The sequence below is a fragment of the Motacilla alba genome, chromosome 2, assembly GCF_015832195.1.
Source record: "Motacilla alba alba isolate MOTALB_02 chromosome 2, Motacilla_alba_V1.0_pri, whole genome shotgun sequence".
Classification (NCBI taxonomy): Eukaryota; Metazoa; Chordata; class Aves; order Passeriformes; family Motacillidae; genus Motacilla; species Motacilla alba.
In genome coordinates, this window is record NC_052017.1 from 92067354 (window position 1) to 92355711 (window position 288358).

Sequence of the window (288358 nt, forward strand, 5' to 3'; positions counted from 1 at the left end):
AATGGAAAAAAATGAAATGCAAGGGAAAGCTGGAAGTTCAAGAAAGGACGAATATCCCACTGATGTGAGCTGTCTCCTCCCTTCGAAGGGTTTTGGTGTTGGGCCATCAGTTATGGCCCAACTGGTGCTCCTCTGTAAGGCACTGGATGAAAGGAAATGCATTAGGGAATAGCTGTGTGACAGATGCCAGGGACTTTTGGCTCCTCAGCTACTTGCTTCAGCTGGGGCCACCGCATCTTTCCAGGCAGTCCTTGGGGACTCTGCACTTTGGAATGAGGCATTTTGCATCTTCCTTTCCAAATACTCTCCAGCTGAGAGGCAATGCCTTCCCCACTCTTAGAGCATTTTCCTTGGATTGCTTTGAAATGCCAGAGGTACACAGAATTTCTTCAGCTTGTATGCTGCAGCTCCTCAGACATAGCTTTTGGGGATCTCATGTGGTCAGGAGCAGCCTCAGCAATGTGGTTTCCTATGACTGAGTTCAAGCAATGTCCACTCCTGCTTCTAATGGCCCAGCAGGATCAGGAGGACTTTTAAAAACTAGGAATGTGGTCAACAGAATATATACTTAAGGTTTTTTTCAAAAGAGGACACCCCCAGCACCAGCAACCTCAAAAGCAGTGGAAAGAAGTTAAGGGGAAAGCCTCAGGCATCTGTCAGGACTGTGCTTGATGCCATCCCTCATGCCCTTCTCTGTGTGGACTGAAAAGCTGTACAGCTCCCTGCTTCATTGAGCTCGAGCTCTGATGGCAGCCTAGTGAGATTTTAAACAACACACCAGCAGCTCTGAGACATCTCAGCATAGGGGAAGAACTGCATTTCTTGACTCAGGTGCCTAAAGGTGTCAATTCAGGCAAGGTTGCATGTTTGGTGATGGCATGGCATATCCCTCTGCCTTGAACTGGCATACTCTCACCTTTCTTTTCTTCTTTTCACTTACCTGACTAGACTTCTCTGTCTCCCAGAACAGTGAATCAAGGAAGAGAAAAGCTTGTGGATGTGGCAGCCAAGAGGTTTCAGAAACAGAAGACAGGATAGTAAGAGTCGCACAGGTTCCTTTGAAAAGGAAAAACAAGGCAAAGATGCAGGGGGGCAATTAGAGAAGGAAAGCTACTCAGTCTGGTGTGGCCTGATTCATGCCCGGTGTTGGCAACAGCACTTTGGGATTCTGTCAGCCAGAGAGTGGAAGTGGTGGCCAGGGCAAAAATATGCTAAATTTCCTAGTCAGAAAGTCAGAAGGCAGAACATGCATGATAATTTATTAGAACCTAAAAATAACACCGACAAGACCCTTTTAACATCAGGCAATTTCTAGTTCTTAAAAAATTACAACACAGCTTTCTGAACGTTGTTAATGGCAAGCCCATAGAATCATCCATTGTTTAGACATGAAAATAAATCCTTACTGTAAAGACAGAGATGTATTAGACAGAGGTGGTTAAAGAAATTCTAGAATGAGTCTCTAAATGCCATCTTGTTATTGTATCAATCATTTAAGGTCCTTGTAATATGCCACCTATATTAGTATTTTGTGCCCTATGATAAAAGTATAGATAGGAAGTATCTGTTGATTTGTTTAGAATCTCCTGTACAGCCTACACCCAAGCAGACCACTCTCAGTTGAGGGACCTGAAAGTGTTCCAGACGCATGTCCGTGGTCCTATGCACATTTACTTATCAGGAAGACAGAAACAGTTGCCTTCAATGATCTCATTAATTAGGTCCTAGGCAAAAAATCAAGTTATTGTGGCACCTTGGCAAGCTCCGCATATCATCTGAGCCACCGCGTGTGTTTTCTCTGCTTGCAGGAGGAACTGAAAAAAGAATGGGTTGTCTTGAATTTCATGTGTATTTGTGGGTTTCCCAATGATCTGGTCAGTGTGTCTGAAAAGGCACTGATCTTCCCCTAATCTCCAGCAACTGGCTGTCACTCAGCTTTGCTCTGTCTCTCAGCTAAATTGAGGCCCATCTAAAAACCAGAGACTGTACATTCCTCCAAGCTCTGCCACCCAGCTGCTGCCTGGATCCTCATCTAAAACCAAAATTTTTCCAGGCTTCTCCTTGACCTTGGCACAGAACACCACTGCAGTCTCCTGCTTCCTAGTTTTAATATGCTGGACAAATGAACCCCTTTCCTACATATTATCAATAATAAATGAAAACTTCTTGGTTGCACCATCAAAGTAAAGAGACATATTGGCCAAAGTCATAGCAATCTCTTCAAACAGCCACCTAAACAAGACTGCTGAGCACATCTCTATCCTCCTCTCTATGAGGCATTGGGAGTAATATTTTACATGAGACTTGGCAGGGAATCAAAAACTGAGACCGTGTTCTCCTTAGCTCTACCAGCTGCTAGAAGCCCCTTGACAACGCTGTAACAGCCCTCTATCTGTTTGCAGATAGATCTGTTTGTATCCCTCTGTCAAGCAGACAACAGCCTCTCACAGAGCAAGAGGTATTTCACTCAGGTGTCAGCCTGAGCAAGCCTTCATGCTGCCACTTGATACCACTGTCACTATTTAAGTTAGAAGCCTTCATCTTTAAATGCTTTAGGCTATGCCTGGAAACAGAGCCACAGCCATTTCTCCTGCCATCCTGAGCTGGTCTTACCATTTGAGCTAAGGGGGCTCTGCAGGCTGGCAGCAGCTGGGGGAAAATGATTCAGCTTTTGGCTGCCCATGCAACTTCCGTCATTAAAGCCCATCTCCCACCTCACAGAGGTGGAATGCAGGAAGGGTGATTTCTTCACACCACATCAGCAGTGATCCTTTTCTTTCCCTTTACATTCTAGTGTTGATTACAAAACAGAACCATGGAGGAGTTGGAACAAATATTACTGTGCAGGGATGCAGGCTGCAGCTGGATCGAAATTTAATTTAGGGCCTAAATTCCCTGTATTTCCTCTGGAGATCCTTCCCTGGGTTTTGAATCCAGGGTCCAGTGCAGGAAGACCTCAAAGGAGTGACCAGGCTCACAGTAAAGTGCAACCCATGCAGACCCTCACACTACATGTGGGCACTGGAACCTTCAGCTCTCCTTTAGTGGAACATGATGGCTGGTATTGTGAATGTATCCCTGGAAAGTACACTTCCAAACCAAAATGACTACTTTGAAATATGTGGTTATGTGCTCTTATCATCCACAACAGAAGTCCTCCCCTGGTAAGACTGACCAGGTTGAAAACATTTCAGATTCTCCCCAGCCATGATGCTGGAGAGAGCAGAAACCCCATACCAGGTCTCTCTGAGCCTGGAGCAGACACCCACTCTCCAGACATGTTGCCTAATGATATTATCTCTCATAGGCTGTGGTGCCTCCCTAAAATCCACTCAAACTATTTTTTTTCCTGAAACAGCTCATCTAAAGAGACGCCAGATGTCAGAGATGCAGCCTGAACATTTGTCCACACTGGGTGTGTTACTGCACTGAACATTTTTTCTGGGCAGAGATATCCACTCTGGTTCTGTCATCATCTATGCAAGGTGTCCAGCACACCTGCAGGGTGTATTTTTATGGACAACAACAACTTTGAAGGAGTAAATTGAAGTGCCTGAAGCCAGTGCAAAGGCTAAGCATATGGCACGAAGCAAACAGGATGCTTTACCAGGGAACAAGTTTGTGAAAATCAGTGATTTCTAGCTATGAAAGAGAGGGCAGGGAAATGTTTTTACCTCTGGGACCCAGTTGGAGCTCCCTGTAGATGTCTCTTGGCATTAACAAACAGTTCCCTTATTTTCTCTCACAGTGGTCATAACTGCATTCTTTACTCCCCTTTTCCCATGTGAAAATGTTACTTAAAATGAGACTCAATTCTCTGTGGAAATACTGAAAATACAGGTGCCAGAAAATGAGATCTTTTCATTAGCTGTCAGTGTAGACCTCATACAAAATCCACTTTCATAGTTACTTTACCCCATGTAATTACACAGCAAAGCCCGGTTTAACATCTCACTACAAAATGGAAACTTTCTATTTCAAATCAGATTAATTTTAAGAGTTACTCAGACATTTCAAGAGATAATAGCTGTAATTAAGGTGTTTCTAGTGATGGGTTCCTATTTTAACGTAGCAGAAGATTCTCTGATAGTCTTGCTGACTGCATTAATCACAATTGTTTTCATTAATATTGACACTATTCTCTTACCAGACAAACAGAAAAGGAGATTAATCAAAATACTGTGCTGGTTTCCTTTGCTCTGAACCCATCTTTTGGACTGATGCTCAATTCTAAGCTTTCAGTTGGAATTAAGAGCAGTTTTTGTAAGATGTGCAGGCAGCTTCACATTTGTTATTTAAAGCAAAATTGTGAGAACAAAGAGAGATAATAATTTTTTGAAAATCTGAAAATAAAGCACTGATGAAATTTAAATGCTACAATTCCTAAACATCTCATTTGTTTTCAATTTGTGCGTCAGTGATGTCAGATTGCTGGAATGTGTTCAGACTGGGGAATGAGGTAAGCATGTATATATGGGTTCATTTTCTTGGGGGAAAAATTGCACAGACCAAGGCACAACTGGCTCATGAGCCATTTGGGGTTGTGAGGCTGACTCAGGAAAATGGGGCCACCAGTGGCAAGTCCCCATGATGATGGTTTGGAACAAGCAAAGGGTGTGTTGAGTTTCAAAATGGTGGAAAAACATGAAAAAAACAAGGGAAAACTATATTTGCAAATTCACTTTCTGCTTTTAAATACTAGTTACCACGATGTAGCCACCTAAAAAGTGAGTGATAACCGTGGAAATTGTTGCTGTTTTCATATATCTAATGCAAAACAAGTATTTTTTGTGTAACCTTTTAAATGTGAAATATTATCTTTTATTTTGTACATAGGAGTACATAGAAGTACCCTTCAAATTTGCAAATTTATCAGACGCATTGCCCAGCTTTATATCTACAGGAACTTAAAAGGTTGATATTACCAGAGCCTGAGACCAAAGGACCTGGTAGATCATTTATTATTGAAATGAAAATAATAATTTAAAAAAACCCAACAACACCAACAAAAAAGCTCTGCAAGGAACAGGTCTTGTCTGCAAGAAGTCTCAAAATGCCTGTGTCCTGCCTTAATGTTGATTTTCAGAGGCTACAGGTTTATAAAACGATGTGTCACCAGTGATTGCCTCGCTAACCTTTGCAATGTGGGCTCAAATCCCATTGCAGCTCACATTTTGTTTTGCTTAGATGGGATCTGCAGCTCACCGAGGCTGTAGTCCCACTGGGATACGGTGCTTCCTTATGGTCCTTGCAAACAAGAGAGTATGTATGTCTGTCTTCCTGCTCTCTGGTTTCTGGCCAGGACACATGTAAGACTCTGTCCAAAGTTTCTGTCATCTGCCTCACGATTGTCGTGAAAAAAGGCAGAAACTGGGACCACCAAAAAAGGATCCTGTTTGATATCCTGGTTTGGTGGGGACCTCCCAGGGCCCCGGGACTGGAACTTGAGTTATTGTTCACAGGTGCGTTTGTTCACCTCATGCTACACTGAACCCAGTGAAAGGAGAAGGGACACCTTGACCTTTCTTCGCCTATATCTGCTCTGCGACAATGGCCTGGGGTTTTCCACCCCCCAAGCCTGGCTGGACTCTTCTCTGGAGTGACCTTTTGGTGGTCCCCACAGAAGACCTTTCATCTACTATACAACCTCTGTGACAGACAAACTGAGATGAGAGAAGTCTTTCTCTCAAAGACTGAGACATGAGACCCTTACATGGAAACCCCCCCCTTTACTCCCAAGAACTGAGACTGGCTTCTAACCCAGGGGGGAGGGTGTGTGAGGGGGAGGCAAGTAGCTGCAGGTGTGACCACTGGACCAAGAAGACAATAGCGCTTGCCCAATGCTGACCAGATGAGATCATAAGACTATTGTATCTTTTTCCCCCTCCTTCCCAACTTTCAATAGAAAATTCTAATAAAAACCCTCGGGTTAGCTAGCTAACTCGAGATCTCCCTAAAACTCGGAAGCGATTCCTCGACTGGACCTTGACTGGAACTTCGTCGCCTCTGTGTTTTGGTAGCTATACCTATTCCCTCTTCCTTTTCCTTTCCTGCAGGTTTTCTTTCTCTTTCTTTCTCTCTCTATCTCTTCCTCAATCCCCTCCAATGCATTTTGCTGTGATTATTCAATAAAGTACACTGATTTTGATTGTTACTGCAAACCCCCTTGCTGTGTTGGTGTTTTGTACCCTGAAATCAAGTAACGAACCATCACAATCCTGCCCATGAGGGTGGATCGTGACAACACAATAAAAAACAAACTCTTGTGGCAATGGAAAACTAACTAAAAAAATAATAAAACCTCATTCACCGAGTTCTATATATAACCTTTTAATCTGTGATTGCAAATTACTTCTTGCTAATGTTTTGTAAAATACTCTTTTAAACTCACTTACTGGAGCCAACACATTAACTTATAAAAGCTAGTAAAACTAGTTGTATGAAGCCAATATCAAAATCAGTATTAAAAAAAAAATAAATCCCAGACTTGTACAAAAGAAGCAAAATACATTGTGACACTGACATCTCAAATTCATAACTGCTCAGTGTCTGTTGAATAAAAACTGTTGGCTGTAGAGGATGTGAAAAGCATAGGGGTTTAATAAAGAGGAAGTGTTTTATAATTCTTGAAATGAGACCTGTGGTTGTATCAAATCTTTAAAAATAAATTTTCCCTTTAGGTTAAGAGTTGCTGTAGTTTTGGTGAGGCAGGACAGGATATGCTTCAATTTATACTTCAATAAATAAGTAACAGTTCTACTGATATGAGTAGGATTAAACAGAGGGGAAACAAAAAATAGACCTGCCATCACTGGGAAATACAAAGAGCAAAAAGACCCTACATCTGTATGTGGAAATATATCAAAGGGGATGGTACATAAATATCTCCCATGTCCCAAGGAATAAAAACTGTAGTTTAAGAAAAGAAGAATAACAATTAGAATGATATAGACTGAAGGAAGAGAGAGAAACAGAAGAATATACTTAAAGGCATAACTCTTTATGCTGATCAGTCACATCCTACATCCTATTTGAAGTACAAGAAAACAATAGTTGTTTTACTCTGCTAGATTTGTTACAGGTTGTTCAAAGACTGTGATAAAGCACGTCTGATAAACAGTAGTGTGGAGGATTTCTCTGCTGGTGGTCCTGCACTCCTGACCATAGCTCTTCCCTTAGAGGGGTGTGAGGATCCATGAGTAAAACCGCAACCCTGCTGGCTTGAGGAGTTGATGCTAAGGCCTGATTCCTTGTTTATGGTTTTTTAAACCATTGTAAAGCTCTGTTATTATGGTTGTGATTTGTGTTGCTGCCAGGGTGATAAAAAGCAGTTTCAGAATTTAAGGGCCTAGCTCTGTGCTGGGGTTAAACAAGCACTTAGCACTTGTTTGGTCTGAGATTATCATCAATGAAAATAGAAAATATGCATAAGTAGAGTATGTTCTTAAGAGCTTTATGTAATCCATGTTTACATCTCTATTCATGTTGACTGAGGGCAACCTATGATTAGTCTTTACAAAACTGAGTATAATGGGATTATTTCATTGTGCTTCCTAGTGCAGAAAACATAACGAGAAAGGCCCTAGTAGTGTCCCATTAGGCCCCACTAGTGAAGTGTAGGTCTGTCATATGTAGGAGACAGAAATTGTGAAATGTGAGGAATTTTTGCCAACAACACCTCCTCCACAATTTTCTCTTGGGAAATGAAAAAATAATTATTTTGGCATGATAGCACAATAGCGTAGGCATGACACTTTCTGAATATTCAGTCAAAGCCTATTTCCCTGTTCCCTATTTGGAATAGGGAAATAACCTTCACAAAGGACCCTGTTGCCATTGGGCTCTGGGACTACACTCATGGTCCATCCTTCCAGTGACAGGAAGCTTTAAATTCAATAAGGGTTATAAGTATCTACCAACTCTAACAGATTTGAAAAAAAAAAACCCAAAAAAACAAACATGTGTAGGAGCTTTGCTCTCATCAGGCTTCTGTCCTTTCAGTTCTCCAGTTTATTGAAACCTTGTAGGTTAATTCAGTTTGGGTCAGAAGTGTCCTCCAGAAGTGATGTTACTCTGTGGCTTCATCCTGAGAGTGACATGTGTGAGGGTGACACACAAACCACACATGGTGTGTGTGGTTTCCCCATGGGAAGGATCTACCATGTTTCATTGCAGATTTAAACCCCACAACTGACAGGCATCACAAAACCTCTTGCCATTTGATGCATGTTACATAAAAGACTACTGTGTACAGTTTGCCAGCCTGTGGCAGATGTCTTTCTGTACATAACACATAAACTTTGATGTTATTGAATTTCTGTAATTGCCATTTTATTTCTGCACAAATACACTGTCATCCATCCAATATTTTAAATGCACAAGGCACAATGTTCACCGAAGTAACGACTTCACACATACAAAGTGACCGTCAGAAACACCTAGTAGCTGCACCCTAAAAGCACTGAGGGGATTTCTTTGAGGAGATGCTTGTTCCTATCCTAGGAGAATGGGAGGGCAGCGTTTCATGAGGGCAGAATAACAACCTGTCCTCTGAGCAGACACTGCTAAGGAGACCCACAAGAGGCAGCAGCAAGTGAACATCACAAAAGAATTGGTGGAGTGAGGAGGCCGCTGTGCAAATCCCACTCTCCAGCCTGGCAGCATGGTGCCTCAGCTCCCCACCTCTCCCACAGCAGCACAGAACACAATTCTACAAGGAGCAGCAGGCAAATCTTTCAAGGGAAACACAACCACAAGCACTTTCCCAGCTATGGGTTAATTTTCAGCCCGAGACACAAAGCCAGTTCAGATTTCTGAATCTTCCCATCCTTGTTCACATCACAGTGGTTGAGCAGGATCTGGCGGAACTTGTCCAGGTCCACCCCACTAATGCTGGGCTGCAGGCAAAGAGAATAAGAATGCTGAGAGAGAAAATGGCTCTGGATTTCCCCAACTAGTAAAGCAGCCCATCATGCAGCAACTGGGAAAACCACCCAAGAAAGAGTGACCAAAAGGCCCCACATCATCCCATATGCCATGGGGAAGCAAACAGAAGATGGGGAAAGGGTGCCCTGAAAAAGCAGAAGGTGCATAGAACTGTGACTGTATGGAAATGCACCATGACTTTTGTGCTCAGTGAAGGCCATCAGTATCTGATCCATATATGTCTGACCCACATGAAAACTTCAGAAAGTTGTGCAATGCAGATCCCTGCTCTACCAGACCTGTGCTTTCATCTGTTTTCCTCTCTCAAACCTGCTGCGCAAGGACTAAGGTGACATTTCTGTCAGCATACTGCTATTTTGCAGGCTAGTCAGCAATGTAAAAATACCTTTTGTGGATCAAGTTCATGTTGAAGACACATTTTACAGGCTACACAGTTTCTGTATGCTCCTAATGCTGCACTGCTTGCTCTGCTTCCCACATTCTCAGGAGGGGATCAAATTCACATGCACAGCTTGTGGGGTCCAAGGGCAATGCTGATGAAGGCCCTTAGGCAAAGTACAAATTTCCCTTCTTTACACACACTCACACACAGCAGAAATCCAGCCTCCTGTCCATCCCCACACCCCTCCCTGCACACTGCATGGCCAGAACACACACATGCATCTGTCAGCGCACAGCTGCCATTCTCTGCTCTCTCCTGAATGGACACGGCAGCACAGATATCCCACACTGTGTGGAAATGCAACAGTTCAGGCTCAGAGGAAGCTAAAGATCAGATTCTGTTTGGGTCAAAAGCTCTATCTTGGACTGCATTTGGAAACTCCAGATAATCCAATGAAGAGAGACTCTTCTGTCCGTCAGGTGCTGAAGAGACGCACCAGGTATGGTATTCTTGATTGCAGAAAGACCTAAAGTAATTTTCAATTGTAGCCCTGAGATGAACTAATGAACCATGAGGACATTCTGGTGAGAACCACATCCACAAGGAAAACAGAATAAAGAAACTGTGATAACCCATCCATATCATGTCATGCTGTAACACCTGCCTAATTCAAAATATGAACTAGAATGAACATTTTAAAAATAGAGTTGCTGAGGGAAGCTGTATTAATTTGTGAGGCAGAATTTCTGTGATATGGTGAAATGCTTTACAGTATACACACTGAGCTGGTGACATGCCTTCTGCTGGTGATCAAACTAAAATTTGTCTCTATGTTCTTACTAGTGTCTCTGTGTACACAGCCTCTCCAAAAGCACTGATCTTTAAGAAATACAGAGTATTAACAAACAGAGCCATGAAGATACCTTGACCAGTTCCATCATGTCTTTGACAAACCCATCCACTTCTGGGCCTTCAAGCGCTCCTGTTTTACTCTGAAAGAAGGAATAAACATCAAAACTCCCTAGTGAGTCAAAACCACAGTGTTTAGTGGTGACTACCAGTACCTGGTCACCAAGCTTTCTAGCATAAAGTTCAGAGAATCATGAAATGGTTTGGGTTGAAGGGACAGTAAAGATCATCCAATTCCAACCATTCCACCATGGCCAGGGACACCTTCCACTAGCCCAGGTTGCTCAAAGCCCCATCCAACATGGCCTCGAACACTTCCAGGGTTGGGAAATCCACAGCTTCTCTGGGCAAACCTGTTTCAGTGCTTCAAGACCCTCACAGTAAATAATTTCTTCCCTATATCTAATATCTAAGACCCCACTGTTTTTCCCAAACCATCTCTTCCCACAAAATGGGAGCAATGCCTCCCACCATCCTGAGGGAGTTGTGTGACTGCCAGAAGCAGCACTGAACTGCTGATGTCTAACTGGCAGGTAAATGGTTACATCTGTCCTGAGCCAGACTCCCTAAACAACCATGGATTTGGTATGAGAAGGGGGTTTATTTTTTAGTGTGGTGGTGATGCAGATCCTGAACTGCCAGAGACTGTGAGCACTAAAGCCACCACCACCTTTTCCTCCCTTGCATCTCCTGCAGGAAAATTGCTAATGAAGCAGCACTGGCCATGACAATGGAGAAAGTGGAAATGGGTCCTTGACACAAGATCTCTGAGTATTGCTCCTCTCTGTCCCTACTTTACCCCTCCCAGTCTGGCAGCTGGGTTCTGGGCCACGGACTTGGGCACAGCTGCCACTCCTCAGTGACTCCAGCAGCACCCAGCAGGAGGAAGTCTCAGCAGCACATGATAACTCTGTCATTTACAAACCGCAAGGGAATGAACTGACTCATGGGACTCACAACGTCATAGTGTGCAAAGATCTTCTCAAAATCTCTCCTCCTTTCTTCTGTGCTGCAAGCCTGCATACAGAGAGGACAAACAAATGAAAAATTAAAGCAAAAATTTCAAGTTTGGGCCCAGGTCATCTTAGCTGGAGACAGGATCAATGTATCAAAAATTAGTGCTACTTACATCCATCTTGAATTGTAGAAGGAAATTCTCCTGGAGTGCCAGAATCCTGAATGGAGAGATTTTAATTATGATCTTTTTGCTTTATCATCTGCACATGAACTGTTCTGAGCTCTCCTTGTTTGCAAAGCAAAAGGATGCTAGATTAAAGGCCTATAAAAGAGAAAACTGCCTGTGGGGTTATTTACAGAGGGCTGTTGTGGGAACACACACCTTTGTCCCTGTCTGATGGGGAACAAAAGGTGCCCTTTGGTTCACCACAGATATGCCTATTAGCACCATTGCTTCTCCCAGAGCATTTCTGGTGGTCCTGCACAACAGAGGGTGTCACCTTCTGAAGTAAGAGCTAACAGACAATCATTCCTTGTAACTGGATTGCTGTGCTGCATTAAAGAAAGTGATATTTCATGGTCAAAGGGGACTGCTGTATGCACTGCAGTTATTTGTGCTGTCATTTGTTGGGATTCAAAGCACAGAGTAACAGTGGCAAACCAGCACCTCTGTCCCCTCATCCTCTAAACTGGTCTTTTAAGACTGTATCTGCAAATTTAAAGTCCTGTCTAAACATGCACATAGTTTCGCAGCAAGAGGCATTCTCTTTAGGCAGTGAAAATCATCTAAAAGCCTCAGAGGTATCAAGGACAGAAAAGAGAGAGAGGCCCATTACTGAGATCCCAGCTTCATTCACAAGCATCTCACCTTGGATCTCCAAATCCTTTCCTACTGCCACTGCCAAACTCTTTTGTGGTGGCACTTTCATTATTCAAAATGCAGTAAAAATTCTTTGCAATTCCTGCTGCACATAACGATGAAAAATAAATGCATATCTGTGACCCTGTTGAAAGGATTGTCATCCTTCTTTTGGGGAAACAGAGCCACTGGTTGCTTTGCTGCCTCCTGGGAAGTACCTCCGATTATGCCAGAGCACACTGATGTTGCACAGACAGACCCTGGCATTGCTCCTATCCCTGGCTCTAGATTCCCAGATTATTGCAGACCATCTGTTGGAGAGGTGGGATCAGAGCAGATATAATTCAAAAGGAGGTAGAATTCAACGGCACATCCCTAGAGGGAGAGCATCACCGTGCGTGGATCTACCATTATGAGCTGAAACTACCCATCAACATAATTAAATCCTACCTTGCCAGGTCATTCAGGTCCAGTCGTCCATCTTTGTTCTTGTCAAAGATTTTCATCTACAAATCAAGAAGACAGAGATAAAACAGATGGGCCACAAGGAGAACACACATACATAAAAGAAGGCAATATACATTTTGCTCTGCCCTGTGCCCTTCTCTCTGCTTGCTCAGGCTGCTTGCCCAAACCCTGGGCAGCATGGCATCCTGTGCTAGCACCAAGTACAAGGGTGGCACAAGGGAAAAGCAAAACCCACCAGCTTTCTGACAGCAACGACCCAAAGCCATCAAATACCAGTACTGCTCCCTTCCCACCTTACATTGGGATAAAGCAGGTCTGTAGAAAAGACCTTCAGAAACTAAATACTGACATTGTCCTGGACCAGAAAAAAAAAAATAGCCAGAAAAAGGGAGAAATTTCTAAACACTTCCACCTGGACTCCATCCTTACCTTTGACTGTTGCTGTGGCTTCTGAGCAGCTGAGGTGCAAATGCCACCTTCTAATCAGCACTCAGGTCAGGATTTTACACCACTAAAGCTGTGGGGCTTGCTTGGCTCAAGGCCTGCTGCTAGAATGCACTAAGACTCAGGTCAGGCTGCCAACATCAAGAGGTTAAATGTGAATTCAACACTTATCCTTTTCTTTTACTGAACAGCATAATTTTGATGAGTCATCACAAAAGAATTACTTATTTATTTGCTGTACTTGGTTTTGCATTTCTCTTCAAGGCACAAAAATGGTCTGTTACAAAGAAAGGGGCGGGGGGATGTTTAATGAGTTGCAAACCTGAATATCTCATGGCTCAAAGTTCTAGAAAAAAATACTCCACATTGTGTGTGGAGGGAACATGAATATTTTACTATTACAGATTACCTTTCTTTGTCAAATACTCAGTTAAGGAATATGCCTTAATCTTACCTTGATAGATCACATTTGCTTGTTTAGTGGTTGTGCAGAGTAATTGGTTCACTACAGATCTTTTGTGCATTACACAGTTGCTGGAGAAGGCCTGGACCAGCCCCATCTGACAAAGCTCAGACGGACAGGATCATCCCCTATGACATAGCCTGAACACAAGGGAGCCAGCAGCATGTCCTGAGCACTTCTCAGCAGCGGAGCCAGGGCAGAGCCTAATAATCATGTGAGAAAAGGCAGCATCTGGAGAGCTGCCATTTCTCAGGGAGATTTTGCCTGTTTTGTCAGTGCTGCCTCTTCCCTGCCCATTGCTCAAGGGGAGCAAGGACAGCAAGTCCATGGTAACCCTTTATTGTACCACGTTTGGACTGGCAGTGCAGCTGGTGGGGTGAGACAGAACAGCATTTGTTGGGAAAGGACAGCTTTTGGTGGGGAACAGGGCCCAGCTCTCAGGAACTCTGCTGCCAGGTCAGGGCAGCTGTGGCTGAAGGCACTGGTCTTTGATTCATACTAAAATACAGTAACTTAACAAAACACTCTAAAACTTACTGCCTTCAGCAGTCTTAGTACTTCACGTAGATTCTTTCAGGTTTCTGAACTCCTGAAAGTGTGTTTTATTTTCTCCCATTTTGGCTGCATCTCAGAATTACTGTCTTGAGACTAAAATTCAGTGCTTCAGCCTAGACTTCAAATTCAGATGCGTTTTTCTCTTTGTGATGCCTCAGAAAAGCAAACACTGAGTTTCTGGGAGAAGTTCAACTCTGTGATCACCATGTCCTAATCTCTATACGAGCTTATGGGACCAGGACTGAACTGGTGGTTTCCTGTCCAAGAGCCAGACTTGGGGCACAACTCTCATTTTACATAGGCTTGTCTGGGACAAGCCTCATGGCTCTTTTCCAGTGAAACATCTCCAGCCTCATGTCCTTTTCCAGAGAATAAATAAATAAGCATCCCAGCATGGCTGTCCTTGTCTTGGGACTTCATGTCCCACCTGCCCTGCATCTGCTCTACTTTGTGGGTGCAGCATATTTTCATGGTTTCAGGAGTTGCAAATAACCAGGAAGAGTTTTGTGCACTTTTAATGAAACAGACTAGATGAGAGATGGTGGTTTAGATGTGAAAGGCTTTTTGCTTCCTTATCAATTTTGTGAACATATGGCTTTCAATCCTACCAATTTCTGAACCCTTTACAATATTCCTGCAGCAGTGCAGATCCCAGTAAAACACATTTAATAGAGAGGTAATAAACTCCTTGCTGGATTGCTTAATGGAAGGAAACATTCCTCTCTTGTACCCTATCTTTCAGCTTGTTATTGAAATTTCAGTGACTGACCGCATCTACTTACAGATAACCAACTCCTCTCCTTGACCTCCTTCACTCAGATCGGTAAGAGAGAACCTTTGTGTTTTCTATCTGTTTGGCCTTTTTCTGCCACAACTACCCTGAATGCAATTTTCAAACACATGCAGTATTTTTATCATCCATACCAGTCAACAGAAAGAAAAAAAGTCTGGCTGGAAGAGCTACACCAAGCTAATTCTTGCCCAGTGACTAACACATGAAAAATGGAAAACGTGTAGGGAAGAAGGGCTAGTGTTCACTGAATTAGTTCAGGTACCACAGCTAACAAGATAGACCTAATCCTGTTACTGGGACAAGTGGAGCTCATGATTACCCACTACATGGCAGTTGTGTGCTGCATTACTCAGGGAACAGCTTGGGGAAATGTTTTTTAATCAAACTTTCAAGTTTGAAGAATGTGAGTGTTTGATCTGATCTGCTAATTGTGTGCATGAGTACACAAAGAATGACAGAGGGTACCCACCCCATATGACAAAGCATACATAATGGGAGAAGCAGATAATTGAAAGGGTTATGAGGTTGTTTCTAATTTAAACTTTTTCCTTCACACACCATCTTGACATGTTAAATTTGATGGATTTTCAGTTTACTTTTATGAAAGGTATATTTACACTGCCAGGCTGATATGAAACATCACAATGTGGTTAAGGACAAGGTCTGGCATGTTTAAATGGGACTCAATTTTACTAAAAGCACTGTTGCATCTAGCAGTATGCTTTATAAAATGATGCATTTCCGTTACTGTCAAGCTACCCCATGTTTTAAAGTGTTTGCACAAATTAATTCACTGACATTTTAACGGCAGTGCACCAAGGGCACACCCTGTTTGTTTGAATGTACTCTGAGGCATTCTGAGACAGATAGAGAATATGTAAGAGTTTAGTTTGCAAATAAAAGTTGTTACATCTCCATTTTTTAAAAGTGCAAAACTAAAACTGCCTCCAGCTTTAAATTCAGCAAAGGAAATATCTCTGTTTTCTCAGTCCAGTGTTCTAAAGGCCACTGAAACACCACAATATGAAAAACACACAGATTCTTTGAAGAGCAATATAAATCTGAATTATTTTCCATGACAGAGATAAGGAAATAAGTAAACAACCAAAATAAATAGTTCTGTGATCAGTAGACCCAATAAAACCTGCTTTTATACCTTCTCTGTCTCTCTTTCTTTGTGTGTAATTAAGTGGGACACTGAGTCAGTTTTACTTGACCTCCTACTCTCACAAATATAATTTAATGTATATATCATGGGCACCTATGTCCAACAGCTGAAACAAAAGTTGGCCAGGGAGTACAGAGGTTACTGAGACTGTATAAAGAGAGGCATCAGCCCAAGCTGCAGGACTCCCTATGGCCTCTTTCTTCAGGGAAGGATGGGGTCACAAAGGCATTTGCAGAGTGACAGGAGGGCCCAGTGGCCAGCAAGTTACCCTCAGGACAAAAGTTCAGTGTCCTGCCCAGCCAGACCGCCTGTATCACATAAACAAGTTCTTTAGCACAGGATTTCTAAGAGTGTTTTGACTCCTAAGAGACCAAGGCATTATCTGATGGGGTGTTCAGAAGCCTGTAGGCTCCCGAGTTCTGTTGGTTATGATCTTCAGAAATGAATTTTGAGCTTAAATGGGATTTTCTGCTTCCCTTGGCTTATGCTACAGCAAGTGTGGTGCAAAACTGGGTGTGACAGCACCCCTGGCATTAAATTGAGAAGGGACACAGGAGGTGGATTTGTGTTCATCAGCTGTGTAGGTCCTCTCAGTCACCTGGCAGAGAGGCCAGCATGGATCACTACCAGGAGGAGAAGGGATGAACAAAGACTGCACTTTAGGAACCAGTCTTGTAGGCTACACTCTACTCCTATGATACTTCTACAGCTTTGGGAAGTTTGCTCAGTGTTTTCACAAACATAACAAAATCTGTTTAGGCTTTTTTTTTCAGTACAATAAATATTTGTCTTTCCATTATTACACCTCTTCTTGGGTGGTCATATGAGACTTTGTTAACAAAGATATGCTACCTTGACTAGTAAGATGTTAAGGGTCCAAATCACCTGAATTTTCTGTGCTTTGGCTTTTATTTACTCACATGAGTACATCGGCATCGGCACTGAACACAGATAGACTTTCACATGGAACTGACCACAATGAAACTGCATTAACCTTGCAGAGGGGACAGGCAGCAGCCACAAAAGCTGTAGAAATCCCCCCAGTGTACAATAAAGGTAGTCCACAGTGCATACTCATGGACATAGATCATTCTCAGGGAGAAGACAACCTTCTTCCCTTTGCACTAAGAAGACGAGGAGCCCTCAAGCTGCAGGCTTGTGCCCTCGGGACACATAGCTCCAGGAGAATCTTTGCAAATAAGATCAGCAAAACCCTGGTGTCATTACAGCTGGGAAAAATACCTATTCTGACTTCTCAGGATAGATTAAGATTTCATCCTTGGTCATCACCATCTACAAGCTTTCAAATGCTGCAGTTCATGACCAATACTTGTTATTAGTCACTGCATTTACATTATTGCCTCTCTAGAATATTAACCTGTGGTGGGCAAAGATGGCCTGCAGGCTGACAAGAACTGTCCTTTGCGCTTTACTGAGATAAAATAATGCTCAGATTAAAGGAATTTTTTATGCTACCTCTGACAATATCAACATAAGTCAATGAAAAAAGTGCATGTCAGTGTTGCATGTGTGTTTCAGCAGAATAAACAACTTAAATTGCAGAAGTTTGACTCAGAGCTTGTCTTGCATGCAGCTTGTAGACTTTGGATTACAAACTAGAAGTAACATGCTCCTATCTGGGAAGCTGTGGACTATCAGAAACCATATCTCAAATCCAGTTCATATCCTGGCACTTACAAAATTCTGCTTAAGTGCACAGCTGTGTGCATACACAGGTAATGGAATCTGTCACTCTTAAAAATTGTTGTCAAATGCATATGTGAGACGGGTATTTCTGAGCTGAAACTTCACCAGGACGCAGAAACCTACTAACACCTTGATCTTAGGGGTGAGGGGAGGTGGGAGGGATTGAAAAGGTTGTTCTACTGTCATCATACACAGTATCCTCATCATGAAGTATCAAGGGGGGCAGTCTTCATCTCTCCAGCTTTTGTTTAATTCAGGAAGGCAGTAAATTCTCACCATGCTATTAAACCCTCCATCCATTTTCAGCTATGCTCACTCTGTCTCCCAAAGCACACACTGCAGGACCCCTGGGGCCTCTTCTCAGGAAGGTCAGAGCAACTAGGCTTCACATCAACCTCCAAGCACCTGCTCCCTGCCAACAGCTCTTGGTCACTGCCTGTGGGAAGGCAACAAACCTACAGATTGTTTTCAAAGACTAAGAACTGCAAGTGGGTGCATGTAAATAATTATTAATACACACTCGATTACTATTAATACAAATATGTATTTATGTAGGGATGGAATTAAAAATGACAGTGCCTACAAAGGGGCTTCCTCACCACAGTATTGTCACTTCAATTCCCCCATGAAGAGTCTTGAGAACTCAAACGTTCTTTTGTGATTCTCCCCAGTGGTTTTAGTGCTCTTTAAGATTTGATTTAGCAGACTCATAGAGTTTGTGCAATGCCAGTGTGTTCGCTACCTCCTGTTGTCTTTATGGGAACTCATCCCTTGTTCATCAAATCCCTGATCTATACCAGTGTTCTCTGAAGAAAGGATGTCAAGGTCACAAGGAAACAGAATAGCCTCTTAAGAAGCAGCTGCTAAGCAACCTGATAAAGTGATGTTCCTTTCCAGAGATGACCAATCTCTTCCAAAAGAAATACTCTCTCCCTCTTCCCAGCACTTTTTTAAAATGTTTTATGAGATCATTCATAGAAGCACAAGGGGCAAGAATTTAACATGCCCTGGTTGGTTGATATGATATCTGCTCACAAACTACAAACACCCAGCACAGAACCATAAAATGCTGCCTTTATTTTTTCCTCAAGTCTGGGATAGCTTCTTTTAAATTGCAGTTTTTCCCCTTTATCTCTATCTCCAGAAGGCCCTAGAGTCCACTCAGAATATCAGTAGCTGCTTAAGATGTGTGCAGCCAGCTGTGCATGTACAGAAAAAAGGTCACAAATCAGTATATTCCTGTGGAGACAGATGAGTTTACAGCTCCTTGGGACACAGCTTATTTCAACTGAATAATAATTGCACTGGCCCTTGAAAGCCCTGAGCTGAATAGATGGACCACCCTGCGAGACCCTGTAGCTGTGTGCAGCAAAAACAGGTCCTGCTCCCAAGGACTTTGTGCTCTAAAAAGATAAGAGGGTGGGAGCAAAGCAATAGGAGAGAGAAATATAAGTATGTCCAATCTGCAGAAAAGGAATCACTGCTGCTGGTTGTCAAAAATACAACAGAGTCAGGGAAAAAATGGATGGGCCACTGACCCATTTATCCCAAACAGTGGTGATGGTGGCAGAGACCAGTGGCAGTGGGACTCTGCACTCCCGTAGCTCCTCACTCCATGTGGGAAAGGAGAGAGAGGAAGTGAAGGGTTGTCATTACCCTGGGCCTTGACATCAAACCTTTGAGTCACTTTTCCCTCTTTAATCCAGCCGTGCAAGGGGAAGGCTGAATCTTTCTTCCCTCCTTGGAATTTTGCCTTCTTACTTCAGATAATTTCCTATGCAATCATTTGTGGAGGGTATCTGATGCTATAGGGTACTGCCCATGTGGATAATTTGCTGTTATATACAGAATTCACATCCTCTATTTTATTCCAGGATATCATAGGATAAGATTATGCCAGTGATAATTTCACACCTTGCCTTAGCTTTTGGGATCAGGTGTGTTTATAAACATCCTTGATATTCAGCTTAGAGAAAAGAACTGCAAGGGAAAAAAATAATCATCTGCCATATTCTCATTTTCTAATAACTATTAACATCCCTGATTCTTTTGGCATTGCAGCTTGGCAAACCTTTGTCCTCAGGAGCCAGATTTGCATTTCAGATCATAAATTTCCCTAGATACACAAAGCATTCTTTTTCCCATATCAAATCTTATCTTCCAACATAGAGATTAAACTGCCTCTCTGGAGATACAAAGCCCTTCTACAAGAAACCATGGGAATAGAAACAAAATCTCCTGGCTCTCAGCCCTGGGCTGCATTGATACCTAGCTGCGTTGGAGTAGCGGAATCACAGATCTTTCTTGGGAAATTAAAGGGAAGGGAAATGAGTTGGAGGAAATGAACCACCCACTGTCTACAAGCTCCAGATCACCTACTCCCCAGCACCTGATCAGATACTAAGCACCAGGGATGGAAACCTTAATGGAGCAGAATGAAAGATATTTGCTATCAGCAAATGCTACCAGAAATATTTTTGTCTTAGTTGTAACTTCTGGGCTTTTCTTTGTTTTCAAACTCTGCCAGTTGAAAAATAATTTCTGCAGCTAGCATTCCTCTCTCTTCACTGTCTTATAAATATGAAAAACAAAATACACACTCTTCTGTAACAGTACAGTTTCTCGCATTGCTCTAAAGGGTCACATTTCTGGGCACATACACATCACACATACATAACACGGCATTGCAAAATATGCGGGCAGCTCCTTGTTTGCTTGCATACCAAACTGGTTTTTAGGTACAAACACAGATTTTGTGCCAATAAACAATGCAGTTCCATCTGAAAACCATTTAGAAAATTGCAGTGATAGATGTCTGCTAGTGGAATTCAAATTATACCCTTGAGAATGACATCCAGAAATGAGATTTTTTTTCCCTTCTTCTTTTTAGATGTTTAGATATAATAAGTTGCTCTGAAACCCAGGCAACTGTTGCTAAACCCACACTAAATACTATGTTGTTGATTGCAGTATAAAAGCTATATTGTGATAAGCCAGGTGGAGAATTGAAACTTTCAACCTCTCAGTCTTTCAGGGAAGCAGCAGGGAGCCAGCAAAGCTTGCTGGGCTTTGAGAGCAGAAAAGCCAAATACCTGCATGTCCTGGGAGTAAAAGGATTTGCTAGGAGTAAGAGAGGGAAGGAGGAAGTGAATGAGCTGGAGATCTGCCTGAGGCTGAACATATCCTGAAGAAGGATGCACCTCACCTGTATTTAATGGGGTTTGGAGCTCAGCCTGCTTTGGCGTAAAGTTGAGCTCTTTTCTCATAGGAAATAGTTCGACTCTCAGCAAAACTATTTGAAATGCATTCACAGCTGATGTCCAGTGCAAAAACTGTCAGCAGCAGTAACGCCCCCCCAGGATCTCTGACACACCTTTTAAGCACCTTGCAGGGCTTTTATGGTCCTGTAGACATTGACCCTAAAGGAGATTTTAGGCTGTACTCAGATCTAAACAACATTAATTCTACATTTTCTTACCATTGTATCAGTATATTCTTCCAGCTTTACCTCAGCAACCATCTTGTTATGCTGCAAAAAGAGATCTCGCAGGAAATCCTGTAGTAAGAAAAGAGAGAAATTTTACTCTCTAGTGGTAATTCAAGAAATCACAGTAGGAAATTAAATTCAAATTCAGCAGGGTTACACAAATCTGGTTTCTCATTCCTGGTTAGTACTGGTGTCTTCAGTTTGACAAAGTTCTATTTCTTTCAGCTGAAACATGGTGGTTTTTTGAATAAATTAGAAAGTACCTAAATTTCCCCAGAATAGGTACACCAGAGTGAGTCCTAACAGACTCGTGAAATAAGCAAAAGACAACATAAGTCCTGCAACACTTGCTAATTGATCTCAAATAAAAAATATTTGCCATTCAGTAAAACACTCAAGCTTCCTCTTACATCTTTGCAGGGACACAGGCTGAAGCCACACACTGAGACTTCAGCACATGATGTGCAGCCCAGGGATGAACTTTTGTGATTGCTGGATCAAAGTGTTTTGAGTTATGGTTTCTGAACAGGCTCTTGCCTCAACAGCCTGAGATTTAATGAGAAATCAGTGTTCAGAAAACCTGCAGGTTCAGGAAGATTGTGAAGAAATTCCCTTATTAAAACACAATGGCTTTGGCTCTGTTTAGCTGGGACAAGCACATGCGCAAAGCCAAGATGAGGCAGTGCTTGTGGGGCTCACTGGATGCCTCAGGTCACCAAGACAACTGGGGTCATGGGACAAGGCTAGGGGGAAGCAGGACATGGAGGGCAACAACAAACCATCCTCCCTCCAGCAGGGCCCCTGAGACCATGCCAGAAGGCACAAGTCCTTAAACTCACTATTAACGACACAGAAATGCCATTTGTCACTCACACAAAAAGACAGCAAATTGGTAAAGCTGATGGAAGGGCTCTCATTGACATCAGTGAGCTGCAGGTCAAGCCCAAAGAGATTTGTTAGAATAACTTACTTTGAGTTCACCAGCTGAAATAAATCCACTGCTGTCAGCATCGTAACTGCGCCAGATCTGAATGGGGATAGATTGATGTGAGCACATAAATATTGCAGTTACTCATCTGCTCTGTGATAGATTGTAAAGATTCAAAGCAGAACTTCCATAATGAGCAAGTTGTTGCAGTAGCCAACATTTAATTAATTTTAGATGAAATAAAATAAACTTTTCACACAATAGCTCTTACTCACACTTGGATGCTGTACATGCTACATGCTGCTATCACATGTTTAATGCAGGCACACTGTCCATAAAAGGAAGACAATACTAAGAAACTGTTTTGCATTTCTTACCTAATTTGTACATGCAGCTTCTTTAATTGCTCTGAGTCAAGGCCATATACAACAGGCCATTGATCTGCAGAAGCCCCCAGCTTGTATGTAAAATAAAAGTAACTGCATGAGGTCTTGGAAAAACTGAAATTCCCTGTTGGGATACTTAGGGGCAGAGATCAGAGGAAGATTGGGTGAAGTTCTATGGTCTTATTGACCCAACTTATGGAGGCTTCCTCTCCATGCCCTAACAGTCTAATGTTTCAGGATAAAGAGGTGCTTCAAATGTACCTGCTCTCTGTTTTGGTCTAAACTGTAATGCAGGTAAGGAGCTGAAGAGGTGAATTTATGGGCAGGGACATTTTGTCTGCAGTGGCATGACTGATAGGTGGCTGAAAGTGTTTGTGAAATGTAATGAGTTCTCTGGGTACCCTTGGTCCAGTCTTACATACCACACCTCTGTTTTGCTGGTGTAAATAATGTAAAACCTTCTCTACCTGAACGTGTTTTGCTTCCACAATACCCATCTATTTCCCAAGCTGTGTTTTACAGAGGACAGAAAGGTTGATGCTGAAGAAGCTGGTGGTGTGCAGGAGAGGAGGCAGCGTGGAGATACAGACCCGCATGAATTCCACACTGTTGTCCAAGGGAGTTTCCCGTCGGAAAAGCAGTAGGAAATTCTCATCATCCGGCAACATCATATTTGCAAGCTGGATGAAAAACATTTGAAAAAATCCCCATGACAAAAAACAAACCCACACCATGAAAGCAAAGAAAGGAAAAAACTTGGGTAGCTACTGATCCAGTATGTGAAATACAGGTTTGGCATGGAAATAAACTTGGAAATAAACTCCAGACCAAATGATCTGGCCAATATAATATTCTGTGACTCTGTGACAAAGAATACTCTTCCAGATCTCCCAAGTCTGCTACAGGTCTTAATCACAGAATGGTTTGGGTCGGAAGGGACTTTTAAAGGTCATCCAGTCCAACTTCCCTGCAATGGGCAGGCACATCTTCAACTAGATCAGGTTGTTCAGAGCTCCCTCCAACCTGACCTTTGATGTTTCCAGGGATGGGGCATGAACCAGCTCCCTGCACAACCCCTTCCAACCCTTCACCACCCTCATTTAAAAAAAAGCCTTCCTTAACCTACTCTTAATCTACCCCCTTTCAGTTTAAAACCATTACCCCTTTTCCTATTCCTAGAGACCCTATAAAAAGTCTGTTCTAATTCTCCATCCTTCTATAAAAGAAATCCTGGGCTGGAGTTGGGCAGAGATACCTCCTGGATTTGCAAGCGTCCATCTGTGGTGACATCATAGACAGACATGAATTGCTCCTTCATCCTCTGAACTTCTTCTTCTGTGATGGTGCTCTGCCATGGGAAAAACAACAAGTGCATGAAAATTGCTGAAGGCACCAGAAGACCCTCCTGGAAGAAATCTCTCCTCACTCACAAATAATCACCAGGATCAGTGCATTCTTACAGCAGGGGGTAATGCCTTTAAAAACCCACAGACACACCATTGCAGATGAATTTTTGGAAACAAGTCCTATGTGTATCCTTGCAGCTACTAAGCTTTCAGTTGGAAGATCAGTGTTTGGAAACCCCAAAATGTTTCAGTGACACCTGCTTCTTTACCCAACTGTTCCCATTATATCACCCGGCTTTGGTTTTGCTCAAGTGTGTGTTACAGCAGTTTCCATCCTGCTTGTTTTCAGCTTGTGCTTTTCAGAAAGATATCCTTGTCCTTGAATGCCATCTCTGTAGTTCATTAGATCATCAGCCTTGAAAGGTGTCAGTGGAGCTAGATTGTTGCTTATTATTGCCTGTCAGCTGATTTAAGCCCTGGCACCAAGACCTGTCAGTGTTTCTGGGTTAATAGCACAGAATTTCAAGCAATTGACATTCTCTTTGTATCTGCTCAACCCCGTAATCGATTTATACATAGCGAGGAGTTCTCCAGACTCATCAGGTTATGTGTTTTGCCAGGCATTGCTGTGACAGGTGTAATACAATGCTTAGGTTCATCAGGCATGGTTTCTTTAGCAGAAACCATGAAGGTACCCACTCTGACTGGACTACACAAAATACTACTTCCTCACCACATAAAAAGGCTTCTGGTCATATGAGCTTAGTGGCTGGGCTGGGAAGCTCACCTAGTTAATCTTTCCCAAGCAGTTAAGTCCCATGTCACCCTCAGCACGCACATTGAGCAGGTCCTGGCTTCTCTCCCAATTGTATGGGAGTTGGCCCTCTCTGGGAGGGGAGGGAAGGAAGGGAGAAGGATAACCCACACTGGATTGTGGCATACCTTTGTAGAAATTTTTACAAGACAATAAATTGCTTTCTTCCCAATCCCTGAATAAAAGTCCTACAAAGCTTTTATCATCTCTACAACCAGGTGGATGTGAGACTGCAGCTATTCCTTCCTGGGTCTTCTAACCCAGTTTTTCATTTTTTCCAGCTGCTATTGAAGCTCCATTATGTTGTACACTCCCCTTTTTATCACTGGGACACAAGACCATGACTGACTTTCCCAAATTTACCCAGTACACAGCTCCAAGCAGTGCAGCCCTTGGTTGCATCCTTGCTGTGTAACACCAAGAGTGGCAGCTCCCAGTCTGGGGATGAAACACCAAACAGTGATCCCAACGGGATGCACCCAAGGTGGCAGGCCGCAGGAGGAGTGGCTGAGGAGGTCCCAGGGCATGGCTGCAGAATCCTCCTTTCCCATGGTGGTGTCCAGAAAGTCCTGTAGGCTTGGGTGTTGAAGGCACAGCTCATCACTGAACACACACTTTGGTCTTCTTTCCCCTTGGCATTGTAACTCAGCCCCATGCTATTTAAATTGCCTTCTGACAGCACCACTACACTTTGAGACACCTCCCAGGAGGTCGGTGAGCCTATCAGTTGCCAACTTCAATAGCCTTGCAAAGTTCTCTGAAATGATCCTCCCTCAAGCCCAGTAGGATGAGTTATTTCCAAAATGATAATCACATTTTGGAATCACAGCTGATATTTGAAACGTGTACTGTGCATTTCAAACTAGTCATTCATTAAAATGCTTATTGCTCAACTTGGTGTCAGCTATCAACCACCCCTTCACTGAGCTATCTGTGGCAAAGACACTGTTACCTGCATAAAAATAGGACAGCCTCCTTCTTTTTATATTCTGATTTAAACTGTGGGATACATCAAGTAAATGTCTGGAATATTTACAATATTTACACAGCTCTGGAAGCTTTTAGTCTAAGGGGTTACATTACAGTGGATTTTTCAATCTGGACAATCTTTCTCTCGTCATAAACTTTCTACTTATGAAACACAACTGGTAACGGTTCTACCAAAATCCAGCCTGTACTCACAAAGAATAAAATAATAAAGCACAAACTGGCTTTCTCAAGATGCATGTTAAAGACAAAATCGTTCCGATATTAAAAATGTTTACACTAAGAACAATACACCTTGTGTTATGACCATTAGGTTTCAAAGGGGACCTTTCTCTTTACTAAAAAAAAAAAAAAAATCCCATAAGACTGAAAAAACCCCAACAGATCAAATAAGATATTCCAAGCAGAAACTAAGGTTGGGAGACCAGGTTTTCAAGACTCACCTACTGGTGGTGCAAACAAGTAGCTTGTTCTATTTTTCTTTCTACTTCAAAAACATTTAAAATGCTGGAAAAACTCCATAATGTACCTGATCTGTTCCCCTTGTCCAAGCAAGGACATTGATCTAAAGACTCACCTCACCCCACCAGCAAGGAGGCTGGGGCTGCACAAGAAGTTGGAAGGGGACACAGCCAGGACAGCTGACCCCAACCGACCCAAAAGATATACCATACTATATGGTGTTGTGGTCAGCATATAAAGCTCGGGGAAGAAGGAAGATAAAAAGATGTTTGGAGTGTGGTGTTTGTATTCTGAAGTCAGCATGATGGAACTTTTCCAGACATGGCTGTACAGCTGTCTGCCCATGGGAATTGGTGAACGAATTCTCCATTTTGCCTTGGCTTGTGCCCCTGCTTTACCTATTAAAACGTCTTTATCTCAAAGCATAAGTTTTCTCACTTTACTTTTCTGATTATCTCTCCCATTTAACTGGGGAGTGAGTGAGCAAGGGAGGCTGCCTGCTGCTTTAAATCATGATGTAACAAAAAGCAGCATACAAAAATGTACCTCTTGTCTAAGATGGAACAGGAAGAAATGGCTTTGCAGCAAGTAAAAGGCTGTAGCTGAGCACATCTTTATCAGATAATGTTGTCTTAATTATGTTGCCTGCCTCAAGCAACAGATCCTTAACCAGTTTCAAAGGTTTGCAAAGCCTTCCCTTTTTGTGAGGGTTTAAGTGAATGCTGTTGCATCCTTTCCAGTCACTCTGTACAGAGAAGCCTTTCTCATAGTTCCTTGTTTCCCTGATGCATGTACCTCCCTGAGTTTGTGCATGATGTGTGGTTTCCAAGGGCGGCTGCATGTTCTCACTGCAGCCAGGAAAGAAATCTCTACTACTCGCCATGAGAAGATCCTTTTTATTCTCATAAAAAAAACACAGTTTAAAATATTGCCGTGACTTTGTTCACATATTTTTCCGGGTTAACAAGTAAATTTCTTACTACAGATGTTCTTCCACAGAGTTTAACAGAGAAAAGCTTCTGTGCTTCAAGTTGCCATAACAAATGAATTTTCTGCTTTCTCCTTTCCATGTCTAGTCTCCATCCTCTCTTTTGTGAAAACCCCTTACAAGTATTTGTAGCATCACAAAGGTAATCTGATTTTTAATAGTGTTTGTAATCACAGAAAGGGCATGATCACATATTTTCAAAATTTCTACAGCATTTTATTTCTTTGTCATGGTTGGTTATAATTGTTTTGGAAACCTGGCTGTAATCTGTCTTCTTTATTAATCCATTCTTTTTATTTTGTTGCCCTCTTTGCCTCATGCTGACTAATTAAATTTTTGTTCCTTAAGGGATTCATGTTCTTGGCAGAATTTTGCCTTGATGAAAACACAACTATGAGTCACTTGGTTTGGAGGGCAAAAAGCAAATGTATGGAGCACTGCGGAGCCTTTCCTACTCGATGAAATGGGATGTTTCATTTAATTCCTGCTGGTCAAGAAAATCCTGTAATAAACTGATATATTTTTTCCTTCCTGACATGATTTTAGAAGCAAGCTGCTATATTGATTAGGGTATAAAAAAAGATGAAACTACACTTAAGTGACTATTATACCCTATTCCTTGAAAAAAACCTGGAGAATTTTCTGAAAATGCTGGCTTGAACATGGGTCTTCTAGTGTTTCAACCAAGGGTCCCAGAGATACAGAGTTCCTACAAGATCTATGAAAATAAATTGTGTCTGCCAAGAAGGAGAGTTGGAAAAAAAAATCAACAACTATTATCATGCCAAAAGCTACCCAGTACAGATATGAGGCCAGCAAGGAGCAGATGAGAGACATCAGTAATGTACACTTTGACTTTAGAAGAAGAACCTTTCATTTTTGGGCCAAACATTTCTTCATTGTAAAAACTAATCTCATGAATGACTTTGTTGCCCCCATGCAGTTGTAGGTTGGATTGCCTGCATAATTGTGGGTTTTCACCCTACATCTCCAGAGCCAGTTTCTCCTTTGGGCCAATCTTTCTCACTTAACTTCAGTGCTATCACTTGAGAATTTAGCCCTGTACTTTGGTTAGGATTTACTGTACTCCTGCATGCCACAATAGATGAGCACTTACCCTGTCATCCCGCATTGTGTTTTTCATTTCTTTTCTAACTCTCATCAGCACAAATGTGGGAAAGCTTTTTCTCCCATAGTAGACACCAGCATCCAACAAAGGCTACTGCAGTCTTCCCTGTGCCATCATGGCTTTGTGATTAGGTTTTGGACAGGTTCTCTGTTCTGTCCTCTCTGCTAGGCTGAAAGTTGTTTGATGCACATTTGGGTGATGAAAATATATTGTGTCGTTTTTACCATGGGTATGTTGAGGTAGCATTAAGAAATACCTGGAGGCACTTCCATGTCTTAATGTGGAGGAACAGGATTAGGAGCTGGCCAGGGTAAGCAAGGCTGATTGAAAGCCACACCTAAAGAAAGAACTATACTTGGCGATAATCAGAATGATAGAATGGTTTGGTTTGAAAGGAACCTCAAAGATCATCCAGTTCCAAGATCCTCCCGTACACCAGGTTGCTCAAAGTTCCATCCAACCTGAACACTTCCAGGGATGAGGCATCCACAGCTTCTTTGGGCAACCTGTTCCAGGGCCTCTCCATCCTGACAGGAAAGAATTCCGTCCTAATATTTAAAGAGCCAGGATTACCTGGGGGTTAGAATTCTGAAATATTTCAATGTGGATGCAAGCTGATTGCTTTCTGCTAGGGATCTTCTTGCTGTTCACCTGCTGGTCACCATTGACCTTAGGTCTCTTGGGGTGGTAAAGCACAGGGGAAGTCTGCCTTGGATGGCTTTAAGGCTGGCTGATATTTTGGCCATTAAACTTTGTTTGACTAGCTGTTGCATTCCCGGCCATGCTAAATTATACACATTATTTAGACAGACAATGCAGTGTGCAAGGCAAGGATGAAGTGCAAGAGTAGCTGGGGGGTGTTTCTATTCTTTGGAAGTAAAAAGCAATGACAAATCCTTAATGGCTGCTCAGAGTGAGCTCCAGATTATTAACTTCAGTCCCTTCCAGTCATAACTATCCATGTGGTTTTCAGGCAGGAGAGATTTAAACAAGACTAATACCTGTCTTGTCTGATCAAATTTATACTTCAACAATTGTTGTGGTCTTCTACACACTCACAGTTAGGTGAAGGCAACCATCCTTTATCTGAAAGTTTTCTATCTAATTTGAGTATAATTTAGGCAAAGTGAAATACATTTCTGAGAAAGCCCAATGGCAAAGTGCATTTCTCTCCATATCCACCCAGACATCATTGGTTTTATGGAAACTTTCAGTAATACAACCCCAAAATTTATAGTCATTCCTCTATAAAACTCTTCTATAATTGTTATGAGAATATACATAGAACTTCATTAAAACCACAGTAAAGAGGAAGCAAGGAAGATCTTGATATAGAAAGAAAGAAGTACAGGAATACAAGACAGAAATGCGGGAGCTATAGTTCCTGTTCTAACAAAATTACTTATTTGACACTGAAAGAAACTGTCCTTTCCAGTATAAAAACTTTTAGAAAATATATGGATAGAGTTGCCATAATGTAGAAGAAAGAGCTTTATGAAAGAGCAGAAGAAAGCTCGGGTAGCTCACGGCAGGCATGCAGTAGCAGCTTGCAAGCTGGAGGCTCAAACGGTTAGAGAGAAGTCACAGCAGTGATAAGAGAAACAGGTGGATAATGTCAGCAGCTAGAAGATGGAATGCTAGCATGAGGATGAATTACACACACCTGGAAACTGAAGGGATTTTCTCAGGACTGGGATAGGGTAGAACAGGATAGGATATTCCAGTTGGAAGGGACCTACAAACAAACATCTAGTCCAATTGTCTGACCACTTTGGGGCTGGACAAAAGTTAAAGTGTGTTGTGAAGTGCGTTGTCCAAATGCCTCCAGCAATCACACACTGCTGGAGGAGAAGGGACAGGAAGCAGCATCTGGGATTTGGTTGGTTTACTACAAGTCTACCTTAGTTGCAAAGTTTTTCCTTTCCCCCTACAATTGTTGATGCTTCAATAAAAGACAATAAATTGGCCTCCTTCACTGGATGCTATTTCAAGTTTTTTTCCTCTCTCAGAGTTGTCAGGAAGAGCTGTGTCTCTCAGCTTTCCGACAGGCTCATTTTTGCATTGTTTTCCCAGCTGCTCCCATCCCCTGGCATTTAGTGTCAGCTGGGGATGCTGCAGAGTAACTAGAAAGAAAAACAGAGCTGAAGTACCACAGTGGTCATTAAGAAAAATAACAGCTTAGAGAATGCAGGCTGAAAAAATATAATTATGAAGCCATTCTCTATTCAAGCAGAGACAACTTCTAGTGCTGATAACATTATTTATCACTTGTGTAGCACTTCAGACATAGTCACTAATTAATCCTTGTGACACATCTGTAAGTTGTGCCAGTGTATTGCTTTCTCCTTCTTTTACTGTGCAAGGAAACTAAGGCATTAAGAACTCAAAGGAGTAAAGGTCAAGATGAGTGGTACAGCAGAGAGATGCTCAGTCCCAGCTCACTGCTTTTATCACAAAGGACACTTTCTGTAGGGTGGTAAAACCAATGCAGAGGGGATCCTTTACCCCTCCTGCCATAATCACAAGCCTGTACAATACAAATCATATGAAAAAGAGAAAAATGGCTCAATGTTGTTAGACAAACTCATTGTACAAAGGTAGTTAAGACCTTTGTTTAACTTGGTGCTCAAGTGACCCCCATACCCAGGGGAGTGGGCAGAGGACTGCTCTCAGCCTTTCAGGACAAAGCTCCCCTTAGGTTTTCTGCCACAAAGACAGCCTGCTCTGCCAGCAGGCTGCTGTGGGGGGCTAGAATAGAGATGGTATAGAAAGTAATCTTACCCCTAAGGAGTTGCAGCTGGGCCAATTATCAAAAAATAAGGAGAAGGCCTAACTTCAACAGGCCACAGCTGTAACTAATAAGAACAACAGGAGCTATAAAAGAGTGGGTTGGTTTGTTAAGAGAACACACCCTGAAGTGTGTGGAGTTAATCGGTTACCTGGTGAGAGAAAAAGGGTGTGCTCAGAGGAGCTGCTCACCAGAAATCACTGAAAAAGTATGAAACTTTTGTAATAAAGAGACAATAGTATAAAATTCCTGTTATGTATACACATATATGACAACAGGCTGCCGTGTAATTTTATCACTAATTCTACCAGAGAGGAAATACTGCCAAAAATAGGCAAGAAGACTAGAGAAGAAAAAAGCCAAAAGCACTTGAGAGCCTGTCTGAACACTCTGAAAGTTAGTGAGCACAGTCCTTCAGAATTAGCCTATTTTTTCTATTTAATAGGAGGAGAGGGAGTTGGTTCTTTCTCCATTCAATTTGTGTTAAATTATCTCTTTTAATGGCAAAACTCAGTAGCAGAAGCAAAGGAGATGCAAACTGGATCAGGGTGTGTCGGAACTCAGAATGTCCCACAGACATTCTCAAACGTTCCAGACCCAGGTCAAAAACATCTAAGACCCTAGCATGCAGCCAGAAACCCCTGTGACTTTAAATCTGACCCATGGAACAGTTTACCAACTTTGCAGGAAGAACAAGAAGTCACAAAAGTTTAGATATTGTAATAGAAATAATCACGAAGTAAAGGGTAGAATTTCTAAGTGCTGTACAGGGGGGTTTTAAGCCTTGTACACAGGGGTCCACATTTTATACATGGAGGTCAAGAATTCTAAGATAGAGAGACTTGAGTGTGCCCTATCCTCTTTCTTTCTCCTTCCTAACCTCCAGGTCTTTAGTAGTGTTAGCACTCACAGATTAGTTTAGAGTAGAAAGTCACTATTCAATATAAATAGTAAACATTAGAGAAAAAGTATAAACATGTAGTACGTAATATATGATATAAAAGATAGCACCAGCCCCCTAGAAGGGCAGAGTGCCTTTATCTAAGCTGCTGAACAGGCCACAGCAATTCAAGAGAAAAATCTTATAGATAACCAACAATAAACAACCTTGAGAACAAACAACAGAAGACTACTGAGTCTTTCTTCGAAGGCACGAGCTGGAAGAGAGACTTTTCCATCTTTCGAGGTCATCCCAATCCGGGGGTAAAACCCCACAAGGGTGCTGAGTTAAGCTAGAGTCATCCAAGCAGGGACTTCTAACAAGCAATAAAACTATTACTGATTTTTTTAAAGCAGGAAGTTCATTGCTAGAACACCCTCATTTTGCAAGTTCTGTGTGCTGATAAATGACACAATGTAATGGAGTTCACATATGTATCAGTAAGACCACAAAAACTGCTGTAACACACAGGGTTTGCTCCTCAGCTGGTGTGACCATGTCCCAGGACCTCATGTGAGGGATGCACAAGGGCAGCTATGGGCTAGAGTGGGGCTTGGAACTTCTCTTGACTCAAATCCTTAGGAAGCTCCTTTCAGAATGAGATCTCTGATTATCCCTGGGTGTTATCATTATCAACTCACTCCAGAGAGCCCCACTTGGAGGTCCCAATGCAGTAATTAGCTCTGAAGCCTCATTTTAAGCATCTCCTTCAATATCTTGTTTTTGCTGTCACTAAGTTTGTTTGAACATGCTTTTTGTTGCTGTTTCAGTACCCCAAGACTAACAGCTTCCAGTTTCACCTTATGTTCCTGGGTTAAGAATCACAAACTTTCTCCCTTCTCTTTAAATCAGCTTTTCTGTGTCCTTAAATATTCTTATTGCTGAATCTTTTTTGATTTGCTTGAAGCCTTTTTACATTTCTATCTCTTCATCTAACCATCCATGCTCTGAAAGACATTTCTGCAGAAACTGCCAATATTTTAATCCAAATTAACTTGCAATTTAAATAAAAATTTGCTTGAAAAAATTACAGCTTCCATTTCTTTTAATTGTACCCCTAAAGATCCAAGAGTACTAATTGGCTTGTAAGTACAATTCTGATTTTACACTTGATACTCATGAATTTATGCCTTTTATCAGCTACCTTTTCTGTCTTTGTTAATTAATTTTTGCTTAAAGGAACTGTTTCATCTCTGGTTTTTGGCACACCCCCTCCTTCCATTTGGAAGATGTTTCCTCCTTTCCCTGTCTGGGCAGATTCTGTGGAGTGAAAATATTATTATATCCTTTGTAAACTTCTGAGTGCTGGCCTGAGTGGCAGAATTTCTCCTTTATTGATGGTGACACTCATAGGCAAGGTATGACCTGGAGCCAAGGAAAGCAGCCCCTGTAAATTGTAGTGCAACTTCTGTTTGTATGGAGATGCTGACAATGAGAGAGGAGAAATGGTGCCGAAACCAGGGGAGAAGCCCAGAAACACCGTAGAGCCAGGTCTGGATCTCAGAAGCAACAAAACTGATGCTCATTTGGCTTTTAGCCATTTGTGGCAATACAGACACAAGCCTTCTTCCTAAGCACCATTTAAAATTACCTACAGTATATTTGTTAAAAAATGACCCAGGAAAGAAACCTGTCATATGAACACAACTAATCAGCACAGGCTTGAACAAATAAACCATAAACACTGCCCTCCTGCTCAGCTAGCCAGGCTGTGTGCCCATGCTTTTTCACTTGGTTCTATTCAACAACAGTAAATTACTTTCTCTCCACACTGCCAACCAGCCCCCTTCAGCTGGTGCCAACTGCAATCTCCCCCTGACCAGCAGCTGTTGGGCTGGAAACAACTGATCAAACTACTCAGCCGACTGCACTTATTGTACGTGCTTAAATGCCACCCTGTTGCCAAGAGAAAAGCTTTTTATCTCGGGACTGCTAAGGAAGTCGGCAATCAGGGAACAACAAACACAAACCATCTCTCAGCATAACTTTTTTGCTTGTACCTAATGGGCAACTAATGCGGCACAGTTACTTACTTCTGGTCCCAGTTTCTCCAGGAGATGATGAAAAAAATCGTCAAGCTCCTTCCCTTCTATGTAACCATTGTCTAAATAAAGAGCAAATATATTAATGGTACTGCCCGAGTGCCAGGATCCGTGTCATGGGCTGCAGGCAGGTAGCTCGAGGCTTCAGGGTCAGGATCTCAGCCGGGGGCCCTGCCTGCCCACTGCGGGGAGCCCTGTGTCCTATTCAATTTCATCTGCTCACATCTGTGTGAGGGCTGGGCACGGCTGCGGTGCTCCCTTCAGAGTTTTTCTTAGAGACAACTTTTCAGAAAAAAAAAAAAAAAGTCCCAAACTGGGACCAAAAGAGAGAGCAGCAGATGAAACCTGGAAGTGACGAAAAGGCAAAACTTTTGGGGTGGAAAGGGCGATTTACAGCTCTGATCTCCACGGTGAGGAGGAAGAGGGGGACTCGGAAACACCGGCAGGACATTGTGGACGTAAAGCTCGGACAGGTCGGCCCCACGTGCGCCATCCCAGGCACCCACACTGCACCCATCCCGGCGGCCCCGCTCCCCCCTGCATGGACAGACCCCTGCACGGCACCCCGCGGGCCCGGCCCCCGCGCACCCCTCAGCCGCCTTCCCCCACGCGTGTCCCCACTTGCCGTCGGCGTCGAAGCGCCGCCAGGCCCCGAGGAAGGCGGCGGCGTCCAGGCGCCCGTCGGCGCCACTCTCCATGGTGCTGCTGCCGGCCCTCACCCTCACTCGGCGGCGCAGCGTCTGCCCCGGCCCCGCCGCCGGGCCCGGCTTTCAGGGCGGCGGCCCCGCCCCGGGGGCGGCCCCACGGGGGTCGCCGGGGGGAAGTTTCCCCCTTCCCGGGGCTCGTCCCACCGAGCTCCCGCCCGCCCGGATCCCTCTCGGGTACGCTCGGGAGCGGGTTGTGGCGGGCTGGAGCTCGGGCTGGAGCAGCCCGATCCCGCAGCCCTTCGGAAGAGCCGTGCGCCGCTTACAAACGACCTTTAAAGTTTCAAACCCCTCCCCCGAACGAAGGCAGAAGTGCTGGAGGGAAACGTGAGGCTTCGGAGAAGTAGTGGAGTTTAAGGGGAGAAAAAGAAAAAGGAGTTTTCTGAAGCTGGCAACTCTCCTCGATTTGTAAAAGCAGAGCAGCAGCAGGCAAAGTTCTCTCACCTTCTCATTCCTCACAGCCATCGGGTGGGTATCTCTCACCAGAATGAGAAGCCAGAGGATGAAGACAAACAGAAACCTGCATCGTCTTCCTCCTATAATGCTAATCAAACTGAGAAACCTTGGGGTTTGAGGTCTCTGTGCTGGTAGAGCATTATATTCATGATGGCCCACCTTGGGAATAGATTTGATTTGAATGCCACCTGTGTATTCACCTGCAGTGATTTTAGGCACCTGGGATTGAGCTGGTCTCCATGTGTGCTCCTAGAATCATTATTGTCTCCTTTGAGATACTTACAGATACTTACTAGGATGCCTTTGATTCAATATATACATATTTTGATTTTATTCACATAATGATTGCTTTAGAGATGCTCTCAGAAGCAGCCGAAAAGGCTTTTTAAAAGTATTTAATGTTTGCCCTGAGAAGGTTCCTATTTGCTATGAGGGGGGGGAAAAAAACCCTAAGGGACAGAGTTGTGTTTTACTCAGGAAATTCTTTCAGGGAGATCACAACCGAGATCACAGAGCAATGTCCAGCTTTTCTAGCATGCAAAGAAAAAAGGAGATGCTGTAAAGCTGATGAGTTTAAACAGCAGCATGGCAGCATCTCATCACAGGGATTCCCTGGACAGCAGCCTGGGATCACCTTTGGACCGCAGAAAAATTGTCAAGATCTTAATGCAACAGCAAGGCCACAAGCATTCCTTGACTGTGCTCAGGTGGGGAACCCCAGCATGGGAGAGGAAATCATTAGGTAATGACCTGGAGAAGTCTAAATTTTTAGGGGATACCTGCCCAAGTCCCTTGCAGACAAGAGTAGAGTCCCTCCACAGATTTCTCTGTCATCTGTCCTTGCCTCATTACCAAAAGTCAGGCCTCACCTTAGGTTGAGGTCTCCCTTATGGAACCCCTCCTTCAGTCTCTTCTTCCCAGCGTTCCCCACCATGGCTCCCTGGCAGTAGTGGCCCCATGGTAGCTGCCTGATCTCCTGTGTGGGATGAAGGCACCTGGCACTGCTCCATGGCATGAAGGTCACTTTTTGGGGCCATCTCTCATCCCAGTACCCAAACCCATCTACCCCAGACAGGGAGCATAGTGATCCAGGTTTTTAGGAAAGAGATGTTCATCAGTTTTTAACACGGTTTGCAACCTGGCTTTGGAAACCACCAGCATGGCTGATAACTAACAAGGTCTCCTGGTATTGTGATCATGAAAACTGGTTTCTTACTAAAAAATATCTTTAACAAAACTAACTTGAGGAAGCTACCCATGTTTTGAAATATTTTGCAAGTGAAAGCACCCTGCCATTTGGCAGGGATGGAGACAGCAAGATTTTATGGGATTAGATGCAAAGCTCAGGACACTGAGAAGAGCTTCTCACAGCTGGTTCCCCCCCATGCTCTCACAGGAGGAAGAGCAGCAAGAAGTGACACCTTGTTTAAACTACCTGTATTTATCCAGCATCTCACACAATTCCAGTGAAACCAGGTCCAGTTTGGAGAGAAAAAAAGACCTTCAAGCTTAAAGGACTTTCACAAACGCTCATTGTTACCTGTGCATGAGGATGTGGATGATATGTGTCCATCCATCTGAGCATCCTTGTCATCCCAGGCACTCTCAGTGCTGGCTGAGAGGGATTTTGATTTCACGCAGCACCATACCTGCAAAGGGGGGAAAAGGAGCAGGGATGATGGATTCCTCTTCTGACTGCACCAGCTAAGCCTTTGCTCTCTCTACAAAACCCTCTACTGAAATACCCTATAGATGCAGGGGCCACCCCATAGATGCACAGCTTGGCTGCTCTGCCCCATCTCAAGTATTGCACACAATGGATTTAGGAGTGGAATTGCAAAATTTAACTCAAAGTGACTGGAACCAGGTAAATCCCAGCCTGCAGAGAGGATGTGGCTATCCTGCTGCATGCCTAAAATGTGTTCAGCTTCTCCAATTGCTTCAGGTGACTCAGTAAAGCCTGAATGCAAAAAAAAAAAAAAAAACCAAAAAAAAAAAAAAAAAAAAAAACCAAAAAAAAAAAAAAACCAAAACCAATAAACAAACCAAACCAAAAAAACCCAAAAAACCCCACACAACAACAACAAAAAAAAACCACCAAAAACCAAACTAAACAAAAACCAGCTCAGAACAATTTTTACTCCAGTTGGATTTTCTGTGGAGCACTGTAAATCTGAGGAGTATATTGAACTGTGGACCTATTGGCATTAGTATTGAAACAACACACTGAAGATAGCTGCTGTGTGTGCAGCTCATGTACCAAATTCAGCAACCACTCTGTCTTGGCTTATTTCTTTAGAGGAATAAATAAGAGTTAGAGGTAGGCAGTATTTTAAAAAGTAATGAACACTTTTAAATAAGGACTTTGGCTTCAGCTTCACGCTGTGCAGTAAAGTTCAAGGCTGAAAAGCTCAAACCTGTGTTTTAAAAAGCTTAAAAAAAAAAAAAGAAAAAAAGAATGTGCTTCAGTAGGTCCCTTGAGGCTGGAAGCATTTGCACAACCATTGCCTGGTCCTGCTGTGGGTCAAGGAACCCTCCAGCTGAGGACACCAGCAATGCTGTTTTATTTAACTGATATTGATAATAAATTAATAAATGGCAACTATTGCCAAGTAAAGAGCAAAATAAGGAGCTCGTGGCTTTGCACGAGAAGCTTAACTTTGCACCCCCAGCTTTGCAGAAAGGCTTAACCAAACTGTACATGGGAAAACATGGATAAAAGTGCAGATTGTTGATCTGGAAACAAAAATGAGGGGCAGCTGACAAATGCCTCATTCTTTGGAATGATTTGGATTTGTGGTAGGACTTTGCTCCTCACCTTTACAGAATAAAATTCCAAATACATGCAGACACAGTTAAATGGAAATAATTTTCCTCATCAAATGCCTTCAGCTTCCCTCAGCTTTGCACTTACTGGAGACACTGAGGAAGCCAACACCAGCCATCAGCATTTCATCCTTCACTGGGCAGGTGTTTCACAGGTGGTTTGGGTCCTGCAGAAAGCCGCAGCCCGGATCCTCGGTGTGCCCCTTTTTCCCCAGACCCTGGTTTGTATCAGGGCAGTGGAAGGTGGGTGTGATGGCTGAGCTGTTGTGCACTGCTCGGGCTGCCAAGGGTGGGGATGATGCATTCCTGCCCGGCAAGGGGTCTGTGAGCATGCCAGCAAAGGAAAATGCTGCAGGAGCAATGAGAGGCAAACTGAAAGGAAGTCAAAATAGAAATAATACAGTCAGTGAAGCCCCCTACTATTCATACAATTTCTTGGAAATCAAGTCAAACATGAAGCTGTCTGCTGCAGAAAAGAAATAGACTCTTCTTTTCAACCCATCCTCAGATGTGTACAAGGTGCTTATTAGCAGTAGACCCCCACCTTCCAACAAGGATGCCTTTCTCTTGCCCCTCCTTCCATCCCACTCCCTTCCTCTGCCCAGCAAATCCCACATTCCTGTGCTGGGCTAGATCCTGGGTCCATCTTTCTGCACGTGGTGCAGAGTGTGTGGTTTCAGGGTGCAAAGAAGGGCAATGACAGGTCAGGTACTGATGGATGTGGTGTGACACAAAGACTACCATCCCACAGACATTTCCATCCACAGATTCCCATCAAAGCTAAGTTTGTCCAGCCTTCCCAGCAAGCCCTCCAAGTTGAGGCTTCAGTCCTCTGTTGTCATCTTCATTTTGGACCAGCAATGGGATCCCTTGAGTGTTACAAGGAAGCAGACAACCTCTTTCCACAAGGATTCCACTGAAATGAGGGGTCAGGACATCAGAAGGGATCTGAGATTTTCCAAAAGAAAAGCTAATATTTCCCCCAGCTGCTCATTGCTACCCAGGGACTGCAGTCTCAGTTACAGTTCATGACTTTCATTATTTTAGTCTTTATCTAGAATTTAATGTTGTCCAAATAAAGCCTGGGCTGTACAGCCTCCACGGCACTCTCCTCTACCCTCTGTTAAGTCCTACTCACCTAAGCAAACGGGAAGGGAAGGAGGCATTCCTGGAATGATGCTAAACAGAGATTACAGAGTTAACTTGACTCCTCCATTCAGTGAAACCAAATTGGATTTGCCAAGCTAGCAGCCCCTCTCCTGCTTTCCCTGGCTGGTATCAATCTAATTAAATATCTTTCTCCCATGCAGCTTTTTTATCCTCAGGTCAACTTACTGGAAAAGCAGAAAAAACAGGCTCTAAAGGATTGGATTCGGGGTCAGCTGGCAGAACTCATCATAAACAGCCAAAGCAGCATCAGCGCAGAGGCATCAGAGCAAAAACCTCAACTCACGGCTGGGAGGGACAGTGGCAGCATATCTGCTTTTCCATGCAGGGTTCCCAAACATGGGCACTTGGAACCTGCATGTAATAAATCCCTAGGACACCTGATGTAGGGGTGTCAAAGGCAGAGCAGCTTTCTGATTGGGAAGAGACTCTATCTGCAGAAGCCTCTTCAGTCTGCTGTGGGATACAGTGTAAGAAATTAGGTCCTGTAATAACTGATCCCTCATAATGACACCATCTTGTGTGCAGAAACCCACAGATTGTTTTCCCTCTACTCAAAAATACAGCTCTTCAGCTGTATTTTCACTCTTCAGCTTCTTGGTGCTGATGAGCATTGTTGCTCTCACAGCGATTCCTCTTTGGTACTTGGCACGGAGGGAATTTTTACCATGGGGCACTCACAGCCTCTGCCCCTGCAGGATCTCCCTGATGCAGCAGGAGCAAGCACAGGTGAGAGGGCCCAGAGTGGGGGTGAGCTGGCATTCTGGTTCTGGTTCCTGCTCAAGCAAGTGCCTCATCCTGTGGACCACCTTGTCGCTGGCTGCTGATTGAGAATTGGCAGCTTTGTTCTGGACTCAGAAGAAAAAGGAGCTTTATCAGCAGTTCAGCCATTGCCCTGCACCAGCCTTTCTCCATCAGCTGGGATTTGTCTCCTCACCATGTCACCCTGGAACTTCTAGGGTATCTCCTAATCCCAAGGGGCACTTGGATGCAGCCCCCCAACTAGGCTGCTTTCTAGCAAATTGCCATCAGCCAACAAATCACTATTTGATTTGTTTCCCTGCCCTGCAGATCACCCTGAAGCCTCACTTCTGCATTTCTTCACCCATTCAGATGCCTGTTCCCCAGGTCTCTGAATACACAAACTCTGTGCAGCTCTGGAAGACTGCCCTCCAGAGCTGGAGAAATCTCAGTTTTGGGAAGTTTCAGGAAAAAAAGACTTGCTGTGGTGCTGGCAAGAGTCCCCTCTTGGGAGGAGGCATGAGGAACTGCAGGACAGGCACAGAGATGAGTAGAAAAGCTGTGAAGGTGCCTGGCAGATCTTCCTATGATCCCTTATTTCTGGGATGGGGAGCTCATACATTAGAAGGAAAGGTTGGCACCTTGTGTTTATATTGCAATTTTCAACAATTTGAAAATTTGTTTTCAAACAAATTGAAAATTGCAATTTTCGATTGCATTTTCTTAGGATGGGGAAAGACTGCTCTGCTTTCCAGGCATGATCAACAGGAGACCGGCATTAAATGATAATCTGTTACTCAATCTGTGGTGTTTGTTACTCCTCTGGCTCATGGCTCCAGAAGAAGCAAAGGACAGTGTCTCTACCTGAAACTTTCCCCAAGCTTCAGCACAAGCAGAGGATAATGTCCACAGGTGGGATTCAGGTGCAACCCACCCAATATTAGCATCCCTGGGCATGAAGAAAGCAGCACAGCTCTCATGAGTTTCAAACAGGAGCAGAGCCTTCTGCTGTTATTCCAAAAATTATTCTCAGATCCTTATTTTGTTTGCAATAGGAGAGAGAAGTCATCTCCACATTAATCAATTACTAAGCAGTGGTGGCGAGAAGTTGTGCTGGTGGGAGCTCTCAGCTAAATGTGGTGGGTTGCACAGATTTGTGACTAATGGGCCACATTAATTCCCAATTTGTCTCAGCCTGGATGGCTGGCTCTGGCAGAGGGGGAAGATTTAGGATGATTACAATTCCCATCTTAGGAAGCAGCTTTTTAGTGTTGTTACTACACGTCAGGGAATACTTGAAAAAGCTCAAATGTATCGGTCAGATTTTAACCTCCTTTAGCAGGGAGTGGGAAGTAGGTCCTGCAGCTGTGGTACAGAGCTGTCTGAGTTCACACTGGCACACAGCCACAGCCCGTCTTCAGTGCCTCTCAGAAGGGGAGGCGCTCCCACTATGTACATTAAGGGATGAAATTCCTTGCCAGCAAAACCTAAAAACCAGATTTAAGAGCAGAAAAGAGCAGAGCAGCTCCCTCCAGAAGAGCTTTTTGCTCCCATTTCCTAAAGGTGGATCAGTTAGGTGCAGTTCTGAACTGAGATGCTCATGGTATGCCCTTCCAAGGCAGCATTTCTAACTGGATGACCAGGGCTGCAGGTCCTTCCTTCTTGTTTGCTCATACAGAATGTACACATGCTTATGTGCATGGGCGAAGCAGAGGGCCTTGCTGTCACCTCAGGTGCTGCCTCCCCTTTGCTGTTACCCCTAAATATGGTAAACACAACTGCTGTCTTGTCTGACAGCAGTCATGGCCCAGGGACCAAGCCGTGGTGTCAAACATAACCCCAGCCGGAGCCTCTGAGCCCTTCCTGTGTGACTAGACTGTGCAGCACAGCACTGTGGAAATGCCCTCAGCTGCAAGGGGAATGAATGCCAGCAGCATGCCTGGGAGGCAAGCCACCTCTTCTCCCACACCAAACTCTGCTCCCACAGCTGCCAGCAAGCTGCCAGCACGGCACCAGTGTGTGACAGGAAGGAACACAGAGCATTGGTGATACTCAAAGATATTATAGATGCCCTGGGAGAACAAGTCAGCAACCTTTCCTTCAGTGGTACCTCTACCTGGTCTCTGTTCAGTCTCCCAGGAACTCCAGGAATCCTTGCCACTGACAGCCCACTAAAGCAGCTAAATGTGGCTTCTGGGTTCTGCCCCTCACCACCCAGAGAAGCACATGGGCCAGGATAGGCAGGGATCAGGAGGCCACCCCCAAAGCAGCTCAAGCAGCAGGGAGGAAACAAGAAATGAGGGTTCTGCCAGCTGCGCACCTGCTTGGAGGGCCCACGGCTCATGAAAACGCAGCACCTTCCCTGCTCTGCAAGGATACCCCCAAACCTCCTCGCTTGGCTTGACACCAAGGGACAGTGGTTGTCCCTTTCCTGAAACACACTGGCACTTGCCCATGGTCTCTATGAGCTCAAGATACTGAAAAAAGGTAATTATTTCTTAAATTCAGAAGAGGTACAAAAGGGGTGCTCTGGATGCAACATGAATTCTTTCCCGTCAGGCTGATAGTGCTGGACGTGCCAGGCAGAAAGAAAGTAAAGAAATTAAAACCTTCACTCCTCCCCACTCCCAAAGCCACACACACAAAAAGCCAAACCCCAGGTCTTCAAGAGCTCTAACTAGCACTCCTTTATAGTTGTTTCTCTACCACTCAGCCTGCCCACAACACACAGATGGCTGGAATACAGATGAATGGCTTTCCATAACTAATATGGAAAAACACTGATGTCTAATGAAGTCCTTATACTCCAGCAAAGAAATGTTAAAGCACTACAGCTTTTCTTCTTCTTAAAAGCACAAACACATGCTTTGTCTACAGCATTTGTGACATCCCGTTCTTTGATTTACTGATACCAGGGTGATGAGCACACACTACTGCTGCAGTTTCTCACAGCACAAGCAAAACACTATCTCAGAAAACTGATGAGAAGAACATCATGCACAAGTAAGAAATCCTCAGCAACTAAGTGCTCTGGAAGTTATAGACTATTTAAAATTTTTGTCTTAATACCACAATCCTTGGCGTAATTTTCTTCAATTCACAAAACCAATAATTAGAGTAACCCTTCTTGCATACTTACAGTTCTCAGAATGTTGTCTTTTATATGACCTATAGGAATAAAAATTGCAGTTTATTTATTAAAAAATTAATTTTCATTTATGATACAGGGATTTCAGGTTTTTTCTTCTTACTCACGGCAAATAAATCAAAAGTATATATGTGAATATGAAGACTCTTTCTTAATAATTTTAGATAAATGCATTATTTGGAGTCGAGGCAAACCACAGGAAGGAACCTCCATCTGTCAGGACATCTTTCCCACCAACTTGTACCCTCCTTTTGAGATGTAAACATCTAATAAGTGCATCTAAGACTTTTTGTTTTGACATAGCAGCCCTTTAAAGAGCAATAGAGGAAGTGGCAAGTTTCCCATCACAGAAGAGAAACGGAATCTTGTGATTTCAATGGGGATCAACTGGGCAATCTTTGCTGCATGTCCCCGCACTTGATGGCATCCCATGCCTTTTGATGGCTTTCACTTTGGCAAAGATTTATTTTTTCCAGTATCCATGCCATATCACTCACATGTCCTCTCAAAGTTGTGTCTTCCTGCTTGATTATTTCTTCTGATTTAGCAACATCTGTGAGCTTAGTTTTGCCATGTTTTGGCCCTTTGCACTGCACCGCATGTAATCCTGGACCATTTTCTTGTAGTCAATTAATGTCCCAATTTCCATTTTTAATTTCTTCAGTTGCATTTCCTTTGGTCGTATCTCCATTCTGTAGTGTTTGTATGTCCTTAAGCTCTGTTTCCAGGATTTCACTGGGTATCAATTTGGGCAAGCTTTGGTCCATATCCCTGCACTTGATGGTATCCCATGCCTTTTCATGGCTTTCACTATGGCAAAGATTTTTTCTTTTCAATATCCATGCCATGTCTCTCATATCTTCCCCTCAAAGTTGTGTCTTCCTCCTTGTTGTTTTCTCCTGCTTTTGCAACATGTGTGAGGTTAGTTTTGGCATGCTTTGTTCCTTTGCACTGCACTGTATGTAATCCTGGACCTTTTTGTGGTAGTCATTAGATGTCCCAATTTTCTGGGTTTTTTTGGGTTTTTTTTTTCAGTTGCATTTTATTTGATCCTACCTCCTTTCCAGAGTGTTTGTAAGCCTTTCTTTTCTGTTTCGCAAGATTCTGTTTCCCTTCCTGAAAGGAAATGAAATTTCCTAACCCTTACCCTGAAACATGGCAGCGCCCAAAGGGTCACGTGGTATGGGTTAGGGTTAGGGGTTAGGATTAGGTTTAGTGTTAGGTTTAGTCTTAGGGTTGGATTAGGGTTAGGGTTAGGGTAAGGGCTAGGATTTAGTGTTAGGGTCTGGGTCAGGGCTAGTGTTAGCGATAGGGTTAGGGTTACAGGTTAGTGTTAAGGGTTCGGAGTTGTGTTTAGGGTGACGGTTTGCATTACAGTTAGGGGTTACTGTTTGGGTTAGGGGTTTCTTTTCAATATCCATGCCATGGCACTCATATCTTCCCCTGAAAGTTGTGTCTTTCTCATTGATTTTTTTCCCCTGCTTTTGCAACATCTGCGAGGTTAGTTTTGGCATGTTTTGGTCCTTTGCACTGCACCGCATCTAATACTGGACCTTTTTCGTGTAGTCACTAAATGTCCCAATTTTCTGGGGTTTTTTTGGGTTTTTTTTCAGTTGCATTTTATTTGGTTCTATGTCCTTTCCAAAGTGTTTGTAAGCCTTTCTTTTCTGTTTCGCAAGTTTCCGTTTAAGGAAATGAAATTTCCTTTCAGGAAGGGAAACGGAATCTTGCGATTTCAATGGTTACCAATTGGGCAAACTTTCGTGCATGTCCCTGCACTTGATGGCATCCCATGCCTTTTGATGGCTTTTACTTTGGCAAAGGTTTTTTTTTTTTTCAATATCCATGCCATGTCTCTCATATCTTCCCCTCAAAGTTGTGTCTTCCTCCTTGTTGTTTTCTCCTGCTTTTGCAACATCTGTGAGGTCACCTTTGGCACGCTTTGGTCCTTTGCAATGCACTGCATCTAATACTGGAACTTTTTCTGATAGTCACTAAATGTCCCAATTTTCTGGGTTTTTTTTGTTTGTTTTTGTTTTTGTTCAGATGCATTTCATTTGATCCTATTACCTTTCCAGAGTGTTTGTAAGCCTTTCTTTTCTGGTTCACAAGAAAGGAAATTTCATTTCCTTTCGGGAGGAGAAACGGAATCTTGCGAACCAGAAAAGAAAGGCTTCCAAAACCTCTGCAAAGGAGATAGGATCAAATGAAATGTAACTGAAAAAAACTGCAAAAATCCCGGAAAATTGGGACATTGAATGCCTCCCAGAAAATGGTCTGGGAGGAAATGAGGTGTAGTGCAAAGGACCAAAACATGCCAAAACTAAGCTCACAGATCTTGCAACATCAGGAGAAAAATCAAGGAGGAAGACACAACTTTGAGGGGAAGATATCAGAGAGAAGGCATGGATACTGGAAAAAAAAAATTGTCACTGAAGTGAAAGCAATCAAAAGGCATGGGATGCCATCAACTGAAAGGATATGGACCAAAGCTTGCGAAAATTGATTGCCATTGAAATCCTGGAAACAGCAAAGAAGGACTTACAAATGCTCTGGAATGGAGAGACTATCAAAGGAAATGCAATTGAAGGGAAAAAAAAAATTGGGAGATTTGTTGACTACAAGAAAATGGACAAGGTTTACATGCTGTGCAGTGCAAAGGGCCAAAACATGGCAAAACTAAGCTCACAGAGGGGGCAAAATCAGGAGAAAAAATCAAGAAGAAACATACAACTTTGATGGGAGGATGTGAGAGATAAGGCATGGATACTGAAAAAAAAAACCAAAAAAGAAAAAAATTTCATTGCCTAAGTGAAGCCATCAAAAGGCATGGGATGCCATCAAGTGCAGGGACATGCACCAAAGATAGCCCAATTGGTCCCCATTGAAATCGCAAGATTCCGTTTCCCTTCCCGAAAGGAAATTTCATTTCCTTTCGGGAAGGGAAACGGAATCTCGGGAACCAGAAAAAAAAATGGCTTCTAAAACACCCTGGAAAGGAGACAGAATCAAATGAAATGCAACTGAAAAAAAAAAAAAAACAAACCCAAAAACCAGAAAACTGGGACATTTAGTGACTACCAGAAAAAGGTCCAGGATTACATGCGGTGCAGTGCAAAGGGCCAAAGCGTGCCAAAACTAACCTGATAGATGCTGGAAAAGCAGGAGAAAAAATCAAGGAGGAAGACACAACTTTGAGGGGAAGATATAGGAGACATGGCATGGATACTGAAAAAAAAACAGTAATCACTAAATGAAATTTCCTTTCGGGAAGGGAAACGGAATCTTGCGATTTCAATGAGAACCAACTGGGCAATCTTTGGCGCATGTTCCTGCACTTGATGGCATCCCATGCCTTTTGATGGCTTTCACTTTGGGGAAGATTTTTTTTTTTTTCAGTTTCCATGCCATGTCTCTGATATCTTCCCCTCAAAGTTGTGTCTTCCTCCTTGATTTTTTCTCCTGCTTTTCCAACATCTGTCAGGTTCGTTTTGGCCTTATTTGGTCCTTTTCACAGCACCTCATGTAATCCTGGACCTTTTTCTGGTAGTCACTAAATGTCCCAATTTTCTGGTTTTTTTGGGTTTTTTTTCAGTTGCATTTCATTTGATCATATCTCCTTTCTGGAGCGTTTCTGAATCTTTCTTTTGTCTTTCGCAGGATTTCGTTTCATGTGCAGTGGGATCAGACAGAAGGTGATCAGAGAGGCAGGAATCTGAGCTCTTTTGTCTAGTCAAAAAACCAGAAAAGGTCTACAGAAAATGTTCTTGGGAGAGAGTTACCAATCCAATTTTATTCTGTCCAGTTGAATCAAAATGGAGAGTTTAAATTAGTAGGTGTTTCTGGCTCATACAAAGGTTTCTTTGCTGAAGATTCACATCGGGGAGAATAGTGAAGAGATCTTCCTTCAGCAGTTTTATGATATGTATGTGTCCCTTTCAGCTGGAACAGGCACTTTACTAGAAGCAGAAAAATTACATAGGTTTTGTCTTAACTGCACACTTTTCCTATGTGACCCAATGCCAGCATTTAAAGATCAGAGACCATCAGACCACAAACACTGCTGTAAAAACGAAGACTAGTATTTCAGTTGTAAAATCTTTTTTTTTTATTGTTACAAATATACATATGAATAAAATCCCTTCAACCTGTAATGTAAGTGGGTAGCCATGAAATTTGCATCCCCTCCCTCAAAAGCTGAAATGTTTTTACAGATGTCAAACTATGTTTCTCATAGAATTACACATTGAAATGAAGCTAATATGCAGACAGAACCAAGGAAGGCCTCCAGAAAACACCAATATTAATAAAACTTCAATTGCCCTCATTCCAATCAACTATATACATTAATATACGAATGTGGAAGCATAGCATGGTTATACGTAATCCAAATTCTTCTCTGTTGTGCTTTCTGACGGTACACAAATGTAAGCGTTGGAACTTCATGTACAGTAGGAGAACAGGAAGAAAGAAGCTCCCTATGGGAGAATGTAAAAACCATACCCAAGCATTTAATATATATAATCTATACAAATTATTTTATTAGTGTGCTCTTTTAATATAATTACAATGTGCAATTGCATACCGCAAGAATATATTTATAGGTAAGTCACGTGCAGATCTGACACATTTACATTCAGCAGTACAACACATTACCTGCTGTACAGTGTTATTAGTGTAAGACAGTGTCCAGTTAATTTGCTTTGCTTTCTAAATGCCCTAATGCAGGGCACTCCTTGTAGCTGCTTCAGAGAAATTCAAGTAGAATACATGAAAGAATAGCTGGCTTTAGGCAAAGGCATGGAAAGGAATGCCTTGCACTGTACACACCAGAAATTAAGGACCGAATCAATGCCAGGTGTACTGTAAGTCATGATTGGAAGATCAGGTTTTCTGCATGGAAATGTACCTGTGGTGAAATAGTAGCTGACTAGAAGGGCTGTTGATTGCTGAACCCTGATTGTTATAAAAAGCTCTTGCACTACAAAGCACTTGGACTGATTGCTAAATAAAAATAAAATCTTTATCTGCTTCTTCTCCAGAGTCACTGGACTTGCTTCCTTGATGGCCGTCTTTACTTAAGGACCTCTGCTTCAGCTCCTGGAACTCATGAGACTGCTGCCCAGGACTTCTTTTTGCAGCTGCATAAAACAGAAACAGGACTTACTAATGATTGCAGAAGATAAAGTAAGAAGAAAAAATAACAATAAAGAAAGTCATTAATGCATATGGGAGCTGCTCCTGATACCACTGAATTAATTTGCACCAGGAGGAGTAGCATAAGTCCATTAATTCTTCACACCAGAAAAAGGTGAGAAGAGAGAGTTTGAGCAAGCTTTATTCCACTGGTTGGTTGGCAAGCAGGCAAACTTGAAACATGACACTTAGTATTTCACTGTGACATGGATAAACATTACAGTTAGAAATTGCCTGGAGATTTTCCTCACATCACACCACTTCCAAACCAAAACACTTTTTTTTTTCCAGCTGGGATGGATCTCAGACAGTGCACTCCTGACTGCTCAGGCTGATGGAGGTGCCTGCTGGGCACCCCTCTGACCAGTGAAGCACATCTCAGGCAGGTCTGTCTCCCTAGCAGGACACATCTGTGTTCTCCTTTTTGACTCGGCAGCTTTGAACAGGACAGACATTCACCTCAGCACCCAAGTTACCCAAACTTCTTCTCCCTGCCCCACTACACTTCCAGGTCCCAATGTCCTCCCTGTCCCTTGATAAAAAGGACACCCATGGCTCTGCACCTTGCCATGCCTGGCAATGGGGAAAGCAGGAGGCCATATTCACTTCCCACAATCTAAATGCAAACAGTACACATTTTGTTCACCCAGCACTCTGAAATCTCTCTAAAGCCAGGGCTTTCTCCAAAACTACAAGCTTCAAAATAAACTGGAAAAGAAGGTTGCAAAACCTTTTTGAGATTCCTGACCTAATCAGTGGCCTACAACTGCTATGGTAACAAGATGGTTATACACATCAACCAGGGTGATCTTACCCAAGGACTGACAGCATTACAAATCTCATGCTTGCACTGCGAAGTGAAACTTCAAACACACAGTGGCCCTTAAATGTGACCTTGCTGCAAGTCACTTCACTCGACAAAATTGAATGTTGTCTTTACAAGACCTTCTTTGCTCCACCATTTTGGGTAGGGATGGTCGTCTTTGGTTGACACTGATCCTTGTTCCTGACCACTTTGGTGAATACCTCTCTTGACAAGGCACCAGGAGCTGCTGTGGCCATGAAGCACCACTTCTCCTTCCCCATGTACCACTCACCTGTAGCCTCACCACTGCAAGGAACAGCCTGCCCTGTCTCCAGCATGCAGCTCCAGCCACAGCAGCAACCTGCCACTGACCATCTCTGCGGCCATTTCTAAGTGTGGCAGGCTGTGTCATGGACTGCCAGGAATGTGGGAAGCACAGAGAGGGATCCCAAGGCAGCCAAATAGTTCTCCTGAATCCAAAATACCTGTTTTCTCACTTATGCTAGCTGAAATATGTGAGGAAATAAGGGCCAGCAGCTACACACACACTGCACTCTTATCCTGGCATTACAGGTTTGAGAAAAGTGTTTAAAGCCATTTCACAGAATTAGAGAGGATTATCCTGTAAAAGATATTCAGGCATTTCTACCTTCCAAAACACCACTGCTTTTCAAAGAAATAGGTGCCTAGAAATTTTTTGAGTCATCCTTGATACCAGTACCTCCTAATAATTACCTGGCCTTTGTCTGGCCTTCACTGACTTCAAACAAAACCCAAAACACATCCTGCAGCAGCTATTTTATAGTTTATGGCCTGATAAATATAAGCAAGTAGTTTGTCTCATAAATGACTGAAAGATATATCAGCATTTAAGTCCACATAATGCAAGCAGGCTTCTGCCAGAAAAGCTTACCCTCTCCTTGATGAAACCGTACAACACAGGTGACCTGCAGCAGTCTATGGCAGGACCTCAGCTTGCAAAACTTACTTTGTCAGAGAGGTATCTCAGAATGAACTAAAATATAATAATTTGATTATGATGGGGAGGGGAGATTCCCAGTTTGGACAGACTAAGTTTGATTCCATAATACAAAAAGGATAAATTTTGGGATGAGGAAGGGTTATGTGATGTCTTATAAACAGAAAAACTGTGGGTAAATGGAATTGCATAAGATGTTCAAATACACAATTAAAATACAGTAGGAAAAAAAAGTAATTTTGAACAACTGTTCAAACCAACCATTTAAGAGGTAAAGAAACATATAAACATGTACCATTTGAGAACAGGAGCTTTCATATTTTAAAAGCACATAAAAGAAATGAATATTTTTGTAGCCTACTGAATGAGCTCGCTGTGAGTCAAAGCTGCTCCTTTGACTAACAATGCTGCGCTTGGGTTCTTTAGGTGGTATTTTTCTTTGCTTTTGCAACTGAAAATCAAAGTAACAACAAATAATCCGATTTACCCAGTTCTCAAATGCTTTTGTGAGTGATGCACTGAAACTGGCACTAACATTAAAGCTGAAATGTTTTCTGAAACACTAAAGTGCATGATCTTAGAAATGACAGGTGTGTAAGCACAACAAGCAGCAGCCAGTCTACCTGCAGCATGCCAGTGTTGCTGCACTGAGCAGTCACAGTAGCGAGTGCTCTTCTGCAGAGGGGCTGCATGTGCTAGATGGGACTGGTCACTGGAGTTGACACAAAGGAAAAATGCACAAAACATGTTTTATCTGTGAATTTTTTCATGCCATGTAAATCCCATGAGGGCAGAAATATGATTAGAACCCCATGAGATTTTTACCTTTCTCATAATGACAGATGACAAACCCACACCCTTCTGTAGTTTCTTTGCTATTACCATTTCTTAACAATTGTTAGTGCCAGTTATCAAGCACCACCTTGATGAAAAATGAAAACATCTAACCAGAAGTTGGCTGTGCCATCCTCTGCCCAAGCACATTAGCTTCCTCTTCTGCACTGGTAGAATACTGCCCCGGAGTGGTTCTCACGCTGCCAGATGGCTGGGCACAGTCAAGAGCTGCATCTCTTTTTTGACAATCTCCTGTTTGCTCTAGCAAGGAAAAGGATTTGTTTATACTCCTAAGCTGTTCTGTAGGCCCACATACAGAAGGTAATATGAAATTTTTCACTTATCCAACCCATTTAATCAATTTTTCAGAGAGCAGTAATCAGTATGCCAGTTGCTTGTTTAAATGTAGTCCAGATTTCTTGAGGTGTTGTTAACTGCAGCCCGATCTCACAGCCGCACAGTGCAAAGACATGTATTTTCAGATTGTCCCATGAAGTACAGTTAAAATCATCATAAAGCAATTTTATAATCAAGTATCATCTCATTTGTAGCTTTATTTCACAGGAGATTTAATTTTGTTACTAACTTGGACAGATTTGCAGTGATTTACCAGTTGCAGAAATAAATTGAACATGCTAGCCTGAAGAGAGGCAGAAAGCAAGGACAGAGGAATGGCTAAGTGAGGAAGTAAGTAATGAATAAAAAAGAAAACATGAAAAGGAACAAAAATAAAATAAACAGAAATTACTCTTTCCCAAACAGCTTCACGCAAAGCCCAGCAGCTCCTTAAGGACCTGGCAAGTCTAAACTATTATTGATAAAGTGCCATGTAGTGATATAGTGCCATGTAGAGCCAAATAGAAAATTCTGTGTTTGACTGGAGAGGCTTGAGGGAGCAAGGAGTAAGAAACCACAGTGCCTGACTTCTGTTGCTTTTGGCAATCTGGATCATCTGAATGATGACAGTGGGCTCTGCAGGCAGCACAACTTCTCAGTCTTCACAACCCAGCATTATGTAGCTACCTCAACTCGTTTTTTCCCATTTTCTGCTGTGAAAATCTGCTGTCAGAGTGTGAAAGGGCACCCCTTTGTTTCACAGCTTAAGTGATGGGAGTCACCTTAAATGTCTTTCTTGAGGAGAGACCCAGGAAGGAAGACATCTCACTCCCAGATTTCAAACATCATCACTTGTGCCAGCTAACACCATGGTGAGCAACATTCCTGTGACTATTTCTCCAAATACCCTATGCTGTCAGAGAAAGCTTGAGCTCTTCTAAGAATCAACTCAGGGCACGAAAATGCGTCAGCAAAAGTAGAAATCCAGTGCACACATGAAAATCAGCAAAGAGAAGAGAGCAGTCTAGTGTTGTGTATAAAAGATAGCAGGTACCAAGCCTTGCCCAGGCACACAGAGACTCATTGCCCAAAGCTGGGGAGGTGAACTCAGTTACGTGCAGACACCAACAGAAAGGAAAACAAAGAGAGCAGTGGGCTGGCTGCAAGGAACAAAGTTATGGCTGCTCCCCTGGAAACATGCTGAACCACAGAGCTGCATTTCACATTACTGGGTGAAATTTCACATTACTGGGTGAAATTTCACATTATTGGTCTGAACATCTTAGCTCATACCAAACCAACCATAAATGTACACATGAATCCCTTAATTGTTCAGTTACTTTATTAATACCCATGGATTAATTGTTTATTTGATTTGATCAAAGATAGGTGGACAAGATGCTGAATAGATGACCAGATAAATTTTTCTTGCTTTTTGCACCTTCCAGTGCATAACCCTCTTCCCTTCCAGGTGAAAACAAATCAGGAGACATTGACACATCAAATTTCACTAGAAGACACCAGGTTACACAAATACTCCTACCTTCTTGAGAAAATGATCTGACTGAGGGGCTGCTCTGACCATCCTTTTCTTTATCAGAAGGAACTTTCTTCAGCACTGGTGGAAGCAGGGCAACTTTTGGGGAACTGGGGCCGGAGGGAGACTCTGGAGCATCCTCTGTGGAGCACCACAAACAAAAGGGTGAGAAGGAAAAATTGTATCTACTCTAAAGCTCACAGAAACAGTTGTTTATGATGGACCAAACCTCAACACAACACACAAACAAAAAGCAGCCAGAACCTGTGTCAGAAAAAGAAGGATTCAGGAATTTACATTACAACAAGAGAAGAAATTGTATGGACCTCAGTCCGGGCGAAAGACTTTGAGCAGTCAAACAGAAGATCTCAATTTCAGCATTTTTCATGTGTGTGTGCTGCTATTGTAGTGCTGCTATTGTAGTGCAAATAGAAATGTGTGCTGCAAATGTAGTGATTTACCTGCAAGATATAAGTAGCAATTTGTAAAGAACAGCTGCAAAAAAAATTGGATGGATTTCTGGAAATGTGTGTTCTAGTTATATTTTTGTTGCTCTGAAACATAATCAACTCATCAATTTAGATGTCCTGTTTCACAATGATAAGGTCTAAAAGTGAACCAGGGAAAAAAATTACATAAAAAGAGTTACAGAACTCTGTAGTTCCATAACTACAGAGAATAACTTCTGGGAATAATCTGGGAATAACTTCCCAGAGCATAACACACAGGCATCCATAAAGAGTTGCTAAAAAGAAAAAAAAAATACTTCCATCTTCCAGACTGTAAGAAAATCTGAAACTTAAACTTAAATCCATAGCTTAAAACCATCTGGATATCTTGTTTCTCTAAAAGGCTGGATTTGTAAGGCAAGTTGACTACCATCTTTACAGTCCTTACAGGAAGACCTTTTCAGTCTTACACTCCACAGGCCTCATTTGGACAGTAGGGAAGCACAGACACAGTGGAGTATTAAACTGCTTTTAAGTTTGCTTTTCAAGAAGTAAACAGTGGCATGAGTACATAACAGGAACTAGGAAGACAGGTTAGCATTGACAGAAGAACAAAAGGAAGTCCGAGCATTATCTGTATTACGTATTTGTAAAAAGAGTTAATTCAGTTGCATACTAGAAATTAATCAAAATTTATGTCTCCTAAGGAGAGACCACAAAGAGTCAACTGTTTCACTTTCAGCACAGGAAAGTGATGTGCTTCCCAAATGCAATTTGGTATGAACAGATACAATAATTCTTGGACCTTCTCCATGCATTTGATATGCCCGTGAGGCCACTTGCTCAATATCAACACAAGGAGGAGCACAGTGACTGGCAAACAGAGCTAGATTTAGACTTTCAGTCTTTGACAATTTGTGGACATCTGAGCTGTGCTCCTTTGCACCCAGATTACTTAGCAAAAAATTTGCTACTATTTGTGTGGCCACAGTGCTGGAAACAACAGTGAGAGCAAGAACACAGAAAGGATGATTACTTGGTTTTCTTCATCACGTTGCCTGGGCATCCTTAGGCAGTGGGTTACTACAAGTACTAGAACAGAAGCTAGACTGCCACAGAGCTGTGCTGCTTTTACTATTGACCAAAGCACTGGCTTATTAGGGGTAAGTATTAATTACTCCCTGGTGGTAAATCCACAGTATGCTCTCTCTGCAGGAAATAGGAGCTGGCAGAAACAGACAGCTCAGCTCTTCCTGACTGCCTATTTTACAGACTAAGCACCACTAAATAATCCATGCCCTCCCTGTTGCATTCATCTTCATGAGCATCTTACTCGACATCCCTCATTTTGATGACTGTTTCTAAAATGATCAATAAAATAAATGTAAATCTACCTAAAATCTGAAGGTGATTTTGTATGTTAACAACATTCTGCCCGCTGGAGTGCAGAGACTAAGGAAGGCTCAGGTTTCATATCAAGGGCAGGGAAGAGGCCGTAACATCCCTTTGACTCCTCATCCTTATCAGAAATTACATCATTCTAAGGTCAACAGTGATTATGGGAAAAGTCAAGAGGGCTGCAGGCTCTTACAGATGGCCATGCTCATATTTTTCACTCCTTGGCAGTTAATGAGCTATATTTGCTGTAGATACTTGAGAAGTCTGTAACTGGCTTTTAATTTTCCTCAGTTGCAGTGGCTGTACTTTGGGAAGAAGAGGTTGCGACACTGGCCTATTAAACAGACAAATGCATGGGAGATGTGCTGAAACATTTCCCACTATTGGAAACCTTAAGATAATATCTGGGCAGAAGGCAGCCTTGCGGGGTTATAAAAGCCCAGTTACAATTATTTTCAGTCAAAAGCAAAAAGGAAATAAACAAAGGCTAAACAAGGAAAAACTAAGAGACAGCTGGTTTGTACAAGTTATTAAGAAACAGGCACTTGCTTGAGGGGCTAAAAGCAGCCTGCCACAAAACCCCAAGGATTTTAGTATATAGAGCCAGGTTTTTAGAGAAAACACATTTATTTTTGTCAGTGCTACTACAATAGGGCTTTGATGCTGAAGTAACTTTCTGTGCTCACCTGTTCTGCGATAGCAGACTAACTCAAAACAGCTCTGCCAATGCCACTTCTGCTTCTCACACTTTACTCTTGAGGATCACAGAATAAACCATTTTAATAAGTTTATTTGAATTAGGGCACAAAGAAGTGGAAAAGAAGGATGTGAGTCAAGAGCAAGGCAATGAAGAAGCTGTCCCTCTCCTTTTAACTTCTCTTCAAGATGTGGCAATGGCTGTCTCCACCACAGCCCACACGAACAGCACCCAGAGCTGGGGATAACAACTGCCCAGAAGAGCTTCTCACCAGTACGAGAGGCAGAGCGTGGTTTCTGTGGCACTGTGGGTCGTCCTGCCAGGCTGGGCTTTGTTGACTGCAATGGGGGCTTTGGACTTGTTGGTGTATTGGAAGAACTTCTTGCCTTTGCACCAGCTTCTGCCTTTGGTTCAGCTTTTGAATTTTTTTCTGATGATGTTGAGATGGAGTCGCCTTTATTTGATGCAAACCGACTCTCTGGAAGGGTCTGCTGTTGTTTAGGCACTGAAATAAACAGACACATAAAATTAAGTCTGCTGCAGCACAGAAGGGTCCATGCACAGCTATAGTGGTGTGGAAAATACCACCACAAGCTAAGACATGCACTGCTATGTGTAAGAGGATCCCCAATGTTTTATTCAAAATCACAAAGCATCTAAAGCAAAGCATCTAAACCTGCTAATTTTGACATGTGCTAAGATTTGTTATTCAATTGCCCAAGACAGCAATTGCGTGTCCCCTTTTTTAATATATTTGAGATGATGGCTAGCTGGACCTTATTCCTCCTTCATATTTCTAGAAGCAGATGGCACAGCCCACCTGCTGAGAAAACAGTGATGGATCAGTGGAAAAAGCTGCTCTTGACTGTTTTGTGTCTCTACAGACAAAAGGTCAGGTTTCCAAGATCAACAGAGAAATCCTGGCCCAGAAAATAAATCCCAAGTGTGTGACCAGCAGGCTACATCTTTTTATTTGTTGCTTTTAGCAAGCTCTAGAAGAGATTTTGAAACTCAGCCCTGATCAAAGTATTCTGTATACAGTATTTTGATTTGCCAAATAAAACTGTACATGGCTTACAGTTTCCACACATTAGTAAGTTTACCAACATGTTGTTTATCCCAAACAAAGACCAAAGTATTTAGAGATCAATTTATAGTGACTTGCAAGCAGTAAGTCAGTCCCATCTAGCTGTGCAAGCTGCTAGCAAGCCTGCTGGACTCCAGGTTGCTAACAAGCAAAAAGCCTACTCTACTTTCCTACTCTGCAGCCTTCAGGAGGTAGAAGGCTTATATCCAGCAGTTTCAATTATAATTCTTGTTTCTTAGCCTGGGATTTTCAACAGTTTTCACATCTTTAATCTCAGAAGAGAATTTCAGACTAACTTAAATGCAGACTGGTAGCCTTGGTACTTGGCAAAACCAAGTGTGTGCTCACAGATGCTGACTTGACCTACCTACCAGCTATTCCCATTCAGAAAGCCTGCTGAACATGGAAGTGCTGAGCACAGACATTTGAATGGCAGTGAGAGGAAGGGAGGGAGAGTGTTTATACAGTTTGTTGCAAGCCAGTATGTTTTTCCAGCCTAGGTAGCTGTTTTCCAGCCCAGCTGGAGTTAAACTCTGGCAAAGCAGACTGCTGTATGGTGCAGAGAGATGAGCGTGAGTGCGTGACAGGGAGAGTTTGTGTCTGCGCATGTGAAATATTTTCTTGCTGCAAGTGAAACAGCGGGACACCACCTGCACCTGTGTGTGCGTGTGTGCATACAAAAGAAGCAGGCAACATCCAGACACAAAGCAAGGAATAAAACCCCCAAAAATTATTCTCCTTCAGAACCACTAGCTTAGTTCTTCTGCAACAATATTCATCAATTTTCCATTAACTTTCTTTCTTTTCTTCCTGACCTCAGGCCTTCTAATATTATTAGAACACAATAATTTAAAATAAATTAGCCCAAGCCAAAGACTAACTGTAGCTGCAACAATGAAAAGGAGCCTTGGGGAGCTCTCAAGCAAGACTGGTAAGGAAACAATTAACAGCTGGAGGCCAAAAGGAAGAGGGAAGCACAGTGCAGTGTGGTGGGGGTGAAATATATCATATACAGAAAAAACGACCAGAGGCAAGTTGAGGTCAGACATCCCCAGTTACTCTGATGCCCAAAGTGCAGGCTATCCTTGCTCCTCTGAATTCAGTATGCTGTCTTCAGGGGACACATACAGTTCACAAGGTCCTCCTCAAAAAACAAGCAGCCTTAAAAGCACTGACTTATAGATTATGGCATGCTTTGAATACCCTTTTTTAAAAAAGCTTTAGAAAGACATAAAACTTCAAAATTGGTATTTGAAGTGCTCAATCAAGATGGCCACATTTGGATTTTGATTTCAGCTGGTTTTTCCAGCCTTATTTCTGTATGTTTTTGCAATCTTGTGTGCCAGGCTTGCAGGATATCACCACTGCTAAGAAATCAGACCTGGATTTCCTAGTTCAGACCACTCCTTTCATGTAGTAAACACAAACCACCAGAGCTGAATCCCTTTTGAAACCTTCACTGGCCAGTCCCCAAGTATACATGCAAACCAGTCTGTCAACCTGGTCCTCGGGCGGCTCCAGTGTGCCATGTCAGGGCCCAGGACCGTGGCTTGACAAGGGCATGGAAAGATGAGGTACAGAGGGAATTGGTGCTGTAAGCACTGCAAGGCTGAACACCATTTTGTACACAATGGAGAGCAGCTTTGTGCACATGAGCAATGTCCAGGGGCCTCCACAGCTTTGCAGACAGCCCTGGCTTCAATCAGACTGGTTAAATCCTGGGAAGAGCCAGCTGCCATTGACAATGAGTCTGGACTGCTGACAGACCGACAGCACAACAGTCAGCTGAAAATCAGCACTACTCAAGTTAGTATGAGCAGACCTAAAGCTTGAAAACTGGTCGTATTTCCATCCTCAGATATATTGAGCACTTCCACTTCTTTGTGCACAGGCATTTCTGCTGGCTCTTCGGTTGAGCTTCAGCTTTGCTGCTCCCATTAAAAGCCAGCCTCCTCCCAAAGGCGCCCCAGCCACCTGCACCAAGTACTGTCCCTCCTGTGCAACAAGAGTAAACAAGTGAGCCATAAACTCAGCCCTAGAGCTGACTTCATGAGAAGTGCCATCCACAGCACAAAAAGGGAGCTTGTTTCTAATGCTCTTCACATAGTGTAAACTACTTTGCTTAACCAATTGCAGACATTCAGTCTGAAGAGGGAAGTGAGATTCTGGACATCAGGCATTTTGTGTTTTCTAGGAGGTTTTTATACCAGGAAACTTATACTGTACCTGTACCACTTCCATCCAGTCGTTCTGAGCTCATTGTTGTGTCAAAAGACTCTCTGGGAGTTGTGTCATTCCCAAGTTTCTGAAAGAGTGAGAAAAGCTCTCAGATTAGTAACATATCTGCAATTAATACAACTCAGTGGTCCTTTTAAGAAAAACCCTCTAATTTGGAAGCTACGAAGCAGAGAAATCAGTGATAACAAGAAATGGTGCACTCTCTCTCCTTGTTTCAGATTTTGGAGAGCTAAGTTGGAAGGAAACTACCCTGATTTGCACCTAACACTGCCACATGCCTATCAGAGATGCAATGACACACTGCTTCCTATGTAACAGGTCTCCTGGCATAGCTCTGCATCTAAAAACTTCTTATTTAAAATGGAAACCTTTTTCTGAAGACCTGGATCTTGAATATGACTGCTGAATTGATCTTATGCTCTTCTACACAGAAGAATAACTTCTTATTTTAGATAAAACTGTTACTACAGAAGTAGCAGTGCTCACATATTTACAGGATTCCCCTAAAAACCTACAGACCATATTTTCTGAAAAGTTTTTAAAGCTACTCATCACCAGCACTGCTGGGTGCTCAGCACCTCAAAAGAAAAGGGACTTCTGGTTTATGTGCCGATATTTTGCCTCTCTTCTATTGTAAATAATAGGTTTCCTAACATCTTGGTCTCAAGAAAAACCCCAAACTCTAGAGGCTTTTGTCATGTCATAGCTAAGTGAGGTTGAAACCTGTGTATTCATCAGGAGAAGTTTAGATATGCAGCACTTGTAAGAGAACCAGCCTCCTTTTACTGCCTTATCTGCTACCAAAGCTTAGGCAGAAGGACAAATGAGAGGATTCAAAAAAAGCACATAGAATTATGTGCAGTATACACTAAGAAAGAAAGCCTTATAAAGATAAGACTAGGGATAGAAGTGAGATTTTTTTTATAACTATAGAAGTAGGGATAAACTTCTGCAGCCAGGCAGCTTCAATCTTGATCTTTATTTGCTATTTCAAGACAGTCAGTGTGGCAAATGACTTAAAGCAGATGATTTGTTCTTGTGAGCACTGCATTTGGTTATATACCCATGCATAAGTAACACTGATGTGTTCAGGTCACTGCTACTGCTCCAACACCAACTCTGACTGTCCCTCCCATAGCATTTAGAAATCTCATGTGCCACACAGTGTACAAACATGATCACTGCCTGTTGGGGGTTATGACCTGGAAGACTGCTAAATATAGCATATAGTTTAAAACGGCACAACAGGAAACACAGGAAGGAAGAAAATGGTTCCAAGTAGCAGAAGTACATGCCTACTACAGAAAAAATGATGTATTTAGAGTGAAATCAGTATTTCCAATACGAGCATCAAGAAACAATCTCTAAATATCCATGCTGGCTGTGTGCCTTTCCCATGCATTTCAAGAGGAGATGATTTTGGGGAGTGATACAGTAGACAGGCCTTACAGATTTACTGATACCTCCACTTTGATCATGTAATTTCACAGCTCCTAAAACAAAGCCTTTCTTCAATACAACAGAGAGAATGGAGATGCTGAGTGCTCGCTATGCCTGTGTAAGACCTGGCTGGGTGATGCTATCTCCCAACCTCTCCTCTAAGAACAGGTGAACACTTAGAATGGCACACTGCATTAAGAAGAGTGCTATTAGAATAATCATTAAGCTTCCTGTGCTGTAAAACTACCCTGATACAATGAAGTCTTCTGGACAGATGAACTCTAGAAATGCTGTGACTTGTAGGCCAGAATATTTAGCTACGGTGTCCATACGGAGGAAACAAAGTCACTTCCAAAGACAGAAACATTAGGGCTTTGTGCCACTGGGCAGAAATTCAGTTTTTGTTCCCATTTCTTGACTGACACTGATATTTTGGCTAAATTCTCACCTGTTCACCTCCTAAAGTTACACGTTTTTCTATAAGACTGTCTTGGCTATATATTTTAAGGGAATACCACTCTCCTTCTGCTGAATTTTTCTTCTGTACCTTGGAAAAACCACCTTTTTTTGCAACAATCTTTTCATGGAATGTAAATTTTCTTGAACTTTAACTGAGAAACTTATTTTCTTATGCAAATACTGAAGAAAGATGTGTAACACTTAACTACAGTAAATGACTTAGGAGAGCTGCATGACTGTATGAAACTAATTTCACTGTAGTTCCTTCCTCCCTCTCTAGTTATGGGACAACTGGGGAAATATGTCCATGTACCAAGACAAGCAGAAAAGCCACTGGTAACTATTAGTGGTAACTAATAAAGTGGTACTTTAGTAACTAATAGTGGTAACTAATAGTGGTACTAAAGCTGGTAACTATTAGTATAGTACTTAAAAATGCAATTAGGATGAGAGCATGTTTGGCTACCTACTGTACACACATTACCAACAGCTTATGGTCCCCAGACAACACTAAACACTGGTAGCAAAAATTTACCCTGAGAAGTCAGATCAATGCAGGTGAATTAATCATGTAGAAAAATAATGCCCAGGCTTTATTTTTAATAGGAATTTGTGCAAGGTTGGGAAACACTGCAGAGTTGGGTGACACTGAGAGGGAATAAACAGATGAATGATGGTTTCCTCATGGGCCTTGCTCAGGTATTTAAAAATCCAGTGTGTAACACTAGATGGAGCTAAAGGATCTCTTTATGTATGCCCTGAGCAACACTGATCTCCAAATACTTGATTCTACCATTAATGCCAATTCCCAGATCATATTCTAAGCACAAGAAAACAAAAATGCATTTACCATCTTTCCATCTACTCTGCACCTGCTCATCACTTTTATCTGTAACAAGACCGTGGTAGGGTATGAATGAGATAGTAAATTCCTTCTGGCTTTGTTTTCATGTAAAATAGCTTAGAATATAAGCAGCCATCTGCACCTTACAGGAAAATACAATTTTCTATCATACTGAAATTCTGATAAATTTGAAGATGTTACAGAACTTGATACCATAACCATCCTAAACAACATAGCAGTGGGATGCTGTCTTCTGCAGCTCAGGTGTCAGGATACTGTATGATTTCCACCTTCATGAGTATCATGAACAAAAGTGCAAACCTAAATTATTTGATATTGTGATGGATGAAGTATGTGAAAAATGCTTTTGAACAGCAGTTCAAATTTCTGTCCTCTGAGAAACATTAAGGATAGATAACTCAGTACTCTGCTGTGTACAGATTCCTATTTCAGTTCAGTTTTATCATCGCTCTTTTATATGTATATGTATAAAGACATCGTTTTGCATTCCATAAATATTAAAAATTGTACAAAAAATAAGATTGATAACATTATTTTCTTGTAATTTAAACCTGAAATAAGAGGACTAACCTTTCTAGCCAGTAAATAGGTTAAGTATGGTAAAAAAACCACCCCAAAATCTTGGAATAGGTAACAACAACTTTTACTTCTGAAGGATGAAATTACAAGTTTCCAATTAATGTTATGAAAGCTCACCAATTGAAGAGGACTTTTACTTTCCCCACTTATAAAAAAATTACATGTGCTAATATTTTACCTCAGTCATGTCCTTTCAGATTTGACTCACTTGACTCAGATTTGACTGTAGACAACAAGTGTTAAGAACCCAAAGAGCACTAAGTGTACACAATTATGCACTTGTAAAAATTCATATAATCTTGGTATTTTATAAGTTACAGGCAGGGCATAATACTATTATTTAAAATCAAATGGCATTTTATTTGAAAACTTGGTGCCTTAGAAGTCAATGAGACTATTCTTGGGCATTACTTCATAGCAATGAGAAAGGAAGGAATCGGTCATTCTTTAGAAAAATAATTTCTGCACTGAGGATCCCTTTAATGATCCATAGACAACCACATTAATTCGAATCTGCTTGTGACAAGACTCTGCTGTTTGCAGGAACAGCTCACACATCATGGCAAGCACTGTAAGGCTATAAAGAAAGGTAAAAATGGACTTTGGGTGCCTTGTTTGGCCACAGCAAGACAACTCTGCACGTGTCAAAGGAAGGAAAACACAACAAAGCACGAGATGAGCTTTGTTGTTAGGTAACACCTTTTAAATGACAGGGGACAGTGATGGCAAATGAAGAACATCTGAGTGACCTGCAGATGGAAGAGAAGGAGAGAAGTGAAAAAAGGCCGATTCTTTGGTACTTGTGAAATATGCCAATGGCAGCTGGCAGGAAGCAGAGGATAATAACAGGGAAGACCAATGGCAAATGGGCATCAGGCAAAATAGGCCAGCACAAAATGCTTTGGAGGAACACAAGGATATTCCACTCTGTACATTTGCAGAGTGAAGCAGAGTTCCTGCCCAGGATCACCACTTCACAGAAGAGAAAATCACAGAGAGCAAAGGGAATCTGGACAGACAATTGGAAATAATTTTTAACAAGTTGTTTTTTTCATTGTTAGTATTTGAAATACATAAATCAAAGACATAAAAATAATTAGGTGAGGTACAAAAGGACATAAAAATCAAAATGTGCAACAAGAAAAGTATATGCCAAATATTGTAAAGAGTGACTGATAGCCAGATTTACTTCTCTGCATGGAACATATAATTCAATATACAGCAGACCTCTCCATCTGTCTACATCATTTTCTGAAAGAGTACAGCCAGCCACCACTGTAGTTAACTCTGCCACATACCTGAAGTATTTGTGTGCAAGGGGCACACAGTAAGAAGCCTGTCCTAGTTTTACCTTTTCTGAAGCAATTCCAGTATGCACTGTGAACAAGCCACATATCATATAGTGTGGAGATACTGAGCTGGGCTTACTAGTTGGCCCCAAGTTATTCTGTGATATGTGCAAACAATTATATGTCCTCTTGTGCGTTTGTGATGGTCTGACACCAGGTGCAAGGGCAGGTGTCACTCCCTCCCCAAGGGGAGAGAAAGCGCAGGGTTAAGGTTCAACTCCTGCTCTACATGTGCTGCCTGTGCCTTCGCCAGGCTGTTTGTGTTCAACCACCACAGCAGAGAGCAGTCTTCTTGCAGGAACACCACAATCCCTGTTGGAAAGCAGGACTGATGTGTCAAGCCCCAGCCACCAACCCTTGCAGTCCCAAACCACCTCTCCTGAAGACACACAGTTTTGCTCTTTTTTTTAACAACTCAAAAGAAATCAAATTGCCTTCACCTTTTGAGCAGAGGCTGCTCTCTTCTCCTGCTTGGCTTTCATTTCTGCGAGAAGTCCACTGCCCATCACTTGCACACCGTACCTCCGGCCTCCCTGGGGGCTTCCCTTGCTGTCACCCCTCTCAGCTTTTGCCACATCCTCTGTCTGCACCTCCTCCAGTGAGTCTGGCGTCTTTAACTCCTCGGATCGCTCTGTGCCACCGTTCTGCTCTGCAGGCTTTGCATCCTTCTTGCTTGTGTCTAAAGCTGGGCTTTTTGCAGCAACCTTGGGTGAGGAGGGCTCCTCAGTCACCGACACAGTCTGGGGGCGTTCGGATTTGGAGCCTCTTGATTTGATTAAGTTAAGGAAACCACTCTTCCTCGAGTCCCTTTTCTTCTTCTCATCACCTGCTTCACTGTGCTCGCTGCTGTCTGAACTTTTAGTTGATGGTCTCCTAAAAAAGACACAGATATTTCAAACTTTTCTCCACTCCCCTCCTCCCTTTTTAAAAGAGTATCAAATGACTTCTTCCAGGCAAAGCTAATCTTTTATATGACCCATATATTGCCCTAGGCCAAATCATTACCTGGTGTCTCTATATTAAAAACAGGACAACTAGCATTGATCATATCTTGAGGATTCCTGCGCTGCTTTGTGCAGGTGCTTCATCTGCACTGGGCATCCAGCTGTTTGTAACAGCAGACAGCTCTAACCAAGCCGTCTATGCACACAGATATTGGGTTTGCATGACCGGGTTTTGGTAGCAGGGCATGTACAGGAGTGGCTTCTGTGTAAGGAGTCCTCCTGCTGAAGAGGAAGAAGCAGCAGAGAATGTGTGATGAACTGATAGCAGCCACCTATCTGTGTCCCCTGTGCCACTGGGGAGGAGAGGGGAGAGAAAATTAGGAGTGAAGTTGAGCCGTGGAAAGAGGGAGTGGTGGGGAGAGGTATTTTTAAGATTTGGCTTATTTCTCATTATCATAGTCTGATTTGATTGCTAATAGATTAAATTTATTTTCCCCTAGGTTGAGTCTGTTTTGCCCATGACGGTAACTAGCAAGACATCTCTCCCTGCCCTTATATCTCAACCCAAAAGCCTCTCATTATTAATATTTTCTCTCCTCTGTCCAGCAGGAGGGGAGTGATAGAGCAGCTACGGTGGGCACAGGGTCAACCCACCACAACATACAATTTCACTCTGCTCTGTTTCCAGAATGCACTGTCTGTGGTTTGCACCTCCCTCTTAGTAAAAGAAGAACTGACCTAGGCACGTGTTTAACATAGCTTTTGGGAGATCTTGTTCCTTAAGGGCCCTGCTTGAAATAAGAACTAGCTGGCACAGCCACTTTCTCCCAGTAAGGAATACAGAGGTCACTTTTATAGTGCAGAAGCTCATCTTCAAACAAACAAACAAACAAACATAAAACAAACAAAAAAAACCAAGCCCCAAAACCAACCCCTAAAGAGCCCACCTGCCACTAAGATTTTCGAGAGGCATCTTCTGAGCAGAGTATTCGCACTTAAGGGCAAAGCTGAGGACATTCACATAAAAGCATCCAAATGGGAAAGAGAGCCACTGGTGTCCCAAATAAAGATCCCCAGCAAACAGCATGGCCAGGGATGGGCAAACAGGGATGGTGCAAGTTCACAGGGACATCTGAAATGAGCAGCTGGCAGGCACCCAAGGGAAGCACAGCAGAATGCAAGCCAGTGAGCACCCTGAGCTTAACCTGCTTAGGACATTATTCACAGCTACCATAATTTCATGCCTCCACATAGTACATCACACATGGCTTCACACGTCACTATAGATATCTATAACTCAGAGTGACTTTAGAACATAAGCTTTTCCTGGCACAGCTATCTGCCAGCCACATGTACTGTTTTCCTTAATGGAAAACAAAGAAAGGGTCATTGCAAGTTGCCAGGAAATCACCTTTGCTTTCTCATTTAGTTATGGAAATACTCTGTGTGTGCACGTGCACAAACATGCATGAATTCAAGAACATCTACATGCTGACAACAGCAACCCTGGATATTGGGAACAGGAGTCAAACACAGATTGGAAGTGCTGCTTGCCCATTTTTTTTTTAAAGATGGACTTTTTATAAAAATAACTTCTAAAAATTTTTGAACTTACTTTGAATCCATTTTTGTCACTTTTTTAGTGAAAAATTCATCCACACCTTCATCCACTCTCCCCATGAGGCCATTCTGATCCCCTTCTGGTGGTATTCCAGCAGACACCTGACAGAATTAAAAACTCTCTCTGTTATATAATAATCTAAGCATGTTTGCTCCAGTGATAATAATTAAGAGTTAAGGCATTATAAAATTATGTGTGCCAACCAGAACTCAGTGCAGACAACAGAATCACCACTGGAATTCCCCCTCTAGTCAGGCCAGCTGATGCATTACATCAAATGCAAAATAACCCAAAACACCAGTGACAAACTGGATGCTGCAATGCATGAGGCCAGGAATCAAATGCCTTGGGCTTGAGAGAATAGAAGTCAGTCAGACAAGCAACAAGACACAGAAAAAATAAATCCTGATCAGGTGGTGACCTGAAGAGAAAGTATTTTCAACAGCCAGTCGTTTCCCTATTTGGAGAAAAACCTATGTTCTGGATTTTGGACTTCGATATTTAGAAACAGAGCTCCAGCAGGCTAACAGAGCCTTTTATAATTCATACAGTCTAGCACTTCTAAAAGCAGAGACTCTAAATACAGAATCAGGTGCTCCATTTTAGGAACCAAACACAGACTTTTGCTCAATGTCTGAAAACACAAACTTGCTCCCCATCTTTGATTTTTGAATATGGGTGACCTCAGGCATATAAACCAGGCTGGCTTTGAAACACCTGCCAACCACAAAGGCCCTGTGAAGATTAGCTGGAGACTCTGCAGCATCCTGAAGATGAAACAAGCAGTCTCCTGGGAGGATTTCTCATGTGGTCTAGCTCCTGTACCTGGCTTTGATGTGGGAAAGCTCTATTACCAGTAAAGAGACTTCCTTTAATTCAAATGCCACATGGAAACCTTTTAGATGACTACAGAGGACTTCCCAAGACCCAACCCATTTGTATTCTTGGTAGTGCTAGGGGCCAGGACACAAAATAACAGGGTTTGTAATTTGAAACTATTCAAATCAAGGAATCTCCTAGTTGCCACTATAACTCAAGAGTAATCCCAGCTTCTCTTCTGATGTGGAATACAAACTTTCTATGCTTCAATACTTAAAAAAGCTGAACCCAGTCTCATTAAGTCAGGAAAGTGGGCTTCATATGAGCCATGCAACTTTTAACTTTCCATTCCTGAACGCTGTTATTTTTGTTATCAAAGATACCAGTTAATATTTTCTTGATACCTGCTGTGGCAATCTAATACTGATCTGAAAGGAGCCCACCTGGTAATGACTGCTTTGTTGCCAGTCAAACCGGCAACAGATTTTCTGTGAAGAACAGTCCTATTCTAAATTAGCACAACGATTTATCAGATTTCCAACTTTGGTATGTTCCGTAGCGAGCTTGCTTAGCTGGAACATCTCACACTAGGCAGGAGTGCACATGCCTTCATCTGGGCTGGTCTCAGTGACAAACCCGTTATCACTGGCGCCTCAACCAACACAAAATAAAAGCAAATGATGCATTTTAACAGACATGAGAAACCCTGCATATTGATGCTGTAGTCCTCCAGGCAGTAGGGATAAACATGGAAGTATCAAAAGCAAGAGGATCTCCTCAAGGGGAACTAATTCCAGGATCCAATGATCTACAGCAAATGAGAGGATCTACCTCATGAAGAGAAAATAATTTGCATCTGAAACAGCAGCAAGTTCCTTAAAAATAACTAAAGATGTACAGAAATGTTGAGGGTCTAATAAATTCCTCAAGGTACTGGATATTCTTATAGCTGTTTATTGTAACACCTTTTAGTACCAACATTAACTGTAAGACTGAGCTCTGGTTTATTTTGTGTTTTACACTACTGACTCTTAAAAAAAAAGTATTAAATCTTCATTTGTCCTTTTTATCTCTTTTCAAAGCTGAAGTTTAAAAGCAAGCATGTTTCTTTGTTAAAGAAAAAAATGGCTTTGAAGCAGAAATAAATAAGATGAATCACAATCTCTTTCATACCTTAGAGATTCACCTACTTTGCTGTACTAAATCTTCATACATGAAGGAAGAACTCATGAGGTTAAGATCTCACAAAAATCTAAATTATAAACAACTGTTTTATCATTTTGCTTCAAAGTTAAAGCTACTTGAGACTGGATGGCTTTGAGTTTTTCTTTTTTTCCCTCTCATTTTCCCCCCTCTCTAAACATTCGTTCCAGTAGAAATGCTGACAAAACTACAAATCTTTCTTCTGCCCACCCACCCAACTCAAAAGTTTCTCTTTTGTCTCCATTTTCTCCTTTTATTTTTTTACATTTTTCAGCTTCCAAAGAACAAATCTGTTTTCCAGCAAAACCAGAGAAGTACAGCTATGATCATCTGAGACCCTTTGAATTACTAAATACAAATAATGGGAACAGCAAACAACCCAACAGGGCTGCTTTAAGTGGCAGAAAAGGTCAAGATTTTGCCTCTCACATTTCAAGTGCTTTCCCTGCACTTGAAAGCACTACTTTCTGTATACTTGAAGTGGCAAAACGGGCAGCAAATCAACTCTGTAAGGAATGTCACAGTCCACTCATGACTCTGACCTCCAAAACCTGGCTGTTTCATTTGCTTTTCAGAAGCATCAAAACAAACATCTTAAGTCTTTCAAAATTTTGTTTGGACTAATTTTGAGGGCAGAACTACTAAGGAACTAAGTGGTTGATAAAAACAAGTCAGGGACATATGAGTTTAACTAAAAAAAAAGCTCCTTTCAATTTCTGCAACTAAATAAACTCCCAATTTCCTAATTAATTCAATATGGATGAGCAGTCCCACAAAACTGCACTATCATGAGAAGTAAGACTTCTTTACAAGGAGTAACATTTTTGTTGCTGTTGAAGAAGATACTTTATGCTAATTCCATGCCTGGTAGTGAAGCACTTGCCCCTCCCACACCCCCACTACTTGCACCTCCCCGTGCTGATGGCACAGGATGCGCTGAGCTTGGAAGCAGCTGGGAAAACATGTGCGTTCTGCAGCAGTGGAACTGGGAGAGTAAACACAGATGTGTTTTCACTACATGGAGACAAATCCATTCTTCTGCTACCTCTAACCTTCCCAGCGAAGCACAAGGGAATGGAAAGCTGGCTTGAATATTCCCTTTGCTTGAATGTTTCTCCCTTTCCAAGAGGTACAAAAAACACTCCACTGCCTGATACAATCTCTCCCAGCGTTAGGGAAATTTTCAAGGATCCTCTCAATTGGAAATCCTCAGCAAGCAGAAGAGGCCACAGGCATTTATTATGAGGCAGCCTAACACAGAGAGGCAACGGCTGCCCCTTGATGGGGTTACTTATCATACCACCTGTGCCCTGTTGCTGTGAGATAACTCTGTAACTCCTCCAGATCTGTCCTCACATACCCCGAGGACACACCATCACAGAAATAGATCTTTACTGACTCCGTGTGCCATGGAAATGGAGCTGTGGGAACTCCACGCACGTATATTGAGTTCACACCAATGCCTTTCGTGAACAGACAGTGCTCTTCTGTTTTGCCTTTCTAAGGCATGCTCCAGCATGAAGAGCAAATCTGTGACTATGCAGATTTGCTGGCCCAAACACCATCTTCAGTTTAGGAGCTGTGGGAAGCTGGGTGTCACAGAGCAGCTCCTCTGAGAGCTGACAGAAAGAAGAATTCATGCCAAGTTACCACATCTTAATGCAGGCAGAAAAAAGGATTAAGACTTAACAAACCCTTGCAATATAATTGAAAAGTCTCATGATATTTTGTGCATTTCCTGTGAAAGCTCCAACCACCTCCAGAAACTGTCTCCATGAAAAAAAAACCAAAAGCAAAATAAAAAAGGATAAAACATATCCTGGATTTAGGCTGTGTCAAACAAGACAAAAAGCTTGTAATAGGGATAGCACACTGAAAGACATGAATACCAGAAGAAAAATTAAGTAGTTGCTTATGGCTTTTATACTTTCAACCATTGTTCTCATTACACTGCAAGACCTGCCTCATGGCAAAAAGCAATCAACACACGACATTGCCAGCAATATTTTAATGTAGACTCACTGCTGCTTGGCTGGGCTGCTGCTTTTTATTCCTTTTGGGCCTTAATTTTGTAAAGTGTTCCAGTTTCCTTCCTTCTTCTGATGGCAGCTCTGAAATGAATCCAGAAGTTCGTTTGTCTGGCCTGCTGGAAGGAAATGGTGGGTCTTCTATATGGATAGGTACTTCTTCCAGTGCTTTATCTAGATCAAATTCCATTTCTAAGAGAAATCAAAACTTTCTAATTAGATTTAACATGATATTTAAAACAGAAGACAATGCCATTCTTCTTTTTGGTGGCAAATAATTATAAGCACATTCAGGGAACTCTAGCCACAACATCTCTGTGAGCAGAGAGAACACTGTGAGAAATTATTTACTATCAAACACATTAGCAGAGTCCCAAACCAAAGCAGCCAGTGTGGGCCACAAATGCAACCCAGAGGGAGGGAGAATCACCTGTGCTATTCAATCAAGAACCATCTAGAACCACCTCAGGCAAGCAAAGAAACAAAATGGTTTTAAGGAATTCTCACTTACCGAAAGCTCTGGACACTGGCCGGAGCATCCTACTGTGGATGCTTTTCCTTTTTGATTTAGGAGTCATCTATCAACACAAAACAAAACAAAAATTACTTTAGGGGACAAAAGAAATTACAACAAAACAATTTTTCAAGCCTATGAACCATTTAAGTTTGATTTAACACCAGAAGAGAATGGGTTTTTTCCTCCCTCTCTCATACATTCAGAACTTTTTCTAAATTTATATTTTGTTTAACTGACTTTGAACAGAACCAGGGAAGTAATGAATTTTTCCCACTAAAACTGCAGGCTGCACACAGGATAATTACTGAAATTGTCCAAGCATTAACTCTTTGATCTCCAACTGTAAAACAAGGGAACTATTAAAATCTCACCTCTGCAGAGATCATGAGGGACTCATTTAAGACTGAATTACTTTGTCCAACATTGCAGTTAACGACAATACCAGGAATAGTCTACCCCTTGTTCTGGCTTTTATTTTCGATACAAAATACACTTCCTCAGTTCATTTGTTAGTGGAATGTTACTGGGAATCTATGCTTCTGAACATCACCACACAGCTCACTGAACTTCCCCGGGAAAATGAGCCTTGCAGAATACAGCCCTTCTTCAAAGAACAAAACCACCATGTCAGTGTTGGCAGTGTCTGTAGCAAACGCATGACTTCCCTCGACTTAAGACACATTGAGAAGAGGTGGAAAGTTCAGCATATGTTCAACACAGTTACTGAATTACTGGTATTAGCCTTCTGATCTTCACGTTGCCAAAAAAAGGAATATGTCGCCTTAAGAGCGCAAATACCCAGACTTAAGACTCAAGTTTGTTCTTTTTGGAAGAAAATTGTCTGTCTTGTCTTGTCTTGACTAAAGCCTTCTGAAAGTTTGCATAGTGAGAAAGACAGTTTTGCTACAGGAAATGGATGCACGAACAATTCCAAACCTCTTAAAATAGCTCAGCATTGTCAGACTTTTTGTTTGGAAGTCGAACTGCAGGTTTTCTCAAGAGTTAACTTAAAATCACTCAGGTTCTATAAAGATGGGCTCCTTTTGTGGTAGAGTTGTACATGCTGGCTTTAGTGATACCCATATATTTCTATCAACCTGCTAGTCTTGAAGCCTAGTGACTTCAAATTCTGGAGTATTAGTCAGCAAGCTGTTAAGGCTTGCCACTCATTAACAGAATTGTTAATAAAGTTTAGTAGTATCAATTTTATATCAGCCAGAAAAAACATAGTAGGCATTAACATTTCAGACAAATCATGAACTGTTTAAGGAAAACATTTGGTAGTTTTTATGTATGGAAGATTCAGTGCACAGACTCGCATGTGCTGAATTCATATTCCCAAAGTAGTCCCGAGGATCATTACGTCACTACTCACATGCGCAGGGTTATGACAGATTTTTTTTTTGTGATGGGACAGCTATTACCCATGTTCTCAAGACCAGAAAAGGACTTGAAGACTACAGAGTGGTCAGTGATAGCACTGCCTGGGCAATAAATAAATAAATGAATAAATAAATAGACCAGAGCTCTGGTTTTATTGACATGTACATTGCTGGGGAAAAAAAGATACCTTCAGCTGTTGCAGGTTTCCACTTCCACATTTGACAACCATCACATCAGTAAATAACACAATAGTTTCAAGATGAGCCAGGAAGTAGTTTGCCACCTGAGCAGACTCACTCTGACACTAATGAGCAGGCAAAGTGTTGCTGCATCAAAAGGCCAGACACTACTTTCAGAGTTACCAATAAACTAAATGCAATGGGTTGGATGGTGAGTGGCTGGAGAGGTGCTGAATTTTTTCATCCACAACTGCAGTGGACTGTGCAAGAGGTAGGCAGCTGGGCAGCCTCTGAACCGCACATCTCAACAGCTGTCCATCCATCCCCCAAACCTGAAACAACCAAAGCATTCACACCTCATGTAAGAAAGAGTTGAAGCAGCTCAGCATTTGGGGGACAGCAATCACAAGTCACTATCAGTAGTCCTGGTTTCATTTCCGGACATAGCCCATTTCTCTTGCGAAGGTATTTTGGTCTGTTTCCCGATTTTTTGGGGTGGTGCGACTGGAAGATACATAGCAACTCCTGTGCTAAAGAAGACCAGAAGGGAGGACAGAAAACACGGCTGATGGAAGAGCTCTGGTCACTCAGCAGCTGCACAGCCATGGGCAGTGTTCTGAGTGCATGAACACAGACAAGCTGAGAGCTGCCTTGGCCCAGGGCACCAATGCAAAACAGCACAGGGCAAGTTTTGAGGTTCCTGTCCAAGGACTGGAATGCTCCAAATATTACTCCAACAGTCAGGAACAGAATGATGTCATTTTCCTTCCCAGACAAGAAAATGCCCCCAGATGACCCTGCAAAGCTTGTGCTGATGCCCATAAACCAGTCTCTGCTGTAACTTACTGTCAGCTTGGCATGATCCATCAGCAGCTTGGTTGCTGGGGATAAAGGCAGAGGGATAGAGATGCTTCCCATTTGCTTTAACAGCATGAATAACAGCTCCACATACACTTTTATTTGAAAACCTTCTGTTTTCTAGCCTGTTTAGGAAGTGCACAGATGAAAGGCTTCTTGCCAAGTGAACTTTCTAGACCACATGCAGAGCAAAATGGGTCAAAGCATTAATTTAAATAGGCCAGTGTGCTCTTTTACAAAATATTAGGCTTAATCTCTGCTTAACATCTCAGCCACCACACAGTCTGCTACAGCAGCAGTGCACATGTCATTGCTAGAGGAGATATCTGAACTCCCCAGCCCGACTCCCATTTCCTATATTTCATGGAAGCAGTTCAGCTTTGGTAAAAGCACATCTTCTGCCTTCTCACCACCTCTGGCCCCACAAGCACAATGTGGCTCTCTGGCCTTATGCTTCCCTTGTGGCCTTTCCACAGGAACGGCTGTTAGTATCACCTCTCATACACAACCTCCAAAGACTTTCCATTCTAGCACATCACCTCCTGAATTCTTGTTTTGCCTACTTTTCCATGAGCACATTGTAGGCTGCTTGGCAGAACAGACAGAAATATTAACTGCATCTCTGGAATATGAGAGGACCTCTTGGAAGTCTGCATGCACCTATGCCACTGAGATCTCAGGAGATGGCTCCATGAATGTACGCTTCTGCAGTAGATGTGAGCTAGCAAATCTCTACCACACTTCCAAATAAGGGCTTATTTACACACACTGTCATGTGTCCTTGCTAACTTTAAGCTCCCAGGATCTCTTCCCATGATCACTTTTCCATATTCTTCCCTTCTGACTGCCTTCCTCACAAAACTGTCTGAGCTCTCTGGAGTTTTCTGAAATTGTATTACCAGCTGTGGAAGAACACAAGTCCCTTGGGAATTAAAAACAACAACTGAAATTGTTCTGTTTTGAATGCTAGAAAACAATTTACTTTCAGAAACAGGATCTCAGATATTCTCTTTGTTTATACATATGATTGAAATTATTCTCAATGCTGAGGGATATGCTTATTTCCATGTTTTTCTCCTCCTACTTCAAAGTAATTTATATTTAATCCTATTAGATACGGAGATGCTCTGTGACCCTCCTGTCACTTCCCTTTCAGAAGATTTCAAACAAACTAATGAACAACTTGCTTCTCCCTCTCAAAATTTGTCTCTCCAACCAGACTCCCTTCAACATATGGGTTTTCAGCTTTGAGAACATGTTAAGGACTGTTCCTTCATTAAGCTGTATGATGCTTGAATAAAAAACCAACTCAACAGATTTTCCTTCTCAGCAGCAATATTTGTGCTTTATACCTCCAACATCAGCACTCTGTTTTGGTTTGGTCTTAAAACCAAGGGATCCCTTAAATTCACATGCCACATTAGCTGAACCTTTTTGTAAATCCAACTCATTCCTGAATCACTGCCTATTTCATTTGTAGGTGCAGATGGATGGCACTACAGTCTCCCAGGAGACTCTCAAGGCAGTACAGAGGCAAATGGAGCACAAAAACATAAACAAGTAGGCCAGAAACAGCAGAGCTAAAAAAATACTTACACTTGTACAGCAGAGAGTCTCCATGCAGCAAAAAAGAAAGAAAAAAGAATATGAATGGGGAAGACAAAGCAATAGCAGTTCTCAGGAAAGGAGGCAAAACCAGGAATCACCAAAATAAAGAAAACTAAAGCCAAAACACTTGGAAGTCTTAGCAGGAAAGGTGACATGCAAGAATGAGGTAAAAATCCCTTATAATTGGAAGTGCTATACAAATTTGTATTTCCAGAGGATAACCAGAGAAATATGTGCTCTCTTGTTTGATCTACATTGGGACAAATTAAGGTTTTCTGACATTTGTTTCCAATATAAGGCACTCTCCAGTGGTGCCAACCTGCCACCTGCTGTCCCAATATACTGTGTTTTTTCATTTTGCTGGCACCATTAGTGAGAAAAAAAATGTAATTCTTCTACTTCCTAGTCTGAAAGAAGATTCTGAAATTAAAATTGCCAGTTTGCTGTGGTGTGCAAGCAAGCAAGGAAAATAAAACAAAGCTTCTCTTGAACGAATGAAAAAGGATGGAAGTCTGTTCTCCTGAGGTTTAAATAAATCTAAACTAAAGGCAACAGTATTTCTCCTTCCCATAAGGAGGTTTAGAGGCACAGACTTTCAAGCACTTTTGGCACATGAGAAAGATGCTGTTTCATGACTGAAGCAAAACCTTTTCTCTTCCCTTCAAAAATCATAAGCAAGAAAAGGAAGCAGCACAGCCATCACAGGAAATGAAGCGATCCCAAATGCCATATCCCATCTCTTCTATGGCTCAAGACCAACCATGTTCCTCCCGAATTTAGGGTTAGAAAAAACAATTATTAGAAATGTGCTTTTGTTTTCAAGTTGTATGTGAACTGCTGCTATTACAACACTGTAGGTGTTAGCAGAATGTGGCAGGAGTAGTCTGGATAAAGCAGCATGTCAAAGAAGTGCTGCATGTTCTTGCACCCAGCTCCTCTCCTTTATTTTCCTGCTGTCCTCAGGATCAGTTGTTTATTTGTTGGAGTTTTGCCTCAGGGTTTTGGTTTGGTTTTTTTTTTGTCTTTATTTTCTTTTACCCTCAGAAACTTTGGCTTTATGCAAAAATTCACAGCTAGCAGTGATTCAGGCAAACCACCTTATTACTACTCTCCATGCACACATACACTCTGACTCAATTTCACTGTCAGAATCTATGTTCTCCCTTCTCTTGCCCATCTTCTACACTACCAATCACTACGGCTGCTCTGAGATTGCTGGAGAGACTGCAGAATCCATTGACAAACATCTCTTAACAAACAAACAATCTCAACAAAAAGTGCTCCTGCACGCTTCAAAAAATAAATCTGCAACACTGATTCTCTTTCAGACTGCATTCATGGCAGTAGTCTAGCATTTTCTGTGTATTTAATGCATAGGCAGGAAAGTTATTTGTATTATATATGCAACTGGAAATGTGATTAGGACCAAAGTGCAAAGTAACAACATAAATGGAAGCAATCCCAGGATTTGAGGGAGTTTACAGTCTATGGTCCTGATCCAACAAGGGCTTATGGAAACTCCTACCTTCCACACTTCAGTGATCTCCCAACTACTGAGGCACTTAAAAGGGGCTAAACACCTTGTTGGGGGGGAGTGAGGAGGGAGAAAGAGGCGCACAGCAGGCAACAGGTTAGACTAGGAAGCACCATGAAGCAAAGCAAAGACCAAGCGACTTGCCTGAAGCCACCAAGGAATCTGGCTGCTCTGCAGGGAAACTAATGCCATTCTTCAGACCCCTGAAGCCTCTCAATCTTTCCCCCCTTTGTTTGCTCTCAGCATAATTGCAATATGAAGTGGTCTGCCTCACAGTGTACATGGACCATCCCTGAAGATGAAATACCACCCACAACCAAAAATCCCAAGAAAATTAAACCCAAACAAAACCAGAAACTGCATCAGGGAGTTCTAACAATGTGCCAATGAGGTTTGAGATATCATAAAAATATTTCAAAGGAATTTTTCAGAACATATTTATCCAGTGCTATACCATTTTAGCTGTATGCATTTCGTGGGGTACAACTTTTTAAGAAAGTGGTATAAGAAAACAAGGCATTTTATGACAAGTCCTGTTGTTTTCTTTTACTGTAAGGAATTCTGATCCGTAAAGCTGCCATGAAACGAGTTTAGTCAATCAATGTTTCCCATGCTTCCTTTAGTCTATTCACTACCTCTGACAACGTCACACATATGTTTTCTGATTAAAAAACAAAAAAAAAGACAAAAATTTCTTAACAAAGCAGAGCAGCAAATTGACCAGTTCCGAGTTTTGCACATGACATCTTTGCACATGCAGGTGTCTCACCATCTGCATAGAAAACCTTAGGAACTAGAAAGTTGCTATTGCTTCCTTCAACCACAAAAGTTTTTAGGACGTGATTTCCAGCGTGAAATCCCCCATGTGACTTCCAAAAACCAGTGATGCACTTCCCACTAGCAGTGACAGTAACCTGAGCCACTGTCCTTATAATCTGCCCCTTGAGTACCATTGTCCTTGGAAAGTTAAATGCAATGGTAAAATATGTGACACCCAATGGACTATTTTTCAGTAGACAGGAGAGCAAAGCCCCTCACAGTCCTGAATGTAGGAGCTATGCTTTTTCATATCAGCATATCAGTCCTTACCTTAATATTTCAGAGTTCTGTACTCTATATGGAAATATGATTGATAGATAGACAGACAGAGTAAATAGTGTAAATAAATATGGCATACAAATAATCTATATGTGAGTTTCAGGAGTACGTTTACTTGTCTTCCCTCCCAGAAGAGCTGAATTTCTAGAGAAGGAGCTATGGGTTCAGTATTAATTCAATTAGTCTCATATAAACCACCCTGACCTTTAGAACTACTTTGTACAGAAATATTTTCTGAAAGAAAAGGAGTAGCACTGCAGTAAGATAAGCTCAGTAGATTTGCCCTTGGGCTTGTTATATTTTACTAGCCAAGAAACTTCTGCTTTTCTGCTTGCTGAGATGAGGCACACGTACTCTGATATTTCATCAAGTATTTCAGTATTTTCTTTTAATTAATAATTCTGCACTTGCATCTTTTGAGTAACGTAAAATTCCTGCTAATAAACATTCCTGCATAAAAAAACCAACCAAAGCTTTCACTATGAAGAGTGAAAAATCATACACACAAATTAAACTGGGTGGTTCCTAAAATTACTAAACCAAATGTTTAATTCCATGTTCTGAATTAGTATCCCGCAAGGAATTCATGCCTGCAACTACCACCTGCAAAATAATAACCAATTCTCCATAGCATCAGTTTTGCTTTCTATTTGCTCGTAAACAGGTTAACATCTTCTTCAGTACCTGGGCTTCAAGATGATCCAAGAGGATGGTTCCAACTACATTACTTTTGCTTCTATAGTTATTTTAGTTAAAAACTAAGTGCAGAACAGAGAGCTGCAGCGGGTCAGCTAGCACAAACTGTATCTTCAAGTTACCACAACCTGCTTGCTTGTAATTGTTCATTACCTTCAGCTGGCAAAAGCTGACACAAAAATTACTTTGTTCATGACCTAATCTTCCATACAGTAAGAATAAAAAGCTCTCAAACTTGGCAAACATGCATGGGTGGACAGCTATTCAAGATAGCCTTAGGCAGTCCTTTAACAGCTACCATATCTATCAGATGCCCCTGGGCAAGAACATCATTAAAGCAGCTCAGAGGCAGTGTACTCCTGAATGGGTGTTCAAACCAGGAAGAACAGGGCTTAGGGCGACTTCATCTAGCCAAGGGTGCTCCTGCCCATGGCAGGAATTTGGAACTAGTGAATCTTTAAAAGTCTCTTCCAACCTAAACCATTTGATGATTTTCATAAAGGAACTGTTGTACCTGTCTGCCCTAGAGCTTCCAGCACTGAGAACCAGCACAACTTCTGCATCTCTCCTTCTGTCCAACAACCCGAAGTGAACAGCTACCAAAAGGATAAGCAGTCATCCAGACAAAAAACAACCAGTCATCTTTCCACCGTTGTCAGACCCTGTGTGGGCAGATGATGCATTGCTTGTGGTGGCATTTGATGGGGGAAATGCTACAGGGACCAGCATTATCACAGTGAGTTTGCCCTGGAGGGGCAAGTGGACTCTATGCTCAGAATTATGACAGGAAGTTTTACTCTTGAAAACCCAGGCACACTTGAGCTGTGGTTATTTTCTCACAGAAAATATTGCTTTAGACATCTCTCCAGCATGCACAATAAATCTTTATACCCCTCAGACACTTCAAAATATACTTATGAACTAAAACATTAAAAAAACCTCTCAACTTTCTGAATTTTAAGTCCTGCCTATACTTTATCAAGTTATCTTCCTATTGAAAACAGGAAATATCTTGACAGGCAACTAGTGAATATTCTAAGATCCTGCATGAGAAATTGAAATACTTGAGTAGAGTATTTGAGTTTTTTCTATAAAACAAACTGATAGAAAATGTCAATCATTATTTACCCAAGAGAGGATGGCAAAACTCAAAAGCTGACCTATGCAATGATGACACTATCACACATGATTTAAATAATGCTGCTTGGTCAGATAGTCATGGGGCAGCACATGAGCCTAGGAGGGACAGAAACACAATTAAAGGATTGGAAGATGCCTAACCTGCAAAGCAGGGCTGCTCACCACAAGTACGGAATTGAGTGCTGATTGTATAGACACAAACTTTCCAGGAGTATCAAATACCATGGTATTGGAAATGACTCATAGTTAAATTGTACCAGATAAAATGAGGTTCTGATCAGCTTTGAGTGAAACCAACCTGACTTTTCTATCACTTTGTTGTCTCATTTTTTTCTTTTAGATTTCTTTAATATCTGCATACTTGAAGATTCTTTTACCTGTTTAAGTGCTTTTGGTTTCAGATTAGCATTCCAGTCCTGCCACTACTGACCTCAAAAATTCACACTAACTTGATCTAACATGAGATACAATCTCACTGCAGATATACATGTACCACTTTGTAATGAGGCTTTAGCTGACCTGAATAACATCCAAAGAAAGTATGTTTTCCTCTAAGTTCTCCTCTAGTCTAACAGAAAGATGTTTTGAGAGGAAGCCTGATAGATTTATCAACATGGCTGTGTGATGCAGTTGTCAATGATAGCAGTGATAAGACTTGATGACTTGGGAGCTGTCTTCTACCTTTTTGCTGTGTGTATGCTTATATATTAATTTATTTTGAAGTTCCTATTCTGGTAACCCAGCTCATCCTAACCTACTTTTCCTTGACAAAACATAGCAAAGCCTAATGGTACTGTGTAACTGCCTGTCCTAACACAGACTTTATCTCCCCTCCTCTTCCTGTGAGGAACTATTCTTTATCCCTGCAATATGAAGTATCAGTGTTGCAGAGCAAAACATGGCAAGCCTCATGTTCTTCTGGGTGAAGCAAGAACTGTGAAGCACTCTTAGGGAAACAGACTTATGCTTGTGCTATTTTCAGTAGGCTCTCCAGATTTCAGAGTAAACAAGATTTCCCCAGACAACACAGATTAAGTACCTCATGCCAAGTTGTTCATCTGAGATGCCAGAAGAATCAAAAAAAAGCAGCAGAAAGGACCACACAACCTATACAGAAAACTCCTCAGCCATTTGAGAAGGTCAGCTTGCCAGATGCTAATTGAATTGTGACACATCATGGCTGCAGAGATATGTGTGCTACAGAAATAGCATCATCACAGGTTATTCTCATGCTGCTTGCTGTTGTGCCTCTGCCAAAGGCTCCAGAGCAGAGATTTTGGCAAGAACTACTCCAAAGGAGCTGATCTACCAGGGAAGTAACAAGAAGATTGTTATAAGTAGAGGTTGTGGGAAGATGATTCTGTGTCTGTTTGTGCTGAACATCAGCTGACTCCATGGTTCTGCTGGCAAAAGGGATCCCATGAGTGCCCCCTGACCCAACCTGTGCAGAAGGGCTTTGCCCTCATAACCTGTTAACTCTACCTGAAGCAGGCAGATGAGTTCTTGGGTGATTCAGCTGTTGGCTGAATGGGCAAGCAAATGCAGGTGGGGACAGTCACCACTTCACCAAGTGGTGGCTGGGTGTCCATCAGCAGGCTGTCACAGCCTATGACCAGCTGGTGCCTGCTGAAATGCCTGTGCTGGCAGCCTGGGCATTCAAATTCTTGCCTGCAGAGTGGCAAATGGTTGGACTGAGCAGCCAGGAGTGGCACTACCCACAGACTGCACAGCTGCACATTCAAGATTTCTGTCCACCACAGACAAACTTCTTAGTAATAACTCCCTCTTAAAATCCCTGCAGGGAAGTTCAGCTCTCAAGACCAGTGTTTCAGTGAGTGGTTTGTTACTGAACTCTCCTCTCCATGTAATTTTTCATGACACGTGAACTAAACCAATAGAAACTCAGCATCAGTAAGAAATTACTGCCACAAAGGATGTAAGTGCCTTCTTGTTCCCAGCTGGGAACAAGTTAATTTTCTTCCTAGCATCTGGTACAGTGCTGTGTTTTAGATTTAGCATAAGAATAGTGTTGATAATGTGATGGTGCTTTTAAATGTTGCTGAGCAGTGCTTACACTAAATCAGGGACTTTTCAGCCTCTCATGCAGCCCTGCCAGCAAGGAGAGCGGGGGTGCACAAGAAGTTGTGAGGGGGCACAGCCAGGAGAACTGACTCCAGTTGACCAAAGGGACATTCCAGACCATATGGCATCATGCTCAGCTTATAAAGCTGCGGGTAATTGGCCAGGGGGCGTGCTCTACTAAACTGTTTTACTTCTCAAGCCATGAATTTTTTACTTTTTTTTCTGATTCTCTCACGTATCCTACTGCGGGGGGGTGAGTGTGATGTTCAGCTGCCTGCCAGATGAAATCACAACAACTACATGCCCTTCCTCTCCACCCCCAGCACAAATCTGTGTCTGCTAAGGCACCAGTATTACAGGAAGACAAGTGCCTGGTACAGGTGTCACCACCGAAACAGAATACCCAGCAGCTGCATTCCACAGTTCTTCCTATAACCTAGGCAGAAAGCAATCCCCAAATTTATACTACTTTTTTTTTTCTTAAGCATGAATGTAGTGCTGTTAAGCAGTTCATCACGTTCCTCATTTACTTCATATTGTGCGAATAATGAACCCTAGATTATGAGAAACAGCTTTGAACTCTAAGAAATCTCAGCTGCTTTAAGAAAAAAAACCACTATCTATAAATAATCCATCACCTCTTTCCATTTAGAGACCCAAAAAAAGACATTGAAAGCCAGGTTTCTTTTAGAGTGTTTCAGCTGGGAACATATAACCCCTCATAAGCCTGTACTCTGTAGTCTATACATGTATCAAGTATTGAATAAACATGGGTAAGGGCAGTGAGGATGCTGCAAAATTATATACAGAGGAAACCAGGAAAAGATAGGTAATGAATATTCACTACTAAAATTAATATATTCATAATTCTAACGAGGATAACACATAAATTGGAAATAAACAAGACATTCTGCAAAATGATCACACTGATTCCCTTTGTATGGCACTTTCTCAGACACAGCACTGCATGCGTAGGGAAAGGCTTAAGGATGACTCCGGCACTGTGCTTTGCTCCTCCTGGTGATATTTCCATAAACTGTCCTAGTTCAGGGTGAGTCAGAAATATGACTGGACTCCCACTGCAGTAGATTTGCTCATATGCCTGTGAGCCTTTTCAGAAGCCAAGAACACTCTCACATACCATAATGCCAGTTTCTAGCTTCCCACAGAGTGCTGTATTTACTGCACATCAAAGGCCCATTTCTGCTAATGCATACAAGAGAGAAACTCAAGTGTCACAATCAATTTAATCCAGCATTCATCCAGGCTGCTGCCTTTGCCCTCATCCCTGTCTGCTTGTTTCTGCCACTCAGGATTTGTTTTGTGGACTCAACCAGGGGACTAGTTGGTCTGTAAACTAACCTGGGAAAGAAATCCTCCATGAAAAGCTGAATTGTCAGTCAAATCAATTCCCACACCCAATTTGTTGTGAGGTTGTGGGCAGGAAAGTGCAAACTGTGTATGGGGGAAAGTGGAAATGCTCATTTGAGCAAAAAGGAGACTTTTCCTGGATAAAGTCTGTCACAGAGCTGGAGCTTTATTTATAGCACAGGAGAACGTATGGAGTCCAACAGAAAACTGGGTTTATTTGCAGTAGGTGTTCAGTCTTTCATCCAAAAAGCTGAGTCTGTGCTTGAGACAATTCTGTTGCAGGTAAATAGAGAGCAGCAAGAATCACATGTGGTAGTAAGTCAGGGCATACCAGAGAATCTGTGCTTTGGTTTTCCTTCCTACAGCATCAGTGCACATGTTCCTGAGTGTGCACCATGATCTCCTCCTTCTGCCAGTGAAAACAACTGAAGAGGTTTCTGTTGTTTTAATTCAAACTTGCTGCTGATGGGAAGGGGGGCAAGGGTTGGGGGTGGGTCAGGGGAGAAAAGCTTAGAGGTGGTGCTTTATGAGTTTGGGGTGGACTTTTTGTTGTTTTCATTTGTTTGTTTAATTGTTTGTTTCAATAATTTTATTCTTGGTGAGTGTAATTTTTTCCTTTTCTCTAAAAACACTGGGGTTCACTGAGGTTCACCTTGTCATTCAAAACACACAAGGTTGTAAGTTTTCACGTGAATATAGGACTCATCTGCTAAATCTTTGACAATGGCTAGCCAGGAAAAACATACACCAACAATCTACAAGTGCTCTGCTATTTCTGCAAATTTTCTTCTCTACTCTACAGGTGAAATCTATTGTTCAATAAAGAACTTTAATTTATTGCTAATGAAATTTTTTTAAAACTTCCCTCCATTGAAACCACAGAACAATTTCTGTGGTTAAAATTAGAAATAGATGAAAAATGGCTGGCACTCAATATTCATCACAAGCAGTCCTTTCCCATTAGCCACCTGCATTTTTTCAAACACAATTTACCATCCAAGTGTTTCAATCTTACACTGAAATGCTTTAGAGTTATAAGCAAACTTCTGTATTGCAACCTACAATTGCTTTACATGTTTCGAAAAACTTCCTCCCATACCTCTTCATAAAATATATAGCTTCTACTTTGCTCTAGAAACAATACTTATCCTGGCTGTATGCTTATTATTACCTACAGTAATAAAGTTATATTGCTGAAAGAGATATTTTAAAAATATGGGTATGTGGATTGTTAGTAAAAGAAAAGCTGTTTCTCTCAAAACATCTTTAAATAGTATCTCAACTCTATTGAACTCTATTTAGTACTCTAGAAGCCAAAATAACATTCAAATAGTTAAAAAAAAAACAACTTTAGAAAATAACTGTTGAACACAATCTAACAAAGATGCTCCACTATTTTCTGGTGGGGAATGAGCATTATTTAGTATTTCTTACTTCTGCAAAGTACCAATGCACACAGCAACTAGAAGCATTAAGCAAATTAAAATCAGATAGCACCTACCTACATGATCACACAAACCAAGACAAATAATATTCAGTCTCAGTAAAAAAAGGGTGCATTATTTAAAGGTAGTTTTAAAATACATGCGTGAATTCAATGGGTGTCACACTCATCATATACACACAGAAATATTTAGACAAATCATACTATTTTATGAACTTAATTTATGATTGAGTCTAAGCTCTGAAAAGCAGGCCATGGGTTTTCCTTTCATCTGAGAAGAGCAAGTCATTTTCTGCATAAAGATTTTTCTTTCCATCTTAGTTGCACGCAACTTTTACCTAATGACTCATTACCATCAATGCAGCTCTAATCAAATGTAGACAACTAAGACAGCTGTAGATTAGGGAAGCATCAATTTACTGTAGTGCAGCTCCGGGACAACAGAAACTCTTGGATGTGTAATGTTCCAGCAATCTCATCCTATGCTGGACCACTCAATTGCTCCCAGTGTTCTTCACAACTCATTTAACAGACTGGCAAATACTGGCATGACTGACAAGTCTTTCATATTCTAGGCTCTCAGGCTGCTGTTAAAGGCTGGATAAGAAACTTACCCTAAGCTGAAGATAATAGGTGTTAACTGCAGAGTTTGGTATTTAGGAAATCCTAAATCCCACAACAGAAAATACTAGAAATAAAACGTAAGAGTCTATTTTTCGGTAATGCATTTCGTGAGCCCGTTTATGATATTTCATTCTGTCTTTTCTCTATTGTTTATACAATCTAAATTTCTGTTCTGTCAGGGAAATCCTCCCAGCCACGGCCACTCTGCACTCTGCTTGAGAAGAGGTTGGCAGGCTCTGAAATAGTGCCTGTCTGTTCCCTCTATCACCAGCAATGGAGGTTTCAGATCCCTTTTGTCCAGTCCAAGTGTTCTAAACTTGTTTTGTATTCTGCTTTCAATCCACACAGAAAAACAAATAGCTCATAAACATATTATTACCAATACATCCACCTCACTCACAGTTATTTATATAGCTTCAGTGATATGCAATCTATCTACAATCATAGTCAAATGTGAATCCAGATCTAGTTTTACCCCACATTGTTGAAATTCAGCTTCAAGGGAAGCTGGTAAATAACAACATGAGTCTGTATGGTTTACCCCAGCCAAAACACTAACCATAAATAAGCTTGCTGAAGAAAACAAGGACAAAGAATTGATGAAGATAACAGGGGTTTCCAAAACAAATCCTGTTTTGCAAATGGGAAACAGCTTCCCCCAAATGGTGGTCCAAGCTCAGTGCCTCTCCTTCATGACCAAAATCACTTCTTCCCAAAACAACTTGACAGGCAGCTGGAACAAGGCTGGGCTTAGAATAGGTAAGTTTTCTCTGGCATCCCAGCAACACAATCAGCCTCATCCTACTTTCCAAATACTTTTGGCTATAGGAGATTAGGCTCCCAAACAAGCACAACACCAAGCTGCAATTCAAGGTTTCAGGTTTGAGCTTTGCCTAATACACAGCCAGGTGCATCTAAGCATAAAGGCTAAGATCTGCTTAAGGATTTCCAATGACCAAGCAAGGCACAGCCCTGGACTAATGTCGCTTTGGAAGTAATATCTAAATATCTAGTTCCCATTTAAGATTTAAAATAATCAAAATAAATTAGGTTCCCAATTATAGTTCATAAAACCACATGCTTCTCTTTCTAGTAAAATCTCTCAGCAACATATCTGTGTCCTGCACTGACCAGCTCATAAAGCATTCCTTGATGCCCCTTTCAGAGGGTTCCTTGTTTCCACACAAATACCTGTGTGACACTTAAAAGCTGCCACAAATAAGGTTATGTTTATCAAGAGAATACCTGAACTCTGTACGATTTTCCCATAGCTAAAATGAATCACTGAGAAAATGCTCTCTTTGACATTACTAACTCCACACAGAAGATGCATTCTAAAGTGCTTTTAGTCGCAAGAAACTCAGGGAACACTAGCTCAGTAAAAATCCCTGTATCACTCAGCCTTTTGGAGCTGTGTCATTGTGTCAATGTTAAAGTACAACAAGGCCAAGTGCTAAGTCCTGCACGTGGGTTGGGGCAATCCTAAGCACAAACACAGGCTGGGCAGAGATTGGACTGAGAGCAGCCCTGGGGAGAAGGACTTTGGGGTGTTTGTGGATGGGAAGCTCAACACGACCTGACAACATGCACTCACATGCCAGAAAGCCAATTGTATCCTGGGCCATATCAAAAGCAGAGTGGACAGCAGAGTGAGGCAGGGGATTCAGCCCCTCTACTCTTAATCTTGTGAGAACCCACCTGGAGTGCTCTGTTCCAGCTCTGAGGCCCCCAGTTTAAGGACATGGACCTGCTGGAATGAGTCCAGATGAGGCCATGAGGATGATCAGAGGGCTGGAGCACATCTCCTATGAAGACAGGCTAAAGGAGCTGGGGTTGTTCAGCCTGGAGAAGAGAAGGCTCCAGGGAGACCTTACAACAGTACCTAAAGGAGACCTGCAAAAAGGCAGGACTTTTTACAAGGGCATGTAGTGATAGAAAAAAGGAGAAATGGCTTCAACTGAAAGAGGGTGGATTTTGATAAGAATATTAGGAAGAAATTCTTTACTGTGGGGGTGATGAGGCACTGGAACAGGCTGCCCAGAGAAGTTGCGGATGCCCTGTTCCTGAAAGTGTCCAAGGCCGAATTGGATTGTGCTCTGAGCAACCAGGTCTAATAGAAGATGTCCCTGTCCACAGAACATGATCTTTCATGTCCCTTCCAACCCAAACTATTCTATGAATTCATCTATTTATCTGTATATTTTTACGGCAGCAAGTGACATCATTTGCAGTTAGGATGCAAAAAGCAGCTCCCAAATATGGATTACAGTTTTTAATAAATGGATTCTTTAGCAGTGACTAAGATTACTGTCTTATGTTTATTTGATGCTTCACTTTCTTCAGAAATTAGATATTGATGAGAATCTGGGTCACAAAGGTATTTAAATCTCTGGGCAAGATGAGGGTGAATGAAGAGAATGAAGACATATATACACTTCTGAAGATAAGTACAGTTAGCACCTAATAAATATATTTTTAGAGAGTGTAAGCAGCATCACATTTCCATCATTTTAATATGGCCAAAGTGAAAGATAAAAGTGGAGTGATTTGATGCTTTCATATAACCATGGTGATATGAGATAAAAACAGGAGCTATTTTTCACATTTTCAGTACTACTATCCTTAACAGGCTGCAAGAATAAATTTAAAGGCAGAGTGTGGGGTGCCAAAACAAGCCTTAAGTTTTTCATATATGAAGCCAGCATGCAGAAGCTAACTTACACGTACAGTGTTCAGTTGCCACATATTTTACTGGGATGTCTCTCTCATAGGAGCTAGGGCTCAAAATGATTACTGAATGTTGGCCACAGAAAGCTTCTGGAACGTGATAGTACCAGTGATGAACTAGATGATGTAATCAACACCACAAACCTCACAGGGATTTGTGATGCTCAGACAAATATTGTCTCAAACCAGCTCTCAGTGAAACAGGAGATTTGGAAGGGAGAGAGAACCTATTTTAAGCTGGTATTTGCAATGAAGGTGTGCTTTTGTTTTACAGATAAATGAGACCAACAGATAGCTGCTGGAGCTGGCAGCAGCCCTGCTACTCCTTCTCCTGTGCTGTCTGACTCTGCAGTACTCTGTTGTTTGAATCAACAAACGTTCTACAAAAAGCTGCAATCAATTTTTCTGCTATCCTAGCTTCTGGTGAAAGCACATGGCCAAGGAATCAGGTAGGAAGGTAGAGCAGAGAGCTCATCCCTTGCAGGAGTGACCACCTATTTGACTAATTTGTAATAGAAAAACACTTCCTAAAGTTCCTGTCCACAGTATAATTCCCCAAGAGACTGAGTTGGGTGGATAGGAATTTGAGATTGAGAACAGTTGTATTTGCAATCATGTGGGTTCACATCTTGTAAGGATGATGGTATGGCACACAGCCATCTTTATAATAAAGTCACACATAAATCAACTTCTGTTCATGGTCAATAACGTAACTTTCAGGCAGAAATATTTTTTGTCACAGGTGAAAGGAACCCAAGTAGAAGGAAGACAAAGGCAGAAACCAACATGTTGTCAAGGATAGCATGGTCCAATTTATTACCTCAGCTGAAGCTCTGTGAAACTGTGCCCCATGAAAGAGGCGTTTACTGTACTAGCAGTGTATGCAAGGGAAAGGCCCTTGAACAGGCACGAGGAAAGAAGTGAAGAAAAGGGAAAAGCTTTTTTTCTGCTGAACAACAAGATGCAGTTCAGGCTAAATCTGCCAAGCTAACATTTACTTCTTCTAGAAGCTAATTCCTAACTTCAGTTTCCTGATACCACAAATTTGCTAAATGATATTCTGAAAAGCATCTTCCCTCATCACCTGTGTGCTTAACCACAAAAGCTGTGGAATGTGTCTTACCATACAAGTGTCCAGATCCTCCAAACGTTCTATCTCTGTCAACTCCTCAACCGTGATCATAGAGCGTTTAGTGGGCTTTTCTTCAGCTAGCTCAATCTCCAGTGATTCCTGCTGTGGAAGTGGTTTGCCACGTCTGGTCAAATGGTCAGCCTGGAGATAAAGACAGGAACGCACCAGTCAAACTTAAAAAAGACAAAGAGAATCCAATCAGAATTTCAGCGATCAGAAATCCTGGAAGACCATGTATAAAAAGAAAGCTCAGTTATGTTGGTTAGTCCTCACACTGGGTTTGTCTTAAAAAGAAAATAAAAGTGTGGAAGGGAAGCTTGAACCATTTTTTAAAATTCACAAAGACATGTACAATATCAGGCAATATAATTTTCATAATTATTCAATGGCCAAAATGTTATAATCTGCTATTCACAAAAAACCACAGTTTTAAATACTTCAGCTCTGTTTCACTGAAGAAATAGATAGGGAAAAGCTGTAACAACAGTAAAGTCTGTTTTTAGACCTGCATAGCAAAAACTGCTACCTGGACCACAGAGAATGTTATAGAAACCATCTGCTAAAAGCAAATATTTGACAATCAGCTGTCCCAAATCAGTTGCTCACAGAAGTCTTCAAAGAGGCAGCTAGGGAGAACTGTAGTCCACTGCTTCACATCAGCACAATGTGGCACAACCAGTGGATTGCTGTTTTGTTAGCCATCAAATAGGTCAACAGATGACCTGAGTTAATTATAGCTCATTTAGTCTGCTGTCTACTTAGGAAAAGCAACTGGAGAGCTGCTATGAATTTATCTTCAAGCATACTAAAATAGCTGCAATAATAATTAATGCTAATCGTCATCTCATTAGGCCAACTGAGGTCTTGTCAAACAAGGTTTATTTTTCAGAGTTGCCTCAAACACTACTATGCCAATGCAACAAACACAGACGTTTGTGGGTGGTTGAATTAGTAGAACATGACACTCCAATTTAAGGAGCTGGCTGAGAACTGCATCAGTGCATTTAATATTTGCTGTATGAAGAACTAACTAGCTGCCAGCTCTCAGATTGCAGCTGTCAGTTGAAGATTAACAGTGTCAAATTAGACAGGAGTTTCTCTAGCAGCATTTTTGAGATCAGTACTCCTCAAGGTTTTCATCAGTGCTACACCATCTCAAAGAACCTAGAGCCAACAGAAACACAGCAGAGTTAAATGGTGAAAGGGACATGTAGGCCAAAATGGATCACAAAGCAGATCAACCCAACCTAAAATGTACAGTTATTCCTCAGCCACCAAGCGCACTGGCAATTAGCCAATTTCACAGTCCTGAAAAGCAGCAAGTATCCAGAAGCCTTTAGTGGAAGGGAGGTTTAGCAAACCTTGTCCTAAAAATGAGCTGCCACTGAAACTCTGACAAAAGGAAGGAATTCTTATATTCTTGGCTATGTAAATACAAGGAGTGAGGAACAGCAGGGAAATACCAATTTCATTCCTGGGGACTGTGTTGGTTAAAACACTTAAATAGTCTGTATGGTTCTGGAAACCACAATTTTAAAAGTGACTTCTTAAACAGCTGGAAAAATTGCAGAGGCTTTTCAGTGAAGTGACTCAAAGGCTGGAGAAAATGACGTACTGTGCAGGAACCTGGGTATGTCCAGGTTGTGCAATACCACTGGACAGACACAGCCCAGTCACCGCTCATTCCAGCTGAGCCTCCTCCAGGACAAACTGGAACTCATTCATGTGGTCTCTCCCACAGCAGGCTGCTGCTGCATAGCTCCAGATAGCAGAGGCTGTACCTTTACACAATGCTGCTCTGTATTAGAAAGACGCATGCTCAAGTAACTCAGTCTTCTATTAAAAAAAAGGGGGGAGGGGGGGCAGAAAGAGTGATTTGTTTTCTGTGTGTGAGGACTTTCACAGGGAGGAAACAAAGAGAAATAAATATAGTTCCCTTATCTTGAGAGAAAAGCATCTGAGAAAAAATCATGACTGCAAGTTGAAGCCAGAGAAATTTCAATTAGAACTGATGAGCAACTTTAATCACAGCGACCACCCACTAAGTTCTTTAAAAAAAGAGTACTGGATTGTCCTTACAAGCCTTGTTGGATTAGAAGCAAAACATTTTTTCTGTGGATACACAGTTGTTTATTTCTTCTACTCCTGATGAGGCAGGTACCTCTACAATAAATATCTGTGCCTCCCAACAGCTCAGGACCTTCAAGTAAGAGTGCTTCCTTTCCTACATTCCGATTCATTTCTCTTCAAACTTGATACCTCAATTTCTGAGGTAACCTCAAAACGTACTCATTCAGGAAACAAGGTGCCAGCAGTACCTGAAGAATTCTAAGAATGAAATCTTACCTCTCAGTTCATGAGCAACCAAGCCTTGTACTTTCATCTTGATAAATACTAGGACTGTTCTTAACTAACAACTCAATACTGCATTCTGACGGCATTTTAAGTTCTAGATCTGCCAACAGCTCACAAGATAATAGGACAAGTATATAACACATCTCTTCCAAGGTTGCATCTTTCCTTCAGCAAAGAGGCAAGAGCCCCAAAATTATATTTCAAAAGATGTCAGGATGTCAATGAAAATAAGACCAATTTCAAAATAGAGCTGTCAAGGGAGAAACTGAACAAGTTATGAATATAAATGGCATTGTTGAGATCTGATATATTAGGTATCAACCAAGAAAAAACTCACCAGTTTGTGGTGGCAGTGGGAAAGTGCATCCAGGATTTCATCTACAACTCGGTCAGACAGGAAAGAAGCCACTGTCAGCTTTACTTCACTGTGTGAGGATTAAAAATGAGAGAACTTCTTAATTCACGCAGCAGATTTTCGGTTTTATTACACATTCAACAGTGTGACGATTATCCACTGTGCTGTCATTTTATTTGAGGTAAAACATTAGAGGGTGTCAGGATACATGACTGCAGGTTTCAGAAATAAACTCATGAATCACACAATAAACACAGGAGCCTCTGTACCATATTTAACCTGCTTCTAACAGTTTTCCATGAGAGTAAATGAAAACATCTGGGTAAGAGAGCCGAATAAAAATAAGAAGTGAAACTCAGAGAGGAATACTCTACCACTAAAATCAGACAAACACACATCCCAGATGAATGGGATTAGGACAGTGCTGCCTATAGAACAGTACTCCACTGAACAACTACAATCCATTAATTTCCTCAATTCTTTTCTGTGTTGATCATCCGGTAAGTGCACGTGTACAATGTGTACAATGCTATTTCTTCAGCCAATGCCATCACAACTTTGCTTCCTCTTTTACTCCAGGTAACCACTTTCTGTCTCAAAAACTTCACATCAGCCATTTTTCCACTGCACAGACATACGTGGAATACCACCACACCTACACACTGAGCTTAGGCTGCCCTAGTAACTCCCCCTCAAAGAAACATGTACCTTGAATTGCTCCCTTGGGGTTCCATCTTTCGTGACAGCACCAAATGATCTGGCTGTGGAGGGCAGCTGATGTGGAGCTAACAAGCATGACTGCCTGAGCTGCAGCCCAAAGCTCCACCTCTGCAGCTTCTGCTTTCAATACCAACTCTTTCAACTGGCATTTGCCAGCAAGTGGCATGATTTTGGTTTATGGTTTTTATATGTGGTTTTTATATATGGTGTTTTTATGTACAGCTGTATTGGATTAACAAAGCTGTTTCTATCTGGGGCTAGCATTACTGCTGCAGAGAGCCTGGAGAAAAAGGTAAGGAATTCATTGGAAAGGCAATGTAATTCATAGGGAGGTAGAATGGTGGCCAAGCCACAGTGGGAAGAGAATGCGAGTGAAGGAATCTCCCTCAGCTACCAAAATTAATTTCAAATAACATAAGGCAGGAAATATCACAGTGTGGCACCCTCACATCACTGACAATTCCATCTTCTGGAACTGTAGAAGAGAACAAGTAGAAGAGGCAGTATTGTTATCCTGGGGCCAAGATTTATTTGATAGGACTGAAATGAAGAAAACTTACTCCCTGAATCATTTTAAACATTCTGAAGGTATAGTTAAAGCCTTTAACACCTTTTCCTGCCTATTTTGCTGTGCTCTGCAAAAACTGTTTCCTTCCTCCTCAAAGATACTAGCATCTCAACGCAAAATGCTATGCTTTTCAAGCATCAGGCAGAAAGGAACTGAAAAGGTTTAAGTACAGTTTAATCACATTATACTGTGTAAATATATTCTCTGGTATATATTCAATATGAAAAAAAAAAGTAAAAGGTCAGGTAAAAGCCTCTTTTTTTTTTTTTTTACAAGACAAACTAAGAGTTATTTAGGGTAATGGTTTCTGCTCCAGGTTTGTGGTTTGAATATCCAAGTTTCCATTTTTTAAGTACGTCTGTCTGCTGTGCACAGCTCCCACACAAAGTCTTAAAGTGATTGCTCCAGCTATAGGACAAGACCAAATGTAACAATAGACAAAGCACTGCTACCACTCAAAGCAAATTGTGTCATTTCCTTCTATTACATTAATCCAGTGTTAAGTGAGAAATTAAAGCTTTTTTTAAAAAGGATCAGTCATTAAAATGTTATTTGCATACCACAAAACAAATTTTTCATTAAATAAGAGAGCACATGCATTCATGATCTTAGTTAACATCCCTAGAGATTCCAAATATATGAATCTAAGTTCCCAGACCTGTAGGACAATTTCCTGCTCTCTGAATGCTGCAATATACTTTCTTGTGAGTCACAAAAGCATTCCAAAATTCTTCTACTACACAAGGACACATACACACAGCCCAAAATCCAAATTCCAATTTTGCTAGATTAGCCTCCTAAAGTACCTAATTTTATTGAGGATATCAATTCCAGATTGCTCCAAGAGGACATTTTTTACAAAAGTGCGTGGGATGGAAATCTTCTCAGTGCTGGCCTCAATGAGGTCTTCACGGATGCGAGCCTTCTTCATTACGTTTGGACAAAGGTTTTCTGCTGCATCCACCATAGACTCAAGGAGTGTCTGCAGCACAGTAAGCAAAAAATAGCATTAGATATTGGGATTTAGTTTAGTTGGGTGGTGACAGCATTATTCTGTCGAATACGACACTTTTAGACTTGTAGTTTTTACAATTCCTCTTCTGCTTTCCAATCTATTTTGCATCCAGCTGCAATATAAGACATTTTAGAAAATAAAGCTTTGAGAATCAAAACACTTGTTCTGAAAATGACCCGCAACTGTACTTGTTTGCCTTTTCAAATATGAAACATTTACATCTCTGTGTGTTGAACTGTCAGAACAAATTAGCTTCCCTTGTGCACCCACCACTGCAGCGGATGCTCTGCTGCAGCTGCCTTCCCTCTAAACTGTGCCCTGAATCACCAATTTTCATCAGTGCTCCAGACTTGCCAATTTGTAAGAAGCATCAGTAAATGAGGAAGAGAGATCCTGAGAACTCAGCAGGCTGTAGATGGCTGGAATATACCAGCTGAATATTAAGAAGTAGCTACAAGCATGATCTGCACTTGGCATGCAAACCCTTATATGGCTCTAATCTATATACATATAAATCTACAGCAAACTTTAGATAGAGCCAACAGTTTTTATTCCCACAGAACCACAGAATGAGTGAAAGGTTGGGAGGCACCAGTGAAGGTCATCTAGTCCAACCTCCCTGCTCCAGGTCTCCCTAGGTAAGCTTAGATCTTACCTAGGCATTTGTAAATTGTACAAAAATAAGAAGTACACCCCTTGAAAATGCTATTGATTTCCTTTTTCTTCTCAATCCCATACCACAGGTGAGTGACTGCAAATTCAACTCCATTGTATCAGAGCTTTTTTTCTCTTTGCACAGCCCTACCATAACTAGTAATTTCTTTATGCAGACAATGAGCAAGAAAAAAACACCATTGCTGCATAAAAATTTCAGTGATTCAAAGCAACATCTTTCAGTCTGTAGCTTTTCCAGTCTGGAAAAAAACAACAAAGCAACACGAAGCGGCCACAGCGTACAGGAAAATCCAATCTTTGCATCATTTGATTTAGATTTATAAGGGACAACTGCCATTACAGCTAATAATATATCCTGTTGCTGGGTTCTCAAGATGCCCTTTAAGAACTCTTCCCACACTCCCTCCTTCTGGGGCAACATGACTAATGAAGAGACTTTCAAGCCTCTGTGGCCATATCCCCATGGGGGATGAAGAACTTGAATGTTAGCAAACACTGAGCCAAGTAAACTACTAATGAGAGCTCCTGACACATCCATTTTTTCCATAGCATCTATTCATGGGTGCAATTGTGTAGTTTATTGTGAAAAAATTCCCTGGCCTCTCAAGAGTTACTGATGAATCACAATCATAAAAGTGATAGACTTGCCATGCTGAATTACAATTGCAGTCTAAGCAGGGTCTTTCAAAATGGATCATGTGAAAAAATGCTCTGAGAAGGCATCACTGGGAAGTAGCAGGAAAAACTAGATCTTTTCTGAAATTTCCAAAATCAATTTTTACTCAAAAAACCTGAGAGAATGTGCAATTTAAAAGTCAAATAGAGTTTGTATCTTTTCTTTAATTGCACAACTGAACATAATTTCCTTACTAGTGGATTTTAGCTGTTGATTTCATGTGACCACTATCTATAGAAGGTATCTACAGAAAACTTTGCTCACCTCCTAATTCCATGCCCAAATCTTTCACCGATGGAAAGCCACAGCTACCAATATTGACTGTGAAAGTGCACCCATTTCAGCCACAGGGCTGCACGTACCAGTCACCAGGTGAAAGAAAAGAACAAAGTACTACCCACAGTTAAAGAATCTTAACATTCAGGAGAAAGATACAGTGAGGAAAATGACTAAAGAATGATGATATCAAAATAAAAAATGGAACAGGTGACAGAGCCAACAAACCCTTTGCTCCAGGACAAAATTTAGGAAGAATATTTTGAGCACTTCTGTCATTACAAAACAATCGTGTTTGTATAGGTTCCACTTGTCTTGCTTATTTTCCCTTGGGCCTTTGCTTACTGAATAGTGCATCTCCAGGTTCTGTATGTCCACAGTGTCACCAGCAGGAGAAGAAAAAGGCAAGGGTCTTGCTATAATTTCTCCTCTGGTCAAGTCAATTCATTCCAATATATTGCTTTTCATTACTCTAACTCCTTTCTTCACCCCTCTTTCTTTCCTTGAGTTAAAAAAACATATTTTTTTTTTAAAATCTCTTATTTACTTAAAATATGTTCATTGCCTTTAACCAATTTCCAAACTTCTTTTTAGAATCACACTCCAGTTGCTATGGAAATGAAAAATCAAAACTCCTCTTACAGCACACAGGATTTTTTTTTCCCCCAAAAATTACAAAAAGAATTGTCCTTATGTGAGCTCCCTTATCTATCTTTACAAACAATAAACTGCTTACGACGTTTTGAATTGACCGAAACAAGTATGGGGTAAAAATAATTCTAATCCAGGTTCAACAGTTCTTCCTCCATGCATAGAACTTTAAAGAAGACCCTTCCACTTTTAAGTGAAAATCAATAAAAATGAGTGTTGGAGTATAAAAAGAGCATTATGACTTTATAGTTTTTTGTAAGCCACTTAAATGTGAATGCCATACAGATCAAAAGTAAATGTAAAGTTAGAATGGTGGACCTAAAGTGCCTTTTGTTGTAAATGTGCAGAAGTGTAAATGGAAAACATTAATTCAGGAACATTCCAAATGCTGAAGAGGCTTTTTTTTTTCACCCTCTATAAGACTCTCCAAGATCATCTTATTTAAGTGCATAAGCCCATCATGAAGGGCTGACCTGACTACTCTTGTCCCAATAATACCCCAGAGGTTCCACTGGGAAGAATCTTATGGATAAATCATATCTGCAGAAATCTTCACCTTATTTCATATAATGGGGAAAGGGAGAAACATACTAAAAATAGAGCTCCATTTTCCTCCTCATTAACTTTTTAATTTCAAAAGAGTAATTAGTAATATGGCATTATTATTGTTCTTCATTATATTGCCACTGACTGAAGCATTTTCATGTTTCAAATGAAAGATCAAAGAATTTGAAGATGAAGGTTGTAAAGTGCAGAACACAGACAAACCAGCTTAGTCACAAACAGAAGTTGATCTGAGCTGCCCCAGAGCCATATTTTTAAATTCATGAGCTTCCTTACAGATCCCAACTGTTGTTAAAACTTCTCCACCTTGTCTTCTTCCTGAACTGATACCTTTGCAAATGCTTTATGGCTCTTTGCTTGTTACAGAGAAGAGCAAACATAACTGAAGGTGCAAGTTTCTGAGCAGGAGCTGGCTGAGCACGCAGGTGAGAACACTGACAGATCAATGACATCTATTTCAAGAGCTGAGGTTTGGCAGGCGACTTGTGAGAAGATTTCCTGTAAAGCTGCCTGTACCAGTTTTTTGGGCACTCTCAATACCTACACGTTACCCAAATCAAACAGTAAAGTGGAAATCCTGCATCAGGTTCAAAAGTGACTGCTGAGAAAAAAAACCTGCCATGGAGCCTATAAAAAAGCAGCTTTCACTCTACGAGGACTCCTTAACTACTGAGCGCTTTCCTCCAGGGCATGAGGCTTCTTAGGGTGCTTGAGAAATTCCTTTATAAAAGGCTAAAGGAGCAATTGATTAGTCTTCCCCTTCTAGCAGATGAGAAAATATGATCATAAACAGTGTTTGCTCCTTCTGCCCACTGAAAACATTAAAGCAACTTTTTATTTTATTCCAACTGGGCAAAAAATCCAAATTACACGGCCCAAAGTTATAAGAAACTAATAATGGAAAGATAGCTAGCTTACATACAAATCTACTGAGAAGAAAAATGAAGTGTGGCACATCCGCATTTAGCAACAGAAAATCTCAGATTTAGTTATTTCTGCACGCGAGAGATGGTAACACATCTATCTACAGACCTTAAGTTGCTCGTCCACTACCCTTGTGACTTCTCCAGCCATGGATTCAAGTGTCTCTTGGATTGGATTGGAGAGTGAACCATTTGCTCCTGCCCAAGAAGCTCCACCAAGGTGATACAGATTTGGTAAGAGCTGTAAGACAGGAAGAGTATATTCAGAAAATAGGCTCATCACTGTCTTCAAACCAGGAAAAAAATCAGGAAATTTATTTGGCTGAAACAAAGTCTTCATAAATTAGAATTATCTTATCACTTTAAATACTAGCTATAGTTGGTCATCTGAAGAAAATACTCTTTTGTGACACATATTATTATTTTCACTGCCCAAAAAGAGAAAAGCTGCAAGCACACACAGAACTGTTCTCAGCACTGCCAGGGTGCTGGGGAAGGCTTACTGTTTTGGAGTTCTTAGCATCCCGCATCAGCCGTTCTGCACATTTGACATCCTCCTGTACAGCATCCACACCACAGTTTCTTAAAGAGTTGAGATGATCTTGCACTTTTACACATATTCTGTCAATCATCTACTTGAACAAAAGAAATACAAAAGATAAAACATCAGAACGTTGGTCAAGCACAACCTTAATCCAGTCCAGGTAGAAAATCAATAGTAGTATGATGAGATTTGCAGTGACAATGTAACAACCTGGAAAGGCATGATAAGACCTTGGCAGTATGTCAATACTATTGAAGGAAAGAACTACATCTCATAAAGACACCCCTAAGCATTGCAAAATAAATAAAACTTTACCATCAGGAAAAATAAATGCTGTGGAATATTTCCCCCACAGAAACCTCCAGGATAACTGCAAATAATCAACAAGTTATCCTATTTAAGTGTTACTCTGGTTTTTGGATCAAATTTAATGCTGAAAATGTTTTTGATATACCTAAGACTACTGTCTAAAGGTCTCTGAATTGTTAAGATGTTCAGACAGTAAAAGAAAGCTCTCTTCATTCAACAAACACTAACAGTGATTTCTTCAGTCTAAGCAAAACGCAACTGCAGAGGCTTCTGCAGTATTCTTTTAAAATGTAAATATTCCTAGTTGCAAGGGAATTAAAACTATCAAAGCAGAAGTTTCTATCAGACATTTCACAGTGGGATAAATTGAACTTAATTTGTACCCGCAAGACAGTTCATTCAACATGCTGCAAATGCAGGGCAGGTGGTATATCTGTATCTTACAAGACAAACCACTAGGAATGCCTGACACACAGTCAGCTTTGATTAAGATATATGAGGCAGGGAGATATAATAGTTAAAAGTCTTTATCAGCCCACTTAGCATACATCAGAACCAGCTATTTGACATTTTGAAGCAACATCTGAGTGAACGCACCATCTAATAAAGCCTACAGTTCTAGCATCTTATATCATTAGCAATGAGAACTGAAATAATTTCACAGCATGCTCCTTTTCAGATCCACATGAATCTTTCTCTTCAAAGGGTTTTGGGTGGGTATTTTTTTTACAAGTACAAAAAGCTAATTAATTATTAGACAGTAGAAAGTCTCATTGGGACATCTGGACAGGAAAAAAATACACTCTGGGAATAATAATGCAATTCTATCATACTAGAGAGTCTTTTTCAGCTCTCTTTTAAAAATCCATCCCTATTGTACACAATTTCGTACAGAAATTAGTAACTTTATTTCAAAAGAACAATAAATTACATTTCCTGAAACTTGATGTATATGTGGTTTTGGAGAAAAGCACAACTAAAACCAACAAGCTATAAAAAATTGAAACTTATTTCATTATAGAGATTGTTTACTTGGGGGGAAAAAGTGGTATTGGAACAGAAAAATTACTAGAATAGAACAACTGCTCTTGCAGTTTTTAGTGCCACTATATCTGCATATACCATCTTCTCTCTCAAGAGGTTAGAGTACAATTTCAGGTTCCAGTAACAAAACATTGTCCCAATTAATGTCAATAACACAGGTAGAGGTCAAGCAAACCAAACTGTTCCTGGTTTCAATAGTAGTTTACTTGGTAATACTGTGAGTCTTTCTCTAGATGGTACTGCTGAATAGAAGACCTTCATCTCACACATGCTTTGCTTCCAAATACATTGTCATGGATAATTATTATTTCTTGGGAAACAGTATAACCCACGAGGTACATCTTAAAAGTACTCAAAAGTACTCGGAATGAGAGAGAACTTCCTCCCCAAGCAGATTTTAGGCACCGAGATGCCCATAAACAACAAATTCTCACCTGCTGAGTAGTGCTAGTGACAATGCCTTGCTGCAGGCGATATGCTTGCTCCTGTAGGTACTTCCTGGTCTCATGGTTACGAAGCAAGTAGTTTTCTATCTAAAAAAAAAAAAAAAAAAAAGGCAGATTAGGAAACTGATTTGACTCTTCACATTGTAATTTGTTTTCACTTTTGTGTTTTCAATTTTTCAATTCTGCTGTGTCAGAATTTGGGACTGACAAGAAAAGCTGCCTAATTATTTATCATCTGCAAACTTTATTTTGTGTGCCTCAGGGCTTAATAACCACATCGGCAATTACTAATTCACTCACAAACTAGTGAAACATGGTTAAACATTGGGGGTTTGCCAATATTTTCTGAAAGTGTATTCTATTTTGAACAATTTGGCAAGTTATGCTGACAAAGGATTAGATCCTGGTTTGAGAAATATTTGAAGGGACTCTTAACTGTTAGGTGTTGTAGAGATCATGATGACTCAAGATATTTGATTCATTTCTTTTAGATGTCTTTGGCCTGCTGCAAAGACACAGATTTGAATAGCAGTATGCCTGAAGAGAAAATAAACTATCTAAAAGTGCCTAAATGATAGTACAGCCTCAGTTCACCTGTTGGTTAATTAAAGCTAAGCAGTACAGAAGTGCTCTTTAGAGACAAGTGATTCCTGCTGACAGGCCACCACAGTTGTCACCAGCAGTACACATCCACCATCAGCCAGCTTCATGGCACACAGAGCAACCCCCTAACCCTGCTTTATCAAATTTGGTGAAGCCAAAAACACCTATTAACGAACTGTTCAAGGTCCATTAAAAGTGATGGACCTGGTCTGAAAGAGAGAGGGGAGGAAAGGATGAGTGGAGTAGCCAGCATGTTGTGAGGCTGAGATCAGTGGGGATAGTCGCCTCTAAGGTGGCAGCAGCAGCAAGAACTGCAACATCTGACCATGGCCCAGAGCAAATCCCTAGGTTTATCCAGTTTGCCCACCCCAAGCCAAGTGTGCTGCAGAGACACCAGAGCTCGGGAGGGTGGCAGCTGTGTCCATCGGTCAGTCAGTGCAGTTGTCCAGGTACCAGGCTCAGTCCATGCAGGGAGGCTTGCATCCCTACGTTCAGGGAATCACCTGTGTTGTGTGTTCACAGCATCACTCCTGACACGGATACCTTTTCTAGGAGGTAACTACCTCATGCCGTGTGAAGAAAGCCTGAACCACACATTAAAACAAACTCAGGATCTAACAGTTTTAGCAACCTTGATATGAATAAAAGGAAATGCTCTTTGTACAAAGCGCCTAATTAACACACAGAATCTAAATCCCCGTGGCCAGCAGCTTCCCAGTATTTTTTTCAGAAATGCACCTAACAGTCTAGATATGAACCAGGCCAATTATATTAAATGAGATGTAAGAAATATGTCCACCCCCTATGAATCAGATTTTTTAAAAGCAGAATTGAGAGAATTTTCATGCATCAAAGAAAAAGATATTAACTACCACTACTTCTCCCTGTGATACTCAAATTACTGAAAACAAGGATCATAGACATTTGCTTTTTAATCACAGTTATCTGTAAGAACTATTTATAACATTTTTATGGCCTTACCCTGGCTAAAGGAAAACTCTCATTAAAGAGATGTGAAATGTATGCTTCCTGATTGAGCAGGAGGCTTGTTTGGAGCTTGCAAGATTTACCATATTAAAACTCAGCTGGGAGTTTTATAACTCAGGCAAGTGGAACACTTCAAATTCTGTCAACACCTTTTCATCCAAAAGAACATGCTGGTGCAGTTGCTTACTTAGGGCAACACAGTGTGTGAATTTTATATGTACAATATAAAACACAGGCAGTAAATGTTTTCATCCTCCCTCAAACTGAAGAGCACCCTTTGTCTTGTACGGAGCTGACTGCACTTTTTATGCCGATATAAAAAGTGTGCACCAGTAATTCATTATATTACATTATTACATGTATTATATTGTATTATATTGTAATACAATATATTACAATAATTACAATATTTGGTAATACCCACAGGCACATATGTAACAAACATGCAGTTTCTAACTCTCTCTTTCAAATAGTCAGGCACACAGTAATACCAGGTCTAGTTTGCATTTTTTTAGTTATGATATTCTGACACTACACCACTGCATTCCATCAGCCTTCCCTCCCAGCACTCTGTGGAATAAAAAGCTCTTGCAGCACTTGATTACCACATATATGTCTATGCAAACCAAACAATCCTTGAGTCCAGCACAGAATTCTTATTCAGCCAAGCATGAAGTCTCAGTCACTTAAAATTACTATATTTTTGCTGGTCTTATTTCTGCTCATTGGTGGCATATACAATACCTTTTGCAGTGCCTCTTCTGTTTTCTCAGGGTTTGTTTTGAGTGCTTGGGAGGCATCATTCATCGGTATAGGCATGAATCTCAATGTATAATTCCTGAAGAAAAAAAAATTGATGGTGAAAGTTAATCTAATTACTGTATCTCTTTAGAATTACTGTACTTTTTAATGAAGAATAACCTAGAAGGGAGAAATAAAGTGCATCCAGCTTGTCCATAGAAGATACTAAGAACATATTTTTCACACTTTTAAGCAGAATAGCTGGAAGTATACATGCTCTTTTTTTCTGCTAATTCTTCTTTACTACTAGACAGAGGGGTATATTTTGAAAAACAATTACATGGTCAATGCCCAGTGGTTGCTGATTAAAAACCTAGCTGCCCTCTGCACCTCTGTGCACGAGGTTAGATTATTTTTGTCTATCTAAACAGAACAGGGAGAATCAGTGCCTGATGGAAACTGTATCAGATCTAAGACTAAATGGAAATATTCAGTAATAGACAGATAGCAACAAAGAGATTGAGTTTTAGAAATTTACTATTTAATAACTTCTCATGTTTACAACAACTTGAAGACACTTGCTGAATTTTTAATAAAACGCTGACAAAACAAGCATGCATCTTCACACTGCTTTACGCAAACGACTGCTCCCTGCATCTTCCTTATTTGCTTGCAAAATATTTCTGCAGCTTTGTCCATCTGCTGCAATAAGAAATTAAAGACAGGAGTTTGGTCCTGAGTCAAAATTACATTTAAACTCTGAGAACATAAACTGACTATCATGACACAGTTGTACTTAAAATGCCACCTACAGTGGTATGTCCACACAACTTCAGACTTGAATAAATGGGAAAAAAAAAGAGCAGGAAGTTTTTAAAACCTGGAAAGGCAATTATTCTTTCTATTTTCAATTAATCCTTTATTTCTTGCAAACATTTCTTTCTCTTCCTTCTCCAAACATCCCACTAACCGTCTGTTCCTATTCCATCCAGAGCTACACAAATATGTTTGGAACCCTCTATTCTTGTGCCCTTTAAAGTTGGCAATTTCAATTGAGTCACCACCGTTGATGACAGCAGACCACGTTACTCCCAACAGCAGACACCTTAAGTAGTGTGAAACTCCAAGGTTCTTTCCCTTCTTCTCCCACCACTTGGGAGAAGAACACGTGGACACGTGCCAACACCATTCTCTGAAGGGCAGCGTCTTCCTGAACTGCAAACACACCGATTCCTCATTGATACCACCCAACATTTTACTTTAAATGATAATGGAAGGCTTTTGTGTTTCTTCCCCAATGCAAACATGGTGATGTATAGCTGTCAGTGGCAGGCCAAGTCCCTGTCCTTCCACAGTGTCCAGATGTCTACTGCATCAGTCAGAAAATTAACTCTTCTTTCTAGCTGTCTTGTCCTCCAAAAGAACATTGCAAACTATACAGATCCTGCTATGTGTCCTCTTGTAATACTAACCAGTGTCCACCACCATGGGAAGAATTTTTAAATGTCAAAGATACTGAGCTCACAGACAGATAATTACAGAACTTGCTGATTGCCTGACAGGTGGGGTATTTATTTAGTTTAAAAAAAGAAAAAAAAGCAGATTTCTAAGGATCTCTGCAGCTGTTTGACATTTAGTACATCCTATTCATTGAAATCTGTAATTGCCAGCTCTCATGGTAGCAGTTACATACTAAATTCAATTTAGTCAAAGGCTTAGTGCACTCTCCCTCACACATCTGGACACACAGAGCTGGAGGAGGGCAAATGAAAGGTAAGGAGATTTTCATGGACACACAGTCACAGAGGCAAAACTTTAGAAGACCACTACCCTAAGAGAGGAAGGAAATCCTCTGTACTTGGGTTGCTTTCAGACACACAGCATTATTTTCATCTAAGAATTTACCAGCCCTTAGGGGAAAATATCAAGAATTTAAAGCTCATTTTTCAACTTTATAGTTATGATTTGTTTTTCTCTGTTTCCTTGAAGTCTAAAATATTCCCCCATTCTTCTTTTTATTAACACTCCACTTGCCTCTTGTAAAGGACTACATTTTGCTACAAACTCAATAATCCAGTAACTTCCTAAGACATCAATATACTCAGCAAAATACCTATATTTAAAGGATGTTAAATTTCAGAGAGGTCCTCAAAGACTGTAAAGGATGTCCTAAAAGAGGTACCAAAAACCTCTTCTTCTAGATACAACATGTGTGACAACAGTCCTACATTTTATCACATTATTTCCCCTGTAGTAACTTCTGATCCACACACTTTGTATGCTCTCTGCTGTAGTGAAGATTGTACTTTCTACTTTTTTAAAACCAGGAATAAGATCATCTGTTTTTCAGGTCAGGGTGTGTGAATTTCACATCACTGCTAAGGGAAGAATTCATAGCCCTCTAACAAACTCCAGCATTTCTCCTCAGATATTAGAACTTCAGCTATTTCTTCACTCAGTCCATATAGAAAAGAAAAATCTTTCAGAAATGAACATGAGACAATGCTGCAGAGTCCTGCAACAGAGGAGGCTTTAGGCTGCAAATCACATGTTTATCTTCATATTAATATTACAGAGATACAAGACCCTCCTTAATGGCCAAGCTGAATAGGATGCCCACTGTTCTCAAATGCCCTCCTGAACTGACACCTGTAAGGGACTCTGCAGAAAATCTTCTCAGGACTTCACACACCTGTCTGGGACACCCCAAGGGCAAAATCTGCCAACAGCCATGCTCCTGGGATGCCCTTGCAGAAATAACATTTTCAAACAGCCATAAGCAGATAAAGAAAAGCTGGAAGAAGGGGAAAACCTTCCAATTACTTCAGCCTGTTTTAAAGTCTGCTACAAATCCCCTCAGCCTCCTGCCCATACAACTAAAGTCCACCTTTCTTCTTGTTTTGTGGTTTGGTAGATGACTATTTTTCTTAAAATCGAAATAATACATAGAGCACATATCCTCAAACATCTTCAGTATAGTTCATTCCATTTTGAGCAATGGTTCTTTTCTACAGAATATTGATGGCTTCAGGTATTTTTATGAAACATATGGTGAAGAACGTTCTTAAAATGTCTTCAAGATGGATTGTTTACAGCCTAACTGTTTTCAGCCAGTACTGACAGTTCCTCTCTTCATGTTTAAACCTTTGTTGCTTGTGGCTTAGTTTATGATGTTATCAATGTTTTTAACAATTTAAAAATGTTTAAGGCAATATAAAATGACCTCAGCTTCCAAGTTAAATAAATGAGATTCACCCAGAAAAAGTAGAGTGTCACATAATTAACTGTGGCATTCCGGGGCTGTTTTTGTTTAGATTACTTGCTTTTGCCTCAGGATTTCTACCCCTTCTCTATTTACTCATCCAAACACTTCAGAACAGAGAAATAAAGCTGATGCTAACCAGAAAACAAGTGTATTTCTTTTTCTACCAGACTTCCCCATGCTATTGCCCTTTAACAAAGAAATGTCTGCAAGGTGACAAATAACCTTTGCAAATTATTATTCACTACCATCAATGGAATCACTGCAAGATTTGCTTAATTATACGTCATTTATCCAAGTTCCCACATCAGTGCAAATGAATTAATTTCAAAACAGAGTATATAAACTACAACAGTTTCACAAACCAAGTAACTTTGTAAGCTCTAGCCTCATGACTCCTACAAGAGTTAGGATGCTTCCTTAAGTAGTTATATAGTTTGACAAGATACCTTGTGTAGGACCTAGCAATAGTAGGTTACATTCACTTTCTAAAGAGAGCCTTTGCTCCTGCCAGAGGGATTTCATGATGTGAAAAACTTCAACTGCTGCTTAATTTAAATCTGTAATTCTTCTCTCTTAAGAAAAGTAATAACCACACATAAAGAAATGTGATGGAGGTAGAGGGAGATGAAAGCAATTTAACATCTATCACTGGTAAAGGCTGCATCTGTGAGTAAACTCATGGAGGCAAAATGACCCAGAGCACAGCAATTACATAGAAAAACTGCAGTTCCTGAGATCATCACTATTAGTTTCAACTTGCTAGGGGAAAGAAAAAAAGTCAGACCGCAAAGGCCCACTTCAGTAATTTTCTGTTATTATGTTCAGCTTCATTCACTAGAATAGAATTTCTGCACACTATCAACACAAGAGAATGAAGCAAAGGGAAAATATTACCAAATTCAGAATTTTAACACTAAGAGTAAAACTCAAGGACCTTAATGCTGATAGCAGAGTATAGATGAAAGAGCCACAGAGCCTCTTCCCATCCTTTTGAAGGATGTGAAGTCATGAATTTTCCTTTAGATTAAACATCTTCACACTTAAAATTGAGAGCACTCAGCATCTTCAAGATCATATTGACTGCGGTGAGAACTGCAGCTGCTCAGATCATTCAGGATCTTCGGCCTCTTCATCAGACATTCAATTACTTGAGACTTACTTTTCCAGTGCCACAGCTATGTCCTGGAAGCCCTGTGCAGTGATGTTATTCTTGTCCCATATTACAGTTCTGAGAGGCAGTGGGAAGAGGAAAGAAAAATACAAGTTAAATAAGAGCCAACAAATAAATCCATAAAGAGGCTTTGTATATTGAAATAACACACTGCTGAATATTCAAAACTGCAGAAGGCAGCACTTTAAAAACTTGCCTCTACATAGACAGTAAATCCTTGAAATGACAGAAATTATGGACAAACACCCAAAATCCAGTTTCCCATACTTTAAAGGGGACTCTGCTGTATTTTCTATCACTAACCTAAGTACCTTACTTTTCTAAAACACAATTGATAGAAAGATTTGGACATAAATTTCTGCTTTTTTGAGGAACAGCATCAAAACCAAAGTTCAAATGTCTGGTTTGCAAGGCCATACTGAAAAAAACAGAAAATTGCAGTAACTGGTCAATCTCTGTTCCACACAGGCTACATGTATTTTTAAAATTCATGCTGATCAGAGATCAAAATTTGCAGGCTATTACACATTCAGCCCTGCACTAAGCTCATCACACTGCTCACATGATTCCCCATGCAACACAAGTAGCTGCCAAAATAAACCATTAGGTAAGGTGCATAAATGGGAGCTCTTTTGAATACACAGTAATGATAAGAGTGATCAAGCCTTCCCCTCCTCCCCCAATTCAGACCACTCAAGCAGACTGCTTGGCAATTTGCAAACACATGTTCAAAGATCTCATTAGTAGGCAGAAGAGACAGACAAGCAGATAAATCTTGCTTCTGCTAGAGCACCAGTTGTAGCTGTTCTTAAAAAAAAAAAAGGCACAAAGATTTCTGGTGTTTAAAAGAGAAAAAAAAAATAGATGGCATGCTTTCACAAGTATTGACATCCTTCTGCTGTTGCAAAATTATCCCTCTGTTTTTTACATGAAAAGTAAGAAAGAGAGGAAGAGAGAGTCTACACTCACTCTGCAAACATCAGATATGCTAAGGGTCAAATCTTGAATATTTTTGCCACTGGAAGGTGTGTTTATATTTCTACCTGGGTGTCATTTTATAATATTTTGGCAGAACCAGTTACCATTGCATTATTCAGCCTGTACTCGCACCACAGACTGTGGTGACATTATGTCAACTGTGACATTCAGCATACTGTGAAACATTTCAGTCTGCCACCCTGAAACATATCAAGACTTTATTTCCTCAGATATTGTGGTCATTTCAGGTTAATGCATTCAATAAACCTAAGCCATCTCTCCAGTGCTTTCTTGACATTTTTTCATACTCATTATGCTGTGCCCAATAATATTTGGGCATAGCAACACAAAGGCCAGAGGATCCCTGCCTCTTGAACAAAATAGTCAAGACTGTTTGGGGGAATTTCTTATCCTCCAGGGAGCAAATACTTGGAGAGCAAGTAAAAAGTGATCTTTTTACACTGACACTGAGGAAGGTTCATCTGCACAATCTGACGAGGAGGAGGAAGGATTATCTTTCCTGATGAGGGTGACACATTTAGCGGTCCCCATCCAGATTTATGCTGATTGAAGGTTTTACTATTTGTGAAACACATGCTGGATAGGAAAAAAGTGATACTCTCAAACCACCAGTGCCAGACATGCTAAAAAGCAGTGAAGTTGTTGGGCAGATGAAGTTGCAAAGAAGATATGCCAAGGTCCATCAACACAGTAGGAGGGGGAGAAAGGAAGGATGGATGGTCCATGCTGCTCCCCATTCTGAATTCCACATGCTCTTAGCTCTACAAACTGACACTTCAGAAGACAAAGAATAATTCACTTCCGTTTCCTACCCAAGTATCAGAATTTTCTCTGCTGGGAAAGCCTCCAGTAAGAAAGAGAGAGCAGAACACAAGAGAGTAGCTAAGCGCTAGAATTGAGTTCTCAGGGACACTGTGGAATCTTGGTACTTAGAGATCTTCAAAACCTGGCTGGACAAGTCCCTCAGCAGCCTCACATAGCTTTAAGTTGGCCCAGCTTTGAGAAGAACATAGGATTTAATTAAAAACGAACTAGGTAACAATGTAATTTTTTCCTGTAATTCTGTCATTTTGATTCCAACAAGAGGCCTTTCTGTTTAAATGCAGAAAATTTTCCCCAGTTTCAGTTAATGAAATATTTTTGATGGGACAACTTGCTTCTCTTGTTTTTCTGTTGTTATTTTCCTTTCTCTTAAGAAAAAGAAGGATGAGAATCCTTCCAAATAAAGACACTCTTAAGTGGTTGTACATAGAAAAGTTCTGAAGAGAAATAGATTGAGACTAGATTGAGAATAAGCCAACAACTTCAGTATTATTAAGCCCTTCTACTGTTTACTGCAAATACATTTCCCTTACCTGAGTTTGGTGTTTATCTGTAGGGCTTTTGCCAGCATCTTTGCTCCCATATCTCCCATGGCATTTCCACTAATATCCACTTTTGTGAGAGAAGTATTGCTGCCCAAGGCATTAATAATGATGGTGACCTCAGTCTTCAGCTTGGAATCTGCGAGGGACAGTGACTGTAGAGGCTGTGGATCATAGAAAATGCATTGATAACAGAAGCTGATAATGCACTCATTCCTCAAACACCAACTAAAAGAAGTTACAAGTTTCCCAAACTCTTGGGGACAGCAGTAAACATCAAAGAGTTATTTCTGTGTTAGCTGCAGATCCTACAAACCATGATAAATTGGGAGTCAATAACTAACAGCACAGGTGTCAAACACATGCAAACAAGCAGATTAAGTTGCAACACCCTGTGAAAAAATTATTTACAAGTGGCAGTGCCTCCAACTTCCTGAGTTCTACTAAATACAGAATACAGTGTAAACCTCAAAAAAGGCAAGATAACAACAACCAGCTTCACAAGATTTCTTCTGGTGTCCAGTGAGTTTTGCTTAACCAGCATTCGCATACTCAGTGAGAAATAAAAGTATCTACCACTCCCCTTCTCTCCCTCAGGCTGAGATTTACCCAAGGGCAAATTACAGTCGAAGGCATTGTTAAAACATAAACAGTTTCCTTAAAATGTTTTATTATTGTTACTCCAACGTTAGGAATGATTTTGCATATCTGTTCTTTCAAAACAAAGGGCATGGATTTTTGGAGAAAAGATAAAACTGTAGCAGGTCTGAAATTCAAAGCAGTATTGAGTATCTATTACAATGAGTAAGCCAATAAATATTATTAACAATGATGCTTTGCAATCCAAAACTACAATATCGTTCAGTAACTTAATTTTTTTATGAAGCATATTAAGCTGAAACTACCCTATTTGGCGCCAGCAAGTCACACTCCAAGCCTCAAAAAAACCTTTTCTAAAAATGCCCCTATTTCCTCCACTCTCAATGTCCCCAACAGTCGACAGCAGGAGCTCAAGAACCACAGTTAATCTATCCCCATAACTTGCATAGATTTTACAGCTCCTAAAAGTGCAATTTGTCTTTGGTGATGAATGAGGACTCCACAAAGCATTTCCCTTGCTCAAGTGCGAGTCCATACAGAGGAGTGTATCATCATTCTACACCCACTTAGGCACATGTTGGAGGATGAAATTTTGGAGCCTAAAATCCTCAAATAGCCAGCACAGGAAAATCAACATATCATAGCAAGGAGCCACAGCACTTAGGTTAGATCCTGAACTTTAGATTAATGAAAATAAACCTACCAAACTGTACACACCTTCCAGGGTCCAAGGTCCTTGCATCATTCCTGCTATACAATGGGATCTGACCCTCCAGACACCACTGGATTACAGTGATAACCATAAAACTTGCAACAATGCAAGAAATGCATTTACTAATGAGGAAAAGCACAAAAATTTGGAGGCACAGCAGGTTGATAATTATAAAGTCTAATAATAACACAAGCCGCATGCTGGTTTTATTTTAAATGGAAGGTATTAAATTACTACGCTAATACCCTTAATCTGTCTGTTTTCAAATTTTATTGCACGACATGAAGAAGAATGTAAAGAAGTATTAAGAATTTAAAAGCAATATTAACATTAAAATGTTAACATCACATTTAGAATGGCACTCAGGAGCTCTTGACAGAAGCCCTGAGAAGCCCTTTTGCTGACAGATTCACAGTAAAGCGGCACCATGCAGCACTAGGAGAAATCAGCAATAAACTTGTGAATGTGAGATTGTTTCTGTTTTTCATGTGTCACTTTAGAAATGGGCATTGGAGTAACTGAGCTGCACATGATCCCTCCCACATAATTTTTCTAAATCTCAAATGTCCTCCCAGGAAGCTTCTTGCATTCCAACACTCTGACAAAACAGTGTATGACTGAAAACACTTCTGTATTGTGTTGTGTAAGGATTGACAGTTATGCATCATTCATTAAATTATCTGATCATTACATTAAAAATCCCAAATGAAACAACAACAAACAAAAAAAAGGAATCAAAACCAAATCCCCCACAAATATGGGCAATACTCTACAAATACTTACTTCTTTCAACAACTTAATAGTTTTAGCTAGATATTGAGAAAACAGAAGTCTAAGGAGCACTTTCAGTGTCCCTGCTACAGAAAACAGGTACTTTGCCAATACAGAGAAGATGCCTTAACACAATCTATTTAAGGAAGAGGAATTCTCAAGGAACAAATATACAATTAGAAATAGTATGATTTTATTCATTGATTCAGTCATACTTCTCCTGGAAAAAACCCTAAGAATTAAATCAAGCTAAATTTGTTTTTCCTAAGAACAAAAATGCTGCAAAAACCCTCAAAAAGCCAATTCTGCACCAAGCACTGAACTAACAACTAAAGATAATCATAACTAGAAATTCACTGCACCTATGCAGGAGTGATTACCACTCTGAGCACTGCATACCTGCACTGTAACATCCATTTTTGCAACAAGAAAAGGAATGGCACATTAAGAATACATTATAATAGTCTGCACAGTATAGCACCTATTTATATAGAAAAGACATGAAAAGAACCCAAAAAATGAAACTAAATATTACATTCTTGCTTATATAAAACACCTGTGAAGTTCTGCTATGAAGGTTACTACTACTGCTTCTAAATGATGCAGAATTACATTTGGATATCACTCTATTTTAACAGTCATAGAACCAAGCCACTGATTGTTTAAATCATTTTAAACTCATGACTCACATTAACACAGCAACAGAGTTATTTAAAGTGTGCATAAACACATGAAGAAGCATTTTGGGATTATTATTTTAGATTAAAGCCACTTGCTTCAGCTTTCCATGCAGACAATGTGCAGTCCCTAAATCATGCAGTGTGCTCTGGGCAACATCACACCCTGGTCTCTACAACTGCATCTTAAATTTTTCATGTCCTGTGGCAGTAAATGCATACTATTGTTACAATGAGGACCACCCCATTTAAGATTCAAATTGAAATATCTAGAGACTTAAAATAATTTCCTAGCATCAAGATGCAGTGAGGACAATCCTAGGCAGCTTTCTGCAACACATTTTTTCCCACAGTGCTAATGTTTGCTCTCAACTCTTTTGCTGCTAGGAGATGGTTCACGCTGGTTTTAGTGCTTGATGAGACAGAAAAAAAAAACCCCAAGATTCCTTCACTGAAGAGGATTAGCAAGAAAAAAGATCATGGGGAAAGAAGAGGCAGGGTAACCCCAAAAGGATCATATCCCACATGTTAATGAAGTGACATGAAGGAGAGACAGTTATTCTAAGTAGCTAAATAAAACAACTTTTTGGTGAATTATTTCCTTATAACACTGTTTGAAAACAGGATGACAATACATTGTGTAGGTTAGGTCAGGAAAACGTGGCAGGTAAGAATTACAGGACCACATCTGACCAGTGAAGAGTGTAAAAGGCAGAAAGTGGAACAACAAATAATGTTGAGAAAAGAAAAAGAATGCGAGAAGTGGAAGCTAATGATGCAAAGGAGAGAGAACTGCAAGAATGATACACACAAAATTTAGCCGCTACTCTTTCCTACAACCTGGAAGTTTCAAAAACAGAAGCCAGGAAAGATAAACAGAAAGTTGTAACACTTTAAGTAGAAGTAATACAGTGAAAGTTGAAATTTTTGTTCTTAAGAAAAGACAGTAAAGAAAGGAGTCATAAAATAGGGAAAAAACCCCAACAGCATGTTTGAGAAGATTTGGGCACTGAAAGGACACAGAGTGCGTTGATGAGGTGTTTTAGTGACAAGGGTATGGTCTGAGTGGGAAGAAATGTTCATCTTGCAACAGAACAAAGGAATAATGGAAATAGAAAACATACTAAATTACATTTGCTTGTGATTCAGTTCTTTAGGACAGCTGTGAAAGGATAAGCATGAGAAACAGGGCAGGACAGAGACAAATGCCCACACAGAAGCTGCAGGTGGTATCTGATGAAATGAAACCGCTCAGTACAAGATCAAAAGGAAAAGGAAAGAAGGGAAAGGCAGTCCTGCAGCATTCCCTTTAGAGGCAGAGTAGAAGGAGGCACAGCACAAAACAAAACACAGCACAAAACAAAAAGGCCAGCTCGGTACAAGAAGCAACACAGAGTTCCACCAATCCATTACTTAGCACAACCCTACATCTAACTTGTGCAAACAAGGATTTGCATTAAGGTGCTTTCATTACAGGTGTTACTTCAATTAGAATCAGTTTTGGCATCTGTATGAAGAACTTTACCACATCATGCTGACCTTCCATGCTTTAAAGAATAAAATGTGGAGGAAGGCACAGAATCAAGAAACACCAGTACCACTAATCGCATTTAAGAGGACAGAAACCGCATATAGGACTAGTTTATTAAATCACTTCAAATACAATTGAGAACTAAGAAAAAAGAAACACAGAATATGAGTCTAATGACCTTCCAAGGAAAGAGACATTGGAAATCCTAGTTAAAAGTGCCAGGATACAGACACAGATGGGAGGAGAAGACAGCCAAGCAGTCAATATGGAAAGCATGAACTTGGAGGTGAGACATTAAAGACAAGAGGAAGTAGCAGGTGTACAGACAACCTGAGTCTACAGTCGGCTGTCTCTGGAGAATGAGGAAACCTTGTTTGGTACTTGCACAGGAAATTAAGGAGAAAGAAAGGACTAAGAGTAGATAAATAAAGATTGACAAGCATAAGAGTAACAGAGCATCTTAAGATCCCCTTCTAACAAAAATTAGGATGCCAAGAACTGGCAAGAACACAAATCCAACCACAAAAGTCTTTCAGAAAAACAAAAGAGTGTCGAAATTAAGGAAGTGGTCAACCATCCCAGCAAGGTACCCTGAAAAAGTTTTATGAAATTGCTCCCATGAGTAAGAAAGGTAAAAAAGAGCACAGTGAATGGTTTATTTGCATCTTTTGAAGAAGGAAGGAGTTCAAAGAGATCACTGCAGTAACCTTGCATTTTGCTAAGGGAAAAAAAAAAGTTAATACACAAGAACAGCTATCAGAAAATAATGTGTTCCACAAATCAAAAAAAAACAACATTGTTATTGAGAACAATACCATTGTAATCTCTTATCAGGACACAAAAGTTCTGAAAATTTGTGCCTAAAGGGCTGTATAATTTAGACCTAAATAACTAGGTTATACACATCCAACTATTTAAAATGATTATTTTTCAACAGCCACAGATCCTAAGACTATCCTCAGAAGATGTTCACCTACATCCTACAAGTTAATCCAAATTACAATCTGAAAAAAAACCAAACAAATCCAAAATGCTGGATGTATCTGTGCAGGGTTGTGATCAAATCTTAAGCAGCAAATTAACACAGTGAAGAAAATTATCAGAAATAGACTGTGAGGGTACAAATACACATGATGATAGTAGGCAGAAAGATACTCACTGAATCCTCGTCTTGAATCATCTGAACTAAATTATCAAGTACTGGAGTGAGATTTCTGAGGGAAGAAAAGTTAGGAAGATAATGAGATCAGCAGTTTCTCCTCATCCATTCTCTTGTTATTTAGAAGAAAGAAAATCCTTACTTGGATTTCATGTTGTTAAAGTTTTTGCCTAATGCCAAGTGTCTTATCGATCGGTTTTTACTAAGCCACACTACAAGGGTTGAGAGGTCAGATTCTAGGCCTGTAAAGAATCAGATTAGATTAGGAATTAAAACACAATTTCCCAAAAGACCCAGACCAGGTCTAATTACTGATGCCATATTCAAGTAATTATATCAGCGTACTAATTTCCAAAATGTGTGGAAAAATTTCCATTCTTCTATCTTTAAATCTTTTTCTCATTAGTGCCTCTGCTTTTCTATGAGAATAAATGCTTTCTGTAAAATAAACCCTTTAAATCTCCATGCTAATCAGCTATTAAAGGCACCTCTCAGAAACACAGAAAATAATTCAGTCCCTTATCCACAGTCCAACCACCCAAGGGTAGTTCCTTGCACTGCCAGGCGGAGTTTGAAGTTCCTTGGAGAATTCTGAAACAATGCTAATCACTATGCAGTCTTAGTAGAGCTGTGTACCAACAATATTTCAAAGCCTTCAAAAGCCTGCAAAAAAGGCTAACATAACACACTACAAATAAAATTACCTGAAAAACAAGGCAATTTTTTTTTCTACTCCTGAGTAAAATAAAATTAACTTTAGTATTCCCAAGCTAGTTATGTATTTGAGGAGTCCACTAGCCAGATTACAATGATTTAGAATTCATATTCACAGCATAATTTAGATTTCAAATATCTATTTATAAAAATAAATATTTTTGCCTAACTGGGTTCTCACAGCTTTCCACTTGCCCATCCCACCCTTCTTGGTCATTCCACTGTACTGGGAAGCTGTTTCTGAAATACTTCTGCATTTGCTGATAGAGGGGAAAGCACAGCAGGTGAATTCTTCCAGTTCATAGATCTACACCTTGAATCTGCAAGATGAGAAGCCAGCTCATATTTCCAGGAATACCAGTGCTAGGAAGCACAGAGACTCCAAAGCAGAAATATTCAAAGACTTTTCCAAAGACTCAAGCAGGCCTTTTCTTGCCTGAAGCTCTTGGCTCTTTGCTCCAAATTTTCCCCCTCAGCTTCATTTTGTACCAGACCTTTCCCTTTGTTCTTTCACTACTCTTCCAATTCTCATTCAGCTTCTTACCTTCTTGTACTTGACCCCAATTTATGGATCTAATACGAGCTTGGTGCCATTATTTTATTGTGCTGTGTTACACTGATCTCAAACAACAAACTTTTGAGGGTGTACTTTGTCTTCCAATGTTTCTTAATAAGAGGTCTTGGTCTGAGACATTTCCATACACAAAGCAAGAGCAACTACCCTTGGTTACACTGAGAGCTGAAACAAATAGCATTTCTTGACTTGCACAACCCTCCGTTCTTGTTCTGTGTACTTACCATTGTCTGAAATATCTAGGCTGGTGATATTGTGTATTTCTGCTATGCATCCTTCCAAGACTTGTGCACCTCCAGATCTTAACTAGAGACAAAACATCATCCATTTTTGCAAACTATGTTATGGTTTCAAGATCACACAGAAGACAGTGGAAGGAGCTTTGTGAATACAGAAGGCACTAGCAGCGGCAAAAACAACAGCAACAGAAGAAGTTATAGACATCAAAATGACAGCCTGTGCACACATTCCTACTGTCCTCATCCTTACTCTCAGTATTTGCATACAAATGAGGAAAGGGACTCTTTTTCCTTTCTCTTGAAACTACCTCTCAGCCTTTAAATCAGGAAAATACTTAAATGGTTAAACACAGCAAATCCTTTAGCACTTGGCTGGGCAGTGCCTGAAGAATGGGGTGAGCATTCTCTACATGAACATCTCCAGTGTCTGGTGATCCAAAAAATCAAACTTAGACCAGCCTATCAGATTGCAACCCTGGCACCATTGAACTCCGCTACAGTCAGGCCTTACAGTGAGCATCTTCTTCCAGCTCTTAGCCCAATGCTAATATGCTCAACAGATAAGTGGGGGGCATACAAAAAAAACCCTCAATTAAATTATGCCTCCCTGTCACTGAAAATAAAATTAAAATAATCCAATTGTAAAACAGCTATAAAAGACAATAAACAAGAGAAAACAGTAATATAGTAATTCTCAAGAAGTAGCAATAAAAGAAAAAAATTGCAACAATAACAAAAATGCCTGGCTGCTAAGTATCAATTATGATATTATTAATCTGAAATATTACATGACTATAAAAGAAATGTCAGGATTTAATGAAAAAACAATGAAATGTTCTAACAAAATGCATCAACATTAAGAATTAAAGTATTGAAACCTTACACACTTACTTACTAATGCTACTGAATTAACACAACCTTTTTTATCCAAAGGAGCAAAAGCATTTTCTTTTTTTTTTGCAGCTATGCACTTTTATATAAGGTGCATTTCATTTTATAAACATCTCCCTGTAAAAGATTTTTGCTAAAATGGGAAAAAATTCTATGGAAATTTTATTTTTACATTTTCTACCTTCACGTTATTTGCTTCAAAAAGAATGGAAAGCTTTTTTAAACCCCTTCAAAGATTTTTCACCTCCTGTGCACAAAAACTGTGGAATATTTTACTTAGTTCACTTACTTGGGTAAATACCCTGAATCTACCTGCTGGTATTTCTGTAGACCATCAGCTTTTAAGCATACTATAATTAAAAAGCCACAAATGCCTTCTAGAAGCATTTTTCAATAAAGACTTGATATGGCACCTTTTTGAATGTTTGAGATATGTGATGGGTTAATAAGCAGCTGGATAACTTGACCTGAGAATTTGGAGAATGGTGGTCAAAGACAACACCTACATCATAAATCGCATTCGGAGTGTGAGAAGTACAGAACATAAGGCACCTTTTCCCCTCTCCATAAATCAAAGCCTGCCTATCCTTCACCTCATCCTCTCAATAAGTAGTCATATTACAGGCTGTATTCGGGCCAGAAGTGCTGCAAATTTAACTCAACTTTATTTTAGTAAGAGCATTTATAGCATTTGCTGTATGAAAGCCAAAATCATTCAGTTTTGCTTTGTGCTGCTCTCTCAGTGTGGCCCACCACAAGACAAACATTTCACACAGAGTGTCACATCTACTACTGCAGAATCTATGGAAGATCATATACGGAACTGGATTGGTTGTTGGTAGGGTAAAGTTCTATACGCTAAAATTATACTCACAATAGAATCCAAATGCTTTGGCTATATATACTTTGAGGGCTGAAGTGGACAATTTTTCAGGAGTAGCTTTCAATCTTGTACCAGATAACTCTACATTCAAAATTTTAAATATATAAACATTTCATGAGCACAAATGGCGATATCTATTTTATCAGAAAGTGATGACAAAAACTCCACTTTTAGTATCACAATTTGCTGCAAGTGTGTTAAAATATTATGCACATAAATATACATATATATATATATATTTATAAAATCAGAGATGAATTGAAGTGCTGCTTGTCAATGTGGACTGTGATCCTAACAAAAGACCCTCTGCAATACCTTCTATATGACATACTTCTGAAACTACAAAGAAAAGCTCTTATCAGAAAACAAAGAAGAATCCTTCTACAATTAAAAATGCCAAGTGTGTTCAAAGCTATGAGGTACTAATAGAAGGGCAAACAAAGCTGCTTACTGATTTAACAATTAAGGTAAAGCATGGAGGGTACTTACACAGTGACCAAGCTAAGGGAAGCAGAAGGGAAAAGAGTGAAATACATCAGTGCTGAGCAGGTAGAAATAAAAATGTAATTTTCATAGTCAAAAATAATTTAAAAAAACAACCAAACAAGCAATAGAAAATGATTAAGCTTGGAGATAATATACCAGAAAATTATGGGAGCAAATGAAAAATGGTGGAAGAGGGAAGGAACAGAGATTTATCCTTCCATACTTGAGTACAGCTTGCCTGATGCAGGAAAGAAGAGGGCAAAGCTGAAGCATCAGCTTTATAGCCCCCTAGGAGTGTGTGCTTGCAGGAACTGGGAGTAGTGGTGACCAGCTCCAAGCTTCCCACCACTCTCTTTCCAGGTGTAGATTACCCTGCCCAGATCCCAGAGGGTCAGGGAGAGGTGGAGCAGGATCCTGAGGTGCTGGGCTCATTGAAAGCACTCCCAGCTGCCAGCACATCAACTTCCCTGCTGGTGGAAGCATCACTTCTTTCCAAAGTACATGAGAATGGATAAAGCTCAGTGATGGGAAAAAAAAATGTTATGGGAAGGATCTAAGGAAGTGCTGTCAATTTGGAGGGACCAGCTACAGGAATGAAATACTGAGTTGGGCAGGATTCCTTTCTTTCTGTCACAAGTGTCAGCCATGACCACAAGTGCTTTGGTGTCCAATAAATCTCATTGCTCCTTGAAGAGCTCTTTCACACCCCATCCTGGGTGTTATTTCATGAAAGGGTAATATTTTATCTCCTGTCAGCCCTTCTTGATTTACATGCTAATTTATACTCTCATTACTTACATTTGTGTTTTATTGATTTATTTATTTAAGGCTATGATCATCAGACTTGATTTTTATTACGTTAATTACTCCTCCCTTTTCCTTCCTTCCTCTGAAAGATAAATTATTATCCATCTGATCCCTCTACTCAGAAGTCAGAAGCATATGTACTGGACATGAAAGCTCTTCTATTTGGAATTTACACGTAGTGCTCTTCAAAGTAATAACATTTTCCAAAATGTCTAAAATATCAGAAACTATGATATGCATTCACAATCATTTAGATTTTCTTCATAAGGAAATCTGTGCACATTTCAAAAGCAATTGACCACAAACCTAAAGGCAAGGATTACTGCACATCAACATGGTTATCAATATTGCGTATTTTCTACTTAAAGTGAAACCACTGTATTTGCAGGCACTTCTAGAACAGTTAATACTCAGATGGCCTTGGAAATATCTAACAAATAGGAGGCTTTCTGTGCAGCTTAAAAAAGGGGAAGTCAGAGAAAGCCTGAGCCTAAACTGGTTCATGTTGGTTTGGCAAGAGTCTACCACACAGTTCCCAACAAAATGACTTTGCCTCAAGTGGCTTCCCAGGGTTGTGTCTGCTCTTTTCAAATGCTGTTTTAACCACGAAGGAATCACCCTGCAAGAGTATGGGCAATCCTGGGAAACAGAGTGCACAGCAAAGCACAGGGAAGCAAGAGGAAACAAAATAAGGCAAACCAGTTGCCACAATTGTTACTTATCCTTGAGGCCACCTTTTACAGTGCTTCTTATGTTAATAACTTTTACCAAAGTTCCTTATTGGCTTGAATTGATTAATTGATTAGGAAAATATAATTTCTCCCAAGGTTAAAAAGCAAACCTGCAGAAGAGGAAGGTTGCCTTCCGTTCTGAAGGAATTCTGAAGGAATTGAACCACAGACATGCCTTCAGGGCACGCAGCTTCCTTAGAGCCATTCAAATTTGGGCACCTTGGAAAATCCTACTGCTAATCACACCACCAGAGAGCAGAAGCTGCCAAGCATCCAACAGGCTGGCTCAGTGTGTAGTACAGCTGCACTGAACCTCTGTGCTCATTTATTTAGGATGCTGTAACACACATCCTAACTTTTATCATAACTGCTTCTCTAGTCCTCTGCTTTTCACCTTTCCCACAACTTTTGACTACAGAGGAAGAATATCTTGCCCAGTGGATTTCACAGAACTCTAAAACCTCATCATTGCATATTTTGAACACATCCTGGTAAATATTCCTTACCTCGCAGCTACTGAGGTCTAAAGACACCTCCTTCAGATTGTGATTGCAAGCCAGGCCTAATAAAAGCGCTCTGAAAAAGATCAATTTTAGAACCATTTTAAAAAAGATAAAGGGCAGCTTTACATAATCATCTAAGTGATCACAGGTTAATACATCTATAATGCAAAGAATATTTTCAAAACAACACCAGCTGAGCAGTTATTTCTTAAATGACAATGGCAGCACAAGCCTGCCATACTCAGAAGACTCCAGGAGCTCCAAAACCTGCAGTGATGCAAGGCTAATGAAGAAACTCTAAAGCTAATGCACCATCAACATTTAATAACATTCATCAGAGATAAATTTTCTTCAACATTTGCTTTCCAAGAGCACCAAATGGTTATAACTGGAGTGTTCTGTCATACAATCATACAAACGCTAAGAATTTCCAACAATCTAGGAAAAAATAAAGATTTTAAAATACTCAAGATGCCATGCAGCCTCCATTTCAGTCAGGCACAATGCCTGTAACATTCAAAGGCTGGAGCATGTTCCAGTATCACAAAATTCTCCATGTCCACAACCCAACAAGTATTTACAGATTTCAAAATGATACCCCTATGCAATGGTATCCTTTGACTTCAGGCACATCGGCAGACACATGAAGTAATGACTAATTATGGTTTTCATAAATCCACTTTTAAAATCTCACAGAAGTTTGTTTCCACATGTAAAAGTTAGTGTTAATATCACACTCGTATTAATACTGTCAAATCAGAAAGCACAAGAGTATGTGCAATAGAGAAGGAATAAACAAAATCTGTGTAGACCTTCTAATATCTTCAGAATAGATGCGGCTTTGAATTAATAATTCAACAGAGAAACAGAAGGACTTCCTTCTCCAACTTCATTTCAGCCAAAAGCAGCTAACCAAGTGACTGATGCATGGAGATAAAAACCTACCCCTTCTGAAGAGCCATTTGTCTACACACTTGCTATGCAAGTAGTGTGTCAAAGCAACACTTGAAATTTGTGTGCCTTGGGCAGGTTTTCATTTAAACCTATTTATATCTTCTGTCCTGCAGGTATAAGCAGACCTTCCCTATTAACAAAGGCAAATGTCTTCTGCTTATTTACTTAAGCTATTAATATATGAGGGGGGCAAGGGGGTGGGGAGAGAAGTGAAAGTTCTGCAACAGTTCTCACAAATTTTAGATGATCTTGCCTTTCTTACTCAGACGTGTTTTTTATTCAGTCAGTCTGGCTGATGGTAAGTTTGCAAAGAGCTTCTAAAGCATTTCCAGGAAATAAAAAAAAAAATAGTGCAAGCAAAGAAGTGCAGATTAAAAAAAGATACATAGTGCTGCTTCAGTTGTACACTTTTCACAGGAAGAAAAAAAAAAGGTTTTTTTCCCTAACCTCTTCCCAATAAATTCACCCTAAGAAAATCTCCTTATTTCTCAATTCTTTGTCATGAAAAAAATCACCAGCCTTCAAAGGGCCTGAAGCCAGACATCTTATACTTACACGTGGCCACTATGTTTAAATCACACACATGGCAACACATGGAGAGGTCTTATCAACTGTGCATGATGCAGAATGCAAGATTTGGCCTTGCAATTAGCATTTGCATGAGAAGCATATCAGAAACTTGTCTTGTTACAGCACTGACAGATCAAAATACAGTTTTTGGCAATGTCTGTAAAATTCAACAAAAATGCCAACTTACACTTCAACAAGGACAAGAGTACAAACTGCCTCCATTAAAAAATGGTGAAAAAAAAAGTGAGCTGCAAAATGGAACATTAACTGTATTACCTGTGTACAAGGTATACCCTTCTCTCTCCACCCACCACATGGCATCCTCACAGTACAGCTTTATCAGCAAACCTACTCCCTGAAAGGCTTGATTTACACTGTCCAAGCGAGTTCATGTCCTTCACAGACTGCACTGATTAACCAATATCTTTCAACTCACTGAGTTAGCACACACAATTAAACATATCACAACTGTAGAGCTAAAGGAAGCCTATAAAGAAATCAAATAACAATTAAGTAGGGGAATTTGGAACTCAGGATGTCAGGTATCTGCATTTTATCTATCTCTTTTTTCTCTATGCAGGATTGACCTTGAATCATACATTCAATTTGGCGACCTCTGGTTCATGGACACAAACCAGGAACTTCTCTTTTGTCACTGGACAGCTCCAGCTCCAAAAGCTTTTTGACATGCGCTGATGAATGATGCCAGGAAAGTACTACTATGATACACCATAGCTTTGATTTTTTTGCTTCCTGGAGCCATCTCTCATATGCTCTTGCAGTCTTGCCAATGACAAGTAAGTCTGCCTGAAAAAAAATGTTTCTATCTTGTGTTTAACCAACACTCTGATCTTGATGGTTCTGAAGAAGTTTTGTAATTCTTTCAGTTAAGAACAAAAGGCCAAGCAGCTGTCCCAGAGCACACATCCTCAGTCTTTTTAACACCAGATTAACTTCCACAGGACATTTTTGAAGTGGATTAGTCAAGCCATGTAAGGTTTGAGAGGTAAAGCAAGGTGTCCTGCAGATCAAAGCCCTCTGTAGTGTTGTGACACACTCAACTCAAACTGAATGAAAAATTTAGGTCAGAGAAAAAGCACATCACAGAAATTACCAAAAAGTACCAACAGCTTCTGTCCTATCTTCTAGGCAGAGGTGAATGCTGTCACCAGAACAAAGCAGTCCAGGCCAAAATACCTGACAGCTGAGAGTGGCATGGACGCTCTGAGACCATTCACTTCCAGCTGGAATTTGCAAAGATGCCCCTCCTTGGAGCTTTCTGAGCTAGTGAAAGAGCTTTCTGCTCTCAGCTCATCCTACGCTCCCCATCACTGCCTCTCTACTTCCACCAACACTAGTCAGGCAAGTAACTCCCTGCAACCAAATTCAGATTACCAGAAGCAGTTTTTTGCTAATACATATTTTGACTGAAAAGGACTACGAAGATACCATTTACTGCCCAGCTGGCAGGCAAAGGGCCCAAAGCTTTTGGGATAAATTAATATAATAATATTAATATCTCTCATGAGCACAGGCAATTGTACAGCACTCACCTGCTCAAATTCCTCATACCATAAGAGATACTCAACATGACAAGAAGAGAACCTTTATGAACCTTAATGTTTGGTGATTCTCACCTCTCCTAATCTCTGGGAATATATTCAATGTCCCACAGTATTCTCTTTTTTCCTGTCAAACCAATACTGTCTTTTGTAGTAGTCACATCCATCCTTGTTTTTCTTCCCTGCTGCCCTCCACCATAGAATCAATAGCTCTAAATTAATCAGAATCAACCATGAAAACACATCTGTACCACACCTCCCTAATACTGGCAAAGTCTGAGAAAGCACAACAATAACCAAGAGCATCACATAGAACAAAGTGAAAAATCAGAGCTAAAATGGCTCCTGCAGTTGAATATGGATTTCAATCCAGTGCATCTGACTTAACCATCAGGCTCTTCTTGGAGGTGCCAAGCAATGAGACAAGAGGCCACGGGCAAAAACTGAGGCACAGGAAGTTCCACCTGAACATGAGAAAGAACTTCTTTACTGTGCAGGTGACCGAGCACTGGAACAGGTTGCCCAGAGATCTTGTGGAGTCTTCCTCACTGGACATATTCAAGAACTATCTGGAGGCAATCCTGTGCCGTATTCCGTAGGATGACCCTACTTAAGCAGAGAGGTTGGACCAAATGACCTACACAGTGGTCCTTCCCACCCTGACCCAATCTGTGATTCTGTGATGTTGTACTGCCCTCTTCAATACTGAATTGCTTTAAGAATATTCCAAAATGATGTACACTTCTCTTTCTGCTGTTGCACTTTTCACCCTTCCCTCCCTTAGCTTCCTCCAGATTGTATCAAAAGCTTTCCATCTCATTCTCACTACTACTCTTGATATCCTACATCTCCAATTTTGCCATCAACTCCTGTTCATTAGATACTCCCCATTCCCCTTCCCCTCAGAAGGCAGGCTCCCAAAAATACAAGGATTCATCCATGCACCTATATCCATATTATGATTGCAAAATAGGTAGTGAACATGTCTAGGTGTCAGCTACAGATAAGGTTATGTGTATTTTAATGCATATTAGTTAGGAAGATAACACTTTGAAAAGAGCCCTTTCTTTAATTAAGCCAAATTAACACCAGTTATTCTGGCAGTATTCTGCCAGAATCACAGAATAGCCTATCTAGGCCTCTCTTGACTTTAAAACACACTTTAAAAATTTCATGTCTGAAAATTTCAACACAGTTCAAATCCAAACACATCACAAAAAGAGTGACAGTGCTTCACAATTTCCCTCAGCCTGCAGAACCTGTTAGTCACAGGCTGGGTGACATACAACAAAAAGACTCGTTCCACTTAGCACTCCTGGAAACAGCTGCCATTGTCTCCTCCCCCAAAAGGAGAACACAGCTCTGTGCAATAGGTTTCTCCTCCCAAACACTGCAACAGGTTCTGTTCCATTATGGCTGTTGCAATAATGCAGTCCCAAAGGAATGGCACTCACACAAGCCTATAATCCCATTTCACTGTGGAGCAGTTTTGTTCATAAGTCACAAAGAAAGAAATATATCCCCAAAAAAATGCTGACAGAAGCTAAACAACTGTGACATTCCCAGAGCAAAAATATGATTAATACCCTCAACTGTGAGATGGAAAGAACATTTTATGAATGTGTGACCATCACAAAACTCATTCTTCTAACATCAATAATGTACAATGGGGGAAAAAAAAAGAAGAAAGCAAAATTCTTTCCCCTTTCTTTTAAATATGAGGCACTCATATAACAAAAATGCAAACTAGGTTTTCGGCACAGGAGAAAATGAAATTAAATTCTTACTTTAGAGGCTCAGGAGGGAGTTTAGTTCCTGAAAGGTTAATCTGCATCAAAGCAAGTGAGCTGCTGAAAAACTGTTTGAACGAGGGAGGGACTTCTTTTCCTTTTCTGTAAATAAACAAATTCATTAAGAAGTTGCATTTAGACACTCCTCATTCCAATAAATAGTGAACACAAGCCATCAGAAATGTAATGATCTTTTACAGTTTAATTGCTCTACCTTAGGCAGTTCTGTAATCAGTGGCTCTCAATTAGCTTAGAATTATAATGTCATCAAAATGTTGATTCAACAAACAATCCTCACAACTGCGCTGCTGCACAGAAGACATTACTACCTACCTCCTGTTTGGTGAACTACAAAGAGTGATCATTTAGATCTGGTTAATAGTGAACATACTAGATTGTATGAGTATGAGAAGATAGATCAAAGAGGACATGAACAAAATCCAGAAATTGCTTTTTCACCACCAGAAATAATTACTCAATGCTAGAATACCTTAGCATCAATTAGGTGTCATCTCTGATAAGGACCCAAGGTTCCAATCTGAGGAAAATGGAACCTAATATTTCCTACAATGCAAGTACTCTAAAAAGTAAATGTTCAATCTCAAAGACTTCCAAAGGGAGTTCCTCCCAGATGAAGACAAAACAGGAAAAAAAGCATTTGTACCATCATCAAATCATGTAAAATACAAACTTTAAAAATCACATATAAAGAGGAATCAAGTCAGCCAGGCTTCAAAGTGTGTTGCTTTGCCCTTTAGAGACAAAAGACATATACAGACTTTCTGCTGCATCAGTATCACACAAACACATATTAGACAAGGTAGCTTACTTTACAGACCTTTAGCAAGGAACAGAAAGGGAAAGAAAATTTTTGCTTAGCATAAGTAGTGCCTACTTCATCGAGCACTAAGACTTCTAAGGCTTTATAAAAAAAGTCTTAGATCTATTCTTAAAAAGAAAGGTGCTACATAAGTGCAAAAAATTATAAACCAAAATACTGCAGGAGTTGAGGGTAATGACATTTAAATTGTACCTGTGAGAAAACAGAGTCCTTGAGAGGCTAAGGACAGCTAGATGCTGAAGACATCCACGAAGGAGGGCTCCACACACCTGGTTCAAAATAAGGGCAAATCATTTTACTTTATATTAATGAAAAAAAGGGCCTAGGGATAGAACGTGGGGAATGTTTCCTTGGCATTGAAATAGCAACAAAAATGGTCTTTACCATATCTAGTGCACACTCCGTGTTGGATAAATCCAGGTGAACAAGGGCATTTGGCTGGGCCAAAAAATTGTACAGGCTCTATAATTATTTGACAGAAAGAATTACAGATGTTAATTTTTATATTATGACAACTGTTACTGAATCACTACCTGTCATTGCATTTTTGGCTTTTACCAAAAAATCACCTGAAACTTCACCTAATCATACAACACGTTTAACATTTGTAGGCTTTTTTTTTTTTTAATAGTGGGAAAAAGGAGATCAGACTACATTTACCCAACATTTCTCTTAAAGCACAGGTCTTGAGTTACTGCATTTGACTTTCACAGCAGATGATAATTAATTAAGATGATAATTAAACAAAGATTTGTGATGTCACTCAGATTGCTGTTACATTTCAGAAAGGCTAATTGGGTTGTAAGTTAAAGACAGTCCCTTTAATAATGAGGGAAGCAACTAATTTGCATCTGAAGTCCATAGTTAGTTCTTACTATCAGCTGCACATTACAGGTTTAAGGGAGAATATAGAACCAGTAACAAGATTTTAAAATTGATGGCTTCAGTACTGTTTAGAATATGTCATGTAAATGTTAGCATATGTAACACTTCTTACTATACACTGTTTCATTTTGGGCTCTTTTTAGTCTCAGAGAGCAACAGAGAAAGATAAAAGTGTGACCTAATTCAGGGAAAAGTGGAAAGCTCAACTCCACATGAAATCCAGCCAAACAGTGAACACTTAACATTTCTAAAATAGATCCATCTTCCCAAAAATTAGGTCATTTAGCCCCTATAACTACAATGCAAGAGAAGTCCTCACTTTGAAAATTTCTGTGCTTTCCTAGGGTTTATTTTAATTGCTAAATAACAGGATTTCCTTGCTCCTGTTAGAAAACTGATTCCACAGATTAAGAGATCTCAGTATTAATAATGTTTATCTTTGAGCCATCCCTCTGACAGGCTAAGAAAAGCCTAACTTCCTGCATTTATCTCTTAAAATATTGTAGGTAGACCTTAGGTTTTTTTAAACACTGCCTGCCAAAGATTTATTTATTACATTTTATTTTACCTTTTGATTTACATTATTTACTATGCTATTCTCTCAGAGTAATTCACTGTGTCTTTACTTACATTTAACTGTATTTATTTGCTACCTTTAAAACCCTGTTGTCCCTCTGACCCTTTCACCTCATGTCTGAAAAGGCTAGTTCTCTGAATATGCTGATGAATCTGCAAATAAGATAAGTTAAAAAGTCATAAAGTCATATCTGACTGCACTTTAAATGATGAGATTGGTTGACCGTATTTTTGCATCTTCTAGATGTTCAATACTTAGAATTCAAAACCTGACAGTTACATGCACATAACTTTTGATGTGAAAGAGAAATGCAAATGTAATAGTCAGAAAGTGAATAGATACAAATTGAGAAGTAAATGGATTTTGTTATGGAGGAAATAGAGCTCTACCTTCATGGCAATTGATAAACTGAACAAAGGAGTCTAAAAAATAATTACATTCTTCAAAGAATCACGGGTTTCAACAGCACATGTCAAATTTACTTATACAAACAAAAATATTGAAAAGCAGAAATTAATTCTTTACAAGTCAAAAGAAATAATTTGCTTCCAAACTTCCAATGAAAAATTTGTAATACTCTTATCATTAAAAAGATGATGATTAGCTGATCATGCCATTTTTAATGGCATTTTGTCACTTTCAAACAGAACTGAGAGAGAATGGTAAGTCCACTGGAAAAAAATGGTATCCTTGCACTTTTCTCATGTGCCATTCAGAAGAAGCCAAAGACTAAAGGCATAAACTAAAATTATGTGGATTTTTTTTTTTTTAGTTGTGTGGGGCAGTTCTCTGACTTTATACCAAAGAGTAGAAATAAAACTGTTATTTTCTATCCCGACTAAAACTGTACAGTAATAAAGGCCAAAAAGGATCTAAACCAAAAGGTTATTTCCTCTCAACCGTGAATTAAAAGACGCATTCTTTATCTCCCGGTGAGAGGAAAGCGCTTACTGAGAGATCATCTCCACGGAGCGCGTTCCCTGAGAGGTCGAGATAGACGAGCGTGTTGGTGATCAGCGAGTTGGCACTCAGTGACTGGGAAAGGCTGTTCACCCCTGCCAAAAAAGAGGTCACAACTCAGCTGAGGTCACAACTCAGCTGAGCCAGCTCCACACTAAACTGGCCCAGAGCCTGCAAGTGCATAATTTCAGTGAACACAGACACGCACAAATGTTTAATGACCTCCTATTGCCATAACTGTACTGCAGCTGAGGAATACAGATTACCAGGCAGATATGAGACCTTTCCCTGGCACAGCATGCCCAGTTCCACCGAGACCACACTCTCCCAGCTTCCCTGATGGAGCCCCAGTGTGTTATATGTCCCAGATCCATTTTCAAACAGATTTTAAAAGCACAGTTTACTTCATAATGTTAAGCTAGTGTCTTCCTACAAACAAATATATTTAGATAAAACTATCTGTGGAAGTAGATGCAAGCATCTGTGGAAGACCAAGTACATTGACAATTATAATTGCTGGAACTTCAAAAGCGACTGACGAGACCTGGAAATTAAAAATATTTAAATTAATGTATTTGCATGTAATTTCATAAAAATAGTTAATTAAAAGTACCAAGAGATGCATAAAGACTCTCGGTTGCTTATCAGAACAAACACATATTTTTCACATTAAAATTAAAAAGCTCACATTGGGAACAAACCAGTCAGGGCTTTCTTCCATTGAAACTTTCCAGCTTTTCAAAATACAAATTAGGACATGGCTATTTCTGATTCCTTCAAATCTAACTTTCATCTGAGGGCTCTGCAGCTTATCATCAACTAATCAATTTGTTTATTGTAGATGGTCTTCGCTGCCTTTCAAGCACTACATGCATGTTTTTCTTACATGTATAAGCACCACTGTGCTAGCTGATACAGCAGTTTTTTTCTGAGTGCCTGGCCAAAGCTATACAGAAGGCAAGTGATCTACTACACAACATTCAATGATTTCTCAAAGCTGGTCAGTGAAATTGGATGGGCATTCAATGGATGAAACACATCCAGTCTTCACTTAAAAACTTATGAAACTGATTTGCCAGTAAGGAGGTGGAAGAAACAGCTAGCAAGATACTGAAGACAAAAATACCTATGTCAGTGATTCAATTTTCTGAGCTTTCAAATATTAAGAAAGTCTCCCATATTAGTAGTATGGCTCCTGGTTTCAGGAGCCTTTCAAAACTGGAAAGTATCAAAGCACAGCAACACCTTTGTCAAGTCTCAAACAATTTCTGCTTAGTGTCATTTTTCTTTTAGCTTGAGATGGTGGTGTTGAATCTACACCCTGTTGCAAACTAATACTTTTTGAAACTTCAAAATATCTAAAAGCTCTGTTTAAATATTTGACATTACAGCTTTGGATTCACCTCAGTGAGCCTTCTCAACAACGTTTGCAAGCAACACCAAGAAGAAGGAACAAATGCAATTTTGTCCTGGTTGCTCGATGGTACCTAGTTATCAGCTGGGGTTCCAGCTGGGTTAAACTACCAGAAATTCAGCATGTACAACCAAGAACCAATTCTGGGAATTCAGAAGCACTGTCGGAGTTTGAGGGAGAAGAAGAGCTAGCAAACAATTATTAATATTGCTGCTTGTTTCATGCTTTTAAAGGGCCAACTGCTCAAAATCAGCCACATCAGTGAAGGCAAACAATGTGAATGAGGGATTTGTTTAATTAGCCTCTGGCTTGGACTCAGAAAAGCAAGCTTTATCTTTGAATGACTATACTAGAATTTCCCATTTAACCAGAATCTTCAAATCAATAAATTTATGTTTGAACTTCACACTACCTCATGCTATACTCCAACAGTAATCTCACTTTCATTTGCAGACAATCTTTTATGCTCTTTTACCACTCTCAGAAGGCTCAGACTGTTAATAGATCTCAGGAACTTTGAGATACAATATTTGAAGAAAGATCAGCTGGGAAGTTGCCACCTGAACTTCACTTGTCAATCTTAGAAACTTATCTCAAATAGAAAGCACTTTTAAAATAAGGTCAAAACCTGTGAGGGTTTGTTCTGAATTTATGAAAAGCGTAAAAAAAACCCTAAAAAAAAAAGAAAAAAAAGGAAAAAAAAAAAGGTTGGAGGAAAAATACATGCACTTTGGAGTGTACTGAATCCAAGATCCAGGGACTCTTTGACTTTCTTCACAGAAAGCATTACAAGTTCAAAAATAGCCTCCCAAGTTAAAACCAAATCATTACTGTCTTCTTAGGTTAGAGAGGAACTGACAGCTTTGCAGCAACCTGAGTTGCTTCAGGTCCTGAGGGTTGTAAGAATTCCCATTTTAAGACATGGCATATACTATCTTTTAAGAAATACTGAGGAGCTTCCATTGGACAACATTAATGGTAACACATTAATCTGAAGGTCATCAGTATTAGACATACTAGAAAATATTTTCAGCTTTTGCTTAAAGACCATCTTTTATAAAAGGATGTTAAAAACCTTCAGATTCTTCTAATAACCTCAGAATTCGCTTTCACTGACAAAAGATGTGTGGGTGAACTTCATCAAGCTGGCATTTATTCTTTTCAGAGACAGAAGTGTTGCTGGAATGTTCTCTCGACTCAAACTTCACAACCACTTGCTGAAATAATTCAGCTCACATGAAGAAAAGTAGAGAATGAATGAACATACCAGAACTGCATAAATTTCTGTTAAATTCACAAGCATCTCATTTCAAGAGTACATCTTACATTCCTCAAGAGTCTTAACCAACTGTCACCAAAAACTGAGTTAGCAGTAGAAAACAACAACTCCAGACTTCAATAAAAATATTTTTAGTGAAAATCATTCTTGAATAAATTCATGTTAGGATTTACTGTTTACATAAGCATAATAAGAGCCATAGGCACTCCTAATAAAACAACAAAAAATCCTTTACCCCACCCATATTTCTCCAGGTTAATCCTTGAAGCTAAGGAGAACACAATATCTGCACTTCACAGAGCAATAATAAACAGGAAAAAAGGACATGGTTTCTATCTGCTATCAACTGATGTCCTTCATACTGTTAACTCAATCATCTTTTCCAGGTCATCAACATCTACAAAAAAGCAGCAATAATGTCAGTGTGGCTTTTCTATTTTTAACACCCATCACCTATACAGGAGACCCTGGGTTTGTGCCATCTGCATAAGAGGTCACTGCTCCTATTATTTGTAAAACAAAAATGTAAAAAATTCCTGAAAGCTTCTGGCTTCTGTTTCACTGCTGTTATTGCTTTTAAAGTCTACAACCATTTCAATTACAATAAAAAATCATAAATTTGTAAATTATAAAACAAAGAAGTCTTTAGTCAGAAGTCACTCACCAACTACTGTCACAATGCTTGGTTTCATAAAATAACTGTGTACAAAACATTTGGAAATTTCTCTACACATTTTTGCTTCAGACATTTTTTTGAAGTGCATATGAAACATATCTTTCGTGTCAATCTTAATTTCAGTCTTCCTTTATAATACAGGTTCAAATTTAACTCTTACAGAAGCAAGTCTGAGTTTATCAAAGTGCTGAAGGGTACTCAGAAATAGTCCAGGGTTCAGCAACCCAGGACTGCAAAAAAAGGCAGCTGCACCGTTGAGAAAATACATGTAAATAATTAACAAAATTCATCACTTTATAATCTGCTAAGAAAAAGTATTTTTTGTATGTAAGTCTGAAAGTTTTAGAAGAGAAAAAGAAGCATATTTATAAAACCTACCTTTAGGTGACAAGGAGGTTTTAGATAAATTTAAATGCTTCAGTCCCTTTGGAAGTTTGGCAAACTGGATGCTTAAAGATGACACACCTGTTGGGGGAGCAAAGACAAAACAGATGCTTTCAGGTGAGCTCTATTACCTCAGGTTTTCCCAGCAAATCTCAGCAGGGGCGAGCTACACCAGTGACACTTGAGGAGGAACTGCACTCACTGTGCACGTGGGTCCTGTCATTTCATGAACCTTTTACTGATGTAATCAAGATCCCTGCTTTGCTAACCACTGATCAGATTGGAAACTTTGTTTATAATCATCTGTAATCCTCCTTAATCAGTTTAAAAACTTTATAATACACACATACTTTTGGGAAGGAGTCAAAGTGATGCTATTACACACACCAAGCAGTCAGCCCTTGGAAAATCTGGAAGCTTTATGTTTCAGAAAAAAAAACTAAATTAAAAAATCTAAGCTTGAACTAAAACCCAATAATGCTGTTTCATATGAAACTTCAAACTATTTTTATTTTCTTTTAAAAGGAAGGGCTGTCAAGGCAAGAAAGGCACCCACATTAGCTAACATCACCTTCTTTTTCTAAGGGAAACCCTAAGAACCTGAAACCTTTACCAAGTCATAACGACCACTCAATTCCCTTACAGCAGCCTACCAGCCAGGCTACCAGCCAGGTCACAGGCTTGGAAATGCCACAGCTGCTTGCAATCCTAAACAGTAAAAACCTATTAAGATGCTGAGACTGGACTACCTCAGCACAAATTCAACAAAAGAAGAAAACCGTAAGAAGGCACTTTTTATTAAAGCCTTTACACAGTGTATCCAAGTTCCCCACTGCACAACTTTAATGCTCCATTTTAAGCAAAAGATTGAAATTTGATTAAGAGGGTACATCCTAAATAACAATGCAACTAAGCTGTGAAATATTTATTAGAGTAATAAATCAACTTAGAAACTCCAGGCTTGACCTGAGGTGTGAAACACAGTTGTCTACAGCAATTCATTTGGAGAGAAAAGGGCACAGAGAAAGAGGGTAAAACCTTTTACTTGATCAAAAACATAGTAAATTAAAAAGCTGATACCTTTTCCACATACACAGACAAGAAACAGTCTGTGAAATTGTAGGTCACATACCTACATTTACTCTGGTTTTGTTCTGTTTTACTTATCATTGAAAATGAAGGAGTCAGCTACCTTGCAGAGAGTGTGGTAGGGTCTTTTTTTAATGCTCTTTGTAAAAGCGTTGCGTGCAACACCCATGCAGCTCAAAACAGCACATACTTTTTTATTTATATTGCTAAAGCATTAGCCCCATGAGACCTTGGAATCATTTATTGTAAAGCACAATGGTAACCATATACCTTCACCAATTTTCAACAAGAAATCATACTAAATCAAGATTACATACAAGAAATCAATCAAATCATACTAACAGGATTTTCTTCCATAGCTCTTTAAGGACAATCACTATCACTAAGGATACAACAAATGTATTTTTTGCTGTTAAGCATTTTTACTAAGACATGCAGCAAATAGTTCTACATCTCCATCTTTGTATTTAGCTAACAATCTGCAGGCTAATTATTGTTCTAGCCAAGCTGAATAATTGTCACATCTTACTAGCATGGGGGTTAAGTTATATTTATAAGATACAGGAATCAGGTGCAGAAAAGAAAAACTGATGCTGGTTACTCTGGCCCTTGAACACCCTTTAGGTCACTCATTTTTGCTAATGGCATAACAGAGATGAGAGCTCACATGGCAGAAATGGAGTTAGCTGCATCCAAGCACACAATTTGGAATTTGAGTACTGCTAGGCTTCAGTATGTTTGTTTTGCATTATTTTTAACAAAATATGAGATTAAATTCTGATCCTAGTAGAGCCAAAAGCAAAACCCGCATCCCTTCAGTGTGGCTAGATTTTTACAGACAAGATGGATAACAAACTTTGCAGGTGTTAGTCTCACAAATATTGACAGTACGACAAAGGACAGTCAAACACAAATTAAGAGACCGGTCTCAGTAAAAAAATCACTGCATATAAACACTGCACTGTATTTGAACTGAAGACAGGTCCTATGCTTTAGGTAAACTAAACTCACTTCCCACGCTGTTGGAATACAGACAGTTGCATTAATATGTAAAAATATCATGCCTTCAGTTATTGGTACTCAGCAATACAGAATACCTTAGTGCATGTTTGTGTTCATACAGGGTTCAACATGTTCTTCTCCAGAAAACAAACAACTCTGTGATTTCCCTTATAATTGCAAAATAATCTAGCTCCAGTTCCTGCAGGTGGTTTTTCAAAAGGTATTTTCCAAAATCCGTATGTTTCTATGAATCTCCACTTTAACTTATGAAATCCTTCCTACAGCTCCAGTTTACCAAAGTTAAATCTACCTTGTCCCAGGGAATTTTCTTGAACTGAAAAGCTGCAATATTTGCACATTACAATTATAATTAATTTCTAAGTACTATATAACCTATCTCATTCTAATGGAAAGGTCAAAGCTTAATTGCATATTTGATAGAAGATGCTGAGATAAATGAAAAAACCCTACTAATTTCTCCAAGTTGCAGTTTCTGCATTCCATTTTTGTTTTATACGTGCATACTGTGGAATGGCTTGAATCTATAGGTTTGTTGCAAAGAAAGCAACCCCATGGATATGTTTAAAAAATGAAAAAAAGATCCCCTGCACCGTAGAGTACCCAATGTTCAGTCAATTGTTTTGCTTCCACGATAAAAACGAGTTTTCCTTAGGGAAAAAAAACCCTTTCAAATAACTCAACCTAAACACACTTCTTCAAAAGCAGAATCAACAATGCAGCAGCCTTTTTTCCATCTTACAACAGAAATTTCTGTAAAATGCAGTAGGCCTGCGGCACATTGTAACAATAACGTTCTTCAGCGAAGCACTGGCTTTCATGTGATGAGAATTCTTAACGAGGACAAGCAATAATCAGCAGGCAAGAGGTAATCAGAAGAGTTAAAGCAATTCATGTGAACAATTTAAAAAAAAAGCTACTCAGCATAGGTTAAAAACAAAAACATTTACTTGCTTCTAGTCAAAAGAAAAGTAATACAGATGTAGAAAGGAAGAAAATCCCCTTCCCAGCTATTTTTCTCCTCACTGAACCAGCAAGAAAGAAGAGACACCTACAAAATTCTGTGTTAACAACATTCTGAGCCCATCAGGTTGTAATCAGAATGAACAGCTTTTCTATTTTGAATCATGACAGCAAAGAGAATAGAACATCTCCCCCAAACAAACCAAATAAAACAAGAAAAGGTTTACTGTGTAAAATTCTTATTTTTCTTCTGGCCCAACAAGAGCACAAGATAGTCTGATCCCAGAACACTGTGTGCCTGGAATGCATTAAGTGAAGCCAAATGGAAATCTCACATGGGCAGCGCTGAAGGGTCAACTCCAGACTGAAAGAATGTAACCTTATTTTAAAAATAAATGCCTCTTGGGTGAAAAAAGAGTAGACAAGAGAGAGGAATGACTTGATACGTACTGAAATCATGCCTAGAGGTGCCTAGTCTGAGAAAAGCTGAGCTGTTCAGCTTGATTTTCCATCTTGTGGAGTTAACAGCACTTTGCTCCATAGGAATGCCAGTTATGCCAGTATTATTGAACATCACCAAGACCTCACTGTGGTGTTGCATTTTAGTTAAATGGTATGCTCTGTCTCACACCTTGAATATGTGCGGTTTATTCCAAGCTGTGATCCTCCCTTGATGTATCACGTATCTGTAATCCCATTGGCCCAAGTCTTATTCCGTGCCCACTTTGAATCTCCCTCTTAAGCTGTATGGAGGAGGAGACCAGATGCTCTCTTGACTCCTTTTCTCCATAGGCTCTCCCTCTCTCCCCCTTCCCCCTCCAAAACCATGCTGCTCCCGGGGGTGGGACCCCCAATAAACCCTCATCTAATCAGCACCCTCAGAAGCCATGTGGAGTCTCCTTGTGTGCCTGCTGCTACCAGCTTAGGAGGCTCCTGGGGACTCCCCGGGGACCCCCAAATGAACAGCATCACCTCACAACAGGGCAGGCCAGCACAGAGCTGAGAAAAAGGGGTGATGTTGATACTGAAAAGAAATACGGCATTGCACTTGAAATGAAAATACAAAAACATCAGAAAAATGCAATCCAAGAAACAAAGTTGCCCTACACTTCATCTTTCTACTGACTACACTGCTCTTAAAAACTAGAGGATTTTTTTTTTAAACAATCACTGTGTTTTGTCTTCCTTTAAGATCCAGGGCTGGTTTAAGATATTTAAATATTTCTCAACACACCAATGGATATGCATTAGTCAAAAAGAATGGCAATTCTCAGTCATTTGTGAACAACAGAAATTTACAGCAGCATTAGCACAAAACAATAACCTATTCTTCAGGCAAAGCTGGATGCAGAAGCAATAATCCTCCTGTTATGTTTATAGAAATGGAAAAATGTAAATGTTACAGTACCTCTATCTTCAAGTGGATTGCTAGCAAGGTTGATCGTATGGAGTCCTGAGTTGGGATTATGGGCTAGGGCACTGGCTAGTTTCTGTGCAAAATCCCTGCAACAAAAAAAGAGAGGGAGAAGGAATCCTGTTATCTCCTTTGCCAACAGCACACACAAAGGCTTAAAAGCATCAAGGGATTACTAGACACAAGTGGCCTTTGCTAGTGCAGAGCACTAACTGCTTCCTCGTGGTTCTAAACAATGCTTATCTGGGTAATTTACTATCTTTCACATGGAGTTACTTCGTTCTTTATTCTTTCTGTGACCTAAGAGACTGAAGAGTATACAATCAAAGCCTAAAATGCTTTTGACAGAGATCTGAAGGTATAAAACAGGACTTACACAAAATAACTCAAAACTTGACCACATCTTCCATCTCTCTGCGTGCCATAGGACTTGGAGATACACATCAACTTGCACACCACCACCACCTCCTTCACGCACAAGCCATCCTGCTCACTTGCAGCATCTTTCTGCCAATAGTCACTCAAACAGATGGGCTTTGCAGCACATCCAGAAGTATTTCTAACCTTACAAAACAGCAGGAATAGCTCTCTCAAAGAAGAGCAGCACACTGATGAGCTGGTCTTTTGCTTCTTTTTACAGTGAGACGCATCAAAATGGGCATGACTGGCTGATCACAGTCCCAGCAATGGATCCAAAAGAGATGCAGAGTATCAGTTCTGTAACGCTGACAACAGCCAGGCCAGGCAGCACAGAGAGCTTTAAAGCAACCTTAACCAACTGTGGTGGGCAGATGTAGTAGCATGACCTCTGCTCCAAAGCCACTTGAGAGGCAAGGGAGCACTGCCCTGCCTGAAAGCGCTTTGCTGCAGCTGGACTGCCACCACCCACAGCACTAAGCTGAAAGCTAGCTTGGGTTTTGTTGCACACCACGCTGTCACACTCCGGTGAACATGCATTCCTTGCATGAAGTCAGAAGGCTGGTGTCTTATCAGCTGTAAGACAAATCCTCAAACCTGTTCTCATAGCAACTGAGAAATTATGATGTAATAAGGGACTAGACCTTCTGTGGGCTTTTGATAAAGTGAGGCTGTAACTTCAGTGTTCTTACTTCACCTAAGTTAGACACCAAGATAGAAAGCAAAACCATGTCTTCAATTTCCTTCTTTCTCTCTCCCTTGAAGTTCATTATTTCTCATGTAGGCCAGTGGTGGAGAGCTACCAAAATGCTAATTAACACTGCCCTCTTTCCTTGGAACAGATCCTGCCTACCACCAAACTCTGTGCTGAGAGCCACAGTGGAGGCAGAATCCTCTTCTAGTATTTGAAAAAGAAAGGAGACTGAACAACAATAGCCTCAATAGCTTTTGATTATCTAAAGTTGCAAAGTTTACTGGAGTACAGGGATGCTCCAGGGAAGTTTAATTTCTCTTTGAAACCCTATGTCCTTCTGGGGCTAGAACTGGTTCCAGCACTGCAGTTGCATGATGAAGGGCTGCCTTGAGGAAAAACATATTCTCTTCCTAAAATACAAGCAGCATGTGAATACAAATACTCAACAAAAAGAACTTCTGGACTTGAAACCTTGCCACCTGACAGGCCCCAGGGTCTCCTGCTTTGCTACCAGCTGCTGCTGCAGAAGACTACGGATCTCCTGTAGGTCCTCAGTGACATTTGCCAACACTCTGGAATTCCTCCGGCATTTCAAATGGTGCTAGATGCCTGCCCTGAGGCATCTGAATCAAGCTCCTTATGTCCAGCCAAGAAAAATGAGGTTTTGAGTTAAAAAGCAACAAACCCTTTCCTCTGGAGGAGTTTCCTCCTCTTCCTTTATCCCTAACAGATTCTTGTCATTACAATACTTTGCCTATATCTCCAGGCTTGTTTACGAACTCTGCTCCAGCTTTTGCCAGCAAAATAGGCAGGATTACCAGAGTGTTTTGGACAACTAGAGTGTGTGTGAACTACTTAGCGATTTCCACCAGAAAGCCCTGGATTATCTATATTGGGCTCACAGGGCTCCAAGGTTCATTTTGGAAAAAATAATACAACAAATAACACACACTCTCTAGGCAGCCTCTGCCATAAAGAGAGGCACCTTGGCGCTGCTCATGGGGGAGCATCTCTTCTCCTCTGTTCACTATTTGTTTCAAGTCATAAAATTTGTCACTTCTTTTGGCTGCATACTTAGGGACAGAGCATGCTGTGTAAGTCTGAAACTTCCTATAAAGCATCAAGCTTGCTCTGTATGCATTACACAGCCATGCTTGGCTGAAACAAGCTTATTCAGGCTTGGAGGTAAAGCCCCAAAAAGATTCAATTAAACTATACATATGACAGACTAAGGATATTTCATCAAGGGAAAGAATACTACCAATCTGGAAATATCAGACAAACAAAACAATTCCTTGAGATCAGTCTAGACAACATCTCTGTAACAGAAAAAAAGAGGATATGTGGGAGGAAGCAACACTGTTAGGTCTAAGGACATTAAGACCCTGTCAAGAAGGGAAAGATAAGACTCTACATGACTGTCAAAGACCCTCTAGACCCTCAAAGGCTAGCAACAGGCACTTCTGTTGTTCCCCATGTGTCCCTTTGGAACAGGGCTGCACAGGACAGTGTGAAAGGAGGCAGGGACACTCTGCCTGCCAGCTTTCAGAGAGCATGGAAGTGCAACAAATATATCACTTGCACCAGCTCCTGCAAACAGGCCTTTGCAGACTGGGAAGTCTGTCCTGCAGTTGCATGGAAATCACAGAATATCCTGAGTTGGAAGGGAGTCCTAAGGATCGAGTCCAACTCCTGGTGCTGAACAGGACACCTCAACAACCCCACCATGTGCCTGAACTTGTTGTCCAAATGCTCCTTGAGCTCTGGCAGGGTTGGGCCCATGACCAGTGTCCTGGGGAGCCTGTTTCAGCACCCAACCACCTTGTGGAGGAAGAACCCTTTTCCTAATATCCAAGTCCTTGCCATTTAGCATCTCCCAACAGTGCAGGCCAAAGGCAGCTCCCACCATACATAGCCTGTGCCTGTCAGGCCAAGCTTCAAAGCCTGGTAGACAACGAAGCCCGGCCTAATCAATAGGCTGAGCTGCCCGCTCAGAAATCAGTATTTTGGTTATCACATACTGTCTCATTCCTCTGAAATACCTCTGAGATTAACACTCTTTTCAAGCCTATTTTTTGGGGCCAGCCTGAATGACTCTGCTCTCCCTGAAATCTGGACATCACGTATGTTAATTAAAACACTTACCAAACCATTAGTGATTGCTATATGCATTGAAGCCTTCAGTGTTATCTAAAATGCATCCTTTATGCCTAGTTAAAGCAATAGAAATGGGGATAAAATTTCCAAGAGCATCTAAACTGGAAAGCACAAATCTTATCAGACAGGGGCTTTCATTTGACATCCTGTTTTTCCCAACAGGAAGTTCACACTTCCCTAGTTCTGGGTACTTATTACTGCTACTGCACAGTAGTTTGCTGTTTCATCATTTGGGAGGATGACAAGTGTTTATGAGACTGTGGCCCAAACCAAATTGCAGAAATGAGTGGCTGGAAATAGAAAAGAACAGAATCATCTTAAACTGACTCTGCTGCAGGAAGAAATATGCTCTTGCAGCTGCTCAGGTTATTTCCTACAGCTTTACTCTTGGTGGCTCTTGCTTAACCCTGGTCTGGCATTCTATCACAGCTCATTAAAAATGACTGGTCTGTAAGCCATGGGAAGGAAGATAGCCAGCAACAACAGGGTCTCCTAGCAAACAGATATGAAAAATGGCAAAACTGACAAATGCATCCTTGGCAAAAACAGACAGTGTTGATCAGAACAGATACACACCAAGGCACAATGCCAAACACTCTGCATGTAGGTGGAGACATGAAGCCCAAAGTCACAGGTTGATTATCTGTCAGGTCCTGTTAAAACTGAAAGCAGTTAATCCAACTGTGATAAATTAAGGTAGGCAACGTGCAAAGGTATTCAACATATCCTTTAATATTAATGATTACCACTAGATTTCAAGGCACATACTGGAAAACAAGATTAAAACCAGGGGCTTATGTTTGAATGACAGCTATTAAAGGCAGTGCACTAGTGATCAGAAAGTTCCCATATTATTCCAAACGCGACCTCAAATTTCTTGTGTCACGTAGGCAATTTTCTTTTAAAGGCATTTCAGTGCAAAGTCCACTTTAAAAAGGAGAAAAGACCCCAACAATGGAAGAGGGGACAATGTAAGGCACACCAAATATCTCCCCTGTGCTTGTTTCTTGTTTCCCTTCATTTGTAACTCTGCATGGTGTTCTGCTTCTCCTACCTTTACACTGCTTTTTTTAATTAAAAAAAAATTCATTAGCTCTAGAGTGTGTCTTGTCTACATTGTCTTGGACACTATCCTAACACTAAAACAAGTACTACAACTAGCACAGCTGGAAGTAACTTGAACTTTGCTTCCATTTCCTGTGAAGGGGGAAAAAAGCAAATACCTAGTAACTACAACTTATTGTATTTAAAACATATGCAAGGATTTAATTGTACTGCTTATTTCTGTGTATCTTCCTTCCAAGTCCATGGCAAGCCATTAAACTCACTGATCTACTTTCTTCAAAAGAGTTGTTAATGTAGAAGTCCTGTTATATTTGAGCAGACAGTATTCCACATTAAGATAACACCAGCTCATTTGGAAATGAAACAACAACAACAACATGTTATGCAAAATGGCATCGTATGCTTTTTTTTTAACAAACCCTAAACCACTGTTTTTTAAATGATAAAAAGGTGTTGATACTTCTATTGGACCCTTATTTGGGAGAGGAACAATATGAGCCAGTTTAAGGTTTATGCTCTCTTTCAATCACTTTGCTTCACTTAGCCCAACTCTCCAGGCAGAATCCTAAAAAACACCAGTTTAAAGGTATTTCCTGGACATACAGACCCTCTGGAAAACCCGATAAAAAGCTTGTGACTAGAGGCTTGTCAGAACTAGACAGAAATTGAGCACAGCTTTTTTAATGCTTATTCTGGCTAACATACACCACACATCCCTTTTAACGGGAGTAAGCAGCACCTAAAGCGACATTGTGAAGGAATTACTTACGTTCTAAGCCCGGCATTCTCTAATACCAGTTCTTCCAAGCGACTGGACCTACTCACCACTCGCAGTATCTGCTCACAGAGATCAGTGGACTGCCACAGAAAAGACAGAACAGAGTTAAAGACCGCAGACATGGAACAGACAGTTATTGAGTTAAGCTGTACATTGCAATGGGATCCAGGCCACAATCATCTTCTTGTTATACATAAATAGGAAGTAAAAATACCAGAAACATTCAGGAGAGTGAACAGAAGACTTCTGGAAAAGACTCAAGAGAAGCAGGAGGCAGACTAAAAGCAAGTAACTAATGAACCAGGCTGCCGAACCAAAAGGGGCAGAATTTTTATAATGACAGTTAAAACAACCTAAATCATGTGTTTCAGGAAAAACTCTCACTCAGTTTTAAAAGAAATCTTATTCATATGCATGCTGCTCCTGCAGAAAAAAGTGGCAACTAGTGCAAAGGAGAATAAAGCCTGACCAGGAATGACAACTAAACACAAAGAAATATGTTAGAAGGCAAACAAACAAAAAAAATCCCAAAAAAACTCAGGAGCAAAAGTACCCTAGCTAGAGAGGTCCTCCAAAGACTCCCAAGGACTAGTGGTTAAGGGCCAGTATATTTGAGTATGAATTCTTCCAGCCTATGGAGAAGCAAATCCCATCTCATGTTCTTACTGTGGTTGAATTCTAGAATTTGCATGGATATTTACAAGTGCCATGAACAAAACATGACAACAAAAGAGTTTGTTTGCTTTGCTAATTCAGATAGAGAGACAAAACCGTAATCATTCAAAAGCCATGCAATGAACTCTGTACCTCATCACCTTTTATAATAAAACTTTTATTTTGCTTCTGGATTTGACTTTTCTTTTTCTCCCTACAGCTCACACTAACCAGCGTTCATGTGATATCTAAAGCTGAATTTCAGTCATGATCGATCATGAAGTGCTGAAACTATTCTGTTACCTGCCTTTAAAGGCAACAATGTGACATTCATACCTGGGATATCTTTGTCTCTAATGATGGTCTGACATTTTCTGATTTGTGTGTTTTTCAGGGTTTGGGTTTTTTTACTTTCAAACTAATTGAATGTCCAAAAAACCTGGCCCTAAATAAAATAAATCTGCTCTACCGCACATGGAAAATCTTATTAATCCTTTACACAGTAAAGGTGGACAATTTTTGGTGAAGATTCTCAACTCAGCCATCTTCCCGACACTTTCTTTACCATCCACATTTTAATAATTCAGAATATTATCACAATCTTTCTACAGTACTGGGACTGCAAGGGGAAAGTTTCATGCCTGTTCTGTAAAACCACAGTGGGTACTGTGCATCAAACACAATGTCAGCGTGGGACTTGTGAAACACAATGCACTCGATGGCCTCCGGATATGTCTGACCTCATGGTGACCCTTGGCAGTGTTCTTATGGCATGGATTTACTGTCCAACAATCTACATTTTCCTAATTTTTTTACTTAAAAGTTGAATGTGTGGAAGGTAAGAGGTTAGGGTTTTTTAAGTAACTGATGCATTTTCTACACTGACAAAGTTTATTTGTTTTCCACAGGAAAGCTTCTAAGGAAAAACCCCTGAAACATTCACATAAATGTATCTCAGATAGGTAACAGGGCCAAGTTTTGTTCTAAGCAAACGACACCAGCCAGTCTTCTAACTAAGCAAACTATCTCATTTCACTGAAGCAGAAACTGATTAATTGCATTGTACCTTTTTTACACAATGTTGATTTTAACAACAAACTACAACAGCGCTAAAAATACCACCACCTTCATTCCATGCATAACTTTGAGAGAGATCTCCCAGCAGGAAAGAAGTTTTTTGCCTACTCTCTTTTGCCAAGAATCCCATAAATTCCTACTGAATTTTCATTGGAAATGATAGCTTAGGAATATAATGAGAGCTTTACAGATCAATAAAATGCCATCAATTTAAACAAGAGGAAATTTAGTATTAATTTTTAAAGGCAAAAGCTTCTGGAGGCAAGCATGAAAGCAGTTTCTAGCAAACCACTAACTCTACCAGTGACTATAAGCTTTAGGATAAACAGCATATTTTGATATATTTAAATTTTCACTGAATTACTGCTTTTCTTGGCCCTCTTTTCAGTAGTCTAACTTGTGTAGACATGCCCTCTTTTTGTTTTTAGTGATGAAAACTGATATGGAAAAATACCAGTGCCACACATCAGTGTTTTGGAAAACTGGGAGAGAAAATCATCAAGTTGCAATGAAAATTACACAGAAAAAAAATGTGCTTTATGCAAGAAAAAAAATCCCCATAATCTTGGCCTTTTCTCTTCACCTCCAAAAAGCAACTAAGATTTCTGGCTGCTTTGAAGTTACTATCCAATCAGTCACATAATATTGTTTGGGGGAGTCAGCAATGCTTAATGAAGTTTTATAGGCTGCTACTATCAACCAATGAAGTTTTCGAACTATATTATTTGAAATTTTGACAAGACCTGATTCTCAGCAGTGTTTTTATGGTGCTAATTGACTATCCAACAGTTTATGTTTTCCTGATATGATTCCAGAAAAAAAAAAAAATTGGCAATATATTGCCCAGTTGTAATTGCCAAAAATATTTCACTTCAGAAAATGTAACAGCATCCTTTAAAACACAACACAGCCTGGTAGAAGCAGATATATTGTTTGAATTTATTACTTACTAATTTCAGATCCTTGGAGGACAGCTTTGTAAACCACTGATTATACTCCAGAGCAGCAACTATAGGTATTAAGTCTCTAGAAAAAGAAAAACACTTTTACACACATTTCATATAACTGACATTTGAAACAATCTCCTAAGTCTTATTCCATGTCTCATTCCCCATAGTTTTGCAATGCTAATTGCCTACCATGCCCATTATAGAAAGCTCTTCATTCTAAAAAACAGCAGCTGCAGCTGCACGTCTTCCTCTTATTTTAATAAAAATTTCTGACTGGACAACTGGCATCCATTCTAGTATGAATTTTAAAATCAGGAATTTGTCTGGGCTGCCATTCCTACTTTTAGCATAACTTTTTCTTCAGCCTGTGACATGTTTAAGCTTCTTAATCACCTCTAATTATAATTTAGCATGACGCTAAAAAGCTTTTTGGCAGTCTGATGATTTAATATAATTCCATGACTGAATGCTTCTAGAGAACACCTCCTTGTCTCATCTCTATAGTTAAATTCCCCCAGGAAACAGGAGACCTGCATCAGGATAATGCGACATTCAGCACAAACCCTCCTTAATTGTGAAAGGGATTTCACAAATGAAATTCTAAATTATTCCCATTTTCTTTATTCCAAGCCTCTTAACATGATCTGCTCTCCCTGTGTTAAGTTTCTCCAGCAGCAGACGTTGATGAATGTCACGTCTGTACGCTACCCCCCAGCAGATTCATTCATCAAGCACTATCACACCATTTAGCAGTGCAGCACTCGGATCAGTTTGGTGCTGCATATTAAACACTTACATACACCTACACAGAGGCTTAACAGCTCCTTAGAAAGTCCTTGTCTTCATAATGAAATAAAGAGCTGTAACATACACAAACTAGCTTATCAAACCAGCAAACCAGTGCCGTTCTAGCCTGTTTTTCCAGGGAGAATTTTTAAAGTATTGGCTTTTATAAGCTAGTCCAACCCCGCCCAACCCTTCACTCAGGATATATGCTGGTAGGCACAGGCCTGCGCTTAACATGCTGCACCCTTCTCCCATCTTCTTTTTATTCTTCCCCTCCTCCAGTTTTCCTCTGCAAACACGCAGACACTTCGGGGTGGTTGTTAAACACACAGGAAAGCCAGGAAACAAGGCGACGTCACGTGGATAAGCAATCCACGGGCTATACTGGGAACTGCAGTTGCTAGATTTGGAAGTACAAGCATCACTAAGGTAACAGATCGAAGGTGCAGCATTTTGCAGCAAAAGACTGTAGCTTGCCAACTGAGAAGCTCATGCAAATAGACCATTTTCACAACTCCTGCAAAGGAACTAGTGTGGGGTGCCCTTCAAGGATTTAAGCCACCTTTCCATCTTGTTCACAGCACACATCACATTGTGTGGCGAATTCGTTTCCACAGGCACAGCAGAGACTTCGCAGCTTCGTGGAGTGTATAGATTTATTTCTGTCCACCACGTTGTTCTTGCTCACACACACACTTCATCTCCATGTAAAGCAATAACTAACTGCAGAAACGTAAGGTGAGAAAAAATAACAACCCAAAGGTACTTCCCCCTTAGGCTGGGCAGGCAGGAATCTTTCCATGGAGTATGGAATGCCCATAGACAGAGATGTTTGCTTCTCCTCTGTGCTTCCCTGGTAAGATCAGTCAGGTGGAAATGGATTTGCAGCTTTGAGGCCCCTCTTGCCACTGCCTTTGCCTTGGAAGTGGAATGAATATAAGAGCAATTTTTCAGGTGAAACTTTGGTTTGTTCATGCAGCAGTAACCAGGCAGCACAGCTGGGCACACATTGGACAGGCTGACACTGGTGCAGCAGAGCTGGTCATGCTGTGGAGCACCACCTCCACAAGCAGCAGAAGGTACCACGAGCATTTGTAGGTCAGCCGTCAGCAGCAGCCCAGTTCCTTCAAAGGAGCAGAAGGACAATGATTGGGATCACCAACTGCCAAGTGCTCACACTGCCAGGGAGCTGGTAAGGCAGCTTGGATGGCTGGCAGGAGCCTAGGAACTTCTGGGCAGGAGAGTGGCTGTAGACAGAACTTGCCTGAGGCTGTGCCTTTCTCTCCTTTCCTTCTCTGGCATGGGAGAGAAATAGCTGAAGGACAAGAGGTGCCCAGTCTCAGGGGCAGAGCTACGACACTTTCAAGAAATACTTAAAGATGAGAACTTGCAAATCAGCTGGGCTGATTTGTTTTGAAATATTCCTGTCCAGCTGCAACAATGTTTCTTGAACAGTTTAATCTTCTGTGGGATCCAAGGCCTGTTTGTTCAAACCCCAGTCACACCCAGATCCTGCCTGGGACCTTCATAAACACCAACTGCCCCCCTCCACACATCTCTTTCCCTACTCTCAACATTCCTGCAGACAGTGGAGTCTGTGCCTGTTGTGCAAGCAGCTGTACTTATTGTCTACAAACTTTGCTTTATCAAATTCTACCATCTGATTTTATGATTTTACGGAAAGACTTTTTTTTTTTTTTTCCATTTTTGTTCCAATTTTTGAAGGTGCTTCTGACCAGTGGGTCAGAAGGGTCCCCTTCAGGGATTTACCTCTACTCCTTCTCTTGCTTTAAGCTCATTTAACCCCAATATCCTTGTTATCGAGTTTTTATTTTTAAAATTATATATAGCTTTATTAATTTTATTTTATTGCAGTCTAGATGTGGTTTTAACAATACCCTGAATTCTTTTCCAATATGGTATGAAAGAAGGCTAAGAACCAGTTACAAAAGCACAGCATTCTCATAACTTTCCCTCACTGAGTTACACTGAGATGTTCACATTAATTAAAATTACTATCCAGAATAAAGTAATATTTATAAAAGATAAATCTGTGCCATTTTAAAATAAAAGCAGATTCTGTACTTCTGGAATGCAGACAATCTCTCCAAGCCTCAACAAGATTCCAGCTTATCTAATGCCTTCACATTTTTTCAACATTCCTGTCCCCCTGTGTATTTCAGATGGCAAGAAATCTAAATAGCACAACGAAAAAAATCCAAACTATTATACTTTTCTTAAAAATTTTTGAATGAGCTAAAACACATGCTACACAGATGAAGATCATGCAACCGTATCAAATAAGACCTTTTTCACTTTTCACTTTGAGTCTTTTTTTTTTTAATAATTATATGGTTCACAACACAACATAACTTCAGATAAAACCTCAGGAGTCATGTTCCCATGCAGCAAGCCATGCTGTGATGCTCTGGGAACTTAAATTCATCTATAATTCATGCCATCTTATGTTGACCTTTAACAGAAATGTTTTACTTGGAAAAACACAAATTGTTTATTTTGGCAATGCATAGTCCCTGTATTTAGAGAACTGAGGCACCTGTCCTACCTTGCTTCAGAGCTACTACACAACATAAACTACATAGATTCAGCAATCTCAAAAATTAGGTGAATGAGATATACAACAGTCTCTCAAAATCCAAAAGAATAATGGCATACTGTGAATTTACAGAAGTCCCACTGTCTTAAATATATTGGAAAATGATTACAAACATTAGGAATTGAAATTCCAGTCAATTCAACAATTTGTATTTTTAGTAAATAACAAGGATTTGGCTTTCTTAAAATTTTAATCTTGAAATTTCAAATCAAAATGTTCTTCAGTTCAGTCCTCAACACACAGATGTTCTCATCACAAGATGGATTCCACAGCATGTAAATGGCTCCAAAATAGATTTGAATCTTTGGACTTAGATAATCTTGAAGCACTTGAAAAAGACTTTGATAACAGCACAAACACATTTCTTCAGCAATTTTTAAGGTATATTTTAATGAAAAGATTTTTTTAAAACAACAAACCCATTATTTAATTTTCTGGAAGCCAAACTCATTTGCAGCAGCTGAGATAGTCAAAATATTTAAAACAATTCTATCTACTCTTTCCTAAAGAATTGGTTGAACATTTAACATCTATTGAGGTTGGGTATCTGTAGGTATGTCCCACAGTCTTCTCATTACTTCCTCTTGCAATAAATGTTTAAAGCATTGTTAAGTTCTTGCTCCAAATTTGCTTGCGCGTAAAAGCATTCCTCCTCTTATCCTCTTTCAGCAAGGCTTAACCAAGGAAAGAGTCTTTGGCTACATCAGTCACGCACCAGTTGCAGCCCTGTAGTCTTGAGTTACCTCTGAATTGGTCAACACAGATACTGCTTGGTAACTTTGCCAAGGGATTCACTGCAGACTGTGAAAATGTGGCACGGAAAACGAGCTACATCTTTGAATGGGACATTCTGCAAGTTCACACACCAGACAGCTTAAACCTGCAAATAATGCTGTGGCAAAATACTCTTATTTACCTACCACCAGGTTCAGCCTTTCTGTTATGATATTCTAACCTTGTATCTGTGATAGATTCTTAATTCTTTCACTGGGTTCTCCCAAAGAAACAAATGCTTTCTTAATCTTATTTACACTTTCTTAAATTTGCAATTTCCTTTGTATAATGACGAATTTTAGTTAAGCTTCCCTCCCATTTTCTCCTACTTGTAATATCTCCAGATTCAACTTTCTCAGAATCCAATTTTCTCAGCCAGCTAAATTCAGTAAACTAAATACAACACTTAGCTAGGTTTCACCATCTCACAGCAAAATTACCCTCAATTAGTTCCTTTCTGGAAGTATGTATTTTTGATAGCATCTACTATAAGTGAAAAGACAACTGGCTGGAATTCAGCTGAACAACTTAAACCTTCTACTGACTTGCTGACAAAAATTAATTTCCTTTACTGTGTACACCATGACAAAAAGATTCTGCAGAAGTAAAGACTTCATCATTTCCTTTTTTGCTTTGCCCACCAGATGTAGATGCATGTTTTATCTGCTGAATTTGAGCTCTTATATCTGCCATCACAGGAACAGTATCTATCCGCTAACTTTTGGATTGCTTCCAATAAGAAAGTATATTTATCTTCTCTGGCTCCTGAATGAAATGAAGCTTTTTCTGCTTCATGGGGCTTTTGTGCAAAACCAGCAGCTTTGTGCTGAAAACGATAAATGCTACAGATGGTAATTTCACAGTAACAGCTATGGGGCCATCCCACTTCATCAATAATAGCATGATGACTGCTCATGGTTTACCTGTGGTCAAGGTGGCTGAAGTCTTGCAAATTCAACTCTCTGGTATCTTGTGTCAGATAAATCGTATCAACATCCTGTTAAAAATACATAACCAAATAGATCTTTACAGAACTGTAGTGGGGTGGTTTTTGTCAAGCACTATGGATTTACCTGTTATTTCATCATTAGTAGAGGTAGCTGAAAAGAGCTTCAGAACAAGACAAGCACTTACCCACTGTACTTCCTCTCTGTAGGGGAATCCAAGCCAGTCACAAACACAAGCATACATCTGCGAAAAGCCTCCTACAAACAACCCAAGACACTATTTAACACAGTAGTCACACAAGCAAACAAATGTACATCTAAAAGGACACTTTAATACTTGAAGATTCAGTTTTGAAAACTCACTCTCTTTTTCTCTCAGAAGACTGTGCATTGTGCTTATGAAAGGAACTGAGACTATTCTATCTTCACGTGGTAAGTTGCAAGAAAGCTTAATATAGTGCCTTCACCTACCAATCAGAAGTCTGCCTCATACTAATTACACCTTAAAACTAATTACACCTTTACAAGCTTCTGCCTGAAATAGAATTAAACTCCCTGACACTGCAATTCCAGCCCTCTTTTATATCTGAGCATTTAAATTCATTCTCACCACAAGGTCCAAGTTCTGGCACTGTCTGACTGTCCCACAGGGCCTGGAGATTAGCCAGTCTTTCTGATGGCTCCATAGTTACTTTTTTCATAATCCTCCTAGATGGAAAAGAGGGGAAAAACATTACTCATGGCTTTGAAAGTATTTTTAAACACATAGACCTTTTTTATTTTAAGAGCATTTTAAAATGAGTGTATAGGAAGAATTACCATTTTTAATACAACCCACTTTCCTACCTAAAAGGCACACATACCATTATGCAGCACAGCAGGAGTAACATTTATTCATTCTTTCTTTCTCCCTTTCTTTTAATTAACCCTGTGACGTCTGGAGCAACTAAATCTTTTCATATTGCAGGATCACTCCATCTCAGGAGGCTTGTGGCCCTCATCTGACACCAGGATGCCAAAATAGGGAAGAAACATGGTATTAATGGTTATCCTGAAACTACTGCTGTATATACACTGCTTTTATGCAGAAATAGCACCATAGTACAAAGAGCTGAGCAGTTCCATGTGGCCTCTAGACTGCACTCTTGATATCCAGCTCCAATCTTTGTAATTTGGTAGCGGTTTCTTTTCCTAGACAGACAAGAAACACAAAACTTTCCTGCCTTTTAAGAAATAAAACTGTTTTTCTGAATGACTGCCTCATAAAGTACAGAATTTATGAGGGGCCTACGGGGGTGTGAGGTGGAGCAGAAGAAAATTAATAAGCAATAATAACTGGAGAAACCTCTTCCTGCCTTTCTTGCCTTATCTGGTCCTCTATCATCTACACAACTCCAATGCCTTCATTTTGGAAAATTGCCATCTGAGAGGAGAGCAAGAAATTTGATTTCTTTTCTGGGAAGCAAGCATGGAGCTACCCAACCTGCTCCAGCAATGTTCTCAAGAAAACCCACAGAAAACATAGAGAGTTTAAGGCCTTCACAAACAACCAGAGAAACAAACAGTCTTGCAACCCTCTTTATTCTTTTTGTCTGCATTTCTCACACTATTACTGAGGTTTTATAGCAACCCTGCTCACAAATATTCAGTTGTATTCATGTTCTTTGAAGGGAGAGCTCAATCTCTACTAAGGCAGTTAACAACACTGCCCGAGAGGAAAATTGGAAGTGGGAAAAAAAATGAACACAAGAAAAAGAAACTGCCATTCAGAGTTTATGAACTTGATTTCCTACTCCACCTACAGGAAAGGTGAATAATAAAGACATGCACCCAAAATAAAACATGTAAGTTTAGCCTAACCATCCCCATCTAGTGTCTGTTACTAAAGTTCACCTATAAAAATCAACATGTCTGGGAGAAAACTTTTCCACAGCCCTTTTTTTCTAATAATGCTGAAAAACCAGGAACTGAAGACAATACAGTAGAGGTGCATGACTTGGTAGAGAGTGATGAAGATGAGCAAATGACTGAGAACAAGGAAAATAAAATGAAGAAAAACTACTGAGAATTGCTGCAAGATGATAGAATCCAGAGAGGCAGGTAAGAGAGAAAACCAAAGGCACAAGTAAGGCAATGAAAAGAAAAGCCAGACAAGGAGACAAATAATTCAAGGAATCAGTTAAACCATGGAAAGTATATGACAAGACAGCCCAGGGCTTAGTTTTGAAGAACAAGGCTCACAGTAATGTGCATTGTTTCACAAACACTGAAAGTAAATGGAACTTTTCTCTCGTCCCCCAGTTTAGATTTTACTTCTGGCGGGGAAAAAAATAAAACAGAACATGGAGCCAGTTACAACAAAAAAGACAGAACTTAAGCTGTACCTGAGGGTGGAGAGGCAATAAGGTAAAACAAAAAATTAAGAGCTCAAATAAGTGCACCCCCCTTCAACCCAAAAGCTCTTATGACCCTGCAGGATGACAGATAGTCTACCTATGCTCTACACCATGTCCTGGTTCTGCCATACACCTGGACAAAAGCTTAATGCTTATGGATATGATTCTTATCTCCTCAGTGTATTTCTGAGATCAGGGTGGGGAGACCAGCAGACAAAAAGGGGTGGCTTTTCACTGCTTCCATACAAGCTGTTCCCACTAGAGGTGCCCCAAAGGATACTTACACTGGTGAGAGTCCCGGGAATATCTTCCTCAGGCAGGTCCCAATGTGTGCCAGCACCTCATTCACATCCTCTGAGGATGCCATCTTCATGGAGATGCTGCATTTCTCTGTTTCCATAATCAACTATAAAGAAAAGTGCAAGAGGCTGAGAAGGGTATCATACAATTCCTGATGATGAATTAAACAGGAACACATTTTGAATCCCAGTTGAATGCTTGAAGGAATCTGTTATTCTTTAAGACATGACACAGCAACGCTCCAGGTAAAGTTTCTGAAAGTTGTTCTTGAACGTACGAAGACCCTGTGTTCAAACTTTGCTTTTTCTAATAGTGCCCTGCTTCCCACGGGAATACAATTTTCAAAGGATCTTAACCTCAGCTGACACTTTGAAAAGCAAGAACTTTTCACAGCATTGTCCTCTTTTGAAACACGTCCCAGAACACTAGGAGAAGCAAGCACAGCCTGACAGGAAACTATTGAATGAGCAGGCTGCCTGTTTCCTCCAGCAAAAAGTAAAAGTTTTTAATGGCTGTGATCCTCTGGAAAAGCTCTAATGCTTTGTTCTGTGCTGCTTAAGAAAATGCTGTGGTGCTGTGCTGTCTCAGTGCAGATGAAGCAGTAACTCAGCCAGAATGACTGTCCTGCTGTCTGGGGGATATGTGCTTCAGAGAGGGGGATAAATAAAGCCTTTTGCAACGTGCCTCTCTTAGATATCGAATGTTCAGAACCAAATCAGATTAGGGTATGAGTGACACATCAGCTCTGCTACTGCTTTTGGCTGCATCACAGGCAGCAATGTAATGTTTCTGCTGACTCCAGTGTGAATAGTTAGCACAGCCCAAGTCATCACTTCTTTTAGACAAGAAGCTGTGCATGACCAGTGAGAAGGTAACATGAGGAATAAATAAGTGATGACAGACAGGAGGAGAGGGGACTCTATGCAGTATGATACAGGGGATTGCTTCTTATTTTAGCTGGCTCCCAGGCCTCTCTTGGTTCCCAATTCACGCCTAGGATCACCACCATGATAATCCTAGAAGAGGCTGTATTACCCCTAAAGCACACTGAGACTTTTCACGCCTTTTACCATCAATTCAACTCCTTTCTGAGCCTGTTGCCACCACTCCCTGATGAAGAATGAGTGGGCAACTTACCACAGTTTTCATCATCACCAATACTAGCACAACATTTCCTTATATTCCTCTGTCCATTTGTTCACTTGTCTTACAGTAGGAAGCTCTTCATGGCTGTCTGCAAGATGTCTAGCACAAAACTATACCCTTCTGATGTCACAGATATAATATGCTGTTTGCAGGAAAACTGCAACAAAACCATTTGCTCCACAAGAAATAATCTAGGATTCTCTCTGCCTTCGGTTAGAAGACTCACACAATTATAACACAAATGAATGTAAACATGAAAAACCTTGAGAAATATTTTAGGAAAAGTGTATGCTCATTGAAGCTGCTGAAAATCTCTGGTAAATACTGCTACAACGTGATTGCCTGTGTCTCCAGGAATAATTAGAAATAGTTACCTCGCATTTTAGTACCTTAAATAAAAAAAAAGCCACAAAAACATAGAATTTAGTAAATGTCTCCCCATTAAAACACCTGGACCTTTTATTTTCCCTCCTTTAAGGAAAGCTTCAAAATACAGGTTAAAAGACAAGATGTTAATACAATGAGAGCTTTTCAGAGTTCAAAGTATCTCAGGAACTCCTATTCCTTAAAAGCTCTTTAGAAGCCAAACACACATGAAACACATGAAGACTTTGATACAATTGAACTGTCAAATCTTGTCAACATGCTCATCTTATGAATTAAAAACGCTCTAAAGGCATTCTTCTTTTCAGCACCTTCCCTTTGACATTTACTTTTTTGGGCACGTAACTTGCTGTCAAATATATTTTGTGTTGTACACAGTAAAGGCACGAAGAATAGTTGAAAGGAAAGCATTCCTGCCTGCAATGTAAGCAGTAGCTTTTGGCTTCCCCGTAAAGGTATTCACCACAGAAGCCACTGCAGCAGCTTGTGTGGTGATGATTGCATACCAGCCACCACTGCTCTACCAGCTCTGAGAAAAAGATCCACTTATGATACAAATGGAAACTTGTACCACAGTGAATAGAGAAAACAGCTATATATTTCTTACCATCATTCCAAGTGCACAAAACATTCCTAAAATTGCCTCTTTAAACTCTTATTGTTATTTTTAAGACTTTAGACCAGCAAGAATGCAAGAAGACAAATGCAGAGTGTGCGCAGTGGAAGGAGACACCTGCATGGTAGAGCATTACCTCCTTGACTGACACAGATTTAGCGTGGAGTAAACAAGTATCTTTTATCTAGAATGCACTCACCTGGCCTGGTTTACTGGAAGTTACTCCTTGGATTTCCAAGTAGCTGAACGTTAGTTCTAACTGTAGTTAGAAAAGAAAACACCACATTAGTGCAAACATCATCTTATTTTAAAGAGCACTTACACTTCTCAATGAGGTGAAGAAAACCTTGAGCAGGCTACTGATATTCGATATCAGTTTCTGTAATTGACACTAAGTATTTTTTAATACCTGGACACATTTTTCATTTAAAAAATACTTACATTTGCTTGTTACAGGTTTAAATGGTTATTAGGGGTTATAGAAATGCCACAATGGACATTTTATTGCAAGCTATAAGCACATAAAGCTTATAATCAATTTTTTGAAAAAAAATTTACTATAAAAAGTGTCATTAATACAATACTACTACTGATGTGTACTCTTGTGACTAATTAATCATTTATTACAATCTTTACAGCTTCACAATTATTCTTTTATTAGTTACTTTGATCACAGATGTGAAAAATTTTACTGCACAGGACCTGAAGGGACATGTACGCACACTATATATATATATATATATATATATATATATATATATATATATATATATATATATCATATTTAAATAAGTAAATAAAGGTATGAACATAAATGTCCAAGGACTGCTTTAGCTTATCTAAATGTAGCTTATCTAAATGTATGAGAGGAAGTGACATAAGCTTTGTCTGAGTGGTTTATTTGAATGACAGTCAGACTAGGCAGGGAAGAACATACTGACTCCAAATGGGAGCTTAGAAGGCAGCAGGGAATTCTTCTCCAAGGACAAATCTAGGGCTACAGGGAGATCTGAATTCACAATTACGTTGACAATCATCTTGACAGCCGAGATATACAGAAAGAAACAAACCTCTTGGACAGAATTGCGACTACAGGGCAAGACATTAGCTCATTTCCTTTTACTTATCATTGAAGCCATTGCAACTGAGCAGTCTGTCTGAATTGCACAAAGTTTCCTGTACTTTATCTTATCCTAGGGTCACAATCAGGGTGCTCCCAGGCTGGGAAGCACCGTATCATTCTATTCCTGTATTTGTGTAAAAGTCAACCCTGAATGACTACTAGGGTGCTCAGAACCCAAAAACAGCTAACAAAACTCCCTCTCTGTAAAGGCTGGAACAGCACATTGGAAAATCAAGAACAGAGGTACCAGCTTCCAACCATCAAAAATCTTTCCAGAAAACTTTTGTTATTACTGTCTCTTTGTTCTTTGTTGCCTATTTTCTGAATCCTTATCCCTTCAGTGGCCCTCATGATTTGGTAGCATCAGAATATATAAACACTGTTCCCATTTCTGTGCAAAGTTCATCTTCTGCCAAAGGCCTTCCTTGGTGAACGAACTTAACTCTGAAGTTTTGGGGACTTCATGTGCTTCATCTCACACATTCTGCTCATCTCACACATCCACAGCAAACAGGCAGTTTCAGGGGTGCCATCCTATCTGGTTACGAAGCAAGTGAGTGCAGGGAACTGAGGCAGGAGAGGCAGAACCAACACAACCCTCTTCTCAGAGCTCACACTAACATTTCCCCAAGTGCAGGACATTCATTTCTCTTCAGTGCTTTATTTCCAAGCTATTGCCAGCTATGGCTGGCAATCTTTTGTGATGACACGGCCCTGTGCAGTTGACTCAGGGCAGAAAGAAAAAAACCAAACCCACCAAAAAAATCTATAGCAGCTATTGTTGGCTACTGGATTAAGCAGGACTATACACACAGAATGGAAAAGCTCTTTTTCTCCAGTACTAATTAAATATTTCTTTGCCTAAATCACAATGAAATTTGGTGAGGGAGGGGGGCTTCTGTAATTGAAATCCTTCATATTTTGAAAATCATTTACCTATCAACTTGAGGGTTCTTTTTTTTTCTTGCTAAAGTATGTCCAAACACATATATACATATATGCATACACAATCAAAAATATTTGAAAAGTTCACACAGATCCAGTCTCAAGAATTTAGTCTGCAAATCCTCTTGCCTAGAATTAACAAATATCAGGAAACATGGCACTATCTCTACAGCTCATCTTTGCTTCATTTTTTCTAGTTAAAAATATGAATTTATAGTCCTTGCTTTGCAGCAAAAATGTAAAACACATTCTAAACATCATCTACGTCAAACTAAGAAATAATTTTTAAAAGGTTTTAAAAGGCATCATCTCATTTATTACCCAAAATGATGTTTTTAAAATCCTCTTAAAAAGTTATGCATGCCTCTCATTTAGGAACCTTTTAGTTAACCAGACAGCTAATTTCACAGTTTTCAATTTTTTCAACCAAAACTTAATGAACATTGCACTAGAAATGCATTCACAGATCTGAATTACATTCCTACAAATACCTTATATGCTTCTTTGTGGGCTTGATGGCATATCCAACATTACTAATGTTGCAATTACTTTTTATATAGACTGTAGCAAGAATTAGCAAGCTTTAAGTACTGTCCTTCCTTCCCAATCAGTCCGTGTTGATTAGTGGGAATGAACTGATTGGACCCGAGTGTGAAGTTTAGAGGTGGCCATTGTAATATCTTCGCTCTGGGGATAACAGTGTGAGTTGATATTGGAGTTAAACAACATTAATTCTGTTTAACTTTGATCCTTGTTCAGTAGATACATCTCAACAGCATTGTTTAAGCAAAAGTAAAGCTTGGAATTGAATGCAGCAGTAACAGTTACTCAGAACTGGACATCTCCAGGCATACTCAATTTTGTTAGGGGTTTCCAGAAAAATAATGTGTCTTTGCTGAATGTTCTCAGCTGTCTTTCGAGGAGTTACTGCCTGACAGGTACATGGAAGTACTTGGGCTCAGAAAGCTTCTAAGCAGCTACTGAAAATACTACAGACATTAGAAAATTTACGAAGTTTGACTAACCCTGCTAGAAATGCATTTTCAACCATCCTAATAATTGTTCAGACATTAAAAGTTTAATTTTTATATAAATCATAAGCACAGTTTCTCATCATCTTCCTTCTATTTGCTATCACAAAAATTACATTTCTACTTACAGAATACATATTTTAGATTTTATGAGAACAAAACCAAGTTTTTCAACTATGCAAATCTATTTAATGAGTGCTGAGAACTGTCTGAAACACTCAACTAAACAGAGTTATCACTAAGTACTCCAAGCCTCAGCCTTCAAGAGCTTTTTGATGATTTATAATGGCTTTGCTATTGTTTAACAAAATCATGATTACCACCTGTCTATCATATTGCCGTTGCACTGATGTCTGAGCTGTTCATCAACTGGATCTATCTTTCCAAGCAAGCAGTCGCCAAGCCCTGCTTTAAAAAGCCCTGGCTGAAAACTGCAGTGATTCAAGCACCAACAGACAACCAACTGGAGACATCTGTGCTGCAGGGACAGGGTGATCGACTGAGGAAAATGAATATCAGCAGAAATGCAAGCTGCAGTTCATCCTACCTGTCAGTCAGCATCTTCAAATTATAGCTTTGGATGGTCACATTTACAACAGTTCCATTTATTGATACTGGTATTTCTATAAAGTGTATATATATATATATATATATATATATATATATATATATATATATACACACACACACTTAGATACACACATGTCAAATACAGCAAAATAGGATATGTGCCAAATTCCCATTCACTGATTCCAAGCTGGACAAGAGATATTCTTTCCCATCAGTCATTTTTTATTCATGTGGAAATCATCTTTCTCTTCTACAACAATCATTATGAATTGTCACAGGCACTGTGACAAAAAATAATTCACCGGCACTGGCAAGGCAAGTTGCCAAACTGCTTTTCAAAATGAACAGCAAAAATCATTAGAAAACGGCAGAATTTAATAAAACTCAACACAGTTTCTGCCTCCAAATCAAACATAATCCTATTTGACACTACAAACACTAGAGGGAATAATACCATCAGCTTGTTTGCACATAAACTGTCCTTCTATAAAATTCATTAGGCTCCTCTCACAGTTCTTCAGGTTAGAGTTTACAACACAACTCTTCAGCCAACTGCATTTCTAGAAATTAAAATTCCTCTGGAAAAGGAGTGAGTGGAGATATTTATATACACATATATAAAAAAATTAATTTAAGGCATATACTAATAGAAGCACCATTCTAACTCAAGACCATGCAACATACCATTCCTCAGTTTTCTGTTTTTTTTTAACAGATGTGTATAACTAAAATATGCTAAATTTTGCTACTTAGTTTATGTAACTTTCATTTGTTGCCCCAGAGTATTTATAGAAACACAGTGATTTTACCTTGGTGGGAATCCGAGACGTTAAAAGAAATGCCCGACATGATGCCAACACCTATTGAAAAAATAAAAAAGAACAGAATTCATAAGAAACATTTAATACTATACAAGATTCTTTTCCAAGAAAATTCTGAAAGCAGAGGGAAAAGCCTCTAGCAGAGTAGTGTAGATTCCCTTTGCTGTCACACACTAAAGGAAGCAAAACTGGGATCAGATCCAGTAGAACACATTGAGGAGACTGCTGCAATCCGATCAGCTATGAGCTAGTTAGCACAGCAGTGACCTGGAGAAATCTATTTACAATCTCTCAAGATCACACAACAGAAATCTTAGTGACATTTTAAAAAGAACCAAGGATGAGAAGTCCTACCAGGAACATAGGATGTATTTAAATGTAAAAAAAAATTAGACGATGATAGTTAATTTGTTAGTAATATGAGACTGTAAGCACACGGGGGAGTTTTGGACACATTTGGGGCATTTCTTGAGTAAGAACTCAAAGATTTCTCATTCACAGCATCTGAATTTTTTCTCCAGCAAAGGCAATGGGAAAATGCAGTTAGACTAGTGAGACCAGTCACTCTGGGGAGAAAGCACAACAAAGCAAATATTTTAGAAGCTACTGCCAATCAAAATATAATGATTCTATATCATATCACTCCAATCTCCGGTAGCACATCCCACTCACAGATTTTACTCTTTGCAAAAGGAATTACTCATCTTGCAAAACTACAGTGCTGTTTGTTGATTTACCCACAGAAATATCTGCTGTTTGCTACATCTTTTTCCAGATTGGAGAAAAAAAAAAAAAAAAAAAAAAGACAGAAGCAAATTCTGTTTGAACACTTGCATCAAAATCCCACAGCACATGCAGAGCTTTTCCCACAGCTAGCCCCTCCTGAACTCAGCCCTTCCCTTTATCCATGATCAAGTGATCAAGGTTGACACAAAACGTGTTCCTCACTTGGAGAGGAAGAAGCAGGCTGAGAATGCAACCCAGCGTCCAACTTTGAGCACTTCCAAGGATTGGATTCAGCTTCAGTTCTTCAGCTGAATAACATCTTGCTAAGTCTTAGGAGTATCAGTGTTGCACCAGTGTTGAGTATCAGCAGATTGTTTCAGGGTTGATATGATTAGAGCCAGTGCTCTGGTTACCACTGGCATAGAGCCAAACTGCTGCAGAATAACCCATGCCTCCTGTGAGGCTCAACCCTTCCCTGAAGCCGTCTTATGACAGGCTGGCCCTGTCACACAAAGCTGCTTCATTTCCTTGCTCATGCATAGAGGAGAGACAGCCTCTCGTGCTTCCCTCCCAGCCAACACCTATCCCAAGTACCTCTCCCACAGTCCAACACCAAGAGAAAGAGCCTACCCAAGGGGTTTTTCCACTGCTCAGCCACAGTTCCCCAGCCTAGCAGCAGCTTTCTCTCACAGTAATAAAACCTTGATCTTATTCCTGCCTCACCCACCTCCTCAGGGCAGCCCCACACAGTAAGTGCACGCCACTCCCCCAGGAGCCTCTGGCTAAGATCACACCCCATGCTCACAAAATAGGTTCACTATCAGCAAGAGTGCCACTCTTACTCGTGAACCCATCCACGAGCTGCGCATGTGTGAAGAGGGGTAGGACATCAGGCATCCTTCCTGCACTGGCACCACCAAAAAAACCTCTCCAGTGTCACAGGCAGAGCAGCTTCTGGTCACTACACCTGAGATGCCCAAGTAAGACAGAGGAAAGGTAACTTTTGGAAGAACTGCTTTCCATATTTACCTTCTACGTAGTGGCCAACAGCATTAGAGGTTTAAGTGCTCTGTGTATGTCACCACAGTGGGACAGCTCATTACAGCAGAATCATGTCACAATATTGCTTTAAAATATTTGCTTGCATATAAGGATTCAAGCTATTTTATGAGCTTAGAAAGGGTCAATTTAACACGACTACAGTACAAATGAGCAGTCCAAACAACAAAGTTAAATGTAAACCAGGTAACCAGAAGGCCCTAACAAAATTATGTTGGAAAAGAATTCTCCAATAGAGCACATGGCTGTGTATATTCTCGTGGCAGACATATCAATGATTCCAAAGTGATCTTTCTAAAACCAGCAGAGCTGAAAAACCCACTGACCTTAAGATGCATTTATGTACAAAGAAGAGGCCTGCTGTAAGATGATACTCCCCACTCAACAGGTAAATGGCTACTCTTGAGCAATAAGATGGTACCAAAAAAAAAAAAAAAAGCCTGATGTTTCTAATCCAGTAACACAAATTTCTATAGTTTTCAGAGTTAAGACTCTCAGAAACAAGAGTTTGATTCTTACATAAAATCACTTGAAGATGTCAATTATTACTGCAAAATTAATGGCCTATCTTCACAACAGCAGGACAAGATTTATTATTTTTTAAAACTTTTTCTACAGCGGCAGAATTGGCTAAGATGAGGCTTGCCATTTATCACAATTTTAGATGTTAAAATCTGCGAGTATAGCTTAGAAAGGATCCACTTTAGTTTACTGCTTGCTGATTGGTTTTTTCCTAATATTTTCAACATTTTACTGTGACATCTTCATTATAACATCACCGTTTTTGCTCACATTTAGCAACAGGGTAGCCTGTACCCCAGTTCAACCCAAGACTTGCTGGATGAGCTGTGAAACATGAATGGTTTGTTTTCAATGACTTCCTTCTCCTTGATAAGACTGCAGCACATAAACAAATAATGGCTCTTAGGATATGGCTCACCCAAGTCTCTGACAATAGGATTCTGCATGGTTGTTAGTACGTGCAAGGGCAACAGAACATGTATTGCAGGCTACTCAAAAACACACACCACTCTAGTCCTTCCCTTGAGAAATGTGATGCTGGCGCCAAAGGCAGCTGGAGGTGTTTTCACACGACAGTTCAAGCCCCCTCTTGAGAAACAAGCTATTTTTGTGCAGGAAGACCCAGGTCTCTCTGCATTCCCCTGACAGGAGTGAGTATGTATGTGATTGCACAATTGTCTAGGGCTTTCAGAAGCATCCAAGAGTGCTGTTTCTCATGAACAGGCAGAGTCTAGATTTCCTGGGGTTTTTGATTTCTTCACACAAAGCAACTAAAAAGCAGAAGCAGCCACTCTTACTCTCAAGCAATCCTCAGGCATCTTACCGAGAAGGTTCTGTCGCAGTTATACTCATTTTGCACCCAGGGAACCTTGAGCACAGAAGTGTCATGGTCAAAGTCACTTGGAAGTCCAGAGGCTCGGCGCAGCAGACACGCTAACTCCAGGGATAACCTGGAATAAAGAGCTCCCTGGCTCACAATCCATCAGGAATGTCAGTTGGGCATGGTGTATAATCCACCTTATCATCTGATAACAAAATCATCTCACTTGTTCAGCTTAATGCATCACAACCCTACTCCTCCATAACTGTTTTGTTTGGGCACCAGTAGTACTCAATCAAGTTAAAAGATCCCATCAAAAGATAAACATATGCAGGGTAAAGAAAGAGGCTCAGGATTTAATTCATGCTTTGGCACACCTGTAAGCCAAAAGGTTTGTGAGTGACTGATGCGAAGGCAGCAAGCACATCCAGGCAAATTTTATACAGGATACACAACCTGGCTGTTGCTCCACAGAAAGGACAACAAAAGAGAATTATATTTAGTTAACAGCAGCTTTGGTCTATCTTCCTACTCTGCCTTTTTTTAAAGCATAAAATAGGATTATTATTTGAATTTCAAATGACTCCTACTCACACACACATACCCAAGTTGACGATTTCTTAATGTTTTTATCATTCCAAATTCTGTAATGCTCCCTACGCTGCTCAGAATGTACATGAAACAAAATTGGGAAGCATTCACCAAAAACATATCCTGCAAATTATTGTCTCCAGAGATTCATGGCCTACAAGGTCATCTTCTATTTACCAAAAACATAATATATTTCAGTAAATAACATAGATCCTCCATGAGCATATCAATGTAACAATTATACAGATTTTTTTGTCATTTATTGTCAAATCCTAGCTTTATTATCCATTTTAGTACTGTAAGTTAAATTAACGGGGCTGCACTGGGTTAACCCAGCCACCCTACCTGGCAGTCACTCTTGGGAAGATCACTAGAGAAACACAGTTCTGTGCTAATTGCATGTATTTTGCCAGACAAACCACAGCAACTAAAACTACCTCATCTATATTTAAAGCAGTTTCAAATCCATAAGGAAATGCAAATCTTCTGAAAAACACAGTTTCCCTTTTTAATGGGAATGAAGTGTTTAACAGGAGTGAAGTGTTCTGGAAAACACAGAGAGCATACATGGGCTTCGTGACTAGACATGAAACAAAATCAAACCTCCTCAGCACTTCATGGGCCTGGGAAGTTGCATGATGCTCCCACCACTCGCTACCACAGATGTTTGGAAACTTCCTTCTGCTGAAATCTCAAAACAAAGATGATTAACCAAATATTTTTCCCTTGCTGGGAACTGATTGACACAGATACTTTAAAAAAATCCAAAATCAAAAACAAGAACCAAATTTGTATTTTTTTTGATCAACTGTTGCAATTTTACTTCTTAAAATTTACTCTTTGTACCTTTCCTTTCGTTGTAGTTTCTTTAGCCTCTGGCATCTGCCATTTTGTCAGCCTCAAAATTGATTCAGTCTCTTCCATTATAATTACTCATGGAAAGAAGCATTTGTAACAAGTTGTCTTATTTCTTATCACATTCTTATGATAGCTATCATCTTGAGAATGTCTTGAATCCGGAAGACAGTCACTTTTCTGTATATACCTTAGTTATACCATCCCCAATTTTCTCATTATTCATTACCATTGTTATCCAAAATATCACCATTTTTAAGTTTCCACCTCTACTAGTTCCTTTATGATTTCTCTCGTAAGCTTTCCACTGCTACTGCTGACTCAATATCTAGTGCACACACCATAATGTGAGGTAAAGCAGCAGCACTAATACAGTTTTTGTTTGGTTAAAACACAGATGAATCAATACATGTTAGAGCATCCAGCCTCCCTCAGTCCCTACAGGATCGACCGTTCCCTTCGCCGGTTGCATGCCTGATGTTGCAAATGCTTCATCCTGAAGCAACTAGAGTTCGATTAGATAAAAGGCCCCTTTCAGCACCATGTTAGAGATATTAGAGCTGGGCTTGAGAGAGGCACTTCCTGCTAAAAGCACTGAGCCTCACAACACAAAGAGGCTAGCTGACATCCTGGAGGGCTTTTTGGAGGGCTGATTAGCTCAGGCACAACAGGAACACGTATGCAGCATCATCTGAAAGGGTGGCATCGCTTGGCATATGGTGGGTTTCTCTGCAGAGCGCTGACACCAGGGAAAAATCCCCAATCTGAGGGCTTGCAGCACCACCACCTTCACCCACACAGCCCTCACCACTGAGTTTGACTCTGATCATTTGGTCTCGGCTACTTTTGAAGCGCCATCTGTGCTAAAACCACTGACGGACCTTACTCACTCCTACTCCAAATGCCCCCTTATTTATACACCAATACTAAAGCAGTCTTTTGCTGCTGAAGAAGTACTGTTAGGGAAGGGTTAGTGCATTTCAGTTCACACACAAAAACCAGCGTTTCTCCTTCACTGAGATGACCCTTAGCCAAGTTGAACACATTCCCAGGCTCGCCTAAGTCGCTGGTGCCTGTGTGGCCAGCCAAAGACCAAAACACAGTAAGGGGAGCTGCTACTTGCATCAGTACAATTCTCTCCTGCCCAAGACGGGGTAAGCTCTGCAGCACAAATTATTACCTCAGCCATCCCCATGAAGGACTGCTCTGCTGCATGTTTCTCTATTATCATTCCGCGAGTCAACCACTGCTTCCTCAATAAGGCTCCCTGACTGGAGCCACGGACAGAGCGTGAGCCTGCCTGCCACGGGAATGCTGTGCACATCTCAGCTTTCACTGGTCCTTACTGCCACCACACTACTTTAAAAATTCAAGCCTGCTCCGTTAAGGGTCACCAATTTCTGTATTTTCTGGATGCCAGAGGATGGTTTTCAGGTTTCAGGTTTTAGCTGGTTTCTGTTGTTGTTTTGCTTTGGAGGGGTTTTTTTTTTGCTTTTTTTTTGCCTTTTTTTTTTTAAATGAGTGCTCAGATATCAGAAGAGATGCCAATAAATCTGACACATTTAGAGAAGAGAAGCACCTTTCATATTACTGCAAGGAACAAGACAGGGGACACCACAAGATGGCACAACGGAGTGCTTCACACACTTTTCCCTTTCAGTCCAAGTCAGAGGACCCATCAACAGAAATGCTTATTTAGCTCCTGGAAAGCTGTTCATATCTGCAGAGCAATTTCTACTTCAGAGGCAGCAATGAACAAATCCTGCCTAGAAGACAGGTAAGAAAAAAGTATCCTTGTTTTAGAATTAATAACGACAAAGGCATGGACACAAAGATCTGCCTAAAATAAAAAGGCAAGATGAAGTGGTAAAGCTTGAAAGAGAAGCTTGGAGTAAAAGGGTCCTAATTCTGATGTTTGAGAAGAAACAAAGTAGCTTGGAGGTTTATCAGCAAATTAAGACAAAATTTCCAGACATAACTAAATTTGTTCCAACAGCTCTAGCAACACTACCAGTACCACCTACAGGCAGTGTCCTAGCCCTGTGAACTGTTTCTAAAAAACACATGAATCAAATTGTGCTTCTTTAACACCTGTGAAGCACACAGAAACATGAACCCTTGCTATAACCCTGTCTGTAACAAGCAAACTATCCAGCTGTTTTAGTAAAGGAGGGATTTCAGAAGAAACTGAGACGTGCTCACCTTTGGCCAGACACCACCTATGGCAGCAACAGGACCCATGCATACTCCAACTGCCAAGCCCTGCCGCTGAAGTGGTTTGGGATGTGGTCACCAGTGGTGCAGACTGGGACTGTCCTGATTTACAGATTTTACATTCAAAAGTTTTGTATCTTAGGCTATTAACCACAGAGCTGCTTGTGGAGGGGCAGCCACCTACTTCCTGTGTGCACAGAGCTTGGTCGTTCTAGCAAACAATCAGTCACAGAACAGTTTCATGGCATTGTGAGTGATGTCCATCACAGAGCACTAAACACAATCCCCTGCAGGCTGCAAAGCTTCCTTGTCATCCTGCTCACCACCCCACAATTCCCAACAACAAAAAACCATAATGCTGTAAAACACTAAATACCAGAAGACCCACCTAGACTGTTATTTAAGCCTGCTCTGAGCCATAAAAATAGGAATCAGCAGCTGCATTTCAATAATTCAAAGTCCTCTCCATGGCACTGGACACAGCCAGGGCTGATCCTAGCCAAGGCAGAGGAGGGGAGCAGATTCAACCACACACCTTCACTTATCAACTCATCAAAGAGGGGTAATACCACAAAGGGGGCTTTTCTTCTCTGTACCTACATTACACAAAAATAGGTCACTAGCACATTAGTGTTAATATACCATTATTTCATTTTTTTTCCTACTTTTGCTCTTATCTGTATACAGCCATTACACAGATTCAGTACTGAAATTCAGATTACAATGTGCTTCAACAGGATTCCCAAGTACTCACCTTTTACAATGTTCTAGACCCCCAATACCTGGTTAAAAAGTGTGTTGAAAACATTTTGTTGACTAGTAACTCAAAACAGCCTGGGCTCCAGCATTTTCTGTGCAACAATTTTTTACCCTCTTGTACTACTTCTCTCCATCACAAAAAGATTGTACAGGCATCCTTTAGAAAAAAGTCTCCCATTACCTGTCCATGGTGTTAATAATAAGAAATGTCCATACCCCTTCCCCCTTCCTGCACAGCTTCTTTCTGTGTTTACGCACAGCAGTTAAAACTGGAAGCGTTTTGGTGTGCTGCAAATGACGCTGTTTCTATGCAGAAGTAGCTGGAAATAGATTTTGCTATTACAGTGCTTTTATTCTTATCTTCTTTAATTTCATCACTTAGAAATGCCGGATTAAACATTTCGCAGTGATCCTTAGTGAGGGGATTGCTCTCTAAGTGTGTCACAGCAACCATAATGAAGAACTTTAAAGACCAGGAAACAAAACAAAAACTTCAGGTTCAGAAGAAATGCAATTGGATCCACAGTGCAAGCATTTTATAACAAACTCTTCTACAGACATTCCTATTTGCTTTTAGCTACCAACAATTATATAAAGATTTAATTATTGAAGTGCAATGCGCTTAGCTACGCTGAATATTGAAATAAATCAAATAAGCACAGTATAACAGTTTTCCTCAATAGCCACTGCTATAAACCACAGTTTTAAAAAAATTGACCTTGTATAGCCCCAACAGCTAAGGGCCAGAGAAAGATATCAGCTTAATAAATCTGTAGAATTAAGTCTTTTGCGTACTCTCCACAGCATACACGAACTGAAACACAAACCAATGGGCAGAGAATCATAAAAACCCCCAAGCCAAAGCAGTTCTTTCCCAATGAAACCATTGCTGTGGGTGCAAGACAAAACCCTCTTCATGACTAGGTCCAGAGGGGATGTAAGGTCTTCTCCTCTACACTGCTATAGGAGCCTCACTGCTGTCCTCAGGTGCACTCTTGATTTCTTTTTCTTCCTCCTGCTTCCCCACAGTACCCCTTTTCCATCTCTTCATCTGTGAAATACGATGTACCTACTGGAACTAACACGACTGTGACAGCCACTTCATCCCTAATCACCTGAACTACACTGCAAGACTTCATCTTTATATACTTTGATACCTTAAGACCATCAATCTTTCAAGAGATGGATGGTGCTTGAGTGCTGAAACCAGCTACTCGGCCATTTAAAACCCTTAAAAGCCACCACTATATGCACAGCCCTCAAACTCAAATATTTTGTTATACTGTTTTACATTTTATATTATCCCTTTTACAGCTATTTTATTTCTAATGTATCACATTTCACCTCTGCTAAAGAAATCTTTTATTTCAGAGTTTAAAACATCTTCCAGAAATGGCAGAAAGGGAGCAAACTACTCCCCTGTCCCCGTTCAAGAAAGCAAGGCTGAAAGGGACTTCCCCTTGCCCAATGCTACCCCTGCATGAAAAGGGCAGTGAAAGGGAGACCCCTCCCAAAATGGAGTATTCCCACAGCTCTCATACTTCATTATTTAAGTGGTGAGAGTTGAAGATGGCTGGGGCATCCCCTGGGCCAACCACCCATTCACCCACTCGGCTGATCAGTAGTTACCATCTCCTGGAGAAAACTCACAACAGGTTCTGTGCCATGCACTTTACTCTTACAGCCAGGGCAGCTAAATAACTGAGGTGTGAACAGGGTTCCCACTTTCTTGTCTTGCAGGTGCATGGTGCTGGATGCATTTCTTTCTTAGGAAATTCTGCACCAAAGTTCCCTCCCTGCTCCCACTCTGTATCTAACAGGCAGGGAACCCAGCAACCAGGCCAGCTTCAGGCAGTGACACAGCTGATTGCATCTGGCTTCCCCTTAAACAGAAATTCAGGAATTGCCACATTCCAGAGAAGCAATTTTGCCTCCAACATGCTGCAAAAAATACTTGGCAGTCTCCCCCACCCTCCAAATGAAAACTATCTTGTCTACCTAAGAAGTACAGGCTGCATGAGCTGGGCAAAAACCACTAAGTAACCATTGATGGAGGGCTGTTTTTCTTTCTGCTGATTTTTAAATATGATGTCAATTATGTAATGCTGTTAATTATTAAAAATGAATATGCTCTTATTCAATAAAAAAGCCATTTTCAGAATTTCTGGTTTTGCAAAGATTCTTGAGTGTATCACACTATTACTGCTTATGTGCTATTTATGCAGCTTCTTATACAATATATTAACCTGGAAAAAATGCATGTAATAACAAAACATCTCCATTTATCTGAGAACAACTTCAATTTCTAACAGCCAAATGGAAAAACAAACAAACAAAAAAGTCAGAAACCATGCTCAAAAAGAAGGGAATAACAATTCACTGAGAGCAAAAACCACTAAATCATTCTGCTCTTCAAACTTAGGAGTTATGTATAACAATTGCTGCAACTTGGTACCCAACACTCAAAAGATTTCAGTAGTTTTTAAACTACCTATGCCTCTGGAAATTTGGAAAAAAAATCAGCTTGCTTCCCCAGAAAGCCTTCACAAGGTTCTGCACATGATGCAAAAGTCTTCTAAATCAAACTTTTTTTAAGATCAGGTTTTTTGTGTGAATTTTGCTTTTATAAGCACTGATCCACATGCTTGATGCTAGCTAACTATTACTCATTTCAGAACACAAAAGTCTTAGGGAGAGGAAGAGAGCTTTTATAAGGTTACTTCACTACTTTACTACTTCTAAGTTGTAAACTTACAACTCACTCTGCTTGTCAGAGCAAGCTACAGAAGTGTAGAGTGAACTAGATCCTCCTGGGCTTTATCATTTTATCTAGAGTAATGATTTACAAGCTCTTCACTTTGTGGACTATCTTACTTTTCTCTATGGAGGTATAACACAGTCTGCCAAAAAGGAAAGTAAACCTGAGAATGATGGCCTTTGCTCTTTTTAGATGGTAGGTTTTAAACCACCGTAGTCCATATAAGTTTAGTTTGTAAGAACAAGGCCTGCAAGTGGAATTTTAAGTTTGCGCCAGTTATAAAGTATGGCATTAATATACACACACTAGTTTAGCTAAATTTGCTTCTAATGTGACTATCACCCTTAGCCTAAATTCACAGTAACATTGATTAACTATCACTGGAATTACAAATCAACCATCAACCACTTCAATGAACTCACCTGGATTCAGTCAATTTGCTGGTATTCTCACACAAGTCGGAAAGAAAAATGCCATTCAATTGTGCTGCCTAAATAGCTGATTAATGTATGCCATCACCATTGTTTTACCCACTTCTTGATTATCATCTCTTCTCAAGATCTTTCATTGCTTGAAGTTCTAAATGCTTGCTTCTCCTTTTGTTAAGCTTTGATGCTTATATCAACAGAGGAGTTTTGTACAACTAAAACTAGAAGTTTTAAAGAAATCACTATAAAGATTTTGAATTACATGGCTAAGTTCCCAAACATGCCATAATTAAATGATCAGTGTCTTGGTAGCTGGTTTGCACAAAATTTTACCCAACAGGCTATCAGATATATGGAAGATTTGAACCCTGCCCACACACAAACACTTGTATTACTGAATAATTAACTTCATTATTCAGATGAGAACATTATTGATGTCAGTACAGCACAGCTATTAAAACTCAAAACCTCCCACTTACAACTGCAACAAAAAAAAGCCCCCAGCTTTATCTTCCATGCCTTCTGTGTCAGGGTCCTATAATCACTCAATTTGTCTACATCATCATTTCTCATTTTCTTGCAGGCTAGACACAGATGTCTTCTCTTTCCCTTCCTTAAATCCTTGCATTTCTCACACAAGTGCCCCAAGAAATGAAGACAAGGAGCAGAAAGCATCCATGTCAACCTGTCTGTGATGGAATGACTGTTCAAATTCAGTTGCATGGCAGAGCTCACACTAGTTGTGAAAAGGCCACTACCTCCCCCTTGCTCATAAATTAGATGGGAACTTAAGAGATCTTCTGTCCTCAAGTATAGATACCTCCTAAAGTAGAGGACAAGTGAGGTAGAAACAGTGGGACACTCCATTGACATCTACTCCAGGCTGTGTGAAGAAACTCCAGGAGACACTGCTTTGCTCAAACTAAAAAAGCAAGAGTGTTCACTACCCAACATGTTTAACAGAAAAAAACAAATCTGGCTTTTTGCCTCAAACAATCGCATCATTGTGATCATGAAGTACATTTTTAATGAGGCCACTCCTACCCTGGAAGAGGTTAACACACACAGACATGTAGTTAAGGCCCTAATCTAAAAATGCAGGTGACAGAAGCAAGTAGATATAACCCTTTCAAGAGGAGATGCCAAATACCAGTGGTTTAGAATAATATATCTATGCCCACTCTTTGCATGATAAAGACCAGTGTTTCATCCAATAATACCAGAATCGAGCCTGTAACCTCAGCTCCTCCCAATCTGATGCCTCAGAGCAGTTTCAGAAGCTAAGCATCTGCTGTGGTTGCTAATAAAAAGTCTGAAGAATTCTGCTTTCAAATATGCAAAAGTGGGTGGGAGAGAGGGGGCAGTTTCACTTTCCTGCAGCCACATGAAGATACATAACAGCTTTCAAAGTACATCATTGAGTCACTCATGATAAAAATCAATCAATTCTATGAAGTCTATGGAGCCTGGTAAATTAGTTACAAAAAACACAAGCTTCTCTCTGGCTCCTCAGGGTTCACAATATGTGATCTGACCCTGGCTGTAACAATCATGTCACTATAAACAAATGATGAAGGAACCACAGCTGTCTGGAAACCCTGGTACTCAATAATGCTCCTTCCAAGGGGGTCAAAGCCTACAGAGCACAGACTTCAAGGAGCCCTGCACTGAGCCAGTGCAGCAACAGCTAAAAAAAGTGAGGTCACCAAATGCAGATGTGAGGTAAGACACAACCACACAGGGAGAAACATGTAGCATATCATTCCTGGGGTGGGGCACATGGTACTTCCCTGCAATCAAACTCGAAAGAGGATTTAATACAAAGTAAAAACACTGCAGAAGTGACAAATGGCAAGGTAATTCAGTTTAAGAACTAACATAGTAATTTTTCCCCTTCACTCAATTTCTAGTCTTTGTCATGTTTCTGCTTCCAGCAGGCTGTGTAATCCGTCCAAAGACTTCAATATCACACAAAAACCTTCATTGCTAGGGACAGTGATTTTTATTTATACTGTCCGAAGTTGCTACTTGCCGGCAACATGCCAACATTCTGGGGAAGAACTGGTAAGAAGAAAAACTAGGCTGAGGGCGAGCAACCTCTTCAGCTGTGATTCTGTAAGATTTGTTCTACGTAGAAACAAGAGAGATTGCACTTACACACAGCAAGTTGAATTTCCACATCTGGAAAGCCTGGGCTGCTCTACTGATAGCACCTCTGTTCACACTCAGTCAACATGCTTGAGACACGCTATGCTTCCTGATGCGCAGCTCATGCTGGATTTTGGCTGTTGAGTTCAGGTAAACTTAAAAGAGTGGCTGTGATCTCCAGATATCCAGCATGCATGGTTTCTCCTGCATCACCAAAGGCTTGGAAGTCCAGGAGAAATGCACCATTCCTACCTTCAATATTCTACCAAATTCTGGTTTCCCCCTACCCAAAAAGTAATCAGACAACGACCAGAGAAACTCAAAATACATGGGGGTGGCCAAGATCAAGTATAGAGGTAGATAAAAGGGTTAATTTCTGGCAAGACAAGCAGTCCTGATTTGAAAGCTCTGAACACCTGACACTAACACTGAGCTCTCTCCCAAAGGCAAGTTTACCCTGGGCTAAATTTGTCACCTTTCATATGCCTATGTTGCAATTCTAGTACACTGAATTTTTACTTATCAAATGTACAGCCTGTCCTTTTGTCTGCAGCTGCTTCAGTGCTATTTGCACCATGTTTCTGCCTGGAGGTTTGTCCCTCTGCTCCTGTGCCCATAGCTTGAGAAGCTCATAATTGGCAGATCTGGGACACTAAATAATTCTTAGTGAAAGCCAGGAAGCTTCTGAAACCAACAAACAAGACCAAAAAACATCTCAGTCGGGGATGTGTATGTGTAATGAATGAAAAACAGTGGTAACATAAAACTGTGTGAAAATATTTCTTTCCGGGTCACTTTTACCATGGAACATGTTTTGATTTTCCAAATTCACTCTGTTGATGTTATAAACCCACCCCTTTTCATTAGGAAATGCATAGATGACTGCAGAACCACAATTTAAATGAGGTAGTGCAGTGTTCTATTCCAGATTATTAGTTTGAAATACCATCACTTGCAGTGCATTTACTCCTGTGTACGTACAGCTAGTACTGCTTTCATAATGGAGCAGTGATTCAAGTATTTTCCAGCTCATTCTAACAAACTAACACAGAGAGACTACAAATACAAACCAACAGTTTTAGAGAGGCAAAAAACCATTCTGATTGGTGTTTATTTTGCTGATTCCCGGAGAAGAGAGAAACCTTTTGAACCTACAAACAAATGATGCCATCTGAAAAGTATGAAGGAAAGGATAAGACTAAAAAGCTAATGTATTTAAACAAACTAACTAACTAAAAATTATAATCAGTGCAATCTCTACAAGCCGTAAAACTGGTACCTTTCTGGCACAGCTTCATAAATCAATTTTGTTATCAAAATACAGTCAGCAAATCTATAAAACACACACACAAAAGGAAGTCTAGAGTTCAACAATCATCCCTGTCTTAGCCTTATTATTAATTGAAACAGATGGCAGTGGGGGTTGTAATAGCTGAACATAATTTGGGACACTAAAGAGGAAGACATCAAGCTTTGTAACAGTCACACATATACATGGTGTCTTTTATTATAACCATATTCACACAGAAATATTTGAGGATGATCCAGCATTAGAAACAGAATCTACCTTCTCTTTTATGCATATAAACTGCTCTCTTCCAAGACCCAATTACATCTACTACATCATTGGTAAGCAGCAGGAAATTTAAATCATTCAATCCAAGATGAAAAATCTCCAATTTTTTTTAAAAAGGGAACTAAATGAATACCCTGAAATAATATATAAAACTGCTTGCAAAGCAAGGAACACTGCATCAGACTTGGCACTTCACATTCTAGGTCACACTTGCACAAAGCAGGCAAGAAAGTGAAGGAAATCAATTAGAAGTGAAAAGCCTCCATGCACGTGCCAAAATGCAGTCTTAGGATGCAGCTGTAACCCATCCAATCCAGCCTAACACGGCTAACCCAGAGAGGCTGAGCCCACTCTCCCCCAATTCCACCACGCTGCAGGGCACTTCCAAAGCCACCCAGCTGCTCAGGTGGCTCAGCCAGGCTGAGGGGCTCCCACCACACAGACACGCCAAATTGGTTCTGCAGCACCTGAGTAGGTGTCTCTTGCCCTGTGTACGTCACCAACCCCAGCAGGGGAGCTGTAACCTCTGCCAGAGGGGCAGGTGGCAAACAGAAATGGAAACCTCCTAGAATGGGCACAGCTGGCTCAGCCAGAGCTTGCTAGCCATCTTGGATTGGAAGGAGGGCCCTCCTCGAGAGATGGACAACTTCCATTGTTTTATTACCACTCTTTTGCTTTTCCCCAAGAGGACAAACCCCCAGAGAGAAAAGAGAAGAGAACCCTAGCCTAACTTTTCTTTAGAAAGGACCAGCAATGAGATGGGCATCATTACTGCAGGAAAGAGCACAAAAGGAAGGGCAATGTAATTAAGTACCTAGTGGTGCACCACAGCTGCATGACTTTGAGTCATCCTATGATCCAGGTATACAGACCCAGCCCAGCAGCCCTTTGCTGGCAGCTCACCTCCAGCATCTTACCAGACACAGACAACTCATTTGGAGATGCATCTGCTGATAAATCCAGCAAAGCTGCTCCCTATTTAAAGGGCAACACAAGCATGGTGGACGTCCCTGAAGGAAAAACAAACGCTGGAGGCCAGTGAGACAAATCACTGGGGCACTTAAGTAGCAGAGTAACGAGCCCACACAAGGGGTTTATGTATTTGTTTAACCCCTACACTAGAACAATCAGTGCCATTTGGGCTGATTAACCTTAAATAAATAAAATGTCACTGCTTCCTACAATGGATGAAAAACAAAAATGCTACATGAACTTGTACTCAACTTTTCAGAGCAAGCAGAACCAACCCCAGCCCTCCTGACACTGTGCTAGCACCCATCCTTTCCTTAATAGCTGTAACCTCTCATCTTTATTAATCAGGAACTTGTTCAAAATACCCACAGCATGAGCTCTAAATTTCACTTTAAGAGTTAACTTGTACAAAGAAGCCAATACTTGTTCTGACAGTCCTTGCTCACTCTTGGGAAAAAGGAAGCAACTCAGACATGTTGCATAACTGCTCATCGGCACCATCAAAGAGCTTGAGTAGAAATTGGAAAACTAATATCACTGCTTCAAATAGGTGAAAAAATACACAGTGCAAGGCCCATTAAGAGGATGGATGAGGAGACAGACATTCAACTCCTCTCACTGTCAGGGCCTCTTCAGAATAATTTAATACAGGATCCAAAGAAAATGTCCTCCCACGTGTATTGATGCTAATTCACAGAATTAAAAAGCAAACCTAAGAACGCTGAAGCAAAGAAATTAGTTCACTGTAAAATCAGCTTCCAGTTTGGGCAAGTTAATGAGCATGCTTCATTCATATGCCCTAATGTACACAAAGTATGTCATTTTGGTCAAGCGGTCTGTAAATCTGGCACTCCTGCAATCTACAAATACACAGGTGCTTTCCAAACAGCTCTTTCAGCTCCCCTTTAGCTACTGCATCAGCCAAGACAAGTACATTCATACTTAAGACAGTTTTCTAAAAAGATCATTCTGCTTTTTTAAAAAAAGTAAACCATAATCAGAAACCAAACCTATGCTTGTATGCATAGACATTTGTATGCTAGCAATCACAAAGTTTGTTGTGCTGGCAAATTAAAAAGCAGAGGTCACCTATATGGTCAGCTTCACAGCACCATGGAAGAAGACATTGTGTTGACTTGGAGTAGAAGAGTAAAAAGCCTCTATCTAATATAAAGGAAAATATAGATCAGCTATGCAGCTGGTTAAATAGAAAGGGAAAAACATGAAAACATAAGACCTGATAGTTCTCTTACTTTTAAAGCCATCGGTAATTGAATAGAGGAAAACAAAATAAACATGTCTGATTGGGTGTTGTCTCCATCAGTCCCCCTCCCCATACATGTATACAGTGGAGGGAGAAAATACACAAGAAGGATACAGAGACTTATTTTCACCTTTGGTACTAAAGGAGCAGAAGACTTCATCAAAAACATCTTACTATTTTCCTCACATTACTGCAAGAAGCAATCCATTTGTCAGGTACACTTAGCAACCCCTTGCAGATTACTAATATAAAATTGTAGTAAACATTCTTTCAGTGAAAGATAACATGCTTGGCTGCATAAAATCTTAAACAGTATGTAATAGAGTATGTTAGGTTAGTCTCAGCATTTATCACTGCTGTAACTATATCTATGTTTGCTTTCCAATGAGAACAACATGACAACATAGAGCATCTGTCCCAGAACTGTACACGGCAATGACATTTCATTTCATAAAAGAATCCTCTCCTTCAAAGTACTAAATAGACAAAAGACACCTGGAAAAAAAATTAGTCTCATCTTCAGAAAAAATGCTCTAATAAATAACAACCTAAAATTAGACATTTCAAATGACAACATTTGCCAGGGTCTCATTTTTATAAATTCACAGAGCACCACAATTTTATTAAAAATAGCAAAGGTGGCCTCAGAGTCATTGTTAGGAGTTGGCACTTTTGGGCTGCACTCCAGCCCTTGCCAGAGCACTTCTGTGAGATCCCAAGCTTATCAGTGGGTCCTTGCCTGCTCCTGCTCAGACCTGGTCCCAGCCTGGGGTGCCTGCAGCTCCCTGGCCCTCTCCCAGGACTCTGTACGCCAAGTCTTCTCCCTCCTAACAAATTATGGCGATGCTAAATTAGTAGCCAAGCCACCTTTTCCTACCACTAATGAATCTTATCAGTAGAAAAACAAAATAGAGGAGTATGGATTTGAAACAACAAATACATATCCCAAACACCATTTACCTAAGTGACTCAAACTCCTGTGATGGAGATGTGGGAGAAACCCTACCTTCTTCATACTATCTCAACAGCTTTTCCTAAACAGGGGCCCAAACTCTGTGAGAAAGGATTGTTTTAACTGTTCATAACCCTTTGGTTCACTGATCCACACAACTGCCAGACAAAACATGTTTTGTAACTTGGCTGGAGCTCTGAGTAGACTTTTAACAGCTAAAAGCTCAGGAATTGTCTATTAACCACCCTTGAGAGGCCTCCAAGAAAGTATTTTATTTCAGGCTATTGTTTTGCTACCAGTTTTTCCAGCAGCCTATTGTTACCACATCACATTCACGGCATAAATACCTCAATAGGTAACTGAAAGGCACAATACAAGGTAGGCAAACCCCCCTGCTGAATAAAAAGGGCATTTTCTTATTTAATTTCAGAGCAGTTGTCCATCAACACATGCATTTAAAGAGCTAGCTCCAGAGTCTGCAATCATCAGAAAGCAGCCTTGTGTAAATGGACCAGAAATACACAAATACCCTACCCACTGTTGCCCTGAACAACTGTAGAGAAATCATATGAATGGTAATCTACCTGATGAAGAGCAAAGATGGAAAACTGCACAGTTTTCATGGTTGGTTAATGAGATAAGCCACAGCCCAAGGCAACAGCCTCTACCAAACAGAGTAAGACTGCATTTCCAGCTTATTAGCTGGAAACCACCTACATTTTTTTCCCTGAGAGAGATAAACAGCATACTTGCTGTGTTATCTAGGATGCTAAGCATACATGAAACAAACACGGCAGATAATTCTATTACTGTTCGTTCCTGTGAAGGAGTTAGACATTCAGTAGTGAACATCCACCCAGGTAAATGAAATAGTTAAGGAAGAAGTTCAGGAATTAATTCTACTCTGCTCTCTAGGCAGCTGTCTGACTGCAATGATGAGCAATTTATCTTCCATCTACAACACTATCAGCAGACAGGCAGAGTCATTGGGGAAGGCAGCTGCAGTCTACACCCTTCACGATATAAAATCCATGCCTCTGAAGAAGCAGACACCAGGGAACTTAGTCATTTGCCCAGCTGCCCCATCAACTGTGAAATACTTACACTTCCATGCTTTTCCTTGTCTGGTGCCTGCTGCCTGAGCAAAGACGAGGTGCCCCCTGAGGGAGCAGTTCCAAAGACATGCCAACCATCCTCTACGCTCTTCCACCCCTGACTTGGAATCAACTATGCAAATGCCCACACCTTTGCATCATGATGTCACCACAGCCTGAGAAACCCCACACGTAGAAGCTTAGGAAGCTGAAATTCCCCACTTACCTCTGGTCTTGAGGGTGCCACAGAGAGGCTGTCACACGTGTGCAGCCAGAATACTTATCCCGGAGCATGAAGTTCCCTCCCACACAGGAAGAAACAACTTCAGACCTGCAGGCAGACAGCTGAAATCGATGGCTACTGCTGCCAACTATGTGCAGGCACAAGTGTTTCACCTGGAAGAGCAGGTGAGAAGTAGATTTCTCTTCCAGATCCACAGCTACTGTACTACAGGAAGCACTGACACCCCGTCCTTCCTACCAGGGGTTTCTCAAAACACCTGCAAATTTCATCAGGCTGAGTGTTTATCAGGTGAGCTTGCAGTGATGGTAAAGTGCTTTTATTTTACCTTAAATTCAATGAGAAGTCAGAAACCACATGGACACAAACTTCGTGGCACAGATGTTGAACTAGTCTGATGGAAAGGCTGGACACAACACTGGTGACCTGTCTAACCAGGCAGGTGGAAGTAACAGTGGCCTACACATTTTGCAAGTCCTAGTAGATGCATGAGGAAAAAGAAAAGCTGAACCAGGCCAGGCCTTACCAGCTCATTCCATAAACCCATGACTTACTTACAATGAGATTAAAACCATCAACAGTCTTATCTGTCTGTAACCAGTATCAAACTGTGGAAACTCACAGCTCTTTGCCACCAATGACTCCAGAGGAGGCCAAACACACCAGCAAAATAAATCTTATGAACCACTTAGTCATCTTTTATGAGTAACTCCCCGACATCAAACCAGAGTCCATCCCCTCAGATAGCTAAGGGTGCATGAGCTCCATCCACTGACCAGCAAATCACTGTTACGCAATTTACCTTTAGAAGCACTACTGACTACTGCTTAGAAGCAATACTGCTTTTCAGCCAAGACTCACTGCCCAAAACATAAAAGAAACTGCTTTGTACCCGTAGGAACAGCAAAACACTTCTAGCTGGCAGCTACGAGTCATGCATTGAAGTTTTGTCTGACTTGAGGTATCTGCTAAAACTGAAAACTTCAGGAATGGGCTTGTTCAAAGTTGTTTGCCTTGGGTCATGCAAGTATTAACTTCCCAATTTTCATCAGCAACAATTAAATTTGCTGAGCAAAGATATCAAATAATTTTCTTTATGAACTACCAAATGTTATCATCAGAATAGTTCATCTCTGCTTTTTGCCACTGTGCATTACAAAACACAAAACATATCTCAAAGCCTTGAGAACATTCAGAAAAACAGGTCAGCAATAAAATCTCCTTTCTCCAAAGATAAGTATTCCAGGCAGCACCATCTCTCCTTTCTGGATGTGCTTTCGATGGTCTTACATCAAATGCACATTTCAACATTTTCATACATGCATTTTTGCTGAACTATCATGATTTCTCTGTCTCAGTTCTATAGGGAAATTTTTTAACAGCAGTCAAGATTTGTGATGCCAAATGTGATCAGGGGTATCACAAAAAAAAACCCCAAAACCAAAAAACAAACCAACCAAACACAAAAATAAAATAACAAAGCAGTTATTTTCTAGTTGGCATGTTCTCTGCCTTTGATTAGAGTCTGTCCAACATTAGAGGTACTGCTGTCCATTCTTATTGCTTTTTAGCAAAGAAAAAGAAAGTCATGCTTTTTAAAATACACACATTACACTGAAAACTCATTAAACTCCATAATGATTGTAGGTGTTTTCAGTAACGCCGCTTTAAAGTAATTCTGTGCTGATTCCTACAGTCATTTCTCTCTCCATAAACCTAACTTGTCATAAAGACAGAACCATTAATAAACAGGTGTTGATTTATAAGAACTAGCTTGTGATTTTACACAGACCTCTTTTCTTCTGAGTCCAAAAGGGCTCTTTGCCCTCTCTGGGAAACCCCTTTAAGGAATGGAAATGTCACGTTGGTGCAGCATGAGACCTTGCTGACTTCTGAGTTTATAGATACCATTATTGATACCATACTGATTTCCCTTCCTTGCCATGCTCCAGAGAAGTGGTTTTGGTTGCCAACACAGTGCACAGGTGGAGGAGCTGATCCCCTTCCCTATGGGGCTGAGCAGCAAGTAGGACAGCAAGAAAGCCAACCGTAGGACTGCAGAGAGATAGCTGCACCACATACTGTAAGATGGAAGGAAGACAGGAAAAAGGGAAGAGCACAAATTAACCCAAGCAACATCAAAAAAAGAGCTGCCAACCGAACCAAATGCAAACGCTAATTGAAGTTTGCTCTGTAACTCATGGAAAGTGGTTGTGGATTGTAAGCCAAAACCATTTTTCATATAGAGACCTGTCACCAGCTGTTTTATGTGCTCAGACTCTGCTCACAAAGCAGTTCTAGCCATGTGTAGTCAAGTAGCAGCATTTCCTATTTCTAGATTTATGTGTTTATGCTTTCCAATTCTCATGTTCAGTCAGAGCGCCCCACTGGCCTTCCTCCAGCAAATCTGTAGCCACCAAGAACCTGGCTTATCGAGGGTTGTTTTTTTTTTAAATTGTGAACACATTTAAAAAGAAAAACATTTAAGAAGAAAAACATTTCGTTCCATCAATGTTGAAAAAACCTGCACACGTGGAAAAGCAACAGCTTCAGGTATGAAGCTGAACAAAACCAGCCTGCAGTGCTCTTCAAAACAACTCCCTATCTCGTGCTAAACGGGCAGGGCAGATACAACTCATGCTGTGAAAACCAACCATTATTTTTGTGAATGATCCACCTGCAATAGCATAACCAGATTCAGTACTGTTTAGCCAGAAGTCTGGTCAGCTTTCTGCCTTTCCTTTCCCGGAGACAATTAGACAATTACTTGGGAACATGCACACACAGTTACCCTCAAATGCTGTCCCTCCATAGCAGGTCACAGAGCCTCCTTAATTGCATCCTCCACACAAACCATACTTGACTCTCCCTCTCTGGACCCCATCAACGACTGCACTTAATCAGCTCTGTTTACCAAGATGCAAGTTCAAGCATGGATCAGACCAGGCTGCATAAGCTTCCTCAACTGCTGGGAGAGGTGGGAAGTCGGTGTACAAAGGTCCCGTGTTACAAACAACCTGTTCTGTCTCAGAGCACATGGAGAACAAAGCAACTCACTTCAAGCACATTACAAATGCAGATATCCAAAATATACTCCTTTTTGTCATTTTGACTGGGATTAAGATGCACTTTTATGTCTTCTGGACATATAAATATGAATACAGTGCTTTGAATTATAGCAAACAGGATCAAAAAGATACAGTGTAAGACACCCTTTGTGCTGTCTTGTAAGTATGAAACAGCAAAACCTAAGAAGCTTCATATTTTCATAACCAGATAAAAACAAGCACTGAGCTTATATTGTAGAACAAACATGAAGTTAGCTCTTGTACAAAGCTTCCACTGTTTGTGCTATATTCTCATCTTCCTAGTCTTGGAGGAATCTTTTCACTTACTCAAAGCAATGAAACCTCTGATGGTTGCACGTGCCTTAGTGCAGCTCTTGCTTTCCAGAAAATGAGGTACACTCAAGAAGGTAAATGAAGTCTTCCCAGAGGCTTTCATGTGAGCCATGTCTTTTCCACAGGACACCACCTCTCTCAGCAGGAAGGGCTGCCTGAGCAGCTGAGTGCTTCTCTCCATACCACACACACAGGGCCTGACAAAGAGCTGTGGATGCTCTGTGAAAGCATTTGGAAGCTGAACTCTCCTCACACTCACCTGCAACCCAGCAGCTTTAACTGGAAGTTGCTGCCTGCTGTCAGCAGCACTGGCATGATTTTTTTTTCAAAAGAGAACTTCCTATCTGGCTCCACAAGATGGTAGTTTGGATAATGTCATCACAAAAAGTAGGACCTACTGTCACTATGCTAAGGCTGTTCATTTTGAACAGGGCAGCATGGTGTTTAAAATCTTAGTCATTCGCACTCTGAAGATGTAGCTTGGGCACACCACCACAAAAAGCAGCACCTACTATCAGTGTTAACAACTCCAACTATTTCATAGAGAAAACAGCACTACTATAGATCTTAGCCATCCTCGGTGTGGAATGCTGTCCCGGTCCACCAGTGCTCAGGAGGAGGCAAAATCCGGTAGCATTCACTTAACCTGAGCTCTGCCAGAACAGCTTATATACCCTCCTACAGATCACACCTGCAGAGAAGTTATGCTGGCAGGTTGGGAAGCCAGCAGCTGAGGAAGAAAGAGAGGGAAGGCTGAGCAATAGAATTTGTTGGCTGTGGCTTGTAGTCAGAATTGCAAGCTGGACTGTGGCATGGGTGCTGAAGCACAGAGCCTCTCCTCTGAAGCACTTCACACTGCACACACAAGTGCGCAGGCTTCTGTCTCCACAGAAAAATTCCTACAGCAGGAACTGTGAACAGATATGGCATTTCATTCTGTAACACATGTGCAGAAATGTTTTTAATGAAGGTTTCCATCCTCCTAAAAAAGAAAGTGGAAATACCAACATCTGAGAGCAAAGTGAGGTAAAAGAATCCAGCATAAACAACTATAATTAAAACTATATTAATTATACAGCTAGGCTATAGGTCTTAAAGAAAGAAAGTACAAATCATATTTTATTTTTATACTTATTCACTAAAAACACTTAGATAACTACAGTTCAGATAAGCAAGTTTACAAAATAAATTTAGGCAGAAAATGTGTGAAGAAAATGCAAAGCACAGAACATCATGGCCTCTCCTCTGTGCCCTCTTTCTGCACCTGTCCCATTTAACATCTTCTCTGTATGATGCGCTGCTAGCAAAGAAACTCACAAATCCATCACAAATCCTGTCCCTCAGCTCTGAGAATACTTCTATGTAAACAAAATTTTTTGCATCAAGTTCTTTAGTGTACCCGGCATACAGAAGTAAAACATCCAGAACTAATCATAATTTTTTTAATGCATATTTTAGGTTTGACTAGATCAAGACCACACCACCGACAGCTATGTCTGCAGTGTAAACTTCAAATGACAAAGAGAATAAAATTGTCTTTTCTTTCGCAAGGTGTGCAGATTTGCCACTTGTGATATTCACTGGGGTAAAGGACAAGTGGGTTTCTGGTGCCCAGGAACTGTCCCTTTGACTCAACCATGCTTGGTCACAATTCAGCCTCTTCAGGTGCCTTGAGTCTGAAAAGCTGGAAAGACCCCAGATACACATGCTCTTCTAACCACTCTAAATTTAGCACCTCAGTGAACTTGCTCTTCCCTCCTTCCCCCTTCCCCACGACAAAGGCAGCACCAAAAAGGAACACACAAAACCCAACCAATTTGGCCCATGAAACATGAGCTACATTCAGAGGACAGAAATAGAAAGCTTTCATGTTTCATTATCAGACACTCAACCACACAGCACAGGAAGCTAAAGCTTGAGGCAACAGTAGGCTTCAAATACTCCTCAAAATGGGAGCAAGGCTTACCTTTCCTGCTCTATGAAAGGCTAAAAGAAGTTGGCTTGGCAATGACAAAAAACATTAGAGTCCAACAAGCCTCTCCAGCAGCAATCCAAGCAGGCAGTTTTTTCAGCAATAGCATCGTCCTCACTTCATAAATTGTCCTGTTCAGAAGGACAATCATTGCCTCCTTACTTCTTCTGATTCAAAACACTACGTTCTAAAATACTGAAATAATTTTAGATCTTTAAAAGTTTAAGATTTTAAAGGGGTTTTCGGTAAAGTTTTTAAGATTTAGTCCTAACCCCCAGAGGAATTCAGGAGAAAAAAAGAATAGAAAAACGCAATTTCTAGGGAGTTTACACTTCATGAACTCCAAAACTTGTACTTGCTTACAGCCCTCCAGCTTCCCTGTTAACAGCAGCCTGAATTTAATGGGGTTTGTGTCTGCTCCGTAGGGTTTGGGAAGGCCAGATGGAAGGCAAGGAAGGAAAAGCAGAAACACTGTACCGCTCCTCTGTCACGGTGTGTCAGGTTCTTCCAGAAGTCCCCTCAGCCTCCATCTTTACAGTCTCAACAACAGATTATGTAGCCATCTGCTGAGCTTCAGTTTTTTAAAATGTTTTTATTTTAAGAGAACTTGTCACCATGCAAAGTCACAACTCTTCCTCAAATACGCTTTTTTTGAGGTGGCTTGATCTTTCCTATCTTATCTATTCTTACCCACTCTGCACTTCCCCAAGGAAACCAGAAACAACAGGTTTCACTCACCTCACTAGCTGGAAAAAATGGTGTTTATGAATCTGAATGGACTTTAACACACTGTGAACTAAAAACTACACAAGTAATTTAAATTTGTCTGTGTGAGTCAGCCCGGCTCTCTTCATCATTCACATCTAACCCATTCCTAGCCTTACTACACACATTCAGAGAACATCTTTTGGGGTTCATCATCTGTTGAGAAACACCTCATTTCAATACCCAGACATGTGGCTTTGCTTCTTTTGTCCTGTCAAAATCCTGAGACATAGCAGATCAATTGCTGCCCGTTTTGGTTTTTTTATTGAGAGTTTAGCACAGCAGCAGCACAAGCACAACTTCCCTTCTGGGCAAAAGGACAAGGTGGCTGGCAGTGTTGCCTGGTGGATGGTACATCACTGAGTGGTGGAGTGAGCCCTGGGAAGAGGGATTATTGCCACTCACGCTTAGGATGAACAAGCACATATAGCCATGTAGAGGAGGAGCAGGAGAAATGTTTCACTAGGGTGAAAAGGGAAATGAGGACACGGTTTTATATTCCCTATGGCATTGCTATGCTTACTTTTAAACAATGAAATGAAAATTTCACTTAGGCATCCCACAACACTTGTGCAGAGCATCCAACATCAAGATGCCCTACAGCCCACTTTCAATAGTCTCAAAATGGAATTAACTTTCTTATTTTACAGCCTGGGAAATTCAAGATGCCTGTAAGGCAAAGAACAAGAAAACAGCAGCAAAACTGAAAGAGCTTAATCCATTCAAAACCAGAAAAAACTCAGTAACCATCAGTAGTGGATTCTTAAAGAACTGACAAATGCAATTGCAGGACTAGGTGCAAGGGCTTTAATAAAACTATTAAGTATAGAGTAGTATATAATATGAAAATATTCAATAAACACAGTAACTAGATTTGAAAAAATACATTGTAGATGAAGTGGCAAACAAAGCTAAGTCATCCAGGCAACTACTGCTCACATAAAACACCTCAGCAGAAACACAGGGCATTGGAACACATTGTAAAGGCAGGCATCATTAAAGAAAGTCTAAAGGAAAGCAGAATAAGACACAACATCAGCTTGCCAACACCAATGAGGAAAATCACATCAGACCAACATGACTTCATTTCTCAATGTTGTAGCCCATTTTCTAGATGGGGGAAATGTTAGCTTTAATACAGCTGAGTACCCTAAAACACGCACCAGTGTTGTTGAGCATGCTGGAGGTGGAAATGAACAATTTTAATGCGGGTAGGAAACTTGTTATGATGGTTAGATAGAGACCAGACTATTACATCAGTCAATATTTCACCTAAGACACCGACACAAAAATCCTCAGCATTAAGTCTAAAGGCTTCACCAGCAAATAGTTGAAGGGAGAGGCAACTCCTCGTGTGACAGAACACCAGAAAAAGCTCAGTGTATTTGCATTCTGAGGGAGTTGTAAATGTCTCTCTTACTGATTCAGTAAATCTTGAAAAAGACAAGAACTACTTAAATTTTCAATTATTTTAACTGGGACTAGAACCAAGTATGGTTAAACTACCAACAACACATGTCAGAAATTGGAACGCTCCTTACCACCAGGAAAGAAAGACACAGGACGGGTACAGCAGAAGCAAGAACCTTACAGACAGAGTTTGGTTATCATATGACCACTAGATTATGATGTGATATGCCTGTAACAGCAGGAACTAGAGTCAATGAACCAGTCCTCTCTTGCAAAGGTTTTCTTTTCATTGATCAGTATTTTACCAGATTTTGATGCAGGTGCCTCTTTCCTCTTCCACGAGAGCTTACTCAAACAGGTGTCATATAGTAAAAGTTGTCAGAAGACTTTAATAATATAATAAATATTCATTAATTAATATTACATTATATTAAATTAATATTATCGATATTAATATTAAATTATTAGTAATATTAATATTAATTAATAAAAATAAATATGCCTACAGTGTGGCAATAGCAGAAGAGCTTCATTTTTTGGGAGGGGAAGGAGAGTTGATTTGTTTGTTTGTTTTAGATTTTATTATGCTTCCATGCTCAGATCAAGTCTCAAAGGCATCAAGAATCTCTGCAGGAACAAGTTCTGGGACTGGGTTCAGGGCAGCAACATCCAGCACAGCTTCTCCTCAGAGTGGCAGAGGATAAAGGAGATGTAGCACTAGTCTAGTTAATGCATTACACAGCTGAAATGCAACAATGACCTCACTGAGGAAAAGAGAGGTCTAATAAGAATTATAAAAAGTGAATTTTAATAATGGCACTGTAAGATCTTGATTTTCATGTAAGACATACCCTACACATCTAAATTCTACTTCAATGCCCAGATTTCTTACTCCCCACAGACTAGCCTTTCCTATTACTATTTGTCTGTCTTTGGTAGAAGTCTGATGGAATTTTTATTAAATTCTTGTGCAGTCCTACCAGACACCTGGGATTCTGATGGTCTGTAGGTGTGGCTAGACCCAGCTCTGTGCAGGTGGGTCCAGCAGCACATTCAGTTCTCACAGACTGGTCTCCTGGATCTACAGAATTAATGTCAGATACACATATAAAGCAAAATTCTGGATCCCAATTCAGTTACAGAAGAACATTCCCACTAATGCATCTCATTAGGAAGCTAGAGAATGGTAGATGTAGTGATAGGGAAAAGATTTGACATGAGTCTTGAAAAAATGGCTAGCAAAAAACACCCACCCACATGCATGGATCCAGAGCAGCATGGTATGTAAGGTGGACAGAAATAGCTGCCAAGGATGATGTGAGCAGTGACTAGAATATAGTCATCAACAACATAAACCCCAGAACAGTTGCTCAACTTATAAAAAAAAAAAAATCAAAATATCCTTAAAATGAGTCAGTAAATCTGATCTTATTTGTTCCAGTAAATTGCAGTAAGAGGAACAATAACATTCCTAAACTGGAAGTTATTGTTTACTTTATATAAACACTAAGCCCAGAAATTTACATTGAAATAACATGCACTTTAAAGTGAACAATTTTTATTTATTTATTCATTACCAGTATTTAAAACAAAACCCTACTACACCTCTAGATTTCCCTGTTGCAGAAAAAAATGCTGCCAGAAAGCATAATATAATGAAATGAATACCTACAAATCCATAGCAGTTCACATTCCCTAAAAACAATTCACATTCACAAACACAGGAAGTAAAATGGCAAGATGGCAAAGAAGCAGAAAATCAAGTAATTCATGTAGTAAGTGCAAGCAGATTTCTGTTTCTTATCAGTCCATCTCTTATTAGTTCTGCTAAAGAAAGATTACCCTGGAGTTTCAAACAGCACACAACTGTCAGATATAAATGCTTCAGCATTCATAGAAATACTACAAATTTAGCCATAAAGATACATACTGCACTTCTCTATAGCCTGCCACAATAATTGTAATGCAGAGTTTAAACAGTTTTTGGCTGCATTTGAGATCTCACAGAGAAATCTGCTCTTTCCGAAGTCTACAACTTGTAACGCACCTCAAAAACCAAGAGAGCAAAGGAAACTTGCTCACCATTCCCTGAATTTACTATACACACACCCCTCTGACAAGAGGCTTATAGTTTTTGGCATTCCATTACTTACTCGCATGTTTTTCATCTACTGAATGATTACGGAACAAGCTACAAATGGGCTGTATTTAAAGATCAGAGCCTGATGGAGATGCCAGAAAAAAAACTCAATTTGTTCAGGACCTTGCCAGCAAATCCAAATAAGTCCCTATACTTCAGAGAATCCTGATAATCCTTCCTTACTTTGCCTGTTTTACAGTTTTGGGAAGGGACAGTGCCTTGGGCAATGTATTAGCTGTGCCTAGATAGGATGAACTGCAGCATTCAGAAATACATGAACTAGCTGGTAAAGCAGCCCAGCTATACCACTAGGAAGCGGCTGTTCATAGCTTCACCTCCTCCTTTCTGTACTATACAGTTTCTGCTTTCCAAACTGGTGAGGTTTAGGCTTACCCAAGAATCCCTAGCCATTACATTTAACACTGTGGTAAATTGCTTTTAGATTTCTAGACCCCATTAAAATTAAAAATAACATAAGACCAGATCACACTGAAAACTCATGGTTATTTCAGACCAGGAGAGAACACAGCTTAGTCAAATGCCCTGCTTTTATTTACTCAGGAAACATTCAAGCAGTGCACATGTGCTTTGCCAATTCCCCCCAGCAATTCCAGCAGCTGCCTCAGTTTATGGCTCTGGCTCACCTGCTTTGAGGGACCAGCACTAGGTCCTACTCAATACCAAAGGACAACGCAGCACAAACCCATGGGGTGGTCTCCATTACACCAGACACTTCCCACAGACAAGGCTCCTTAAGCATGTCAGCATTAACACACATTAGAGATCATACACAATGGGAAGAACTGCTTTTATGAGAGAAAGTTTAACAGGCAGTTTGGGTGTGTTTAGTGTATTTGTTTGAAATTTCTTTTCCTTGATGCAACTTTGGATTTTTAAAGGCAGTCCAAACATATATCTGTCTGGAAATCCTTATTCAGGGGATATACAACTCATAGAAGAACATGAGTATACTGTGCATATGGAATCTGATGAAAAAGCAGAAACATTTGTTTTATAACCATATTACTTAATATCCCATGGTTTTGGCTGATAGATTATTCAGCTGAAATACTGAGACAGTTTGGAGAAATGCTGATTCCGATGAAGGCTCAAAGCACCTCCCATATTCATAAAGGAGCCATTTCACAAATGGCATCATATTCCTTAACATGTTTATCCTGAAGAGCATTCAAGTCCTAATTAGGAACAGAGCCACACTCTGTTAAAACTGAGAAAAAGTATATTTAGATATCATCTATCCCCAGTGATCTTGCAGAAAGACACATAGCATATGGCACATGAGAAAATCAAAGAAGGGGAGGGGGCAGAAGAGAGAAAGAGACTGACTGTTAAAAATACTTCAAACGAATACCTTAGTGGAAAAAAAAGTTTAAAAATGGGAAAAACCACAAACAAAAACCACCAAAACACTTTGTCAAGACCTCCACATTTCATAGAAAGATGCAGAGATGCATTTTAAACTAAAATGACATTGACATTTCTATGTCAATTGCTTTGCCCTTTATCTTTGTATTCACAAGAGTAGACACATCGTTCACACGTCCTAGTTCTATTTAGTACCTTAAACAATTATTTTCTTAAAATTTAACACCATTACTGAAATTCAACGTTTAAACACACACATCCCCCAATGGTATTTCAGAATTCTCATTTTGTGAATATTTCCCAGAAGTGTGTTGTGATTTGTTAGGGATTTTTTTTTTAATTTCAGATAAGAAAACATTAATTTCCTGTTGTAATGCTAGAAATTTCAAAAACACAGAATATGAACAAACTGCAGTATTATCAAAAGCCAAGGATTGCTACTGCAAGCTAGTGACCTTTTAGAGGTAACTGAGAATTTCCATGAGCTTACTTCAGGCAGAATCGTGAAGGGATGTTAACCTACCTTTCACCATTTTACTGCCAAGTCTCATAAAATCCAGTGGTTTTCATAAATCCCACATCCTGGTGTTAGTATCAGAGTTATATAAGAACACATTTTATTCTCCAAAACCACCTGAACACAGACTTCAGTCTAGCAAGAAAACCTTGGCTATATTACCATAGTTTGCTCCAAAATCTATAAAATCAGAACACAAATAAAACCAAGCTACTGCTTTAAGAACAACCACAAACATCACGAACTTTTCATCTCCTAACCCAGAAAAAAGGTCAAGTAGAAAAACAGAATTCAGGAGGTACTGCTGCAAAAGTTTGAAATCATTTTTGAAAAAGATTCAATACTGAGAAATCTTTTTTTGAAATCAGAGAGAAAGAAGGCTCCTAAGCACAGTTTCCTGCACTCTGTCCAGGGACACGCCCAAAGAAGCAGGCGAAATGTTTGTGACGTGCTGTCCTGTCACTTGACTGTGACAGCCCTTGGCACGCTGTCTTAGAGCATGGCCCTGTACAGAAACACTCAAGCAATGCTGAACCACCCGAGCAGCACACAAAAACATTTAGTGCAGGTCATGGAAGTTGCCTACTGGCCTGCCACAGACCCCATGCCAGGCAACTAAGCCAGCTTCCCAAGGGGTAAATTGAGCCACACAGAATTCTTACATCCCATGATTCATGTTGGAAACAACTTGGCCAAGTCTTGAGATTGGGTTATGTCATTGCATGACCACTCAGCCTCAGTGTATGCAAAGAGGGGGAAGGTGGATGAGGAGTCCAGCAGTGGAGAAGCAGCAAGGAGGCTCCCTGACACGAGTCCCAGCACAGCTGCAGCAAGTATTGCTGTGGAGAGCCTTCTCCTCTATTTGGGACACTGGCCAGGATTAACACCTGGTCTGACTCCAGATGCACAGCCCCATCTATGAATGTGAACTAGTCACAAGCTCTCTGCGAGGCTGGAAACCAAAACCACCAGCCTTTGGCATGTAGTCAGTCGCCTGGTATCTGTGGTGAAGGAAGCTGTTAAAATAAACGTGGTAGTGTCCTCCAATAAATATCTCCACATAAACTGCAAACCACGTGCAGCTGCCAAGGAAGTAAACACAGAACTGGAGCCAAGCATACGCTCTGTGACACACAGTTGGGCTGTAAAGGTGAGGGGGCTGCTGTGCAACTGCGGAGGGCAGCAGCCAGGGCCAGGCCAGGCACTCGGGAGGCTCCCTCATCAAGTGCAACAACAGGATGAGCAAGGAGCCACCACTGTGTCCTGACAGCAGATGAGCCTTGAGGTGCTTCTGCCTCTCACTCTGTCCCAGTGGGGCACAGGACTTCATTTACATACTTCTTTTTGACTGAAGTCATCATAGATTTTCAGAGAGTTGATTTTAACCACATCTTAGTGAACAAGCCTGCAGTGGCCCTGGTGGCAGGGTAGCAGCCAGGTCTGCTCTCACAATAACGCCACCATCCTTGGCTGCTTTCATCCCAAAAGTGGTGGGGGACATGACTTCAGGTAATGGATGTTCTCTCCACACACCCCTGTGTGGCAGCCACTGCCACATGAAGAGCCAGCACCACAAGGAGACACCAGCTGAGCACACACCTGGCCACATTGGGGACATCTTCATCAACAGATGCCATTCACCTACAGAGGAATCAATTCCATGAGGGGAAAAAAATGAAGACTCAGGTGACCAAGCAGCAGAAGTTATTTCTGAATTGGCTCTCACCTTTTTGGCTTTCCCTCGGCTGTTTGACAGGTCTTTTAGATATGTGCAATGACCACTTGGAACCTGCCAGCCTGGGTGCCCACCCTCCCCTTGTTTATCTACATTTCACTACGGCAACTTATTCAGCAAGCTGTTACACTAAGCATAAAAACAAGCAAATTATACAGTAGATAAAATGCCAAGCTCATCTTGCATTGCCAGCTCCATTTGGGGGGGAAAAAAAATGTGATGAAGTCTGCATGCATATAATCACAATAATTAGACACTTGTAACCAGCTGAACATCAGCATGCATGCTGAAATTAAAATTGCCCAGTTTGAAAAATAGGAGGGCAGGGTCTGTGCAGGCCTATCTTGTAGAAGAGGGAGGAAGTATTTTTTTGGCTGATTCAGCTCCTTCTCAACAAAAACCCCACAGCATTTACCATTTATCACTCACTAGAGCAGGGCTGTTGAGATTGTTATACATTAACATGCTCATCAGAAGTAATTTTTTAAGTTGAAGAATTTAAAACTTGGCTGTGGGTGGCCAGATGTACATTTGAACAATTAAATCATGCTGTGCAGTTTCAGTTTGGGTTTTTAACATTTGATTCCCCTGCTAGCATTAAAAATATCTCATTTCTTAGCCCACTGTCAGTGATAGTCTTTTTAAAACACATATTCCATAGCTACTCACTGAGAAAGCCACTTCACAAAAGTCTTTGTGAGTTTAAATGAAAACCCTACTAATTCCTTAGTGTTTGTTTAAAGAGTTCTCAGAATCAGTAGGTCAACAAATGTGTAAATCCAGCATAGAATCAATCTTCAATATTGGTACTTGTCACATAAGATAATCCTTTTAAAACCAGCCTGCGCATCCTGGAGACACTATTGCTAACTTCAAACATCAAAGTAACTCCCAATCAAAGGATTCAATAAAGTTCAAAACTATCAACCCACGCTTTTCAAAATTTCCATCTTTTATTGTATTTTCAAACTGTATGTCTTAATCTTCCCTTTTAGCCACTAAAGCAATGACTTAATTTTAAGAATATTGCTTACTTACTGCAAAGACAAAATAGTAAACAAAAATTTGTTCTATTTAGGACAAAGCAGTCACTAATTGTCTGTGGACACGTCAGTCAATTTTTCCTGCAGTGGGAACTAGAAGTAAAGCTAAGAGTAACCTCTACTCTCTACTTTTTTAATTTTAAAAAAAATTTCTTTTTCAGTTTTTGTTTTTGTAGATTACTTTTTCCATCTCACATTATCACATGGTCTTGAACCTACATATTTTTAAACCCACAGACTTCAAATGTAATTAATTTTACATAACCTGTAGGGAGCCCACTTCTTCATTCACTCAGATTTCTGATATCTGTTTGAAGATATCTGATTAGTTTGATATCTGTTTGAAGTAATTTATTTCCTACTGAAGATATCTGTTGCAAGATATCTGTTTGAAGTAATTTATTTCCTACTGAAATCTGTAATAGTGAATGAGCAAAAGGCATAGAATAATGAGAAGAGATTATGGGGATATAATTTTATTTTGGAACTGTGTATTTCACACTGTCATACTTCACTGGGTAAACATAGAACAAATTAAGTCTTCGTGAAGGAGACTGAAAAAAATGCAGGGATTCTGTTGCATGAGTAGCACTGGGTTTAAAAGTAATAAGATGTGATTGGAATTATTCTAGTTGTTCTTGCTCTACTGTAATCAACTCAAGTATATAATTGGTGTAACAAGAAACAAAAACCTATTATGAGAATAAGAGAATCACAACATTTTTAGAATGCAATTAGTGCCTTGTTTGATGAAGCAAAATGAAAATGATAACTCATTATTACCCATTATAGGTATTAATCATTTTATCCTCTGATGACTTTTCTCCATACTCCTATAAAGTTCAGCATTGGTAAGACAGAGGTAGAAAAAAAAAGCTCTTCACATGTTATTAGATCATTTTGAGATATGTTTGGGGTGTGACAGTGTGGCTTCCTCCAAACATTTACCATTTACATTTCTTTGTAAAGGGGGGGATTTTCCTATTTTAAAGAAACTTCTCCCACAGCCAAAATTTTAGTCTCAAGAAGTTCTTGATACACATCTTCATTCAGATACTGTTCTGTATTCTTCTAGAAGTCATTTACTTTGTATTTTGTTACATTGTTTCTCTGAGAAATTGGAAACAATGAGTTTGTGAGACAAGATTTTTTCTTACTGTGTACAAAGAGTACAGAGATGATAAGTCAAACTGAAATACTCAAAATACAATTGCAAAAAATAATTATTAGGAATTGTTTAATAAATCCTGGAGGTCTTCCATTTGCTGAAAAGCAAGAAGTAAAGCAAAGAATTCACTGGCTAAGAAACTGGACTACCTTGTGTATTTGCTAACAGACAAGCCTGCAGCTCTTCTTGTTAGGATTCACATAACACTTCTAAAGGCTTGGCCACCAAAAAAGACATGTGCAGGAGATACATTTGTTCAAGAGAAGCTAACCAACTCACTGAAGGTATGACAACTGGTTTTGAAATTGAAGAGGTTAATATAAACCTCTTCAATTTCATCCTTGGCCAGCTAAGAAATGGATGAATATGGGTGTGTATGTCATGAGCAGTTGCTTTTACTGAAGGATGTGAGATCCAGTGCCTCACAGCACGTGTCATAGCCAGGATAAAGCCATTAGGAGCCACAGTTACCTTTCCCCCCCTGCAGCACTTCCCCATCAGGCTGTTATTCCTGCTGCACACATCTTTGTAACACAGCAGCTCCCCTCCCTTCTCCATACAGCTTGTTTACACAATGAGACACTAACATGTCAGGAAACAACTGTGCAAAGCCAATGGCTACACACATGCAGCTAACAAAATCTTCATGCTAGTGAAGCAGCAGTGTGACACCCAGGCATTTAGGGTGCAACACTGCTCCATCAGACCTGTTGCTCAGACATCCAGCAAATAGGATAAGGACAAACACCACATTAGCTCTAAGTTTGTCAACAGCTTCAGTGGCCCTGTGAAATTACTCCAGACACAAATGTTCAAAAAGAAACTAGAAAATATCCATCAGTATACCCCAGGCTAGGACAGTTCTTTCTTTCCTGAGAGTTTCTTTTCCCGGCTTGTCAAAAGGCACCTCAAGCTGTCTGACCCCTGCCAGAGTGTAAAGCAAACAGGCGAAGTCCTCTGGAGTTTGTCTCTATAGAAGTCACCTGGGGAAACCCTAGGACACTCACTTTTCTCTGGGTTCATGTAATGCCTCAGAAACAGTTTTGCTGAGACAAAGCAGTTTTGTGCAAATTCACAGCTCTGAAAACCACCAAAATCCTCTGAAACCATCAGGAAAAAAAACTCAAAAAACTTTTATTATATACTGTTATATGCTTTTTCTCACCATCAAAACCACAGAATACAGGAGAACACACTCAAGCAAAATTCAGGCAATGTTCGATGCTTCCTAACATCAAGCAATCCATGGAGGAACCCCAGTGCCAGATCACCTGACACACCTTTATTAGCCATTCAAAAGTAACAAAACAGACATGTCCAAACCTTTCTATCACTTCAGAGAACAAATGGTTTCTTTCCAACCTTCTTCCTTGCCCTGTAAAAAGTTTGCTCAATGACAGATTGTCAATTATTAACTAAGACTTAAGAGTGATAATGTTCAGATAATAACTACCTAGGAAGAAAAAAATTACCCCAAGCAAACATTACTTGCAAAGACATCAAGAATAAACCTGAAACAATTCATACAGCACTACTAAGTTTCTAGCCATGGAGATTTTTTCAATTAAAAAAAAAAATCAAGGAAAAACCCCCTGTAAATTCTATCACTCTTGCCTGAGAAGCCCCTTGAACACATAACCCTATGCTGAAATACAGATATTGCTTAAATAGCTGGATTTCAGCATGTGCTAACCTATTTTGCTGAAATAGTGCCCAGATAACTTATAAAAATTTTATACTGTATTATATAAACAACTGTCTAACATAAAAGTTACATACTTCACTAGACACCCAGGCTTCCTATGTTTAGACCTAAAAGAGATACCTGCATCTGTTTAAAAAACATTAGCATACATCGAATTTTTCAGTGATTTACAAAGTCTGCAAGTTATTTGTACCCCATGTGGCCATGTACTTTTAGTCTGAGATTTAAGGAAAAGAAACAAGGAGGGACATGTAGCACAATGTAAACTTGTTCAGAAACTTTCTCTTATATCCGTATAGAAAACAGTCAAAAACAACCTTCAAAGAAATGGAAGAGGTCAGCTAAAGGCCATTTTATCATTGGCAGGAATAACAGGCAGCAGGCTGAAAACCAAAGAAATGTCTTAAAAGTCCTGACCAATTTTCTATTCAGCCAGTTCACCTGGTTTTCAAGCTCCCATAAATCATTCATCAACACTCCTACTTGCTTAAAAACCCCGGGAAATTAAAAGTTAACCTAGGCCATGTGGGAAAGTGTACCATCAATCAGTGAAAAAACACTTTGATCCAATGCCACCATTTCCAAGAAAAGCCTGCAACACTTGGCAGAAATACTACATTATGCTTTGAATGCCAAGCCTGAAAAAGCAGGAATCTTGCCTCAAAAAGGCCTTTAAAGAGCAGTAAAATAAGTTAAAGAATTACTGATTTAATGAATAATTTCTATTTAAATAAACTACTATTTCAATAAACTCCCAATGTACTTAGCAACATACTTCCTGATTATTTTTAACCTACCAGCATGGTTACTTCATGAGCTCTAACAGCTTGCCACCAAGTGTACAAAACTGTTATATGGGGAGGCAAGCAAGGTGACTTCCACCCAGTCCTGTGCAGTCAGGGAGATTATGTAGTTCTTGCTACTCACCACCTACTTTAAAAAGAAGTATCCTTCTTGATTATCTTTTTTTCCACTGCATTACCAAGGGCTTCCTCTTGGTTTAACTCCTCCCTGTAAGACCTCTCTAATAAAGGTCTAATGCAGAAGACTATGGCCTCTCCACAAAACATGTCCACACAAAGTCAGGCAGTTCACCCTAGGTCAGATGAGTGGCAGGAAAGAAGATACACTATCCAAACTTGAACAAATAAAAGTCAATCATCATTTCTTCTTTGGGATGCAACATGAAGCCTTTCTGGAGGTACGACTATCCTCAGCAAATGCAGCTGTCACTTAGATGTACTTAAAAGGGCTGATTTTACTCTGAGGGAATCAAATGCAAGTAATTTGCTCTTATTACTACAGTGAGCAATTTGCTAGGAACTAGAAGCACGGGAGACATTTGTAATAAAATCGACTTGACTGAAATTCTACTTGGCGTGCTTCTTTTAGCACTCTGGCTACTTGGTTGGGCAAATTAAAAATTTAAACAATATGTCACACATAAGAAAAACTTGCTTTTAGAGTCCAGAATGGCTATACAGGAACATGTAAGAGACATACCTTTTCCAAAATAAACTGTACACTGAAGCTCTTCCCAGCAGCTCCAGACTTTACTTAGCTTTGTACTATGTATTCTGTATAGGCATATGCAGCAGGATTTTGCCATCTGCACTCATTTCTCCCTTCAAAACAACATGAAAACAGGGGTCCAGAGTAGAAGAATGCCTGTGCCCAGTGCAGCATCCAGGAGCTGCAGAAATGAGAAGCCTGCTGCCCCAGCAGCCAATCCTTCCCCTGCAACCTCTCCATCTCTCCCTGACACCCCAAAGCCTGCCAGGCTAAAAATGTTCTCAGCCCTACTTGTTTCACTCTGTTCTTGCAGCTTTCAAATAGCAGACACTGGGTGCTACTGTAAAGAGTATGAAAAATAACAATAACAGGAAGCAGGATAGAAAGAAAAAAAAAAAGACTTTTCCTCTGTATTGAAGTTTTTTGAACCGAATTAAAACATGTAAATCAGATCTTCACTAAAAGAGCCACCAAAAACTTCTCTCTAAAATAAATTCTCTTAGAAAAAGGGGGAAGTGCTGTAAGGAACAAATTAATTCAGAAAATAATCATAATTATACAGTACTTACTCAGATCAGTGCTTTTATTGCCACACATTCAGTAACCTAAACTTACAAGAAATAAACATTTTGAAAAACCTGTTGGACAGGCAACATATGATCTTCTTCCTCCACAGAAATCACAAAGCTACTAATTCATTCATTCAACTAAGTCCACGAGAGCATTAGCAGAACATCTAATTAATTCAAAAACTAGAAATTCCCCTGCTGACACATCAGCTTTGGGTGGAAGGTGAGACTGCTGGAAAGCAGTCCCAGCCTGGGATCTGCTGCAGATTGACACCTATGAGCTGTGTGGCTCTAAGAACTTTGGATAAAAACCTTTATTGCGGATTAAACATGTTCAGTGTAGCTACATTAGAAAGACTTCACCTTAAAAGAAGGAGTAAGGGGAAACATTCACAATTGCTGTGGATTCTTTCTGGGTTTTTTTAACTACTGATGGTAATTATTTTAATTTAAACTAATATCATTTAATTACTAAGCATTATAATCATAGAATCATTTACATTGGAAAAGACCTTTAAGATCATCCAGTCCAACCGTCAACCCAGCACAGCCAAGTCCAGCACTAAACCAAGTCCCCAGGTGTCCACACCTCTCTTCAAGAGCTCCAGGGATGGTGACTCCACCACTTCCCTGGGCAGCCTGTTCCAATACCTGACTTGTTTTTCAGTGAAGAAATTTTTCTGAATATTCAATTCAAACCTCCCCCGACACAACTTGAGGTCATTTTCTCTTATCCCATCACTTGTTAATTGGGAGAAGAGACTAACTCCCATCTTGACACAACCTCCTTTCAGACAGTACTAGAGAAGGATGAGCTCCCTGCTGAGCCTTGTTTTCTCCAGGATAAACATCCCCAGCTCCCTGAGCTGCTCCTCATCAGACCTGTGCTTCTACTCCACCTCCACTGCCCTTCTCTGGACATGCTCCAGCATCTCATGTGATCAGTTTTGGGCCCCTCACCACAGCATTTGTGGTGAGGCCTCACCAGTGCCAAGTACAGAGGGATGATGATCACTGTCCCAGTCCTGCAAATTGTGATAGAGATGGTTTGCCAAGGAAGGCTGGATCATACCATGATCAACTCACTGGGTTTAAGAGGAGCCTTGTTCTTTGATGGACAAGAAAAGTGACTGGTCCATTACAAAATATTCTTTCCTCACAAAACAATCCAATAATGTTTATGAGGAACTTCCTTCATAAATAGAAATTAATAGAAAGGTTTATATATTTATCCAAAAGTGTAGAAGAAAAATCACCAGCATAGTTAATTACAAAAGGAAAAAATTATTCCAGGATAACCACAGATTTGGAATGAATGCTATTTCAGAGCCAAGAAATAGGAATTATCTAACACAGATAGACGTCAACCACTGCACAAGCCCGACACTTCCAAGAAAACTTGTCTGTCAAGAAAAGCCTCGGATAGGCTCTGAAAACTTAAGCAACAAAATCACTTTATTTTCTCAGCAAATGGCACATATTTTCAGAAAGAATAAAAAAACCCAAACCAAACATCCCCCAACCACAAAACAAAAGAGCTGCCAGTACTTAATACAGCATCACTTGTTGACCCCCCTAATATATCAATCAACATTTTACAGAACAATTTTTAAAGCCAATGATTAGTTGATAAAATGTGGAATAACATTGAAAGGAATAAGATGAATGTGTCTTTACAAATAGACCATGAAAATCTGCTTGCATATAGGGCCAGGAACTCACAGATAAGGAAGTAACTTAAGAAACTATCAGTTCTAGAAAACGTTACTAATTGACACAGACTGTTGCTCAGCCAAGGCCATGTGAAATTCCTGAACTTGGAGAAAAAGAACAAAGATTTAATAGAATCATGAATAAGTTTTTTTCTTTCTCTTATATAAAAAAATGGGGCTACATATTAGAGAGGGGCATAGAGTAGGCAATTTGGGAAGTCTGTATCTTCTGAGTACCTCAGCCAATGGGAAAGGAAGAGGGTGATGTGGCTGGGAATTTAGGATAGAAAGGGGGCTGCGTCCCCCAGTAATTTGAGAGATGCCAGGGAAATGCCCCACGGCCTCTCCCTTTCTTTGAATTAAGTTACTGGACTCCTCTGTCTCTTTTCTGGACATAAACACCTGGCATTGTGAATTTTTCTGCACAGTATCTCCTCTTTTATATCTTACAAATAATTTTATCACATCCTTTTATCTTATCTTTTAGTGTTGGCTGCCTATTTCATTTGAATGTTATCAAATTAATGTGAATCCTGCTTTGAATTCCAATAAAGTCTTTAATTGTGACTTATAGAAACACTTTACACCAATTAAAATTTTAAACTTTTATGGTACACTATCACTTAAAGTCACTAATATAATTATGTCTTCTATATGGCATAAGTTCATTGAAACTTTGAGAAAAGATTTATATTATTTAAAAAAATTCATGTGATATTTAACAGACTTAAAGTAATGGCTAATAATGTAGCAATAACTATGAAAGACAGTAGAGCATGTCTTTCCTATATAGCTCAGGAATACTTTTCTGAATTTAAGTTTGGCTTTTTAAGGAATGCTAAGTGTCACTGGATTTATTATGTATAAATGAGGAGAGGCTGGTTCTTGAAACTAACAACTTGATGTCAGATTTGTGAATGAACTGTTAAAGACAAGGAAAAGTAGATGATGAATGGCAGTACTCTTAAGTAGTAAACCTCATGATGAGGAACATTCACAGCAAACCACCCAAAGCTCATTTCTCTGCCATTCACAGCCCTCAGCTTGCACCAGCGAATATTAGAGGCACCAGAGAGTTGGCTGGAGAGATAACGGGCAATAAGGGTTTGGGGTTTGACACTGCACATCTCTACAAGGTTTATTATTACTCTTTCAGAAAACATGAGTGGAGGAGTTACTAAGTGAATTTCAGCTCATTAGGGAACGCTTATGTTGGGTTTGTTCAGAGAGGTATTCAAAGACTTTGCTGAAGCCAGTAAAATGCTTGATGGCTACCTCAGAGGCCAGCCTTTCCCCACTGAACTGAATAAGGGTGTTTGTTGGGATGAGGCAGGAGACCTGAGCTAAACAGAACAGAGAATGCCTTGAGACCAGCTCAAAGGAACTCTCCAACTCCCAGGCAGCAGGGAAGGGGCAAAGCACAAAGCAGCAGCGAGTTCAGCAGCCTGAATGGGCTGCCTGCAAGGCACAGTCCTTGTTGTCCACTCTCCTCTGATCCAGAGGGGCAGCAAGAGCTGGTGCCTGCCCTGCTCCTCAGTCAGTCCCAACACACTTTTGTGGCTCAGGAGCTTTCACAGGCAGGCACCCAAGCCTGCTGAACTGGTGCCATCATACATGCAAGGCTAGAGCTCAAACAGAAAACTGGGTAGAAACTCGTGAGCCAACTTCTCCATGTCAGGGGGAGCATGGGCCGCAATTTTTCTCTTTTTCCTTCTTAGCCCAGGCTCCTGGAGCTGGATTCTTAGCCTGTGCTCTTTTCTTCCAGCCAGTCTTTATGCTCTCAGCAAATAAAGAGGAGGTAAGATTGAGGCATCAGGCCTGCTAGTGTATGAATGGAACTGGGAAGACTTCCCCAACCTGTGTTTTAGCTTTTGTTAAGGATGTGCAGCTTTTATGTCCTATAACTACTCTTCCTGGCTTTTGGATTGCTCTCTCTCACATCCTTATCTTCTGCAGCAATACTTCACTGTCGTTTGCCTTGACTAAGGCATTACTGCTGCAGAAGCAATGTCATTATTCTAAGAATGTTCTGTTTCATCACACAGGTTCAAGATTAACCAAAGGAATAAAAAACATGTATTTTGTAACTCATCACAGCACAAATTCTTCAATAAAGTTGTAATATTACTACTGCCTCATTTCTATAACAAGCCTTGTTTAACCTTGGTGTATGTTTCCTTTTGCTCAAAAACACCCCAACTGTAGTGCTGCATATGATTTTGCACCTTGTCAATGCCAAAAAAAAATAAATATGTAACTATGAAACTAGTGTAAGCTTTTTGTTCTGTTGCTTTATCCCGGCTTCAAAACAGGAGATTAAAGTTTTGGTGAGTAATACCACCAGACCCTTAATCCTCCAAAGCCCTGGAGCCATTGCTGCTGCTCCTCCTCCTATGGTATACTGAGCCTTCTGTGCTCTGGATCAAACCTTCAAACTCTTCACTGAACAGGCATCCAAAGAGTGTGTGCTTGCCTGAATCCACAAGATGTTAAGTTCTCAAAAAGGAGAGAAGAGGTAACAGAATTCTAGACCCTCCAGAGAGAAGCAGCAGCACCCTCTGAGAGCCAAAGCACTTTAGCAGGAGGTGCTTTGTAGAATTCTCACATAAACCCTATTCCTGGAGAGCATTTGGCTGCCTTAACCTTGAAGTAACTTGCATACACTTTCAACTTTTGGCTGTGCATCCATGGCATTTTTTCTTTATAAATGTCTCTGTGTCTTAAGGAAAGTATTTGTGCATGTAATGCTTTCCTCTGGAGGAAATAACTCTAGGTTAGATAAACAATTAATGGGATGTTTTGGTTACAAGTACAGTACCAGTCATGTCAGAAAATATGATGTAACTGTTTAGTTATGCTGTCCAGATACTAAAGTACAGTATACTAACATCTAAAAACCAACTTGAAAATGGTCTACAACATTGCCCTATAACTATCAGTTGTTGAATGGTGGGGGAAAGGGGGGTGAAAAAAAAAATCACTCTATTTTCCCCAAATATCTTGGAACCATTTAAAACTAGTTTATAAGAGTTATTTTTCTTCTCTGAAGATTTAAATCTCTCCAATGCTGTAGCTTTCCAACCCATCTCACAGACCTATGACCAATTTTCCAAGATCTGCACCACAACTAGTCACAGAGCACATGGACAGGATGCTAAGCATCTTGATTTTGTGTTCTACAAAACCGCAATGCTTTATACCTTTACCAAATGCTTTACAAACTGATTAACTACTTATGGACCAAATCCTAGAAGACATTGAATTGCAGGCTTTATTTTACATGTAGCACATACACAAAATTCCAAGATCAGTGTATTCTTAGTCCAGGCTGTCATGTATGCACACATTTGGGACCCAAATATGTAAAACTGTGCCTTTTCATGCAGTCTTCTCTGGAAACAGCACTTTTCACAGCAGCTCATCACCAGAGCCAAGGACAGGAAGCAAGCACTGGTGCTCCAGCAAAAAACTGCCAACCAACCTGTGAAGCTGGGATGGCCATGAACAGCCACAGTGGGAGAACAGAAACTCCTTGTGTGAGGAGTGGGCACCCACACTCATTCTGTTCAAACACATCATGTTTTCTGCATTCATCTTCACCTCTCTCCCTGCAGGGCTGAACAAGCCAGCCCCGCCATAGAACACAACTAACCTCCCATTCTCTCAAGAGCTCTGACAATTTAAGCACGCTGTAAATAATTTATGCCATAGATGGTTGTTGCCCATAAGCAATCAGCTCTTCCTATTGCTTTGGAGTCGACAGCATTTCTACTCAAGTATTCTAAGCAGCTATTACAATCAGCCTCTCAACTGAATAAATACAAGTTGATTATGTCAATAATAAAGAAGTGTTGTCCTCCTTAGGAAAGCTTTCCCTAAAGAGTTCATGCAAGGTTAAAGATGAGTTTTGGCTGAGCCCAGAGTGCTGGAGAACACACGGCTAGGAGGAGGCAGGGGACTTGCAGGAAGGCGGCTGCAGCCCAGCCCAGGCCCTTAGAGCAGCTGGGGAGCAGCAACCCAAACCCTGGCAGCAGAGACAGACTGGCTGTTGACACCTTAGAGGGAGGCTTGCCACTCATCAGATCCATGGGAACAGGAGAGACCTCAGTCAGCCCATCTCAGACCCCGGTTGCTATTACACACAGTTTCTTTCTTCTAGCAGCTAACAGGAGTCCTCTCTTCCTGCAACAACAGCTAGCATTATCAAGAAGTTTTGGTACTGGCTTCTGTGCCAGCAATACTTGCCAGTAAATAGTACCCTAACAGCTAAAACAGAGAGAAAATATCTTAAAGAAAAATAAAAATCAAATAAAACCCTGACTATTTTATGGAACCAGATAAGGAGCTCCAGATACCAGGGATTATGACATCAAAATATGGAAGTGCCTCAAGACATCCTCCTTTGTAACTTTGCACACAAGTAATTTACGTCTGTGCCACAAGTCTCACCTATGGCACAGACACTCTTGCACATTTCCTTGTCTCACAATGGTTTATGTAGTCCAAAGGCACAACTGATGTTTTCCAGTCCCATCTTCTACTGTCAGCCAGGCCCCGATGCCTGAATTCTCCCCTGCCAGCACATTCCTGAGCAAGTCATTCAACCTTTGTGTCTTTGTTTACCTCCCAACAATGCCCTGCACTGACTGATTTGATAGCAAGTAGCAGCAGCCATATCACTCACTGTGTGGGTGGGATTCCTCTGCAAAATGGGGCAGGGAAATCACCTATCATGCAAAGGTAAAAAGGGGTAGGTCACGCTACTTTGGATAATGCCATTTTATCACAACTTGGAGCTGACACTACAGAATTCATAAACACATTACTTTCACTCTACAAATTTATTGTCCAATGACTAAAGCATCTTGGAACTAGAGCAATGCTATCACTTTCAGTCCTGCTGTTTTAATGTTATATAAAAATTGTCCTATTACTGACAAAATGAAGTACAAATGGACTGCTCAGTGTGAGCCACATTTTAAATGTGAGGAGAGATCATAATAAAGCAAACGCAAGTTTATTTTCATTTGCTGACTTTTACAAGCATTCCGAAAGAAACATTTAACAGTGAGGCATCTGCAAAGATACAAAGTGAAAAGCTGTACAAATATTTTTTTCCTAACCCTCCCCCCCAGTATCTACTGATGAACTGGAGCTGCAAATAAACAAGTAGTGATTTTCACTACAAAGCTAAGAATGGAGAAACCCATCCTTGAAATAGGGTTTTTCTAAGAGCACTACCAACATTCCATGTTCCAAAGTGATGGAAAAGAGGGAGTTAACTGCAAAACAAAGAGTATATTCACTTGGCTTAACATGCCTGCGAGTGAAAGGTAGAAAATCAGGAGCCAAGCCAGCAATATGAAAACAAAGCATAAACAGAGACTTGCTTTCAGCTCAATTCCTTGACAGTGAGTACATTATCACTGTCCACTTCACTGACACATTTTGCACCCTTGCTGAGGAAAAATTCCTCACATTAACAAGCATGTTTTGATTCCTCATCCTTACGAAATTATTACTTGTTTCTTTGTTTTGAAGTTACAGTCACAGAGCTCACATTCCTCTAGGAAAATGACACCAGCTAAGAAAGCAGCAGGTCAGTTTTAAACAATAGCAGATTTAAAAAAAAAAAAAAAAAAAAAAAAAAAGTAGGAAAGTTCACGTTCCTTAGTGATCTGAACGTCCTGTTCTTGCTGCCTGGTGTTAATCACCAGCACACGTCACTTCCTTGTCATCCACCCACTGCTGCGACCTGGGCACTGTTTCTACATCCCGCTGCCAGGAGAGGTGGGACAAACCAGGAGCAGATAGGACCCCAGGAGACAGGGGACAATCCCAGATAGGATTTGGGGGATTATGTCATCCTGCTCTTACACATAACCATGCAATACCCAACACTGGCTGCTCTCTGGGACCCAGATTCACGGTATTAACACAGCCCACACAAACTTTTGAACAAACATCTTCATCCAGTCAAACCACACACACACACCCTAAATACAAGGCAGTAAATCTACAAAATGCAATCTTATAGGAGAAATATCACATGAAACACCCCCATTTCGTGGGATGGCTGTCATGTGCAAGTGTCTGGTATTCAGCATCAGTGTTGGCCTTCAAATGCAGAGAAAACTCATACAATTCCTAGCTTGGGCTTATAATCACAAGGATATGAAATTGCTTTTGTACGATGACAGTTTTTCTGCAAACCTGTGATAAACAAAGCCTTAAAATCTTTATTACTTCACTGCAGTAAAACTGAGAAAAAATGCTATTAAAAGTAAGAGATACAGACCACAAGGTGCACCAGGAAGGTGGCTGGTTATAAGTATAAATATCTGTCACCAGATATTCATAGGAATTAGAAAAAGCAAAGCCTTAGGAAACAGTTGCAACTGCATCATATTCTTTTCAGAATGCATCATCTAACCCTTATCCAAGTCAGATAAACACACATTTCAATGGTAAACAAAATAGCTGAACAAGCACTGTGCTGCTTGTCCCTTTGCAGATAAAACAGTTTTGGGCATAGACCACACAATGTATTCTGGAAAACTTTGTTTTGCCTGTTTCTATACATGGCACACCTGGTTCCCTTCCTAGTACCCTCCTGTCCCTCTCTGGAGCCCAGTGAGAGGATTTCCGAGTGTCTGTCAACACACAATCCTTTTGGATAACTGCAATCATCCTTCCTATTTTTAACCATGCCTAAAAGGAAACAACCCACTGCTATCTCCCAGACATTACAGAGAACGTCCTCCATCTTCTAAAAGCATTTTGTTGTTGTTGTTGTTCCCTTTTATTATGTTTGTCCCATCTTTATTAAGTTTTCTACTCTAGAAGCATGCACTGTTTCAAGACCTACCTATAACTAAATGTGGGGGAAAAAATCCCTCAAAACATCATGTTTCAACAAGCTGCAAACCCTTCAGTTCCAGAAAGCCTTTATCAGATGTAAACAACAGCTACCACACCTAAAGAAAAACAAACATTTCGGCTGCATGTTTCCCCACCATGTCCACTGTGGCAACTCAGTATGATGCTTTCCTGGGCAAAGCCTGGGAAAGTGGAGGAAGCCTGCAGCACACTCCGTGAGTCAGAGAGTCCAGCTGCAAGCTTCAGATTTTGGGATATGTATCACCTTATCACGATAACTGCTTGATGGGTCATCATTAAGTCAGCTTCCCTGCCTACACAGAGCAGGAATCATTCATTACCAGTTTTCTACATCCAACGAGAATCTGCTTCTGCTGATTTCATCAGCCATGAAATAATAACTAATCTTTCATGTGACACAGTCTGAGGCTGAAGATGCATGACATGCTTAGCTGTAAGGATAAAAATACATAATTAAATGTAATCACAAGTCCCAAGGTAAAAAAAAAAAAAAAAAAAAAAAAGGTGCCTCTTTGGATGCTTCAACAGCTTCATCTTATTTCCTAGAAAACACCATACTATGAATACTAAACAAGGACCTATCTAGCTATTAATTTTTTTTCATTATATATGCACTGAGCCAGTCAATGCAATTTGCATTTTTTTATCACTAAAAAAAAAAAAAAGAAAAAAGGAGGGGAAATAAACAACATTTATTATACTGGGAAGAAATGTCACATACTCTAAAATATTTGGAAACTACTACTTCAATTCTTGATGCAGAAAACATGCAAAGGGGACATTGGCCTAGTCCTGTTCTCTTCAGTTCTGAAATCCCCATACTTCTGCAACTGCTGGTTAGTGAACATCCTTCCCCCACCCCTGTGGTGGCATTCCTGCCTGATGTGGTCATCCAGCCATATACTGACAAGCCACCATTGTCCACTGACAGTGCAACCAGTGCCAAAAATCAAGCACATATATCCACTCACAATATTTTCTATAGGGGACATACACTGGAGCACAAATTTTGAATGATACCTTCTGGGAGCAACATGGAATTACATGCAAAAGACAATTTCTAGGAGGACTTGATGGGCAGGTTAACATAGAACCACTGAGCAATTTCAGAGACAGAGAACTGCACTAACCAATACAGCACATTTAAATCACACTGATAGGTTTTTATTTTAACAATTATAAATGGAGTCTTCATTGTCCATGCAGACATTATACTGCCGTGTCTGGGTTTGTGCCAAAACTGGAGCAATAAAACTAATGAACTGTCAAGGCAAAACTTTTCAAGGGAAGTTTAAAGTCCCTGCACTTGGCACTGTCAGACATCTTTTTTTTTTTTCCTTCTCATTTAACATATACTGCAAGTCTGAACTTTTGTAGTACTCCCTTTGTTTTCATTGCCTCCCAACCGACCTTACCCTTTCCAAATTCTGTTCCTCAGGAGCATGGCAGCAGAGGATATTGATACTGCTTAAGTGTAGACAAGTAACTAATTACTTGAGTTCAAAGCTAAATAACAATCAACAGAAAGATACAGCAGTCTCCACAAAAACAATTCAGAGGAAGAGCTTAGCCTGGATTCACTTAATTACTGTCTGGAGAAGCCCTTGGATCTATACACTGATAACAGAAGGAGGCCCACTGACCAAAATTGAGTGGCTTTACTTACCCATCCTGCTCTAGCCTTCTATCACAAACACATTCATTTTCTTACCTAGTTTTAATTATCCCAGTCATATGAACATTGTAAGAAATATGTACAAGTTTTCTAAAATATCTCAGAAGCCAAAGAAACAATAAACAAATAATTGGCAATAAAAATTGCTGGCTTGCAAGATTTGATTCCACTGTGTTGGCTACAAAATCACCACTACAAACAACCTTTCATGCTACTTCCATACAATGCTCTACAGTAAAAATAATTCAGAAAATTTTATTTCCCTACAGAACCTTTCATTTTGTTGATCCTCACAAAGAATGCAAATTAATGGACTTACTTTCTTCCCTAATTTTCCATCAGTTACCAGTTACAAAGGTTTTCAGAGGTGTTCTTGGAAGGTATGCTTATGAATGCAGCCATGAAACAAGCTGGATTTTGAAAAGGTCTAGACAGGTTAGCTGCAGAATGCCCTTTAACAGATAATTCTATCTTTACATTCAAAAAAAATTAAAGCAGCAAGAAACATGTGGAATTGCTATCAAAATTCTATCCACACATGTTGCCACACCTAGCTAATATTGCTGTTTAATTAGTGGCTCTTTGTTTTCTGCAGGAAACACTTAAACAGAAAAAGTGAGCCTCTCTGTTTGCTCCAGTAGGGTACAGAGTAAATGTAGTTGTTTATCTCTCAAAAATAATATGTCAATAAATTAGAAAAAGGAGGACCTAGCCAGCATCCAGAAAGGTAAGGTGACAAACAAGAAAACAATTTAAGGTCTTTCTATGGGGTGAATATTGATAAATTTATAGAACATAGGCCATTAAACCATTTGTACATCATTCATTCATTCCTAAATACATCCGTTTGAGGACAGAGATGCATGCTCTTCTGACAGTTTTTGTCCTTTGAGATATTCCAGATTTAAAACAAAACAGGACACATGTACTACCTTTCGAAGTCAGGTTTAAAAAGAGCACTTTTTTGTACAGCTTTAAAAGATTAACTTTTCCATCACAGAAAACAGAATGTGTTCAGTAATGTTAGTGGAACTACACAGCACCGGACACTAGAACAGACACGAGGCCTACTACCACTGCATAGATGCTCTTATTTGGTTGGTTTGGGTTTTTTTAAAACTTAGTATTGTGTGACAGCCTCAATCCAGGTTCTCATTTCCACTCCCATGCCAATAAATCCCAATTTGATCAGGCCACGTTAGGCCTGGCTGAAATGGAGCCGCTGGGCACTCAATGTTTCTGGTGGAATTTTTAGCAACACCCTCGTTGTTGTCCCAGTTTGCTGTGATGAGCAACACTTCTGTTTCCCCCATGCCTGCCAGGCTGGCCTCTTGCCCCCACATTAATCTGCACTCCTGGTGTGTGACAGCACAAGGCAGGCTTAGCTAAGCTCCCTCCAGTTCTGCTTTTGTGCTGCAGCTCACCGGGCAGCTCTTTCCCTGAGGACCTGGCAGCATCCCGGTGCTCTGCAGCTCCAGCATGTCCCTTCAGAGAGCATCACTGCAGAGCAGGGGCAGGAGACAGGAGCCATGCAGCAGCAAAGGACAGAAGGAGCAAGTTTCCTGGTTTCATTTTTACCTTCCACATCATCCATGGAATCAAAGCAGTTAAAAAAAAAAGCCATGCCTCTTATCCTGCCATAACCACAAAAAGGCAGGTACACCTGCAGGCACACTGAGGGGACATACCTCAGGAATCATTCCCATGGAGTTAATTTTCTCAGGTATGATTACACTTGGAGGGTGAAAGAAAGTTTGCCATTATTTCAGTTTGGAACTGGCTACCATTTCTACCAAACTGCATCAAGCACGACTTGCAGCTTGCACCTCTTAAAAACAACGCAAGACAGACAAGAAATACTGAGAAAGACAACAAACACTTTTTTCTCACAGTCTAAATTGGCATCTAAAGATCAAATCACCCTAGGAGGCTTCAAGAGAAGGAATGTACAGGTCATTCCAAATCTACTCTCAGAAAGCCATTCTCCAAAACAAAGGAAGGCAAACAGGCCACAGCTTCTCCTTTGGACAGCAGTCCTGCAAAGGCAGAGGCTGGGAAAAAGTAGCCAAGAATCTTGCATGCAAATCACTGCATTCTCTTTTTTCAGCAAGGATTTAGAGAGCTCAGGGGTGTTTGAAGGATTTTGGGGTTTTTCAATATCTGATGATTCTAACCCAAATCGTCTGGAAAGTAAGATGAGGTACTGGAACATCGTTTGCTGAGATGCCATATTTGAGACACAAGTAAAATTGCTGAGAAAAAAAGTGACATCTGACATCTGGGTGCAAAGCAAAAGCAAACAAAAAGTCTTAGCAGCCTATTAATACAGTGTTAAATTTTTTTCTGTGACTGGGACATAGAACATAGAACTTCTGCAAAGCTGCTAGGAGCCAACACCTACTTGAAGAGACAATCGCTAGCTACATAAATGGCCTCTGTATGCAGCACATGTTCAGTCACAGCAAGAAGTATCTTTGCTGAGATACCCCTTGTACCCTGTATGCAGAACCCTGGACCAACACACTCTCTCCCTTTCTTCCCCATCACCGTGATCAGCCTAAGCATCCTTGGCAACCTGCACATTCATAACAGCCTGGCTCACTTGGCTTAGCAGAGACAATGAGTTACCCAGACACGCTGATCATCTGAAACACCCACAGTTGCCCCCGTTCACCAGAAGACTGTGACACTGTGGGTGTGTCATGCCTACCAGCCACCTTAGGCAGCAGCAAAGCTCAAGGAACATTTTTTGTTGTTGATGACATCAGCCAGAAAAGTTTGTACAAGGAAAAATGCTTTGGATTCCAGACACTGATTTTTTTCCAAGCTTTGGCCATTTTAATAGCTCATCATTAAACTTGTCTCTCTCTTATTTCACAAGCCAAACAGCACCACAAGCAGTTCACGTTTCATTATTATCTCCACTCGAGCAACACCTACAAACCATTTTAGAAGTGAGAGTCCACTCTCCTGCTTGAATACAGACACTGCCCCACCCCAGAAAACTTTCAACATTTAAGACCAGACATCACAGTGCAGCAAACAGCAGTAGGAAACAAGGGAGGGAAGACAGAAATAAATCTACGTGTTTAAAGAGAACTGCGTCAAGAGGCTAGAAAAATAATTATGAGTTCTTGGGGGAAGGGAGAAACACTAGGAGCTCCATGAAATAAGGCATTCAGGGGCTATATCACATTTACCATGGATTATTACCCTTCCCAGGATATTGTATTTAAGCAAACATTTTGTGAATACAAAATAGGATCCCATGGCTAATATAATGAAGTAAACTCACAGCTGGACTTTCAAAAACTGCCAAGATAATATTAAATCAGAGCAAAGCAAATCACCAGTTCAGAGGCTGGTGACTTAAGAGGCCTGTCACCAGCACTGTAACAAGAAATTCCTGCGTGAGGAGAGGAAGACAAGCTTATGTTATTCCCTGAACTGTCTTCACTGCTCCTGTGATACACTCCCCAGTTGCTACCTAGTTCATCTGGGTTTTGGTAATGGATTAGACAACACTTTATTCTGTACATCTTTGATTTAAGAGCATTTGCCTCTGGTCTTTTAAATTAATTGATTGAATTTAAAGTAATTCTGATATTTGGTCTTTGGAAAAACTGTTTCCAGAAACAATGGGAAAATTTCTGGTATCATGGTATCTGGTATCCAAAGCCATTGGAAGACAGCTGATGAGAGGCATTTATCTCAAAGGGAAAAGCATATCTCTTTCCTCCAGCACTTGGTGGGACTCCAGCCATGCCTGGATGACAGAAGAGGCACCCATGCTGGTCAGGAAGGGGACTGCTAAAGCACTTGTTGCATTCCCCAAATTTAGTGCAGCAGGATAGTATCAAAGGTCTCCATTCATGATGGTCAAGGAGAGCCTTGCAACTCAAGATACCTGTAACTTAAGTAACCTGCTCTTGACCAAATCCACAGTCGTTCAGGGTGGTTCTACAACACTTCTGAACATGTCTCCCAACAGCTTATTTTCCTAAGAGAGGAGCAGCAGCACTGGACAAGGAGATAGAAAAGGTGTCTAGTAGATGCCACATGACATCTGCTAAATGCAATGCCACAGCCCACAGCAGGCAACCCCACAAACCATTATAGGCTTCAGAAGACAACCAGAAGCTACAATTACAGCATGCCACAGCAGCACAGATGGAGAGATCAACAGCACGACCAAGTGCCACACACACTTGTGGAAACTGATCACAGTAAGAACACCCTGCATGCCAGCAGGATACACCACTCGGGAAAAAGGATGATTAATTACCTGAGGCAGCACCAAGCCCCTCTTCCATTCCATAAACATGAAAGCATAGAAGCAAGGTGGAAATAATTTTGTGTAGTGTGAGCTATCTAAAAGACTTAGGCATTTAGTCTAAGCTGAAGCCTAGGTGACCCCTTTGGTCCTTCTCTAGTCACAGATGGGGTTCACTCCCTCTGTTTCAGAGTTGTTCTTCAGTTACTTAACTACCTAAAATAATGAACCCTTTGCTTTTAGCCGGCTAAATGTGCAGCAGATTCTGTCTTGCCCCTTCAGGGATGAACTGAGCTGTGGTCTCTTATTTAAGATACAGGTGTAAGGTTAAAACACCACGCGAAGAACCTGGATCCAGAGCTCTCTCCTCATTTGGTATCACATATCAGCAGCTTGGCAGCACATGTGACAAGCTGACCACCACACAAGAGCAGGTGAGTTACTAGGATTCATCACAGCTTAAGAGCAGGCATGCAGGCAAACAGCAACTGTAACAAATATGTCAGATGTTGGAACTCCAGCAATTCAGGCAATTGTTTGTGTAACCCCAGCTAACATTTTTAACCTCTTTAGCTATGCCTGCTTTGATGTAGTGGGTACTTCTAAAAGGTAAAGGATTTTAAAGCATCACATCCAAGAGACAGCTGTTCGAGACCCCTGTAACAAAAGGAAGAAAAACACAAGTCCATCTTTAAAACCACACTTATAATTAGAATTTTAGCCAATACCAAGCTGTCACTGAAACTGCTGATGTGATGCAATTACCCAGGCAACAGCCCTCCTTCTCTTTCCATCCTAAATAAAATTTACATCAGACCAAACTACTCCTGCTTAAATCTAACATAATCAATGCAGAAATCTGAGTTTTGCCTAAAGATAAACCTCAGCCCACCTACTCTTATGGCTAACCACTGATGTTTATGAATTGAAACAACTCCACAGCTGTGAATACAGTCTAGATTTATGTACCTATATCCTTTCAAACACTCTCTGAAAGTACATACTTCCCGAGTTGCTAGTGTCATTCATTTTAACCTTAATAATCCTAACCACTGTCGCTGCAGAATTTTGCCATACTGCATTTATTCCTTGGAGAGGGAAAAGAAAAAAAAGCCACGAATGAGTTCCTGGCCTCTTCAGGTTGCTTCTTCCTTTGCCGGGGCTTGATCCTTGCAAGCACAGCAGGACTTCCCCAGCATGGACTCATTTCTATTCTCTTCAGCAGGCAAGGCAGACACACAGCTCTGGCTGAGACTGGAGTTTACAGAGTGACGCTTGGCAATTGTTTTCCTTGGCTCTGCAGCCTCTGATCTCTTAGCTTAAAAACCTTCCTTTCCCTATAACCTCATTTTTAATTGCAAATTGCACAACGGTTTATTTGTGCATTCTTCATACACATAGAAAAGCCTCTGCCAAAACAAGAACTTCTAAAAAAAGCAGCTGGGTTAACTGAGGCAGACTGCAAGATCTTTGAGAAATGAGGCTCATTAAGTACTTAACACTAGCGCAGTGTAAGCCCTTCATTCAAAACTCAGACCACAGATTTCCATTACTGACTGAAATAAAAGATCCAAGAGACAGGAAAGGGGAGGGAGGAAATGCATTTGAGCGTTTCCATCTGCTTTTTCCTTCTTGGCACCACAAAGCCCGCTAGCTACAGCTAAACTAACAAGCTATTACACCACACTTTGATTTGATACCTGGCTTCTGTCTGCACTAACAGGTATAACTGCCCTGCAGCAGCCCGAGTCGGCTCAGCTTCCTCACTGGCTGTCACTCTGCTCATCACAGCAGTTCACTCAGGAAAACACACCAGACCACGGTAATGGGCAGTAGATCTCTACCTGGAAAGCCTTATCCCCTCCTCTTCTCCAGGGAAACATGAAAACCCACCACAAAGAGCGGGTTTCTCACCCATGGCTAGCATAATAAATGATAAAGGAAATTCCAGGGGAGAGAGAAGGTTTAAAGTTATTGCTATGGGTTTATTCCTTCAAAACATCCATAGGTTGGTGCTGTTTTCTCTATTAAGGGTGGGGCATTACAAAGAAATCAGCTGTGGCAGTTATTTTTTTAAACACAGGTAAGAGAGAAGCTGCAAAAGCTAAGTGTGCCAAAAATATTAGGTGCCTCCTCAGCAATCATAAAACTATCCACATTTCCATAAAATGCTTTATCAAAGGAAAGATGCTTTAACAAAGGGAACATAAACCTGAGTGTAATGCCTTGCTTGAAGGGACAGAGCACTCAGAAAATGAAGAGCAGAAAGGGAATAGTTCTTTAGAGAAGAAAACTTAACAACTGTGGTATCAAGTTTTTAAGGGATCAGTGGACTTCTCTACTAAGGAAAACAAACCAAGTGAAGCATTTCCTTCACTGAAAAAATAAAACTGTGACAGAGCCCAGGGAATTTGGTTTAACTTACTTAGCTTAGCAGTAAAATTCATAGCAGTATATGACTTCTCAAAGTTCCTAGAAAATTTTTCAAATACATTTTAAACACTAATGACCTTCTAAATGGAAACTAGTTAACTTCTAGAGAAAGGATTACACTACATATCCCTCTGTGTAAGTTTCCAGAGTGAGTCAAAATTTGATCCTGTCTTACATCTGGCAAGTCCTAACTAGACAACCTTTTCGTACAAGATCAAAAAGAATCAAGGTCAGTCAGTTTATTCACTACACACTCAGACAACTGAGAAGTGCAAAGAAATTAATCACTTGAAGACCACTCAGCATGGTCTTTCATTGTTGTCATTTGGCATGGTCGTTGAACATTCTCACTCCACAGCAAAGGCCATCCTGACCATGAAAATAGCACATTTTCTTTCTGCTGAGCTACACAGAGAGGTAGTCTCTATCCTAGACCTCTTGCGTTACAGGAATCAATCCCAAAATCAAACTGGGCCTAAGAAGTTTAAAAGTCTCTGGCAATTTATATAGCTCATATCCACTATTTAACTATTAAAGAGCAAAAGCTCTTTTTCAAAAGCTGCAATATTGTTTTCAAGCTCATTTCTGAGCAAAGATATCTGGTTTTCAGCATCATCAATCAAATCTAGATAAATATTTAGAGATGGTTCCCAAATCCTAACACACCTTCCTAAAGTTTATCTCAAATCTGTACACAACTCCATCAAACCAGATACTAATGTCACCAGTCAATATCTTCAAGACTTGTAGTTGCAAGAATCTGACCCACCCCCTACGAGGCCCACATTTTGCTAAGCAGCATCCTTTCACATTAACAAGAAGAGCTGTACTTGTGTATTTTCAAGGTCATTTGAAAAATTAGCAGACCTGTAATACTGTAAATATTTTCTCATGCCCTTGCATACTGTGTGTTTATTAAATCTGTTAAATACTTTTTCTGTCTCATAATATGTTTTTCCCTATTTACAATAAATCTCCCTGCAATTATAGGGTTTTCCTTCAGAGAAGAGCTTACATCTCAGTTACAGGTGATATCTAGAGTCAGACACAATTCTCTTCTGGTAGGTTTTCCCTTTGATAATATATTGCAATAGTTTGCTATAGTATGCAAGCAAAATATATATATCTCATAAAAAATAAGCATTTTGAAAGCAGAAGGGTAGCCTATGTAAGTGTAAGAGAGAAATTTTTAACTACAGATTGTCATTTATTTGTCTAAGTCAGTGGCTATGTCTGCCCCAAAGTTCCCAGAATAACAGAGTTTATTAGTGTTCAAAGACAGTAACTTGCCCTGCAAAGAAAACACTTGTCCAGGAGAGCTTGTCATACGGAATTCACTGGAAAGCATAAACTGGAAAGCATCAAAGCTACACTAAAATAACTTAAATAATGAAAAGACACAGAAGTTGTTGGAAGAAAACAATTTTTTAAAAAAAGATTTGATTTGCTAAGCCCAACTCAAACTGTATTTCTCCTTGATGTGTGTTTTCCCAGCTGCAAAGGGGAGCCTTTCCAGAAAGGCACCTTTCCAAAAAGGGCCTGCCTTCTTATGAAAACAGCCAGCTGCTGAAACCTGACATTTAAGTCCAGGATTCAAGACCTTATTCTCTGGTCAATTAAACCATTCCCCTCACTCCATGCAAATAATCACCTTTTTAATTTGGTGGGGAAAAATAAACAACATTGATTTGATTTGTCTTGGTCTGGGGTCGTGGGTGGAAGACCCAAGGTACAGAGTCAGCATGAATGGGTGTAAGATGATTTATGTGATAGCTGTAATAGGTGACAGCTCCACTTGATTACTGGATGCTGCTGCCTAGAGGTTTTTATACATCTGCACCTCAGTATTTAATGCTATTAAATAATCATACTTAACATCCACTCAGTTATCAATACACTGCTTCGAGCTGCTGTTCAGATTTTTATTACCAGCTAATCTAAAGAAATGAGCGTGGCAAGAGACATGACTGTCAATAGGACCTGAGGTAACAGATATTCCTTCTGGCTTTCTGTCACTAGAAGCTGCCACATCCCAAATTTCTAACTCTTCACCAATAAACACAGCAGCTGAAAGGAAGTGCAATTCAGAGTTAACGCCATCCATTTGTGCTCTGATACAATGTTATCTTGTCAGATAGCAGAAATGCTGGGAAAAAAAACCAACAAAACAGGAGGGGGCTGGAGATTATTTTCAAGTTTATATCTGTTCACAATCATTCTCAAAAAATTACAAAAGGCAGAAAGAACAAAAGCAGTGGATACCTCAGTAAAGCATTGTTTTCAGAGGGCAAGGCTAAGCCAACAATCACACACTGTTCTCAGCAAGCACCAGCAGCTGTAGGTCAATGTTCTCACACAAGTGCTCACTCATTCCAAAAATGCTTGAGAAACAAAGTTTACTGAAAAAGCTCCCACAGAATTGATAGTGGGGCTTTGCCCCATGGGTATTCACAGAAGACAAACATTAATATTCACAACAGAAATGTTTCTAGCATCTGCAAGTTTGGGTGTGGAAAAAACATTCAAACAAAGACCCAGTGAGGCAGACGCAAGCCTCTGAATGGGGAGTGCTGAAAGAGCTCTGCACATGTGCCTGAGATTTTCAAGGAATGGTGTTAAATCCACCTAAAAACAAACACCATGGCATTTTTGTAAACACATGACCACACGGAGGAGGTAAGCATACAAATTTATCCAATTACTCATTCATTGCAAATGACACACTTGGTTCCAATTAGTGCTCCTATAACTTCCACAATTTGTGGCTCTAAAAACAAAGGAAAGTTTGACCCTATGCCTTGGAAATTTAAGCATTTCAGCAGATCCAGTGTTACTGAAAAGAAGAGCCTTCACCTAATAACCACACTTTTGGCACCAAACCAGCACTCCTTAGCAAAAAGGGGTAGTGGTACATCTGGAGCTAAACTAAATCAGTACTGACTCCAGGTCTATCAAGGGCCATGACCACCAGCAACACACTTATCCTGGAATCCAGCATCTCTCCTCCAAGGAGACACTATGACCCAGCAGGAACTGTCCTACCATTTCAACATCGAGTGGGAGACCAAGAGCCTACGAGTCAGGAGGAACTGGTTTCTGGTAGCCAGCATTTTAAGGAGTCTTGCACACCACCTGCCATGCTCTTGACTACCTGACAGCTATTTCAGCAGCTGTAGGGCTTGGAGCAGACATACAGCTGCCCCTTGGCCAGGTAAGAGTGAAGCTGTGGGACTGCTAAGATGATCACAGTTGAGACTAGGTAAAACCCACAAGTCTGAGGCGTGGGAAGCTTCAATTTCTTGGACTTCTTCACTAATAATGGTCTTGAAAAACATTCAGCATGTAGACTGAGTCCCTCAAAGCCTCCTTTGCTTTCTTCTCAGCTTCTCTTCACCCAGTCAGATAAACCCTAATTGACCTGTGCTCTGAGAAAATAAACGTGTGCCTTTGCTTACAGGTCTTCTGCTGCACAGAGGAGGACAAGGTTCACAGCTGTGGTTTGTCAACTACAGAGAGCAAAAAGAAGGCTCATTCAGCAGTCTGAGTAATTCCTCTGGCCTTGATCTCACTCTCCCTGGCCTTGCTTTCAAATATCCTTCAGACAGTCTCCCATCTGCTTCTTTGCTCTTTTCTAGGGGAAGAGTCAGCTCTCCCACTGCTGGTTATCTCAGATAGTAAAACTGCTGTCCCAGGTCACTGCTGGTGTTACATCCAACTGCAGGAAAAATCCTGGGGCTACCTCTCTGATTCATCAAGAGATAAATCAGACAGAAAAGGAATCTTATAGTCCCAAACTGATTATTTTCAAAGCAAAAAAGTAAATACACACAGGTGAAAGCTAAACTAAAAATCTGCCATGGCTGTATTTTCTAAGAAGACTCAGAAGCAAAAGGCCTGTATTTGGAAAGATACCTTCTTATCAAACCAAGATCAAGAGGTTAACTCTGTTGTTCTCCCTTTGGAGGAAAACCTGGTGTCCTGGATTAGTATCAGGTATGTCTATAGCTCCCAAATACTGGAATGCTCATCTAAGAAAGGATAAATAAAATATAATGTAATAAAGACAAGTCAAGTAAGAATTGAAAGACAATACAGTGCTTACTTAAGATACAGCTTAGGAAGGAAATACAAAGCCCTGATTTGTCTGTTGCTCTCAAATAATCATAAAACTTCAAATAACCTAAAAAACTTCAACACTGCAGATCTACACTCAGTTAATTTAAAAGTATAGCTTCAGAAATCTAGAACTCTTGTGGCCCATGATAGAAAAGCATACCTTTCAGTTTTATGCTCTGTATTTTTAATGAGGGCTGCATACCAGCTACATCAATGCAGAAGGATGTAATAACAGCACACAAACTACACAGTATGAATATTAATTTTCATGTAGAACTAATATACTATCAGACCTCTAGAAAACAGTTTTCCAACATACAAGACATTCTTGTTTCTGTTTCCAGTAGGAACCTGGAAATTTCTAGCATTTATCTTTTCATGACTACAGGGCTTAAAGAGAAGGACAGGGTGTATCTACCAGCCTATTAAGGAGTCTGGTCTGAAGAGCACTTCAGCAGAAAGTAAGAATGCATATATTTGCAGTAAAAAAAAAAAATATTATAACCCTTCTAGACTCTCAGCAGAGGTTCTTACGTTCAGCTACAGTGAAAGGGATTTTATAGCACTTGTCAAGCAGAAAGCATGCATTTAATAATGAATAAACGAAGAAGATAAAGCTACAAGAACTCAGCAGCACAGAAGGTGAACCAGGCTCTGGTATTTCACAGCAAGTGTCAACAGAGAACTGTGCTCAGGCTGAAACAAATGGGCCCTGCAGAATCTGCAGATGCACTCCCTGTCTGGAGAAAAACACATTCAGCGACCGAACACCATCTTGATGCAAGAGGCAGCATGCTGGGCTCAGAAGATTTGATTTTATTGCCTCTTGTTTCAATTACTCTACTAACATTAAAATAAGAGTACAACATTACAATCTTTGAAATTTATATAATCTATGTGTAATCTACTAGGCAATATACAACAAAGTAGCTCTTCACATCACAAACCCATCTAAAGCATCAACTTGTGCCACATTATAGGCATTGGTATACATTCCTGGGAGAGGTGATTACTATGCACACGTAAAAGCTCAACATTCATTTTACGCATGAACTCTACCAACAGTAATGGAAAAACGTCAATATTTCCATTTCAGATGCTTGAAAGCAACCTTATCACTCCATGGCACAGTGATAACTGCAAACCACTATGAATCTTTACCTCCATGTAATTTGCTAAAATCAGCTCAGGACAGATTTTCCATCATGAGGGAATTAAAAAACAAAAATTAGAAAAGGACCATTTTTTCTTACAGTAGCATCAACTAAATATTACAACCAGAGGCAACTGTAACCCAGATACTAAATTTCCTCATGTCAATGCATCCAAAGGGCCCCAAGCATTAACCTAATGCCTTGTCCAGCTGGCCTGGCTTCATCACACACCAAAAGATCCATTTATCCTTGGACTGTGCCAGAAACACCGGACAGGGCAATCCTCTTCACCTTGCAAGTATGTGGGGTCTAAAAGCCACCTGAGAGTGCTTTTACACCACAAGAGATTACAGCAAAAAAACCAAAATCAGATTTTGGTCACATCTTAAGTAGATACAGTTCAACATAAGTGAACAGATGGATTATTCAGAAAGCCAAAAATATAACAGATTGGTGTTTAATGGATTTTCACCATCGAAGTTTAAATGACATCGCAAGACCAATTCCACCTGACCATGTATTTTTCTTTTTTCTCTTACGACAATGCCATCAGATTATCCAAAGGTCAATTATGACAACTTCTCTACTCCCCAAGGGAGGGTCATACAATATCCATGAACATAAAGTCAATTACCCAGCTTACTCAGTCTTTCAAGATACTAAGTGGCAAGAACCACACTGTACTAAACAACTCAACTTTGCAAAAATGCATCTAGACCCTATATGTTAAAGGATTTTTCAGCCTACTTTATTATATCAGATATTAAACCAGAGAACTGAACGCAAAGATTAATGTACAGCTTGAAACTGGTTTTGGGGGAGAGAGGAGCAATGTCTGTGTACTGTGTTTTAAAACTCTTCCGCAATCCTCTGTCCATTTGCTAAATACAGGGGTATTCCTACAGAAATAAAACTTATTCAAAAGTTGTGAAACCACAACAGCTTTTCTTTCAAAGGTAACTACAATGGCATAAGAAAATAAATCAACATATGAAAATAACATCTTTTCCCAAAGGTTCTCAAATTACTTTACCAATAACTAATGCCCAGTGAGATCGGTGCAGTATTTTTGCTGGGTCCAGGGAAAGTACACTTGAATAGAACACAAAAATACAAGAACAACTAAGGAAGCCTGCTTAATTCCTGCCAGGCTTCTGACAAGAGCCTCATGTCCCTGCCAGCTCTTCCCCTTTATGTTCCAGGAAAAGCTGGTATTACCACTTCAAAAACAGTGACGTAGGGGAGGTGGAGAAAGTTATTCCTTTTCCTTTTGGTAGTTCTGTCACACTGTATATTCCCTTTTGCACAAGCTAAGGTTTTTCAGAAGTACTATCAATAAAGCAAAAAAAAAAAAAAAGAAGGAGGTGAAGATGACATGGGAAAACATTTCTGAGGCTGGCCCTTCACAGAACATGTATGGTAAAAAGGCTGGTGAGAGCAGGTGGTCTTTCTGTTAGGCTCCCTTACTCTCAATTCTTCAATGCTCTAAGAGCGGTGAAACCAGTGAATCCCTTCCTCCCATCACATTCTGGGGCCCAGCAGCGCCTCGTAGATTCCTGCATTTGGAAAGAGAGAGGTCTAGCATTACAGAAGGAGTTGTGCAAGCAGAGACACCTCCTCCCCCAGTACAGTCCAGCCTCTTCCAGCTCCTCTGCACAGTTACACAAGGAACAGCCACGCTGTAGACTTGAAACAAAGATGCTACTGCACAGCAAAGCTTTCCTTGCAGCACATCTCAAAGTACACACATGAGGGCATTCCTCCTCCCAGGCACCACCCTGCCTTTGCTCTGAGGCACAGAGCACCAGCCCCAGGCAGCTCTGGCTCCCAGGGAAGGCAGAGGAAAGCTGGCTGTCAGTGCTCTGTGTCAAGCACAATTCTCTGACCCCTCACATGGAAGGCTCATGTTGCTCCAAGCTGAAGGAAGAGGCACCATGGACATCATAGGAATCACAACCCAGAGAGCAGTGGGAGACTGGGGCAGTTTAAGAGGTGAAAGGGGAGGCCCAGAAGCTGACCTGCCAATGTTTCCTTCAATTATAAGTATGTCCTTAGGGCCAGTCTTGATATCAAAGAACTGTCTGCAATTGTCTTTATGGTGAGAGGAAACACAGAAAAGCAACATAAGGAATATTCTAAAATAAACAATGGAAGATAAAAATAGAAAAATAAGACAGAGAAAACATGGAAAAAATAAAATAGAAGAATAATGTATTTGGGGCAGACTTAAGCCCTCAGGCTGAACAAAAACCTACTAAAATTGCATTAAGGATACATTGTGATACACTAATACCATATAAAAACCTGCAGAATTTTAATTTCACACAATTTCACGCACATATAAACAATAGCAGGACCATCTAATAACGTTACAGGAAACGCATTTAAAGGATTGCATCACACTGGAAATATCACATGAAATTAGTATTTTCAGGTTTTCTATTTTTGGCTAAATGTTTTCAAAATATTTAACATGGAGGAATATATTTCCAAGGCTTACAATAAGCATTTGCTCAGTTTCAGAGATCTTTGTCAGCTGGAAAGGGTGATAGTTTAACAATGAGAAGGCAAAAAGGCAATGTATTTTCAGGATCACCATTAAACCTGCAACCATCTATAATCTTTCTAATTTGAATATGCAACTTGTAAGAGTTGAGAGCTGCACCTCTCAGCTTTTTCTAGTAGTACTCAGTGTAGGCAAAAAAACAAGCAACAGTTTAAATTTGAAAAAAACCCAAACAACAAACAAACAAAAAAACACCAAACAACCTAAATCCCTGCAGTATTAGGTCGCTCCTGAAGAATTTTCTTGGCATTTTGGCTTAAGACTGAACCTACACTCTCCTCCAGATAAAGCAGCTTTTCCAAACTGCAGTTGATATGCCTACACAGAACCCCAAGAGAATCACTATGCAGCTTTTCCTCCAGTTTGCCAACGTGGTGTAGCTACGCAAGTAAATGGTAGAAAATGGGCTTTGAAATCACATGTGATGGAAATAGTACAGATTACATAAAATGCAGTTAAATGCCATCAGCAGAATCAAGTCTCATAGAGGATGTCTTCCCAAAGCAGAGACAGAACTATAAAACCTGGGCAACAAAGCATTGTATTCACAGATGAAACCCTTTTAAAGCTATTTTACAATCTTTTACACTACTCTGGCACCATCCACATCAGCTAATTACACTTATATTGCCATGTGATACTACAGTTCTTTACTTGTTTCTTCTTACTTTCTCTCTTTTCTCAGCCCAACTTCTCCTGTACCTAGAGATGTGGAGAGAGCAATGCAAGTGAGTTGTGTCCATTGTACTGCCTTGCCTCCCCTCAAGACAAGCAGAATTTGGACAGCACTTTGCTGAGATGCTAGCAGTTGGTTTGGGGTTTAATGATGAGTTTTTGCTTGTTTTGCTTTTGGTTTTTTGGGTTTTTTTGTTATGTTGGAGTTTTTTTAACCAAAGAGAACTGTTTTGGGAAAGGTGGAAAGAACTTAAAGCCAAATTACAAAAAGAACACTGCAATGTCCAGCCTGAACCAAACTGCCACCACGACACAAATAACATAGGCCTAGCATAGACTTCAATTAAATTATACAAGGAAGCAGAGAACCTGGCTAGCAAGACAAGATAAAAATGTATACAGAGTATGTTTATGGCAGCCTACAATACTTTTTAGCATAGCAGCATCATGTTTGGTCCATCATTCCTGTATTTGCGGGGATGCTGAGGAATTTGGGGATATTTGTCTTATCTCTGTAAGGAAAGGAAACAAAAGTGGGGGAATATGGGCTGTTAGAAAATAGGCATACTAGAGTGAGAAGAGGTAAACTAAAAAGGAAACTCCAGTCCTGACAGCAACCTGCACATGGGAAAGCTTCCAGGGACTTTCTAAAGCAGAGAATATGGAAGGACAGTAAAAAGGAAGATACAAGGTAAGAAAGAGAGCATAAAGATACCCATAGTGTACACAACAATTGTACACAGAATACATCAATATGCTTTACCAAAAATGCATGGATTTTAGCACCTTCTGAGAAAAGAGAAGCGTCAATGCCTGTGGTTTTCTGCCACTCATAAAGTGCAGATATGAAGAAAAACAGTCAAGAAAACTGCTTGTTATATTTATAATTCATTTTTCATGCTATAATAATAAAAGCAGAATTTAGTTTTGGGGTATGAATAAACTTACCACGGTGGCAGAAATTATTACTCAACAAAGCACCAGTACCTAACTAAGCTAACATTTCTAACAAAGCTAATATTTCTTCAAATATTTACTTGCAACATTGTAAATACCAAAAGAAGAGATTGCCATCTAAAGCCAGCTGCACTAAAAATCCAAACATCTGCTTTGACCTACCTTCACTGCTCCCTTCCTAAGGCTCCTCAGCTCCACATTGGAGTAGAGGCTCACGTAGATGGCTGTAAAAGGTATCATTCTTAAGCATCAGCCTTTAGTGTTTTTTAAGAGATGAGCCTCTGAAAGGCTTTCCCTCTATCAACAGTTTTGTGTGAATAGTTTCAGTCTTGCTAGTGGCAGAAGGGAGAAGCTTTTTCATTCAAAGGCTGACCCTGAACAAACACAGCAGTGCCCTGTCTCCCAATTCGGATTGGGGTCAACAGCCATTCACTTCCTCTAATCAAATCTGAGTAGAAACTGCTCTGCAGCAGCTATCTCACCCTCTTGTTTTGCTCCCTGGCCCCAAGAAGTAGCTATCTATAACTTCACTCAAATCCTCAACATTTCATGGAGTTCTACAAAAGCAGTGGTTCGACCAAGTCTTAGGTACAAGGGAATGACTGCAGTTCAAGTGATGTGTGCTTTAAGTGGCTACTCCATAAAGACATGCCTCTGGCAAGCATCTCTGAGGCACAAAGTGGAAATGGCTGTCTCCAAATGACCTCAGCTTCCTAAGCCCTGGCTAAGAGAGTGCTTCCAGACATCCCAAACAGACCACTGCCTACTTCACAGGCAGCATGCTGCTAACCACTGCTTCAGCTGTGGAAAAGGGGAAAAATTAGTTATTGACTGATCTAAAAAGCATAGGAACAAGCACCACTTGAAAATGCAATGCAGGATGAAAATCTTAAGGGGAATATAGACCCAGCATCTTGTCTTCTATTTTCCATCTCCACATGCACACTTTGAGGCCCATCCTGCTGTCACACAGGCCTTCTACTGTATGCAGGGATACGAATGTCACTTGTCAGCCAAGAGAATAAGCTGCACAACATCCACACTGACAGGCCCAGACCACGATTCTTGTATTTATTTTTTTATAAAGGTCACTTTGCAAGGAAGATCCAAAAATGTAACCTGTTCAAATAAGAGCTACTCCTCACTTGACGACAGTTTCTACCCTGTGAAGACCTTTCCAGTAGCCCCACAGGACTCTCAAACCCTTTTAATTTGTATCAACACCAGCAATGTGACTCCTCCTCTGAGCTTCATAGCAGAAACTTGTTTTGTTGTGCTGGCCTGAAATTTCACATGCCACAGCTATTCAGATCTTATTCTGCAACCCCAACTCCCTGAGCCAGGGTCCCTCTTCCCTTATCCAGCAAGCCAATTAATTTGGCTAAATCTGTTTCAGGAATGTAGGGTTATAAGGCTCTTGTAATTACATTTTGCATTCTAACAGTTTATCATCTGAAATAATCAAATTAGGGAAGCTATCACTAAGATAAAGATATCACTCATGAGTTGTGACACAGAGTAGACACTTCAGAAATGGGGAAAGGACCAAGGGCAGAAATCAGCCTAGGGACTCAGGTAGCTGTACAGAGCACCACTAGCAGCTGCTACATTTAAAGGATAATTTTATATCCTGGCCCTGTAATTACTTTACACAGAATTAAATTACCACCACCACGAGGAAAAAAAATTCTAGGTGAGCTAAAGTATTTTAATAATCAAACAAATCAGTGGCATTCACCAATTTTTTCCACCAACAGAATGGCTGAAGAGAGGGACTCTGAGCAACAAGAAGCATTTTTCACAGTACACTGCACTAACTTTTCCCTTAGAAGCTCTTGCAGCCATTTTCAAGTTTACTGTGTCCTCCTTCACACTTACACCAAAGTAAACCACATTCTCTGCATGAGAAGTCTTTTCTTAAAGTAAGTCAGGCAGATGAAACAAGCTGTAATAGGAAAAAAGAAAAAAAAAAGAAATCCCACACAAATATATGTCTACCAAATAACACATTGTGCTCCCTTCCAAGTCTTCTTTTTCTTGGGGAAAGAAAGCCACCAATGGCAAAGAGCGACTGAGAGGAGAAGTTGACCCTAATGCTCATTTTCTATTTTTTATTTTCAGCTTTAGGGAAATTATATGTCATAATCAGTCTTCTGCCTGTTTTATGCACAGATTTCAGTAAGAATCCTTGCTTTCAGTGAAGGGTCCATTTCATAAATAATGGTGGCAAGGAGTCAGGCCCTCTCAAAGCAAAAGCACATTAGCAAACTGCTTTGGTACATTATATATTCAGCAAGAGAAGTAGAAAGAGTGTGGCAGTTGAAAAAGGAAATGCTTTCTAATTAGGTTACAAAAAAATTGACAGGAGGAAAGATTCCATGATCAATTCAGAGCCGCAATGGATTCCTCCCTCCCACCACTTTTCTTACCCCAATAACAGACCTGTGCAGAGAAAACCAGAATGTGCTAAGAGTGAGATCATGTCCACATTTCCTCCTTCCAGAACACTGCAGGTCAGTGTGCAAATGCAAAGCACATGAGCCAAGACAACAGCAGGTGCTTTAAGGGCACTGAAAAAGGAGTCCCTTTTCTTTTTTCCTTTCCCTGCCTGTACCAGTTGCCCAGAACTAAAGAAAGGGAGAGCAAACAAACTGTATTTCTGTCCTCCCAAAGCATGGAAAGAACACACTAGGTGCAAGAAATCATCTTGAATTTCTACACTTTCATGCACTATCACTAGCAATTAATTGAACCACTGAATCATTGAACCATAGAATAGTTTGGGTTGGAAGAGACCTTAAAGGTCCTCTCGTTCCAACCCCCTGCAAGGAGCAGGGACACTTTCTACCAGATTAGGTTGCTCAAAACCCCATCCAACCTGGCCTTGAACACGTGCAGATCCACTGCAACTGTGGATGCAGTTCTTGCACCCACAACTTCTCCAGGCAACCTGTTCCAGTGCCTCACCACCCTCATCATAAGAAATTTCTTCCTTAGATCTACTCTAAACTAACCCTCATTTAGTTTAAAACCATTTCCCCCTTTTCCTATCACAACAGGTTCTCTTAAAAAATTTTACTTTTTCTTATAAGCCAACTTTAAGTACTGGAAGGCTGCCGTAGGGTCTCCCTGGAGCCTTTTCTTCTCCAGGCTGAAAAACCCCAATCCTCTCAGCCTGTCTTCATAAGAGAGGTACTCCAGTCCTCTGATCATCTTCATGGTACTCGTCTGCACTCACTCCAGGTCCATGTCCTTACATTGAGGGCTCCAGAGCTGGACACAGCACTTCAGATGGGGTCTCACAAGTAGGAGTAGAGGGGCAGAATCCCTGGGGAGACTCACTTCAACAGATGGGTCCATGTCCTTCTTAAGTTGGGGGTCCCAGAGCTGGACACAGTACTCCAGAATGCTAGGTTTGTAAATCTTCCTACCAGTTAAAAGTAACCTTATGGATCAGTGTATAACATAAATGTAAATTTCAGTGAAACTTGCACGTGTGTATTTTTTTTAAATGTTTCCTATTTGGAAACATACGCAACTGCATGACTGAATTAATAAATTCTATTTCCTGCAGTACTCTTCTTATTTCAGTTTTTTGTAGCAATCTTACAGGCCACAGTTCAGTTGCTTTCTAAGAGGCACCTTGTAAATGTATTAAAATACATTTTCACATCTAAGTATTTTTTGATTACCCTACCTCACTTCACTTAGATTTCCTGACATGAGAGCTGTACCAACACCTACCTCCTTTCATCTTCATAAAGAAACACTTAAGATATATGTCATAACAGTCAATATTCTGGGCAGGGAAGAGGAAACACCATTATTTTTAAAGAATGTCCCTATTTCACATCATTATCACACACCAGCTGTCATGATATAACGTGTGAGATCGCACACATTTTATGTAAAACCAACCTTAGACAACCCTGTGAGCTCCACGCTCTTAGTGGTTTAAAAGAAGTGCATATTTTTTAAGTCAGGAAGTGAAATTCCTCTCTATTCAAACTGAATATCATGGATGGATCAAGACAAAAGATGAGCAATGGAAAACAAGCACCAGAGCTTTTAATCCCAAAATAGTTTTGGCAGAGCAAAATACTACTGGCTCCACCAAGAGACTGCCATCCTGATAGCTGAACAGGCACAGGAGTTCAGGCTTTTCTCTGCTGCTTCACAAGAGTCAGCCACATTGTTCAAGCAGTGTTCAGAAGCCACATGGAGGGCACACCAAATGGCCATAATTGCTCCTTTGAAAGTAAACACAGATAGATTTTATTTTTTAAATAGAATTCCAGTCTTTATAAGAGAGTCTTTAGAAGGAGAACATGAAATCTCAGACCATGTGCACAGAAAAAATATAAACTTCTTTGACAGGAGTCAACTCAGTTTTTTTGTTTTAAAAGCCCGTGGAAACATATGTCCCAGAGAAAGTGACAAGGACATATGAATTGCTCCCAGTGAATTTATGTTGGGCATACAGTACATTTTAGGGAGAGCCACCTGCCAAAGCAACTGTCTCAATTTCAGAAGTAACACTGTGATGTTTTAACAAAGAGAATGTAAATGACTGAGGGCAGAAGTGCAACAGAGATTTCTCAACGGGATTTCCTAAAAATGTGCTTTTGGTCACTACATCACATCACACTATTCTATAGCCTTAAGATTAGGAAAAAAAACAACAAAAAAAATCAAAATAAACACAGCAATAAAGCAAAGAAACCTGACCAAACATATAGACAGCATGGCCACTTGCAATATTTCCTTATCTTTTATGTCTAGAATAGTACTACTTTGGAAAGGAAAACTAATCTCAAAGGCAACTAGAGCAGGAATATTCTCTTTTTCTAATAGTAAAGAGAAAAATTAAGATGAATCCTGAATTCTGGCCTGTCATGAACCACTTTTAAAAACATCAATATTTCATGAGGAGTTGGTCACATTTATCTCACATATTGGCTTTAGCTCACATTTTAACTTCTCAATGTTTGATGCTAATTGCAATAAATCTGAGAGGAAGAAAAGGCAGTAGGAAATTATCAACAAAATTATGTACAGATATCTCAGCTGTTTTGAGGGGGGGGGGGAAAGCAGCACCACAAACACCAAAGCTAAGAAGAAGCCCAGTCCCTAAAAGCATTTGCCTGCACATGATAACATGATAATCACTGAAGCCTCTGGATTAAAAAAAAAAAATACTGAAGAAGCATGTCACAGACACCAACAGGGCATTCTGCCTGGTCCCTTATGGTGGCAAAAGGTGGAGGCCTCAGAAGAGGGAGTAGGTATAAAGTTTCTCTTCTTTTTCTGGCTGTTTTCCTCCACTCTCCTCTTATCATCACAACTGAGACCTCTCCATACCCATCAGCTTAAGCTGAAACTGGAGAAAAGGTCAGAAGTTATCAGTGTGAGGAAAAACACCACAGGCACTCAGCATGATGCCTTCAACCTTGTCCTCATAAAAAACAGGTTTGAACAAAACAATCACACAAAACCAAAGCAATCCTCCACTGATCAGAAAAGAGTGACGTCTCTATTTTAACCCAATAAAAATACTGTGGTGAGCATCCCATTGAAGCCAAACACAGCTGGGTGCACTCCTGCAGGAGTACTCTGCCTCTGGCTGAGGGCCACCAGGAGCCACCTGGGGCAGCCTGCTCAAGGGCTCTGCCACAGCTGGGCTGCCTGCAGCCAACACAGCGCCGGTGTGTGACCCCAAAAGTAGGAGCAAACCTTGACCAGGGCTCCCCACCTTGCTTCAGAGCTCTGGCACTCAACTCTGGCCTGAGCAACACCACAGCTTCACCTGCACTCAGTCGCTTTCCCAGCTGAGGCCACCCCACAGAGCCGCTGCCTGGCCCGGCCGCGGGGCACTGCAGTGCTGGTCACCACTGGAGCTCAGCTGCCACCCCAGTCCTGCAGAGTGTCTCCCTGGCCCACAGTGGCACTGTGCCCCGCTGGGGAGCCCCACAGTGTCTGTTCTGCTTGCCCTGTGGGGCAGCTTGTCACCTTTCAAGGTCTCTCCTATGCCTGCATGTTTCCTCACTTTGCCCAATGCAACTTGGCTCTGCCAGAGTACCCAGATGGGACTGGGGTTTAGCCCTAATCACTCGAGGACTGACTTTTCTGCCTGTTCAAGCTGGTTATTGCCTTTTCAGGATTGGATACCCATTTGCTGCCTGAATACATGAGAGTTGGTGCCAGCAGACCAGAGGCAGCTCAGCAGCTCATGATGTTGACTGTTTTGCATCATTATGACTAACTGAAAAACTAAATAACTGCAGATTGAGATTACTGAGGCAGCAATCTCCTTGTGCAGACTGAAAAAAAATCTGGTTTCTATCAAAATTCCTAGACATAATTTCCAAACTCTGGCACCCAAAGCATCTTAAGGCAAGCATGGTCTTTATCCTGCAACTTCACCAGTTTAATACTGGGATTCTATTGCAAGCCACACCAGGGGTTTTGCACTGTTTTTTCTGTTGTCTCAGATTCTAATTTCCATCTTAATTATCAGAGGAACTTCCTATAACAGAGTAATTTAAAGAGATGGTTACATCCATGTTCCAGTACTCTGTACCTTGAATACACCGTGAACCCCAGGGCCAGCAGTCAAGTGTTTTTATAGTTACCTGCCAAGTGCAGTCATTTTAAAATAATCTCCCTTGCTCAAAGTGGTACTGATTTTGCTGAATTTCCCTAGGAAGAAAGGATGAGAGATCATTTAATTAAAGCACAGGTTTGGGTGTCAGGGCTCAGTGCCAGCCTCTGTGATCAACCTCCTCTAAAGCCATGAGCACATTTCACATCAGATCTGGGGTTACCTAGATGAGGACAACTGCTTTTTTTCTCCCTATTAAGTGCTAGACCCAAAGCATGGCACCTAACTTGCTTATAAACACCCAACTACTAATAAAATTCAACCCAAAATCTCAAAACAATCCATTGCCACATGTGCACTCAAGAGACAGTACTCAGAAGAATAATGTTTCAAAACCGAGCTCTCAGGAGTCAAGGAGTGTTGGCATGAAGGTTGCCCATGCAATCACATTTGAGCCCTCTGGTGTGTTCACTTAAGGATACAGTCTTTAATTACTGAACTGCTTTTGCTGCCAGCACTTCATTCAGCATTCCATTTCACAGGCTCACCTAAGGCACAGCAACTTGGTTTTACCCGCTCCGGTCAGAATGCGGCCGTATGCATTATTTACTGAAAACCTTTCAGTTCCAGCTCAGAGTACAAAAATTCTTAGTTTTGCAGGCAGATTTCCTGTAGCATTTAGTATTAAGCACTCACTTGTGAAGCAAGGTTATTTGTTTTCAGTGCCTCTCTTTTGATGAGAGAAGGGCATATGTCCTCTACTACACAGGTAAGAAGTGAGGCTATGCTGACACAGTAAGGCCAAAAAGTCTCCATTAATTTGAGGTACCAAACTTAAAGTGTTTCTGGTGTAATTTTTTCAGAGCATTCTGCATTTCGTAGAACTTTGCATCCCCAAAGTGAACCACAGTCTCTACAGGCCTTTACACAGCAGACAACATTCAGCTCCTCTGCAAAAGAGAAAATAAACCTCCCCAAAATGACAAAAACAACCCAAAAACCCACATGAACCAAAAAAAACCAAAAAACAAAGCAAACAATCCCACTTAAAGATTTACATAGTCAGAGAAACATTATAAAAAAGCATCTTTAGTGATTTGTGCAGCTTCACAAAAGGCAGTTTTCTTCTACAGCAAAGGAAAACACAAAATCCAATTCCAGCAATCAATATAATCAATTTCTCTAAGAATAAAAACTTTTTTTCCCCCACCAATATAAATCCCCTGTATTTCTGCATCAAAGAACAAGTGGTTATACCAGACAACATCCAGTAAATCATTCCCCTGAAACACTTATCTTGTGCACTGAAACCTACATGTATGTACACAAGTAGTGCTCACTAACTCATGAACCTCTGAAATGTTCTCTCCCTTTCAGTACCTCTTCAGTCATGGAAGGTGAAAGACCCCCACCTGAGAGCTTAGGAGATTAAAGAGAGAAAAAAAACCCAAGTCATCACATTTAGGCATTTTACTGCCAAGTAGTACATCCCACAGAAACCTCACTGATGACTCAAAGCTTGACATTCTCTTGATCCCATCAGTTCAGAACAGTATTTCAGTATTTCCACAATATATTTCACTACTGATAATAGTTATTATTCCACGTAAGTTAAAAATTCAATCAAGTGTAACCACTTCAGTGAAACCTGCCAGCCTTCCCTATAAACATGGCTTACACATAGAGACAATCAATCACCATTCACATATTCAATCTATTTCCAGTACAGAAACTGTAAATCAAGGAAACTAGATATAACATGGGTAGATATTAAGCAGAAAATATTTCAAGTTGCTTTAAGTAGTGGCTCTCATAGAAAAGTGAGGTATTGTCTACAGTCTTAATGCCCAGGGATAGCAACACGTACTTTAAGAAGATAATTCAGAAGTTATTAAAAAGTTGTGATTTTGAAAGACAAAATAGCACATCTGCATGGAGAATGCACCTCATATCTGTGATAACAACTTTGGCAAGAAAACTTTCAAATATGGAACAGCATGAACACAAGACAGCAAATCTCAAATATCTTGCAAAATATTATAGCAGCATTGTACTTATTTGTGTTTGTTACTCTAAGAGTTCTCCTGATAAGAATGTATCAAAAGAGCAAGGAAATACAGTGCCATGTCTTTTTGCATGTTAAAGATAGTATGCAAATGTAGCAGCTCATTACCACAGCTTTCTTCCTATCAAGAGACCAGCAAAACTATTCTTGAGGAAACAGGAAAGCATACTTAAGTGAGATTAATTTGACAATTTCCTCCATTACAGTTTTAAGAACAATTTAGAATCCCACCATTAAGCATTTATTTTAAAATGCAGATGTAAGACTTAACAGAGAATACCAAAAAACACTTCAAATAGTCATTTGAGTTCAAAAAGCCCAACAGTTTTACTGTTGCTTTTCACTGCATAACAGCTTCAGATTCTCAAAATTAATTCTACACACTTCATTTTGCATTTCTTGGCCACTTAAAACTCTTATGGATGTAAACAGGAGGCCTAACCAGCAAAGGCAGCAAAATATTTTAGAACAGGTTCTTATAATAGCTTGCTTTATCATCAGTCCACAACACAATATCCAAAACTCAGAAAAATAACTCTGAGATAAAAAAGTATGTGTACACATACACAGCTGCACATCAACCCTATGCAGGCTATCAGGAAAGCAAGAAAAAGTAAGAAAATAAATCACATGGGCATCTAATAGCACACACAGAGTTCAAAGAATACTTCCAGAGGAGAATTAATGCCTTCTGAAAAGATACTGGCTTTTACTTTGCATATGTCTGTAGTTATGATATTTTATGAAAATCCTTTTGTCAGGATTTTCTTTTCTTGAGAAGCTGAAGGGTCTCAGCTTCAAGATGTAAATAATTATTATTTGTTAGTGTGGAATGCAATAGGTGCTTCCTTGATTGGTCAATGTAAGATGTTTTTAGTTAATAACTAATTAAGGAGGCAGTTGGTTTAGACTCTTTGGGAGTCACAAGCTTTTGTTATACATTCTTTTTCTTCTTGTCTCATTTTCTAATCCATTTTTCTCTTTGTTCTTTTAGTATAGTTTTAGTGTGGTTTTTTAATATATCTTAATATAATAAACCAACCTTCTGAAACATGGAGTCAAGATTTCTCCATCCCTCTTCCCTCGTCCTAGCTGCCCTAAAAACCACATCTAGTAAACCCCAGACGTGCAACATATGTCATCAGAGTCATTCTATTGTACTTACCAATATTTTGTTATCCACTTTGTCTCCCTTGGTTTCCAGCTTTACTTTCTTCTTGACAGAAATTTTGATTTTCCTCCCAATAACATCCCTGACACTTTCTGAAACAAAATAAAATATCTTCATTAAATACCTTCAGTGTCAACACAAGAAGGAAACAGATGCCACTGTTGAGTTTTCAGAAAGACTTAGAGCTATGTTGTCCAACTGCTTCCACTCATGGAAGTCTCATGCACATGCACCAGTACTAAACACAACCTAAGTACAATTTTCTAAGTATGCCATCTACACAACAATTTGTGTCTACTATGATAGCATTAATGATGTCATATGCCTGGATTCTAAACATAATTTGATATTTTTTTCTGGCACTACTTACATATCAAAAGCATTCCCAAGACAAGCCACAGCACTGCTTAGCTCCTCTCTGGGAAAATAAAACAAATTCCTCACTGCTATTATTTGTACCTGAAAAGCTTACTAAAGCAAATTAGCTCCTTGCATTGCACAAATTCCAACCTCTTGTTAATATCAAGGAGGCTAAATGGGTCAGGCAATGGAAGAGCAACTGTTCACACATTTTGCACTCTGTGCATTGAAGTAGCGAAGCAAACCGAGCAGACTTCCAGATAGTAACACCTGGCAGCTCTGCAGAGGATGCTGAGGAGGCAACATTGGTCTTGGTCCAAATCCCAGCAACAACGTAGCCACTCCATGATGCCAGCACCAAAGTTACATTAGTTGCCATAATGTTTTAATATATACATGCACACACATGTACACACAGCCTCTGCCAATTATGACACGAACCAGCTTTTCCCCTGAACATTTGCACCCTGGCCTGAAGGGAACATACACACAGGGAACTGTGTCTAGAAAGCTTATACAACTACTGACACTGATGTAATTGAGAGATAAACAGAGGAGTTCATCTAGAAGAGCCAATTTGGCACCTTCCGTAAGTTTCACTCCCCAGCCCCCACTGAAAGGGAATGAGAAAGAAATCTTTTAAACACATTAACCTATTTCCAACCCAACAACAGGCATCTGTAAAAGGAAAGTCTCCACCCTCTCCAGACATATACACTTTGCCCTCGGGCACGCTGAAGTTTAAAAGCAAAAATGAAAGATAATGGCTAATCCTAAGGCTTTTAATTATAGTGCTCTGTATAGCGCTTTTCTGCACAATTTTCATCCGGTAGTCAAAAGACGTTAGCACAAACAACACATCATTTATTAAGCCTGGATGTTTAACCCAGGCCACTGTGTTCTGCCTGCAGGGCAGAAGGGTGTGCAAGTCAGAAACGTGGCTGGTCAGAGAGACTCTTCACCAAAAAAAACCTCTTTCTGCAGAATCGGCATGTTTTCCCCAGCAATTTTAATTTCCCTATCAGGACACAAAAGCTCCTCGGTAGCAGCGGCTTGCCCAGCGAGAAGCCTGTCCCAAGCCGCGGCAGCCCCGGTGGCAGGCAGCCAGCGCGGCCGGCTCCCGGAGCAACCGCTTGGTCCGGAGCCAGGCTGCGAGATCCCGGAGCAGCCAGGTAAGAGGAATCCGGGGGAAAGTCCAGCCCAATGCAAACTGCTCCCCCAAGGCTTCCTCTCCCATGGGTAATGGCCAATTCCGGTCTTTCTGCCCCAGCTTGGGAACCCAGAAGCAAGCTGACCATAGAGTCTTTTTCAGTCCTGTCTCCTTGCAGAAGGTACTGCTGCTGTCTCTGTTACTTCACCTCCATGTGCAGCCTGTGCTTTTCAGTTTCTCCTCTCCCACAAACAGCTCCAAGTGCCTACATCTAGCAGGGGACTTCCTTCTGACACACCTGCATGGAGAGATGTGCTTCCCTTTGCTGTCCCAAGGGTCCCACACAGCAGAAGTGGGAATGACTGCAAGCCCTCAGCTCCAGTACTCTTACTCCAACAAGCCATAGGGAGAGAGGAGGCCTGGGACCCCAGATTGCACAAAACATCATCAGGATGTCGGCTCCTCACAAGGCTCTATCTGCCTGAAAGGGCCAGAAACACTACTTCAAGGAGCTAAGATGGAGATTTCATACTCTCCATGGGACTGAAGACAATTCCCTCCACATTGGGTGGCAAGTAGACTCACAAAGTAAATTTGCAGACCAAGAGATGGAAACATAACATGAAGGTTCCCATTTTAAAGTGTTCATCCATTTCTAATGCTGGAGGCTTCAGATATCCACACCTGGGAGGAGTGGATCCAGGCAAGCCAGCAGTAAGAGAGGGCTTCTTTGAAGACTATGACCTACGAGACCTGACAAAGGTCACACGGGAAGTGAGTAACAGAAAAAAACCTGCAGCTCAAACACTCCCACCCCCAGTTTAATCTCCACACTCCAATCACTCCACGTTAAAGCATATCCTTTCATCCTGCTCTCAAAACATGGTTATTACAAAGAGCCTATGTAAAGGTTAAATTTTAACATGCAGACACCAAAATACTGCTAGAAATTAAACCAATCTACATGAGCACATCCCCACACATCAGAATAGCCCTTGACAAATCAAGCTGAGTGATGCAGGGCACCAGGGCTGGGGGGGGGGGGGGGGGAAATTATTCAGATGGTTCAAAGCCCCCAGAGGAGGGGATGTGTGAAGATGCTCACCTTATTCTTTCCTGTAGTATGGAGCACACCTCACCTACAACACTAGAGTGCAGACCCATGGTGAGTAAGAAATACTGTGTATTAGCACCTCAAACATGCCTGGCCACTTTAAATAGGAAAACCCCAAGGTTTTAACCATAACTAGTCCTAGAACTCTTCCCAGCTCATCACTTCTTAGCAGTAAGGTACAGACTATGGTCTCTCTGTAAATCACGTGGTTTAGAGACCAAAAGGACTGCAAAACAGAGCTATTTTGACTCTACAGAAAAAATCTGCAGCAGCTGCAAATGTCCACCCAGATTTTAGCAATATTTGATAAATAATAAAACCACTTGCTGACTGACAAAACTGAAGGAAATGCACAACGTAAATTACCTAAGTAAGGTCTGAAGGATTGTATTCAAAGCCACACATACCGTGTTGTCCGACAAATTTCTCTTTCCATTTGTCCTTAAGACAACACTTCAAATTATTACAATGCAGGTGAGATCTTTAGATAGCTCTTTAACAGGCAAAACCAAAGGAAATTTGGCCTGAACAAGGTAGCTAAGGGCCTGGAGCATCAGACCTGTTATCCCCAAATGACACTGGTTACACACACGCCGCCTGTGTAACGATCCATTTATTGGAAGCTCCCCAAAAGAGGTGACAGCATTTTCACAGGGACCTCGCCATCACCCGTGACTGAGTTCCTAAGCATATACTATGCAGGATGGAGGCTCGTGTGCACGGGGCCATCAAACTTTAATTACAAATACCCTCACTCCCTCCTACGTCCAGAGGAAAACGAGTCTTAAACTATGTAAAACCCAGGAGAATGAATAAAAAGCACTGAGTGGAGCTGCAGCCCGTGCCGCCAGGCTGAGGCGCACCGAGGACGTGCCCCGGGCGGGCGGCGGTGCGGGGGGCCGGGGCAGCTTCCCAGCGCGCCTGCCAGCGCTCGCAGCCTGCCGGCACCCTGGACAGACCGCTCCGGAGGGGGGACACACACCGTGCCCCGCCGCGGCTCCCGAGGGCTCAGTCCCTGCCCGCGGCCGACTCCCCGCTGCCCGCCGCAGCCCCGCAGCCCCCGCCCGCCCATTCCCCGCACGCAGCAACGCGGCCTCTCCGCCCCCCGCCGGCTCCTCCGAGTCCCTCCGGCCCCATGCGGACCCCCCGGGCTCCCTGACCGGCCCCCGCGGCGCTTCCCCGGCTCCACAGACGCAGCCCCGTCTCCGGCATTGCTGCATCCCGCTCACGGCGGCCTCCAAACTTGCCCCCGCAGCCCTTTCACCCGGGACCCCGCAGCCCCCATCCCCGCCGCCGTGCCCCGTCCCTTACCGATCAACTCTTTGGGGACGTCGGAGCTCTCCTCGGCCATGGCGGCGGCGCTGCCCGGCGCTCGGGGGTGCCCGGCGGCGGGGCTGCTTCAGCGGCGCGCCGTCCCTGCGCCGGGCGAGGCGGGCATGCACCCAGCGGGCGGGGGAGGAGGAGGGCCGGCCGTGCGCCTCGCTGCGGAGCACGGGGTGTGTACGCGGCTGCGAGCGCGGGCGGAGGGAAGGGGCTTCTCCCGCCCCCGCGGAGCCCGCTCCCCCCGCGCTACATGCCGGCTGCCGGCGCGGCCAGGAGGGGCATTTCCAGGGAGGGATGGATGGTCCGCAGGCGGCCGTCAGCCGCGGCGTCGCGGGCTCACGGCGGCCCCCGCACCGGCTCCCCCGTTCCCGCCTGCGCGCCGCCCGGCTCCCCCGCCCAGCACCGGCGGGAGGCGGCGGCTGCCCCCGCCCCGGGAGGGCTGCGCCCGCGCCCCGGCCCGGCCCCTGAACCGCGCGGGAGCCGCCGGGAGGCGCCCGCTCGCCCGCGCCCACCGAGCCCCCGGCGACAGAGAGGGGAGGCGGTGGCGGCCGGGAGCATCGCCCTTAGGAAGCCATCGCGGCGAGGGAGGAGGAGGATAGCGCGCTCGGAGATTTAGCGCGGCGACGCCGGCCCCTCCTTCGGCCGATGCCGCCGATCGGCGCTGCGGCGGGGGCCATCTGCCGGCGGCCGCGGCGGCTACACCGGCCTGGGCCGGCCCCCGCCGCCCAGGTACCGCCTGAGGCGGCAGCAGCGCCGGCCCTCCCCAGCAGACCGTGCCTTCCGCAGCTGCACCCTCAGCCTTTGCCCCCCGGGAATAATCCTCTGGGTTCATTAAAACGGGTTCGTGCTACGAAGGGGGTGGTTGTCATCGTCAGGTCAGTCCTGGCCTCCTGGGAAAGGGATTGCCCAATTCCTTTTCAGAAAAAGCTGGATCACTTCGAGACCTAGAAGAGGCTAACCTTTGGTCCAGAACTCATCTGCCTCTCCCTGGCTCCGTCAGCTTATCTCCATGGGGACGGCGGCTGCCTCGGCACCTGTTGTGAGATAACGCCATGGCTAGGGACGGCTTAGCAAACTCCTTGTGCAGGGAGTCTCGGTGTTGCTGAGCCTGTGCTACATTGAAGGGATACGTGCCTCCTTTCTCAGGACCAAATTAAAATCCACAAGTTGCAGCATTTTTGCTTGTTGCACTTTGCCATCGAGGGTTTTTGTCACGCGTTAACAGCCACATTATAGAAACACAGCACGAGCGCTGCCTAATTGCACTCATAAATATAAGCACAGAAAGATGCTTATTGGATGAGAGCGAAGGAAGAGGTTCGGTAGCCCTGGAAATCCTATGGCTTGCTTCTTGTAATGATGCCTGGTTTCAGTGAAAGGATCATTTTCACTGCAGCAGGACCATGATTGGTCACCTTCCATCCTAAAGGGATAGATTACTGCATAAACCTCATATTTCAAGCACTCTGCAAGTGTGTGGTGGATCTGGGAGATCAAAGTCATTTATGTCTAATTAAAAAATCTGCATTCAGTGAGAGCAACAGTGTGAATCCAATGAGTTATTTTGCTGGTACAGTACCACACTGCTGCACTCCTGTGTGTCACGGACTGCTGTATACCATGGTCTTCAGAAGAAACATGACCACTTTGAAATTGGTGTCACTTGTCAAATAAATATATCATGTTTTTCTTGAGACCAACGAGATCTCTAAACTGTCAGAGGTGATTTTACCAACACAGATATCATTACTACTGAGATGGATATGATTTGCAGTCTTTACAGTTTGCTGTTTATATGTAAAGAATAAACACATCCTTTAAAGAAAACAAAAAAAATTAATATATTAGTAAAAGAATAAAGTAGGCTGTATGCTTTTAATATACAGCAATGTCAACCAATCTTATCTGGATATGAATATATATCTCTCAATAAAATGCACTGTATTCCTTTTCTCCTCTGCTCTCTTTTCCTTACTGTAGCTGCATCCTTTTATGATGGACACAGAATACCTGCTGACCTCTTCCTTCCTTTTCTGCCAATTTTTCCTCATGGCTCAGCACAAAACTGCATTTCTTGCTCACTGGATACACATAGGCTTAGTTCCAATGAACCTGGACCTGGGTTCTTTGTTCTGGCAGGAAGCAAAAAAAAAAAAAAAAAAAAAAAAAAAAAAAAAAAAAAAAAAAAGAGATTTTCATATATTTTCTAAGACCCAGGAGGGAAAAGTTAGAAAAGTTAGACCATTAAGTCTGCATAAGAAAGGCCATAAAATTTCATATAGTTACTTATGTATTGAGTCTAATTGCCTATCTTCAGCTAAAAATTCTAGAAAAATAACTTTTATTCCACCACTATTCACCTGCTCTACAAAAAATATATATTTTTGGATCTATGATGTCTTAAGCATGACAGATTCTCATGCTACTACACCACTGTCTTGTTTCTGACACAGTATTTGAAGCATGAACCTTGCCTCTTTGGCTGCTGCCAGACATCCACAGGCCTCTTAGCGGAAAAAATGATGAGCTCCTTTCATGCCTTCCTGCCTGTAGCATTCTGCTGGAATACTGCTACCACCTCCTCCACCCCAGTTTCCTACCATGAGCTGACACATACGGTGAGCCCAGGTTGTGTAAAGAAAAAAAGAAAAGAAGAATGAATGATGGCAACAGGCAGGGCTTTTCTTGTTTTGGTTTGTGTTTTTCAATTAGCAGCACTGCAGATTAATGTAGTGTTAATGTAATGTACAGGTTAATACATGCCAAGGCTACTGCATAATTCCTGCTTTGGTGCTTAAAAGATTTGACCTGGTTTGAGGTAGGGAAGGTACAAACTAAACTCAGGTGGATTATTGCTTCCAAGACTAGGTTCAAACAGCAAAATGCATGGTTTCCCTTTCCTTGTTCCCTACAGGAGGTAGAACATGATTGCCCAGGCAGCCTGCTGCTCCTGCTCCTCCAACTACAGTACTGCCTAGGTATTGACACTATCACAGTGTCAATTTACTGTCTGGCCTGTCAATACAAGGGTGTTTCTAATCTCAAGGGTCCATGTCCCAGTGCAGAGAGGACTGGACCACCATCGCAGAGATCCCAAACAATTAACTCCCAGCATCTCCAGAGACTCTTCTCTGCAGTTTGTGGGCAAAGCCTCACCATGGACAGTTTGCTGGCTTTGTAAGAAGGCGTGTTTTTAATCCTTTCCTGTTGACCCTTACTCTCCCTAGTCACTTCAGCAGGGATGCAGGTGTCAATGGCATCTTTCCCAGTGGCAGGGATGCTTGAAGAAGGTCAGCCCCCTATGGCATGTCACCCATACCCACTTATGGCTGTTTGCCACTTTCCATGTTATGCCAGTGTGAGAAACTGTTTTACCGTCTCGTAACCTGAATTAGTGAAAGGGGGCAGAAAGGGGATTTGTGTCATTTCAGTAACTGAATTTTAATTGTCTTTTATCCCTCCTTGCCCACCAATAGAGGCACAGCTGAGGAGGTGCCCAATTTAAACTGCAACAACAGAAGCAGATGCAGATGGGTTTCCTGTCTGATCTCAGTGGCATTCCCCTAACTCTCAGGTGCACTTCATGCCCTGGCAGCTCCCAAGCAGTCCTGGCCATGTTTGCAGGGCCTCGTAATCTCACTTTAGGGACACTGATGCAAATTATCATAACATAGGTGCCCTAGTTAGGATCACACTCCATCAGAATCATAGAATCATCAGGGTAGGAAGAGACCTTTAAGATCATCAAGTCCACCTGTCAGCCCAGCACTACCACTGAAACCCCTAAACCACAAAACCACATCACCCAGCACCAGATCCAGATGCCTCTTAAACATCTCCAGGGATGGTGACTCCACCACGTCCCTGGCCAGCCTATTCTGAAGTCTGACCATCTTAACAATGAAAATTGTGTTCTAGTATCTAATCTGAATTGCCCCTGTCTCAGTTTAAGACCGTTTCCTTTAGTACTCTCACTGTAGGCACAGTAGAAGAGACTGGCTCCCACCTCAAAACAATCACCTTAAAGGTAGTTGGAGCAGTGCAGTGGCACTGCAACATTGCATATCACACGTGCAGCAGGCACATGGAGATGGAAAGAGGCTACATGGTCTTCTGCCAGAGCAGAAGATCTTTGAAGTAATTTTAAAAGTCTTTCAAGGGATAACTGATTTGTCTGCCAAAAGAATGGGATGAGTGTGGCTTTGTTGAAGGTATTTTTTCTCTAAAGGCTGCTCAAGTTGTTGTAGTTCCTGGCATAACAGAAATGCTGACGAGAGCAGTGGGCTGGATTGTGTGTGGGTTAGAGGGCTGCAGGGGATGTTGCAGCATTCAGAGCTTGTATTTAACTGACAGTAACCGAGCAAGGAGGGAGGACCTAAGATCTTCAGAAGACATTGATCAGCAAGACATTGACACAGAAAGGACTGTGGAGGCAAAATGTCCTCAAAAACTGCAGCCTTTATGCATCAGATTAACAATTAATTGCACAAAGTAACTTTTTGATGGACTTTTGACTCCACCTCTTGCAAGTCTATATTATCACGGTACCTCACAAGCTGTACTGACATACAGTATAACAAATTCCTGTTTCCCTGCCTCTCTGCTGCCCCTGTCCTCCTTCTCAGCCTAAATCCTGTCATCTCATCTCCTGCAGATAAGGCAGGTGTCAATATGAGTTGTTGCCAAGCCGTATACACTGTCATAAGGCAGGGTATTTATAGTCTCAAGTGTTGCATGTCCTCCCTGGCAACTTCTCTGGCCCTTGTATAATGGCTTCAGCACTGAAGAATTTAATTTTTTTTTTCCTGAGAAGCAGTGGAGTGATGCTATAAACATCAGGAAATGATCAATTGAATGATCCTCCTGAAGACACTGAAAAAATTTCAGATGCCAACAGCAGGTGTCAGACTGACATTCAGGTTACACCCTGGAGTCATCCTGCTGCATGAAGGTGGGAGAAACCAGGTGACCCAATCTGATTTGCAAAGCTGCTTCGCAGCCTGGAGTAAAAACTTGGAACATCCCATAAAAGACAGAATGTCCCATAAAAATAATTGTAGGTATAAACGACCCAGGTTTGCCAGTTGCATTTCTAAGAGATTTTAAGGGCTGAACTCTTTCCCAGCTATGCCTGTGCAATCCCATAGATTCTGTTTCCTGCCCAGGTTGAAGGCAGACAGAACAGGGTCATATTGTCTCAGGTACCACAGTATTAGCCAGCCAGGCATTTCCTAGAGTAGTGTCATTTAAGGAAGTGTTTCTTTTCAATCACTGCAATTACTATGGGCATTTCAAAGACCAAAAGGCAGCTAATCTGCCATTCTATGGAAATATATGAAGCACAATTAAGACACATGCTTCCAATTATTTCTGAGCCCAATTGTTCGTGAAATCTACACATTCATGCTGGCTTTATTTCCCTTCAGCCTGAAAATAATTTATAGCACTTCCAGTTTTGGGATCTCTCCAGTTGTTTGCTTATTAAAATTTTTACACAATATATATCTTTCTGTTCATTTTTTGTGTGTGGTGATAAATGTGATATCACATTAAATGTGATATTTAGGCCCCTCACGCTGATCACATATGTTTGGAAACCTGTAGATATTCCAGGACTTAGGGATCTTTTGACATGAACCTTTAGTTAGGAAAATAGAAAAAAACAAGTAACTAGCTAATTGCATGATATGTCTTATATTGCTGGATGATTGGATGCCTTCTTTGCATTTCACTAGTTGAGACAAAATTCACAGGGAGAAATGTGTGTCCTACATCAGTCCTAGTTTGGTAAAGGAAATGACAGACTTTGTAAGTAGTCTGTTGTTATCTGTGACTGAGTATTTTCAAACCCTTTCCTCTGTATGCTCCTGTGATTATTTCAGTACCTTGCACCCCAAAAAAAGTATTTTGTCATGATTTTAAAGAGGGTGAATATGTATGTTTTGATAAGGCATACTTTAATGGTAGTGTTAAGAAGAGAATTACAAAGACCAGTTGGTGCCTCATGGAACTCTTAAAATTAAAATCATCTATTCAGAAAAATTCTGGTTATTCCACTGTGTTTGGAGGGGGAAAGAAAGGGATAAAACCAGGCTCACTGGAGATAAGTCTGGGAGGAGCATGCCAGTGTTTGAGGGACAGAGCACTAGCGAGGTCCTTGTCTGCTGTCTCAATGGAGAGAGAGGATAGAGATCAGTGTGGTGAAACTTCACAGACATTATTTGTACTGGCTGGGGTAACTGAAGAAGACAGATTTTCTTTGTAGCAGTAAGTGGATGAAATGAACCTGTATAAAAATAAATCTGATGTCATTCTGACCTAAATTTCAAACTGAGCATGATTCTCTTTCCTTTTTAGTAGTTTGAGCTTCTCTTTTAGCCTTTATTATTCTTACTTCTTCCACTGCAGAAACTACTAACAGTCCTTCCATCAATACCAATACTTTCCATTCAACCTAGCAACCTCTGCTGCAAAAAATATGTTCTTTAAGTATCAAAAAGCATTCTCAGAAGAAGCAGATTCTGGAGAGGTCATTGACCATATGGTGTGTCAAGAGCCTTTAAGAGAGCATGCTAAGCCTAAATGGTGAGACATAACTCTCCAGCTCACAGTGTGATAGCCTGAGAGACAGGGGGAAAGGGTGAGAAATGTATAGGAAAAGTTATCTTCGACTATACTGCTTTGGGACCAGAAAAGGTGGAATATATAGTGACTAAAGAGAACATTAGCAGCAATTACATGTGAATTTTAAGTGCAAAACAAGCTTTCTTGGTACACTGAGCTATCAACCTTTTGAATTGCAGCCACTTTTAGGAAAAGTTTGGGATGAGGCTAGAACATGCAGGAGTCTCCTTTCACACGCTAGACCTGAACTCTGATGTGTCCTGTAGCAGTAATATTTGGTATGGTACTTCTCCCTTTGCACAAGCTTCTTCCCATGGAGGAGCTTGCACAATATAGTCTGAGAACCTCTGCACACTTATGTTGGTAAACCATTTACAGAACTCTCACAGAATGGTGTTCTAAACTAAAATTGTGTTGTGTGTTGATCTTTTTCACAGACTGGAAAATTGCTCAGCTTGGTACAGTACTATGTGGGGGGACTCTTTTTTTTGTTGTTGTTTTTGCCTTCATCTTTGCACCCAACTTGAAAAACCACAGTTATCTCTAGATTCATGAGAACTCCCTGTGAGGATGAGATCTTTCTAGAGCTCTCCTTGCCATTTCCAGAGTGCTTTGGTTGTCCTAGATGTTTTGTAAAATAAAACAAGGAATACCGGTCATCTCTGGACAGGTTATGAAAGTTTTACAAATAAAATACAGGGGAATTAGCAAGCAGGGAAAGCAATGTGAACAAAGTGCAAGAATGCCCTAGCTGCATGTTTCTAATATAAAACAGCATCAGATGTGGTATTGCAATGTAATAGGAATTTACTGGCAAAATGAGACTTCCATTTCCGGGTCTGGCCATAACAGGATATTAACATAAGAGTTGACTAACACAGTAAAGTTGAGGTCACATCAGGTTTCCTGGATGGATATACTTCATCAATGACTTGGAGAAAATTATTTTTAAAAGTGCTATTTTTTCATATTCAAATCATCACTCTTCAAGCCTGAAAAAAAATCCTGTGCAATAGGATTATCACCAACACACACAACCTCATTTCATCAGCACACACACATATGTTCCTCTGAGTAGGTTTGCTTTTACATATGGCCATTGCAGTCTCAGTGAAAAACTGTATCTTTAGGCTATTAATTCCAAGCTCTATTTTTAATTCCTAAGAGGGCTGGTATTTGGGGACTAATGCCACTATTGAACCAAATGTTTTGAGAGGTTTTGGTTTGTTAAATGGGCAAGAAACCATTCTTGCCATTTATGGTGGCCCTCAGACTACTGCAAGGAAGTCTACCAATGACTGAGGGTATTACTTCACATCCCAGTTAGGTGTTCTGCCTACCAGCAAAAGAAAGAGGTAAAATTTACATCAGTCACTTTAAAAAGGCAGGAGAAACATGGGCACACCACATGTGTGAAGAGAAAGGCTGTTTTTCTGTTAATAACTTGAATGGCCCCATGATGAGTACTGAGACAGCTCTGGGATCCCCAATACAGAAAAGGTGTGGACCTGTTGGAGTGAGTCCAGAGGAGGAGCATGAAGATTATTAGAGTGCTAGAGCATCTCTGCTATGAAGATAGGCGGAGAAACTGGGGCTGTTCATCCTGGAGAAGAGAAGGCTCCAGGGTGACTGTATAGCAGCCTTTCGGTACTCAAAGGGAGCTTACAGGAAAGCCGGAGAGGGAGGGACCTTTACAGTGGACATGTAGTGGGATAAGGGGCAGTGGTTTTAAACCTTTAGAGGGTAGGTTAACATCAGATATTAGAAAGAAATTCTTTACTGTGAGGGTGGCGAGGCACTGAAACAGCTTGCCCAGAGAAGTTGTGGATGCCCCATCCCTGGAAGTGTCCAAGGCTAGACTGGATGAGGCTTTGAGCAACTTGGTCGAGTGGGTGGCACCTCTGCCCATTGCAGGGGGTTGAACTAGATGATCTTTAAGGTCTTTCCAACCTGAACCATTCTATGACTCTGTGTCTGTGTGATAAGAATGATGAGCATGTGAGGGTTTGTGTCTGTGCTAATGAGCTCCCTTAGCCTTCAAAGGGTCTGTGGAGCACCTTAGTCACTATGCAGTGATGGAGAGTTGTTTGCTAGCTGGCACTTAGCAGCTCAAATCCAGGAGCAGCCTTTTAATGCAATGTTTGCTTTCCAGGGCTGAGCGGGGTTCCTGGCACAGTTTATTTCTGGAATTTACACCAAGCCTAAGCATGCTCAGTCTGTCCTCCCTTGCATGGTGAAGGATGCTCAGAGAACTTCTCCAGTACCGTGAAATCGCTGGACATTTTGCCGCAGAGGCAGTGACCTGAAGCCAGCAGCACCAAGGGAACACTTTGAGAACACTAGAAGGAAAAACACTTGTAAAATTCCTGAGATAAGCCACAAATACGAGGAGGTTGTGGAAGGAAAGCCTGCCTTGAAGTTCCATGGAATGCCATCAGTAAAAACAGCCTAAGATGTTTCTGCTCACCCTATTACCACATTTCATAATCACTTGACTGGTTTTTACTGGTTTTGGCTGGGGCAGAGTTAATTTTCTTGGCAGCAGCCTACATGATGCTATCTTTTAGGGTTTTGCTGAAAATCGTGTTGATAATAACACGGGTATGTGTTAGCTACTGCTGAGCAGTGCTTACACAGTGTCAAAGCTGCTTTTACTCCTCACATTGATGCACCAATGAGTGGGCTGGGGATGGGCAGGAGGTTTGGAGGGGACAGACACGGGGCACAGCTGACCTCTGTGACAAAAGGGACATCCCATACTGTACAACATAATGATCAGCAATAAAAGCTGGGCACTGGCCAGGCACTAGTTGGCTCAAGGACAGCAGTTGCTATTTCTTGCATCAGTTGTCTTTCTTGGGTGTTTTTTTTGTTTTTTTTTTGTTATTGCTTTTGTGTGTGTATGTGTTTGTCGGGGATTTTTGTTTGTTTCTTTTTTAGCATCCTTCCTTTTTACTTATTAAACTGTGTTTATCTCAACCCATACATTTTCTCACTTTGTCCCTCCTATTCTCTCCCAAACCCTTGGAAGGAGTGAGCACGCAGCTGTGTGGGGCTGAGCTGCCCACCAGGGCTGACACACAAACCAGGCTGTTACAACTCTCTGCAGGGCTGTACTGAAATCCAGGTGAGAAGATCCACATCAAAAACAAATCTGTATATCATGATATTGAGATCACACTCAAAAAGAGCAGATGCTCCAGAAAAATCACAGATTATCTTTTAACTTGCTGTGAATGCTTTAGACCACTCTGCCATTTCTCTGATCTCAAATCACCATTGGAAAGACCTCACACTAGCTGAATTTGCTATTACAGAAGAATTACCCTCATAGTTCTTCAGAATGTAATCAGTGATCTGCAAAGCACACGTTTATGAATAACTACCTGCAGTTTCTAATCTCCAGCCCACATTTTGATCTCAATTACAGATGTCTCCCAGTCAGGGGAGCAGAAACAAGGCCATATTATTTAAGGCAGGACATAAAGATTACAAATAGAAAACTGTATGACTGACTGTAATATTCACAGTTTACAAACTGTGTTTTTCTGTCAGCAGCATAGGTCAAATAGTATTATTTCTGTTCCCCCTCTGGATAATTTACATAACAAACTAGTACAACAAGAACAACTTATTTCACAATCAGCCTGAAGTTTGCTTTTGGCATAGGAGCACCAGTTCTAATCAAGTTCAAGTGCTCAAATCATCTCTGAAAACAATTAATGGTTACGTCCCCAGGAAAATAATGAATTTTTTTAAAGATTTTTGGAAGCATTTTTCCCAGTCACCAACCTTGGCTGTCATTTTCTGTAACACCATTTCTCAAAACAAAAAATATATTGGATTATTATGATTATGCGCAGTAAAACAAAGAAGTGTCAGGAACGAGCTCTTCTTCATTTCAACAGAAAGGATCCATTTAGCAGCCTTCAGTCTGCCCTTAAGTGGTTAATGTCATGTTCAGAACAGGTTTTTATTACCCTTTCTTCCTTCCCTGCCTCACTGCACACACACTTTTTTTTTTCCCCTGCAACTTGATGCTTTTGGTTCCTTTCACTGTGTATTATCTGCTGCTGGCAGTAATCTTAGCTCTTCAACTGACAGCAAAATTATGAGGTGCTCAGTACAAGATGACAATTTTCCTTCCCTTATTCTAATTCATTCGTGCCTTCATCAAGGAATCAGCGTCATCTTTTCAACACATTAACAGCTCTCTGCTGATAGAAAGCATTAGTCCCCCATTCTTCAGCAAGAGGTCAAAAATTATTTTTGTTTTGTAACAACCCATTAAATTTTGTGCTTTGGAAAATTCCATTGCTCTCTGATTTCAAACAGCTAGGCTGCTGTCTCAGTTGGCACAGAGGGAAGAGAGGGTTTGCTTGGTGAGACACCAAGTGACACAGGCAGCTAAAATTCTTTCCTAAACAGGACCATAGTCTACCACCAACCTGGTTGATTACTTTGGTTACTTGCTTGCTTTTTTTTTTTTTTTTTTGGCCTGCTCTTAAGAGAGGCTCTTCATTTTGATATTCACACAGAGGCTCCTGGCATTGTTTTTCTACCTTTAAAATAGTTTTTAACTAAATGTGGCCATAGGCTTTTTGAAAGTTACAACTTTACAACTTGGGTTTATATATAACCAGAGAAGATATAATCTATTTCTGTATACATTGTATACATACATTGGCTTTATTCAGTCTCCCATACAGCTGAATTTATCTGGGTAGACGAGTGAGTTCTCTTATTCACAGGTAGCTTCATAACAGGAGACCTTAGTCAGTGTTACACACACTCATTTGCATTCAGTGTAGCAGAAGCTGAAAATCTTTGTCAGAAAACTTGCAATAAATTGTTCAGTGAGCACGGTTGTGTTTCTGATGTGTGATAGGACCTGAAATGAGCCTGGCAGCAGACAGAGGGGTCTGTAGAGACTGAGAGGCTGTGCTGACCCTGCCAACGTCCCCAGGCACTGGAGCAGAGCCCAGCTGACCAGCTCAGTTCAAGGACACATGAAGCCGGCAGTGACGCTCCTTGTGCTGCAAACAGACATATGGATATAGGGGTTTTCCTACCTCTCTTTTAATTGTAGCACTTGGAACAATTTGAAACCAAAATAAGGAGAATGAGAGATGGAAACGACCTGGTTAAAAATATCCTCTACAGCAAGTATGCAGTAAAATAAGCATACTGCAATATTTGCAGATAGGGTTGGGAGGAAGCCGAGGTGGAAAACTGTGGTTTGGGGTGAAAATAGAAGTTGAAGAGCTAATTCAGCATTCACCTCAGCACTGTCAGAGCCCTGGCAGAGAAATCAGCAGGACTCCTGAAATTTGCAGCAGCAATAGCAGGACACCCAAAGGACAGGGTTTGAGAAAGAGAAACCCATTCCTTTGGGTCAGAGGAGGATGACAGAAAAAAAACCCACTAATATTTTGAAACTGTTGAGATCCAGCTTTCTTCTAATCCATGTGCCAGCCACAATTGCTTCATGCCTCTCCAGGGAGTTTTGAGGGGTTCCTGATGAGGGGTTCCTTCCGCCCCTTGCTGAGCACAAACAATCTGACACAAATCAGGCTGACTGCTCCTTTCCAAGGGCAGTGTTGTAGGCACATTTCCCAGGAAACTAGCTCTGTGAACCTTTAGTTTATTACTGTTACCTCGGAAGCAACTGTATCTATTCCCAGTTTTACATCAGAGAGCATCTGAAATTAATGTTCTTTAATAAACAGCAAAATGTGTGTTGTCATCATCTCAGGGTGAACACACATATGGTTAGACCTCTGGCAGACCTTTTTTATGCTCTACCTGCACCTAAGAGTGATCTTCAGATTTTGTCCCATGCTGTCCTGTATTGTTGGATTTAAGTATTCAGCCGTGATTCAGCAAAAAGAGGGAAAAAACTGCCAGCCACAAACACAAAGACTTCACTCCTTCTCACTCTTCCCAGCTGCACACACCCAATCGACTCATTTCCTTTCCCAGCAAAGGAATTAGGCCCCCGCAATGCTGTTATTTCCAAAACAAGGATATTCAGCCATAAAACTTTTGCTTTTGTGTTAAGGAAAATGTGCCAGATGTCCTTGCTGCACAAGGGACGAGCAGAGACAAGCACACAGCGTACACCAGTTAGTTTGGAGAGATGCAATATTTGCCAATGTATTTAATGCCACACATGCCAGCACTCTGAGTGCAGAATGTGCCAAAGCTGCTGAGCTGTGAGACAGCAGGAGATGCTCACCCCAGGGGATGTAAGCTGCCCAGTGAAGTCTTTTCAGTTCCCTGTAGTACTTACACAAAGTAATCTCTCCTGAAGCAACTTCCTGCTTCACCAGACTTACGATCCTCCTTCCCTTTTTTCCAAGGGCATTAAATTATCATTTGCTTCTTATTCCCTTGGATGACCCACCTAGTTTATGCTAATTCCCTTGTGAAGTGCAGCTTCTCCCTAGAGACCTTTCACAGAGCTTGCAATGTTTTCCTGTGTAATGATGATTTCCCCATGAAATAGGCTTGATTTGAAAGAGAAAGTGTTTCCTTGAGCTGCCAGTTCAGTCAAGTCTCCAGCAGCTGAGCTGGCTTTCTTCCACCTTAAGCTGGAATGACGCTAGTAATCAAGGGTCGTGCTGACAAGCTCCAGGCTCCGGCTGCGCCTGTGTGACCGAGTGGCCACCAGCTGACGCTCTAAGTGACAGCTTGCTCTAGCTGGTGGCTCTGACATGGGGGAACCCACGGCGATGAAGCCAGCAGAGTTGATGGCAGCCAGTGCTGCAGAAGGCCATGAAAAAGAGGGGAAAGAGGCATGAAAAGCACTTAAGACTAAGATCTGGAGATACCTACTCAAGTGAAAACAGACCATCTTTAATTAATTTTCAGAGTGTGAATGCACTAAGAGACTATTTTGCTGAGGACTGGACAGAAAAAAAAACTTCTCCCCTTTACAGCTTTTTCCAAATGTGTAAAAAATCCCTAAAGAAAGACCAAAATGCCTTCCTCCTCCCTAATATGACACCATGGAACATAAATTCATGCATATTCAGACACAATCTTACTCACAGGGGAAAAAAAAATATAGCGGCACTGAAAGAGACAGTTCAGAATGCCACTAAATTACATGTGCCGTGTAATTTGTATTTTTTCACCTTGGCAAATCAGTGCTATTCTCTCCTGCTAGCACTCAGTGTCGGTACTTGAATGCTGAACCACCACTCAGAGCACATGGAGTTCACCTAGGGAACCCAGAGGAAATTCATGTCCATTAGCTAGGGTAAAAGGGAAAAATGTCTTTGCTATGTTTCAGCTGGATTGCAGAATTTCTGCTAGGATTTCTGAGGACAGAAATGCTGTTTATAAAGCATCAGTTGGCAAAAAGGTGTTTCATTACTGAAGCACAGTTGAAAAATCTGGCTATTTAAGTGACGTGTAAATGCTGAGCTTTTTGAAAGCCTAGCTTTTCCTTTTTTTGTCACTGTTTTTTTCTTCTGTCACTTGTTATTCTGAAGTGTTAAGTGTTTCTGGATGTGTCTCTAAAGCTTTCTTGTTTTTTGCTGATCTTTTTCACATCTTCATTCAATACAAACATGTTGAGGAGAGTGCAACTTTTTAATATATCTCATAAAAACTGACATACTCCAGGAAAATAACAATGGAATTCAGTTTTTATTTCATCCACTAGCTATTCAGGAGAACTGTGTATCTAATGCATGTATGTGATCTCCTCACAAGATGAAAGAGAAGATTTTGCGCTTGAGTTTTATGCTTGTCCTTTGCATTTACTGGCTTCTCATTCTCTTTTTCCCTAACTGCTCTTGCTCCTGGAGGAGCCATAAACTTTGCTTCAGCTCTGCTTGAGAGCAGTATAGCCGCCACTAGTTCTTCTCGTGAGTAAGGAATGACACCTTGTGGCTGTAAAGTGCCAAAATAAAAACAATCCTATTACATTTTGAATCATCTGTCCATTGCCTATAGAGCAAAGTTTTCTGTAACTGTATTTTCTTTAAGGAGCCAAAGAAATATCAGTATAAATATGGGTTTGGGCTTTTTAATTTATGTTTTTATATGGTTAAGGACAATTAAACTTCCTGTCTCCCAGGGAGAAACTATAGCTTTGGAGGCTTTGCTCACCTAGCAGCCAGACACAGTTTTTTTACTCCAGCCAGACTGTCATTTGTGAGCAGTTAGCTCAAGGATCATCTCACAGGGAGACTTCACTCCTAGTCCGTGGTGGGAACTGGAGGAACAATTTTTCTCCATAAAGCCATTTGCAAGAATTGGCCAAGCAGAAGTAGGATGATCTCGCAACAGACCTTTCTAACACTATTAGCCCTGGTCCCCTAGCCCCTTGCCATACCTTTGCAGGGCAGACCTTAGCCTAGGGAGCAGAAGAAATGTGTGAGAGTGCCGTCCTAATCTGGGGACAGGATGAGTTTTGGCTTCAGGATATTGTTTCTGCTTCCACCATAAAGATTAACAAAAACCTTTGAGATTCTCTTTAAATCACTTGTTTCTTAATTGTCCTACTACTAGCAAAAAAAAACCTTTTAGCACAAGGAAATGGAAGTGCAATGGGCTTGAAACACCCCTCACTCCAACCTGGCATTTCTTCCTATGTGGTTATTTATTTGTATTGTTTAAATTGCACCAACTCCTGGGAACTCAGTGTGCTAGGCTTTGTACTAACAAAATATTCAAAGGTAATGCCTACATAGTGGACAAGAAGTATCAAGTGGGCAAAATGGATTACAGCTGATGATGTGTGCTGGGAAGAGAAGAGTGAAAGAGGGAAAAAAACAGGCATTTCTGCTCATCCATTGAGTTTAGGTGATGTCAGATGAGAATGGTTTGTACTTCAGCATGGGAAAAGTGAATTTTAAGCAGAGATGCCAGAGAGGGGATGTCTAACTTCTTCAGGTAAAGAAAGTTGGCTGAAAGTTTTGTCCAAGTAAAAAAAAGAGAGTGAGGAAGACAATGCAAATCATCTTCCTGCTCTTGAAAGTTCACTGGGGTAGTCCAGAGGCTGGCAATGAAAGTGTTACCTGACTCAAGCTCAGTCTGTTTTGCCCATGCAGAGGGCATAACTTCTCCCAAAGTACAACAGTCATCTCTTAGAGATGCCCAGGAGAAAGAAATCACTGACTTTTCCAGGTGTGACCATTCTAATGATGTAAATGGCCACTTGTCCACAGTGACAATACCAGACACTTTAACCCATGCAACAAATGAAGACAGAGTAACCCAGATTTTTGAGCTCTGTTCTTATTTGGGCTTTAAGATCACCTTTTAATGAACCTTTATGAACTTAAGAGCTGAAAGATTCATCCAAACTTCTTTCCTAAGCAAAGGGCAATGTTTATTCTGGACTTCCCAGTTTGGATTAATATGCTTTGAATGAATATTTAGCTTGTGGCAGGAGCCTTTTTGGCCATCACATATTGTTCCAAGATACACAAACCTTTCAAAGCACAGTTGGAAAGGACCCTGAGGAATGTCATTTGAACCAATATGAACATGGAGTTAGATCAAATGCCCTTCAGAAGCCCCTTTAAATCCTAATTTTTCTATCATTCTCTGAGCAAGCTGTGTGACATGTCAAACCAAGTCTCAGACCAGAAAGCTGTGCATAAAGCTGTGATCAAGACCTTCATTTTGAAGAGAAACTCAAGCTTAATTCACAGTTTATTTACATCATGATGCAAGTGCTATCACTCTGCAATGGAGACATTACTCTTTTTGTAATTTTACTACAAATATTTAGAACACCATTTGCAAGTTTCAGCTTTTGAAGCCTGAAGGTTTCAGAATTTCAGAAGGAAAAGAATGTGCCTATGGATTGGGGCAAACTACTTTTGAAACATGATTCTTCAGACTCAATGATTTGTTTGTATTTTCTGGACGACCACTGATGTGCCTTCACAGCAGTGCGCCGACTTCAAGTCTTTGATTCTCTGCAATAAGCCTAAAAGATTATTTTTATGTAGTCATTTGTTTCAGAGGGAAGCAAGGTGGGGCAGAAACAATACCCAGAAATGTTTAATCAGGCATGCTTTTCTAAGGCAGTCAGTCATTAAAAGCATCTGGGTCATGAGCCAGTGGAAGGAAAAGTTTCTGTCAAACTATAGAGAAATTTGAACCCATTTGCCTGCTACCTGGTCTCTTGTGCAACCTCGGTTTGAGAATACAATAGGTTAGAATACAGGTTTCAATTTTCTTTAGCTTTGAGTCATGCCATTAGGGTCTCCATCAGATTTATAAAGTCAGAAATCATGAAGGCAAATGACTGCACTGGGTCTCCATATAATATTAGCTATAAGAGGTGGTGATTCTTAGTTTATGTCCATTTCAAGAGGTGATTTGTCAGCACCTTCTGACAGGATTATTAAAACAGACAAATTATCTTAAGGTATAATGAGAGGTAAATAATAACTCATCTTTAAAAAATTAGACTAAGTGCCACCTCTTACTCTGGTTTAAGGTAACCAAGTATGTTATAATTATAGGAGACAATTAACCACTCCTTATTCTATGGAATGTTATTAAAAATTCTGGAAGCATAGTAATAATCACCATTATATAAGTATGAAATGTGAATGTGAGGAAATAAATATACCAAGGGACTTGCAAGAGCATAACTCTGAAAAAGAAAGACATAAATTTCTGGTCTGTGAAGTTCCTGTAGTGCCGTGCTTGGTACTGGAGTCATAATTGCCAAAAGGTAAGTTTAATGAGAAAAATGCAGAATAATAAAATGTACTCAGGGCTGGAGAAAACAGCAATGTGTAAGCAATCAGCATACATTTAAAAGGCATAAGAAGAGAAAAAATAGTTACAAGAGTAACGAGTATAGCTAAACCCAGGACATTTGAGATGAAATTAACAGGCGAGTTGATTAACAAGGTTATCAATAATGATACTTTAAAAGAGTAAGTAAGGGAGCAGGTGTCAAAGGAAAAGACTGAAAGGAGCTCAATAAATTTGGGAATGGGTATCACTTAACATCATACTTATTCTTAATCAAGAGGCCTTTAGAGTGAGACCTACTTATCTAATAAAAGCATTTGATAAAGTGTTCCAAAGGTGCTCAACAGACACAAATATGCCATGTACTTTCTGGTGCTCTGTTTGGGTGCACCTTTTCAAGGAGGAAGACTACAGTAAAGTCACACTGGGAGCTTCCATTTGAATCCCAGTCTCACAGCAATTCCTATTTTAGGCATCCTCCTTTGCAGAAACACAGTCCTATGGACCATGGGTTTATCCGTCTGGAAGGGTTTTGCAGCTGGTTTAGCTCTCACACCTGTGAAAGGATGGATAGCCTGAAAGCCTGGCTTAATGGACTGGGTTTCACTGCACTGGCTAACTTTCTGCAAGTGGAAAAGAAGTAAGTTTAGGAAAAGATTAAGGAAACAACAGAATTTCACCTGAAGTACAATATTTATTTCTTGACCCGTAAGTGGTGCAGCTGTATTTTCAATGTTTGATGAGAAAAAGCTAAGATAAATATTTCAAGAGGTATGACTGTCACATCTCCCACCATTATTCTGGGCCAGCAACCTAGTTGGAAATCTTTTTATTTTTTTTCAGAGGTGAGCTCCCTGCAGTGTTTCTGACTCAAGTCTGTGTATACACATGGGAAGCATTAGATGATTTCTAAATCCTACACGTTTGATGCTTTGTGGCAGGTCCTGCAGGATAGTTGAGCACAGAATGGGAAATCTCTCATAGCTACCTAAAAAAACTTCTCTGCGTACAGTGGTGTGCCAAGTTTATTGGCAACAAAATCCAAATGCTTGCCAATCCTTGAAATTGTTTCTAAAAATATTTAATATATATGAGATCATCCAGTTGAGATTTCTGGAATGATTAATCCAATTAATTTTAGAAGAAATTGCCTTCAGGCCAACAAGGAAAATGCAAGAAGAAAGCATTAATTAAGATCACATACTGAGCTTTAAATAATTAGAAAGAAAATATTGTGTCCCCAAATACAAAATTGATCCGTGGTCTCTTTGTCATCCTCCCCTTTAAAGAGTACATGAAATTTACGTCATGCTTTCATTATAGGGTGAATAAGCCTGCCATATCTTCTCATTTAATAGAGAGTTGCAAGAGGCAGCCAGCCCATTTAGCAATGGAGAAAACCGAAAGCTTATTTTCCACATATTTTTTAAAATGCACATTGATGTCATGGCCCCACTGAAATGTGCAGCTGGAGGAGAGCACAAGTGGGAGGAAATAACTGCAGCTGGAAGCAATTTCTCCAGCATCACTCCTTGGCCTGGTCAAGGCTGCTTTGGGCCCAGAGCAAAGTGGTCATTTAAAATCATATGTAGAAAAAAGTGTCATTCTGACCACACTTTTCCTTGTAAGAAGCTCTAGAACAACAACCACCTGCTCTGACAGGGCAAATACTACAGCCTGCACAGTCCTCTGATGGTACTGTTGTGGAGAAATTACTTATTGATGCCACAGTCATAGAAGATTCCCAATCCCAGCCTTGTCCGATCAATGTGCTTCTCCTTACAGGTTTCAGTCAGCTCTTGATGAGGGCTGGAATCACTCTCCAACCTGAAGCCTTCAGAAGGTTAACTGCCACAGCCAGAGTGAGGAAGACAGTGGCTATCACAAGCATTTGCACAGCAATACCAATACTGAGCCTACTAAAATTGTTTAAGCCCCCATTTCACCTCTGGCAGAACAACTCACAGCATTAGGCCAACACCATCTACCCAAGATAAATGCAAATGGGCAGCTGTACAGCTAAACCTACATCTAAACTTAATCTACAGCTAAATACACATCCATTTAGCCATTGCCTTAATTTTTAATTTAAAAAAATTGTTGAAAGTATTATCTTAATTCTGCAGGGTAATTCCAAATTTCAGAGGGTTGGAGAGCCAAAAGAAAAGTGCTTCTCTATTAACACAGAGCATGGGTGAGGACCTGAAGGCTGCGTTTCAATACCACTCCCTGATACAGGAATGAGAGGTCAACCCCTTGCCATAGCTCAGCCATGTCCCAGAAAACACCTATGGACAGAAGGCAAACTCTCCAGGTAGCTTCTGATTTTGAACATCTGGGCAATTGTAATGATTTCAGCAGGGTATTACATATTTCAAGAGAGAAAGCACTGTTGGACCTGACATGGTGGATAACACAGACCTTCCCATCCCATCCCATCCCATCCCATCCCATCCCATCCCATCCCATCCCATCCCGTCCCGTCCCGTCCCGTCCCATCCCACCCCATCCCATCCCATCCCATCCCATCCTCCTTGCATTAAGCCAGCTAGTGCAGGGTAGGGTGGCTCAGCTCTAAATTGGAGCATGTTATCAAGGCACGAAGACTGACTGTATTCACTAGCTATTAATTGCTTGGGCAAAACCCAACATCAATTACTTGTATTTAAAAATAAACTGGAAAATGTTCAGTTTCCGAATTGAAAGCCAGGAGGAACTGGTCAGTAGGTGGCACAAGAAGAGCACAGCACTGCACTGCAGTATGGGACCTGAGCGGCCAGGGTTGTATCCCGAGCCAGCAATCCTGCCTTCCCCCGGCTCCCCCTTTGCAGTATTTACAAACCCTGTTGGCCAATGATTTAGCGAACTGAATCATTGCACTGAAGCACACGGAGTGAGGGGCTTAAGTGGAAGCTTTCTCTGAAATGCTCCTTATTCCATCCCAGGGTGCATTGTGTACTCTTGACATCCACTAACATCACTACATCAACTGCTTTCAAGTATTGAACAAGAATAAAAACCACTGCACAACAAAACAGAAGTGTGACGTGCCAAAGTAAAATGCTCCAACATTTAGCAGGGTCATGGTTTGCTATCTTGAAAAGTTCTTGCTTACGTTGCAGTCAGAGCACCTCACAGCCTTTTAGAGCGTTGGAAGAAATATAGCCACACAACAGATGCCTTCTGCTGAGGAAAAGGTTTCATGAACTGTGTTTGTTTACCAGCAGCGTGTTAAGGAAGAAAATAGTAGAGCTACATGTCAGGGCTTGAGGCAGCACTTTGTGGTCGTCATGATCTGCAAGAAGTCTCTGTCTTTCCAGAGGAACAGCAGCAGCTGCTAGACAACCACATTGCACTGGGAGGTAATGGCAAGCATCAGATTGAGCAGTTGTATTTAACCTTAGGAACTCTGTGATGACTAAAAGATGTTGCCTTTGTTGGCTGATGCCTTCATTAGCTGTTGCCAAGGTTTTTCTTGTAGGTTGGAGTTACAGGAGCACCATGACTGGGTGCAAACCAGCTCAACAGTTCCTATTTCTTCTGTGCAATTGCATATCTCCTCCTCTCCACCAAGGTTTTAAAAGAAAATGCAGAAAGACACACATGCTGAGGGCCCTGACTTGTGACTCTGACATGTCATCATTCATTTACAGGAGGAAAATTGAAAGGGCGGTGGTGTCAAAAATGATGTGCATAATTAAGCTTTTCTGAATCTCTCCTTAGCACTCAGGTGCCAGAGGACTGCACGCAAATCACACAGAATGTTATGAAAAAATAATGCTGAATTGGAACCAGCCAAGTGTAAAAATTAGGACTTCTGCCTACTCTAAGGTAAAAATACATCTACAAATAGCCAGTTCTAAGCTTAGGTGTGTTTGTGTTAAAAAAAAAAAAAAAGAAAAAAAAGAAGAGGAAGACAAACATCAAATACTGAAGAAAACAAGCTGTCATCAGCACAAATATACTTGTCATTGTAATGTATTTTCCTTAAACAAGCAAAATTGAATCCTACCTAGCCCATCTCTTACATTATTCTATTTGTCTGTACAGTTCTAAAAGGACAGTTATAAGCACTATTAAAGCATAAAATACACCAAAGCTGTCATACCTTTCTCATTTCAGGTCTAATTTCTATTTCCAGCCCACACATACCTGCTGTTATATCTCATTTATTGCTGTAAATTATGTGCATCAGCATCAGTGCAAGTAACTGATGACACTGAGATCACAGCTGTGCTTAATTCTAATCAAGAAGGGAATTTTCACCACCTAAAGTCCTCTGCGCTCCTATTTCCTTCTTCCTCAAGTAAAAGAGGACAGGAAGCCTAATTCTGAGATATAATTTATTAAAGACCTGGCAATATGCTGGGATTGTCAAAGCAGCTGAAGCTGGACACAGTGACCCAGGAATCCCTTTCACTCTGGTACAGCCACGATTTCAGCTCATTCAAGCATCACAGGATGAATCTTTCTTCATACAAGTAGGTGATGGTGCCCATTGAAATACTGGAAGCAAGTCAGTGGGGAACATAACCTGGGTGAGCTGCTGCCTGTTATGCCAGCAGTGTTGCCCATCACAGTATGTGACCGATTCACTCTGACCAGTCTCCAAATGCACAGTGACACAAGACTCAGCGTGGATTTTTTGTATTTTTCAAAGTGTTTCTGCACCATCCATTACTTTCATTTCTGATCAGCTCCAAATGAATAATCTGACATGACTGTTGATTGGCAAAATATAATGAGCATCTGTGGAATTTCATATCTTGATTTGACAGTGATTTGTGGGTTTGGTTGTAAATCTCTAGGCTGCTTGGGGTTGTCATGCAGAATCCGATGTGAATTCCCAGTGTGGATGAGCTAAGGGCTCATGCCTGGGGTTTAATGTAATCTTCAGGGGCAAATAATACTGAGTTTTTCATATTCCCAATAGGGATTCAAAATGCTACATTTAGTCCGGATCAGGATTAATCAAAAGAGCTTTAAAACGAAGCTGAAATGCCTCTACTGGGCTTCACCTATCATTACAATGAGAGCACAAGATTTACCTGCCTATGTCAAGAGCAAAAAATCAACGATGGCCCTTTGGATGACCCTGCTGTGAGATTCAAATGGCAAGGAAATCTGAAACCTGGCCACCTACCACTCTCCAGTTACACTGGTGCATGTGGCAGGCCTTGCTGTCCTGGAGTCAATCCTTCAGTGGTCTCGGCTGCATGTGGCAGGGGAAAAGTTTCTGGAATCCTAGCTAGGATACAGCCTATACATTTGCAACACAGACTATGTACTCCAGACCCACATCTTAGATTTGCTCTTGCCTGGCAAAAGTGTGCAGTATGTGGGGGGGGGGGGGGGGGGTAACCTCTTTCTTGTTGATATAGGGAACATTTAAAGTAAACCCTACAAATGTTTTTGTTTAGGCAAAGCTTAAAGGTATGAGAGCAGGGCCTAAATTGCCAAATGTATGTAGAGACTGGGGAATGAGATGCTGGAAAGCAGTGCTGTAGAAAGGGGGTTCTGGTCAGTGGGAAGTTGAACGTGAGTCAGCAGTGCCCTGGCAGCCAGGAAGGCCAAGCCTGTCCTGGGGGGCACCAGGCCCAGCATCACCAGCCAGGCAAGGGAGGGGATTGTCCCCCTCTGCTCTGAGCTGGATCAGCCTCACCTCCAGTGCTAGGGGCAGTTTTGGGTGCCACAATATAAAATATTAAACTATTAGAGAGTGTCCAAACAAGCAAAATGAAGATGGAAAAAGGCCTTGAGGGGAAGTCGTATGAGGAGGAACAGAAGTCACTTGGTCTGTTCACCCTGAAGAGGGGATTCAGGACAGACCTCATTGCAGTGTATGGCTTCCTCATGAGGGGAAGAGGAGCAGCAGGTACTGATCTCTTCTCTGTGACAGGACCCGTGGGAATGGCCTGAAGTTGTGTCAGGGTAGGTTTAGGCAGGATATTGAGAAAAGATTTTTCCCCCAGATGGTGGTTGGGCACTGGAACAAGCTCCCCGGGGAAGTGGTCACAGCACAAAGCCTGACAGAGTTCAAGAAGTGCTTAGGCAATACTCTCAGGAACCTTGCGCAACTCTTGGGGATGGTCCTGTGCAAGGCCAGGGGTTGGACTTGATGGTTCTCGTATATCCCTTATGATTCAGATCATTCTGTGAAATTCTGTGGTGGTGTGAACTCATCAGAGAAGGAGCCTTTTAGTTATGTTTGAAAACAAGTGCCTCAGGCAGCAGCGACCGTGTTGCGAGAGTCACTGTGGGAATTACTCTGGGAGTTACTGTGGGAATTACATTTTGTATATAGCAAAAGTGAAATTAGAATGTGAGAAATGCTGACCACCCCTACCAGTGCAGCACTGACATGGACATGCTAAAGCTGTATTGCCCTCACATGCCCCTGTTGCCTCAGAAGGCAGCAACAGGCCTGAGGTTTCAAACGCGGGCAATGATGTTGTGACCAGAGTGCACATGGGTTTCTAGAGAGCTCCTCAATATCTTCGGATCTCTCCTGGTTCCAGGGTCCCCGCAGCGCAGCACCTGCAGACTTACACGTCTAAACTGCTGGGAAAGGCCCCGTTCCTGCCAGGGCGCCTTCCCCCTGCCCAGGAGGGATGCTCGCCCCTTGCCTCGCCCGGAGCTCGCTCTCCCAGGGACTGCTGCCGTGGCTCCTCCACGTCGCAGGAGCTCACGTAGACACCAGGCGCGGAGAATCGGGATGAAATTACCTTCATGCATAAAACATGGCATGGCGACAAAGGGACGGCAGGGCCTCGGTGGCCGCCCGCCGCATCCTGCCGGCGGCCCGGAGGTTGGCCGGGGGCTGCCGCAGGTTTGCCCGGCGGGGAGCGGGCCGTGCCCGGTGGCCGCGGGGCCGGGCGGCCCCTGGAGCCATGGACCTGTCCCCGTGCCTGCACTGGGTGCGGACGCGGCTCTGGCGCTGCGGGGTCAGGCGGAGGCAGTTCTGCAGTAAGTGTCGCGTCTCAGCTCCCCGCGCACCCCTTCCCACCCCTTTGCCTTTGCCTCAGAGCCTGGCACCCATCCCACCGCCGTGGACAGGGACCCTGCGGCCGGGCTGAGCCCACCTGCCCTCCCCAGGCCCAGGGCGCGGGGCTTGGCTGCCGAGGGCACGGCCGTGGCTCTGTGGCACCATCGGCCGGGCTGAGCGGAGCCCTGCGGCCGCGGGATCGTCGTCGGGACGGGATGCTTTGAAAGGGCCCCTGCCTAACACGTCTGAGCACTTTTTCACTTTTTAAAAAGAGTTTGAAGGCGGGATGGTTTGTGGAGTGAAAGGGGAGTAAGGAAAAATGCATATTTATACCCGCTCCTTTTTTTTTTTTTTTTTTTTTTTTTTTGACCAGCTGAAGGAATCAAAAAAATTTCTGATTGAAAGGAACATAACCAGATCGGTGATTTGTGAAGTCACAATGCCGTCAACACTCTGAACCTGCCCACTCCTTTGTCTGGTTAGAAACCATGCACATCACTGATGTATATATATATACATACACATACATGTATATAAATGTATATATAGCCTTAGTGCAGGTGCTGGGGTATATTATTCACCATCTCACCATGGTTTTACTGGAGGTAGTTTGCTTGCCTTCCCTGACAGACCATATATATGGAGATCCAGCCACTTCTAGCTGATTTATTCAGGCTCCCTTTCAGTTGGCAACTCGGAAAGAAATACTGCCAGCACTTCTGCAGAGACACAGAAAAGGTAGTGTATTCCTCAGACAACTGAGGAAACAGAAGGGGTTTCTTTGGTTCAGTCAACTGTAGTGTCTAATCACTCCTGAGGAGATGCAATGCAATGGCTTGGGAGGATGGGCTGGGTGGGCCGGCCAAATGAAGCATCCTCTCTTCCCATCAAGGTGAAAGGGAATTTCCCATTTTGTGAAAGGGATCTTGGAATTAGAATGCCATTAGGAATACACTTCAGATGGATTAATATGATAAAATGAGCATGCTGTCTGTCAACGCTGCTTGAAGTTCATATCATTTCAGTATCTTAGTTTAGCCGTGGAGATAACAAGGACCGTGAATTTTTCTACCTCATAGCATAGCATGGCAGTAGAGACACGAAGCTCTCACAACTACCTTCTTAAATATTGTTTTGCCATGAAATCAACTCCAGCGTGCCTTTCAGATGCAAAATATTACCGGTAGATGTCAGTAAGACTGATTTTCCAAGTTGTCAGTTAACTGTAGGCTGTGTTCACTGGTTTTCAATGCTTGCACCTTCGTGAGTATTTTTCTGGTTGTTAATGAAGTAGAAAAATAGACAGTTTTGTTTCCTGTCTACTTAGGATTACATTCACCTTTTCCATATGAAGTTCCCTACTCTTCAAAAATATGTATTTGGCAGATAGTTTGCAAATGTGTATGGAAACTTCTTACCGCAATATTCACTTTGAGCATTAATTATCTTGTGAATACATATGTTCCTTAGTTGTGCTGTCCTGTGAGTTAATAAGAACAACTGCCCAATGCACCATTTAGCTGGAGCTCCAAGAATGAGAAATTGGAGAACAGCAGGTGCTCTGAATAATTGAAGGAGGTTTCTTTGGTTGACAATGGTGCTATCTTTGCACATCTCTCAGTGCTCTCAGTCTCTTTTTAGCTGCCCTATGCCTTAGGGAAACATTGCAGCACTGAACCAAAAGAATGGGATAAAGATTTTATATTTTTATTTCTCAATGAGTCTGAAAAATGCTAATCACTGAGAAGGGTGTTTGTTGGCTTTGTTACTAGAAATAACTTCTGGCATCTTTAATTAGGTTGCTTTAGCCTGGATCAGTGAAGAAGCACAGCTTTCTGTGATCTGTGCTGAGGCCGGTCCTGAAGAAAGACTGCTCATTGCGAATTCCTTGTGTTCAGATTCAGTTTGTCCTCTTTAGCTGTCTTCTGCTAAGGCACTGCAGCAGAACTGCTGCTATTACAGGAGACATGCTAATCTTCTGTTTTAAAATTGACAGTTTAGAATTAAAAAAAAAAAAAAAAAACAACAGAAAAACCCCCACAACCTAGCGAGGAAGCTACTGCTGGCTGGTTTTCGAAGTCTCTATGAGCACAGGCTGTCGTTGTACCTCCTTGTTAATGCAGCCATTCAAAGAAACAGCCGGGGGACTTTGCAGTCGTCTGTGCCTGCCCTTGTGGCCTTGTTTTACAGTCGAGTCCCGGAAGGAAGCTCCCTGCAGGCACGTGTGCTCATGGCAAAAACACTGCTTTGAACAAAGGCACGTTTTCAAATAGAGAGCAATAGTTCCCTCATTTTCCTCACTGCCTGGCTGGATGTGGCTGTCCCTCCAACCAAGGAGAAGCAACTGCAGCTGGCACCAGAGAAACCGTCTGAGAGGCTTCTGACATTCACAAAATTAATTCTGTTTTCACCTCGCAGCAAGGGCTGGTTCCAACAGAGAGACATTGGACAGAGAGTGTAAGTTCATGATACTGCTGTAAAAAATGATGCTGGAAATACTGAAATCTGCTTTTCCTCTGGACACTCCTGTGTCCATGCAGATGGAAAAGCATTGAGAAGCTTTCCTGGAGCAGGTCATTCACAGCATCTCAGTCTCGCTGGGCTGTCTGAGGTCTCATACAGGTTGGCCTGCTTTTACTTCCATTTCCACTGTCCCAGCCACACATATGGTTCATGAACCTTGTAGGAACTTGAAGTCTCCAAGACTGCTGCCTGGCTGCAAAGTTTGATTGAAGCTGGCCAGTGGGTTAAAACATACTAATGATCACTGTGCATAATGTTTCCTTAGGAAAACAGGCTAATAGGTCCTGCTCATGCCAAGGTTGGAAGCTGAACTTGAATCACGGTAGTATTAACTGCATGGAACAAGTTTTAAAACTGTGTTGTGAAGAGTCTGAAGAGCAGCTGTTTGCTGCTACTCCCCAAAATGTACTTGGCTTCTGGCCACCAATGCATGTTAAAGCCCTGGGGATCTGTGGGGAGGAGGTTTCTCTCAGTTTGCCTGAACCTTAGCAGATGGGGTTTCCACAGAAAATATTAAGAGTTCACACCCAGAAAAAGGATTGTATGTCCCTGATGCAGGGCAGTAAATAGGGAAATTCTGCTGGCTGTTTTGGATGGCTTTTGCTGTCCTGCCATACTGGCCCAATACTCAGAGGCTGCAAGGTCTCTGGTCGTGAGTGGTCTCAGCAATTCGGCAGGGTTGGTCCCATCTGTACGTCTTCACATATTGCTGAAAGCATTTGGTAAAAAGGCAAGAGCTGGGGAAGCTGCAGCAGAAATATTTAGTGACTTGTTTAGAGCCATAACCCCAGGTGGGGCTGTGGGGCAAGGCAGAGGGTGTTTGTCCACATGCTCACCCCATGAGCACTGGCCACCCATGGCTCTGTGATGGGTCTGGGTCTGGTTCTGGGTCCAGGTCCAAGTCCATGTCTGGGTCCAGCCCTTGCCAGCCCTGACTGTCATCAGCACAAACTCATCCTGGAGTGCTGCCAGGTATCTGGGATCCAGCCATAGTGTTTATTGTGCAAGGGTGGGCCTTAGAAGCTGTATCCTCTGGTGTTAATGTACTTTCACAACCTCTAACATTTAGAGCAAGGAATTGATGGCAAGCTTTAATAAAATCTCGTTAAGTATTCATCGTTAGGCACATTTTCTCCTCACCATCAAGATCTACTAAAGTAATGTTGTGAAGAGTCCTTTATTCTTTCTGATCCAAACCGGCTGTGTAATTTAGAAAGAAAAAGGTCTGCTTTGTATTTCAATTTGTTTCCAACTGAAAAAAAAATCAATTGCCATGAAAAATCTGAGAAAAGAAAGAAACCAGGAGCAAAAATGTCATGTTTAAAAGAAAAATGGCAAAAGCATAATTTGTACATGAACTGCTTAGCCTCCCATACGAAAATTTACCTTATTTTGTGATATGTGCTATTGGTTTATAGAAAAAAAACCCAACATGTGAGTCACTGGTGTTAGGGAAAGAAGGCAAGAATATTGTTTATATTCATAAATGGAAATAATCTATAAGCTAATAGCTGAGTCTGGATTTAAACTACACTTGAATGGTAATTTTTTTAAAAGTGTGCTGTTTATCCTACTCATTCTTGGTAATAATGTAATAATTTTGAATTATGCTTTTGGTTTGGAAAGAGAGAAGGAGATTGTTCTCCTGCAAGGGAGTAGACTTCATGCAATGTGAGATAGCTGTATTTTTCTTCTTACCTCAGGAAATGTTCTTTGGAAACATGGTGTTATGTACCTGAAGGCATGGGCCCCTTGAAGTGCCGTGATACTTGCGTGGGCAAAAAATCTTTCCTCAGAGGGGTCCTTTCAGGACCAGAGGAGATGGATGGATTTCAAAACCATCCAAGGCACAGCTCTTTGTCTCGTCAGACCTTTGACATGTGGAAAGAAGAATATGCAAGTATGAGTAATATTCACCCATGGCTGTGAAAAAAGCTCTTCCCACAGGCTTTTGTTAATTCTGTACCTGTGCAATGCTTAGACTCCATCCTTCAGTGACTGGAAAATCATAGTGGGATCCAAGGTTTTGAATAATGATTAAATTACCGAGAACTTCACATCAATAAGTCTTACAAAACAACTTCATGAACATTTGCATAGCTTGTTTTGTTTTTAGTGCCGCCTCTCAACCATTCATTTTTTGGTGCATTTCAGAAAAGGTGGAACTTTTTTGTCATTATTCATTGCAACTGGGGAACCTGAGACCTTAATGGTGAGTCTGCAGCAGACCCCTGGCAGGGCAGCTGGTGATGAAAATTTAGTTGATAACTTCGTATAACATGCAATGATTCACAGGTACCAATATTAAGATTTCCAAGGAAATGGGTGATGACTGCAATTACCTGAGGAAAAGAGACAAAACCTTTGGTAACTTAAACCAGTAGCAATAGTTATTTTGTTTGCTGGTTTTTATTCCTTCCTTTAGAGGACTATGCTCTGCCATATATGCTTAACATATAATCAAACCCTCCTTCATTTAATCCTTCTGGATGCAACAAAACCTTAGCCTTTCTCAGCTGAATTATCAGCAAATCTGGTAACTCTCCTGCAGAGCAGTAGCAATCTCATCCTCAGCATCAGTTACGAGGTATTGTGCTGGGGCAATGGCTCTGTTTGGGATGGCTCTACTGCTCCTCACTGTCATACAACACAAGCTTACAGGTGTCCTGTGAAGCCTTGTCAAGGATGCCTTGAACTTAGGAGACAGCTGCTGAGTGAAAGGAAGGTGTTCAGTTACCAACCTTCTCCCAGCACTTGTGGGTCTTATGATGAGTTTCACCTGTGTATAAAACAATATATTGTTTTATACAATAAACCAAATACTAGGGGAACTGCAAGGATATAACTCTGTCCAACAGCCAAATGTTTCCCTTTTTCCTTGTATTAAAACTGCTAAGTTCATAAAGTAAGGGCTTCACTGTTCTGCTGGACATTAGTAAAACCCACAAGCCCTAGATTTCCAGAGCAGGCTGCATTACCTAAACAGCTTTTGTGAAATAAAATCCATACATATATCCAAAGGAAATAAATCCCTGAGTGGGCCTAGGGCCAGTGCCATTTAAATCCCTCTTAGACTGTACTTAAGGGTAGAGTGTGAGCCTTGCACTTCATGAGGGAGATGGGAACTGCCCCCACAGCATCTTCTCCCAGGCAGAGGGCAGAGCAAAACCTCCAGGTCTGAGCATAACACCCTCAGCTCCTGCTCTGAAGACAAAAGGAATGGATCAATCTGGACATTTTGTATTGCCATATCATTTCTGCTGCTCTCCTCCCTGAGAGGATGGGCGTAATCTAGTCCCAAAACTTAGATGGATAAAATTAGTCAAGATAAATCCCTGTTGCAGTGATTTTCTAAAGAGGGTTTCAATATATTTTACCTAACAGGTAAGAATGTACCTGAAAATAATAATAGTGAGCTGTTTCAAAGCTGGTCACTTAAGCAGAGTGGTTACAGTGTCCACAGCACAGGGACTAGTGACCCTGTGCCAAAGATAATGTCTACTTTTGTTAAGCCTTTTAGCTCTGTTAATCCTTTTGATCAGAGTAAGGAGTGCTATATTGGAAAGCTAAGTTGGAAAGCAAACAGAAAATTATGAGAAGGAGCAGGCTATGCCTATGCAGAGTGAAGGACATCAGGGCAGAAGAAATGCACAGGACACCTAAGAGCCTTAAAAGCATTAGTACAGTCACCAGGCATGGAGTAGTCACTACACTCAGCAGCTGGTTTGAGAAGTCCAGATAAAAGCATGTAACTTATATTTTAAAACATGAAAAAGAACAAAATTTAGGCCTTGTCACATGAAAACTTAAACCCATACAGGATAAATGTGTCACTGGTGTAGACACTGTGGCATGGTGTTTATGATGAAATAGTTTTTAATACCTTGGGGAATATGATCCTGTGCAATAGGTAGAAGTTGCATTTCTCAAAGCTTCCGAGTGCTGGTGGCAGTTTTCCAAGAAAGACACCAGATCCTGAAGTCCTCTTTACAAGTCACCTTCAAAAACCAGCATGGGCTGCAGTTGCCTGTGGCTGAACTCTTGCACCTCTGCAAGAACTGGGTGTTCCTCTTGAGGAGAATCCAAGTTGCAGAAGTATTTGTAAAGCATTGTTTGAAATAATGGAAAGCAGCTACTTTCTAAGTGATGGACAGCTGTAGGGAATATGCATCACTCAAATTCTGGGAGGAATACAGACCTCCAGTGACATACTACTATCATGCTATTAAAATTGAAAAATACTTTTCACTTTACTTAGAGTTGCCAAATTTTCTGAAGTGAGCTCTTCACTTCTAATTTTCATATCTGCTATTCTACAAAGAAAATTCAGCAAACAAAAGGTACTTTCATGTTTGTGACAAGCAAACCTCTCCATTTCCAAAAGTGTTACACTGCTTGTTCTGAAATCAAATTGCTGGGACAAATTCTCTGCATGCAAACTAGCACATTTGAAAACAATACAGAAATGAAACTCAAATTTCCAGTTTTGTTTTTGACATACAGATTTTAGAGCACCAGAACAAAACTAAAAAAAAAAAGATGAACATATTCCAATTATCAAGGAAAATGTCTGCAGTACAGTAATAGCAATAATCTTGTCACCAAGTTTGCAAAACTGCTTAGTAGGAGTATGTTATGTTCTTTTCATAAGATGAACAGACTTCAGAGTCTGGCCAGGTCAGAGGAACCATCTTATGGAAAATATGGAAGATAAAGTAACTCCCACAACCAGCTTTACCCTACTTACCCTTTCTATTTAAAACCTGTATTGAAGGGAGTTCAGTATCTGAGAGGGTTTAGTTTTGGGGAAGGGATGGGCTGATGCATAATTGAATAGTTTCTGGTTTGGAGCGGCAGTACAAAGCCAGGCTTTTGCACTGAGTTCCTAAAATCTAACCCAAAAATGTCAAACCACCTTGAAGCAGAAAAAAAACTTCTAAGAAGAATGTAGACAGAGCAATTCAGTTTGCCTATAATTGCTTTTATTTCCTTTGCTCTTCTAGTGCAAGAGTGCTGGATAAATTCAGTGTAATTTAATACTTAATTATTTAATATTTTACCTACACATGCATATGGGGGCGTTTTAATATACTCAGATGTTCTTTAGAAACATTGAAGCATTGCATCAAGTTTTTCAGCTGCAATTGAGAAACTACCACCTTTTATTATAGAATCATAGAATATCCTATTTGGAAGGGACTCAAGGATAATCAAGTCCAGCTCCTGACAGGACAGCCCCAAGAGTCACACCATGTGCCTGAGAGCACTGTCCAAATCCTTCTTTAACTCTGTCAGACTCGGTGTTGTGACCACTTCCCTGAGGAGCCTGTTCCAGTGCCTGACCACCCTCTGGTTCAGTCATGGAATGGTTTGGGTTGGAAAGGACCTAGTTTCAACCCCACTGCCATCTTCTTGATGCTGAGTGTTAGCTGATGATATCTCTGTAATGAAAGCTGTCCTGAGCTAAGCCCACAGCTCTTGAGTGAACTATTTATTGCTCATTGAAGCTGTGCTTGTGGTAGTAAGCTTGATTAAGCCATTTCCGATTGCCCTTTGTACAATCTCATGAGCCAGTGTGACAGGGACTGACTTGGGAGCTTGACTCAGGCACATACTTGCATTGTGCTTCCTATGCACCTGTACTGGGAAAAACAGTTAAATTATTGCAGCCCCAAGAAGACAGTTATCTGCTGAATATTGAGAAGTGTAGTGCCATGGCCCCCAACAGCAAGGACCTAAAGGAGGATCACAGGAAAATCCCATTTCTGTGCAATATGCAGGTGGGATGCAGAGCTCTCTGACATGCATCTGGAAAGCTGAAAATTGTCAAGGAATAAAGGATAAGGAGAATAAGCATCACAGCATGTTGCCAGCTAGTGGACCCCCCTGCATAGTGACCAACAGCCACAGAGAAGGCTGCAAATGTGCCGGGAGGAATTTCCACAGGAGATGCTTGGTCCAGGGCAATCCTGTGAGCCTACCAGGCTGTACTTCCCTCCTAGCTGATGGGCCAGCTGGTAGAAGGGAAGGGTAGACTTCTCTAGGAGGTGCCAGTCCTCACACCAAATTGAAATGCCTTCTGCTTAGGACATTTGCTTGGAAATGTTTTTAGGTGCATATGAGGTAATACTCTCCCCTTTTTCCCCATATTTTCTGTGGGACAGGGAAGAGAGGACAGGGAACATCAGTACTGACACTTCCTCAAGCAGCTCATAGCTTGGGCAGATGTTGCTTGGTTACACTCTGAATAATTTTCACAGTTTGCATTACAGTCACAAGGGCAAGAGATTTTGAATACATATATAAATTAGAGCTGAGATTGCAGGAAACAAGTTCGTATATTTTGAAACAAACACATGCATATAAAACTGAGTCCCTGCCAGCCTGACTAAGCTCCAACCATGACATCTGAAAAAACAATTGTAACTTGTTTAGTGAAATTTTCCATGGTTGCAGGTCCTGATGGCACAAGTTGGGTCTGACAGTACAGCTGAGCTGGTCAAAACCAGCCACTACTGGAAGCTGTGAAGAGAAATCACATTAGCACGTTTAGACCCTAAAGAGATGTCAAAAAACCAAAATTTCTTTGCAAATTTCTGCAGAAGGTACTACATCCTTTTGATGACCATGAGTTTGCATGCTTTCCCTTGCTAATCTAGGCAGGTCCTACCAAGCACATGAATGTATTTAACATCAGATTGGGTTGTCAGGAAGGACAAAGGTTGGCTTCTCTCATTTTGGGAACTGGGAAGTGCCTGCTTGCCCTGATGAGCCCTCAGCTGCTCAGCTGTCCATGTAGACATCCATGTAGGAAATCCATGTCACCCCCACAGCCCAGGCTCAGGACAGGGGTGCAGGGAAGCCAAGGAGCTTCCAAAAAGCTATAAGTCCATCAAGAAGAGGTTTACTTCAAGGCAGGAGATGGCAGTGATTCTTCTCCCATGGAGAAGGGTCTCCTTCACAGCCACTGCCTGCCTCCTCTGTCATCAGCACACCTATATTTCACATGAGTACTCTGGAAGCGGAATTAAGTGGTTATTTCTAAAAACCGTGGTTATTTCTAAACCCATGAACTATGTTCAAACATTATTCAGATAAAGGAAGGGCTGGGAAAACACTTCCCTTTGCAGTAGGTCTGCATGATTTCTGAAGGTCAGCTGAAGCAGGAGTGGGAGTTTGCCTGAGTCAAGTATGAAGGATCAAACACTTTGAAATAGTCCCTCTCATTTTCGTATTTCATAATTCTGTGACTTCAGTGCAGCTATCACCTGTCCCCAAACTCCAGATGAGTGGCAGAAATATCAGCCCACATTATTTGCATTTTTTACATTGATTGGCAAAATAAGGGCAACTTCAGTTTAAGTAAGTGTTGGTAAGGTACCTGCCCTTGGTTTGGTTTGCGAACCTTGCAATAAATTACAATTATACAGGAAACTAGCCTGATGACCTCAATTTTTTTTATGACCTCAGAGAAATGTACCACAGTGGTTTTTTCTACCCTTTCTAATAGTCATTATCACCAGGTTTGTTACACCTCATCATTAGCTAAGAAGAACACAGTCACGTATTATTTGTGAGTCAGATCAGTCATTTGAGATCAGTCATTACTACTGACATTAAAGTTCTCACTATTTTAAAGATACATTAAAAAAAAAAAGCTTTGGTCCTTGTGGCATCTTAAACCTGTTGCAGTCTATTTGATATATTAAAATGATGGGAATTTGGGTGCTATTGTTATATTGCCATTTGTATTTAAATTTTTTTCCATTCAAGTACACATCAACACAGGCTCTAAAAAGGTCAGAGGGAGGTCTGGTAGACTGAAATCAATCATTTCCATGGTGCTACCCTGCTGAAGTAATCAATTAGAAGTGTTTTCAAGGATCTTTTGTGCTACTTCCAACACTTGTGTATTGCTACGCTATATATTCAAAGAGTCATGCTGCATGAATTAGCTTTTGTGGAGGATCTGCCTTTCTTTACTTCTTAAAAAAAAGACCATTTAGTTGGTTGCAGGAAGTAAGTCTTGTTCAGTGAGTGCTTCCCTGGGTAAATGGTCAAAAGATGTGTCTATGTGAAGGCACTGGGTGAAGAAAATTAATACCAAAAGAATTATAGATTATACTTTATATGTAATACATATAAATATGAGAAAGTGATCTATTTTAACATACAAAGAAGATTTAAAAAACTATAGAAAGTGAGAAATGTGAGATTGCTTGAAGACAATTGTTTGGCTAATTGTGTTTCAACTCTAAGACAAGGGACTGTTGTGATTTCTCCCTCCATCTTTATACGACATGGTGGCCTTCACCATATATCAAAAGCTACTCAGTTCTTCTCTCTCATACACATGTTAAATTAAGCCCTACAAAAATTATTAGTAGAGTATTATCTGTTCTGGAACTATGGCGGAAGATCATAATCTTGTTTATCTGGCACAGAGAAACATGGACATTTCCTTTGTACTATGACACAATTATTTTGGTATTGCCTTAATTAGCAACCATAATTGCTAATTAAGATGAGAACAAGGTACTTTGTGTCTCAGGTATTTTCATTAAATATAATTTACTTTAGAAAAAACAAACAGTGGCAAAACCAGATTTCAAGGCTCTTCGAAGCCTGTTTTTTTCCAGCATGGGCTTGGTGTGTGTGTCTGATGGTAACATGAGCAAGGCGGCCGTGCTGTATGTGCACTGAGGGTTGGCAGGGTGGGCACACCTGTGGGAGTGGGGGATCTGGGGGTGCTGTACCTCCCCCTGGAGAAAAATAGGGAAGCTGCCCTTCTGCACAGCCTTGGAGAATCCTCCTCCTGAAATTGCTCTCTACTCTGATTTTTCATTTCTTTTGCAGGTTTTACTCTTGCTGAAAAGAAGAAGCTTAAAACCTTGCAGTGCTGGCAGATGGGATTTGGGGGGCATTTATTCCTTTAGGGCAAAAATGTGTGTCCAACTTATGATTTCATTTGTGTGGAAACATTTCAGTGTAGTTGGGGCAGAGATGCTGAGTTGTTTATGCCAGACCTCTCTAATCAAGCTCTCCATAAAAAGTGCCAACAACAAGGCTGTTTTTTAGTCTCAGTTACTTCATGAGAATTGTTTAGTCACATAGAAACAGTATGTCTGAAGAAAAATATGCAAGTTGGTATTGCAAATATCCAATTGGAAGCAGGATACGGCTCAATAAATGCAAATCAATTGCATGCATGATAAACCTGCATGTGCTGCTAAATCCACTTGAATTACTAACACAATGTACAGCAAGTCTGATGGTCACGGCTCTTTGGTGGCACATTTTTGCTACAGCAAACAATCAGGATATTGAGTGGTCCATGCTCCCTGACTTGTGAGATAAACCTGCCACCTTTTCCTTCCAATCCCTGAGAGTCCCACCAGAGACTGTGACTGCTTGTTTTCCCCACTGATGGACTTGAAATTGGCTCATCAAAAATGCAGCACAAAATCCTAAAGTCCCCCAAAGGAATATTTCCCTCTTTGAGGGGAAGAGGATAAGGCACTCTAGGGGCTGGGACTTTCAGTGTGATATATCTGGTGCTCAGCTACCCCCAGGTTATGTAGAATTAGGTACAATTTTTCTGGCATTTTTGTCCTTGAATGTAAAAGAACCCAAAGCAAACAAACCACCCTGTGAAGCTGAGGGAGAGTGGTGTAATTCTCACATCTTTGGTTTAGATGAGGCCATAAAAGGACAAAGGACTAAAACATCCTGTTCTGTCTGCTGAAGGTTAAACTTGCTGTGACCTCCTTAGTAGCAATCACAGTTGACCACTTTGTGGGAGCCTGTGTTTCAAACCCACTGACAGATCTTCTCTCAGATTAAGCCAAGCCCTACTAGTTCTGTCTGCAGTCGTTGCAGTTATTGCCAGGGTTTCTGCACTCTGTTGGACGCAGCTGCTCCTGTGCAGCTACATGAAACAAGAAATTGAAAGGTAACTATCCTTCTCCAAACCTTCCTAGACACTTTGGGCCGTAGGTCTCGAGAGGGATCACCAAAGTTTGGCTCCTACAAAGACCACTTCCATTACAAGCTCACCCCCTGTTGGGCTCAAATCTCATGCCCACCTCCTGACCACTAATTCTGAGGGACAAGTTTGTCTCTGTGAGACCCTTCCCAAGTGATTGCATAGGGTCTAGAGGAAGACATTTGGGGAAGACAAGAGGACGAGTCATCAGCAGCCTTATAGAAATGAGCCTCCATTTGGTCCACCCCTTCAATTGAGTGGACCAATTCCAGCTCCCTTTCTTGATGCTGCAGAGAAAAAACTCCTGCCATGTTTCCGATGCCTTCCTATTTGCTTGCTATAAGAAAGGCTGCTGAAGATCATCACAATGGGATTAGCTTGTAATATTAGTACAACATGATTCTAATACACATCTTAATGTGACTGTTTTTGTCCCTAAGCATTACGTAGCTTAATTTAGATGGAAAAATTAGCACAATTATCAGCTGAAGCCAAAAAGCCATGCTTGGATGTTGCAGTACATCAAATTAAAGTGTAAGATAGGCTAAATAAACATATTTTTGTTCAGATAGTGTGTCAGCCTATAAGCAAGGCATTTGTCATCTTGTGTGAGATTTTTCTGAGAGCTGTGATTTTTATAACAGCCCAGCTCTCCAGCAGAGCAGAAGCATGGCTACTGCTGGTAGCTGCAGTGTGGATGCTCTGTGCTGGCCCTGTATCCGTGCAGGCAGCCAGGCCAGGGACTGCTCATGCCCTAGAAATACCCATTTTTCAGAAAGCAGAAAAGGATGAAAAGCATGAGGGAAGCAAAACAAAGCAGTGAGCAGGGTACCAGGAAAGGGTCACTGATTTTCTGTTAGCACTGGCCTGATCCTTCACAGGGAAGATCTTTACACACAAGTGGAAAGAAAATGCACTCAGATATGTAGCTGGAGTGCTCCTCCAGCTCCTCCCTCATGCTAGTGCTCCTCTACATTTGTGAAATTTGTACCTCCTCATTACTGTGGTCAAGATTTGGCATGATCTGGAGGAAGCTGACTCTGGTCTCATTACTTCAGTTCCTGATTTCATGCACATTAGCCACAATAGTTTAATGCAAGTCTTGTGTTTTTCTATCATTATTTTACCACCGATGTTCCTTTGTTAAATACATAGGGAAGCTATAAATGGACATGTCAATGGAAATGAATTTGTTAGATTGTTTGAGTGAGCCTAATTCCCTGTGACACTCATTAACACCCAGCTAGATTTCCCTTTACAGAGCAAGGCTTCTGGCACCATGCAACATTGTCTCTAAGCACCTGTAGTGATCGTGCAGAAGCACTCAAAGTATTTTGGACGCGTTGCTAATTAAAGTCCAGAGCTACAAAAGGATTTAGGTGGGACCAAAATTCCTGACATATGTAAATGCTGAATAACAAAAGCAGCACAGCTGCTTTGTGCATGTGCAATACACACAAGCTGGTGCATGCATTAGAAGTCCAACGACCCTCCCAGAAGACCCAGCTGCTCATGAAAATTGTTCTGTAGCTTCGGTTTTCCTGATTGAGCTCCATCAATGGGCTCTTTGTAGGAGTAGATGAGTGCTGGTACCAACAGCAGAGTGCACAGGACTACAGTAAGGCCCATATAGATGGCTTTATCCTGTGAGGGAGCCTCCTCCTACTGCCTGGGGACACCAGGTTGCTGCACTGAAAATGGTCTCATGTCTGAGAAGTGCTGAGATATTTGGTAGCCTCTCTGGAAGTCAGCAGGAAACCTTGTGGGGGTGCCCTTACTGGTGAAAATATTTGTGCCTATAACCCTTGAGGAGCCTTGGCTCGTCTGAGTTTCACTGCTACCCGGGGTCTTAAGAAGGCAGGTTCCATCAAAGTTGCACTGTAGGTCAAACAACCTTTGTTCTTTTTTGTTTGGGTTTGGTGTTTGGGTTTTTTTAGCCTTTCCAATATGCACAAGCACAGAGGACAACACAAGAAAGCAGGTGAAATTCTGATTTCACAGCACTTTTTGAGATCTTTGCAATAGCCTTCCACTGCACTTCACTCACTCTCTTTTTATGTGCCTAAAGTTATGTTTGTAACAACTCCTGAGATTCTGAAAATATTCCTTCCCCTGTGTTCCCTCTGCCACTTCATCAGCATTGCAACAATAGTCATGAGGGATTCAGGACTGGTAAAATTAACTTTGGAGCCGTTTTTAATTTGGAGGATGATATAAAGACAGTGTAATTGGTGACCTGTGTATTATCTAGTGACCTACTACAAGTAGATTAGTTGTGGCTAAAACACAGTATTGAAGTGTTGAAAATAAGACCAAATATTTGGTTTGGATTGGAAGGCTTCCTGTTGGATATCTGTGAGTGGTTTTACTTGCTTACTGCTGATGTTCCATATTTAGCAGTAGGAATACTTGGAGAGGAGAACCTGGAAAGCCATGAATCTACACTGTTGCTGAAATCTGTGGGAGGACCGGATACCAAGTAGTAACTTTGTCATTATGTCTAATTATATAAACTGTATAATGGAGGGGTCATGAATATAACCTAGCTCTTCTTAATTTTGGCATCTTCCAAGTCTGTTCTCACTCTGTGAGGTAGTTGCTCTGTCTGAAATAAGACTCCTCACAGGAGAGAAGGACATATCCTCACTCCCACATTAAAACTGCTCAGCACTAACAATGATGCTAGTTAATGAGTTCAAAGTATCAAATTAATAGTTGCAGTGAGACAAGACTGAAGGGGACTTTCAGCCTACAGATAAAACTGAAAATGCAAAACACATGTTTTTGGGCACAGAAGCTCTTCTTCAGGTGGGAAGCAGCAGACTAAAACCCAGTTGTGTACTGGGAGCTGCAGAGTTTATCCTAACAATACTAATCCTTTAGATATCTCAAGAGAAGAGCATGCCTTGTAACCATGGAGCAGTGGGGAATGCTGGGCAGAAAAAGGGCGATTAAATCATTAGCCTCCATCATACAGACAAGAAATAGGTAACTATCATATTAAGGGATTTACTGGGATAAGACATGGAAGAATAATTGTTTGCTATGAAATCAGTGTCTCAATTGCATTTATTATTTTTTAATAATAGTAGAACTATGACTTCTATTTCCCAGTCTGGTGTTTGGAAATATTTTGTGGATCTACGTTAGGATTTTTTTTTATGTTTAAGATATGTCATGACATGCATCAAGAAAGGCTCTGCAGGATGAAAACAGGACCTAGATGCAAATAGTGCTGATATTTCAGTGTTGCAAAGAATAGCACATCAGCTTCCTGCTGTGCCCTGGGCAGACACATGGGCTTTGGGACATTTTTCTATTTTAGGTGATGTGGTGGGCACTCATGAGAGAGGAACTGACAGTGCTATTTTAACACCCCAGTTTCAAGAAAAAGTCAGTGCACAAAGCCAGAACAGTTCCTGCTACAGCTGCATCTTCAGCCTCAGTGTCAAATGTCCTCAACCCCAAAACTATCACAAGTGATCGTTAATTATTGAGTTCTCCTCTCTGCATGTCACTGTGTGAGAGCCTAGAGCCAGTGAAAGGTGTGTGTTGAGTTAATGACATTGACCAGAAATGAAGAACATTGAGAATTTCCCTGAAAGGGGAGAAAAGTCTGTTAGACTCGTTAGATCCCAAAGAAACTGTCACTGGCTGCAGCTGACTTGAAGATGAGATTTTCTGCTCGGCTACAGCTGGGTTTTGGTAAACATGGATTTCTGTTTGATGGGTTCAAAGAGGAAAATGGTGGTAAGCGAAGGAAAGCTGCAAATGCCTTCTCCGAGCATTGACTTCTACCCCTGTCTGTCTTCAAGCAGTGGGATGATTTCCTTTTTCCCCCACCTTTTTTTTTCTTTTTTTTTTCTTTTCCCTTTAAAGAGGGTGATGCCAAGGGGTGTGCTGTGACAGCAGCATCCTGCAGTATGTTATTTGCTTCCTTCCTAATCAAAATATTATGGAGTTGTTATTGCATATCCCTGCTGTAATTTTGGAAACGTAATCCCCAGCATTTGGGGGATCACACTCCTCCCTGCCATGTAAACTTCCTAAGCGGATTCTCTGCCAAGTTTTCAAGTGTTCCAATTTCAAGTTATTTTGATCTTATCTCTGTTGTTTCCATAGTGCACTTTACCGTTAAAGATTCTTTATCACAGTCAGAAATGACATACAATTACACTCAGGATCTGTGAACACAGGCCATGTAGTCCAGAGCTCTCTTGTTTAATGAAGACTGAGCAAAAGGTTACCTGGGCTGCTCCAGAAATTCAGTTTGAGGAGAGGCACAGATTTTGTAGCTACAGTTTGAGCTGCTGGAATCTGGCTCCCCTAACCTTAATATATCACACGTTACACATAAAGATGACTCCTCTAACTTTATCTGGTTTGGAGTATAAATCTTAATAACCAATCCTAGAATTTTCTTGTCTAAAAGCTGCAAAGTTCTGCCAAGAGAGTCAAGCTGACACGAGTATAAAAGAGAAGGAGTTTTCACTAGTATCCCTAAATGATGCAATAGCACAAATAGGTAGTAAATGTCCTCTCCTGGTTCCTGAAAGCTCTCTGTAGAGCTGGGGTGTCCTGAGGGAGTTCCACCAGCAGCTGCTTTTCACTGCTTGTTGGAATGCCTGCCGTGTGTAGCAAGGGCGTCGATGGTTTGAGATCCCTTGACACAACCTTGCCTTCAGTGCTCAGCTGTGCTGCAGAAGACGACTCCACTCACTTGGTGCCTGCCAGCCACACGGCTTGGAAACACCCGCAGCAGCTCCGGCACAGCTGCGCTGCCTTTGCTCCTGGCACACAGATTAACTCAGAGATGGAGAACATCATGTAACAGCCCAAATCTTTATGTTGATCCTGGGGCTCTTCTTCCTTAATGGGGAAGAACGTTGTGTTCTTCAGGAGGATTACAAATTTGATGATTTTTTTTTTAACACTTTTTAGCTGCTTGCTGTTCTGCGCCCTTTTTTGGACATCAAGGCTCTCACAGCAGAACATTGCATGGCAATGGAATACACATTCACCCTGGTGAGACTCAGGCACTGTAATCCATGGATTCATTTGCACTCACACGCTCAGAGATTTACCTCCATATCCTGAGTTAAATTCAAGGACTGGCATACGAGATAGGATGCATGCCTTCTAGTATGACTCTTTGAACATCCATAGTGCATCTTGGATCAATGAAACACCTCGCACACCAAAATGATGCATTTGGCACAAAATATACTATTGTAGATATGTTGAGGGAGATGGAGGCAGAGACTAACTGAGAAACCAATGGAAAACTTGGCTTTAGGAGAAGAGCTTTTGCAACTCTGACCATCCCATGGATCAGGCAGGAATGTGAGGTGCTGAGGTCGCAGACAAAAGCAGAGAGTGCCTAATTTACCTACCTTGGGAGCAGCTGAGGCTGCTGCTCCAGGGCACTTATGACACTGCCATGGCAGGGTGAGCACTGCATACTCCACCAGGCACTGAATGAGAGGCTAAAGAAAATACTCAAACGCAGTTGGACATCAATAGCTCTGCCATACCATGTGCTAGTAAGGAATAACCAATCCCATCTCCTACAGAAAGTGAGCTTCACACCCTCATGAAGCAAGCCAGCAGCAGTGGGGTCCTAATAGTCATTCTGAATTCTACTTCTTATTGCCATGGAGAAATGGCTTTCAAAAAGCTTTAGGAAATGTTTTACATCAGCCAGAATCTTGATAATGCACAGAAAATCCCTGTGTCAAAAACTCCATGTGATACTAGTGAGACAAGTAAAACATTCATTTATGAGAGTTTTTCTCCCCTGGGAGCTGCTAGGGTTGCTGGAACATACTTTGCAATCTTGGATGAGCATTCCCTGGTTTATATCCCATCCTCCCTGGGATTTCAAATTGCATGCAAACCAGTACTCTCCTGCTGGGACAGTCATGCAAATAAACAACTCACTGTTATTTTATGACTCCCCTTGATTTTCTCAGTGAGACATTTTTAAGCAGCAAATAGTGAAAGCAATAGCATCATCTCTCTGCACTTACTTGGAGAGCTCTAGCACTTGCAGCTAGGCACTGCACATCCTAGAATGTGGGCTGGCTTACATATGAACCTCCCTGTCTTCTATTTTCTTTATTACTAGTTTTAGTAAGCTTTTACTTATGTAAAGTATTTCCTTTTCTTATAGAAACTACCAGCAGCAGCTGATTAGTGATGTTATTCAGCTGAATTAACCAATTCATTCCCTGCCAAAAATAGCATATATTCTGCCCCACTATGTCATGTACAAACAGAGCTTTCCCACCAAGACCCACTCAAAACTGCTTCATCCAAGCATGGTTGCTCTCTGCCGTGCCCTGTACCTCCCAGCAGCTTGTGTGCTTGTTACAGCTCATGAACAACTTGATATCAGATATGTTTGCTATTATAAGTGGCCAGCTACAAGCAGAGCTGAACCAGTGCCAAGCACAGGGACTGCAGCAACACTTAAGCATCCCAAACTTCCCCTCCTGGCAGCAACAAGTATCAGGTGTGGTTCATTTGGGGTTTGTTTTTTTTGGTTTTTTTTTTTTTTTTTTTTTTGTGTGCAGACCCAGCTGTGAGGTCAGGACAGGACAACGTGGGAGGAGCCCCTTGCAGGGCACAGAGGGGCATTGGGGACAGGGAGAAAGCTGCCTGTGGGGGTACCAGGCAGCACAGGGCTGGGGGATTGGGAACAGCTGTGCCTTGATTTCATCAAGGGGGCTGCTAACATACAATAATCATCCTGCTGCCTACCTGGTTGGGGTTCCAGAGCCTGCCAGTCTGCAGTGAACCTGGCTGACCAACACTTTGCATCCACCCCTTGGCACAAACCCAGCAGTTTCTGCTCTGTAGTCTATTTCTGTTGTAAAGCTGAGGGTGTGATACGAAACCAAACATTCATTTAACTCTTGTGTTTTCCCTTTGACAAATGACTGTCAACAAAACTGAGGGGAAGTCTTGACATTATTGCAAGTAAGAGCTTCCTAAATATCTTGCTCAAGAAAAATAAGGAAAAAAAATCCCTAATCAATATATTTCCTTTAAAATGTACATAAACTCAACATATTTGCTAAAAGTAAACATTACCTCGATGTTTCATCTTCAACTGCAGCAGGACAGAGCTGGCTTAGATTTTAGGCAATATTTTTTAAGGGTGGAGACCACGGAGCACTGGGACAGGCTGCTGAGAAAGGCGAAGATCCCCAAAACCCAGGGTGTTAGGGAACAATTCAGCAAACATCTGTGTAGAGTGGTCTCACCTTGGGGCAGAAGAAGTAACTTCTGTTAGGAGTAGCATCTGTAGGCTGGAGAATTGGGTGGAGAGAAATGTTCTAATGAGATTCAGCAAGAGAAAATGCAGCGTCCTGCACCTGGTAAGGAACCCCCAAGTACCATCACAGTTTGGAGGCTGATGAACTAGAAAGCAGAGAAAGACCTGGGAGTCCTGCTGGGTGACAGGCTGGCTATGTGCTGGCAATGGGTCCTTGTGGTCAGGAGGGCCAGTGGTATCCTTGGGTGCACTGGGAACAGTGTGGCCAGCAGGTCAAGAGAGGTGATCATCCCTGTCTACTCAGCCCTGGTGAAGGCTGTGCCCAGTTCTGGGCTTCTCAGTACAAGAAAGACAAGGAGCTACTGGAGAGGGTCCAGTGGAGACCACAAGGGTCATTTGAGTGTGGAGCATCTCTGTTATGAGGAGAGACTGTGGGAGCTGGGCCTGTTTAGTCTGGAGAAGACTGAAGAGGGGATCTCATTAATGCATGTAAATTTCTCCAAGATGGGGGCCAAGAGGATGGTGCCAGAGTGTTTACAGTGGTGGCTAGTGGCAGGATAAGAAGCAATCACCATAAACTAAATCACAAGAAGCTTCACCTCAACATGAGGAGGAACTTCTCTACAGTGAGGGTGGCAGAGCACTGGAACAAGCAGCCCTGGGAGGTCATGGAGTCTCCTTTGGAGACATTCCAAACCCACCTGGACGTGTTCTAGTGTTACCTGTTCTATGGCAGAGAGGTTGGAGTAGATGATCTCCAGAGGTCTCTTCCAACCCTAACAATTCTGTGATTTTGTGATTCTGTCTCTTCCAACTCCTTTGTAATTTTCTAGGCTTCTAGGTTTTTCTTTTGTACCTCTGTCCTTAACAAATGTCCCCATTCAGTGTAGGGTAGCAGCCAGCACCAGCTCCCAGCATGGTGCTGAGGTGGGAGATACATGCCATGCAATATACGGGAGGAGCCAGGAGGGGAGCTTCCAGAAGCTCATCTCCTCCATGAGCCACAGGAATAGTGGTGGAGGCAGAAACACAATCTCTTGCTGAGGAGGTGTGGCCGCTCCACACCACACATCACAGGCCAGGACTCCATCCCCATCATCATCAATTGGTGTCTTCACCACCTGGCTTTGTGGCTTTTACAATCAGGCTTTTGTGCTAAAAGAAAAATAAACAAAAATGCCAAAGGGCTCTTCTTTTAAGTTACTCTATGAATGAGATTCTCAGCTTTTAGTGTGCTTTATTTTCCTGGATTGCCAAAATTCTGCTGATGAGGAAAGCTGCTGAGGGTTTATTTCATAACGAGAGGGCACACGAGGTAGAACACACCCTAGGATTTGCATAAGGCGACTGAGCACAAGCTGCAGTAATTTGTATTTATTTCATTGTGTCATCTTTAAATATTTTTTCCATCAGGAGAAGTAAAGAATTTTACATGTGGCAAAGAACTTTTTGTCAAGCAGCGACCTCCTGGCAATTGCACCACTATGCTCAGCATCTGCTCTGACAGGGCATTTTGCCAAGTAGCTTCAGCAAGAAATCACTCTCTTCTATTCAATGACATGGATTTGTCTGATGACAAACCTTACTGGGTAAACTTGTTCTTCATCTGTGCCTGAGTTTTTTCAACTCTCAAATATTCACAAAAAAGTTATATGACTGCTGAGTGTTTGCTGCTGAGATGGGCCCTACCAGTTCCACACATGATCCCAGTTTTCAGATCAAGAGGAAATTATGACTGATGGTGACTTCTCCCTCTCCTGCTAAATTGCTGAACTTCACTGAAATGGTACAAAATGTCTTGTCAGAAAGTTATTCGGGATCTTTTCTGAGAAAGAGATTTTCACCCTCAGGTGAACTACAACTTTCATTTAGGGCTTCAGCATCACTTTCTGTCAGGAGGTTTCTCTTTCAGGCCTCCTACACAGCTGCTGAGGCTTACCTGGGACAGGGGCTGATGCTACACACCCGGCTCTTCAAACTCCTTGCTTTTGTCCCTTTTCTCTTCATCCTCTCCTTCAGCAGAAAAATCTCACAAAGATGTATCCAGAAATAGCTGCAGTACCTGTGGGTCTTTCTCACTCTGCTTCTGCAGTTCTACAGTCTCATGATTTATCTACAAATTATAAATTATCTTCCTGAAAACCATGTTTCTAGCCCATAACCAGATTAAAAGATTGCTTAGCCAGTAGGAACTGGTGTTTGGCTAAAAGTGATTTTATTGGATTTGCATTTGCTCTCCAGCATAGTTTATTTATGTTAGTTAAACTTGACCTTTTTAAAAGAAAAATTATGTCTTCTGTTCTTAAAATAAGTTTTTATTTTACCAATACATGTACAGCTCTGTATTCCCACCATGGATGTTTTGGGAGGTTCTTTTGTTGGGGTTTTCTGGGGTGGGGTTTTTTTGTTTGTTTTTTTTTTTTGGTGGTTTTGTGGGTTTTTTGGGGTTTTTTTTTGGTTTAGTTTTGGGTTTTGTTGTTGTTGTTGGTTGGTTGGTTTGAGTTTTTTTTTTTTTTCTTTTCTGGTTTTTATTTTGGTGGGGTTTTTTTGTTTTTTTTTTTTTGCATCCTTTCAAAGTGTAGACAATTGAAAATTTGTCTTCAGAGTTCAATTTCTGACACCAAAGTATAAAAACCTCCCACTGTCTGTTAGCAGGAGAGGGAATTTCCATTGGTGAAGTTGTGCTCAGAAAACTGTACCAATATACTTTTATTTCTCACACAGTTTGAAATTTCACTCCTTTTAATAGGGCTGATCGCCAGGCATCAATTCCCAATTTCTCTGGGGTGATTAAAGAGACACATATCCCCACTCCTTCTGCTGTCCTCCTTCCCTCCCCACCATATAGAAAGCCATAAGAGAAAGAGTTGTTTCTCCACCCACCTTCAGTCTGTTGGCAACCACGAGGCTGTTTCGTACCCAGTGGTTGTGGATGCAGCAGTTGAGGTTGTGATGCTGTAGCTTTCCACAAGCTACTCTGGAAGCAGCTGAGATGGATGGAGCCACCATCGTTCTGTGACCCTCAGGAGCCTCGCCTGCTCCTCCTCTCTGCTGTAGGTTGTGAGGCTTCACATGATGGCAGTTTCAGCTGTCACCTCTGCTGGACTGCCCTGAGGAATGTCACTGGCACCTTGTTGAAAGTCTCTGGCTGAGGGAACTGTTTGCTGTCTGCGGTCTGCAGAGTGTCCACATGTGCCAGAATGTGCTTGGGGCAAAAGCTGACTGTGGGAGACCAGGACTTCTTTCTCACCCTCAGGAAAAGCCAGGAGGCTGGCCCAAAACCAAAATGCTGACAAGTGTGTGCATCGTGCGTTACTGTTGGTGGGACTACTTTTTGCTCAGTTTCCATCTACAGTGGTTTGTGTCTAATGGTTCCTTGGCCTGTCTATGGCTTGGGAGCAGAGGAAACACCCCAACTCCAGCAGCCAGCATGGATTTTTGGGGCATCAGGCCATTAAAAGCAGCTATTTCTGTGCAGCTTGGAATGTGAATCTTGCAGGCTTCCTACTCTCCAGGGACAACTGAATAAAGGACGTTATACTCTCGGATCTTCCTTTACCAGTTCTTTTCTCAGCACTAAGATACTCAGTAAAATAGCTGTGCAGGTAATGCTTTGAGAAACAGAGTGCCACAATGCATTAAAGAGAACATTGTAAATGTGATCAGAAGTGAAACCATGCAAGCAAAGCAGAGGGGAGCTCTAGGCAAAAATGAGTACCACTGAGTCCTTGGCCCTGGGAGTATGTTTCTGCCCAGGGCCGGTGACAGCAGGGCTGTGGGGCTCAGGCAAAGGTGTGAGGAGCAGAGGGAGAGCCCAGGGCTGAGCAAAGAAGGGCTGAGCAGGCAGTGAAGGCATGCAGGGCATTTTCTAGCCCTGCTCCCATCAGTACATTTACATAGTCTGTCCCCTGGGACACTCGTGCACAATACCTCCAGTGCCTCCCAGGGCCTGTGACTGACTACTGCATGAATGCATCAGCCATCTGGAAAAGAACTGCCTTCTGCCTAAGAGTGTTCCCATCTCTTGGCTATTTGGGTCATGCCCATCTGACTGTTCCTCCCATCTCCATGGTTCTGAGATACTGTGCAGGTCCTGGCAGTGCTGGAAGCAGCTCCATCTTTTGTTTGTTCTCTATTCCATGCCCAGGCAAAAGTCTTGGTACTGCCTGCAGGTGCCGATACTCAACAAAAAACACCAGTCCTATTTTTACATGTCTGTCAGCCTGCAGTTCCTGAATGCCAGCCACATGCTCACCTTCAGAAAGGGCAGGCTGTTTTATCAAGTGGGCTGAGGTTTGTGGGCTTTTGGTTTGGGGTCTTTTGTTGGAAGGGTAGGGTGAAGCTGTAGGACTACAAAGAAACCAAAAAGCTGTGTTTCTTAATTTATCCCCTTTTAAACCTACATGAACTTCTGGCTACCTCACCTGGTTGTTAAGGCCTGTACTTCTGTCACAGACACAAAACACTGAGTGACAACATTCCTGAACCAGGAAATTTTGAACTCTCTATTGCCTGTACCCAAATGTAATATCTTCTAACATTTCATTTGAATTTGGGCAGCAGATTCTAGACAGGAAAACAAACCAAAGTCTTCAAGGTAAGACTCAGATTAAATCTTTCATTTTACACTCTGTGCAGATTTTATCTCCTAAATATTTGATGTTATCCTTTAAATGCCTACTTCCTGGCTCTTGGTTTTGCAAGTGATGAGAATATATCTAGTCTAGCAACTCTGTATCTTCTGAATAGATCATACTGTATGTGCTTGTGCTGGCAGTCCTTGCTTCCTTGATGGAGGAAATTAAAGGAATCAAGTTTTTCACCATCTTGGTGATAAGAGAAATTCAATACCTTCATTGCCTACGCAAGCAGAGAGTCTCTTTTTAATCACATAGTACTAAAAGCAAATGAGTTTACCTCCAGATCTCCTACCATGGATTCATAACACATCCCACATTCATCAGATAGAATAATGAATAAATAATGTAGGAAAAATGCTTCTAGCTATGAGTGGCATCCTTATTACAGGAACACATAGCATTTCAGACTCGAGAAATCTGAGGAAACTCACTGAAATGAGTTCTAAAATAGCTGCCATAAAAATTCACAGAAAGCTGGTATGATATAGAGGTGGCTTCTTCCCACCAGAAGCATCAGCAGGCTAAGAGCAACTGGAAAAAAGCTACTGTAACTAAAGCACAGAAACAACAGGAGTGAGATCCAGCAGGAGCACCTCACACCCCATTCTGCTCCTGGATTTGCTGGGCAAAGGGGACAAGCTCACTTCAGTCCTTGCTGTGAGGCACCAACGCAGATGCTGGCCCACAGTCACACAGTAGTTCGGCTTTTATTACTGCATTTTAATTACAGCGTGCTCAGAAAAAGAGAGCCTCTCCATCCCTAATTTCCACACCTGCTGGATAAATCGGTAAGGGAATGCCAGCCTCACATGAAAACTCCCTGGCTTCAGCCTCAACAGTGGCACGAGGAGCCAGTGCAGCTGGCTTTTATTGGTATTTTTAGGTTGTGATCTGGGGGCTGCATAGCTGTTTCAGCTTTCTTGGGCCTCTCTCAGCCCCTTAGGTGACAAGTGGGTCTGTCCGTGGCACGTACTGCTGGCAGCTGGTCTGGTGGGGCAGAGCCGAGGAAGGGGGTGTGCAGGGAGGTGCTGCCTGTGCAAGGAAGTGTTGCTGTGTGCATTGCCCCATCACCCTGGTGTTGAGCTATACTGCTGTGGCAGGACTTGCCAGGGATGACAGACAAAGCAACAGAGTGGAAGCACTAAAAAAGCCAGTCTCAAAATTAATGCGTTAAGGCAGTCATTTATCTGATGTTGGGTTTTGAGCAGGGAAACTAATAAAGACAATAAAAGAGGAGTGAAATTTAGTATAAATAGTTTGTAAGTCATTCAGTGAGAATCCTATGTATCTTTGCATGCAGAAAAGTTCTCATAGCAACCAGCTTTGTAGCACTACCCTTGATTGTGAAGGTTTTGTGTATTTTCAGCAAATCTCATAGGTCTTTTGTTGGTTCTCTTAAACTAGCTGTGGCATGTAGGCATCTTCCTGACCCAAGAAGAGCTGCTTCACTGCTCTCTGCCTCCCAAAGTACTGGTGAAAAGAGTTATGTGTCCCTAGCTAGAGTTATTTGAGTCAGTTGTCCCAAGACAGTGAATCCTTCATGAACTTCCATTTGTATTTGGGTAATTAATCAAATGAATTATTTATCTGTTCCCAACACTTGCAAAATAGCAGCAATACCATAAATCAACCACTCCTGCCTTAATACACTTTAAATCTTCAATTTCTCAACTACCAGTCGGCTGTATATGAAAAGGGAGCAACATTACATATGAGCAGAGTGCTCACTGTTGGTGGAAAGGAGTGGGATGATCCTCTGGGATGCTGCAGCTCTGACTGAAAGGATGAAAGACCTGGAAGGCCATTCGAGTTGCAAAGTAAGAGGAAAGGACTGAAAAGGGATCTGCTGCTTGGTGTATTCTGTATTTTCTGCACAGAAAATTGCATTTTTGCCAAATATAGGCAGGGTGTCAGCGCATGGAGATTGGGTCATGTTGTCTGAGCCTTCTGCACAACAGTCTTTGGACTGAAACACCTCAGCTTTTCATTACAGACTGTGGGAATCCAAAAGGCTTTTTTATGTCATTCCAGTTGAAATAAAACCCTCTCCTTGCTTAAAATTAATTATTGAGTGTTCTGCTGCTTTATAATATATTTATGTGCTCTTGGGAACCTCTTTGTGTTAGAGCACAGAAAGCAACATCTTACACTCAGCTCAGGCAAGAGAAGTGCCCAGCTCTGCTTTGTGATGCCTTTCCTGCACGCAGATCAGGAGGTGATGCTATCCACAGGCAGTGGGCACTGCCCACAGTGGGTATGCCTGGATCTCCTGAGCACTGGCTGTGAAATGGAAGATAAGGAGAGCCCTGATGTTCAGGATGGGCTGCTACTCAAGTGCTTTGCACAATATGCTTCCCTCAAATTCAGGTTAAATGAGTACAGTGCAAGCCTGCAAGGAGCTGTATTCTATATTCTGCTGAGGTTTCCTGCTGGGCTTATCCCTGTGGCAAGTGCACCTTCCAGGGGCATGGCAGCTGCCATAGCCCCCATATTCTTGCTTCCCATCCCCAAAGGGACAAATGTGTGCAGTGGAGTGCTTTGGGGACCTTTTTGCTTCTGGCTTGTGCAAGTTTTTTTTTAATGAATGTAATTTTACTGTCATGTATATGTTAGGAAAGGCCAGCTAAGAGCCAGAAGAACA

The 288358-nt window shown here is 41.1% G+C and overlaps 2 protein-coding genes across 7 annotated transcripts; both read right to left on the minus strand.

Moving 5' to 3' along the window:
- Positions 1-8314: 8314 nt before the first annotated feature.
- SCGN (secretagogin, EF-hand calcium binding protein) lies at positions 8315-34879 on the minus strand. The gene is made up of 11 exons (XM_038128089.1): positions 34574-34879; positions 33940-34010; positions 23708-23800; positions 23043-23132; positions 22109-22165; positions 21130-21207; positions 12504-12559; positions 11367-11412; positions 11195-11254; positions 10252-10320; positions 8315-8897 (listed from the first exon to the last, which is right to left on the minus strand). Exons 1-11 carry the CDS (start codon positions 34644-34646, stop codon positions 8769-8771), a joined length of 822 nt encoding a protein of 273 aa, XP_037984017.1. The 5' UTR covers positions 34647-34879; the 3' UTR covers positions 8315-8768.
- A 12193-nt stretch (positions 34880-47072) lies between these two features.
- CARMIL1 (capping protein regulator and myosin 1 linker 1) lies at positions 47073-237341 on the minus strand. 6 transcript variants are annotated; one of them, XM_038129659.1, is made up of 40 exons: positions 236936-237341; positions 232995-233092; positions 158389-158439; positions 154110-154169; positions 151749-151870; positions 149679-149776; positions 149256-149326; positions 149045-149118; positions 143945-144020; positions 141255-141343; positions 136147-136241; positions 131661-131747; positions 127905-128008; positions 125876-125953; positions 125684-125760; positions 124648-124752; positions 119778-119847; positions 117737-117748; positions 115459-115540; positions 114089-114188; positions 113947-114001; positions 108488-108660; positions 106122-106190; positions 101701-101794; positions 99355-99453; positions 97527-97655; positions 97133-97264; positions 93050-93225; positions 90938-91025; positions 88237-88386; positions 74386-74403; positions 70364-70430; positions 69848-70044; positions 65798-65904; positions 63679-64111; positions 58535-58613; positions 55493-55726; positions 52684-52818; positions 50919-51065; positions 47073-48131 (listed from the first exon to the last, which is right to left on the minus strand). In XM_038129659.1, exons 1-40 carry the CDS (start codon positions 236973-236975, stop codon positions 47995-47997), a joined length of 4308 nt encoding a protein of 1435 aa, XP_037985587.1. In that variant the 5' UTR covers positions 236976-237341; the 3' UTR covers positions 47073-47994. The 6 variants fall into 6 exon arrangements, with proteins under 6 accessions (XP_037985587.1, XP_037985588.1, XP_037985589.1 ...); XM_038129660.1 differs by lacking the exon at positions 117737-117748; XM_038129661.1 differs by lacking the exon at positions 74386-74403.
- Between the last annotated feature and the right edge of the window lie 51017 nt (positions 237342-288358).

Coding starts and splice junctions, on each gene's coding strand:
- SCGN (XM_038128089.1), bottom strand. CDS start 34,646: ATGGAGAGTGGCGCCGACGGGCGCCTGGACGCCGCCGCCTTCCTCGGG. Junction 23,801..33,939: donor TGGAGAAACTGGGACCAGAA/GTAAGTAACTGT, acceptor TTCCCATGGCAG/AGCACCATCACAGAAGAAGA. Junction 22,166..23,042: donor ACAGTGTGGAATTCATGCGG/GTCTGTATCTCC, acceptor ATCCCCATTCAG/ATCTGGCGCAGTTACGATGC.
- CARMIL1 (XM_038129659.1), bottom strand. CDS start 236,975: ATGGCCGAGGAGAGCTCCGACGTCCCCAAAGAGTTGATCG. Junction 149,119..149,255: donor ACAGAGAGGAAGTACAGTGG/GTAAGTGCTTGT, acceptor TATTTTTAACAG/GATGTTGATACGATTTATCT. Junction 52,819..55,492: donor ACGCTCTGCCTCTCGTACTG/GTGAGAAGCTCT, acceptor GGTGCTCCACAG/AGGATGCTCCAGAGTCTCCC.